This window comes from Rhopalosiphum padi, chromosome 1 (assembly GCF_020882245.1).
Source record: "Rhopalosiphum padi isolate XX-2018 chromosome 1, ASM2088224v1, whole genome shotgun sequence".
Taxonomy (NCBI): Eukaryota; Metazoa; Arthropoda; class Insecta; order Hemiptera; family Aphididae; genus Rhopalosiphum; species Rhopalosiphum padi.
The window spans coordinates 66,907,854-67,135,231 of record NC_083597.1 but is presented as its reverse complement, the minus strand read 5'-3'; the positions used below and the strand labels follow the sequence as shown (position 1 = coordinate 67,135,231).

Here is a 227,378-nt window from a genome sequence, read left to right as displayed (position 1 = left end):
ATTGCATATAATATATTATCATAATCAAAAATAGCCTAATTTTATTTCTAAAACGTAAGGAGAGATAAATAAATATACGTAGTACCTCTTTCTGTAGCGTAAATTTAGATTTTATATAGAGGAGAGGTTGAAGGAATTAATTTACATGCAATATTAAATGGTAATGAAATAGTAAAAAGGTTGGCTTGTGGGTATTGCTCTCCTGTTAGGTATCGATTAGGTGTCGAGTAAGTCACAATAATGGATATTTTGTATTAGAATTCAGTGATTATCATTTTATACGAAAAAGTATTCTGAGCGAAGACGGTCTATATCATCAAGTATATTTCATGTTGTGTTTCTAATATTGCTATTTGGTAAAATATTTGAAAATATCATTATACGTATAAAAAGTGTTAGGTAAAAATAAATTATATGTCGCCATGAATAATGTTTTTGAATTATAACAAAAATAATGAATACAGTATCGTTATGTATAGTTCAAAATTTAAGTGTAAAACGAGATTTTTCTAAACATTTGCGTAATTAAAGCGGGAAAACGTTTGTTCACAAATATAAGTAGAACCAAACCTTGTAAATATATTCATTGACAATTAATTTTACTCAATGAATAATATTTATTGACATTTTATAAAAAATAAAAGAAAAATAATAAAATGTTTCAAATATTTATAAATATATCAAAACATTTGGGAAATTATATTATGGTATAGGAAACTTCCCCCCCCCCAAGACCGAAGGTTTCTACACTGGTGGGCCTCCCTTCTCACGTTATTTGAAGTTGTTATTATTCAGTTAAGCTAACAAATTTACAGCTTACAAATTATATTAATAATAAAAATAAAAATGCAGATTATACTTTGTTTAAATATTAAAAAAAAATAATAATGTATAGAAAATTAAGTGTAAATTTTGTATATCTAAGACTATTTATTGTTTTCAAGATATACCTAATAAAAACAAAATCCAATTTGTCAAAAATTCTCGTTTTTCTTTAATTTTTTTCTCGATTATTTTGAAAAATACTGAAAATTTTTATCATGATCACTTAAAAGTACAAATTAGATTCAATTTTTTATCTGAAACAACTCTCAGTGTTGAAAATCAAAGCATTTTTTAAATTACTTATCGAGTATGTGTATATATATATATATATATATATATATATTATATATATAAATAAAAAACATATTATTGTAAAATAAATAAATTCATTTTCTAAAATATAAATATTATTATACTATCAGAGGTTTATTAAAAACAAGAATATACGTTTAAGAGTGCTTGTTTTGTTTTTTAGAATTTTTATTAAGTCAGTATATTAAATAATATAATATTATTTGGATTAAAAAAAGGTAGTCAAGTAGGTCCTGCTGTATATTAGATGTCAAGGAAGTTACTAATATAACCGATAATTATAACAAAACATAATTAACATCGTGATTTCTATGATTTAAATAAGTAATTTCATCCAAATTCGAACTTAAAATTTTTATAAAAAATAATTTTCTTTACCTACATACTTTTTTTTAGATTTTATAGTTCCAATATGTACTACTTAAATTATGAATCTTAAATTACATTTTCAAAACTTGATATTAAAAAAAAGATGAATTTTTAACTACATTTTTTTGGAGGGGGGGGGAAATTTTGTTAAAAATTAAACTTCAAATGCATAATAATTTAAAATGTTTGCGTTTATTAATAAAATGAAGAAATAAATTTAGTCAAAAACTACTTTAATGTAAAAATTCCCGTTTTTCCCGATTATTAAAAAAAATACTTTACATTCTTAATGTTGACCACTTAATAGTACAATCTAGATCCAATATTTTATTCAAAACAATCTTCAAAGTTGAAAATTAAAGCATTTAATCCACTAAACCACTCTTCATTATAAAATCAAATCATTCATCGCATCACTCAGAATGTGAAATTTTTTTTTAGCAATTAAATTGTTTTGGGTTATAAATTTATAATGGTATTGCAGTTGTTGTACATGCCCATTTCCCGCATACAAGTCTTTGTAAAAGTGTTCTTATATGACAATTTACCATACCTAAACCTAAGGCAAATGTATTAGTTAGCTATAATTATTATATGATAAATGAAAATACTAATCGATTTTTTGTGAGTATTAATTCATAATATAACATAAATAAATAAATTTTTTTTTTCGCATTTTCCAAGTTATTTTTTGATCGTCAGTTATTCAAAATTAAATACCAGTAACATTACATTATAATTCATTTCATAAAATTCCCGATACTGTTATCAAATATTATATTATACCCAGTCACTTTAATCAGTACCTAATCAATTGATCAATAAATAAGTTTTAATTTTAAACATTTTAGCATGTGTTATACAAGCGCAATTGGTGTAATGGCCCTAAAATATAAGGAACACAATTATTGGTAACTAACCCTATAAAAAAATGTTGTTCTAGGCGCAATTGGTCCATGCCCGACTATATAATATCCGTGATTTTCTGTTCGAGAGTAGAAGATGAAGAAGAATAAACAGTAATAGCTTACATTTAAAAATACACAATAAGGGCAGGTATAATGTTAAGTCTCTTTACACAACAAATTCACACATTCCGCTTACACTAAAAACCCCATGTTTTTAAAATCAGACTAGATAGCAGAAAATTCTCACTTTGCTTTGCCCACCCTTCAAATGACGCCACTATTAAAACCTAACTTTTCATATTATGCCTTTGATCGTATAATACCCTCAATACTAATAATATAGTAGGTATTACAGCTCTTAAAGACCTCGTGAACCCTTAATTTAAACTTTCAAAAAAGTCATAATAAACCTAATGAGTAATGACTATAGTAATTTAAGTTTATATACGCTCGAGAGTCATAATATTTAAATTAATTATGATCATTATTTTACCTCACAAAAGATATCATAGTGGTCTATGTCTATATCAACAGTGGTAATTTACTGTAGAATTTTACACAGTTTTTTTTCAACGCCTATGCTTAAAATCTGTCATAATTTATTTATAATTTTACACAGTATTATGGAATGTAGAAGTCAGATAATATGTACAAAAGTTGCTTATAATGTTATAAGTTATAATATCACTAAATCCTGGCCTTTAATTAATTTTCCGAATTCACTCAAATGCTTTTCAATTTGTTTATTATACATTTTACGAACGGGATAGTCAAATTGCACTTATTACCTGCAAAAAAATGGCCTCATTACACTTGGATTGGAAAAAAGTAATGGTCGAACTGCACTCGTTCAAAAAAAGAGTTAAAATGGAGAAAACGTGGAAACTTGTTACAAGTCGAACGTGTATTGTAAAAACCCGTTAAAAATATTACGAATCTTATGTTTACAAACGCTACGTTAGCTACCTATTTAAGAGCATTATTTATTAGTTCATTAATACCATTTAGATGATCCAGTCACGCAGATAATTATTGTCGCCAAAAATCGACAAAAGAATCTAACCTAACTGGATAATAAATAGTTATCATTTTATCAATAAACAATAAACATATAAGATTAATACTTATATTTTATACCGTGTACTATTTAGACCTATGTAAACTACAATTAGTACACTCTTCTACGCCGCTGTGTAAATATGAACAATTTAAAAGTTATTAAAAGTGAATGAGGCCGTGACTAATAATTAGTGTATCAAAGTTATACATTTTACAAAGAAAAACATGTAAATCGTAAATGATGGTGTTAAATGGCGTTGTACCCATCGTGGTTGTCTTTCAAAACTTTATCTAGATGTGAGTGTTCTACAGTTATTTTTTGGTGTGAGTTAATACATAACCATAACGAACCACTTCATTTACTTCGGAAAATGATTTACTCTTTCAGATGCATGCTCATTTTATTGAGATACTTTTTTTGAGCACAAGTGCAGTTCGACCACTACCAGCTTTTTACCCGATTGCAGTTCGACTATTACCTTTTTTAAAACCAAGTGCAATTCGTCCATACCCGTTACGAATTATTATGATTGTATAACCTTTTGTCCCTTTGGATCACACAATGATACGTATATGATGTATCAAATATGCACAAGTCAATACTCGACTCACTTTGATTAACTCGGAGTAGAATAGTATAAGCTGTTTTATATATTTTGATAAAAAAAAAAAATAATAAATAAATAAAATAATCTCATTAAAAAGTATACAATACCTACAAAAAACCATGCTTGATGTTAATAATTCTTCATAAACATTATATATATTATAGTTTATTTGAAATAGAATATTGTTTTCCTACTTAGAAAATATATTAAGAAATAAGAAAAGCGAAAACTTGAAAGTACCATAATCTAGAATCAAGTTTGAATTAAAAAATAATAAATTAAACTTTTTGATGATATTCCTTCCTATATTAATATTGTTGATAAAAGCATTTTTCTATTATAAAACGTATACATAAATATGTATGCACACATAAATTATAAAACTATAATACATTAATGTTTCCGCTTAGTATCGAAAATCAAATATAAATACATAGGTATATTTAAAAAAAATAAATTACATGTTATTGATTAAATTACTCTTAACGTTTACTATTTCACTGGAGTAAGCGATTTTATATATATATACTAATACATAAAATAATTGCTTGAAAACAGTGTAATTAAAATTGAGGGTAACTAACTCCCGAAGGATTTTTATTGTTGTGTTATATACATAATCCGTTTGCTGAGAATTCGAATTTATATCTCTAATTAATATATTTACTTTTATGAGTTGTTTAAATACAATAGGTGATAAACTACCCTATGATAAATTGCAACCAAATTAATGTACCTATATTGTATATAAATAATAGTAGGTACATCATCAATGTATATTAAGTGTAATATATAGATATTAGAGGGGTATAAAAATCTTAGTAAGTGATTTATAAAATAATGATGAAATAATTTATAAGTTTGAATTTAATGATAAATTAATAATGGTTGCACACGATAAACGATTTCGGGGGCTGTTTGTCAGCTTATTAGCAATTAGCATAATAAGTATGTTTCTATTAATTATTATAGTAATTTTTACTATTAAAATACGAGATAGGTACGCTAAAAATAGGCAAGAGCATAAAATCAATTTAAATGTTTTAAAAATGTTATTTTGTGATTTTAACTAATTTTGTCGAAATTTATTAGAAATTTATTCGAAACTTATACAAATATATTATATATTATGCTTATAAAAAAAAAATCGTGTTTATGTATGTTTAATATTTTTAAATAATTATAAATAATTAGATTTCAAATTTTTGACAAGTGAAGTATTTTTTTTTCGATATTTATATAAAAAAAAAAAAACTATAAACAAAAACTCCAATCACGATATTATTAAATTATTATTTGTAAACAGATAAGGTAAATTAAAACATTTATTTGGCACTTATTTTATTATTTCCAGTGGTTATAAATGGAAATTTCGTTAAACACGAATTATGCATTAACTCAAATGTTGACTTCTTTAACTTGGTCAGTTTTGTAAATAGAAAAAACTTTTTATACAAAAAACGTTTAAAAAAAATGTAAGTTGTATTGCGCATGTGCTCACTAAAAGTGTTAAAAATATGAAAATCATAAATAAATTTGTATTTAAGTACCCCTAGGCTCTCCAAAATATTCACTTCAATACGAAGTCATCCAACTGAGATATTTAGTGGTACCTTAAATCTTGTTCACACTGTATATAATGTTTAAATACAAATTTTCAGTAATTATACTATTTTTATTTACATTTGTCTCTAAATTAAATTATTGAGTTAAATTTCATTTTTCTTCAGCCTTATGACTTAATTTTTAAGACTTAATAATGTATTTAATTGATTAAAACTATTTATATAACAGTAATAATACGTAATATCAATGCAAATAACATTTATTATTTATTTTCGTATAACATTTCTAAGGATACGAGTGATACGACCATACGAGACATTTAAGTGTTCTAAGAGCTGTTGTGTAGATATATTATAACGTAAATGTAACGTACAGTGCCATCTAGCTGTTAATTGTATTGTCATTCGTTATTTTCGCGTGTACAATACATAAATAATACAATAATAATTTAAATTATTTAATAATTATTATTTATTATCTAATAATTTTATTAGAATGCGAAAGGTCACAGATATTGATATTTGATATCATATATATAATGAATAATTTAAATAGACATCTATGGACTATGAGGAAAATAAAAAGCAAAATATGTAGGTAATACGAAAAATGTCTCGTATTCTAACAGCTAGCGAGTGTTGAAGTATGTTTTAATATGCGTTCAAACAAATAATTATCATTCTATGACCACGATTATTAAAGTTTAAAAATATACACGTATACACGGTAGAGTATAACATTATACTACTCATAATAACTGATGTAATTAATAATATATTTAGTGTGTGCGAATATACACTGAGTACTTCACTAATTCTGGCTCATTTGCGTATGCTCATTTGGACCCAATCTCTTTTTGTTATTATGTATAATATTTATATATCTTTAATTCCCAAGAAACAGAATGATTTATAAGGTTAGTACAGTTTAGAGGAGAGAGGGTACTGTTAGTTTTATTTCTGGTTACTATAGTGTACTTACTATATATTATGTATACGCGTTACACAAGACCCGTTTAATGATACGCGACTATTTCAATTTAAGAGCACGGACTGATAGTATTGTGTGGAACTTACATTTTTTTTTATTGCATATTGTATAAAATCTAAAAAGGGTGAGCTAATATAGTATATTATAAGTAACAGTTACCACTACAAGAATGCTCTAACATGTATTATCATAATTTACTGAGATTGTTCAAATTAGGTATTGATTTAAAATTATACCCATTGTTCATCATTTTCTTTTACGAAAATAAAAATAAAACTCGTTTTAAGGTAGAATGAAATATCTGAAATGTTTATAGCGCGTTTTCATTGTCAAAGATGTGCTAAAATAAAAAGTAAGAAATCACTAATCACTTTAAATAGTTCAAATCGATTTATGTAGCTAAACCTAGAAATCCTTAATGATATAATAAGACAGTTATAAAATTATTTATAAATTGAAATGTATATCATAAATTTGAAAGTACCTATTCATTAATAATTAGAACCTAACTTATAGGTAATAAAATATAATTTATAATTTTCAATTTTTATACTCATTAGTCATTACTCGCGGCTTTTAGTCCAAATCAGAATTCAATAGTGCGTAGATCGCGTTTACGGCATATACCCTAGTTTGTCTTCCATCCGATGACTGTAACGTATTTTTCGCACTATTACTTTATAGTTTATACCCGTTATTATTTCCTCCTTTTTAAATGTTGCAGAACGGTTTTTTTCATTGCATTAAATGATTCTCCATATAATATATATATATTGTAAATATTACGAATAAAGGTATATTTATTATTTATATATATCTACGTATATGGTATGGTATATCCATTTTCTGTTGATCGCGTCGATAATTATATTAAAAATTTATTATTATAGTCACCATGAATTTGCGATTTTTGAGAAAATTTTAAAAGTATTTTAGTGTCATATTTAGCCGTTTATTATTATTTCTATTACTATTATGCATTGCACATATAGCAATAAGAAGCCATACGATGATTTGCGTAAATACATTATATTATAATGTAGTAGTAGTGGACAGTGGACAGTAAATGTATAATATACTATTTAATATATTATTATTTTTTACATGCTTGCGTGATAGTGTATATTATATTGTCAGATGTGAGGTAGACAGTGACGTAATTCCATCACTATGACGCTGTCCAACATTATGTCTAACGGACAACGATGTACTGAAATAATTATAGACCATACAAAAAATTCGCCGGTCGTGTGGTTTTCCTTTTCGCCACTGATTTCGTCGTTGTGGTAGCGGTGGATAAGAATCGTCGAAGAAAACTTATCCGCGGTAAACCGGACGGCAATATGCCAATAATATAGTGCCTATAGTGTGTATATAATTTATATTATTATAATAACAAATCTTTAAAGAGGTCCAGTGCTGATTTTCCGCGATTCTATACAATTTTAAAATTATATTTTATATTTTAACCTTTAGGTGCCAGGTGCCACCTATAAATTTACCATCTGCTATAATATATGCCTCTTTAGAAAAGGTTGGTGGTATTACATATTTTTAAAAAATGACTTTATAGAAAAAACTTTTTGGTCTTGTTTTTCAGATTTTGATGATCTTATTTATCTATAAGAAAGGACCTTCTTCAGCTCTCATTGAACTTTTTATTAAATTTCTGATAGTGGTATAAAATATTTTTTTAAGAAAAAGCTAAAGATTGTCTTTTTAAAGACATATTATAAAGTTTAAGATTAAGATATAGAAAATCGAAGTTTAATGTGGGCTGTAGAATATTTTCCTTTTTGATTGGATGGTATCTTGGATTTACAGAACAATTATGCATGCCGTTAAAAATTGAATTTGTCTACCTTGAACGGTGTGTTTCGTTTCTACAAACTCTGTACGTCTGCATAAAAAATAGTCACCACAGACGTCGTTCTGCAATCTATTTGGCCGTACTAAAATCTATTTCGAGAGTAAAAGATTAGTTTTATCGACATTTTTCTAACTACTCTATTTAACGGTAACTGAAAATTGTCGGAAAAACAATTATAATTTAATACTTACGTGATTTATAATACAGATTTTTTTTTTTAATATTTGAATACTTGAATATACTATATTATAGTAATACACTAAAATATTTAAGGTTCATACATAAAAGAACAAATAAAACATATCCATACAACTGTTAAAAGAGCCTAGAAGAATCTAAAGATATTATATACATTTAGCAGTTATTCTAGTGAAGTGTAGTTAAAAATTTGAAATTTATTAATAAATTAGTAACTATAACTATCAAAATAATTAAGTATAAAACCTAGCTCAAAATTGATAACAATTAAGTAATTTATGATTAAATAATTTATTTTACATGTTAAGATAATTAGGTTTGTTGATTGTTACTATTTATACTTACCTACTTAAAATTTAGAAATTTTTCTTTTTCTTCTGATTTCTGATCATATTATAATATTGATTATAGAATAATCTATTCAATAATCAAGGTTAATAGCTATAAATCTGTGTGAATTATTTTATAATGGTGGGGGGGGGGGGTGTTTAAAAAATGTATCAAATAGATATAGAAATAAATAATATAATTTTTGAAAATTAAATGTTAACAATCAATTTGATGCTGTCATCATTTGGTTCGGAACTTAGTAATTTTTTAGACAACTACAACTCTTGACCCATGTATAAATGTATAATGTATTATAAATTGTTGAGCGTTAACTACTACTGTCATAGTTGTAATCAGCATCAGTGGCGACTGACGATGTACTGAGTCAAGCCGTTGTAGGCAGCTGTAGATATATTATTATTATGTTATATTATATAATATAGAGTGTGGAAGTGGTTTACGGTGGCGGAGGCAAAAGCAAAACCATGTGTGCGCGTGTACATGTGTCGAAAAGCAGAGGAGCTCATCATCAATCAGCACTCAACAGTCACCGTCCAGCAAGCTATCGTCATACTCATGACGTTTGTCACAGTTGCAACGTCACAAAACAATATAGGGTATTAAGTAATACCACACCTTGACTTTTTTGTGGTGTTATCTAAACACTATTTCGTTAATATTTTGCTATTGATCTTATCGTACATAACTTTTGTTCTTCTGTTGTTTTTGAATTTCATCTCGATCGCACTTGTTTTTCTGGTAAGTTAGTGATTTTTTTTTATCTTATATAAATAAATAAAATAATAATATCCATTTATAATCTCGTTGACCGTTTGTGATTTGTGAATTGTGGTGAAAGAATTAGCAAGTGCATTTAATCTGCGCATAACATTTGTAATCTTAGCTACCTCCGACCGGATATAACACATTAACACGCGATATTGTATACACGATGATGATTGTATCGATGACGATTACACTATAGTGAAGTGTTGGGGAATCGATGGCTACCGACGGCGTGACTCGGATTCCAAGGTGTAAAAGTGATAGTCAGCGGATCGTCGCTGATGGCTGATGCTAGGTATATAATAATATTATGGCCCCATATCGGTGATGTCAGTATCCGGAAGCTGCCGATCTGGCGTACCTGCACCTTAACCAGAAACCTGTCGGATCGAAACTGCTTGAAAATTTAAAACAAGATTCTTCATAAGTTAATACACTGATTATAAATACTAATCTGAATAGACGACCTCTTAGCGAACGTAATCCTCAAGTCCTTAAAATTTTTTAAAAAAATGTGTGCACTTTTTAATAAAGCTATAAAAATAAATTTAAAAAACAATAAATTAACTACACCTCTGTATTTACTATTTTATTTGACTTAAATGGATATATGAACAGCTATTATTGGTTTTTAAAAATCAGAAAAAACAATAATGAATCAACATATACCAAATAAAGAATATTTTTTGATGACAAACAAATTATAACTTAAGATCCATTAGAGAATATGTTTTCCATAATGTGACAGAAAAAGGGCTATAATTTAACCTAACTGTATGAACATTTCGTCGCTGTTTTAGTGCGATTTGTTTTTACAGTTAAGTTAATTATTAAATGTTCTGAAAGTGCTATTTGTGAAGAATTTTTTAATGTGAAAACTCTATATGATGTGCAAATAACAAGACCTACATATTCTGAAGAAATTCAAGAAGACAATTTAAGTAATAAAACCTATATAATTTAAATTAAGAATATGAGACCAACTCAAATACTAGTTCTTATACTATAGTTATTAACACTACAAATGATGATAAAAACATATCATTAGAAAATTGTCCCGTTTTTTATACAATGAAGTTATCGACTCCGAAGTGGTACAATGTCTACAAGAGATAATAGATGATGTTCTTAACATATTATGTCTTATAATTGGTTAAATCGTTCAATTAGAGTTAATAACACAAAATCAGTTTTACCTAATGTAAATTTGCTTTTTTTAAGACGGAGATAACACAAACACATATATGTGCACAGTTCAGCAATCCTATACTTACTTCTTTTAAAATTTTAAACATTTCTTATATATAATATACTATTTTAAAAAGAGAATAATATAATACGTAGTAATGCTACTGTGTTGGTTAGTGGTAACATGTTTTCCACTAAGAAATATATGATTAACAGATCGTTTAATTTTTATGTTTGGAGTACTTTTATATATATATATTATTATATTATTTAATTATTAAATATTATTTTATATCATACAATTTCCGGTGTATCTAAGATCAGGTGAACCTTACTTACAAATAAAATACACTACTGTCGTTTACCCATTTCCCTTGTAACTAATAACATAATAATTATATATATACCTATTTTTTTCAATATAGTTTATTCAAATAATGATAGTTGAAATGCGTCGTAGATAGGCTACTAAAGGTACGTCACTGTCATCTACATGTTTATTTTCTTGGTAACTAAAAACTTAAAAATTAAAAACTATGGGTTTTTTTTTAAATAACTGATATTTGTAGAAAAAAATGTTTATGGCAAAATAGTCAAAATATTATGAAAATTAAATCAATTGTAAAAATTTTTAAACATATTGTGAAAATCTGTCATCTGAAGTATCTACAGCAGCCGACAAGTGTGATCAACTCTTATCAACTTGCGGGCTACATTCAGAATTTATATTTATACTGCGGGCCGTATAAACTTTACAGTTTTTCGTTCATTTTGATAAATAAAGTAAATATAATATTATCTTTCTTCACGTATAGTATTTTTGACCTTTATTAGAGTTATGAATTTGAAACATTTACATGTTACAAAAACTTTTAACTTTATTAAATCTCACGGATTAAAACATAAACAATTTATTGAATTTTTAAATAAAATTGAATCAGAATATATAAAACTATATTGTATCATAACTAGATTCAATGGTTAAGTTGAGAAAAAGTGTTAAAACGATTTTTGATCTTTTATGGGAAATTCAAATATGTATTATGATAGAATAAAAAGAAATCAGTAGAAGAATTTGAAAACGAAGAATAATTAATGTAGGATCTTACTTACTTAACTGATATTTCAGCCCATTTAAATTAATCAAATATTAATCTAAATAAACTAAACATTCCATTGTTTTTAGTACAGTTCCACCGAAAAAATAAACAAAACCTATTATGTCAAAAGCTGGTTTTGCGTAACAATTTCCGAATTTCCTTATTTTTTTTTCCATTTACCCGGTTATTTTAAAAAATACTGAGAATTTTCATTTTTCTTTGCTACCAGAAACCACCCTTAAAATTGAAAATCAAAGCTTTTTCTACTATATACATACAAAAATAAAATAAAAATATCATTAGAAAATTATTATATTCATTGCTGCATTCGGAATCCAAAAAATGACAATAAAAACACAATTGTGTCCTATATTTGAGTTTTATTACTTCTTCGAAATTTTAAAACAAAGATTTTTAAATTCTAAAATTTATACACCAAACATGTAATTTAGAATTATCATTATTGACCTTTATAATATGTATAATTATTTGATTTTAAATATTAAAAAAAAAGTATTTACGATTTAAGTACAGGTACGTAAACACGCATACAGGGGGTGGGAGGGATTAATCATTTTAATATAAAATAATCAATAATAAATAGTATATATTATAACATCTATATCATTTAATATTATGTATTTATGTAATTTCATTCGTTTGAGTCAATACTGACTAACGATGTGAACAGGTTCGTTGGTTCGTGGTGGTATATAAATAAATAATGCCTTGATTGATCTAAATATTTTTAAATTGTCATTATACGTAAAATATAATAATACAATATGTATACCTATAGGTACGTAGAAATAAAAGCCTCCACGAATAGTATTTTTGAATTAGGTATAATAAAATAACTAAAAAACCGTTAATCTAACTTCATTTATGTTTAATTTTAAATACTCAAATATTAATAATTACTAGAGCTAGGATTTTGGTGACTTTTGCATTTTTTTACATTTTTTGCAGTGTTAAATTGCATTTTTAAGGTCATTTTTACGAAATATTACAAATATTACGTTCATATTTTAAGTATAAACCATAATAATTAATTAATATTTTAAAAATATATTTTTTTCACTTATCTAAGTATATTTTTTGGTCATTTTTTAGAGTTTTTAGGTTATTTTTGCATTTTTTTTAATAGTAATAACAGTTTTTATTAATTTTACGGTATTTACGGAATTTTTTTTTATATATTTTTTAAATTAATTCGTGTACCTATGTGTCTTGTGAATTGATTTTTAAAATTAAATAATGCATCTAAAATTAATTATAATTATTCAAATATTAGTATCACTGACAATACGTAATATTAATGCAAATAACATTTATTTTTTATTTTTATACAGTATTTCTAAGGATATGAGATTCGACCATACGAGACATTTAAGTGGCCTAAAACCAACGAGACAGGATTTAAATACAGTACATTTTTGTATAATATAACGTATAATGTAACGTATAGTGCCATCTAGCTGCCCATTGTATTGCCGTCTGTTTTTTGTAGTGTGTACTGTGTACAATACATAAATAATAAAATAATAGTTTTATTAGAACGCAAAGGATTACAGATATTGAGATATATAATAATAGAAATAGATTTTTACACTTTACACACATTAATACGGAAAATATGAAAAATAAAGAGCAAAATATGTAACAAAAAAAAAATCTTATATTCTAATAACTAACGAGTCTTGAACCATCAAGATGTTTTGATAATATGCGTGTTCTGGTTCCAAATAATAATTATTCTATGACCACGATTAAACTTTAAAGAAATTATGTACACACAGCATAGTTGTAATATTAAAGTATTCATAATAGTTGATATAATTATAATAAATATTTAATTTAATACGGGTATTATAACATTATCGGTATTCAATAGATACTATAAAAATGGCTGTACACGTGCAGTATAACGATATTTTGTGCGTTCGTGTTTGGCCGCACTGCAACTCCTGTACCACTGATTGGAAAACGCACCAGTATCTACAACTCTACCTATCATATTATATTTATTCACATTTCTTTTTTTTTAATCCGATTCCTTCGTCGTTGATATTTGATAGTTGATACACACTCTTGTTGCCGTCGTCGTAGGAGAGTATAGCCGTAGGACTACAACTGTCGGAGCGAAATTGTTGGCGTTTTCATAATAAATATTTTCTCTCCGTGGGGTCGTGGTGTGTCGATTTTCGTGTTGTGAACGTTCCGATGGTCCGACCATCGCAACGACGCGTATCGTGCGGTTGAATAAAATGCAGCAGGTCACCGTGCGACCGTCGTTGCGACCGCTGTAGTGGACGGAGTTTCGCGACACCATTGCCGGCGGTGGTGGTGCTTAACACAATATCCGTGGCTACAGATGGTCCGACGACGATAACATCACAGGTAAACACTACCAAGCAGACAAGCTCTACCGAACGTACCTATCACCATCCTTGTTGTACTGTGTCTTGCAGGGTGAATATGGCTGAAGATGTTTCGGAAAATAGAGAATGGTCACCTTCGACATCGGTAAGTCAAATATAATTATTCGTTATACCTTGTTAGATATTAAGCCCGGTTATACATAGTTCCCAGCTGGTATGTCACTGCTAATTACAGAATTATAAAACAAATAAATTATACATTTTTTAAATCTGTGCTGCTAAAGTGCTAAGTATCAACCTGCCACCTACCGTGGGGATGAAATTTATCCTTGAAGATAATATAATTATAGCATCTCCATTAATTTTTTATTTTATCTACAAAATTATGTAGGTTGTCGTGTGTTTCATGTAATAAACAATCACCATCTATCTACTTGTATCAATATTGGCTTTGGCCACAAATTGAATTCAGTTGGGTTTTGAATACTAGGTATTTTGTTTAATTTTTTCAAATAAATAGTACCTCTAGTATAGGTACAAGTGCTAGTTTATAACACATGCGTCTCTTACAATATACTCAAATATATGGACAAAATAAAGGATAACAAATTTTTCTTATTAAAGACCAATATTTCTCTGTAATGAAATTAAATTTAAAATAATCACTAGGTAGATACTTAAATTGTTTATATTCTAAAGAATGTTTTTAAAATATATTGTATATTTTAGATTTTCACTAAGTATAACTAAGTATAAGAATGATTTTAATAGACAATTGTAATTACTTGGACAGAAAATTATGATTCTATGATTGTTACACATTCTCATTTAGTGATGTATGATCATGATAAGTAATGCATTTTATATTCTTTATTTCTTGAAACATTTAGGTACAGCTTAAATAGGTAGTTAAAACCACATGCAATGTATAAAATAAAAAAGATTGAAATAAAATATGACTTGAGTGAAGTGATGTCTGTACTATTTCATCAATTAAATACATGTTAGGTATAAGTCAAATTTTGTGTAAATTTCATTTTTATAATAGTCACCTATATTATAAGCAAGATTATAAGCTAAATAATATTATTAACTCTTGATTACCTATTTAAATGGAAATATTACATTGATACATTTTAAAGTCAAATGAATTGCAATGTGGATAATACTCATTATAATTTTTATAAAAATTATCTAGTATTTTATAAACTTTATATTTAGGTCTTAAAGAAAATCATCTATCATTATATTATCTTTGATTAGAACTTTGATAAAGTTTTAAAATTATGAACAATTATTAATATTTGTGTATTATTGTCCCTGGGAACTTCTCTTTTTAGTGAAATCATTAGAGTGGACTGTATATTTAAGTATACAATGTATCAAAGTATAAATACTATCATAATATGTGTAATATAAACTTAGGGTTGTTATTCATCCCAATTTTCTGGAGACTCTACCAGTTTTCAGAACATTTTCTCAGTGTCTTTTAAATATCTCTTGTGGAGTAAAAATGTTACTAGCTTCTAAAAATTAGTCCGAAGTATTAATTTTGTATACTGTGTACTTATTGCTGAATCCTAAAATTTTAATTTTGTTTTATCAATTATCTAGTTAAGTGACTAATCAAAAAAATAGTAGTAATTTTTTGTTATGATGTTGCATTAAAAAGTTATTTACTTTTGCTTATTATTTAAAAAAAATGAATATAATAAAATACTTATTGTTCCAGATTTATGAATACTATAAACTACTGTCTTAATAATATTACCAGTTAATCCTAAAATTACTTTGTTTAAGATATTTTTTTCCATTTATTTATGTTATACTATTATTTATTTAATGCTGTTTAGCCATATCCAATAATTTTAAATCATGCTAAAATTTTGATATGAATTAAAATTGAATACCTGATGCAATAAATTTATGTATATAAAAAAAGATTGAAAATGTATTTTTATTCTAGACTTGGTAGTATAACAATGTTTTATAAGTTTGAGCACATGTGTATGTAGAGAAATGAATCATAACATATATCTATACTTATTTTCTTATAAAGGTATATTGAAGTAGTTGCCTTTAGAAAAGAAATAAAAAAAATTCTGTGTAAGTATAAGTATTTGAATTCATTAGAGAAATCAAAGTATAAAAAACTAGTATGTCTTTGGTTATATTAACGTCTATTGACAAGCAGATGACCTTGATGGTTTTGATCAAATAAATCTCCAGTTGGCAGATAGATTTCTTAAATTGTATATACCAGATCATCAGATTTTGTTGACAGAATTTCCCATTTACCCACTATAAGGAAATTGTACTACCTACTTAATTATCTGCTATATAATTATTCATAGTTTTTTAGATTAAATACAATATGGCTTATCTATAATGTCATAATCTTAAATAATAATAATAATAAAAATTGTACACATAGAGTTAGAGGTAACAAATAATTGCATCGGTTTAGAAAGTCTCACTCACAGTGGCCACTTCCTGGATATCGCACTTAAAATAATAATAGCTGAACAAACGAGATCAGAAGTTATATTATGTGGTCACAATGCATGTTTCCTGTCAATTGACATACTATAGGCTATGTCAACTGCCAAAAAAAATAAATAAATAATAATAAAGTTAACTATGATTATTTTGTCATAATCAAACCAATTTCATATCACAATAGATTTTATAATTTTAATATATCATTAATATATGACATGTAATATATTATACCTATAAAGTATTTGAGTATTATTCCTTTTATATTTAGGTATACATTACATATGTACATTTTATAGAGTAATATATTATATTATATAAACATGGAACAAAAACAAATAAATTGTAGATACTAATTACTAAATATTAATCATTTCAGTAATCTCCTAATAGAAACCTTCATTTTTAGCTATTCAATAATTTCCTGTCCATAGTATGTATATTATGTCAGACTTATTTATAAATTCTTAGGATTAAATTATTTATGGTTGTATTTTTAAGAGGCTGCCAGAGTTGTCTTTGTCTAAATTATATTTTAACAATATAATATTATAATCTAAGTTTAGTGTTATTTCCAAGCATTAGGCTATTATTATATATAATTTATAGATATACAAATATCTGTCTTATAATATAATTTAAGAAGATAATATTCGGGATAATATTATTGAGTATATAATATTTCTTTCAAACATAACGTCATTATAGTTTCTATATGTTATTTCTTAAATTCCATAAGTCCTTGGTTCAATAGTTATACGCTCAGAAATCAATTATTTCCAATTAAATCGCGAGGATTTTAAAATGCTGATAAATTGTTTTAAAATTTAAAATTAAATAAATACTACGCGAGACCCAGAATAATATATTTAATTTAACTCTAATATAAAAAATAACAGAGTATAATGTATTCTTTTAGATGTAAAATTTGGTATGTAAGTATTAAGACAAAGACAATACGTCATGTAGGTACGACGTCCTCTTAAAATATGCTATTCTTGTTTTATTCAAACTGTTATTAATCTGTTGTTAGCTGTAACTTATTCTGATTATTATAAATACCGTTTTTATTGCTTTTATCAACAATGCATCTAAGGCGCAAATAATAATTATAATATATTAAATAGCAAATAACTTATATAACTATACTTGTAAGAAGAATGAATTAATATTGATTGTAATCGATTTATCATTCATATTATACAATAGCGAAGTGTAAAGATTTTTTTCTCTTTCTAACTGTCACTAATAGTGACATCACGCCACATCATAATATTTCTAATACATAAGAGATTATAAGTTAGAAGTCACGTTCATATTACTATAATTTGTCAGGCTTTCTTTTTTTTTCTTGAGAGTACGAATTGTCTAACGTAAATTGTCGATATATTTATTATAGTTGAGGCCTACCAACAAATATAAAGACTACCTAGTACCTAGCCATAAAATCAAACCAAAAGTATCATCGTTTTCTCATAATACACAAGCAACATTGACCACATAATAATCACGATACCAATAATTTAACATATAAATTATTTTTAATGGTATCTTTTTTATAGTAATATTTTGAACTGTTGGGCGACTCATCATGTATGCTTACCACATTTTTTTATTTTAATAATAAATGTATTCATTTTATAAGTACCGCTACCTATTTAAAAACTTAGGTACTTAAAAACTATAATTATTCATTTTGAGATATATCGGAGCTATAAATGTATAGGTAGGTAAATTAATTTTTTTCACTTAAAAATAACTATTATAGTACAATTAGATTTGATACACTAATATTGGGAGTCAAAAGTAAAAATTATCAAGTACTTTTTAAAATAATTGTGAAAAGTTGGAATTTTTACACAAAAATCAGTTTTAAACTAGATCGATTTGGGGTTATTTTTGTTAGTCAAATGTGAAAATGTTTTCAAAATTGTGATGATATGTACCACAATTTTTTATATAACAAGAATAATCGAAGCGCTCAATATTCCAATGATTGGTAAAATCAGTGTTGATGGTTGCAGCAGTATTAGTGACGTCAAATGTTATTGCTTTATTATTTAACAGTGTATTATATGAAATATGGCATCGACAATTTTATTTTATAAAGATAAATGCTAAACAAACGAATCATCTTGCATATCTTATTACGGAAAACATAAATATGGTGAAAAAATGCTAATAATTAGATTATTATGTTAGAAGTAATTGTTGAAGATAATGTAATTATATTTTATATTCTTAAAAAGTATTAATTACGTGAATTCCATTTGTTAGGTATTAATAATCATGTATAATATGATAAATAATATCATTAACATTATTAATTAATATTTGAAAATAAATAGTTACCGATAAACATTATGAATCGTTTAGTCTATAATATATATTAAGTTATTATATATATTTTTATTTTTTTCATTATAGTAACTGCTTCTGCAACTAGGGCCTTTGGCTACAGTATATTTATATTTATTTTTAAGTTAAGAGGTGTATTGTTACATTAGGTTGGGGGGGGGGAGAAAAAAATAGAATTTAAGTACACAAAATAAAATAAATACATGCATACATGAATAAATATATATATATATATATATATATATATAATTAATGTTAATACATTATAAATTATCAGTATATTGCTAGATTTTTAAGTGGAGATCTGTATTTTTGATGAATTTGAGGACGTTTGCAATACCGGAGTTTAAATTTTCAATGGTGGGATAAATTGTACTTATGACGTTGTGGTTCGTACTTCCTACATTTTATAAGTTATAGTTTATAGTACCTCTAAAACTATGCTATGCAATTGATTTTAAATAACAATGTCTGTAGTCAGTTAAAATGAATGTTTAAAGACTCACGCATTTAATTTTAGTCTGAAAACGTGTTTGAATAGAAAAAAAATACATTAATAAAATATTATTAATAGTGTATGTCATGATAACCAAAATTGAATTAATTTGATAAAAATAAACAATATTTTTTTTATTCTATGTAGAGACATAGTTATTATATCATTTTGTATTCTGATACGAAAACACGTACTTTACAATAAGTTTTATATATACGGTGTGATCAATTTAACTTAAGATACTAATTATTTCAAAAAGCAGTAACGTTTTTGAAAATATTGAGTGTCTTAAGTAAATGGATTTCGGGTATATAACACTTATTCACTTATTAATACATTTTGCCAAATAATAATTTAGGTATATTTTTACTTGATGTTTTTATTAAACAAATGTTAATAGTTAGCCAAGTATAGTTTTAATTTTAATAAAAATTATATAGTGTATCTATTGTTTATTATGATATTGTTATAATAAATTGTATCAACAAAAATAAAAGTAATTAAATTAATAAAAATATCAACTTTTGTTGTTTATAGACTGTAAAATCTATAGATACGAATTTATTTAATAAAATAATTAGATTAAGTATTTTTATATAGTAGGTTTTGACTTATGTAATAAACTACAATTTGTTACTTTTTGAATATCGAAATAGTTACTATATTGTTATGAACCATTTTAAAGTTAACCATTTTACAAATAAAATTTTAGTCACAACTATAGATATAAATTATAAATACAAAAAATCCTGAACCGAAATTAAAATATTTTATTATAAGTGGATAAAATAATATTTGTAATTTTAAATATATATATGTATAAAACAGTTAAGTTTTAGAAGTTAATTTTAGTTTTAATAAGTAGGTATCAGTATATTATATAATGCATTATTTTAGTATCTACATTAAGCCGTGTAGTGCCAAAATCACGAAATCGAAATAAAGATCAAATTGTTTAAATTGCAAATTTAAACGTACATTTATGTAAATAATTATTCTTTTGGATAGATATTAAAATTATATACTCAATTGTACACATCTGACATTAGAAATATTAGCTTTTTCAATACAAATTCAATGAAACCGAGAAAAAAACAGCAGGCAATAAGTTTATCTCATCGAACAATATCTTAACACCACGTTTGTCGTTGTCGGCAGTGTGGTTAGGAACAAAAATAAATCGCGAATTATGTTCTGGTGAACGGGTTTCGGGCGGAACGTCAGTGATGACGGGAGAACCTGTGGCTTTTAGACTGTGTATGGGAAAGAACTACACGTATACAATAAATAAATACATTTATACAATTCAAAGTAGTGTAAAAAGCAATGTAATTCAAACAAGGGGGTTCATATACTTTAATCCTGCAGACATTGGTTTTATCACATACGTCCGTACGCACATATGGGTTACATCATCCAATAGTGTTGAAGGAAAGTGACCAGCTTCTAACAACTTATAAGACTAGCATAAAAAAAGTAAAAAATCATTTTTCTATCTTAATCTATCATGACCAACTGCAACTATACTTGGATTTAAATAATGCAACATGTTTGCTTATAATAGATATATTATGCCTTTTGGAAACCATGTGCTCATGACGTATGACATTTTATAATATAACACGTATATGGTGTTTGTGATTAGAATTTGCAGTGCTGTAAATTATAATCTAAACATGTGTCTTGTTTTAAATTGTACTTGAATAATTTAAATTAAATTAATTTGTTATTTGTACTTGGTCCCTGGCTTATATATTATTACTTATAAACATCATCCATCAACATATTATACGTATCTAACTATAAATTTTAAATTATAACAATTGCATGCTGAAAAAATTATCAACTAATGAGACAATGAAATATCAATTTTGCGTGAATAAATAATTATAAATACCTATTTTAAACTATCAACAATTAATAATAATAAAAATATGTATAATAATTTATTAAATAATATTATACAGTTGAAATGTCCACGAGTTTTTACCTCTAATTTTATTAATTTAAATTAATCTTGAACTTACACTTTTGATAATAATTAAACATGAAATGTGATGTAAATTATATAGTATAGATAAATACCTTTATACCTTTGTTATAATAATATGTGTATATATAATTTAAAATGTCGAAGGAAATAATTAATATTTTTTAACTGTAAATATTTACGAACACATATAGTTTCCCTTTATCAAGTGATTATTACAAAATACAATATAATGTAAAGAGTATAGACTATAGAACTATACGTATGTAGTTATGTGCCTTTTCTGTAATCTTATATGTATACAACGCATGTTTTATAGTGAATTGTATACATTAAAATACTTGAGGTTTTGAAAAACGTTAGTTTTATCTTTTTAGTTTAGTCATCCTCACAATGAAAACTTTATAATTATGACGATTTCCAATCATACTGTATAATAATAAATTAGAATGTAGAAGAGAGAAACATTTATATTTAGCGAGTCTTGACTATTATACAATGTAACATTCTGTCTCGAGCAGTCGAGCATACACAAGTTCCTCTGAACACAATTTGCACCTTTTACTCGGTACGTAAATGATTAATGACTATTATACGTCAATCATAAATCGACAACATCGGTGTATTATGATGTCGAATCGACTGTAGAAATGTGGTGTTGGTACAATTTTCCTCTTAATATAACATTATAATTGTGTTGGTAATATATTATATTATGTATATTGTATAAGGAAGAACTACCGTAGTATAAAAATTATTTTAAACATTTATTAAATAAAACAAACTCTGGAACAAAAAATAAAAAAGTTTTATGTACAATACTATTTATATTATAATAAAAGTCTTCGTCATAAGCCATGCGTTGTGTAATTATAGAAAGTGTACGCTAGCGAAAGTTGAATATTATAAACAATTATGATTGTTTATTTGTTTAAATATAGTTAATTAATGATTTTTAAATGTTTAGAATTTGATGATGAATTTAAATTTCACTTAACTATAGGTTAATGATAGGTATCATAGGTATCATATACTTATATTAAAGCATTAACAGCCCATACTAAAATGTACCTAATTTATTTTCTAACCCAGGGGTTGCCAACCTTTTCAAATAAGTGAGCTACATTCGAAATTTCAAGTCCCTAGCTGGTAATCGACATCCAGGAGAATTTAGCTCTCTTTAGTGTGAGATTTGTTTGATGAGCAAAAAAAAAAAGGTCTAAGCTTCAAAGAATTATTATTTGAGAATATTCCATAATTCCGATTGACCGATAATGGTAAAATTAATTTTTATAACGATCTACAGGCACGTATACAGGGGGGTTTGGGGTTGAACCCAAGGTTCCCCCTCCTCTGAAACATTTTTGAGTAACGAGGAAAAAATTGTTTTATTATGTTGTGGCGCAATTTGTATTGCTAAATTTTGTAACCCCCACACATTTTTTTTTGTATAAATGCCCGACGATCGACCTATAATTCCTAGAAAGATCGACCAATCGATTTAACCTAACTTAACAACCCAACTCGTCAATGTTTTTGATATTTATTTATTTTGATATTTATATTTTTGCATATTTTGGTAAATAAAATGCATATTTTCTTACTAAAGGTTCTAAACATGAAAATAAAAAAATGCATATTTTACAATTGTTTATTGCATACAAATCCTAGCCTTGATTAATATTATTATTATATATGTATGTTAACATTGTTAACTACCTGTGTTTTGTAATAACAAATAACTATGTTTCAACATTTTTTTTTACCTGAAATAGTACAAACTGTCCGCCATATACATTTTATTACTTTCTGAAATAGTATAAACTGTCCGCCATGTAAATTTTATTACTTTCTGAAATAGTACAAACTGTCCGCGGTTTTCATTTTTTCTGGGTGACCGTACAAATTGTCCTACAATCCAGGAGTCCTGATAAAACTCTTCGGATTTTTTCATTTCTTTTAAGGGTTGTTATAAACAGAATTATTTGTTCAAATGGGAGTTTAATGTAAACAATTTTTTCTAAAGTAGCATTTCAATAGTACTACTCTGATTTTTATTTTTTTCATTATTGCCTATTGGTTATGTTTTTACTGTTGGAAACAGTTTTTTTGTGGTTGTATTTGTGTATATAGTTCATTCAAATAAGGATTTTATACTATCCATTTTGAAATGCGAGAAAGCAAAGCTTATGATTAAAGAATACTAGACTAGACCATTATTATTATTAAAAATTTTGATATTGAATTAGACTGTTTAAATTTACTTCTAGTTTCTACGGTAGTAAAACAATTTAAGTATTTTTCTTGAAATTTAATAAACGAGCAATTAGAATTTTTTTTCTATTGAAGAAAAAGAAGAAAAAAATTTAATCGCAACCTGAGTACATTAATAACTAGGTAACACCCACTAGTTTAAAATATTTATAAAGATTTCAGTTATCATTGATCTTTATTTATTTTTAATTTGTAGTTTAAACGTGTATAATGTGTTGTTGATTTTTCTGGTATTTGTATTGTTTATAAGTTCATTTATATTCATAACCTATAAGTCATATAACATATTATATTTATATTTGTTTTAGATTAATTGTTATTATTAGGTTTTAAATTTTATTATTAATTATAAAACAAATAAAATGTGTAAATAGATAACGAGAGAAGAGTTGGTGTGCAATGTCATGAACTCATATGAAACATATAATTTATGTATTGTATTTTATAATTGTTAACGATTAACGACTAAAAATTTTATAATTTAATTTATGTTTATATGAGATTATTGATTCAATGTACGACACTTGAATAGTAATCACTCTGTATAAACTGTATAATATAATATTGATACAAAAATAAATTAAATCAGGTTTTTTTTTTAATAAATAATAAACAATTTAATTTTATGAATTTTAAAATTAAAACAAAATCTACTTATTTCACTTATAAGTATTTAAGTTATTTTATAAGTTTTAACATTATATAAAACTGCAGTTATTTCTTAAAAAGTCGTCTCCGCTGTGTTGTCTTTGTTTTAAAAACAATGTTCAACATGGTAAATTTGTGTTCAATATGTTACAATCATATGTGTTTAGATATAATATTAGAGTGAATTGACTTGTACTATAAAATTTAAATGTATAAAAATATTATCTAGGGTAGCATCTCGTTGGATTTTATTGATAGTTTAATTTTAAAGTGATTTATAACAATGTAAAATGTTACAATTTTAAAATGTCTATGGCTCACTTCAAAATTAATATATTAAATAAAACCATTGAGATGTCCAAGGTAATATTATTTCCTTTCAATTTTATTATAGTCTCACACAAAATTGGTTGTTTTAACCGTAAATTTTCTATGATGTTCGTTTATAAGATAAAGACATAGTATGCGGGTTGGTGTCCTCAACTTATTTTGAAGTGGAATATTATTATTTTAGGTACATTGCGTATTAGTGTGTGCGAGTTAGTACACTGTGCGCTTCACCAATTCTGGCTCGTTTGCTCATTTGGATCCAATCTTTTTTTTTGTTATTATGTATAATATTTATATGACTTTAATTCCCGAGAAACAGGATGATTTATAAGGTCAGTACAATTTAGAGGGGGGAGTGGGACAGTTGGTTTTATTTCTGGCTACCAATGTACACGTACTACGTACGAGTTACACAAGACCCGTCTAATTATACGCGACTATTTCAATTTATGCGCGCAGACTAGTAGTGTTGTGTGGAACTTAGGTTTTTTTTATCACATATTGTATAAAATCTAAATAGGGTGAGCTAATATATATAATATATATATATAAGTAATAGGTACCTATCACAATTCATAAGAATGCTTTAACATATATTATCATAATTTACTTAGATTGTTCAAATTATTTATCTAAAAATATACCTTTTGTTAATTTTCTTTCGCGAAAATGAAAGAAAAACTCGTTTTAAGGAAGAATGATATCTCTAGCGCGTTTTCATTGCGTTTTTTAAGATGTGATAAAATAAAAATAAGAAATTACGAATCCCTCGAAATCTATCTACATAGCCAAACTATATTACTAATTAGAACCTTTAATAGGCAATAAAACATAATTTATAAAACAATTTTTTATATCTACTTAATACTCGCGTCTTTTAGTCCAGATTTCAGAATTGTGGTTTTCACTACACCAAATACATCTGATAAGAATACAAACAATTATTACAGATTTAAAGTCCAGGCATGTCAAACTCAAATTTTTAACTAGTCCAAAAATATTGAATAGAATAATATGCCGGCAGCATAAAAAAACTTAATTCTTTATCTTTAATATTTGTATCCAATATATTATATTTATGTTTATGCACAAAATATATATCCCTTCTCCCTTTTCCTTTAACCCTGCTGGTTGAGTATTTCGCCGAGTCAACGAACCGTAGCGTGTATATATAGTGTAGGTATTCATGTTCGTCGCGTATACTATAGTCTAGTCTTCCCCCCCAACGACTGTAACGTATTTTTTACCCTATTATTTTGTACCCCGTTATTATTTCTTCCTTTTTAAATGTTGAAGAACGGTTTTTTTTTTATTGCATTAAATGCCCAAGTATACATTGTGAATAATACGAATAAAGGTAGTATATATATTTTATAGGTACGTATTCATATTCTGTTGATCGCGTCGATAATAATTATAATAAAAATATATTATTATTTATTATGGTTATGTGAGTGTAATTTCCGAGAAATTTTGAAACGTAGTTTTGTGTCATACGTTGCCGTTTATTATTGCTACTGCTATGCATTATACATATAGCAATAAGAAGCCATACGGCGTATTGTATACAATATATCACATTATAATGTAGTAGTAGTAGTAGTAGTAGTAGTAGTAGTAGTAGACAGTAAGTGTATATAGTATATACTATTTAGTATATTATGTTTTACGTGCGTGCGTATTTGTGTATATCTTGTCAGGTGTGAGGTAGACGGTGACGTAATTCCATCGATGCCCAACGACGTACAATAATTATAGACCATACAAAAAACTCGCTGGTCGTGTGGTTTCCCTTTTCGCCACTATATATCGTCGTTGTGGTCGTGTTGGACGAGAGACGTCGAAGAAGACCTATCCGCGGTTAACCGGACGGCAATATACCATCTGCATGGATGCATGGTATATAGCTAATATGTATATTTTATACTGTACCTATTAGTTATTACTTATTAGTATACCACCATACTTTATAGTTACAAATCGTTCTTATAGTGTGTATATTATAATAACACATTTTAAAGGAGTCCTATGTTGATTTTTCGCAGTTCTATGAAATTTGAAAATTAAACTTTACATTTTAGTTGCCACCTATAAATTGACCACCAAACTATGCCTATTTATGAAGAGTTGGTACGGTGCACTATATATATTAACAAAAATGACTTCATAGAAAAAACGCTTTGGTATAGTTCTAGTAGAATTGTGAGATTTTCATGACTGTTTTTATACCTAAAATAAAAAAGACTACAACTCGCATTCAACTAATTTTTATTTTATTTATTATAATGATAAAAAATATATTTTTTAAAAAGCTTAAAATTTTCTTTTTAAAGGCATATGTTATAAAGTTTTAGATTAAAATATTAAAAAACGAAGTTAAATGTAGACTGAAGAATGTTTTTCTCTATTCATTAAAAAGATAATTGTTTGATTCTAAAAAACAAGATCATTATTCCTGTATAATAGAATAACGATATATTTGCGAGAAAAAAATTACATTAGCACTATAGGCGTCGCTGGACCTCTAGCGGGTTCCATTTTTTTTTTAGACAAAAGTAAACGGTATATGTATAACATATATTTTTACTCTAGGCTGGACTATAGTAGTACTCTTTAAAGCTGTTAGGTAGTTAATCTAACCTCCTTCAATCAAGTTCAACCTGCCTATACATACACAAACTAAGTTTCGAATAAATTATATTTTATTATATACCTACCAACTATATATTTTTATTATATGATTCTATGTACCGTATAATACATGCTTAAAAATGGTTTATATTTTTACTCGTTTTTAGATCATCACAATATATATTACAATGTGGTAATAGAGTTTCGAGCATCAATTTATCGTTTTTTGAGGAATATTATGCGTATTCGCTGCATTAGGATAATAATCCGATTTGGGAATTATATAAGTATATACAGAAATTTACATATATTCGTACACTATTTTTCTGATTCTATTTTTGTGTAATATTTTATTTTCTCATCCAAACAGATTAATCGCTGAATAGTTAATAAGTACTGTAAATATAATAATTATTATATTGTTTATTCTAGCGTGTTGTGTTTATGTTAATTTAATTGACTCCAATTAACATCTTCAATAAATTATTTTTTTTGTTTATTAATTTTTAAGAATTATTATTTATTCCTTTGACCTGTTTAAGTTATATTAGTAGTCTCTAATCAGTCTAATTATTTTTATCAATTAGTTATCATTTAAGCACTTTTTTAAATCATGGAAACTAATTATGTTATTATTTGTAAAAGATAGGGTTTGTTTGAATTTTTTTTTTTTTTGTACCACCTATATAGTTCTTATGTATAAATATAAATTTAGTCAGGCATTTATATGGTTTTCTATTTTTTGTTATACGTTTTATTTAAAAATCAAAAAATACATCTATTTACCTACATTATTTTTATAACTATTTTTAATTAAATACACAAAAATAAAAATGTATTTTGCAACAAATCTAAAAATATTTATGGTCATAAGTCATAATATACTCAATTCCCAAAATAACGAAATACCTTGAGATACTACGTACAGAATATTTGGCAAATTTTTAAAATCCGCTCTAACTAAATTGAGCTTGGTTAACTTAATAGGATAACCTATTTTAAGCTATAAAATTCGCATTTATTTTTTAAATTGTCGTTAGGCATGGTTTTTGTTTATTATTACATTGTAAATGTCTATTTTTCCTATAAACTTGGAGATTAAAAACAAAATATAATAATATTTTTTTAGCGAGTTATATACTCTATTATAGTACTTACCTATTATGAATGATTGATCATTTTTAAATTTGATTAAAAGTACTTATATAAAGTAACTTATACTAGTAAATTAAATAAAATGAAAATATTTCAATTAATGTGCGATAAAACGTATTCATCAATATTATGTTTGATTAAACGTATTCACCTCAATATTTCAAAATAAATATTTTTTACAGGGCGTTATACATTTTCTAAATCAGCATGAACTAGTTGCTTGGTGTTTTCTTAAGACCCCTTTATTTTGACTGTATCTTTCTCTCTTTCTCTTTAATCCTCCTTTCCCCGAGTTGAAACCATCGTAGTAGTCACCCAGTCGCGCGGTTGAATTAGTCTTTGCTGAGACGGCATCGTGCTCTCAACTACTTTGTATGTGATAATTTTTTTTTTTTTAATTTAAGTCTCACGTCACCTGTATATTTTTTGTTCATGGGTCTTGCAATCGAAGTGAGTATCAAGTGTTTTGGTTTCTTAAATCACGTATATTAGATTATAATATAGCAATGACCGTTGCTTTTTTTAAAAACCACTTTTGTTTATATAAGTTATGTTGCTGTTTAATTTAGCCGTTGCAGGATATTCAGACACATGGTCGTGATAATTGTGACTAGATGATGGTGAAAAGAATATAAAATATTCGTGCCTCTGTGTCACTATATTATACGTAACATAACATTACGGAAACATAATATACATGATTTACAGTAGGTACATCACACACAGACTACTATATTATAATACCTTATTGTATTTTATTAAACTACTATTATAGTTTATAATACTAAATAAAATATCCACTATACTCAGTCATCAATTAGTAACAATTCCACCGGGTCACGTGCCTTCTCCGCGAATGGGTTATTATTATTCCCTTTGATTAACTGTAATTGACCACACCCGTGGACCGACCCGTGAATAGCATGTTTTGGTGTATGCCTTGTGGGGAGGGGAAGGATCTTCAATATTCCAATGTCAATGCCTAATGCCCAATGATCAATGCGATTATTGTACTTTGACACAGCGTACTGCAGTGTACGCGTTGTTTTTTGTCCGTTTCATCGCCACGTCGGTATAGTCTCTTGGAGCCTTGGGTGGCGTTTAGGAGGTTAGGCAATTCAATTTTAAATGCTAAAAACGCCTCTCTCTTCTCTTCAATTATATTTTATTTCATATTTTCATCAAACGTATAATATATGTAATACTACAATTTAGCTGACATTGAAACCTTTTAAGATTTATTGTTTAAATTGATGATGTAGTCGGTGTAGAACTGTAGTGTATAGATTGTATTAATTACTTGTAACTTCAATAGACACTCAACTCTACGAGCACTTGATCGAATTTTTCACAAACCAAAGTATTTCCTTAGTTAACCGCAATGGTTAATAGATCCGTTTGTGGTAATTTTTCGTGTATTGCATTTTAAAACATTATTTTGTGTTTATATTTAGCACTAGCAAAAATAAGTATAGGTAATCAAAATATATATATATTGGTCTTTTTATAATATTTTATGAATTAATAATTTTATTTTTACTTAAAGTGCAAGTAATGGTAGTGGTATTGTTGTTTTTATAAGAAATTAAATTCTACATTATGCGTAACAAAATTATACAATTTATTTACACAATATTCAATAATATGTTCAAACCTTTTTATTACATCTGTAGATCATTATGGTATTATCAGCGTTTAAGAGAACGTCGCGCCCGCATGTGTCTTACACACATACGAAAACGCATTTACGCAGTCTGAGTAGCAGCTCGCTCAATTTTAGTTCTAGTGTAAATAAACTTATAGTATTATAAAATTAAAATATGACAATATTTTGGTGGGCAAGACGCTGAGTTTTTTTTATTATTCCCATTATATGGTTTAGAAATAGCGAAAATTTCAACTTTTTTAAATAACCTTTAACTTTTCAAATTTTTAATTTTTTTAAAAAAAACTCATCGTCTTGCCCTCTAAAATATTGCCATCTTTTAATTTATAATATGTATATCTATTATTTGTCCTAGAACCAAAATTGAGTGAGTTCTACACAGACTGTGTAAATGCGTTTTGTCTATGTCGTCCGTGTGTAAGATGGAGACAACACATTCGGGTGCGATGTCCTCTTAATAATTAAATAATAATAATTGGATAGTTATCATGATTTGGGTTGTATGTAGTATAATTTTATTGTTATTTTGGCAGACTATGAATGATTGAAAACATGATGAATATCATGATATCAATAATTGTATTTGAATTAAGTAACATGAAACATTTATTGATTATTAATTTTTAAACATAGTTTCAAGATCGCATGAAAAAACCTGGTAAAATATAAGTAGATAATCTATTATTACTGTATTTTTTATCATATCAATTAACCTAATTTTGTAATACAAAGGTATATTTATACTTATCAATTATGATAAAAGAAAAATTGTTCTAATAATTAAGTACACATTTTCTATTAGCATATTTAGCAAATTTTAAAATATTATGTGTTGCTGTAAATTGTTTTTTTATCGAATAAATTAATCTAATATGTTAGGTATGTACTCATGAGTTATTAACATTATAATATAATATATTATGTCTTATTATATTTTTAATATGTATTTGTATTTCATATACATTTTATTATCATTAAAAATATTTCGTTTATCTAAACATAACAAATAAAATATTATCCTTCCAACCTTAATTAGTATTTTTTTTTATTATAAACTACAATTATTTTTGGTTTCGCCTGAGATTATTACAAATGAACTAATTTATATTTCTAAATTATTATGATGTATCAGTGTATCACTTAAGTGTGAAGAAATATAGATCCAATTGTTTTAATATAATAAATATTAAAATTGTAAGAAATTAAAAAAATATACTGAAAGAATTGTGTTACGATAGTAAAGCATGGAGAGCTACAACAAATATATATATGTATACATGTATATTACAAAACATCTAGAACATCCTATGCTCATATTATGTGTCTCATGTGAATTTATATATAATTATTAATTATATAACATTTTATAAATTGTTAAGGATGTGGACGAAAACTAGTAAATATGTGCAATGCGCAATAAAAAAAAACATGTTAAAATGAGAAAAAAATCTTCATTTCATATTTTATAATAAAACTAACATTGAAGAATATCCACATTTTTTTGAGAATTTTTCAAAAATATAGGTATCTATGTTTTTATAAATCGATATTTTTATTCTTGGTGTGCAATTATACATGATTTATTTAATTTTAGGAAATTACCATGAATAAATGAATCGTCATAAAACATGCTTAAAATATTAGTTTAAGAATATAATCTTTGTTATCCTTTAATAAATAAGTACTTACTTTAATAGTGATATTTTTTTAAATTTTTATATAGCAATTTATTATAATATTTATAATATGATATGTCTGCAATAGTTATAACTGATAAGTGTTATAACATTTTATGATCGAATGGCTTCTCTGATTCACAGAGCAGTTATGTGAATCGATGGAAAATATAAATTGTCGACCGTGATTGGTGTATTTTGTTTCTATAACTCCATATACGTCTGCAGAAAAATATAGTCACCACTCAAACGTTTTCTGCAGTCTATTTGGTTGCACTAAAATCTATTCCCAGAATAAAAGATTTGTTTTATTTCCCCTTCCCATTTTTCTAACTGCCCTTTTCAACGTGTTAATTGGTCGATTCCGGTTTTGCAAATATGTATTTTAACGGTGGCTGGCAAATGTCCGAAAAACATTTTACAATTTAATACTTACACAATTATATATAATATAAATTATTTTTTCAAGAAATTTAAATATACCATAATATGGTAATACACTTAAATAGTTATTGTTCGTACATTAAAGGACATTAAAAAATATGCATACAACTGTTAAAAAAACCTAGTAGAATTTACATATATCTAAATACATTTATTTTAGCGAAATATAGTTAAAAATTTGAAATTTACTAATAAGTATTAGTAACTAACCATCTAAATTGTTAAGTATAAAATTCACCTTAAACTTGATGACTTACGGAGTAATATCAATTAAGTAATTATTAATGAATATAACTACATAATTTTTTTTTTCATTTCAAAGTTATTAAGACTGTTAGTTGTTATAATATTTATACTTAAAATTTAGAAATGTTTCTCTTGATGTTTGATTTATGTTTATATGATATAGTGATAATAACGATTATCATTATCGGGAGGCAGCACTGACTCCATTTGTACTATAATGATTACGGGCTTATAAGGCGTGATATAAGTTAAAAAAATATTATTGTCAAATCCTTACAAACAAAAATAAAATGTTATAATATAATTTTTGAAAATTGAATGTTAGCAATGAATTTGACGCCGCTATCTTTCGGCCCGGAACCTCGTCATTTTTCAGACTACTCCCGACCCATATATAAATGTATGTATTATAAATTGTTGAGCGTTAATGACCACTGTCGTCGTTGTCATCAGCAGCGGTGGCGGTGCACCGAGTCGCGCCGGTGTAGGCGGCTGTATATTATTATTATGTTATATTATATATAGAGTGTGCTCGTGGAAGTGGTTTACGGCGGCGGAGGCAAAGGCGAAACCGTGTGCGTGTGTCGAGGAGCTCATCATCAGTCAGCGAGCTATCGTCATACTCGTAACGCCCGTCGCGGTTGCGTCGTCGTCGCGATACAATATAAGTAATATCGCACCTCGTCTTTTCTGTCGTGCAGTCTGAACATTATTTCGATGATATTTTGCTATTGATTGTATCGTATGTAACTGTTGTTCTCCTGTTGTTTTTGAATTTAATCTCGATCGCACTTGTTATTCTCGTATGGTAGTGTATTATTCTGTCGCCTTTTCTTTTCAACCAATCAAAGACATCAATTTATGCTATTTATATTTCAGTTAATGGCCACAGTGTATAATATAATGGTGGTGTATAATACGTTATGTGAATAATATCACCACATTACATTTTTTAAGGTATGTAATTTCATATATTTAAAAAAAAAACCGACAATGTTGCTACGTGTACCAATGTATAGACATTTGGCTCCTAAAATCAAATTTAGTTCTGTTTGATAAATACAATAAAGCAATTTATTTTGCTGTTTTTAAACCTTGTAAATCTTTTTTTAATAAATAATATTTAAAACGCGTTAGAGGTTTACTCAAAAATATTATAACACGTGTTTTTACTCTGAAATTACATTAAAAAGTCATCATCGTGTGTTTTCATGAACATGTTTTTTACTAGAAAAAAAAGAATTAGGAATTTACTCAAACTATACATCTTTCTATAGTTTCATTATCTAAACTTACAAATTTTGAATTTATTTTTAAATTTTTACTTGCACCTTGCGTATATGCAATAGTTTATTCTTAAAAATTGTTTATAATGTATGCCGCCTGGCATGCTATATAGTATTATGAATAATGTAATAAAATAGTATAGAAAAATACAATCGTTTTAGTGTAGGTAATATTTAGAAAAATATTAAATTCATATATAGTTTAACTTTTATATTATAATATCATCGGTTATATATAGTATAGTTTCCAAAGATCTGTTGAACAATTGAATTATGATGTAAGAAGTCTACTTATTTTGTCGGTAAAATTTACTCTATGCATGTATACTTATATAATTTATTATACATTTAAGTTTTGTGTAAAACGTGTTTTATATGTGATTTGTATTGATTATAAATGTATAACTTAGAAGCTATAATATATAAGGTTCATATATACAATGTATTATATTGTATAGATACAGAATGATTCATACTCAACCCAATTTTTTCTTTAATAAAGAATTTACTAAAATTCTTGCAGTTTTTGGCATTTTTAAATTCACTTAAACCATATTTTCGAATTCTTTGGGAGTAGTCTTGTAATAGTCTTATGGCGATACAAACTTCTAATTTTCACACGAGAACCTCCGTTTTTACCGTAATTTATTTAACGGATCATTTTTTGAAAATGTTCAGATACCTACTTAATTCAAAATTCAAACAAGCAATTTTTTATCAATCAAAATTTTTATACTGAGGATACTAGTCTTAAAAAAATAATAATAATACATGTGATATTAGATTAATATCAATTCTAGGATTTATAGCTATATTATGAGTTATTATCTTTAATGCTCATAATTAAATAACATAAAAACTCATTCAAAATTTGATTTTGTAAATAATTTATTGTAAAAGGGGAGTTCTTATTTGAAAAATTGAAGCTTGTATATCCACTAGATGCTTCTTAAGTAGTACTAATAATACAATTTGAAAATATGGTTTTTAAGTATATATTATTTAAATATTCAAAAAATCATATTTTGAAAAACTGCATTATTAAAGAAAAAAGAGGTTAAGCATATCTACTTGGTGAATCATCTTGTATAGTGTATATAGAAGGTATAAATAACCTTCTAATGCATTTTGCTTGTAGCTTAAACATTGTTTATTATGCTCGTTAAAGTCGTTATCGTTTTTGTATTTGGCGATTTTACACATCTTTTTAAATGCGTGGTTTTCTGTTTCATAAGACCGATACTCTCTGAATATATACAAATACTGTGTTGTACCCCAAGATAGATAAATAAACTGATAGTAGACGCCGCTGTTGTCTCGGAATGTCATAACATAAGATACGTCTTACATTGAAGGGAATTCTACACTCCTAGTTTTATTAGGTTTATAAAAAAAAATTTAAGAAAACCTTAAAAATTTTTTAATGCTATTTCAATGTAACTTAAATATTCGTCCCATTGTACCTACCATATTGTTCGTTGTTGCGTAATAAGAAAATTATATATAAAAACGGTTTAACACAGAAAAACCGAGAATTAAGGTTTCAGTAATTATAGATTATAGATAAGATTATAAGAAACCAAATTTTTGCCACAAATATATAGTATATAATTTGATTGTGCAAAATCGTTTTTATTTTTTCATATATTATCGATAAATAAAATAATTACAGTATTTACAGCACTTCTGCTTTTTATGCAAGATATATTTTGAATTTTAGGATTATATATTATATATAATATATCCTATATATTACTTGGATAAGACAGTTAAATTATAACTATGTTTTAGAGCTTCCTTTTAAATTGAGTTTGTTTACGAGTAACGAAGTTGGATAATACAGAGAAATACGTTGTAAATTTTTTTATTTAACTAAGCACACAATGATTACATACGTGTTATAATATATTAACCCGATTAATTTATATCGGATCTTATTTCATTAAACCGCTAGCCGTTGGGTACTAAATTATATTTGTGAAATTAATTTTTATTTACGAGTTTGATGTGTATACTGCGTTTAATATGTTATATATACACATGCTGAATGTGATTCGGTAGCTATAGTTTCTTAGACACCTGATCCGGATATAGATACATACATACATACATACATACATACATACATACGCAACATATAATGTTTATTATTTTTATTTACATATAAGAATTATTACACGTTGTCGGACGGTCAAGGGGCAATTGATGTTGAATCATAAAATGTTAAAATCCAATTTGAAAATCTTATATATAGAAAGTGGTGCAGCACACGACTGCAATAAAATAGGTATAATATATTATATTGGACAGGTTTTTTTTTTATATTTTTATTATGTATGTTTAAACATGCCGTTTGTCTCTGTATCTGATATTATCGAAAATATAAATGTAAAGTAAAGCCAAATTTCTTTTTAGCTAACATAAACATACACTTGTATAGTTAATATTGATTGAACAAGTATTGTCAAAATTTTTTTTTAATCTAGAAAGTATTTTGTAACCTACATAATTTAAAATATTATGCCAGTCACTTTTATTCCAATTGTTTTCCTATTTTTTTTATTTTTTTTAAAAAGGTATCTGACGTTGCAGATATAGTATCTATCCATGTAATATATGTTATGCTTTATTAATTACAAATGTACCAACTGATCAATAAGCCTAAGATTCTATTTTCACTTAAAAGTTAAGCGAAAACAAACTTTATTATTTCAAATTTGAAATGAGTTGTTGAGTGTTTATACGCCAATGTCGTGATGAACATAATGATTGTAAATGCACCATTACAGAATATTAATTAAATGTTTGAATTTCACTTCTAAAAATAAAATGTTGATTAATTAAACTTGACTTGAATATTAATGTTTATTATCGTATTCTTTAATATGTATGTCACTTAATTTGATAAAGGTGTTATTATTTATTTCTAATATAAAAATACAGGAAATTACGTAGAAGTGTCTATTAAACATAACGTTTGAGTGCTTATGTTTTTAAAGTAAAGTTTGGCTATATTTTATAAATACAATCCACATGTTTTTGTATAACGTTCTTGATAATTACCGTTATATTGTACATTATATTTTGTATTGCATAATAGTATAATTATCTTTTAAATATCGTAACGATAGTGATAAACCAGGAAAATAATTCATTTTATTATTATTATATTTAAATAAATTACAAGGCTTTCTTACTTACAAATATAATTGTGTGTGAATTATTTTTACAAAAAATAATTAATAATTAGATTTCATTTTAAAGCTATAGTGATTGTTTTTATAGTTTTACCCTATATTAGAGTGAATAAAAATACAAGTTCATGGTCATCAACCCATAGAAGAAGAATTCAAGCTATCAGTAATTAGATACATGTTGAAACCTGATCTATGTTATAATATTGGCATCCAAAAATATCGATTGCTTAATAGATTGGTATATACGTAAGATCATATACGTGAGACATATTATAAGTCGTCTAACATGACGACAATTTTACAATAAATTATACTACATTTTTTTTTTGTACAAAAGACTATTTTTGGTATAATATAGATACTATTTAGGATTCTTATACCATAATATTAAATTTAATAAATAATATTTATAAAATATTATTACAGAGAATGCATGTCATACAAATGGCATCTTAGATTGAGTCAATTTTCACGGAGTCTTTCGTGAGTTTGGCCCTTGCGTCAATTCCTTTTCAGTTGTCTATATTATAATTAGTTTATGAAATTGGTCCGAATTCTGAATGCACTTAATCTATGAAACAAAGGTTTATGGTGTTTTCGTGAAATATATTAAAATGGGTACAATAATATTTGCATCTTTTTATAAGATATAGTTTTTAAAGTAGGTGCAGTTTGCTTAATGCCTTTGTTTGGTAGAAGGTTAGTTATAATTAAAAATTATCAAATTTGAATTTCAATAAATATACATACTATATGTAAAAAACTAAACTTAATAAATACTCTTTGATTAAAAATGTAATTTATTATCATAAAATGTAGTTTTTATGTATTTCATAAAATAATATACATATTGAAGAATTGCATTGTAGATACAATTCTTATAAACATTAATCATCTGATATATCATTGGGTATTTTCCTAACCCTAATTAAATTCGATAGAATTATTACGTTTCTGAAAATATTGTCTGATTTGTGTATATGTTATATAGAGTAGTGGTGACACGGTCCGCGGGCTAAATCCGGCTTGGTTAGTTTTAGTAGTTTGCTAAAGACGCGTGAATTTTTTCCTGTGTAAATTTTCTGAATACATGTGTAGAATTTAAACGATATTATTGACTGATTTAAATTTTTTTATGAAAAAGTATGTATCATCGTGATGAAAATGTGTTGACTGCGTATAGTAGTAAATAATATAAGATTCTATGAACTAAGAATATTATGCATAAAATAACTTTTTAACAAAATTAGGTAGTATGGATTTGGATCACGTATATACATAAAAAAACGTACGTTTTGTTCCATTGAATTCAAGAAAATTATTTTGGCATTTAACGTAGTAGTGTGAAATTAGTTATTAATTATTCGTTTTCTGTTAAGAGAATATTTTACTATTGACAATAATAATAATAATTTTTCTTTTTTAAATCACAATTATTTTATTTATAATATTTGCTAAGTCTTTGAACAATTGTTTTTTGGCATTTTTCGTAAACTATCTAATTTAGTTTTGAATTGTATGTCATGTTTATATAGACATGATGTGTATAATTTGTGTAGTTATAACATGAATATAACATAAAGGAAATCGTAAATAATTAACATTATTTTTACGTCATTACTAGCCATGTACACAGGGGGGGATTTGGGTGCTCAAACATCCCCCCCACCCGGGAAATATTTGGGGTTTGTGTGGTTATTTACTTATTCAATTTTAATATTAATTTTGTTATATCAATGTTTATATTTAAAAAAAACTTATAAGTATACCTAATTTTCAAAAACTTTTTTCTGCATACGTCTCTGGTCATAACTACAGATAGTATTTTTATAAACCTCCAAAATTATATAGATTAGAATGTATATTTTCGTGTGCAGTGTTTGAAACCGATTTTTATCATTCACAATCGTTCGTAATAAAAAGGCGTAGTGTGCATTAAATTTAATATACATAAACTATATACATGCACATTTGTATCGAAGTAATTTTTACGTGTGCTTATGTAAAATATGAATTTTAAAAATAAAATAATTCTCATGCATCTTTACTACTTATAATGACGTTTCGTGTAACTTGTTTGACGGCTTATGTTAGTGTACATAATATTAAATAAATATATTTTATATTGAAAATCCGTTTATTCAGTGGGTCATATAAAAAAATTTCACGAAGTTAAATCGTGGGACTAATACAGTCTAGATTAATACGAGAGCTTTTAAGGTCATTAAACAATTTTAAGAATAAAGTATTTTTAAATAATATTTCACGTTTTTGTAAAATTATATTGTACGGAATTTAATAGATATAATAAATAGGAACCTATAGTATGTTAAGAAAACTTAAAATGTGGTAACTTCTTACCCCTTGGTTATATAATATTTCATTAAAATTAGTTGTCATTATTTCAAAAATATCCTCCTCTTCAAATTTGTTAATATATATAAAGTTCCAGTAGTACTTAACCTATATTCACCATAATAATATAGTCCTCAGAGCTAAGCCATAAATACGGATAACTATTTTGAGTATAACGTAAACATGTTCTGCAGTTCTGCTTTATATTATATAGGTACTTTTTACATATTATGAACAACCGAAAAGCCTTAGGTATTCTTTATTTTTTTGGGACATTTTTATTTTATCCTGACATTATACAATATAGATTTCAGATCTCCTTGCAGGGTTATTAATATTTTTCCATTTCTATTCAGCATTTTTGTAACTTAAAAAATTTTGTGCTCATTGCTGTTTTTTTATTTTTTATTCATCTCAGTTTAGCGTTAATAAAGTTATCGTTTTAAGGCCAACTATATATTCTACAATTCTAGCATCTCTCGCGTATTTTTAACTTCCTATATTCCCGGTATTATAATATAGTATTATAGTGTTGTAATAGGATATTATTATATACCTAGTTTTTATAAAAATAATATACTTTATTATTACTATCTCTGAATAGTTTAGAAAAATGATATATATATATTAAAAAAAACTGTCGACGACGGAATATCTGGTCGCGTAGGCCGATTAAGAAAATTTCGTTCGAAAAATATCCACAATATATGCATAATATATACCATGATTATATTGCATGTTTACTGTAGAATTATTAAAGCTCGCACAATAATATTATATTATTTGATGGTATAATGTTATCATCCCACGACTTGTACGTGTCATCATTAAGCACATTTAACACGGACGATGTGTTATTTTAAACGACTAAACGTGTAGTCAGAGTTTAGCGCATATATCACATAAACATTACAAACCACGGTGACTGTTTTCGGACACTACTAAACGAGGTATTAAACAAGAGTCGGTAGTGGTAGTGGTAAAGTTAGTGTTGAAGAAAAGCGCAAATATAACAAATTCGAAAATAATTGATCTTCTCTAATGATATTGTCATCGGACTGACTGAGGCCTATGTACAATGTCATTATTTTACATTTTTACAACTATTTTTTTATAAATGTATACTAGCGCAGTCCAAACGGTTTTAAAAGATTTTTTCTCACGTTAACGTTATTTGTATAGTCAACATTGAAAATATTTTGAGCTATCATTTTTGGAAAAGATAAATTGATGTACGTGATAATCACATACTACCTACAATCGTTAAAAAATAATATTGAATATATTTTTACTTGAAATTCTTCTCTTTTAATGTGAATTTTATTAAAATATTTAATATTTATTTAAACACGTTTTAGTAAAAACATAATAAATACAAATATGCAAGTTAAATAAATAAGATACAATATTAATTTAAATTTTACTCAGGTACGTTCATTAATGAAAAAATATTTATTATTGTGTTAATAATTGATTATTACTCTCTATAAAAGTTTAGGTTAGTAAGTTAAATATTTTTATATTTTAATTGTGAAGTGATGAATGAATGAATTATTATAGTTAATATTAAATAATATATTATGCGATATTTTTGTTTATTTCAACCTACAGTATACAATATAGTATACAGTATTATATTACTACTAATAGTAATATAAATTAATTAATAAATTATAAAAATATCATTAGAAATATATATAGGTTGACAGGCCGTCTCTCCTCGTAATAGTTTCTTGTATACAATGATTTATTACTGAATTCAAATTTAAAGCGTCTATATATACTTACCTACTCAATGATCAAAAATACATCGACATCTTTTATACAGCGACTTGTCAGGTTTTTCACTTATTTATAATATGTTATTATAGTATCCAGTATTATATTATAATGAATCGACATATTATTAAAGTTAAAGTTGAGAACATAATCTGTGTTTGTATGTTAAACTCTTTATGATATTTCAATTTTTATGCAAGTTATTTATTTATTAATATTAAACAGGCTAAGCCCAATAATCTACAATTATAGATCACAGTAACAGTAACAAAAAATTATAATAATGATTAACTATAACCTAACTATATAGAATTAACTTATTTTTACATAATTTTTATTAACTTTTTAGTTAATTTAATAAATAGTTGAAGGGGAGGGGGAACATTATCAATAAACATCAAACGTTTTATAGGTTTATGTATTTATATATATATATATAATTGTATATGAGTAGTGAGTACCTATATGTAAAATGTTATAATTCAGAAATTCTCAAATCTCGTTTTTAAATATAATTATCAAAATAGCAGACAGACATTTTTTTCTTAATTCATATAATATTCCGACAATAGCGTCTAAATAAAATGATGTGTATATTCAGCTGAGTGCCTACCTATGTACAATACCATGTATTGGATAAAACCGTGTGGAGGGCGGCCGGATGTTAGAGTGTGTGCGCCACAGTTAGGATTCACCTTGATGTATATACATGCATACGTGCGTGCGTGCGTGAAAACCGAACGAAAACCATTCGTGCGTACTATACCTATAATATATAAAATATTTAAAAAATAAAGCTTCCTGCCGTTATTTTCATCTTGACACAGTTTCGATACGACCGCGACTTTTGTAGGCGATGCGCTACCGCCAAGCCACAGCACCGTAACAGCAGAGTTTTCTCGTTAAAAACACAAATACATTACCATAAAATTTGTGTGTATGCGTGCGCCTGTACTGCGTATTTGTGTTAATCAGAAATAATTAACAAGCGCGAAACAACGTAGTTCGCTCATTTTCGCGCGAAAATCAATCGGAGCGCAGAAACGATGGTGCCGGAACATAGCAATTTTATTCACAGCGGAAGTCTATTATTTTAATACGCCCCACGCGGTACCGTTCGTATCACTGCGGTGACACGGGTCGCGATTTCATCGCCTGCACAGATTTGTATGTACTGACTATACTGCTGTTGCAGTTGATATTATTATTTATATACACATGCATCTATACAACATAATGATATAACAGTTTTCTTGCATAGCTAAACTATTAAGTATTACCCCAGTCTTAATTATTTTTTTTTTATCGGTTGCGTTTTTATTACCTACTGTAAGTTACATTTATATATATATATATATATATATGCGTAGAATGTTTGTTATTTATACTAGTTATTTTTGATAAGTTATATGCCGTTTTTGTTTTAATACGTTCCGTCGATATCACATGCGATGAAAGGATGATATGTCAGATACGCTATTTTAACAAAATATGTATAATATTATAAGTTATCATACGATATTATTTGACATGATTTCGTAGTCTTCCGTTATACGCGCTCTTTGATTATAGGTCGAAAATCTGTGTCCTCATTTTCGCAATATCTGTCAAAACCTCCCATAATTGTCTAGCAGAAAAAAAAACTTGAAACAAAACCGTAACCGTTTCTCTCTTTCTTACTTTTCGATCTGGAATTGTTTTATTTTTTTTATATATAAAAAGTTTCCGTCGACTGTCACCTACCGTTATAAAAATACTCCAGAAAACGTATTTTGTCAATTATATACCTGCAGTATATGCACTCAGGCTCTAAAAAATATCATTCAAATTTAGCCATCACTTTACCTGCACCTGGCGCCCTCCTTTCAGTTATTACAACTCGCTCAAATTATTACGTTCGAACACATTGAGCGTATAATACATCTAGTCCAAATGCATCGTAATTCAAGCGAATGTGCGCGTGTGGCCACCACCATCACGTCATTGTCCCAAAAATAATATAATATGGTAATGTCGTGTCTGACCTTCGAGTCGTATACTTGTCAATCATCGTGGCGTGTATAGTATTGATTCAATTCTGGTTTTATTTTGTGTGTGTGTGTGTGTACAAGACAAATAAACGAATACGTAAATTTTTTTTTAGTTGATCACGAATTCGTTAAGCGTACCTATATAATATATAGTATAGTACATATATATCATCTTTATGTAGACTATAGAGTAACAACAATATAATATATTAAAGTATATGTAAATGCAAGTTTCGCGAACTACATCTTATAATATATCGCATAGTAATCATATATAATTTTATGTGTCGGCTATATAATTCATTAATTAATTTTTTTTTTCGTTAATTATATCACCGTTACGTTTACGTGTTACGTAGGTCATTGTATATTTTATTTCTCAAACGAAGTATAAACATAATCATAAGTAGAAAGGACTCAGTTTTGTTTTTAATATAGGAGAGTATAGGCTTGTATCCCATTCATGACCACGAAACAAGAAATTTACTTACAAATAACAATTTTTCTTCCAAAAATTTTATGAAAACTAATTTTTATTAAATGTCGTGCTTTCAGTACTTATATACTATATAGTGATGTAGAGATTCAAAAGTTGTTTATTTTGAGTCACAATGGTTTTTTGTGGTAAAAGTCACTTTTTTATTTGAGTACCTAGTATTTACTTTTTTACATACTATAATATCAAATGTAGTATTAAAATTATATACGATTGAAATATTGTAGGATATAGAATATGTGTTGTTTATTATATAACTTATTAAAAGTATACTGAAACACCAAATTACAACCTAAATTTTACTAAAGTTAGTTTATTTTTAATATACACAAGCGATCAAAGTATAGAGACCTATGGCCTATAGGTATATTCGATATAAATATATAAACATAATACATTATACACATTCATATTAATTATTAATTAATTTTAATTTTTATCAGGTCCAATTGATTAATTTATTATAAATATTGGTTAACAATCGTTTAAAATACTTCACGCATAAAGTTTATAGCAGGTAAATAACTCGTAAGATATTATAGTACGATTGAATAGTATAATTGTATAATTAAACTGTTTAAAAAAGATTCGGTTCGTCACTGCTCAAAAACTCTTATAGTTATCTGACAAAGATTATATTGTAACCGTATATTATAAATTATTTCATATCAAAAATAAATAAAATATAACATACGTTTAAGCAATAAATTTAATTTAAAGATAAACTTCACTGGTATGATTATATAACATGTATCGACGGATAATATTTTTGTTTTGAATAGCGATCTGGTATAATAAATTGCAAAGATACACTGTATATACGGTACACCACTGCAGATGGGCACTGGATTTATTTACATGTAGAAATATATAGTTATAATTGGGTATTATCTATCGGTGGGAAAAGAGAAATTCGTTATATATATATTCTATTGTGCTTGTGTTTTTTTTGTGACTAACAAACTGCATATTGTTGCCGCTGTGTAGTTGTTTGCAAAGACGAAATGCCAAATAAAAAAAATATATAATTTATTATTTTTTTTTTTACATACATTTAATAATGTAATAATATGTAACGCTGCTCGACAAGACCAAATTTACTAATGTTCACCATCGACGAGTTATAGCTGGTTAAACGTTGATTTTTTTCCATATGTCAGAAATCATCTTTAACCACCGCCTGGCCAGTAGCCGATTTATTATGAACAACTGTAAAATGGCTGCCAAAAAAAAAAAAACATTTATGTAGGTGTGTGTGTGTCAAACCCATCCGCTTTAAAGCCCGGTAGCAAACATCATAAGTAATGTTTTCTAAGTGTCGTACTTGCTATATAATAACCACCGCCTCCCCCCCCTCAAAAATTCATTTTACGAAATTATAATATTATATTATTAGTTCTTATATTAATTGTGATAAAATAAAAACTAATAATTTCAAAAACATTTTAAAAATTATTATTATATTATTATATAATTTTCTAACGTTTTGTAAAACAATAATTGACGTGCAGGAATTCGCGAGGTTATTCAATGAAAGTAATTTAAAAAAATATATTTATATACGTACATAATATATTCTTTAAGTAGGTCACATTTTAAAAGTCCCTTTATTTTGTACGATTAAATCGCACACCTCGGGATATTCTGCGTGTAGTTGAATATTATTATTGTGTATAGCCACGCGCTTATGTATCTATATAATAATATTATGTCCGGAGAACGCGCGTTCAAGTCACCATACCACCTTGCACCGTCCGCAATCGTGCAAATCGTGTTCATTATAATATAATAATAATAATATTATATATATATATAGTTGTTATTTTACGCATTTAGATATTATATTATGACGATGTGTGCCAGCTTATTTTTGGTGTTATATTTTTTATTTAAAACTAAGGAGTATTCAAGTTAGGTTCGTACTGCTTACAATACTTATACAGACTAAAGTATATCATGTTTAATTAGTAATCCATATTCTATATGTTTTATGTTAATACTTTTTATACATAAAGGAAAATATATTGATAAGATATTGTCTCTTGTAAAATGTACGCGTCTTACATTATTATTTAAAATTTAGCGAACATTGCTTATGGTTATAAATATTTATTTTAATATATTATGTAACGTACAATTATTTCAATTATATTTACCTAGTCGTAAATTTGTATTGATCATAAACGTGTAGGTACATTAATATACATTTAATATTCTGTATGTTAATTATTTCTATGAATCATTAAAAAAACAGGTCGTTTTAATTAGATATAAGTACTATTAACAAAATATTTATTCTTTGGTGATTTATGTGTACCTACAGTAACTTAGTTTTACTTCTTTGCATCATTCCATGTGATTTGTAAAATATTCGTTGGATAGTAAATATTATATAATCAGATTGAAAATGTAAATAAATAATACTTGTTTAAGTCTCATGTACAATATTTTCACAGTTAAATTTCATATATGTCAAAATTGAATGTAACCAACTAAAACCGTACTTCTTTTTCATTATGAATTAAATGTTTGTTTTTATTTATTCACTGTAGACTACTGCAGTTTACTACAATATATACATGTCGATTCTCGTAGTACTCAGTCTATAAACATATATTATACTTTTCATTCAGATACTGCTTTGGGCCTGGGTGTGTAACCACGATTTAAATACATCATCTTTGTTCACTTTCATCTGACTCATTTGTCTTCCGTAGTGACACTCCTATAGGATCTGTTCCGATTTATATACTGCATATATATATACGCGTTAAGTACCACGTCCTATTAATTAATCTAATTGCATCGACGTCAACTATTTTTCTTCCTTGTTTTGTGGATAGTTACGATATTGTATTACACTCCCCGGCTATACGTGACGTCAAAACCAAAATACATTCCAAACCATTTAGTCCCTATAAGGATTAAGGATCATATATGTTTATATAAAGTTAACAATTCGGGGTAATTTGTCACCTTTCATCATGTTAAGTATACAGTTTTTTTCACCAAATTATCTTTTTGAATTTTTTAGATTGTAAATGTTCGTATTTATTTATTTTTATTATAAAAAGACACAATATAATTACCAAAATAGAGCCAAAATCAAAAATTTGATTTAAGTGTCATGTCTATTGTTTTTACCTTAAACCTACCTCATATTACTATATCATCATCATTGTGGCGATCATTGATGCGTAGCGTAATACGTTTTACGTATAATATGTACCTATTTAAATAAAGTTCGACTCGATAGTATATGTTGTTTGGTGTTTCAGTTATTGGTGGTATTTTATTATTATTGCCTATCGTATTGCTATTTTTTCTTATATAGGTACCTACGTACACATAAAAAATATTAAAATCTTGTGGTAAACAATTTAATACGTATATTATTTTTTATAGGCTGTAATTTTATGTTTTGAGTAAAATATCCAAGCAAATTTGGTTATATCGTAGTGTACGCTGTAAAATATATTTTGCTACAGCCAGACATAATGATAACGTGTACCTGTCGGCTGTTGTGGTCGCGGTTTCGTAAACCATAATTATATTATTATTATGAATTATAATATGTAATGTATATATACCAGTATATTATCATTATTTTATTATCACCATGTAGTATAATATTATTTGTACATGATTTTTTCCACTGGGGTAAACGTGATGCGAACATGTTGTCGATTGTCATTGGCGGTGAACTGGTGGAAACTGGAGAGAGTGATTTGGCCGAAAATTGACAAACGAAATTCTCAATTTTATATTACAGTGAAAATAATAATGGAAATCCCGTGTGATTATTTGGCTAGTCATCAGACTAGGAAGTAACGCGTATCTGGCGCAGTGGTGCCAGTCGGCATTAAGCTGCGTATAATATAATATTATTATACACGCGTACGTTTGAGTGCATAAACTACGTGTGCAAATCAAGTATCCTCCACCGTCGCTGCTATGTGATAATTATAAAATTGTGAAAACAACCGCGTGACAACATAATATTATGTATTTTCAACATATGCATGCGCCAATATAACAAATAGATGTGTATAAGATGTGTATTCAAATTCTGATTTTTGAAATATTTAAATATACTTACATGAGATTCAAATGTTCAAGTACTTATTTCGATTTATTGATATCATTAATTATAATAAGTGTCTCGATGAGATGATACAAACTTCTTTTTTTCAAGTGAGAATCAATCTTTTGCTGTAAATTGTTTAGGAGATTATGTAAACGAGTCATTTCTATAGTTTGAATTCTAATTTGGATAATCCAAAATTTTATTTTATTTTTAAATTATTTAAATTTTAGAGAACAAAGGTCATTCCCATAAGAAAAAATGTTGGTATAGCCTCTTATTGTATACAAATATTAAGTATCAGGAAATATGGTTTTTAAGTAGACTTACTAAAAAAATTTTAATTGCATTTGAATAAATACATTATTAAAGGAAAACGAAGAGGAGCATTTTAGTGAATCACTCTGTATGTATTATGTTATATATCGAACGATGTCGGCTGAGTGCGAGGACACGCGAGTTGCTTTAGCTAGACTGCCAGAGTTATATTTATGACAACTACTACAATATACCTACGTGTTTCAGACGTCAGGGTATGCGTTTGTGCGCATGCGCTTATAACTCATACTAATAACTAAATAGTCCCTTAGTTTTATTATTGTAGCTAGGGTAAGATACGAGTATAGAGTAGGAAGAGACGATCAATAAAATAGTTGTAATAATATTCTTTATTTTATTATCTAATTATGAGTATTCTCAGGTTTTCGTCCTCACTATACACTATTCTATATAGATCTATATCTATATATTACTATGTATATCCTATTATATAGATCTTCTAGTGGATAGAATATCCTGTTTCCTGGTGAGGTAGAAGAGACTGCTAATGATCATCGTACTATCATACTATTGCAATAGAAAAAAAAGAGGATTTACAGCGATAGACTAAACATAGATTACAGAGAGTAACTTGGAAAAAAAGTATATCAATGTAAATTCCTACACGAGATAGTTGGTACAAATCATCTATGTAGTATTGTAATGATGGATATATGTGTATGGATATATATGTACCTACCTAAGTTCTTATACACGAATACAAATTCTCCACCCTCATTATTCAGACTCGGGACTAATAACTTAAATAGTTGGTGTGGTTAAAATTTGTTTATTTTTGTGTTGCATCACACAGTCATTCCAATTCATAATTAATTTCAGCCTATTATTTATTGAAAAAAGTTACATTGTTTTATTTATAAAAAACAATAAAATAATAACTACCTAGTTATATAGTTAGGCAATATAACCTGCCTAGTTGAGATTATGTTATACATTTATGATGTTGTATAATATATGCTATCATAGAATTATATATTTATATGTTATACACTTGTATAGTTCATAGAGTAATGCAATACCGCGTGAAACTTACCAAACTTTGGATAAACGTATATAGTCGCGTGAACGATGCAATTAAAATTCACGTATACGGGTGTTCGGTATTGTTTGCAGACCAATTGACCATGATGTGATGAAAAAGAAAAACATAAATTGTCGATGGTCCTACAACTGAATATTAATATTTTTCGATCTATCGTCGACATAGTGACATAGTGTTATTAATCGATGTGATGCCACTGTGCTTATCGTCGTGGAAATAAATCTGTTCCTAGAGGCATTAAAAAGGATGAACTCTGTTGAAAGTCGTAAATTTAACATACGGTTATTAATAATATCCTTGCTTGTAAATTATGTAGTACCAGGAATTATTTAGATGTTTTTTGGTTAAAATTCTACAATAACTAAATAAATTCTAATAAAAAATATATTGTTAGTAAATATTAAATTTAAGTGATCTAATTAAATTACCATATATTATAGATTTAAAATAAATCCAAATTTTTTTAATTTGATGCGTGTACATAACTTACGGTCACAAAGATCCGTTAAAAATAATGTTTCGTTTAGACCTAAAAAATAACAACAAACACATGATATTAAAAATGTCGGCATATACCATATAATAATTATAAGCGTTTGAAAAATAGAAAAATAATGTTTACTATACACGTCAATAAAAATATTGTAACTCGACGGTTACTTTTTATTTATGGTAAGAAACTAAAAATTCATTTCTATCTTCGAAAAATAAAATATTTAACATAATAACGCCGACACAAAAGTGGTTTTCAGTATGAGTGCGGTGACATAAAAATCCATTTACTATTATTTGTTTACTGGTGTTTTTTTATTCTCTGTCAGACACGCATTGAATATTTAACATCGCATATTGATATTTTATTAATTTAATTTAAAAAAAAAAATCAAAAAAATCTTCTGTTTTTATTATTTTCAACGTTCACTTCGCATTAGTGCGTTTGAAATACAAATGTTGTTCACTGCTGAGACATGGTACCTTACATGGCGAATAATGAGATCTATATAGTGGTTTGACTGTTTCAGTATCATTTGATTGGGTAGGTATTATATTTTGTACGAGAATCTGGTCTCGACTCATATTCATATTCGTCCATAAAAGGATAGGATTCTATCGCACACCTTCACTGTAATAAAATAAATGTTGTATTTGTTATACATCGATCGCTATCGATCAATATAATGCTAGTTAATGACATATTTAAAATGTAAAATAATTTGTTATTTTATAAAATATGTGGTCTGAACGTATGCGTAAGAACAAAATAATAAGTTTATTGAATTTTTTTTATTTTGTCAATAAGTTGTTATGTATAACATTGTGTTCAATGAGACAATTTATTAGATTTAGTTTTAAAATACATAAACTATGTACGTATAATGTATACCTATATAGTATTTATAGATATTATATTATGGTATCTGTTGCACAAATAATTGCATGTGCAGCGTGCAATTTTGTAAAAACCTAATGAAATTGCCATGTATACTCTTTAGAGTTTTATAAATGCCATGATAATAATATTATAATATATTACTAAATAAATATAAATAAATCCATCCCGACAGTTTTAAATACAGTTAGAATATCTATTTAGTATTTTTTAATCTAACTTGAATTAATATTATTTATTTGTTAAACGATCACGAATGACCCCGTTCATATATATACATCTCGCAGACACCAAGATAAAGCAACTACGACTTATTATTGCTAATATTTTATTCCTATGTACGTATTATATATTGTACCCGAACACTGTGCCATTATGACATTTCAAGGACCCACGTAAAATATTTTTTATATTGAATAAAAGCTATGTAGTCTTTTAGATGAACATTTTAAATTAATATTATTATTAATAATATTTATAAGTAATGTATTTACCTAATATTTATAAAATACAGATATTGTATAGATAGTATTTCGTATGTACTGTTGAATCGATTAAGATTTTGAAATGTTTTAATTTAAATTTTACAGAGCCAAAACCGCGGAGAACCTAGAGCTAGTGGTCCCAGGTCACTATTTATACGCCGTTCAGAAAATGGATTCGGTTTCACGTTGCGCCATTTCATCGTTTATCCACCTGAATCATATCTGGTAAGCGCGTTGTGTATATTTACCTAAATAATCAGTAGAATCGCCAATTCTATTAAATTTGTCCTATAGATATATTATAACGTTTATATAGAAAACATATCTACCGTGAGCAATATAATATGAATCTCATTGGATTTTTTTTTAAATAATTTTTCTTTTTTTTTATAAATTGCCTTCGTTGGCCTTTTTATAGTATAAATTCTAAGTAATTACACATTTAACCTTGACCAGATCAGATACTCACATCCAGTAGTAACATAAACAAGATAATTCAGTGTACAGTTAAAAATTAGCTACTGATATTTTTACTACTGTGTATACAAGAAATAGTATAACTAATTATTTTTCTTCCGCAGTATCCTTAAGTTTATGTTGGTTAATAGTATATGTATTAAATATAACCACGCAACATTAGTTTATATTATTATGACATGTAATGTCTTTGGATTCATCGGATACGTTAAGTTTAGTAATTTTAACTAATTACTGAATTCCAGTATTAGATAACTTCGAACATTTTGGTATTGTATACATATGTGTAAAATATATTTACACATAAACAGTAATATTGGTATATAAAGTCAGTAGTTTTTCTTTGTCTTTAAAAAAAAAAAATTCATTTAAATTCTAAGGATATCATTCTATAAAATACATTTATGTGTCATGTATGATAAGAGTTACATTTGAACTATGTATACACAACAAGAGAGCTTATCAAATATAATAATTCTAGTCATTTATATTGATATAGCTGTTTCTTTAAATAGACAATATATCACAAGACTTACTTTATGTAGGTACCTATTTAGTATTGAAAAATCAAATTATATACGAGTATCGTAAGTCAATAAAGATTTGTACTTTTTTAGTAACAACCATATTATAATCTCGATGTATAATAATAATATTATATTAATAACTGTTTTTCTTTGATATTTTTGCATCAGATTGTTTGATGTATTTTCATGTTGTACAATTTTATACATTCTAATAAACATTACAAAAAATATTTTACCGTGAAAATATAGATCGTTAATGTTTCATATAATCTTCAATATGATGAACAAATTTTTTTAGTGCAAACCTTTTTTTTTTAAGAAACGTTCAATAATTTTTAAATTGTGTATTATAATATACCTACGTATGTTTGTATATTAATAAACATTATATATATAATATAACTTTTGTGCCAAGTTTTCAGATGAAAATTGTATGGACTATAAAGTTATAAATATTACAATTTATATAATAAAAAAACATTCAAGTATTAGTTAATAAGAAAAATTCATCGTTTTATTTAAACTTTTAAACTTTGTCTATTATGATATATGCACAGTATTTTAGGTTATAGAAAAATAACAATCACAGTTCTTCAATTTGAGCGCCTGAATATACACATTTCACGCTATATATTTTAAGTTTCGCTAGGCATCTTTTTTCTTTTATTATTGACTAATCTATTGTCACCGCCGTGTTTTTATACATTATCTCACTGCATATAATTTTATCTATCTGTAATGTCTTGTGAGATACTTCACCTGGTTGCCAATTATTTTTGGTTACAAAATGTATTTTTGACTTTGTCAGAATTGCTTATTATTCCCTTGTGTTTGTGTGTATGTGTTCTACGGAATGTATGAGCTCTCGCCACCTGTAGCCAAAATAAAACGTAAGAACTAAATACGCCTACTGCTTATAGGTACATAGCATATATTAATGTTTGTTTTTTTTGGAACGCTTCTCTGTTGTTAATGCTGAAAAATTAACGCATAGTGCATACGTCCAGGTCAAACTAAATAAAAATGAATTCATCTAAACCATTTACAATATGTATATTTTTATTTGGAAGTGCATTAAAAAAATACTAAAAGCTTTTTTTCGTAATAAATCATTAACAGCTCTAAAAGTGTAGTTAGTACTTATAGTATTATGTTTCAACGCAATCATATTTGTTTGGATTAAATTATTTTGTTTGAGAATTTAGAACCTGTGTTTTATAAACTAAATTTAAATGAGTATCACAAAAATTTATATCGAATGCGTAATAGCTAGGTAGTGGACTTATATTGTTTTACACGAAGCGGCGTTATACAATAATTATAAAACTAACATCCATGTATATTGGATATTACTAAGTGGCTTATAAGTTACTTTATGGGATTCATCGATTTGTTATTAGAATAATTACACTTTGAAGCGTGTACACAAATATATCTTTGTCATCGACTAAAATCCCCCACAGTGTTTCATTATCCTAGAGTTCGAATGTACTATTTTAGTCAGTTATTTAAATCATTAATGTATTTTTCGTTTATACATAAAATATACCCTTTTTAGTTTTCATGGATTTTGACTATTTTCTTATTTCACATAATTGTGTATATAATGTGTATGAATCAAATTACTATTTTATAATATTTATTTAGATATAAATTATTTTAAACTCCTTAGTCTTAACATTTCCATTAAAGTAGTTGGTATTTAGAAATTATATGTTTTTATTATTATAGTATTATTATAAAAAATAATTTTAAATAAATATTTCTAAAATACGTGTATAATATTTTTTTTATAGACATTTCCAAATTAAAATTTTGACGATGTTCCATATGTTAACGAAAAATGATAATTTTAATAATATTTTGTAATATAATAGAAATGTGGGTAACAGAATTGTTATTTGCTGTACATAGTTAATTTTTCAAAAGTATTTAAATAAATTTCAATCTATTATTCTATGAACTTATAAGCACACCGTTCTACGTAGTGGTACTTATGTCATTATTGGCTTTTAAATTAATAACACTTATTAGCTATAGTAATATTACTATAATATGATAATTATTATAAAGTATAAAAGATTTGTTTTTGTCAAAATTTGTTTGATCTATGCCCTATGGTATTACTAGTATAAAAATATCCTTAAAAATGTAGGCTGACTATAAACTATCTCCGCAGAGAATCGTTTTTTAAGGTATACAATGATTTATCATTGAATTAAAATGTAACACGTCTATTACAGTGACTTATACTAAATATAGATAGATATACTAATCAATTTCTCAGTATTTTGTTTTTTTTTTGGTATAGATAATAATACAGTTGTTGTACATGTACCTATACTCAATTATAAATACCTACACATTATATTATATTTTTCCTTGTGGCACACATTGCATATACACTTCTGCGGTTTGCTTTTATAGAACTTAACAGTGATGACTGATGATTATTTGCCATCAATAATGTGTTATGTCGATCTACAGGTTTTGGCCGGAGATGAACGGTTGGGTTTGCGACAGGGTGCTGGCGCCTTTTCCGATGAACCGATGGACACAATATTTGTAAAACACGTCAGGGAACACGGTCCAGCTAGTGTAGCAGGTCTCAGTACTGGCGACCGCATAATCAGCGTCAACGGTGAAACGGTGGCCGGTAAGTCGTACGCACATGTCGTGCAGGTCATCCAGCAAACGCAATGCTATCTCTATTTGCTCGTGGTGCCCATGGAAAATGATATTCTACAGTTGGTGAGTATATAATATAAAGTCTGTCTACTGTTGCCAACCTATATTATTATGACGCACGCACGATTCTCTAATTTAATTATTGTATGTACGAGAAAAGGTGCAAGAGTAATACGTAATAAATACGAGTTACTTTAGCGTATAGCGTGAATAATACCATGTAGTGTATACTGCAGCCAACTACCTACATATATATATATTATATTTATTATTGCGTTTTTTAGACCTTGCTTGATCTATCGTCGATTTTCATCCATATAACTGTAGAATTTTAGTCGCGTGCTACAACTTATAATATAATATTTACATATTATATCTTCTCTCTGTCTATTATATAAAAATGATTTGTAAATTTTTCTTCCACGTAATTTAATTGCCATGGTCACATAATCATAAATTAATAATAATTATTATTAATTAAATACTTTAAAGTTAAAAGTCTTATACATCGTTTAAAAAAGTTGTATACATTTTATTTTCGTTGATACGTATTTTTTTTTGTTATTTAAATATTTTAAATTTCAAGATTAAAAGCGGGAAAAGTCCCTAGGGAGGATTGGTGTGAGTTAACAGAGTGTTTTGACTCACCCAAAGAGATGGTGGGATAACTGAGTTGGTGATAGAGTAGAGCCTCCTAGTAAATTAATTATAATATGATTATTAATTTATGTATTATAATATATTAACCGTGAATTTGACGTGTGTCGCAGTATTTCAGCGAGACGGCTCACAATCCCGAAACAAATCAAAGGCCCGGCCGCCTGAAAACGGCTATGACATCTGGTAGCGAATTGCGTTTCCATCATCACCGTGGTCGCGATTCCAGTCCCATCTATCAGACCGTCTGGGATCACCCCCAACACCGCAGCAGCGTCGGTGGCATTGGCAGTGTTAGTGTCAGTGGCGCAAAACCATCGTCAGCCGCGGCTAGATTCGTATCGCCGCACCGAACGTCCGGCGTCCGGCGATCGTCTGTCGCTGATACGAACGGCAGTGGCGGCGGTTACCCGCACCACCGAAACAAGCCAGCGACGACGCAATCTAACAACCCTAACGCCCGACACAGTATGGACATAGGGGTGGCGTGTCGTGACGCACTACAGTTGCAAGTGGCGGCCGACAACTCGGCGACGCATTACCGGCTCCATCGTCAAATGCAATACAGTGGTGCATCGCAACCACCGCCGCCCGTTGACCCTGTCATCATGTCCCGGATAAAAAAAAGTCTTGAACAGAAGGAAGAGTTTCTCCGCCGACCCGTAGTTCAACATCAACAGCAGCAGCAACAGCAACCAACCAAAGAGTTCTATGCTAAGCCGCAAAAACTTTTGCCGCCCATGTGGCCGCCCTCACTCTCGTCGTCGTCGTCAATTAACCAACCGAAGCAATTCGCGGAGTGTAGCTCTCCATCAGTACAGGAAACGCCATCTCCCACTCAACCACCACCGATTACATCCAAGCCAAAAGGCAAACAGTTTGTTAACACTTTGGGAAAAATACACGAAGATGGCAACAGTGGTGTCACTAAATCACCGATGGCGGGCGCCGAGACTTCGGACCATCATCACCCGAAACAGACAGGCATGCTACAAGTGGTTTCCATGCGAGCCAAACAGTTCGAGAGCGGCAAAATCGACGACAAAACAGACTTTTACAAGAGTGAATTGGCCCGACTAACGTCTAAACACAATGTTCCTAATGTGGCTGTGAGGAAAATGGAATATGAACAAAAACTATACACCGATAAGAAACATCCTTCCACCACAGAGCAACAAGAGATTACTGACGATTCGATTACTAGCTACAGTAGTGAGTTTGACAACAAATAATAATAAGTTATATGTTTCTAACTAACGTGCGCAAAACATGAGGTTTGCTTTACCTGAAGGATATATGTCAATTTTCAAAAAATATTTTAACTAAATGAAAAAAAGTTATTTATTTAACAATTAAATAATTATAAGCATTATCAACGTAGGTTGTTTTAATCATATAATATATGTGTACAACATAATATAAGTACAACAATGTATTAATTCTTTTAATTAATATATTCAATTATTCAACTCCTTTTTCCTTATGTTTTCATTTTTCATATAATTTTATATAAATATCGTTGTATAGTATTATTTTATCAAACAACACTCATATTATTCAAAATCTGTTAACGTTTTTGAAAATATTTTTTTTAGACAATTCTAGTTGAAATAAAACACTTTATTTAAAAAATATATTTTTTAATATTTTTTATCATTATAATTTTTTAAATCCCTCGCTTTTTCGAATGAGAACATACGTTTTTAATCACATATTCTACTAAAAACAATTTGAAATTAAAAATGTATATTATCATTCAAAAACGTAAAAAGCTTGACGATAAAAAATATTTAAAAAATCGTTAGTTGATTTTAAAATTATGAGTGTTTTATAAAAGAATCATTCCCTATGTAATGTACCTTTTTGAGACTAATAAGTTTACGTTACTAGGTATATGTGTAGAAAAGATGTTAATCTGAGTCTTAAAAGAATTTACATATACCCTTCAGGTAGAATTAAAGTCGGTCCGGTAAAGTTAAACACTAAGACAGTTTCGTATTCAGATATTTTAGAAAAATTTACTATATTAAACGTTAAAAAATATTTTTGTTTTTAACTTTTTTCTTGCATGCAGGTTCTTCTGATAAATCAATCTCTTTCACCAGTCCTTCCGTGGGATATCATTCTGGAAATCTAATCGTACCGATTGGTAGCAACAAAATACACTGCGATCCTCCCAAAGAATATGAACCACAAAAAGGTAAGGCCATACAGACGATATTTATAAATATTTAGCTATTTTTATATTAAACGTGTTTAATTGTCTGGTTCTGAGCTTTTGTCATGTACTGCGTCGGTTAAAATCGTGCTGGACGGACAACAATACGAGTTCAGACTTGCATGAGATGGGTGTACTGTCATGCAATATTTATTATTATTTATGTGTTTACTTACACCTAACCACAATTGGAGTATTTGACAAAAAAGGGGTTAATTTTTTTAGACGAGTCTATTTCTAAAGATGAATCGTATCGCTTCAAACCGGTGGTGCGTCAAGATTCCTACCTGGCCGCATGTAAAAAGCCCACTATCATAGGTGAGCTAGTAACAACTATATTATTCCAGTTAGATTATAGACTTATAGTATACAATCGTGTATAATATTACATGATTAATTTGATGTATTATATGACTGCTGTATTATATCATACACATCATATACCAAAGTACCTTGCACCAAGTGCTGAGTTTTTATTTTTATTTAAGGCACTTATCTTAATCCTATAAACCGCATTCCGGTTTTCAATCTAATTTTCATTTTCATGTATCTATATTCATTCTTCAAAACTATTCTCTATCGTGATCATCGACTATCCGCCGTCCGGTGATTCGATTTTCCATTGACACTATACTTACTATATATATATTATATTTTTTAAGCATTATTACCTATATGTATATCTTATATTATAAAATATTATTATAGTTGATTATCCAGTAGCAGAATGGTTTTACACAATCGATTTAGTAGTATATATAATATTTTGTGTTGTAGATTAGTTTTTTTTAATACTTAAATAGTTCTATATTTATTTATAGTAGAATGCGGAGTGTAATTACTGTTTTTGAATATAGGCTTTGTTATTAAAATACCATTGTCAAATTGTATGGTTTTCGTTCCGTTTCAGTAACGTTTACAGTAGATAAATTACGGCCTTGGTATTAGTTTAGAGTGCTGTTACGACGTCGCAGTATGTCTGTAGTTAGATGAATCAGTGAGAGAAAATTTCATAGTTGCGAACACGATGATTTTTGATGAATTGATGTTGATAATAAAGATAATAATAATTAATGAAATTCTGTTTTAAACCGGGTAACTGGTATAAGGCTTGCTTATGCGTTTCTTAAGAATTTTAAAATAGCTCTTTCCGTACGGCACATTACACGCACTGTTCAGGTAGGTAGATGAGAAACGAACCACTAGCCGAAATGTACAAAATAAAAATAGCACCGACATAGTTTCTATCGTCATATTATTTTATTATTATAAAATTATTATTACACTGTTGCTAAAAGATTTTGCGTTCTGCAAATATGATTTCAAAATGTATTACATTAAAATATAATTATTATTTTTATTATTTTATTTTGCATATGACAAAACGATAATAATATCATTATTAATTGTTATTAATTGTTAATTATAATATAATCTATATTATTATTTGTTGCTTTTCCCAATGAACGTAAAAATACGAGTATGCAAGATGCTTCTGTTGTTGCTTTTATTTTGTTGTTATTCTTTCGTCCACCATCAATAAGCGGTTTCTATATGTATTGTGTATAATATATTATGTGAAGGTATAGGTAATATTATGCTCGTGATAACAAAATTGTTATAGATTATAATGATTTCTATGTGTAGGAAACTGTAAAAGCGCTCAACAGTGCCTTTACCATCTATAAGTTGATCATCCTTGAAAATTCAATTTTAAACGTATTATCCAATAAGAAAAAGAAAATTAACTTTAGTTTTTGATGAAATATTTACAGACTTAATTTTGAATATTGTTGTTTACTTAATAAATAAATTCATTCATACTTACACTGTACACAACTTTTATAATTTCTATAGATTGATCGATTTGTATTAAAACTCCTACAGGTGTATCAAATATATATTTCTTTTTCAATTTGTCTATTCAACTTGTATTGAATAGCATTGATATATTTTTCGTACAAACCCAAATTTATAGGACTTTATTGGCATTTTAAAAGCGAGAACTCTTGTACCTACTGTTTGTGTCCGGGGACAAATAATAATTGTAAATATAAGTTTCCTCGTCAAAATAGAACTTGTAAACTATAAAACTGAATTATTTATTAATTATTTATGATAGTTAATAACTATTTTGTTTTCATAAAAAAAAAATCATTTTTGATTTTTAGATAACGATGTCATTGCGTTATATTCGTTATAGAGTTGCCCCTCAAATTCAAACTTCTAAGTCAGTTGCGATAACATAAGATTATTATTATTCTCTTAAACTTTTCAACACCTACGTCAAGGATAAAAATAACTCTGTGGCCGGGTGCTCGTAAATAAATCGATTTTCTATATTCTCCCTTGGAACATACGTACATAGCCGCGTGTTTCAAAAAGCAAAATTAAATCTTATGGTATTACAAAATTAATATAATTTTTTGTCATTAAAATATTTTCATACTTTCCGTCATCTGCCGGAAAATAATCTTGTTCATGTCGTTTAATAATAATACGTTTTTCCTAATTGATTATTTCTAATAATAATAACCACAAATCCCGTTTTAATAATTTATGTTGTTATATATCAACTATGGGTATTTGATTATAGGTCACTTTAAATTTCACATATTTCCTATTATAGTATAATATACATACATTTTATTATTCTTTTTTTGCTATCCAATCCAAGACTTGTATAATACGTATGAGTATGTATATTGTATATATTTTATACATATATGGTATAACTATATTTCGTATACTGTATTGTGAACGATAGTACCTATTTTGTTTTAGACAAAACAATTGTGAACGAAATTGTCTAAATAAAAACGTTTGAAAATCATTTTTGGTTCGACCTGCTTTCCAACGTTACGCCAGTATACAGTACATAATATATTTGCATTGAATTTGTTTTTTTTTTCGAGAAAAAAATACTAAAGACATTATGCACACGTCATCTGAAAATCGGCCGTAAATCGTTTTTGTACATCGGTTGTTTTTTTTGCCTTTATATTTCTTGTGTTTGGTAAAGAGAAAGTTGTCACAAAATCCTAATCCCAGTTATATGTACGTATATATTTAGGTCCAGACGTATTATGTTTTCGGGTGTACTGTGTACCTATGTTGGTAAAAGACATTTGCGTAGTTTAAATATATACTCATACAGTTATGTGAGTCATAATAATAATAATTAAAATTCGATTTAGGTTATGTCCTGTTCACGGTACAGGGTTCATGTATGTACTTATATAATATATATACCTATACATTTTATTGTGCCAATTTCATAACGACTTGGTCAACCAAAATATGATGATTTTATTTATGTGATATTGTTATTATAATATAATAATATATTTGTAAATAATACGAAAATAATTGTGTGAAGAGCGACGAAACCAGAAGCCGATGGAAAACGGAGCGGAAAAGTCAAAAACCCGTCGGCGGAACGCGCGACCGACGCGCCTCGAGCTGCCCAAGGATAGGCCTGTCGATTTTGCCGCGCAGTCCACTGGCTCCAGCCAAGGTTAGCCTGTTGTGTATTACACAGAAATGGAGAGTGATGATTGAAAAAAATAGAGAGAGAGAGTGAGATAGAGAGAAAAGATATGACATCAATAATAATAATAATAATAATAAAACGAAAATGCTCCTTGTTTTCTTCTTCTTTCTACTTGAGACTAGAGAGGCCTTAACACTTTTAATTAATTTACAATCGATTTAAACAACATGGAAACGCATATAACAGTAATCGATTAGATCCGCTGATATTCACACAGCACGTACCACGTATAATACACCATTATTATAAGATAATATACTAAAATATACTAACCACTGTATTATGTATAGTGTAATATACGACATATACCTATTATACTATTGCGATGGGAAAGCTATAATATAATGAAATTTATATAACGATAAAAATTATTAAAATTTCACCAAATTAACAAAATGCACGGAAGATTTATCGCTGAACTGTTGACTTCTCAACGGCATTCATTAATAAATAATAACATTTCATAATATACCTACATCATAATCATAGGCATTTTCAACCATTATAATATTTAGTGATTTATGTATAGTCCTTGCAGTAATATGAATTGAGTGCTGGATGTCTTTATTGAACAATTCAAATTTTCTTTTACTCTTTTTTGCCCACCTATACAAGATTTATTATAGTAATCAGTTTTTATACAGTGTCTAAAATCTCTCAAATGTCAATGTACACCTCGATTAGAAAGCATCTGTATCTATATAAACAAAAACTTTATTTAGTGTTTATGAATTATCATTACATAAATATGTATTCTCCCATCCGTATCGTTGTACACGATCATGTTAATATTGAATCGTTTAAAAAATGAAAAAAAAATATTAGTATTTATAATATTATTAACACCTTTGGCCCACCAGCAATGATCGATCCCTATACGTCATTTGTATTTAAAATATCATAATATGTATTTATACTCACTGTCAACTGGTTGTCGCGTATATAAATTACGCTATATAAAAAAATAACCATATGTTAAACTGCAGCTACACTGATAAATCGGTGCGCCCGCGCTTACAATACCTATAATATATTATTAAAAAAACGTAATGCACACAATATTAAGCTTATTGCTACTGCTTTAACGTGTAATACACATTATATAATATGTATGTTATTCTATTTTGCATGCACACTACTGCTGCAGTTATGTAGTGTTTTCCGAGATTTATTTTACACTTGACAATGTACACATACTATGTATACGTATATATGTTTTACGCCATTTTAATATTAATAACACTGCAAATTCGCAATAACACTGCTTTTTGGTTCAGAGTACTATATAATATATATATCATACGTCGAAGATATATGTACCTATAATAATATACAATACTCTGTTTCCAAGTTGAATGCTAACGCGGACGAATTTTTTTTGTTACCGCAGTGTCTTCAGACGATACGGAAACTGTGGCCGGAGCCGCCGAGCTTCAAAAACCGTGTGAAATGATTACGTTGAGACCGACTAACTCAAGTCTTGATAATGGTGAGGGGAACTCTACATTTTACCACTATCCTTTTGAAATTCACTCTTTTGAGTTTCATGGCATGATACTTTGCTTTAAGGTTTTAAGGTCAAGAATTTAGATCAACTGACCAAATAAAATCTATATTTTGTGGTTTTTCTAAATTCGATCTCAAAAAGCGTTTGCATTGGGTTTTCTCTAAAATCGTTTATGTAAATTTAGCGTGGGACATTTCAGAAATATAAATATTGTGTTGAAATCAAATTTATGATACAAATTGTAAATATAATGGGATGTTGAAATCGAGTTGAAAAATCACAAAATAGGTTTTTGATTTACAAATCTCTGTTCGGTACCCGAATCACCTGACTTAACCTTACACATGAAATACATATTATAACCAGTATAATATTTAATAGTTATATACCTTTCTTATGTATAGAAGAAGAAAGGACCACCAGGCGGATATCGTATCTGAAAGCGACGGCCTGGGGCGATCGTATGAGCGTCGACGACCTCACTACCACCGAATCCGAATCCGAGCCCACCTCTATTATCGTCGCCCAGCAGAAGTGAGTTAGACCAATAATTATACAAGTGTCAATATCAGATAATATGTAATTTAGGTACATAATGTATTTTCAATAATTTCACACAAAAGCAGCATAACGAGTTCGATACACCCCAATATACAATATTATATACTACAGGTTTTACAGTTTTATATATATTAGAACATAATAATATGTATATTGTATAATACCTATAGGTGATTAAATTGATGTTCTTGAAATGTATTACATTTTTTTTTATATTGTTGTTGCTTACAAAACACTAAGTCGAAATACATATTATATTTTAATGGTGTGTAATACGTAACAATGTACTGTGCAGAGTGCAAAAAAAATGGCGCGCGCCGTTATTTCCTGGTGACATACAAAGGTTACGGCGACTTTTCGAAGATGCCGCCGCAAGTTGTGACCGCGGGTTCGTCTATTATATTGTGACTTAATCATTATATTTTTGTTTCTGTGTGACCACTGTTATAATAACTCTGTTTTTGCCGAAAATACGTTTCTCCTGGACTATTTGCAGTCTATCTATCTAATATCTATACATGTGCATATATTTTGTCATATATTCATATATCTACCAGTAGACTCTTCATTGATAATTAAATTACCTACTGTTTTTTTAATTATTTTATTGGATTGCACATATTATATAGATTTCCCTGTATATAGATAGTATTTCGGTATCAGTGTCGTCTGACCTGACCATATGTCATTTTTATAACAATAATTGTTGTTATTATTTATAATATTATTGTATTGTAATATATTAGAACGTGTTTTGTGTGCGCTTGTAATAATATTATTATTTTAATAGCGTAATTTTTACAAAACTTCTAATAATATTATATATAAGATAATTCATCAACCATGTATATTGCTCGCTCGCCTTTTATACTTTAGTATTAGATTAAATTCTAATTTTTACCATTTTTTAGTATAATTAAAGATCATAATTTCAGATACTTGGATTTTTATACCATTTAACATAAATTGTAAAACAAATAAAATTTTTGAAAATAATGTTGCATTTAAATCTAACTGGTCGATTAATTTCATAGTTATTAAATTGTATGTACTAATATTTAGTATAGTGCTTCTTATTCTTAGTTAAACCAATTATAAAATCATAATACAAGTTATAGTTTAATAATTTAAACATTACTCTTTTAAACTCTAATTTATATACATACATTTTTAAAATAAAAACTACCCCTACAGAACGCTTCTTAAATAAAATAAAAATTTAAGTATTTAAAAAAATGATCTTTAAGTAGGTATAATTAAAAATTCCAAAAATTAAAGTTTGAAATAATTCATCATTTGAAAATATGGTGGTGATAATTCCTAGTGAATTACCTATATACTTTGGGAATATTTAATTTAGTAGATATTTAATTAATTTATTGTTAAACCTAACCTGTGTTGAATATTCCTATATACGATTTATCGTTTATTATTGATAGGTATCTATTAAAAATATTTGCTTCTAGAATTGTACAAGTACTCAGACATAACAGTGGTTTTGACGTTTAATTTTTTTTTTTACTTCCTATTGAATTATTTTTTTTTTAATTGTTTAAGTATTTCCCACATAATAAGACTACTTTCAGAAAAAAATTATTTGTTTTCTGTTTGTACAAAAAAAAATGATGTATATAAAATGCATGGTTTTATGTACTCGTGCATGAAATCATAAATCAATTAATTGGGATGGCGGTATTCAGAATAACGAAACTTATTCATATAGTATAGCTGGTACTCGAATGTATTATATTATATTATTATGTATGTTACATTATGTTTATCATATTTTCAAATCCCTGCATGATTACAACAGTTTATTATCATCAACCATCGTGTACGTACACGTTTAATTATTGTTGAAATGTGTTTAGGGCTATCTTTTTAGAGAATTGGATAACCCGCCGATTTATGTAAAACAATTTTTGGACGCCCAGGAATTGGGCCACAATTAACCTTTTTCAAAAAGGTATAGGTAATTGGGCCACTATTTTCAACGACTTTTATTATTGTATCTACCGGATTCACCATTAAATTTTTATAAAATAATATTTAATATACGTTTTATTGTAAGCTCAATCAGTTTATAATAAAATAAGAAGCATAGCTCGTAGGAACATTAAAAGCCAGGAAATAAACTTTAATTTACAAAAATTATATTCTTAACGAAATTAAAAAATACGAAGAAGGGAAAAAAAGATAGATTTGATTTTGTAAAATCTGTATCATATTATTTAAAAAAATAATTAGTTAATAAACGTTACATACTTGTATGTTTTTGTGTTATACATATATGGCCCAATCTCTGAGTAGTTAAAGGTAAGCAAATATTTTAGCGCTTTTGAGTTTCACCACAAATATTTTATGTGAAGCAAATAGATAAAATGTGGTCCAATTACCACCCCAATTATTTTCTCCTTAATATAATTCTGAATTTCTTAATTAAAACATCTATTATTATTACACTCTTATATAAACATATTTTATATATTTATATAGTTTTGTATATTTGTCTCGACAAAAGATTCTAATTAAATTACGATAAAAAATAGATCGTCGTTTGTGTTTCGTTAAAAAATTAATTTTTTGGTAAACAATTTTTTTTTATAAGTAACAAAAACCGGCTTGTTGAAACACGATCCATTTTGTTAGTTTTGGTACCCTCGAGTCTTCATCGACCACTATTAAATTCGTCATAGCTGCAGTTTTCCAAAACTATTACGTTTCATTCTCGTCGTTTGCCATGAACACACAACATCAGACACTACTACCGCCTTTAAAGAAATCCTATTTACACAAGACATCAAATATATTTCTAGAAGAATCAAAATATCGAGTCATTGTTATAAAATCTGGCCAAAATGTGTTTTTTAACATTTTTTTATCGTAAAGACGACTCGTATCGCTATCAGTGCGCATTAACCAAGGATATTGTATATTTCGATTTTTCGTAAGTCGACGTTGATATATAAATTTATATAAATAGAATAAAAACCATAATAGTGTCCTAGTTTTTTTTAAATCACGCATCGTCAAGGACTACAGTAATTAATACTCGCTAGTCCTTGGGTTCTATTAGTTTTGGTGTATATATTATTATACGATAAATCCCATATTTGTTGTTGGGCCCCCTTGACAAAAAAACGCATGATCGATTTTGTATGTTTTCAAGTCGACAAATCTAGTTTATGTAACGGAATTTACATAATACTACATTATTTCAGATATTTTCCTAAACTGGCTAAACTATAATTTTATTTAGTATTATTTACATTTTGAACTTTGAGTAAATCAATAAATTTATTGGTTATAAAACATGCAATTATATAGTTTTGTTTGTGTGACTGAACCTAAATTTTGAAGACAATTTTTATAGCTGCAGAAAAAATGCTTCAATTTTCAATGTTGAAGATGGTTTCTGGTTGCAAATTTAATGTAGTTTTGAACTTTTTAGTAAAAAATTCCCAACATTTTTCAAAATAATCGAAATAGACTAAAATAAAATAAATTTCTATATATATACTTGACATTTTTAAAACAATTTTGCTCTTTTTGTATTATTTATAAGCATTACTTTTCGACTTAAATTTATTAATTAAGTTTTTTAATAATCGATGTCTTAATTTTTTTACACCAATAAAAAAAAAGTTTAGCGTTGAATTCGAATTCAACACATTCCTTACAATGACAAACTAAGAAGTAGGTACACTTGGAAGTTGCAACCTTCTAAAGTGAAGAGACTTCTTCAAGTTTGTTAAAAATATTATATCCTATAGTTTTATCCTTTGCTCGTAGCTGTTATGAATTATTTCGTCGTTATAAAATTTGTCGATCCATATAACATAAGTACGATACATAAATATTCTTTGCGTATATATTATTAAATTCTTACCCTAACCTTAACTTAAAGTCCTAAAATATAAATAATAGATTATACCTATGTAATTTAGACAATTCTATCGATAAACATTTTATTTTTGTTTCTTATTAACACGCGATGTATGAGACATGTAGTCATGGTATTTCAAAACCTTTTGAATTTGACCGACTTGTCATGTAGCTATTATTTTTTAAATATTTTTTTTTAGTATCTTAGGAGCTCTGCTCTTATTGGTGTAATTCAATACATTATTATTATTATTTCAACTCTTCTGTGATAGTTGAAAAAAAACAAAAATAAATAATATATTAGGTATACGCTATTATAATGTATTAACCATTATGGGCTATTATCTCTGGTAATGTTCTTTCTTTATGTTCTTGTGCTGTGTGTTTAAAATGTATACAAGTTGTTTGTCACCGACTCATTGCCAATAATTTTTTCTTACTCCGAATCCAATTTTTACAAACTACTACTGAATTTACTCGCTTCTGAATCACTTTTATTATTTTTTTTTGGTACGCATTGCCAAAAAAATGTTATTAGGAAAGTTGTATGCAGTATTTTTATTGAAAAACGAAATTGAAACACAAATACTAATAAACTAATCAATAGAGCAGTATTTCTCAATAAATATATACCATGGAAATTTGAAATATTTTATTCAAGTCCATATAAAAATAATATATAAAATATACCTAATTAAAAATAATCTTAATGCACGGTTAAAATTAAGCAACTAAAAACTGAATATGCCATTATAGATGCATGTACGTACCTGTACGTACCCGCAGAACGCGTTAAAAACTGTTGACGCGCAAATGTATGCCCCACCCCCAATTTTTAATTGATGTTTAGATTAATAGTTATGCTTATGACCTATGTCGGGCACGCGACCGACTATCATTGGGTAGTAGTGTTCAGAAGCCCGTATTTATTTTACATGAATTATGTATTACTACTTTCATCATTATTTATGCATCTGTTACTTGGTTCATGAATAATAACGTATTTTTTCAATTTGTTGTTTTCCATCCGACATGCATGTTTTTTTTTTTAATACATGTAAACAACGACGTGCAATATAAAACGTGTACACTCGACAGCGCGATATTTGCACTATATCAACTATAATGTTTTTCAATAAAAACAAATACCCCGCACCAAAACTGCTGTTTTAATAACGAATATTAATATTTAATAACGTGTCTAACCTTTGGTATCATAATATTATGTATATACGGTAAACTTAAAAAAAAGAAACGGAGAACTCTTCGGCACTTACAGTATGTTTCAAGTGTATCTCCATCATTGAGTAGGTGACTATAATAGATGGGATAAAATTTAATTCATTTATAAATCATTACATACGAAAAACATTTCTGAACGAAGACATTGCATGTCAGCCACTATTTCTAAGGATGCCTTAATATATATATTTATTTTACTATTAGGAATTTATTCTATCAATTAGTAATAGTACTGTATTGCACTATTTTTTGTTTTAAACAATAAGACGTACATTATATTATATCATATACATATTTGTTATTAACTTGATAAAACTAATACCGGCGTGTATACAATAGATAAAAGTGTGAATAAATTCTTGGCTTAAAATAAATCTAATATTTTGAAAATTAAATTAAATACCTATAGAAAAAATAATGATATACTTCCGTAGGTAATAGCAAAAAGTTTCAAGACCCTACGGTTAATTTTCTTTTTTTGTTTATAAACATAGGATTTCGTCTAAAATTGAACTTAAATAATGTCTATAAAAAAAATTATGCTTATTATGTATGTATGTACTTTCGATATTTTTTAGTTGCTATACAAGAACAACTTTATATTAAATTTGCCAGCTTTTTAACTAATAAAAAATGTTATCAACATAAATCTAAAAAAAGTGAACAATTTCAAATTTTTATAAAATAGTTCAAAACTATATAAATTATAATAAAAATATATTTTATGTTTAGAAAATGAAATTTATTATTTATAATAGTATACTATCTTTTATAAATATGTGATGAAAATATTAAAAATATAATATATATTACGCACAGAATCTATAAAAGTAAAGAATTAACAGATGTGCATTTATGCACATAATATATATATATTATATAATACATCGATATACTTCTGCATTATACCATGATGTTCATCAACTAGTATGTGTGTATTATTTAATATTAATATGTAATATAATATTGTATAACAATAATCGTGTATTTGTGTTAATTACTAGACATAATAATATAGTATGTGCAGTTATTGTATAAAACAATTTTAATTGCTTTTACTTTTATGAATGTTTTTTGACCGTATACGAAGCATATGTATTATATTATTTAACTATAACATAAACCGTATATTATATTTACTAATTTATTTACTAAACGTTGTTTGTTTAACAGCAGCAGCATACTGGGAACGAAGAAAAATGGTCCACCGTTTCAGGATTTTGGCAACAGCCGCATAGTTAAAGAAGGATCGCTGCTTTGCAAAGTGATTCAGATCGACGGCAAGGTAATATTGTCTTGTAAAATATTATTATAACTAAAGTGTCTACGTATTTTTTAAATATACCACAAGCGATGAGACGATAAATAAAATATAAAAACACTTTTTTGTTCATTCAGGATGTGTATAATATTATACAGCTATAGTGTATATAATGTCACATATTATATTATATTGTGTTTATACTGTTTATAGAAAGCATGCGATCGATCGTGGAAACCGGTGTGGGCCGTTGTACGCGGACAGACGTTGTGTCTGTACAAAGAAAAACGAGAGTCAATTCCTAACATTTCGGTCGATGTAAGTATACATAAAAACCTTGACTTTTTATTGCGGAACTCATTGTTACGAATTTTTACTCAATCGAAGAAAACTCGACGTCTACGTCTCTCAGCTTCATATGATGTATTATGTGTTATATAACATAAAAATTTACGTATAACGCGATCTTATCTTTTGATTTTTGTCTTAAGCTTTCTCAAAAATTTCGAATGTTATTGTTTAAGTGAGAGCTTTCATAACGTCAAACAGCAGAGATACAGTCATCGCATTTTCGGTTTTTTGCGGTTCGTGCACACGCGTCGTCACGAATAATATATTACATTATTATGTATCCAACTACCCATGACAATAGGGGCACGCGCGTGCCATAGTACCTCCACATCCGCGATCTGACCGCCGACCGGTAACATTATACGTCCAAACGTTGAACAGTTGCATCGTGGCTTACAGTACTTCATATAGCGCATGACATAATTATTATCTTATACTGCGCTTTTTCTAAAAATGAATCGGTTCTGTTCTCCAGACCGGCGTCTTAGGTATTCTTGTATGCCCATGTGGTTTCGGGCGTCAAAACATCCTCGATTAAAACGATGGTCGTCTACCGGTTCTTGGGTATGTCCATACGTTTTATACCTATGAGCTTATATATATTTATGAGAACTTATAATTCTCATTGAATTTCATTACGTTCTACTACTGTATATGAATAAAAAAAATGTTTTCTATAAATAAGGTACATTTGATTTTTTTTCAATTTCTTTATTTTTTTTTTTTTTTTTTTTTTTTAGACACCCGCAACGCTAGAAAAGTCGGATGATGTGAACATGTCCTGTGATCGTATCAACCTAAGAACGTCCACTACGGATGTGGCTCACGACTACACCAAGAGGAAGCACGTGATGCGACTTTGCTCCAGTGTCGCCGACATGGGGTGCACTGAACTACTGCTCCAAGCCGACGACACTTCGTCCATGGTGCGTTGGTTGAAAGCATTACAGGAACAAGCACTCGAGGCTCAAGCCCCTCTATCCGCAGAAGAAGTAAGTCGATTTCGAAACTTGCAGTGCAGTGTCGCCCACGCCAGTCTTGCTGGTTGTTAAATAGTTTAAAAAAAATGATTAATTTTTTTATTGTATATTATTATTGAAATTGGCAGTGTTTAAATTTTACTTATATCGATAAATACGTTACGAGCGTAGTCTCCAATGTCAACTTTTGTCATCACTATGCTAATACTTATACTATCAGTAAATAGTATATTTAACAGTATTTAATAGTATTTACTAAATACCAATTTAATATTTAAAATACTAGTGACTTCCAAATATACTAAAATTTATCCAATTGGTTTTGTTTTCAGTGTTTGAGCATATCACCTGGCAATACTAAGGGCATGCGCAAGTTAGCTGCGTTCAGAAACCGCTCACCCACTGGTGATTCTCCAATCACAAAAACACGAAAACCAGACCGCAGCCCGTGCCAAGGATCACAGCCGCAATCTCCCAAATCTACTAACACTTGGAAAAATCGAATGGCAAAACAATTAAAAAAAATACAACAAGGATCGGGGTCGCCGGTATCGCCAATTATGCCCACACTACCGCCACCGCCAGGTACTGCAATCGGCATACCTTTGGAACTTTGCCCACCGGTAAGATGCACTAGTAATTTTATGCTCTTAAAAATGTTATTATACATTTCTAATAATTGTTTTTTCTGCAGTCAACGCAATCTGAGTATGTGCCTTTAATAGTAGAAGTATGTACATCAATAGTTGAAGACAAAGGGTTGGATATCATTGGCATTTACAGGTATGAAATTGTTTTTTCTCAAAAAATTTGAATGCACATTTATTAATATTTTATTATGTCTTAACTTCTAGAGTACCTGGTAATACAGCTGCTATTACTTCATTAACTGAAGCGGTCAACACTGGTGGTATGGAAACCCCAGATATGGCCATTAAACTTCTACAACGAGATCCCCGGTGGACAGATGTGAATGTAATCTCTAGCCTATTAAAATCGTTCTTTAGGCGACTTCCTGATGCACTACTAACAACTGAAATGTATCCACATTTCATTGAGGCTGATAAAATTGAAGATCCTGTTCAGCGAATGGTGAAACTACGAGAACTAGTACGTAAAAAAGGGTGTTTTCATTTTACAACAAAATTTAGTCATTTTTATTTTTTCTCTAGGTTCATAAGCTGCCAGACCACCATTTTGAGACTTTAAGATATTTGCTAATGCACTTAAAAAAAATTGTGCAACATAGTGGGGTCAACAAAATGGAAGCACGTAACTTGGCTATTGTGTTTGGCCCTACCCTAGTTCATTCTGCTGATGATAACATGGTAACTATGGTCACAGATATGAGTCATCAGTGCCGCATTGTGGAATCGCTAATATTACAAGTAATATATAATATGAATTATTATTTCCTATTGTTATTAATTTATTATTATAATTTTTTTTCATACAACAGGCTGATTGGTGTTTTGGAAACGGTGATGTGGTAGATCTTACGGCATCCATACCTGAAAATTGTGGACAAGTTCCAGAAATTGAACAATCTGCTCCTAATCAAAATCTTTTGGATAACATTAACAAAGTTTCTGGCAATCAGTACACACCATTTATGGCCAAAGATCTTGTGACCAATATTGTTGCTGCAGCTAATCGTAAAATGCATCGAGCTACTGGCAAAAATTCAAATATATCACGAAAGTCTCGTACCAACGTAACCAATAATATAGTTCCTAATATTAGTATACTACCAAGTGCAACTGATATTAAACATGTATGGCAATTAAATAATAAATTTTATAAAATTTTTAATAATATGTAATTTTTCCATGGTAGGATGTGTCTAACAAAGATAAATTGAACAGTTCAAAAGCCAGTTCAGAGACTGTTTCAAGTACTAGTCTTAATGAATCTGAAGACAGTCTTGAACATTTAACAAATAATGATCAAAGTTTAGATTCAACCTCACAAAATACCGATGGTGCTCCCCCAATTAAGACTTATGTCAATTTAGCTGAAACTACTCAAGAAAGAATACGACGTTTTGAACAGGAAACAAAAGCAATGCTTCAAAGAGAAATTAATAGAGGTCAAAGAAGAAGAGAGTATTTTGGACTTGACGAGCCTGTAACTCAATCAAGTGAAGCATTAATGCTAGCTAAAGATTATTCTCCAGGTAAATGTCTTTTAGTAATATTTGATTATTATTTTGTTGACTTTATAATTTTTTTACCATAAGTCATGGTCAAAGTATCCAAAGGAACAACTAATGGGACTACTGAACAATCAAATGACTCAGACTTAAAAAATAATCAAAAACGATTAAAAACAAGTATTGAGAGTGCTGATGAATGGTCAGTAGATTCAATTAGTGATGGCTTAAGAATATCCAATGAACGTCCTATAAGTCATGCATCAGACGAAGGTAAAAATACATTTTTATTAGATAAGTATTAAAGAGTTCGCAATAGTAATTATAATTATAAAATAGATGTTTAAGATTAGTAGTTTTCATATTGCATATAATATGTATTTTAAAATTTTATTCTATTACTAAAATATGTTAATAAAAGTAAAATGGGAATAATTATAGTTAATAAAATTATGTAAAAAAAGTGTTGTGCTTTGTATACACTGTAATAGGTTTACTATTGCGTAATCTTAAATTAATTTACCGATCGCGTGCATTGCACGTCCGGCTCAATCATTTTTGTTTGAGATTCATTAGCAAAATTTACAGCAAATGGTAACATAGACCAGCACTTAAGTAACAAACGACAAGGATGGGTTTTTGGCACGTCCCTTAACCAGTATCCGCATTACTACTACTACCAACCTGAAAGGTTCTTATACATTTAGCTCAAATGACTTTTGATCAATTAACATGGTTTTGCTTTTTTCCTACTAATTTTCTGCTTCTATTTACTTGCTGTATTTCAAAAATCACTTGATTTTGCTATTATTTACCAATTTACCAATTATTAATACTTTTAAATAGGCCTTCGCATTTTTATAATTTTAAAAATTAGGGCTAATATAATTTATTAATTTACATAGAAAAACATTTAGATTTATACATTACATCAATAGCTAAGAAAGTTAACTAATTTTATTAAATTCACTTCTCATTCTTTTTCTTTTTATTCTCTTTTACATTTTTTTTTTACTTATAATAACCAAATTTACAATCTATATCAAATCACAATAAACATTAAACATTTAAGATAAAAATATATGTTAAAATGTATACATAATAGTATTAGAGTAATTGATTAAACAAAATTTACATAAATGGAAGTATCTATCCCCAATAATAGAACTCTATTACCATAAGTTATAAATTATTTAGGTTAATTTTTAGTTAATTGATTTTTTAAGAGATCACAACACCAGCCACCAATAGTTTTTTAAACTTGAAAAAGTTTTATCTAGTATTATTATTTTTCTGAGATATTTTTAAATAAGACCAATGTTCAATATTATTATCTTAACAACATTCATGTTCCGTATATATAGAAGAGATCAAAATTATTTTTATGCCAAATTAATTAACTTTTTGTGATTCAGTGGGTTTAGATAGTGTCATTAGACCATAAGAATTTAAAGAATATAAACTGTAAAATTAATAGTAAGACTATTAATTAACATGATTTACATAAAGGTAATAAAGTATTTAAAGCCATAGTTAAGTTTACCATATGGAAATAAATTTGAATGATAATTAATTTAATTGTAATGAAATTTGTATTAAAAATTGTCCTATTATTATCACATTGTCTAAAGAACATCTGATAAAGATCATAATGCTCGGGCAATAATCAAATTTTTATAAATCTTAGTAGCATTCCCTACATTTATTAATAATAAAAATAGTGCCTAATTATTATTTTCGCTGTTAAAAAATATATATAAACTTTATTTTGATCCTTATCAAAATTTATAAATAATAAATGTAATCAAATAATTATTGTATAATCAAAATATTATATTAATAATTTTTAGGACTTATAACAAAAAAAAAATTAGCGTAACACGTCTTTAAAATTAATTAATTATTAAGTATTTAGTTAGCTAACTACTTATCATAAAAAAAAAAAAAAATTAAGTTAGAAGTTATTTTAAAAAAATAAATAAAATTACTAAACTATTATTTTTTAACTTGTTAATGTCCAGTTTTGAGTATTAGTACGTATTGTGTTTGAACTGCATTCATGACTTAATTTATAATTTATATTTACTCAATTTTTTCTTCCCAATCAAATGGTTTCTATTATAGTACCAAGTGGTTATTATAAATTGTAATTATACGTAATAATACATACTATGTTGACTGTATAAAAAAAATTTTGGTTTGATTTCTATTTTTACACATTTACAAATTAACTAAAACTATTTTCAAGATTAATTTTAAATTTAGTTTATTTTCTAACATTTGAGTATATCAAAAATAAAAAATTGTTAACTATTTAATAGCTAATGGGTTTGATATTAACTATAATAATAGCTGACCAATGGCTTTTTCAGTGTTATGTATAATTATTTTAATTGTGTGTTACCAAAATGTTGTAGAATATCTAACATTCTAATTGAGTGGTTTGTTGAACATGATATGTATTGAGCATTATTCTTGTGTTACATGACAAAAGTTTTGTGTTTGATTTTCCAGGAGGGGATTTATTGGTGAGCCTGACTTCCGCCTTTGACAAAAAACTTAAATCTCTTTCAATACCCAGTGACTCTGTGGATGTTGAAGAAACTCAGCCAGTGGCTAAATCAAATGATGATCATATAGATGTGCAAACTTACAGGGACCCAAGTTTACATAGATCTTTGGAAAGACGCAGCCAGCATATAACTGAAAAACATGTATGTTGATGTTAAAGATTATTGTAATAACCTAATTATAATTGTTATCATTATTAATTACAGGAAATTGAAACCATGAAAGATTCAACCAGTGAATCGATAAAAGATTCTTCAAAAACTGATAATTTTGAGTGTCTTCAAGACATTAACACCAACCCAAATGTGCGTCTGCGTCGTTCTGAATCATTAAAACAAAAAGAAAACCGTCCAGATTATGGGAATCATGTAAAACTACGCCGCTGTGAGTCACTGAATAAACATGAAAGATATATTTCTAAATACACTAAGTTTGAGGCAATGATGCTGACAAAAAACGGTGACGCTTCCAAACACCGGCGATCTGACTCCCTCACCAAGATGGAGAAGACCGAGTGCAACATGAACAAGCGAAAACAAGGATTGTCTAGACGCTGTAGTTCATTGCGCGATAAGGAAGCGCGCCAAAAACGTAAAAACGGTGTTACAACTGATCGCAGCATCAAGAGGCGGCATACAGTGGGTGGTACAAAGGACTTTGATAAAATCACGTGGTTGGACAATAAGGAAAGAGAAGAATTAGAGAAGAGCTGCAAAGATAGAAGAACCAGTTCACCAGACTTGAGTTGGGCTCGTGTTGTGGATGGTATAAAAGAAAGAGGTATTAGACCTAGGAGCATGGCCGACCCAAACTTTGTGTCTAAACTGTTGAATGTACCTCTTGAATCACACGTTTGACAGTAAATGTATTTTCTTTAAAAATTGTTTTGATCTCATTTGTCCTATCGCTTAAATGTGCTCATATACCCCCCCCCCATGTTTTCATCATTCAAAACTTGTGCTCATCCCTATCATTTCTAGGTTGTCAATTACCCTATTATGCTTTAAAAGTTTGGTATGTTTTTGAATATCAACATTGTTTTATAATCTTGATAATAAAAGTATAATTTTTTTAAGTATTAAATATTTATTTAAAATTTCTTGACAATATTGTTTTGATGAAATAAAAACGGTGCAATAAAATTGTGACTACGTTGAGGTAGAAGTATTGTAAAAAAAGTACTATTATATTTAATTTTTTTTTCACTTTTTTTATTATTATTTTGTCACATTACCACTGACATACATATACAATATAAATATTATATTTAATGAATTTTTAGTTCAGTAATTATTCTTTAAAAATTAATTTTCACAGTAACTATCACATTATTATTTATTTTAATTTTAGTACACGGATAATATACCGAGCATTTAAATTTTATATTATTTTAATTTAAGCAAAAACAACTGTTATTAATGTAAATAATCTTATATATTTATTTATGTATCATCAAAGTATACTGGTTACTGTTTTTTTTTTTTTTTTTGTAAAAAAAATGGTGCGTTTTATGTTTTTATATATATTTTTTTTTTGTTTTTTCTTTTTTTTTCAAATTTGTAAAGCGTTTTTATATAATATACGTAAAAGCAACAAAAATTACTTATATTTAAAATGTCACTAAATTATACCAATATAATTTTATATATTATATATATTGTTTTTATGTGTAAGTTTTAATCATTAAGAGTTCCACTAAAACAAAATAAAGTGTTGGATAATACATTTTTAAATGACTATGCTATAATTTATTTTTTTCCTGTGTTCAACTGTATTTAGTTTATTGTATATCAACTCTACTCTTACACTTTCCACTTTTTCAGTCAATTTATAAATGTATACTTCATTTAAGGAGTTCTTAACTACTTCAAAATAAATATTTGATTAATATAGTAATGGTAATACGAGGGTAGTATAAAATAAATATACGATTCAGTAGTTTTATAGATATCTACTTAAAAATAAATCTTTACTCAAATAATTTAAATGTATTAATATAAGTTATATAGACAGAAGTTTTCTTTCATAAATATATATATATATATATATGGTATAGCAATTTTTAAACCAACTGTTTACATTTTAATAATTATATTATGTAATTACCTATTCAAATAGAGCTTCAAAAAATAATTTAGATCCAATTTTTGATAAGCTATCACCAATTTATTTTCCATATACATTCATTATTATTTATTACTGATGATTGCTAAATAAAATAAAAACACACTGCAGTACATTTATACTTTAAAATGTATTTACATTTTTATAATAAAAAAAATCCCATATAATTATATATTTTTTTGTAATCTCATACAAAAAAGTATTCCCAAAGATGTCTACAAATAATATCTACTTAAATGACTAAATTTCAGTGAGACTTCAATAAATCAATAAATATTGAGTTCAGAACAGATCTAATTCCTAGATAATGATTAACAATTTAACATAAATTATTCAATTTATAACAGTAGTATCCGAGATATACAGGAAGAAATTGTAACAAATAAATTCAATAGCATATCATGACACAAATGCAGTTTCTTAATTATACGACATAATTTGTATAATAATGATAGGTACATAAGATACATTGATACACATACGCAAAATTTATACATTTGATATTTTACCGCTCAACAAATGTGCAATGGGTCTTGAATATTCTTGATCAAAAATATTTTAGATTAATTTCATTAATAGAAATAACATAAACAGTGAATTCCTGTAATCACTGGTTTATAGAATCAACTATTTATTGGAATCAAAATTGAAAATCTCAAACCAAATCTTTTGTTATTAATGTTAAATTAAACTTTTTTTAGAATCGTCAAGTACCGGATAATTGAATCATTTTTAAAAACATTCTTATAATTTTAATGGTATTTCAAAGTTTCACTAAAAACTAAAAATAAATAAGAATTGTTAAAAGGAGCTATTCAAACATATAACGAAAACTATTCCTTTCAGTTTTTCCAAAGTTATAGCATTGATTATAAATACTAGTATTTATAATCAATGGTTATAAGTACAATTTACATACATTATTATTTATTTAATTTTAAATAAATAAAAATTATGTGTATATATTAATTGAATGTGGATTTTAATTTCAGGCTAATATGAAAATGAAATTAGTAAATTCTCAAGTACAATCAAAAGTAGATAGTTTCTTTGCTTTATTTTAATTTAATTTTAAACATAATATGTATAAATAAAAAAATGTTTATGGAATCAACCGGTTAATAGAATCAAAATGATCTGAACCAATGTGATTACATTAAGCGGAACTCACTGTATAATTAACTCCTGTGTCATATAATATAATATATAATGCTTTTATGCATATTTGCAGTGTGTGCGGTTTACTTGCTAGTTGCTAGTATAACTAAGGTAAATTTAACAAAATTTAATTTTTGTGGACCGGTTATTGTTTTTATTATATCTTATACCTAAGGTTTGCCTAGAATTTTACTCGTTCCTGAAGTCACTGTCTGATTTATTAAAATTAATTTTTTCCAACAATAAATATTAGTATAAACAAGATAATGTAAGTATGTATGTAATTTTCTTTTAAATTTAAAATAAAAAAAAAATATTATAATAATATGTAATTTTGTTTATCATAATTTTTTTGTCCCATTTTTACAACAAAAATATTTGGTCACTTTAGTGTTTCTTTGCATATGGGAAAACGGTCACTTTGTACTGTATATTGTTGCTTAAACTGCTTAACGCGGACACTTTGTACTATTGTCTATCTATTATATACATCAAGCATATATTGTAAATTAAAGTTATATACCTAAGTAGTAAGTATATATAATGTCAATTATTAAAATATAAAAATTAAATAAAAAGTCAATATTATAAACGTTAATAAATGTAGTATAGTGTCAAAAAACTCAAAATAATCAGTTTTTTAATTTATTACAACTTTTTTATCAAATTATCAAGTTATATTAAAGCAAATTAAAAATGTGTACAATCATATAAATAAATAATAATATTGAAAAGAATCTTTAAAAACTACATGTCATTTATAATAATATTATATAGCCAATATAGGGAATTTAAAAATTTAAAAATTCGAAATTTTGTTATTTGAGTTATTTCCTTTTTTACATATATTTAATAGTTTATTATTGTCATCAACTTTGGATTTTCGTTCTTAAGGGGAGTTTCGTTTCGAACAGATGCTAAAACAACTTGTTTTTATTTTTATAATGTTTATGTATAAGTTTTTTATAGTTTACTTTATAAAAGTGTCCACGTTTTGCAATGTAAAATTTTACCTGACCGTACTAAGTATCCGCGTTTTGCCATCTTAATTTTTACCCGGTCGTACAAAATATCTACGTTTCGACGCGTTTTAATGGTCGATTGCACAAAGTGACCTAGAACCACGCACACGACCTAAGCCGCGTGCCGCATGTGGCATGTGGTTTTTCTCGGTCCGTTTTTTGTTTTTTAATTAAGCTCCTGGTGTTTGGACGAAGTTGATCTTCTTATCAGTTCCCTTCGTGTTTATGATAATGATAAATTGATAACATTATTTATAAACATGCCGCGAAGATAAAATATGTTGAAATTGTTGATTATTAATTGTCTATTGATGATAGTAAATTATTGAACGTTTCATACAATAATATTGTTATACAACATTCGACTTAATTAAAGTATATTTATTATTTAATCTATGATAATATGACGTATTTGTTAACACACATCATTCTTTAGTCATTACCATCGAGTTATTTAGTTTAGGTCAATATAGTAATGGTCATTGGTCAGTACGTCAGTAACCGTTGAGACGTGATTACGTGTTCCGTTTTTCACTATAAATTTATAAACATTTAAATTTTTTGCGCTCCAGGACGACCGAGGTAAACACGATTGGACGGTTTGGATGCGACCTCTGCTTGAGCAGCCGGTCGAATAAACCGATTAGACCCATGTAGAACCGCCGTGAAACGGATCACCCGACACGTAAGCACGTTATCTTTACCTATAGCTATTATATTACGATATATGATAATTTAATTACATAAATATTAAATATCTTCCTAATAAATTTTATATTATAACTTATGAGGCGGTCACCCCCAGTGGCGTAGCCAGGATTTTTTTCGGGGAGGGTTTATCAATTTTTGTAAAGTACAATTTAAGATTTTTGTAGCGATTTTCATAGAGACATAGATAGACCATTAAAAATTAAAATAATTTTTAAATTTTCTTGATATTTCGGGGGGAGGGGGGGAGTGCAGCCCCCTCATCCCTCCCCCTGGCTACGCCACTAGTATACCCGTATAATATGTTGTCTTTGTCATGCTAACGTACCTATATACTACCTATCACGCATAGAAATTTGGAGTTGATTTAACTACAACGATTGTCAATGTTATACACATTTGAACGTCATTTTTTAGTTAAGGCTGTCTTGTAGTTGAATTGACATCAACGTCGGGGTTAAATTCATGTGTAAAACGTACCATGAATTTGAGAAATTATTAATTATTATCGCGGTTATTTTAACATTAAGACAAGTTACAATACGTAGCAAATTTGTACTCAGCGGTTCCAACTTTGTGCTGTAAATATAAGTTAATAATAATATTGAACTATTATCAAACTTAAAGCCTAAAGGTAAGGGCATTATCTGTGCTTTCTCAAGTGGTATTTTAACGGTTTTTTACGACAGAGAAAACACATGTGGGTGTGGCGTCCTCTCATTATAATAAATATTATTACGATTTACGTTTGTGTCATTTGCCTACAACTACTTTGACTGCACGTGCCTCCCTTCCCCTTTTCCGTACCTGTGTTACGTAGTTGATACAAACCTCTTAATTATTGAATGCCAATTATTGAATTTTAATTTAAATTTTTTTTTTCAAAATAAAATTTGATAAAGCTTTAAAATCTTAAAATTTAATTCTTTACAGTCTTACAGATCATTTAGATCACTGACAATATGTTTTCTTTAACTTTTTTTATGTGCTGTAAAATTGGATTTTAGCATACGGGATGTATTTTCGTGTCAACAACGTTATTTATTCTACCAATAAGCGTACTAGAATTAATAAATTTGATTGTTATCAAAATATCGATATAAAATTATTATAAATTATAATATGTTACTATCGAGATGACAAGATCGATGTAGCACGAATCCGCCCATTCTAACGTTTTACATGAAAAATACGCAAACACAATTATAACGATTGCGCTCTATCTCTATGAAATATAGGTATTGTCATTTTAACAATTTTACAATAAGTACACTATTTAAAAATATTGGTACTTTAATAATTTTTATTCATAGTTTTTATAATAGTTTTAACTTTTAATAACTTTAAATTCATTTCTTTAAATTACGCCGCGTAAAGAAAGTAGGTGTCGCGATAACCGATAATATATACTAAAATATTAATACATGTTTTAATAAACATTTGAATTTTCGGAATAAAGATTGTATTTGTAGCGTGACTGATGCAAAGGTGGATGTATCATAACGGGATACAAAGGTATATGTATTATTTGCATTTTTGAAATTTATAAACTTTTTCTAATACAAATATTAATATTAACATTTTAAATTTCAATTATTCTTATTAGTATTAAATAAGTAGGGTTCTGTAGTCACACAATATATAATATTTATTTTCTATGCTTATAAGACAAGTATTAATTATTCATTTTTAATTATCTTTTAAATTTCATTTTACTAAAACGGCTTAAATTAAATAAAAATAAAAATAAAATATTATTTTATATTCTGTATGTGTATAGGTACAAGTTCCTGTTTTCATTTGTATTAAAAAAAATTTAAAAAACATCGCGATTATTAGGAATTATTAATATTTTAATTAACAATATAAAAATCAATTTAATCTCCAAAATACGTACAAAAATGTCATTACAAATATTTCTCCAAATTTAAATATTTACAAAATTAGAAATTTAAACAAAGAATAACAATTTTAATTATTTTGTTGTAATTCAAAAAATATTGTTCTTAGAAACTTATATTTACTATACATATATATGCAATTACATTTTCAAAATATTTAGGTTAATTTCAAACTATAAATACTACCATTGTTATAAATAGTACTATTTATAATCAATGATACTACGAATCTATTACACCATTTTACGTTAAGTATGTTGGTTCTTTTAATTATGTAATTATTTTTTAATGTAATATTAAATGAAATTATGTTATATAACAAAATTGTTGTATAATATTTATTAATTAAAATTTAAAAACATTTTTGGCAAATGTAATTTAACCTATCGTATTATGTAGGTATATACAATATATACATAATAACTATACTTAAGTATATTATGTAATACTAATACAAAAACTCAAAAATAGCCACACTTTAGGCACATTTTCACCGAATTGTGTTTCTTATACAATGATTTATATTTAAATTTAAGTTAATGACATTTATTACAGTAACTTCAGTGTATAAGTATTGACGAGGTACACTTGACATCATCTTCTACAACATAGCGAATTCATCAATTTTTTTATGTTATAGAACTGTATAAATTATCAACTTTTTAAAAATTGAATTTATTGAATCATTAATTAGAGAAAAGAAAACAACAATTCTTAAACCTCATCAACATAATTTAAAACACAATATTATAGTACTGAGCAGTGAGCATTTATTTTCCGCCACATATAGGTTTGCACATCATGGCCTCTAGGACGTCAACTGTTTATAATGTTTAAACATCATTATAACACACTAGAAGGCTTCCTTGCCGCTCCCATCTATATCTATGTTAACAGAATGAGGTGTTTTTATTTTCCTTCAGTTTTTACCAGCTACTTTACAGCTTTACAAGTTCCCTTGATTTAATAGGTACCACTCCGTATTTGACAATACGTTCTAGACCTAATAAGGCTTTATTCTGATACTTGAGTATAGTATTATTATATGTATTTTTTTTTCAGTTGATTTTTTAAAATAAAAATCGATTTTCCATAGTAAACACAGATTGAAATGTTGTCTTATATTATAACACAATATATTTTTTTAGGAGTTTTAAGTTCATACGTTTATAAAATTCGATAATTTAACGAAAAACAATATGATTATATTATAGTTTTTTTATTGTAATTTAAATAAAAATTATTCGTACGAACTTGAAACTTTTTGGCTCTAATAGAAAATAAATATATTATTATTATATTTGCTTACATTTTCAATATGTTTTGATTAATTTTAAAATTTTAAATTATTCAAACCATGAACCTATTATTTACACACTTCAATCTTCAACGTTCGACATTTCAACAGTACGTCGGTATTGATTTATATAAATTAATAACAAATTGTAATATTATATGAAATAATATAATATTAGCAATTATTTTATATTGTATAATAATACCTAGCATTCGACCTACCTTACTATTAATGATAGGCAATAGCAATAACAAATTTAAAAATACATAATAATAAAATATAATTTTAGAAATACATTGACTAAGCCCTCTACATTCAGAATCGTTTTTCATATGGTACGATTAATTATTGAATTCAAATTTAAATAATTTAATATATTTATTTATTTATATATATATATATATAAATAAACGGGATAAAACCCTCTTGAAAATACAGTTGAAGTTAATGACATAATGTCATCCATTATAGTTAAATTATACGAAGTATATTTTACAACTACTAAACATTAGGACGAATCTCTTAATTTTTTGTTTTAGAGCCCAAAAAAGAGATAATAATATAATTATGTTAGTAACCAATTCATTTTAATAAGTTTACTTATTAAATTCATTGTCGCGATTAATTATATGTAAGTATTGATAAACCAAATATCTTTATATACTTTGTACATTATTTATTTGATTATTCTTTATTATTATTTAATGATAGTATCTAAATTATGTTAATTATTAAAAAGTATATATTTACTACATGAAAAGATGTTTTTTTTGTATCTATTTGAATTACTTGATAGATATATTAATATTTTAATATAATATTATACAATATCTTAATATCTTCTATCATAACTTATAGACACCTAGACATATAACATATATATTGAAGAGTAATTATATGTTTTCCCCTAATTTCTAACAAATATATTTAAATTACATGTATATGTTCTAATAACTTCTTAATTTAATTAGAATTTATGGGCATGGCAACGTTGATTTGTTGATTTATACAATATGTTAAACACAAACAGTATTAATAATAATTACAAATTTTAACACAATGGCTGAATCAAACACTCCAGAAGATAAATTAAAAAATCAAACACCAATTCTACAATATACAATATTTTCTGATGATTATTACAATGAAGAGTTACTATACTCAAATGAAAAGTTAGGAATACTGAAGAAAAAATTAGAAATCGTAAGATCAAGGGTGGATGTGAATGATAAATTAAAAAAAAAACCTCTCCCCTTTAAGGCGACCTATGAATAATGCACCTTTGCATGAAGTATACAAAAATGTTATTAATAAGGACTCGTTTTCCATTTTAGCCTCGATTTTAGATAAAGAAAATAACGTTAATAGTAAGTACACAGAGTGGAAAGTTTTATCATAAGTTACAATAAATAAACTTATTATTAGTATTTTACGTTAATTAATCAATGCAGGTATAACATCAACTGAAAATCAGAATAACAAGTCGACAGAAAACGATATAAAATCTGTTAGAAATGATAACGCAAATATTCAAAAATTCAATAAACCGTCAAATATTGAGAAAACTAATCAAATAAACTCCCGAGAAATTAATAAAAATGCTAAAAAGTCTTTGAATGTTAAACAAGATGTTGTAAAAAAAATAAAAATTACTTCAACTAAAAATACACAATCATTGAAGAAGAAAACTAATCAACGTAATAAAATTGTGTCTGTAGATAAAACCAAATAACAAAAATATATATACATAGTTTTAACCAACAAATTATAAATTTGATTCTTATTCTTAAGAGTTAACTATAACTTTACTTTTAACAATTTTATTAAACTTATTTCATTATTATATATGTATGGGTAATAATATGTACCTACCTATATGTGTTAGTATTAATTTTTATTAAACCTGAATTAATTACTCATAAACGTTTGACAAAACAAATTTACTAACTATAGCAGGTATAGTAACTATACCTACTTATAACCTCAAATATTACTAATATTAGTTAATTATATTTGTCTCCTTGTCGCAATTTAAGGTTTTTTAATTTTTAAATAATAACATATATTTTAAATTGCATATACCTAATCAAAATATTTTTTTGAGTTTTGAATGATTAGTTATATAGTTAAGATCTATCTTTAAATACTTTTTGCTTTTAAGTATTTAAAGTTAAGAATTTAAGATCTGCATAGTTTATAAATGGTACTGCAAGGGTATTTCACATAATGTTTTGCTACAACTCAGCGCATCAATACTTCAGTACTTAAGTTAATATAACTATTTATTATTTAACCACTTTTTCAAAATTTTATTTTCGTATATAAAACTAAAATTCCCATATCCCATAGTCATTTAAAAAATATCTTTTTACATTAATTGGACATAATACGAGTGTTAAATATTAAGAGAATCATTTAGTATAAGAGATGACTTATTATTTCGAATTAATAATACAATTCGATTATTATTAAACAAATTGTATTTATAGTTAATGGACAATTATATATACATATTTTTACTGTAAAATTTTTTATATCAATTTATAAATCAAAACTTATGTTTCGATTGAAAGACGGCTCGTACGATGTTACTTATTAGCATTGATTATTATTAATTAACTAGTAAAATAAAAAATATGTTTATTTAAAATTGTGTGGAACTCAAATCATAAACCTTAAATTACTAAATAATGTTAAACAATATGTTTTCAATTTTTCAGTTTTAATAATTGAGCTAAACTAGAGCAATGACATAAATTGAACTGCCATATATAGTTATATCTATAAAATTGTATTACAATTGCTAACTACTGAGTACTGAAGTCGTATAATAAGCTATCATAGTATCATCTACATATAATTTCTATATAATATATTAGGTTTAGTCGTACTATTATATAGATTATTTTAATATAGAGTATCGTGATGAAATTTTTTTATTTAAAAACGTATTACTAACATTGAACATACCATTAAAAACTTTTGACTTTCCAATTTATTTTTCTATTAATTACTAGGTTGAATTAATTTTAGTCAAAAAAAGATTAAAAATAAGATTTTTTTATTTATATCATTTATTATTGTTAAAGTATAAAGTTTTAACTTTATAAGTAACTAACTTGCCGTAGAACAGTGTTATTGTAATTACTATAACTTATTTTAAAACCTGCAATACATACCTATTCTGCGTATACTCTTGAATATTGTTGATTCGATTATAGATAATATACAAATTTTTATATACATTGTACACATTGCCAATATAATTATAATATAATTGTGTATTAAATATTGTATTTTCAAATATATTAACTGTAGATTAATTATATAATAATATATGTAAAATTTGATGTTATAATTTCGCATAAATACGTTAAGTGCTTGGACGCTCAATAACGTATTTAATATTTATATATTATATGAATAATATCATAATATTCATAATAATTTATAAACAATACTAAAATAAGTGTTATTTGAACACATTTATAGTATATTAATACATAAATTTATGAATAAATTTATTCAACTCGAGTAATGTGCACAAAAAAACTATTCAGGTAATATAAACTTGCTAAGAGTTAGGTACATAATGTTTTATGTATTACAAACAGCGTGGTATATTCTTGTGTTAATGGAATGTATTTAGAATTTGTATACAAATTCCATAGAAGTATTCCAAAGTTTCCCAGAAATGATGGTCTCTTAGATTCTATAAAGGTATAAACATTATGATGTAGCTATTAGTAAACAACCTTCGGCAACTTTACGGTATAGCACATATTTCGCCTTTTTAGACAAACTCGATTATATTAGGTAGGTATTATATATTGTCATGTCACAACTCGTAGTAAATAGTAATCACAGAATACAAAATATTGTGTTTAACTGCATTTGTTTTTAAATAAAGCATGTTATAATATATTTATAAGTATTATTAAATATATCTACTAGCTCTACTAAATCCTAAATCCTGCCATTGATTATAAATATAATTAATTTTAAAGTAATCAATTATATTTGATAACGTTAATTTTATTTATTTTACAGATTAAATTACATGACTACAAAACAATTTGTAACTTTATCTTATCTCTGGGCCAATAAACAATATATAATACTCAAATAATACTACTTATATTGATTTGAAAGAGGGGAAAAAGTAGTCGGCAAAATCAAAAGCCAATTTATTCCTTGTTTATGATTGGAATCACGGAATCACATGTGTCCCGCCTTTTACATCGTGCGTTTTGTGTCGATAATTATTGATAGACAGCATGCAAATAATTTTATAACATTATAATTGCTTCTCGATCGCCTAAAATGTCTACTATTCCTCACTTGCCCATTTTTCTTGAAGACGACGGTATCGAACACGGATCTCGAATCATATTGAAACTGATAAGACCAAACTGGAATTTGGATAAAATCCGATACAAGGTTAGAAAAAACCAATGAAAGTTATAAACATATTTATTTACATACATATATTGTTGTATAACGCTTGTATAGATCGCATGTATAACACAAAAAATATTTAAACTCGTCATAAGATTCTAAGCTATATTTATCTTAGTGGTTTACAAAAAATCCTGAATCAAACTAATCATCGAAATTGTGCATAAAACATTAGTTGTTCACAGATGGTATTACTAATAAATTGGTTGGTTTATTTGACGATTCGCGTCCAGAAGATGATGGCGTGCTGGTACGTGTCTACGGCAAAAATACGGAACAAATCATTGACAGAAAAGCAGAATTCGAAAACTTTAAGGTTCGTTGTTCCCATAGTATACTGGGTCACTAGGTTAACCTAACCTTAACATCAATATTTTCTTTTAATGATGAATTTATTTCGATTTAGATGCGTTAAAAATTTAAAAAAAAAAACTATGAAATTAACAATTTGAATATATATTTTTAAGTCATACCTACTTTTGTGTATAGAATATTGTTTACCGTTGTATTATGTGGATTTGTATTGTTGTCAGTGCGATGCGAGTTATCAGCAAATTATTTTTTTATAAGTTCAATATCCAATAATTATGAGCTAATAGAAGTTATACGTTAACAAAAATAATAATAAAAGTATTATTTTCTTTTGTTTGTTAAATTTACTAGGCACATTTATATTATCTAAAAATATCAAACAGGCACTATAAACTCGTTGAGCTATAATGTCTCACTATAATATGCTACATTAATTTTTTATTAACATAAATAACATAATTCACTATTATTTTCAAATTTCCAACACATATTATATTAAATGTAGTTTATAGGATTACGCATACTTATTATCTATCTCTATATTAAATTAACTTTTTTATGTCGGCCTTTGAATTTGTTAAACATACCTTTTATATTTCAGCTTATTGGGTGTCGGCTATTTGTACTACACCCTGTCTAATATATACATACACAATTTTACATTAATTTACACTACATTATATTGTAGAAAATTATTGGTAGTTATAAAATAATTATTATTGGTGTAGTGTTGTGGTAATTACATATCTAATAGCAAACTTATATTACTGTAATTTGTATTGCCATTAGTCGTATAACTTTTATCAAGACTAATTGCACGTATACGTGGTATACCATTTATATTATAACCTATATTAATAATAGTTTGTAGTTAAGTACTGTTAAATGATTATTAATTTTTTTAACAGTAAACACTGTAACTTTTATTATCTTAGTAAATTTCAATCTTTTTCACATGGTTTTAATTCTTCAGTATTTATTATAAGTATACTTTTTTTTAAATTTTGAAATATAACACAACAAATGCATTAAAAATGTATTCAGTTACTGATTGTTTATTTATTTAAAAAATCAAATCATCATTAATATGAAAAGAAATTTTTAAATGCTTTTTCAATAAAAAATAAGAATTTTTATCATAATATTATTATAGTAGCTTCTAGCATGCAGAAAACTGTATGATCGGAAAAAATGTTTGTGTATTAGGTATACATTATTGTATATGTATACCTATTATTGTCATTAATAGGTATTAAACAACTTTTTAATAATCTCAGAAACTTGAAATTCATATTCTGCAATTTTTTTTAATATGTTATAGATTTATATAAATGTGAAAATATATATAATATATGAATATAATTTTAAAAATATAAATATTTAAATTTAATTAAGTACAATATTGTATGTATTTTTTTTTATTATTATTATTATCTATTTCAATATAATTTATTGTTTTGGATAGACGAAAAATTGTTTTACTAATTTTAGTATACTTATATACTGTATTGCATCATTATACTCATACCATATAAAATTGATTACTATACACATTTTAAGAACATTAATTTATATTTTATTGTAAGTATTATTAATATGATTCGATTTCCGTTGCTAGTTCCCGGATGGGCGACCTAGGAATTTTAGCATCACACACGACACACGTGGCGTCCTACCTAATCATAATCGTCAAGATAAAATTAGTATCTATAGCTACAATCTCTCCTAACATAAGAAAAATATATGATTAAAGTGTCTCATTATTTATTTGATGAAATGAAATAATCAAATGTTTATAAATTAATTGATGAGCATATAGTTATATTTTTAATTTCATAAGCATTTCAACAATATCATATACGTTTTTCCAGTTTTTGTACCATGCTGGACTTGCACCTGACTTGTACGCAACGTTCGATAACGGCATGGTGTACAAATACATTAAAGGAGAAACGCTGAACACTTCTACAGTACGGGAACCAAGCATTTACAGGCTAGTGGCCACAACAATGGCGAGATTTCACCGGTTAGGTACAAATGGCATAAGTGCAAGAGATGGAACGATCAAATCCGAACTTTGGAATAAAATGGAACAGTTCGCCAATCTCATCCCAAAACGTTTTAGCTCTCCGTCCAATGACCTTCGGTTAGTTCATTCAGCAGTTCATAATATAATATTAATTAATAATTATTATTTATTAATTATTATATTCGATCTAATACTACACATTATAATTTGATTATTTTAACGTAAAACTCTAATTTAGTAGTTATATTTTCGAGAGAAAGATTTGGGAATATTTATTTTCTACATTTACTACACTATAATATAACATTAAGAAATAAAATATTTTTTAAACGTAAACCATTATTTTTAATTTTATACTGTGTAGGTATAGCTGAATATTTAGCTATAGTTTTATTTTTCACATAGACGCATGTTCTTTACGCGTGACTATAATATTATTTATAATATAAAATATATTATATTTAAAACCATCTGCATCTGATTCCATTTATAATGCATGATATTCATATACATAGATTCCGAAAGATATTCACCCAAGGCATCGAGAACCTACGAGCTGATATTGAACCACTGAAAGCATTGTTGGAAAATATCGAAAGTCCAGTTGTATTCTGTCACAACGACTTGCTGTTGGGCAACATACTTTTGCAGAGTGATGACACAGTGAGTGGTCGTCGTCCCGTCAGCGTAGCATTTATCGATTATGAGTACGCCATGTTCAACAATCAGGCGTTCGACATAGCTAATCACTTTATTGAATTTGCTGGTATTTAAAAAACATTATTAATAAAGTTTAGATTTGGTAGTCATTTGTGTAGAATAAGTACATGGAATTTCACGGGCGTAGCTAGAATTCCAATCGGGGGGGGGGGGGGGTTGAGAGGGCAAATTCGATTTTTTTTTTAAGTATTTATTTATATTATAATAACTGACTATTATCTATAGTGTCTCACGAAACTATTTTTAGACTTCATGTTCTTAAATCTTATTTAATATTTCGATTTTAATGTAAAACTTACATGTCTGGTATAAAGAAATAGAATTCAACTTGAGGCATGAGGGGGGGGAGGCAATTGCCTTAAGTTTTTTTGATTCTGAGTGATGGGATTAATGTAGTATTGGTTAATGATTTTACAGTAATACTTGTTTATTTTTGAGTGTTAGAAGAGAAAATGTTTCAATCTTCAATTTTGAGATTAATTTTAAGCAGATACCAAATTATATCATTGGATCTATATGTGGTATAGGTATACTTTAGGAAGTTTAAATTTAAAAAGCAGACCTTATGATAATAATTAATAATAATTACAAAAATATAGAACAAGAATGAATAATACTGTACCTATAAAGCGATGTTTTCTACTAAGTCGATTTTCCTATTATCGTATATTCGAATTTGATATTGTATTTTGATGACAGACTAAATTGTAAAGCAAATATATTTATCATTTCGCTCAAAATTTAAAATAAGATTTAACTACCCATGAACTACTTTAGTATTTTAATGATTCTTATTTTGTTGTTTAAAATATTAACAACTTGTTGATTGAATTTTGCATTATACAAAATATTGACAAATCGGTTAATACAGACAATACAGTCAATAACCTCTTCTGCCTTATTGAAACTCTTAACAGTCTTAACTATAGCTCTTCAATTTTTTTTCAAGCTGAAAATATTTAGGTACACATCATTGAATATTATATATACTTACATAACAATTTTTGTATTATAAACTTATATAATACCATAAACTATAAAGTATAAAATCACAATACAAAAATACGTATAAATATTGAAGATGTTAATTTCCTAACCTAGCCTACACATATCCAACACATGATATATTATGTCTGCCAATATTTTAGTATTATTATTTAATAATGAATATTATTACTAACGTCCGGGGAATTTTATTATTTTACACATAGGATTTTTTTTTTCTTATCGTCGATTTACGTTAACATTTTTGTTACGCAGGTGTACAAGAACCGGACTTCTCATTGTATCCAAATGTCGATTTGCAAATGGACTGGCTGAAGTCGTACTTAGAAGAATATACCGGGGAATCTTTAGACCAAAATGATCAAAGGATTGCTGTGCTTAAGCATCAAGTGGACATGTTTGTAATTGCGTCGCATTTATTGTGGATATTCTGGTCACTCGTACAAACCGAAATATCGGTTATCGATTTCGATTATTTAAAGTAATAACATGGTTACAGAATTATTGATAAGAAATAGACATTTAAAGTTCAAAATTTTATAAAATCATATATTTTAACAAAAATTACGATCTTTATTTTATATAACAATACTTAACATCATTATTACAATAAAACATCATTTTAATATTTTTTTTTTTATTTTCAGATATGCAGAAATGAGATTCGAACAGTACACAAAAGCAAAAAGTTCACTCATCAAATGAATATTTTGTTGCATTCCGAAAACAATTTCATTACTTTATAACACTCAATTTTAACATTCCAATATAGGACAAGGGAATGTTATAATATAGGCTCAAGCTGTGTCCATAAATATTAAATGATAGGCATTTAATAGCTTTACTTTAATATAAATGCAATGCCTCTGTAAATTAAAAAAGTGATTAACCAACTCCGCTGCCAAATTTTATCGTAATCACAGTATTATAATATAGTGCCAACAACTTTGTTAAAATATATATTACATATTGTGCATCTTATAAAATATATATAGTTACATCAACACAACTAATATGTTAGCAGAAAAATAATCAACATCTTTTTATTATAATCAGTATAATAAACCAAATAATAAAAAGCATAATATAATAATAAAAGTACCTTGGTATATATTTATTTTTTTTAAGTATACTTGTATAATATAGGTCACATACCTAGTCCAAACATCAAATAGGTGTACTTACTGTATACCTTTATATGATTTTACATCATTATTTTAATTATAGTATTGCTAGTTAAGCAAAAAATATTTTCCAATATATGCCATATATTATAAACGATCAAGCTATAATATAATCAAGGTAGTCACATTTACTTAATTAAATGATTATAATTTATAATTATTTACAAGTTTACAATTATCTGTTTATTGTAATGCTTAAAAACATAATTGATTAACAACAGTGTTTTTTTTTAACAAAGCTAAATGTAATAGATTGCACAACAAATCACAGTTGTACTAACACAGTAACACGGGAAAACTAGTAACTTACCTACTTCAAGATTATAAATTTTTCTCAACGTGTCTTTAAATTTGCCTATATTAAATCCCTTAAAAAGTGAATATTAAATATTTAATAGCTTATGTCAGATAAATAAAATATTTCATTAGATAAACCAAACACATTATCATAGGCGAAGCTAGGAGAGGGATTTGGGATCTAAGCCCTCCGAATGTATAGCCTAGTTAATTAGTAGTTATATACCTACAATTTTGTATTTTTGTATCTTATTCACAAATATACTAATTAAAGGGCATAAGTAATTTTTTTTTCAAGCATTGTTTTCTGAATGTCCGAAAATATTGCTTTCCATGCACAGAGTTCATTTCATACATCAAGGAATTAAAAAATGTAATTTATGTGCATTTTTATATAGGAATTGATAAAATTCGATAAAAAATTAAGCAGCACCAGATTATACAGTGCTATTATGAATATTTATGATATACAAGAACAAGATAAAAGTATAACGAATATATCTATATATGTTATGTATTCATTTTTTGGAAATAATTTTCAGAGTAAAAAGAAGATGATGAAATTATACGAATAATTAATACCTAAAAATATAAATTTATATAATTAAACAAATTTTTTCAATGTTAAAAATAATTTTAAGAGAATTTTTTTAGTGCATTTTTAAAAAAAATTGCTGTTATGAGTGCATTAAATCGTATTTTTTTAAGGCATTTTTCTTGTTTTTTTAGAGCATTTAAATCCGTTCCCTTATCATTATTAATATGTTCTATATGTATAATCACAACAGACCAGAATAAATAAATTTAGTCATTTTTATAATATATTTTTCGAGTCATATTTGCATTTTTTAGATTTTTTAAGGCATTAAAATCCCAGCCCTATAATATATATGAGATATGACCATAGTATGTACATTAACCCGTATGGAGTATTCGATTGTCCTCATGTATATATATTGGTGGATATTATATAGATAATAAAAGACAGATAACAGCTACCCATCTGTAAGACCTATTTATATATATTTATTATCTATATACTTTACAGCAGCTGCAACTACTGATGTATGTGTTATTGTATTATCAATGGCAGTGCGCAAATTGTAATAATAATATTGAAAAAAAAACAACGTCGAGATAACAGAGTAACAGATTTGCACTTTGCCGAGTACAGACTATACTGAGTATACTGAGTAGTATTGACGTATATAGTACGGACGTCAGTATTCGGTGTGCAAGTAATATTTTGTTATTAATTCTCGTGTCGACGTCCGTTTGTCCGTTCGCACACGAACATTAAAAAACAATATTATGTCAAGACTGGAAATTTCGGTACCGCCGATCGCCTTCCCACTCCGGTCTATATAGACCTTAAGGGTCTGCACCCACGACCCACCTGATCTGCCTACGTTCGATCGCCTAATCCGTTTCAGACGTCCCCGCGGCCATAACTCATAATCGTTGTTTCGCAGTCGTGTATTTCGTGGAGTGCGCACATCGTCGTCAATGGCATTTCGAGAAGCTGTCGTACGCACGTCTGGTCGTCGTCTCGTAGTAGACATCCATCGACAATCGCCGAGACCATAATATCAATACGATATTGTCGTTATTTTCGTATTGTCGTCTACCGTGCTTCTGTGCAATGTCCGTCACCGTACAGCAGATATTGTCCGACGCCAAGCGATTGGCGTCCAAACTCAAAGAGCACGACACAGCGGCCGATGCGTTGTTGTCCCAAGCCCAGTTCGTCTACAAGAAGATCGACGCCATGAAACAAGTAATATATAATAACAATATTATTATTTTATAGTTACCGTTTGGTAAAGATTGTTTAATCGGTTCCGGCATACCAATATGGACTTAGGGTTGGTAAGGGAGCTTTAGACTTCCTCTCCCCCATAATCTTAGAGTTACCTACTGAGAGTACAAAATTCAAATTCATAACTCATAAGTTAATATTATTTTAATAGATTTAGAATAAGCCCACACTAAAGCTATTATACTGTTTAGACATTGTAGAGATTCTAAATATCAATAAGTCCACCTATGAGTACCAATCGTTGTTTTGTGTCCAAGTCTAGTAATAATTATAATGTTTTCACTGTTGCTATTTTTAGTATACGGATGATTTGTCAGAACTCAACGACATGGAAGAAGGAGGTCTCCCACATGAAGAACTGGTCAACTCTATTCGGACTGAAAGTCGGCAGCTTCAAGAGATTGTACGCGAAAACCGCATATTAAGAGCAATGGTTGCTGAGCACCAGACTGCGCTAGAAATGATCATGAGCAAATATCGGTCCCAGGTTTCACATCTTGTAGCTCAAAGCAGCGCCGACCAGCTTGTTAATAATATCACAGCTAAGGTAAAATTACTTTACATTCAAGCAATAGGTTCACTAAATGAATTTCTCTTGTCTTTCAGACAATAGAAGAGAAAAATGCTTTGATCATTCAACAGGAAGAACGTATCAAAGAAATGATGGCTGTCATGAGTCTCGCCTCTCGTTTAGAAGCTGAAGAAGCAAGTAAAAAGGAAGAAACTATTGGCAGGTTACAAATTGAAAACCAAGTATGTGATACTTATTTTTTTTTTTTTTGTCTAAATCTACTTTGTTAATAAAGCTTTATTCAAGCTTTAATTATCATATGTAATAGAGATATGCTAGCAATATCTTACAACTGTTTTTTCTATTTTTAAATTATTGCCACAACTATTATAACTAGTCTTATACTTTTTCATTTAACTATTTTTGTACACATTTTTTATTAACATGCTTGACTTAACTCAATTTTTTATTTTTTTTTTACTTTTGAATTGTTTTTTTTCAGGTAAAAATAGTTAGTAAATATAAATTTTCACTTACAATTTATTAGTGTAGTTTGAAAATAGTTATGAGTACATTATTTTACACAATATATAAAATACTTCACTTTAAATATTACATATTCCTAACATCCAAATGGTTCTTTTTGTGTCACGATTCACTTCAAAACTTTACTTTTTACCTATTATACATTTTTATCTGCACATTGTATTATTAATTGTTATGTACTAATGTGTACTCATTATCTTAATACATCATTCTGTTGTATTATTTTCATAGACTAAATTAACAATATGAATACAATATATATGAGTACAATATGAATATCAAATGTAAAATAGAAATATTTAAATGTATGTTTATTTATATTTTTCAACTGCTTTGCATAACACTAAACCAGTTTTGATTAAAAGTTTGGTAACTTTATAGTGTTTTAAATTTCAAAACTATTTCTGATATTTTTTTTAAGTACTAAGCTTAATAAAAATAAATTCACAGTGATAATTATTATAAATATGTAATCATAGTTATGAAAATTTACACCTTTAAGGCTTTCAACTCTTCTGCAATGCTTTTAATAACATCAAATTATGTAAGCATTATACTCACTAGTTGTTTTTGAAAATATCTCAAATGTTTTTTGTTAAAATAAATTGGAAATCTTAATTTTTAGAATATAAAAATTGATAACATTAAAGAAAATAATAAATATATTTTCTTCATAGTATTATTATTATACTATTTATATTCAATTTTTAAATATAAAATCAGGACCACCTGAATCATTTGTTTCGTGAAAAGAATCTAATTTTTGATTCTTTATCCATACAATATTTTTTATATTTTTGTTATTCATTTGCTTGAAACAATAATAACACAATTATGACATAATAAAATAATTTAACAAGTTTTTCGTGACTAAATAACAAAAACTTGTATTATCTAATTTAATTTATTATAGTAAATATTTCAGTAGGTTGTATTTACAGTTTCTGATAAAATATACATGATAAAAAACCAGTGGTGCTTACACATTGTTAAATATGAACACTTATATTGTAACTACTGACAGGTTAAGTCAAAACTTAAGAAAATTGAATGAAAAATTAAACATGTACTCACTCTTTTAATTTTTAATATTGAAGAAAATAAAATAATCCCAAATATATATACTATATCATGGAGCATGTTTATTAATTTTGTACATAAACAAACATAATTTTTCAACTTGTAATATCAGTATTATAGTTTGTTTTATGAAAATATAAAAATAATAGGTTATTTTATAGTTCTAATAGTCAGTTATTAATGAAATGATAAATATTTTTTATTTAATGATATTTATAATTCAATTAATTAAAATAAATAAGGTGTATATATCATACAATTAAATACTTAAAAATGTGTATATTGTTTTTGTTGTAACATTAATCACGAGAAATGATAAAGGGAATTTAGATTTAATACAATCTTATACAAATTAAATATTATTTTTGTTTGATTGTTGGATAATATATATTATATTATATGTATATATATTTTTTTTACAGACACTTAGAAAACTATTGAAAATATCCACTGATCTATCTGTAGAAAAAGGACCAGACAAGATGTTGGCATCTACGTAAACTTAATACATTACCATTGCTATATCAAAATACTCCCGAAATATTAAATTCAAATGCCATTAATAATTGTGTCATTATAATAATTAAGAAAATACAAACAAATAATGAACACAATCATTTGGACTTAAATTAAGATAATCATAAAATAATTTTGAAGAAAAAAAACATACATTAACATATAACATAATATTATATTCATATATTCAAATCAGGAACAATGTTGTGTCATCATCGTGTATAGTGTGGAGGAAAACTAAATGTATGAGATCCAATGGCACCTACATTTGGCAATCGACCCACATTTGGTATGATGTTGTAGGACAGGGTAAGAGTCACGTTTTTATTCCCTCTGTAAAACATTAAAATAACTGAATTATCTATTTTTATCATAATTTTATTTTTTTTTCTTGTGTAATATTAATAAAGAGAACAAATCTAAATGAACATTTTCTAGTAGAAATAATAATAACAAAATAAATTAACAATAATAAAAATGATGAATTAAATTTAAGAAATGACTTTCATAATATATGTGTAAGAAGTAGGAAGAATTGTATTTATTGTCAGTAATGTATGCTATTATAATGTATTTATTTTAGTTTTATTTATACAATAGCATACTGTTCCATGATATTAACTTGTATCCACTAAAAATTAAGTATTTTAAACCATTCTGTATTATCCAATTCATAATTTAAAATTAAAATTATATTTTGATTAATGCATATTACATTATATATTAATATGATTATACTTAACAATGTATATGTTATCTGTTTGTTAGAGTTAAATTAGATCTAAGTATTTTATGTTAAAAACCATTATAAATATATATATATATATATATATGTATTATTTTGTAATAAATTATTATAATATTATTCAATTACCTTAAACCATTACCATCATCCCAAAAGTAATATTTTGTTCGCATATTTTTAAGGCGCAAGTTGGAATTCTCACCTCTCAAAATAATCTTGTCCCACAAAACTACCTAAATAAAATATTAGAACATGAATCAAAATATGTAAGTAATTTAATAAATAATATAACTACATAGTTATGAACATAAATGGTTTACTTGATTTAAGGCGTTTGTAGGTGTCTCATATTCTGCAGTCATGTACACAAACAATTGCTTGACATTCCAATTGAATAGGCTAGTGAGATGTGCACAAATATGGTTAAGTAACTTACAATATTTGTAATAGTAAAACATTGAAATAATAATTATAGTTATTATATATGTTATTATGTAATTAATAACTTTCAATTATTAAAAAAAATCAACACCTCTGTACTTAGTTTTAGGGATTCAAGATATTTATTAATAAGACGAAAAAAAATTAATTAAATAAACCAGAAAATACAAAATAGTAGAGTTTGTAGTCCATATTGAATGCAAAATGGATAAATTGATACTACATTCTTTAAAGATTAAATTCATTGATAAATGTAAGCAATGTATACATTTATGGTGGAATATATTCATTATGTTGATTTCAAAACAATATGATCGGTTTATCGGATATCAAAACATTTCTATACTATGCAGTTTAGAGAGAGAAAATGTTGAATAAAAACTGTGTACCTACTACACATTTTAAAGAGAATTAAGCGTTATATAATAAATCTGGAAAACATGATTTAATCAATATGTTAATATTATATACATTTAAAAAAAGGATATCTGCATCAAGATTGAATGTTATGTGACCCAAGTCGTTGATCTTTTTGGATACACCATACTCTGGTAAGTTTTTCCTGAAAACAAATCCATCGGTTAACACCACTATCGTACAAAAGTATACAGCAGTAGCCAGACACTAGGTCGGTCACTCATCAATATACTTACACTTCGATTTTTAGCGTCTGCATCTCGGTACCGGTTCGATAGTCAACCAATATGGTGGAAAGGAAACACGCGAACGTGAGAGTGACGAGTACGCTCAGCGTATACGCCAGCACCGAGTTGCCTCGGGACAGTAAAGAATGCATGGCTGGCTGATTTTGACGGACGAGCGATTCTTCTATAGTCTACAATACAATTCGTCAGCGGCTGTACTAAAACACTTAGTTTAAATCGAACATCGTGAAAAATAAATGAAAAAGAAATACGTATACACTTTTTCGTTTTAACGGGTGAAGGATACTATCAAGTATCAACTATTATTAAGGTGATAACAGAAAATCGTGACGTCGTTGAGTATCTCATGCTAACGATAACGAAAAACAAAAATATGACGTGGTTGCAGCAGAACAGGCACTGCGGAACTACGTGTTCGCTTGGTGGTGGAAGAATATATACATTCCCACCTTTTTTTATAGAACAGTTTCTTAGTCTACCGTCAATATAAAACAAAACTCCAATGTTTGTTTTGATCTGGTATTAAATCATTGCTTCATATTTTTAATTTTTAATTTTTTTTTTTTCTGTTTACTTTTCAAATACATTTTTACTGTGGTCTGACATAGTGATATTACAATAATAAATTAATCAACAACTAAGATTGCCGACGAAAAATTTATAACAATTATAATATATTATATATAATAAATAATAATTACAAATTAATTATATTCATGACATAATATGAACTATTTAAATATTTAATAGAATAAATTTGGCTATTATTAATTTAATCTAGTACCTAACCTACGGAGGTTTTATGGCTTGAAATTTTAATAAAAGAATAATTTGCACACTAATTGTATCGAGAATTTTTAATTAAAAATATGTATATATATATATACATAATAAATAAAGAACATACTTTTTATAGTACCTAGACATTATTAAGCCTAGAAATAATAATGTAAGTGATTACACAAGATAATTCTAGAAGTATATCGGAGATTCAAACCAATCAGAAAATTACCTATTGTAAGTAAAAAATTAACAAGGATTTTAATGTATACTTTGACGACAGTTTCTTGATATGAAAAAAAATAATAAAATAATAGTTCACAATAATTTTAACAGATATATCATATATATAAATATAATATTATTAGACATACCTATAATATTATTATGCTAATTAGTTATTGTAATTTACGTAATGCCGGAGTCAAGATAATAAATTAATAAAATTAAAAATAATATATTATATCTATAACTTTGTCATTAGTGACTAATGACTATGCTATAGGTATCCAACATATTAGGCTTCGTTCTTATGAGATTCTTATGTCTCGTGAGATCATATCTAAAATTTAACTTAATAGGTATATTATTTAAACAATGTTACATAGGGGTTAAGCAACAAGCAATGCGAAAACAGTCATTCCCATATAGTGATTTTCAATGGAAAAAAAAGGTGGGTATACAACATAAACATTTTTTTTTGTTAGGTATTTAATTTAAAATGTCAGTAATCCATATAATATTCCATTTCAATAGTACGGCGAGTATAGGGTTTGCAGATCCATATTGGCTAGTTTTTCATAATTAGACATAACTGTATAATTATGTAAACGTTACTAATGTATGAAGTACGAGTCATTAATACCAAGTACCAACTTACTAATTATAAATTTCTTCAGCTAATTATACATTTTAATATAAATATCTATTATTGGACAAATTTAAAATATTAAACTATTTCAATTCACATATACATCTGTTTTAGTTCATAAGTATCAAAATAATAAAAACAGAATAGGTAATTTCAAATAATAATTTTTATTTTAATTTAAAAGTTCAGTCAACATCTTTGATGGAGATACAAAACACAAAACCTTAAAACTTATACATTATCTAAAAGTTTATTTGAGTAAAGTTTCATATTCTAATTTAGGACGTCTCTTGAATTCAGGTTTGGTAATCATATATACCACTAGTAAACAGTAAAATACAAAAACAATTCCCAAAATATTTACAAGCACACCTTCTGCCGGAAACAGTTGGTATTTACTACTCCTGTAAAAATAGTAAATTTGTAGTAAACGTTTAATTGTGTTAAAAATAAATAATACCATTGATCATAAATAGTTTTTAATAATAATAATAATACATACAGAGAAAAAATTAGTTTTTCACAGAATCCTAGTACACTAGTTGCAATTGCTAAAGTGAAAATGGAAATGCCAAAAAATACGTGATAAGGTGCCAAAGTTTCTCTATGTTGGGCAGCTACTCCGGGATACAAGAAACACCAGAGTCCACTAATAAACTATAGAGTATCAAAAATATATAATTTTAATTATAAAATATTATACATTCCATAAATGATATATATATTACTATATTAGTTAGAGTGTTAGACTTACCTGGGATAGGAACATTAAAATAGTGATAACTCCCAACCAACTGTGTAAAGAATACAAATGAGGAATTTGGGGTACACTATATTGGTGTGAAACAAAAGCAGCAAATCCAGCAATTACGATAAGGATTAATATACAACCATGAATAACCGAATGTTGATTTTTTAATTTTTTTTTCGTATTATTCGGATATGTACGATAAAGAAGAATAGCTAAAATAATATAAATAAAACAGTAAAAATCATATTCAGGAATAATAACAATTTAGCATTTTAAATTAGGAATATAAAATATTTCTTACACCTATTTTGTTTATTCAAAATTCATGAACTTAATTTTATTTTATTATTTCAATATTTTTCATAAATTATAATAATCATTATTATGAAGTTATATCCTCCTCCTCCACAACACATGCATAGAAACATTTTATCATCATCAGATATCCCTCTAATTTGAATTTTGAAACGTTTTTTGCTAATAATTAGAGTGCTATGATATACTAATGAGTGAATTTGCGAGACTTATGTCGAAATTTTTTCTCTACATATTCTACTTGCAAACATTATATCGTATAATTCTGGGAAAATAAGTGAAATTTAAAAAAGTCATATTTTTGTTAGTATATATAGAACGAGTTTCCTGTTTTTTTAAATCTAAGCTAATCCGATTTTAAAATTCACATTTGGAGAGCTTATGATTAAATTTATTTATTATATAGAATTTTAGAATATTTTTAGTTATTATTTAAAAAAATACCCTCCTCCATTTCCAAGTCCTAGGAACGTGTATTATATCTCAATATAATAAATATTGACTCTCAATATATAAATTCTAAATTAATAATATTATATGATAATTATAGAAATTGTCAGTTTAACAGAAAAACGTGAAGAATATTTCACTGGTGACCAAAATAGTGTACTGGCCGAAAACGGACATTCCAGAATGGCCGAAAAGTGTCCTGCCCTTATATATTTCGGGTATATGGTAATCCAGGATTGTATTTACAACTTTTGAATGTAATTAATAACTGATATAATTATTTAGTTAAAGATATTAATTTGATTTTGGTGCAAAATAACAAAATATTTTAGACAATTACGTTTTATAAATTTTAATTTAACATTTTGTTGAAACTTACCATTTGCAAATAAATAAACGAATGCGATTGTCATCAATAATGGGTGCCAGTTGAATATTATTTTTGGTTCGGTAAAACTAAATCCTCCTCGATATTGAACAATATAATAGTATACATAATATATTAGTGTTAGTCCAATAATCTAAAATTTAAACTCATAAAAACTAATATAATATTTATCAAAAAAATGTATTAAAATATATTACCTGAAATAGTATGTAGAATTTTGTATATAAACCAATCCCACCAAACATTTTTTAATATTAATTAATTGTATTCTTCAAAATTATTCTGTAAACGTAGCTGCAATATTTTAATAAATACTAATAGTTTGTTACTTAGTTCATATTAATATAATACCATGTTATATATACTAATTTATATCTTTGAATCCATGCATTAATTTTATTAAAACCTGTTTAAAATGTATAGAATTAAAAATGAATATAAAATTTACCCGCGTTTCAGTATCCTAATCCTAGTGTATTGAACGCGTGTTAAATATTAACTGTTACCTAGTATTACTAGCTGAGTGCCTGAGTAGCAATGTAGTCATGTCGTTATAACATATATATATACAGCGTGATTCTTTAAACGTAAGACAATCGTTATTTAAAAGATTGTGGCCATTTGTTTGACAGGTAAGTAAACTACAAACATTGAAGAATTTATACACAAAGTGAATTAAAAAAAATATATATATTTAGTTTAGATGACCAAAAACATTTATAAATCATGACATTCTTTTTTTATAATTTATCTTAAAGATACATATTTATATTTAATAACCTACCGTGAGTCATATATTTTTACTTAATAACGTTTTAATTAGGTAAGTTAAATTTTTCTAATGTCTAATAAAAATGATAAAACATCTTTTTTTTTTTTATTATTAGTGACCTATGCCATATTTCAATCAACGATGAAGCAACATATTATCAGAAATGTCGGTACCGTGTACAGTAGTGTACTCAGATAATTTTTACTATTTAGAATTTATATTTATAGATACGATATTTAAACTTGAAATTATCTATAAATATAGATATAGATTTTGAAATATAATAAATTAAATAAATCAATTTAATCAAAAAATAGCTTAGCGTAAAAAATTCAGTTTTTCCTTAATTTTTTGTTTTTTTCTCGATTATTGCATAAACTATTAAGAAGTATAAATTTCGATCTTTTTAAAGTAGAAACTAGATCCAATTTTATATCGAAAACCATTCTCAAAGTTGAAATTCAAAATATTTTATCGATTACTTATCGCGTACATAAACGTCATAAACACACGCAAAAGACATACATCATTGTAAAATTAATGTACATTCATCAATCCGCTTAACATCTAAATCATAATTTAGTAACATAATATATATTCTTCATATTTCATAATATACATTAGACATTAGTTTAGTTTAAATCGTTAATACATATTAATAAATTTTAAATGATTTAAATGATCATGCACATCTACGTATAGATGGCCGTGATTTATATCATAGACAGCTGCAGTTATATATGTCAATTTTAAATTTATCTTGATATGGTAAAGATACGATAATTTTATCTAACTTAATTTAGTTATTGCACAAAACTGAAATCGTGCATTCCTTTTTCATCGTTTAACATAACTTCAACATAACGCAAATTATAACAATATACATAGACGAAAACATTTTTATTAACTACCATATTATATTATCAAAATGCCGCATAAATATGCTTAACCGGTTACTTATCCGTAAAAAGGTCAATAAGTAAATGCATACTGTAAAACGACTAAATTAAATTATTCAGATTTATACATAAAATACAGCAAAAACTATGAAGGTCCCATATAATTACAGCAAATAAAATCCGGTATATCAACTATATTAATATTCTAAAATAAGTGTCTTAGATCATTCACTAGATGAATAGCAAACTATTCAAGTTTTTGAGAATACTTTTTATTTTATTTAAAGATTAAAAATATTACAAAACAAAAAAGGTGGATAAATTAATATAACTTTGCTATACAATATAGGTATCGAGTATGAGTCACTGTTAAATGGATGTGTTAGATTTCAATTCAATAATATATAACAGTACAACATTGTACAGGAAATACGATTCTGATCGGAAATGGTCTATCAATCTTTTATATCACTAAGTACATTTCAACATTTTTTTTTTTTTATTGCTTTTAAAAATTTAGTTGTTTATAGTAAAATTCATAATATTGTATGTAAAAGTTTTAAGACACCATTAATAATGTTTTCTAAAGATTCTAAAATTTCTTATGCCTATAAATAACTCAAACAGAATCAAAATAATTTAGAAATTAATAATTATACTATAATATGAAGGAAATAATAAAATAAACATATGGTGACAATTTTAAGTATCTACAATTATTACTGGTTTTAGAATTACAACAAAATATCAAAATTCAATTAAAGAGAACTGGTTATTGTTTTATTAAGGATTTTAAACATTTATTAATATTGCATTGCAACTTTGTATCTTCGATTTTTTTTTATTGTAAAATGAATAGGCGTTCACACAAAACGCGCAGGGTGTGTCCAGTAACGCCCTGTGATATTTCATGGTATTTATATTTTTAAAGCGAATTTAAAAAATGATTAGGATAATTCACTGTGTGCACTCTATTTTGAAAGTCTGTATAAAGTTTAACGTAAAGACGTGTAGTGACTAGTATTATTTATTACAAATTGTTATGAGTTAATTGTAATTGTGTACTGAAAAACCAATAATTATTTAATGTTTTACTTGTGAGATTATCTATTGTTGATAACATTATTCATTTATTTTTATTTTTTATTGTATTTTAACTTCAATGTTAACTCACCATGGCTACTCTCTCAAAATGGTGTTTGATAATGTAAAACTTGTATTTTTCTATTATATATTATGTATATTAAAGCACATTAAGTTTAAAAAAGTTTAATAGTTTTAATATAAAGGGCTGTTAATAATATACGGGCACTATACCTGCTTTTGAAGTCTGCGCACACTTATAAGGAACTCTGTATTACATTTTCAAACTTTTTAATCAAGCTATTTATTTTTATCTACATTTATTGATACAGATGTTTATATGTTATAAATACTGCAGGTATCTCAAAAAGTGTCAAAGTATTGTACCATGTACTAACAATTTTTTACTTTTGGACTCTATAATATCAAATAAATCCATAAATCCAATTTATTAACTGAAACTACCCTAACATCGAAAATCGAAAAATTTTTACTGTCCCAATTCTCGAAAGATGACAAAAAAAAAGAAACACACTGAATAAATTAATTTATAAGTATTTAGATTCACCTATAGATGAGCCGTGGTTGACCAATGTATTATGATGTATCCAAATGTCACCTATTCTAATCATCAAAAATTAATAACATAATTTTAATTTGTAACTTAAATTAACTACTCGATCAAAAAAAAAAAAATAAAATTTTTAAAAAGAATTATTTATTAATATATTTTTTTTTTGTTATGACCAAGTAGTTTATATAAGAAAAATATTTTTAAAACCGTTTATAGTTTTTGCAATATTTGGCGTCTTGGCGAGTATTTTAAGTTAAAAAATCTCTCTCTGTATACTATATATATATTTATATAATATTTATGGATTAGGTTATTTAGGCCAATTTTAAAATAAAAAAATAAACCAAAAGTCGATAAGACTATTAACTATATATTATGAGTTATACTATTTAGGTTCATTACTTTATAAAGTAGGTACTTATTTATCTATGATTTATCAATAGGTAAAAAAAATGAACTAATATTTACAATAATAACTTATGTAATAATATATTTCACTAATTTATTACATACCGAATACTTTTATAATTAATTATTACAATTTATAGTTATATTATGCTACAAATATATAAGGTTATTATCTATAACTGTGTTATCTATTAAGGAATTAATCTAGTACTTTATTTTATTGATAATATAAGATTATTAATATTATTTGACATTTGTACCTGTTATATACTTATACTATTATAAATTATAATGAAGTATAAACTTTCATTATTTAAAATTGTTTTTTAATATGAGTTCAGCTAGTTTTGATCAAGAATTATTTATTCTTGAGATCCTAAGTAAACTCAATCTGGAATTTAGGTGAGTATTTTTTTATTACTCAAAGGTATTTTTGATTTTACTATGTAAGTAGGTATACAATTTTCTGTGGTTTCTACAAAATGTTTTCTAGAAAAAAAAAATAAAACATCATTATACAATTCAAACATTCATCGCTCCATTCTGAATCTAAAAAGAAATTATTTAAATAATTAAAAAACAGTGTTACAGAATTAAAATTAATATATAAGATAGATATAGATAGTAAATATATATTGTAACATTAGTAACTAGGAAACAAGAAAAAAAAATTAATAAAATATTTTCGCATCAAATTATTAATTATTTTAAAAATACATATTTTAAGTTTTATATAAAATTAAATAAATAATGGATAACGAAAACGAGAAATTTATGTTTATGTATGTGTTTTGTGTTTATAATATAAACCTATAATACCATGTTTATGTGTGTGTGTAGTGAATAAATCAACTTACCGTTGATTAGTTACTCAGTAATCGTGGTGAAAATAAAAGGATATGGTGAAATATTTTCTAAGGGTTATTTTTATTGAAAATTTCTAAGTTTAATTGAATTTACTTTAGTGTTTTACATAGGAAGTTGCCTATAAAAAAGTCATATAATTTTACATGTAAACTTAAGAAGGAGGTGATATTGAATCCCCATTTTCATCTAACTAATATTTATTGATAAAAAGAAAGCTTTTGATTCTATAGCTCAAAATATTATGTTTAAAAAAAACTTGAGTATTGTGGTATATGAGGAATATCACTAACTCTCTTTAAATCATGTTTTTCGAATAGAACTCAGGTGGTTAAAATAAAAAATGTTCTGAGTAATGAGATTGAAACTCTTTTTGGAGACCAACAAGGCACTGTATATTAGGGTGTATATTATTTTTGGATTATATTAATGGATTATTAAACCTCAACATTGATGGTAAAATTATTAGCTTCGCGGATGAGAGTTTTATTATTTAATGATAAATCCTTAGATAAAGTAATTGGCAAAACGAATGAAGAATTATCATTATTTAATCATTCGTTATATAATTACTCATTTCATAAATAGGTACCTTTGTCCCATTAAGTTATGTCTACGTAGCTGCAGTACTCCTATTGGCTATTATTTTTACTATTATTATTATATTGAAATATTGAATATTGGATATCAGAGCACGCAGTACCTCCCCACAAAAAAAAAGATTTATGTCTTCAAGACAGAAATTTTCCAAAGGCTAATACAATGAAGTTGAGTTACAATATGCTACAATACAAGTTATTAAAACTTGTTTTAGTTTACAATATTTCTAATGCATTTTACAATTGTTTTTTTTTTTTCATTGAACTTAAAAAAACATCAACAGCAAAGGTTATTAGTTTTTGTGTATGTTACATAATTAGTGGTTAGGTACTATAACTAAATTTATAATATTTATATGGTGTTATTTATATATAATTGTTACAAACAAAAATATTAAAGCTATCATTAACAGTAGGTTTACATTTTATTGTACAAGTTGGTCTTTCTTAGGAAGATAAATTGTTTGTATGTTCTTACATTTATATTTAGACATTTAGACATTTTCGTTTTCTTAGTATTTTCAATTTTACAATAAGTATAATATATGTTGATTACAATAATGATTAAATAGTTTGATAAATATCATATATTGGTTACTGGTTAGTAGTACCATCATTATTATTTTTTTATATTTATACAATAAAATGTGTGGTTAGCGAATAATATTATTAGAATACATGTGATTAGTATAACCATAGGCGTAACTAGTACTTTAAGTTAGGGGGGATAGATTAAATTGTTTTATAGCAAATATGTTTTAATTAGGTAGTTTATTATTTCTAATGGTGTTTACGACTGATTTGAATGATTATAATTATGTTTTATATTGTAGGCAAAAATAAAGTTAAAACTAATATGTAGAGCGTGGATTTGTAGTATGCATTTGCATATTTATTCTGGTTGATCAGTGCCGGCGCTAGGTATTGCGGGGCCCTGAACAAGGTATTAGCCATTAGGTATTCCAGAGTACCCCATTCTAATATTAGACATGTGTGATGATGTGATGTGTATGTGTAGTATAGAATAATACATTTATAGACTTATAATTTGTTAATTTAAATTGTAATTATGTAAAATGTCAATGTGATTCACGGTATTATGATGATAATTAAAAATTTCGGGGCCCTTTAACAAGAGCGGGGCCCTGGACATTTGTCCTCCCCTAGCGCCGGCACTGTGATTGGATCATATGATATGCTAAGTGAGCACAAAATTTGTTTCATGACATAACAATTTAAAAAAAGAAACTTTTTTAGTGCATATTTTGACATTTTTCTATTTTAAGGGCTTATTTTACAATTGTATAGCATATTTCATATTTTAGTGCATATTTCAATGTTTTTTGTTTTTATAGACATTTTTTAAATATGTAGTAGGTATTATAATATAATATTATAAAATGATTGTCATACAATGCAATACTCATTTAGGTAAGTTAATTTATTTTAGAATACATTTTTTATATAAATTGATTCCTATTTTTTTCTTATAGATTAAAACTACCTACAAAAAAAAGAAAAAAATTAAAAAAAGTAGATAAATATTTATAGTTGGGTTCGATAATTTTTTTGAATTATAAAAAAAAAATTTAGTTGTATTAATTAAATCTTTAAAAAATAAATTTTTTTTGCTAATCTTTTTTATGCATATTTTTTATTTTTCGCGCATATTTTAACATTTTAGTGCATATTATAGTTATACATATTTAGGGTATTTTAGCGCATATTTGGTTGGTTTTTAAATTTTTAATGCATATAAACCCGCGCTCTACTTATATGTTTATAAGCAAATAAATTTAGCCAAAAATTTCGGGGGGGGGGGGGGGCTGAAGCCCACCCAAGTCCCTCCTTTAGTTACGCCTATGAATATAACTATGTCATTGTATAATAAATTATGTGCTAAGTATAATAAAATTATTTTTTCTTATATATAATAAAATAAATAAATTAGTGAAATACAAATAAATCTTCAATAGTAAATTGTTAATATTATGAATAAATTTCATATTTTTTTCTATTTTTTGTTTCTCAGTTTTGCGATAGCCGTTAACCGCAGCGCACGCGGCTTATCTGTGCGCTAATGTGTTTAGGGTGAATCGTTCAGTTATTGAACACCCTCCAGCAATTGAACATCGCTAACAAATGTTTTAATTTTCAGAAAATTATGTATCTAATATGAAAAATTAACAGTTAATATTGTTACTTGTTAGTTATTATCAGTTCACACACTGGGCTTGAAATGTTCAAACACTAGCACGGTGTGTTCAATCACTGGGATTTTTTAACTATAAGTCTATAACTAATATGTTTAAGAGTAATTTGGTTTTATATTGGTTTCTTGATAATAATTTTAAAGTATTTTATTGGCATACCAATCTACCAGTTCAAATTGTAGAAGTATAAAATAAAAAGTCAATTACAATTACATTATAAAAGTAAACAAATCATAAAGTATTCGATCACTGGTCTGTTCACCTGTTTTTTTCTTTTCTTACTTAAATTTGGATTACTGTATGTCATGTTAATTAATTTTATTTTTCTGTTCGTACGGTTCTATAAAGTTTCATATTCACTTGCTTCACTGTAAGCAGTATAAGCATACAACACAAAATAGCTATTTTCGTCAACCACCTGGTGCATGTATATAATATACAATACTCTGTACCACGGTTATCTACTCTATAAATATTTTAGTATAAATAAATAAAACACATCATATTGTATTCAACTGCATTTATTTGACAGAATTTTCAATAAATCGGCTACATATAATATAGCCATATTGTAATATACCTCTGTTTAATTAATTTTTTATTCCAAACATTCCATCATACAATTCACAATTCAATTGCGTTCTAATATTATATTTATTGATAATATTATAATAATTAGGATACCATTACCAACTATACTTAGGACTCAACTGGTGAACTTAACGGTCAGCGTTCACCTTACGATAATCATTATAACCATATACTATAGTCACTCACTATACAGACATTTTTTATATGTGCTATTTGACTTATTTGAGATATAATTATATAAACTTATTAATACTGTGAATATTAAAATTTAAATAGTCTTAAATATTGAAGAAATATTTAACACAGCTATAGGAAGTGTATATATTACTATAATAATATTACGTTCTATTGTGATACTTCTTAAATCCGTATGAAAGTATATTATTGTAATTTCGAAATAAAGATTAACTTTATTATCGCTATTTTTGAAACTAATTGAAAAATGTTAATCTAAAGACATATGTTATAATGCAACGTATAGATAGGGTATATGATTAATATTATACTATAAATACTAAATAGCCACAGGCGTTATTGTCAAAACGTTATGTACCATACACATTTAAGTTCATTATAAATTTATACATTTTTGGACGGCGTAAAAGTATGCAATTTAGCTACACCATTGCACAATATTATTGAAAACAGATCGGCTTATTAACCAATTGGTTTATATTCACTCAATATCAATAATACTTCGAAATAGAGACTTGTTAGGAAGAATTTCTTACAATTTATAATTATGTATTAGAATTGTGATAAAATACATCGTATACACAAATGGATATGTAATTTTTCATAACGTTTATATAAATTGGAAAACATCCTCATCGATATTACTTACGTTTAGAAATATACAGAAATAAACATGACCGAAAGGTTATGTTTGCATTTTAAAAAATTTGACGCAACTCACAGTAGATGTATAGTAAATAAATTAACTCTACAATATAATGATAATAAAAAAAATTATTTTACACAAATTTTAATATTTTAATAATTAGGAAATAAGGCACCTAAGAATAAAATGTAATGGCCAAAGATCACAACGTATGAGTAAAAACAGACGATTACTGTTTATCCAAAGTTCTCAAAGTGATGAATGAAGTATGGCAACTTTCTGCCCTTATTTACTTCTTCGCACGCCGTCATAACGCTCTTTGTCAGCGGCCGTGGTCCGCAGCTAAACACTCCAATCTTGCTTACCTATAATACGATTATTATAAATATCATTAATATCGCCGTAGTTAAACAATCGGGCGTGATAAATCACAGTAATGGATAAAAGACTTACGTAGCTATGTTTCTTCTGAACAAATTTCAAAAATGATGACATGTCCGGTCTACCGAAATGATTTACCGCTTTCAGTCCAGTAAACATGCTCATTTTGCTCAGTCGTTGAAAGTGATTTTCACAAATATACTATTTTAAGAATAACACGAAAACCATAAAAATTCTATATTAGCAAACGTTGTGTGTTGTGTGATTGCTGCATAAAAGTTATGTATACATACCAACATGGTAGTTCGCAAATCAAACTTATGGAAGAATTGAGTAATGAATATATGTATTTCTAAAACATTAGTCACGTCTTTTTTCTCGACGTCTCGCAGCACGTCAATGAACCATTCAAAGTGTTTGTGCGAGGGGCATATCCATAAAAAGTATACCTAAAATCGAAAAATTAATAAATTTAATAAAACATTTTACAAATTATTGGAAAATTTAAGTGCTTCTACCAAGTACCAATAACAAAAAAATTGTACACACTTTTTTACAGGAAACTCCTGAGTAACGGTTTGTCGACGTACCGAATACCAAATCGTTTAGGATAGAAGCATATGGAGTAATACCTATACCTCCACCGACCATGACTGCCACTTCAAACTTATACCAGTCTTGATTTCCACCTCCGAATGGTCCTTCGAGACGTATCTGCACACGAGACAAAAAAAAAAAACAGAAATTAATTTTTAAATTTAACAATGTCCGTTGAACCAAATTTTTATAAAAATATTGTAATTTATAAATCCATCACGTTACCTTTGGCTGATGAAATTCGGGATTTATATTGCTCGGATCGAAGAAATTTCTCAACTTCCATGTCCAATGTCCTTGCGCCTTGATATGGCAGGACAAAAAGTTTTCATGTGGGGCCGAAGTCAACGTGAACGAATGATATTCCGTAGACTTCAGAGCAGTACAGTTCAAACGTATCCATTGGCCTGACAAGTACTTAAAGTTCGGTGGGCGATAGAACTTCACTTTGAGTACATCGGATGGTAGCAGTTCAGTTTCTAATATGTCCAAGGCCATATATTTAGTCCTCAGACTCACCACCTTATCCAAAATGAATATTATCCCAGGACCGATGAAGTATTTCCAGAATTTCGGTGGCCCGGTTATCCTGGCTAGCCCGTGTAATAACATGAGTACATACATTGCCACGTACAGACAGTGAGTGGACCAGAAGTACACATATGCTTTTTTTCGTATGATGGGATGCGCAAACGTAAATATGATGATCATTATCACGAACAAGCATACTCCGGTAACTCCTGAAAATAAATAGGTAATACACTATGAAGTTTCCGATTTATATTTCGATTCTGTCGATGACTAACACACTCCAATTGTGCTCACGTACCCGTAATTGTTTTAAAGAGCCAGAATGATATTCCTGGCTTATAGTCTGACGGAAAGTGTATTTCGGACGTCAAACAGTGGAGGTTTTCTAATGGCTGAGTAGATACGTGATAGAAATTTATTATGTGACCGACGGTGTGTATGATGGAAAAAAAGAATGCAGTGCACGCGATCACTTTGTGGAAAGGTATGTGAGAGTCCAGTGGTATATACTGTTGTATTGAAAAGTCTTTTAGCTTCGTCAGCAGATTTCTCGACATGGTGAGCAATAATAAACAATATCCGAATGACAAAGAGGCCGCGGACCCTCTTGTCAACGCTATGCCTACTCCCATTATGTGCCGGAGATCGGTGTGTTCGGCCAAAAATGAATAATCTGAAGAAAAAAAAGGTTTGTTAACAGTATATTAACATAGACGCAAAGTTATGTGTAATTAAAAATTAAATCAATTTTAAAATGATCAAAACGCTTACATATGAATTGGTGAACAAACAATGCAATAGTGATGACGTAGAAGACAAACAAATAAAATATATTTTGTCTGTTCTCTTCCAAATATGTGACAATGCAATCAATACGACTCTTGATTTTCCCTTTGTCGTCGTGGAGAGACGGATCCACATGAAAACTAGTCATTCTACAACAAAAAAATAAAACATATAAAATGTGCTGTGATTTTTTTTTATTTGGAAAAAAAAATGTTTATTATTATCTTTACCGCGCAACATTGGTCGAAGTGTCTAAGAAGTTTTGTTTTGCACCTTTGCAATCCAATCCAATTGCAACAAAATCACCTTTGTACTCTTTCATCATGAGTTTAAAGTCAGCATACGTCATAAAATCTTTATTCGACAATCCCACATTCTATGAAAATTGAGTTAAATTGATTATTTAAAAAAAAAATTAAAAATTAAATTGTTATTGTTATTATCAGTACTTGGAACATTCCATCAATCAGTTCAGTGACGTGAGCATCTGACAAACTAGTGGTCCGAGCGATCTCAACTAAGGATCTTAACATTTCGGAGAATTCTCCTTTGTCAATCACTCCATTTCGATCGTTGTCGCACATATCGAATATGATTCGAAGTTTGTCTTCAGTTTTACCTCGTGAAAAAAGAACAACAGTGTCTAAAAACTCCTACATATACAAATATTCAACTGTTAATAATATTGAAATCAATGTGCATAATTCACGTGCAATATTATAAATGAAATAATAGCTGCAATAATATTTATTTATTAATAGGTAGTATAAAATAGTAAGCATTCGATAGTAAACAGTGATCATTATTTTTTCATTAAAATAATACAGCGTATAATTTGAGTTTTAATCAAACTTTGAAAAGTTGAATGGTAATTCAATAAATGGATGAATAGGTTAATTTAAATAGTTAACTGTACATTTCACGTATTAATAAATTAGTGGTTAAAGCTTTATGTATCGAAGAGTTATTATATAATTAATAACTTATAGTTAAAAACTATTACGTTTAAGTCATTTTTATGAAAACAATATTGACTGTACCGACAAAACTAAATGAAAAACATTATTGAAATTGATTAAACAATATGGTCCATTACCTTTTATTATAGTCATAACTCATAATAATTATCGGTACATGGTTTAGTAAAATATTATATTTGAGCGTTTACTACTATAGACATGACACCAATAATATAAATCAAGATGTTCAAACCTGGAATGATATTCTCCCGTCGCTGTCTTTATCTACGATGTTGAACATCATTCTGACAAACACTGCGTCTGCTTTCATACCCAACGCAGATGCGAACTCAGCTTTCGATAATGAAGTCCTCATGACCACCTGAAAAGTAATAATAGTAAAAATTCAGTTATAATCAATTAACTGTCAACAAACAGAGTCGAAACACACGTTGTAAAATGCCGTGGTGAATATTGCCTCGGACTTCAGGGTTTTAGTCGTTATTGGTTATTTAACCTACCTTACATTATCGTATTCATATACTAATAATACCTATAATACTAATTCCAGAATTGTACACTTAATTGTTATTGTGAAGTAGACATATTATATTGAATACTTAAAGTTTTATAATTTTTGCCTAATGGAATAATGTATTGACAATATAATATACAATATTTTAACATATCAGTTTACAGCAGCTTATATAATATAAGTTTACTTTTTATAAAAATGATATAGAAGTTGTATACAAAAAGTATGGAATTCTGGACTTGGGTACTTTTTCGTAATATAGTTAAAAATATTTGATATTTACGTCTCCGTCTTCGTCGCCTCTTCTTCGGTCACCGGGTCGGAGTCCAAAAGTGAGCGCGTATGCTTCTCTGAAAAAGTGTTCTAGTCTTTTTTGTCTCCTCTCTCGCGTTTCGGCTTGGGCCAACAGGAAGTCTCTAGGTGCCTGTAATGTGACTAAGTGTTTTTTGTGCGAATTCAAAAATGCTTCGAACTTGTTGATGAACTTCCGCCTCTCGCCGACAGAGTCGAACTCAAGCACCAGATCGTGGTCTTTCGGCACTCTAATCAAGACCAACGGACGTTTTTTTTTGCTACCATCCACCTGTATATAATAAAATATTACATTATTTGCATTATGTAATGGGTTCGGAATCAAAAGCTGCTAATTTTTTTTTTTGAAAATTCATTTTTATTTTTTGTATATACAAATAGTTATTAATGCTGTATTATTCAAGATCACGAATAATAATTATGTATAGGGTCATTTTTAAAAATATTTTCGACAACTTAAAGATTTTAAATCAACACATAACACATTTCATATATTTGTTATTTAATTAGGATCAAATTATTAGTTCTTATTTCTTAAATTGTATTGTATTCTATTTTATTTACATAAAAAATGTATTATCTAGTGATCACCATAAATTGTTATATTGTAATAATTTTTTCAACCATACAACCACGCAATAATACAATATTCTTAATCATTGCGTATTTATCAACAAAATTAAAAATATTATAAATGAAAACACCTCTATGATATTTTGTGTTTCATATTACATCCTATTATTTTTAACCGAAATTTGTTTCCGGGAAACACATTTAATTAGAAATAAAAAATTTCCTAGCCTATGTATTTAAATTTACAAAAATACGTTTAATATTATCATTTTTTCACGTAATATTTTTTACAAACCTAAATTACAAGATTTAACTCAACACAACTTAATCTATAATAAAATACATAAAAGATTTAAGTTTAAAATCGACTTCCGTGCTATCGGCTATTCGGGTCTGAGTCCTCGTTTATACATACATAAAGATTATCATTATCAATTATTGTGTACTCGTCGTTACCTGTGATTCTTCGACAGTTATCGTGTCACACTTGGCAAACTTCACCGATCTCAGCTTCTCTCCCTTTCGGTCTACTGTGTGCATTTCATCTTGCGGGCCGAACCGCACCTTCACCAAACGTCTATGGTTCGCATGTAGCCATTCTCTCACCGACATCTTCTCGACTGTTATGCCGTTAGATTTATTCCCCGATTTCATTTCTTCTTGCTTCATTCTCAAATGTCTCTTGCGTTTGTTCTGAAGTTTAACAACACCGTAGCCAGCTCCGGCACAAATGAGCGGAACGACTCCCAAAAATATACAAACGTAAATGTACGCCAATTCGTTTCCCTGCAATTGATTAAAGTGACAGTTCATAATTTTATTGTAAGAATAATAATTATTTCATATACATACAATTATTATTTATAATATAATTTGTAGGAGTTTACGATTATAGGTATTCAAAACTCAATATAATTAATAATTCCCGAAAATAATATATTCCTTTGATTAATATGATAATTAAAATAATGCAATTAACACATATGTCCTATAATATAGTAATATTACTATTATTATTAAAGTTAAATAATATTATACGATAAAACATATTCTTAATTTGCATTAAGACAGGTTTTATAATTAAATATGTATATGCAATATTATTCACCAACATTTAATACATTTTACATATCAATAGAATAAATTTTATTTGTAGAAGTTGTAGGTTAATTTATCTAGTTCATTTTAACGTATATTAAATAAGAATAATCAGTGATATTTGCTGTTAGTCGTTATGTAGTAAAAATAAAAAAAAAACAGTACAATTAAAATGATTAAAAAATTCAAAATCATTAACATTTGACATTACCTCAAAATAGTCAAATCCTTTTAGATACGAACACGGTTCTAGTGTGGACGGTTCTATTTGACCCGGCTGTGGACACGGATCTCCTTCGTTCCAGAAGAACACTTCCCGTTGTATCATATCCGGTTCTATATCTGTACTGTTTACTATTACGTCCCACAGAGTCACCGAACGTACCCATTCAAGCTCTTCGTCCGTGAACATACTGAAAATACATTTTTGCAATAGTTCAGTAATTCAGTATATATTTTATGATACGTTTTCATTAACTATAAACGGCCGTAGACTCACTCGTTTTTATCATTCTCAAACCAGAACCGATCGGCTTCTCTGATTCGAACAAACTGGTCCACGATAATTGCAGTGAACAATTCACCGGGACCGTCTTTCGACTCTAACATTCCTCCGATGTACAAATCCACATTGTCTACGCTGCCGTAAGCTTTTTCCAATTTTTCTGCCAAATCGGGATGGCGCCGGAACAGCTCCTCGTTGATGTCTTCGAACTTTTCGACTCGGGGTAGTTCGAAATACGTTCTGATCTAGGAAACACCACCATAATCAATATTACCAACTTTTATAACGCGACTGCTAAAAAGCGCGATTCTCTCTTTTACTCTCTATCTCTTTCGTCAACACTACCGTATTGTAATCTGCCAGCCCGTTGTCCCTGCCACGCATTATGTTGAGCGCACCGAGATCCCTCCGGGAAAATTCGTTGGGCCCGAATAGTTTATCGCGGACATCCGAACACAAGACCGCGTCTTCTCGCTCAGCCAGCTGTGAAGCCATGCCCAACATGAACTCTTCAACGCTACTGTCAGACATCACGTCCTACATACATAATGCAAACGTTATTATATGCAGACGGATTCAACTTATGCAATTGGGTATGTGAATATAGTTGTTTTCACGTGTCGATTCGTCGGTATGTTATTTACAATATACGCGTAGGCAGTTAATAATATAGATACTCACACTAGAGTCCCACCAATAAGCGCACAGTCTCAGAGCCGGATTCCCCATAGCTGTTTTCCGATAGTTGCATTTTCCGTCTCTCCGGTATATGCCAGGCGGAATCATCGTGTGCCCGAACCGGAAAGCCGACGACTGAAACACATGGCTGATACCTGGATGTACGTCTAGTTTGTAGCCCGTATACTCTGGTAGTTCTGTTCCCAAGAATGCGGGGATGTATTCGTAAGCAATGATGTTCTGAAAAACGAAGGCAAATAATATATATAAAACTATAAAACAATAAATATTCAGCGATCCGAAGATAGGCTCATACATTTACAAAATAATGATCGGCGTACGGTGAAGGCGTATAGTACATACCTGCAAAGTGGCCACCACGAAACGCCTAGCTTTCTGAAACACTTCTTCGTCGGACCAGTCCGGATGGTCTTGCTGGACTCTGTCGGCGATCACGTTGTGCCATTTGAACAGCAATATCCCAAACGATAACAAAGCTGGATTTTGATTGCTTCTGGGATCTCCCAATACTGTACACATACACACGCGATCGGTATAATACAGTATAATATAGTATGAAATGTTAGTATTATCGAAAGACCATTATGAGTCACTTACGGAAAAGTCTCTCGGGACTCAGTGTCCTCAGAATATTGGGAACAGGATTATTGAATAAAGGAACACGCATCGTGTTCCTCACCGGAAATCCATTACTGGGCTCACTAAGTAGCGTACCGTTTTTAAAAGATCTCATGGCGTTTATCCACGCCTCACTAGTGCTATAGATAAAACTTCCGTCGATCCAGCTGGTCACACGGTTTATCTGAAATATATGGTTTCGTTGTAATCATAAAATAGACCTTATGCTCATAGATCAGCACATCATCAAAATCGGAACCATGGTAGGAAGCACTGATAATATTATATACTAAAACTATATATATATATATAATTGCGTGCGTGCATTGGTCATTAAGTTATTTAATGGTAGCCTCATGGCGCATAATGTTAGTAATATAGACAGGGCAGGGATGGTCTGTGGTTGCAATCGAAATGAAATTCGTATTTATACACAGTGTAAAATATTACACGTGTATTAATTACTTTATAGTTACCTGTTGTCTCGGCGTATTTGGACTTTGACCGGTGTTCCGGTCATAACCAGCTCTGTGGAACGGTATCGATTTACCGCCTTCGCACTCGTGGTCGTACATCTCGTCACACTTTTCGATTTCAATTGGATGCACTTCTATAGGACAACCACTTTCGCTGCCCATTACGATTTCAGAACTCACGACTTGACCTGTACCGATTATCAACATGATAAACAATTAATTTTTATAAAATCGTTATTATGCCGGCATTTGTTATATTGTCTTATTATTTTGTGTACCGAAAAACGCTAAAATCGCAGTTCTGTTCTTCAGTGACGACAAGCCGTCCGATCCTTTCATGAACAACGAGCTTAATTTTCTGGGGCTTGGTCGGTCTTGACCAGACATCATGTATACCCCATCGGAGTAACTGGCGGGTGTTTTCCTGGTCATGTGACTATCTATAAACATAAAAAAATTCGATGAAAATAATTTTTCGCAACGACGTGAGCACATTAATTAAAAAACATTTATTTGAGTTAATTAAACTGAGTCAACGTTAAAAACGTTACACTATGAGTTAATATAATAATAAATAAACAAAATATTTAATTTTAAAAGTCTTAAAAGTTAATAGATATAGAGGAATTGATTATAATGATTTAACTAAGTAGATTTTTTTTCTAATATTACCACTCGCACTCTGGTTACAATTTTTAATTATTTATTACTAAATATTTTGTTTAAAATGTAATCGTATACTACCAATATTTATTGAACACTAGTTCTAGTTCTAGTGGCTTAGACTATAACGTGTTTGTATCAATTAAATTATTAAATAAAGGAATTTTTATTTGTTTATTTAAAAATATTACAATATACTATTAATAGAGTTTCAATGGATTAAATAAAAAATAATTAATTAATAAGCTATAACTACAATAAATTATAACTTATAATTTGTAGTTATATTCTATAAACAAAATAAAAATTAAACGCACTATTTTTGTAATTTAACTAGAAAAGCCAAGTTGTTACTATAGACTCTTTAATTTATGAAATAATTGTCAAATAACTAGAAAATTACTAATTAGTTAAAATCTTTATAGTTAAATCCTGCCTTTAGTTTTTGGACACATTTTTGTGTAAAAAACCATCATCAGGTATGTAATGAATTATTAACATTAATGTTGTAAAAGGTAAACACTCTAGTTCTCAACTTTACCGAGGCCGTTCTATTCATAAATTCGACTATACGACGAAGGCGCGGCAAATCAACCGGCCATTGTTTGCTTGAGTTGAATAATGTAACTGTTGCGACAAAAGAATGCGCGCAAATGACAAGAGAGATCCAGTTCAAGTGCCCGTTTTAACCTTATGCCTTATTCGATCATTGGGTTTATGATCGTGGTTTTAAAAGCAATAGTATAATTGCGCAACTATAGCATTCGGAGAGTATCATATAAACATTATGGAAAGTAATTTATCAATTAAACTTAACTTTCCTAATGTATGCGATTCATTGACATACATACATATATATATATATATTATAAACAATTCAACTGTATGATAGGCTTGCTGCTTTCAGCCAGCTCATTATGAGCTACTATACTGTAGTCGAGTTGTTTATTATAATGCTTATTACTATACACACGGGTTGAGTGTATGTTAATTTAAACTTAATTTTTCTTTTTTAGTATAATATGGTTTTTTGTTTTCGAAAGTGTTTTGCACACAACTATATTATATGTACATGAGGACATATTAAGCATCTCTACAGTTAAACGTATAATAGGAAAATACTTTGAATGAATTCATGTCAACTCGTTTTACAGCCATGGAGGCCAAACCATCATCACGATCTCACAACTAATTTATAAGCAGAATAATAATAATAAAAAAAGAAGAAAAAACGAGAAAATAATACCATCCATTTGTTTTGTTTTGTTGTTTAGGCGCATTTGCGAGTTGAGCACGATTATTTATTGTCCATTTTCCACATTATAACGTTACATCATTCCAAGGAAATGTAATTCAATGGAATTTATTTACTCATATTTTATATACGACATAAAGTTTATTTATACACAACACACCAAGTGTGAATCACGTGCTGGATATAGAAAAAAAACAAATATTTAGGGTAAAAGTATGGTTGCCTTGAGGAAATATTTTTGGGTGCGTAATGCCAGGAGCATGAACCGTCCTTGAGCCTTGAACAGCTTAGTACGAATGCGGTGAGCGCATTCTGCGTGCGATATAAAAAAAACCTAAGAAAAAAATTAGTACATAAACGTCATTACTCAAACACCAATTCATTTTTTTTTCATTTACATTAAAACGAAGTACCAATGAAAATTTAACGATTAGTAAAAAAAGAAAAAATTACGTTTGGTTTGTATAAATAATAACATCACGCGATAGAGCGCGCGACACTGACGAAACTCGGTAGATCCGAATAAGCAAGGCCAACGCGCGAAAAATTATAAAACAACATAATCTAAAAACTGTGGTGATCGGGAATAATAACAATAAACACAGAAAAACGTTATACTGTTAATGTTGGTGTGTTTAATTTTTCGAAAGGACAATATTTTGCGACATGCGCACGCGCCACGGGCGCATAAGTATACAACAGAACGATGACCGATGTGTGAAAAACCCGTTTATCGGCGCGGGGTGTTGTGCTTCTTGTACAATATAATAAGATAAATACACACTCGACCGAGGCCATCAGGACTTACGCAGAGTCCGAGGCACGAGGCCGATTTTCATCGTATCGACTTGGCCGCGGGCGTCGGTCCAGACTTCCAGAGGGGATTGAAAAAGATTGACGTTCGGGCGGTGACTTTGTTGTCCGTCGAGTATCTATATTATAATGGCTGACGAAATATTTTATTTATGCGCAGTGATGATTGTGAATTTGCGATCCCGTTCCCAAAGCTCCGGGTTAACATGTTATGTACAGTATCGACGCTTATTGGAATCGCGATTAATATTGATGTGAATTGTGCATAAACAGCAGGCTGCACTCGATCTGCTGTCTACGCGTATAAACTATAAAATAAGTATGTAAACTTACTGTAGGTACATATATTATGTTGTTAAGCGGTGCGTGCGTGAGGTGTGAAGGGTTGTGTTTTAAGGGATTATATTAATTGTTGACTTTTTTTTCGCTTTACGGATTTTTGAATTTTGTGTACACATTAATATACTAAAACTCTATGAATAATCAACCAAACAACAAACTAAAAATTAAAAGTATCGACCCGTAAAAACGTTTGCCTTTCAACCGAATTAATATTGATTAATTTACATTTTATAATCAAACTTTTTAATGAATGTGTTTCCCGCTTATCGATCCCCCGGTTATAGTGTAATAATAATACTTGTACGTATATCATTTTTATTATAACACAAAAAAAAAACATAGGTAACTTAGATATAACTCAGTGTAGTATATTAACGTTTTAATTATATTTACGCGCAAGGCATCGACGCGTTTTTAAAAAAATTGGCAGGTCAATCAAACACAGAAAAAAATAGAAGCGCCAATATAATAATAATTACACTACACACCGGTATGTCTACGAGGTAGGTATTTCACAATGCCGTGTGTGTTACTATTATGGTATAATATTATACAATAGATAAATATCGATATTACTCGTTAACTGCTTTTCTTTACCACCCGAACGTCAAAATAGATTTTTGACTTTGATAAAATTTCCACGTGACCACTTATCATAATTTATTATACGTAATTATAATATATACATGGCTATCGTAAGTAGATATACACTTCTTTCAATCGCAGTTCCGTTTCATTCCAGCGGTGGCAACTACGTATGATGATTTATATTTCCTGATATTAAAATGTTATTACTTTTGTAATATACGAATATTATGTATAACGTCCGTTTTGCAAAATGATTTATAATATTTATACACATGTATTTGTGCATAATATATCGCTGTATTAACGTACAAGATTATTAATCTGCAGCTATACAACTCGCCTATTACAACGGCTCGAACCGTACTACATAAAATAGTCATAAAAATATATCTTCGTCGCCGTTGCAACAGTTGAGAGTCATTAAATATTAAGCAGTTAACGGTTCTCAAACTGTATTCCACCGAGCCTTAAAAGGCTCCACAAAGCGATAATCTAAAAACTCCGTGGACTAATCCAAATTAAAATCATATTCAATATTATTAATTGAATTCCATAATGACAAATAATCCATCGTTTTGTTTTTTGTTTTTGGCTCAAGATAAATTTAAAGACATTACTTATTTTCAGGGTTTCAAAAAATTGTTTTAATCAACTTCAGAGCTTTACGATCAAAAAAGTTTGAGAACCACTGAAATTAAGTGATGCAATTGAATATCCACATTGCGTTAGGTCAATGTCATCTTATTATTGATCGTTCGTTTATAATCTTCGATAATTCGATAAGATAAAGTCTGCAGGGCTCGATTGTCTATCGCCATGTGCCCACGTATCTTCATGAATCATAAAATTAATTTTACTTTAACGACTTTCACAAGCCATACAATTTGATTTGAAATTAAATTTGTTTAAAAACATGCCCAACAAAAATAGATTACTCTTTGGAAAGTGAGGAGCTTATATAGTTAGTATCACTGGACCACGAAAATTGCAAAGTGAAAGATTAAAATTTTTACCTGTAGTGCTGGTAATAAAAAATTGCACATACTTTAGTTACTATAGACTCTAGTAAACTACTGTAGTTTTTAGTGTACAAATTAATTTAAATGTTATTCAATTTAGTAATATACATAATACGAGTATAAAAAAAAAGGAATATTCTTATTATCATTTTATCAAAAGAGCGTGTTATAACCATCATTGATCATATAATGGCATTATGCACATAGTCAATCCTCATATTTTCGGAAATCTTAAAATATTATTTCTTACATTTATTAGCATTGTCAAAAATTACTAAGATATTATAAAATAATATCAATCCATACGATTTCAATATTGATGTCTATTTAGTCATTCTTAACAGTGTCCAATTACAATCATTGTCGGTGTATAATGACGAATGAGTAACAATAATTAACCGTGTTTAAAGAATTTGGAATTAATCAGGATATGCGTTAAAGTCTCTATTTTACAAAGTATACGTCAATATACATACATTATATATATATAGATGAATAATAATCAGTCTCCGCGGCGATTACATATATAACCTACGCATATTTGTAATGATTTTTTTTCCTTTTCCGTTAAACACCTTAATCGTTATACATATACGTCCATCGCGTGCTAATAATGTGCTATACTTTAAGTATTACGAATTAATAAGATATGCCGTCACTCCCTCGTCTCTGCGTACCTACCTATTATACGTAGTCGACTGTTACGCCCGCTGTATTGTTGTATATATAAATATTAAGTATATTATAATATATTATTATAAGCACACTCGTCGTGTTCATACTCGATACTATAATATAATAATTCGCCAATCGACGTGAATGTGCTAAACTCTTATATTGCTTTAGCGCTGCAGCTATATATATATTATTATACACTCGGTGAGTTAAATCAAAAAAAAAAAAAAAAATCGTTTAGCATAACGTATATTATTATTTTTCTTTTGTCCGTGAAATTTCCGAATTCAAGCATGTGTATAGCGTGGATAATATCGTACTCGATATAAACGTTATATACTGCCGTGTCGGGCGCTATCGAATACGTATCTGTTTATAATCTCCGTGATGGTCGTTTACATGTTATTATAATAAAACAATAATAACATACAAATATTGCACACCGTTCCGTCCACATAATCACGACGACGCGACGTAGACGGTGACGATATAATATATAATATTATAATGTCGTTAGCGAGTGATTACACACGTTTCCCGCTTGTTTTCATCGCGTGTCGTATTCCTGTCAATTATAAACACAATCGCATGTGGACATTTGATGAAAGGTATATGCGGGACCTATGTGTACGGTTTCCGACGGAGTACTTGAAATTGCCCCGAGCCATGTCTATGATATTCCACCCACACGAAAAACACGATAAAGCACTTACTGTCATGTATTTTTAACCACCTGTCGGCTGTCGCGCGTACAGTAAATACTGAAATACTATAGATATAAATAACTATAAATTATTGCCCCTTAAAATACGTTGAGGATGCCGTCTCTATTTCCCACTTCGCCGTGCCACCGCTCCAATATAGTATTAGGTATGTTACTATTGTGCACTTGTGCATATAGTGAGATAGTTTTGTCCAGATGCCTATAACAAGCCTTTTTTTGTATTTACGTGTCGATTAAAAAATTGCGATTGATTCGTTTTCGCCAACGCGTCTCTAAAAGAAATTTATGATCACCAATAAACACATATTATCCGTCGCACCGTTCAAAATAGTTGAATATTGATGTTTTGTATACATAGTTAAGCACGAAACGAATATAAAAGGCAATTTTAAAAAACAAAAATCCCAACAAAAAATAATTTCCTCGTAGGTACTCGGCGTACCAATGAGACGCCTGCGTGTCACTTGTAACTATATAATAAGACGTGTTCGCGTGTCACAGATGATTTGCCATCCTTCGAATAGCCAGTACAGAAGAGTGTGGAGTGTTCTCGGCGGCTAGAAATTTGACGAATTCTCGTTTTTATTTTCTGCTAGACATAGACTTTTTTCATTATTATTATCATTATTGTAATTATATTATTTATATATAGGATATTATGTCGTGTTGGAACAGCTGCTGCTGTGCCCGGGAGGATTTATTATCGTTGTACGTTCACCTATACGACCAAATATATACGCGGCCTCGGTGGCATTGGTTTTCGTCCGCAACAAGAAATATATAACCATCTCGTCGTCGAAATAATACTATGTGGACGATAATCGTTTATTGAACATTATTATATGTATAACATATTTACTGCAATTACAACATTATATAAAATATACGCCAATATAATAATTAATATGCGCGCGGTGCCTATGTCATGCTAACTCGTGTATTATGTACACATAGAGGATATTAAAATATATATTATGTTCGATTTTATTGTATGTTTATCGAAACGATGACCTTGCTTCACATTCGAACAAGGAAAAATTCGCCCTTGACAAAAACGCCAGCCAATGGTTGCTGGTCGCTGCGGTTTCTTCACCGCGGATCCCGACGACGTGAAAATCCGCCTACCTATACCGACTTGTTCAATGGTATGCGTGTATTATGTAAATGTAATTAAATTTTGTCTAATGATAATTCGCCCAGTTTGATCGTGTCAGTTAATAAAAAATATATTGCCGTCGAAACTATGACGTGGCCGCCCCTATATATTATAATATATTACATATTTTATCCGTAGATCGCAATATATCATATACGTGCAGAACGAGACTGCTTTATAATAATTTATAATGATATGTATATCGAACAGTTTTCTTATAATACATATTATATAACAATGTTATAATATGTTCTGTCGCAGAATCTCGGTCTCGCAGTGGCCGTCAGGGTGATCGTCCCTTTATTTGTCATTTTATGTATTATACTATATAATATTTATTTTTATCGACTCATTAAGACACATTATAACATCTGTCGCCTCCTACGTTGTCGTCGTCCGCCCCTCCCAGTCGCGAGATTTCATAAGACAATATAACTCCATACCTTTACGTATGGAGAACTGTTGTGCAACATAATTTTATTTTATTTATTTTTGTTTTTCACATCTATCAGTTTGCCATAATTAAACTCGGCGGCGGTGGATAATGAATGAGAAAAAATATAAAATAATATTCCCCGTTCCTGGTGGGCGACAAAATCCGTTTTTGGACTGGTGCACGCGAATTCTAAGAACAGTACAAACAGCACAATAGGTGCTATCTACTGCAAATATCGTTCGTTAAAAATAATCGACTTGATCACCAGCGGGTGGTGGGACATTGACAATCTACAACTAAGTGGGCATCATTAACTAGTTAACAAGTTTAAGCTTTGCTAAAGAGTTAATTTTTCTAAATTTTTAACTTTATTGATTAATTAATCCATTGTAATAATTTAGCTTTTTTCAGATAATTTGAAAAATAAAAAGGTTAAGTTAAACTCATATAAATCATGTTTAATCGTATCTATAACTATAATTATAGTTATTAATTAATTATTTTAACATAAACATGTATTTGGGCTGGATATTATAATGTATTTTTCCTAATCGAACATTTTTTTATTCAATCACCCGATACTAGCTGCAGTATATGATATACAATGATTTTAAATATACTAATTTATTTTCCTAGATTTCATAATTTATTTGGTAACATATAAAAGTATTGATCTAAAAAGACATTAGTATATAAAACAGTTGGTTTTAATGTGTTTTTATTTTGTTAAATGAGTTTTACAATTGTATACCTTTAAATTGTTTCACAATTTTTTTAGCGTAAAATCACATTTATAAGGTTTGGTTACCAAATCTATTTGGTAATTATGTTACGAAATAATGAAAAATAATTATTTTAAGTACCTAATCACAACATGTTTGAGGACTGTAAAAAAGTTTGAAAAACTCTACAAATTGGACACCAATTTTTGTTTAAACTAAAAAATAAAAAATTAATAAATAAAATAAACCAACATCGACCACGAATAAATATCACGTGCTTGTTTTCGATGCGTCACCCGATTGGCTATTGAAAATATCATAAGAAACACTAATGATAATATAGTGACGGTGGTGACTAGGCAATAGCCCGGAAATAATATTATATGAATCGGGTGACGCGTAACTACATTGGTAAGGTCAAATAATAGCACTTATTTTTGTCTAATTGCACTAGAAACAGAAAAGTAATGTTGAAATTAAACTCTTTTAGATAAAATAAGAGAATATATAAATATACAAAAATAATCATTGATCGAATACCAGTGTTTTTTTGAAAAAACCCTTAATTATTTTTCGTGTTGATTTATATGGTTCTATTAATTCCATAACATGTTTTTTTCGGGTGTATTTCAATCTGTTGTGAATTATTCTCTCGCGATTATAATTTATAAATATCCATCTGGTAAGTGTGTTCACGTGTGTTATACATATAATAGATTTGAATAACATTCACGGTACTGTAATTGTTCTTATTATCTCAACGTTCGTGGTGCTATTGTCTGATAAGTAGATCATTGTTCACGTCTTGAATATACGTTTGGTTTATGAATTAACACAAATTGATTAATTTAAATATAATATATATGAGCACGAGAATTGTTTTGAGCGCTCAATTATAAGTGAGATATCTGCTCGATCGCGAAGCTCAGTTAATCGTTTCAAATTTGCAACGTATAGATATCTACTATATTATGCGTACATGAACTATAAGCATATGTATATGTATCTATATATATATATTATATAATATATACAAATCTCAGTCCTTATCTCATTATGTGAATATATTATTGTGTGTGTGTGAAATTGTCGTAATCGCAATAATGATGTTTAATTTATTCTATCGCAAATAGTATGTAGGAAGTGTGTACAGTGAATTAATACACATAATAATGTGCAACAAAGCAGGTTATCGCTTATCATTATGATATGTTGTGAATATATGCAATACTACTGTACTGAGAAAGAGAAAAGTGTGAAAGAGAGAAAGAGAGAACTTCTCACTGCACCCAGCACCGGCTGCGAAATTATATTATCATTATTATTTCGTCCATCCCGAGTCCGTGACATTGACATGTGCCGAACGACAGCTGCAACAACCGTCGACCACAGAAACGTAATCAATCAGCATCATTACGTTGGTCACGTTATTACAACGGGGAAACCGCGAATACTGCACGTAATTCAGAAGGAACACGACGACGGGGCAACAAGACGACTATACGACTAATGGACAAAAAGACAGTGACCGACGGGCATAACTATCTATTTTTGAAGGTAAAATATTCATTAGTTTTTTTTTAAAAAAAACGTTCTGAATATGACTGAGCGAAATAAAAATTGAAAATATGAGAGACTAAGAAATCATTGATCTATAGAGGTCATACAACGAGCCAAATAACAGAATATTCCGAAAGGAAAAACATTTTGAGTGAACTGGCGTTAAAATAAAGATACGTAGTTTGCACCACTGTTAGTAACCAAAAGTAGTGTTTATAATTTGCACAAAAATGAATACCACCTTTTTATGTACTCAATTATTTTTTCGATACCCTTGTTGATGTCGATAGGTACTCGACGGACTCGAATGAAAATCATAATTTGTCGGGATTTCTTCCTAATATCTACTAATTATAATCAATACACAAAATAAATTCAATCCACGTAATTGCATTATTGCAAAGTATTAAATTTTTTAATTCTCAACAAAAATAATGCATTTATTATTTTATTAATTATTATGATATTATGTATAAATTATGTTTTCGTTTAGGTAACATATAGTATTATTAAACTCATTTCAACAATATTGTAGCTGCATATTAGTATATTACACATGTTGCATAATATATGTTAGATCGATTTTGGTCGAATAATCGAATACATCCGGTTTGGCACGTTTAGCGGACGGGTGCAAATCCTACACGAAATGTCCTGCCCGGAAACTCCTCCCTAAAAAGAAACAACGACCAAAGGGAAAGACTTCGCCATAAGGCGAGGAAAGATATTTCAACTGATATCGGCGAGTCAATGGAAATGGAAAATGCAAACGATGTGCTAGATGAAAAAGATTGGTAGAAGCACGCAAACGTCCTCAATAGCAGAAAAAATGTGACTGCGTAGGAATGGCGAGTTTTGTCGATTTCCTACGACGTGTTTTCAATGCTGCATTGTATACACGTATATAATATTATACTAAACTTTGGCGTACACAAAATGTTGAAATATATAATAACAACAATAAAAAACAAATAAACCTACAACCAAATACAACTATAATAATATATATATATATATATCGTACTTATACGATTCGCGTTGTATAACCTTCATTCGATTAAAAATATACGGCAAAATATTGTACGTATATATTGGTCGTCGTTGGCGGCGAATGGCGATACATTATTATTATTATTAATGACTATTGCACTATAATATTATCTAGATCGCGGAGACGTAGAATATAACAATAACATTTGTACTGAATATATACATAATATAATATATTATTATTATTATTATAGTAAAATATGATAATGCGACCGACGTCAATCAGCGAAAAACAACCAGACGACTACGGCGTGATCATATTTTATATTATAATGCGTGTCTACCACTAAACAATGGCGAACGACGTTGACACGACGATAATCTCCAGACATCCGTCGAATCGCTACGATCTGCCGTTGGGTATATTATAATGGGATAAATAATAATAATAAGCTTTGACATACCGATCGAACCCCATTGCGGATGCGCCAGATTGTTGAACCATCCATCAAACCTCTGTTTTTCCGTGAAGCTGAATTGTTTTTCTGAAAAACAAAAACAAGACGTTATAGCATATAAATCGACACCTATACATCATATAGTACCCGGTACGGTACATATATTAATGTGTTACAATATAAAATTTGAAAACTATGATCGGATAAACCCACATTCGTACACCAAGTCGCGGTGTTGCGAAATGGTTATTATATTTATTTTTTTTCGGCAGTGGCCTTAATGAGCTTGCGCGAACACAACGGCCAGTCATTATTAAAAAATAAAATATAATAATAATAATAATAAATACTCGGAATTATGACAACGGCCGCAGTGTTCGGTGGTTGTTAAGTAACGGGTCTTTAGGCGCGAGATTAAGTAATTTCTTCGGCGGTTCTCACAGTCTTCACACACACACACAGACACACACACATATACAAAGGAAATCGTCACGACTATCGTTTCGATGAGATCGTGAAAACTTCCAATGATCTAGCTGAGTCGGGCATATTACTCGTATAGTCGTATGAGCACTGTAAGTGCTAACATAGTAATATGAGGTATATAGCACTATAGCAGTATAGGTCATAACGCGTTGCAAAACTGTTATTTATAATTTTTGTGAGTATTTTGATTTACTTTGATTTGGCTAATTTATTTTAATTATACGAGACACATACAAAATCTTTCGAATGATGATATTCAAATGACCGAAAAATATTTGCAAAAAATAAAATAAAAATTTTGAAAAAGTTAGTTTCAAAAAGAATAATACGCATAATTAGACTATAAAAATGTTAACAATCCAATTAATACTTAGTAGTTAGTGATGACATCCATAGCTTTAACATGAATTAATCAAGAATAAGTTATGAATTTTGATTTGTGAATTATTTTCTGTTCATACTAACTTACAATATTGGCATTTTTTAGTACGTAAACTGTAAAGTCAAATAAATTGTCTAAAGCCAATTGTTTTAGGTTAATTCGTATAATATAAAATCACGTTTTAATCATCCAATAATAATATAACTTAATTACCTCTGACATTGAGTCGTTTTAAATATATATATATTGTTAATGCAGTCGCACTATGAAAGAGGTAGTGGTTTGTTGAGTATTTTCTGAATGTAAAATTTTTAATTTAAATAAAGTAACCATTGATAACTGTGGTTGAATTTCATTTGGTTATTATCAATTGATAAGTTATTGTTAGTCACTGGAGGGGTATAGGTCTATGTGTGCATTGCACCACTATAATACTTTCAAACTACCTTTAGCCATTATGTTTACAAGCTGTACAGTAGGTACAACTACACCTACTTTAAAAAAAATACACTTTTCAAAAAAAAAATGTGTAATTATTTCTATCATATATATTATATAAAATTATATTCATAAATCATAATATGTGATTACGACCTACTCATATAATAATAATATATTTATAATTATGTATACAATTTATTTTTACCCAACTTTGTCTGTACAATTACGACTTTCGTGTCGTATTCTTCTAACCCGCGTAAGTTTCATCTTCGAAATACACAGAAATATTCAATTGTCGTTCGATAACGTGAATTTTCCGCTCTTATTTAAACGCGAATCTCTAATAATAACAATAATATTGTACACGGTGTATTGTGTCCATTGGCTTGTTATAATAATAATAATAATAACATCGTTGATATACAATAGAGTAATCAATCAACGGTAATATTACGCTCAATATAGAGTGATATAACATGTGTAATACAGTTATATCTATTTATTGCAGTGCGGTTTTACACTAACAAATGTGTTGGCGCACACTAATATGGCAATGCACACGCTCAATCCTTTTTTGTCATTAATACCCAGAGCATGTTTTAATTTATTTATTATATATTATTGTCAAATTAATTACATCAACCATATTACCTAGAATTCTATTATAAAAAAAATGTTTTTATATTTAATTAAATAATATTTATTACTGCTTTGTCTGCAACCGTTAGGTAAATTGTGTTGTATATATATATATATATTATTACTCATTTTTCTGTAAAACAAATAAGAAACTTCCTAGGTTTATTTAAAAAACAAAAACGTGATTTAATTTAATTTATCTACAACTCAGATCTGCTATTCATTTATAGTTGTACACGTTACGCCTTATGATTCAATAGCTTTGTGTATTATGTTTCAAAACAACCTCAGACCGACAGTATAGGTCTAACACCACTATATAATTCACTTTAGGCGAGGAATAATGATGGTTTGATGGTTAAAATAATTTGTACTTGTTTTAAGTAAATTGGATAAATCAACACAAAAACAACAGTTATAAAAATATTGTCAAAGCAAGGACAGGAAGCTCACGAATTCCAAAATCACAAGTAAAACATTATTATTTTATAAAATTTGGACGAATTACTCACAAAGTTAGTAAATCCGTTGAAGGCCGAAACATATTTATACCTATGAGGGTATAAAACACTGATGTATATAAAATATCCATAGAAAATAAATAGTTTTTCGAAGAGCCAACTATTTGTATCGCGCAAAATCCACAACGGTTGACAATGGAGGTTGCCACCACAGAAATACATATACTTATAAATAACATATGATGAGGAGATTACACTAAAAAAGATAGAATTATGAATGATGATAATAAGAAGAGTTTTTACATTTGATAAAATAAAAGAGACTTTAACGCAGTCACCATGTGAACTCGTTGTGTCACCCGACGCGATGCATGTTGTCGACCTCGCCTAGATGAATCGACTAGCTGCGACAAAGTCATAATATTATAAAGTTATGATTTATAATTTATATTATGTATGTATACCTATTATAAATTTTATTAAACAGATGTAGACAACGAATGTATTTCGGTCGATATATACATAATATAGACAGTATACACACACACACACACACACACACATAATCATTTACCATACATATTATTATATATTACCATATACAATGCGTAAGACGGGACATGGAATCGTGACACTGACACAGCTCGACTTAAAATATTCCGACCGCTGCAAGCTGTAGCGTACTTGGAACGTTGGTAATTAAAATCGCACGCAGTTATAGGTATATATCGGAGTATAATATATGATAGATGCGGTTGAAATGACGAGTATTATTTTTATTTTTTGTATAAGGAGAAGCGGTTTGATACGATTCGGATGTACGCGCGCACACACACACACATATACGGGTCACGTGTGTCTCGTCGATGTATATAAGTCAAGGCAGCCTCTTCGACAACGATGCTGGTCGCGCGAGTCGTTGTATCACATAAAGATTTAATATATTATTGCTGCGTCCGTTATATATATATAAATATATACTTATTTATTAAACTGCAGTAGACCCGTTTTCGTCTACGCGGCGCATAAACTATTTACAGTATAATATTCTCGTCACGATCGTACGGAATACATGATAAAAAAAAAATCACCGTGGAATCATTAGAAACACAACACGTTTCGCGGTGTCCGTCTCTCATGTCTTGCAGCGAAATTCCTATCGTCCCCCGCCACGGTGCAGTTGGATTCCCCAAGCGTGCACACCGCCATTCTTTTCTAGATTAATGAAATTATTCAAATAATTCTAATTTTTTAAATTGTTAAATATGCATAAAGACCATACGTAGGTACTTATTCAGATATTTAGATTTGTATACCATTTAAGGAGTATCCTATAGTAATATAAACTTATTTTTAACAAATGAAAACAAATTCTGAAAATGTTTATGTATCTAAATCAAAATTTGAACCAGTAGTTTTTAAATTTTTAATATTATGTATGCTATTAGAAGAAATAATAAGGATAATATTGTCCTTAAAAATGGTTTAACAAAAATTAAAACAGGTGTAATATCAAACGTGTAAAGGTAGGTACTCGATTTACATAAGATACTCTATTGAAAGTTTGTATTGCCACGAGAAATTCCTAAAAATGGTATAAAAGTCTAAAGAATAAAATTATATTTAAAGTACAAAAAAAATCAGAATTTGATTACATTCATTATTAGTGGAATAAATGAGAGTGGGCATATAATACTTTGTGAATCGGCCTGTATATAATATGATTAATATGTATAGTCAAATATAATGTATATATATATATGCACGTTATGCTATTATGTTTTATATTTTTCACAGCCCACTCGTCATCTTCTCCGTGGCAGCACATATCGTCGTTCAACGTCAACATTGTCGTCGACTGAGTCCATGTTGCAGTGATTGCGTAAAGCTCGTTTGACACGGCTGCGGAATTTACACGCACGTGGTTCATGCTGTTTTCGTACATAATAATTAATACATGTAATATACATAAGCTGTAAATAATATAACATAAAATATGTTCCTATTTCGCACGCGCGCGTAGGATGAATCACGATCGCTTTGACATGCTGTGTAACTATATATATATATATATATATATATGAATGATTGTTGACGTTCGCGATTTTTTATATATTTTATTTATGTCCCTACACCACATCAAAAAAGAAATTCTTGCCACCTCAATATTTCTTCATGGCATTTCGATTTTTGATCTCGAGTTTCTGTCTTGAAATTAGATCGAGTCACTTTAGAATTTCAAATTTTCTGTCTCCGTGCTCCGCGGATAGTCTTACATATATTTTGAAACAAATACAGTTCGAGTGACAATAGATACTACCAGTAATTAATCGAATTGCTGCCAACGAGATATTTTTTCTCTTCGTATGGGTATCCCGCAATATAGCTATATTATATAATAATAATAAACACATTTATGTAGTATTATTTAAATTTTCGATCAAATTGATGTTGGTCGTTTATAAAAATAAATACAATTTAAAAAAAAGTTTTTGGAAAATATAATTTATAATATTATTGCTTATATATTGTTGATTGCATAACTATATGTGTGTCAAAGGAGTTTTAGCAAAAAACTTAATTCTTAGCCAAATAAAAAAAAATAATATATTATTAGTTTACAAATCATTTATTTTTCAAAATAAAGATTATATCCATAATACGCGATCCATTAATTCAAGCTATTGTCAAACACTAACTTAACCTAACCAAACTCTTAGTCTAACGTTGGTATCTTATTTAAATTTATCTTTAAGAATACGACATATACAAATCTTATTATATCCTTGAATAAATTTCAGTGATTTAAAAATATGTATATGTCTATATGTATTTGGAAATAATATAGTTTTATGACGATATTCGATGGTTGCGATTTAAAAAAAAATGATAATTGCACACTCCATCAGACGTCCTTTTTGGTCCAGTCATGGACCGACTGACGCATTAAAATGCTTTTTACATGTTAACACAAATTTATTAAATGTTACGTTTTTCGCCATGACGTATTACGGCCTCGTAAATCACACGCTGACGCTACAGAATTGTTAAACATTAAATAATAATACTGCGTAAAACAGTATGTGTGTATGTAAGCAGTAAGCCTCAAGGGCTCACTACCGCAAGTATGCGACTGCTCTATCCTATAAAAACAAGTACGATCCTATATATATATATATATATTGTGTATTATCTATAAATATAATATGCGCAATACGCGTGTCCTGTATAGTGTATAATAGGTATGTACAATTGCGCCACCTCGATGCAGGGTGATTCATTATGTTTCGCGGGACATAATATTATAATATACATACATATATATATATGCGCCGTCCATTTCACAATCTACACAAGTATAACAGGATGAATAAAAATCAAAGTTCTCTCTCCCCCTCAGTATCTCTATTTATCCGTTGTTGATTTTAAACAGCTCAGTTTTATAGGGACAAATAGCAGTGTAAGCTTTCCCTCGAACCGTTAAAAAAAAAAAGCCGACGACAATATTAAAAGATTTACGATGTATATAATATGTATACAATACTATACATAGTTACGGTATTAACATAATATTTTACCAGACATTAATGATAACCACCAAATTATTAGATTATTAAATACCTACACAATAATGATAACAAATACATCTATTTTACAACAATCATCAGTAAGTATGTAAATTGTATAGTTCACTGGACAAACAAATGATAAACCAAAAATAACTTACATATTCATTTAAAATTAAAACAGTCAAATTTTTACACAAAAATGATTATTAAAAAAAAAAAATGGTGAAAATGGTATTATAAATATATACTAAATAAATTTAAATATTTTAAGGCAATAAGACAAAATTTAAACTTTCAATATATTTTGCATATCACAAAATGTCATTAATTTTACAATTATATACTTTTTTGTGGTGCGATTTTTTAACTGTAGCATTCCTTTTACCCTCCTCTATATTTTTAAAATTAAAAGTAGGTGCTCGTCTCAAATGAAATTTGTCAGCCAGTAGACAAAAAATTCGTAAATTGATGTTCAATTTTCTTTGTCGACAAAGACATATTTATTTCTATTATGTAATTGATTTATAATGCCACACATTTATGTGCGATGTCAGTAGTTAAAAATAATCAATAAACCTGCATCAATCATATGTGCATCATTCTAATAGAGCTTCCTTATTATTGGTATAAGTAAAATATTAGATTTAAAAATTGAGTACAGATCTAGTATTGATATTCATATAAATCTCCATATTTACTGTTTAAATCTATGAAATATGAACGTACAATATAGTTACGACATAAATTATTACATAAAATGTTGAGTGAGTAATTACATTTTATCAAAATTATCAACCAATACAATAAACTAATATTGTACAATGTACAGTATATAATATAATACATTTCTAGCAACACAACAGTATTTTGTGTCTTCTGATAAGTTGATAGAACTGAGATTGACCATAATAGTTCTTAGGTAACGATAATATATAGGTAGTATTATATTATTATTGTAAATTTCTTATGACTCCGGACTCTGTAAATGTCAACATTTGATAGTGAATGATGATATAATATGTATAATGTATATAATATACATATACTGCAGTGCAATTTTAAACAATATATCGAGACTATAGCCAATTATTTTGGTGTAGATATGTCAACATTCGTATAGTTACTTAAATTATAATAAATAATAATAAGTTATTTTAGTATTAATATATAATATACATTTACGTATTACTCGATCGGAAGTGTAAAAAGTTGCATAATGTATAAGATTTTATTTTACCGTGTATAATAAATAATAATATAACTTATAAAATAAACATTTTTATTTGACTATCATCATTATAATAAATTTGTTGTAATGGATACGTGTTTACCTATAAATATAATATAAGCTCAGCGCAATACAAGATGTGATAAAATCTCGTCACTCCGATCTCTCCCGCGTGCAGTAATAACTAATAAGTATCTACGCTTGTTTACGCGAGACAAGACGCGACAGCGGACTTCTATTCCGTTATTCGCGACAACAGCATCATGTGCGTGCGGGTGAGCAAATTTCATCCAAGAACCGATGTTTTCGCATATGAAAATAAATATAATAAATAGTTGTACATGGTTGCGCATATACTACGATTGTTTTATTACGAGTATTTGCAGTGTGCACATATATTTTTTAAAACAGTGACTACTAATTATCTCGAAAAGTATTAGCGTATTTTAAAATAGTTTTATCGACACAATAATTAAAAAAGTCATTAAAAAAATCCAATCACGCTCATACAAATAAACGATCACATAATGAATTACCTGCCTCTTCCTTTGAACAAAACGTTGCAGGTATCACTTATAAGCATACATATAAATACCGAAGGCTTACGCGGACACTTAACATCCATATACTGAATGCCATACTTTGAATAACCGCTCTAAACTATTACGACTTCTAACGTATTAATCTTGAAACTAGACATTTTCTTTAAAAGCTTCTCCTCGAGCCAATACATGATCTGATGAAATCCAACTACAGGGCTTAAACATTAATAGAATCCGAATTTTCCAATCGAAATATTCTTGTTAAATTACTAAAACACCCATCTAGCTACGTCTGGAATCACACACTACATCCGCATAAACCATTTTTCCACTCCACATCAATTCTCTTATTGTAAAAATTAAAAAAAAAAACTACAAATTGTGAAATAAATTTCTAGTACTCATAAAGTCATAATAAAAAAATATGATAATATATACCTTAATAGCATTTATTACATTTATTATTAAATTATAAAATTCAAAAATACAATTAAAAATATACTTAATACACAACTTATATTTTTTCAAATTTAATTGAAATGCATAAGTGGTTTAAAAAAATAAAAACTCATGTAGTTAGTTGAGTCAAATATACTAAGAAAGTATGTTCAACAAGTTTTAGATTTTGTTCTTAGAGATATTATGAAAGTTTAAAATATTGAATAACGTTTAAAAGTACTCCAAGTACTTTATCCAATCCGTTATAGACTCAAGACTGATATCCATCTACTTCGTGCCCTCATCTCGAATCAAATTAGTTCACAGAATAAGGTAAATACACCGATACTGATTTGCCAGTTAACTAAGGTACACTATAAAACTGTATACTAAAACCGAGATACACTGATAAAGCATTGTAATTTATGTCGGTTCATTTTTTCCACTACAAATTTTATTATCTTAAATGTTTATTTTATTTAAAAATGTTTTATTACGTTGCATGTTGTTTTAGAATAAATATTTATGCAATCAAATATATATTGATAATGTAATATATTATATATTTATATTGGATTATAGTATAAATTCGTTGGCTTTTAATTTAATAAAAATATACATATTACAATTATAATAATAATAATAAACTAATAAAAAGTGATAATATTTGATGAAAAAAGAATAATATATTAAACGTAATATTATATAGTACTCTCAAGTTCATTATATTTTATTTATTAAATATGGCAACATTTCTAATTATAGTAATTTCAACCGGACGAGTGGTCCACGCATATAGCTGTGTTGACTAAGAAATACCTATATCTACTCGAGAGTCAGAAATCGTCCTTTGGTCACAAAACGCAGTTAAAGTTTATTTATGATTATGACATGAGCAATATTATAATAATACGCGGATATAACAATGCGAACACGATTGTATTGTGTTTCAAAACAAACGACGATAAAATCACGATATCAACAACGGTGGCAACTGCAGACGCGCTGTAAAGATATAGAATAAATCTGCAAATACCTACTCTAATTTTAGCTAAACTATTATATGTTAACATTTTATACATGAAATGTTATGTTAGTTAGATTAAAATTTTTAAATCTAAAGTGTGGATTTTCAGTTATAATTAATGTGTTTCTTTCTCTCTCTCTCTCTCTCTCTCTCTCTCTCTCTCTACACAAAACGTCATGAGAAATTATTTTTTATTTATAAATTAGAATTATTTATATTGATTATGATTTTTAACCTCCCTCTCTCCACCCTAGATTTTTTCTGTTTGAGTGACCGCTTGTTGCGCAACATATTTATTATTATTACAACGTCATTAAAATTATTAATTCAGCTATATACTAATTTTCTTAAAAAAAAAAAATAATTTACGCGTATATGTTTATACCTACATTTATTTAAGCATCTACACGTATAGTGCATGCCACGTGGTAGTTTTAGACCTCAGTAAATCGACGCAAAAAGCAAATAAAAAAACCTATTAAATAATACTAATGAAATAAAATATCAGGTTTTATTAATTATATAAGTAGCCTCCGGTGGTGTAACGAACTACGGAACTGTTCTTTTTTTTTTCAAATAAGAGGTACATTATTTATTTATATTATTTTATCTATTAAGGTCATTCGTAACAATAATATAATTACAAGTGTATTTTATATTTTAATGTATAAAGAGGAACGAAGATATATTTTTTTCATAGGAAAATCTGTGACTGTATAAGGATTAAGGACAATATTATATTATTTGCAAAGAGACGAGCGTAGGTATACACTTACGCCGTACTCGGTCTAACTATACAATATTTTACTGTAGTATTCACGTTCATATCTCCACCCGGCAGCGATTCATGTTTATTTTATGGCAAATAATAATATATTAGTCGTCCGCGATTACATATTATGTAGGTACATTACACTCATATAGGTACCAGTTAACTATCTCCATATAGGTGTATATGGTTAAACGTGTCCGCGATCATTTTCTTAAAAAAAAAAATACAATAATATGATAAAAATATATATTAAAATTTAAGATATATAAAGGCGGTCAATACGAGTCGTCAAACCCTCACATTTACCATGGAATAATAACAATACAGCTTTTACAGGTCGTGTGAGACTGTAACATTAAAATAATAAACATATACGATAATCGTTTAAACAGACGACGCCCCCGAATAACGTCTCGTATTCTCGACAGTATCACATATACTAAATAATAATATTATGTTTAGAGTTAAGACATCGGTATCAGCATCATGCTATCATTCTACGCGCGTGCGTCTATATAGCGTGCCAAAACTCAAATTTGGGTCAAATACATATAAATTTTTTTTTGAGTCGGTACAGTTTTCCCAATCGAATAATTCCTGGAGAACGATTGCATATCCATGCCACCCCCAAATATCACATGTTATATTAGGTTGTGACAGTACTTTGTCATTGAGTAGGACACTATAAAATATGTGTTTAATTTAAATTCAATGACAAATCATTATATACCATGTAAAAACCATTTCTGACTAAACCTATTATGATATTTAAGTTAAACAAAAATTACCTAATCTAACCTAACACTTTATACATACACATGATTTATACATTTAGTTTTATTTACGAGTGCCAAGTACTTAAAATTAATAACGAATTATAATATAATTATTTTAAAAATACTATACAATAAGGACAGTGACAATTTTGATACGAGAAGTGAATGTTACATTGTTATCTATATCAAAACTCTAACTCAGTGATTCTGTAGAGTATAGACGAGAGTTTATTGTTGTCTTGCCAATCAGATCCGATCGATATATATATAATACAATGTATTAAATACATATATATCTAATATAATATAATCACTTATTCTGAGTCATTGGATTTAATTTTACATTGTACGCACCTTTTACCAAAATCACAATAGAATAGGTGCTGTCCGTGATTCATGTGCGATTGCGGTGTCGTATTATTACATTAGAAATAAAGGAGCCTCGTTAAGTTGTTTTACTTACATCCTAAGTAATCCCAAACATCTTATTTGTTGAAAATTTAAAAACTATTTCTTTAAGCGGCGTAGAAATTAAAAATTACAACTTAAAAGTTAAAATAATGATATAAAATGTTTTGATACTGAATTCAACTGTTATTTATATAATGAAATTTCAGAGTACTTTTAACACAATAATGCATCGATTTTAGCATTTTTAATACAAAGTTTTCCCCTATATTTATAATGCATTATCTGTATGCAGACATGCAATACTTACTACTTATATTTTATACACGAGAAAGTATAACAGACGCGTCATTTATTCGAATGTGTATAATTTTTTTGTACCTATAATTTTGTGAAACTCCTTCTCTGACCTGTCAAAGGTCAAACAAAAGCGCATATATGTATTGTAAGTTTTCAGTATTTTTATTTTTATTTTTGTATATTTTTTACTTTTCAACTGTATTTTTGCTATGATCCAACAAATTTATCAAAAGAAAAATGATAACAGTATTATATTATATTGTAAAGAATATTAGAAATATTATCTTTGCACGACTCGGACAATGTTGTCGTTTGTGCAGATAACATCCACTGGACATTAACTAAATCGAAAAATCGTGCTAATATAAGATATCACAAAAATCGATAATATTCCAACAAAATATGAAAAAGAAAGTCTAATAATTGTTTTGATCTTATCGTCTGCCTATACTACACACATACCGATAGTACACCAAGTATATATATATATATACCTACAGCTTTAACCTATTTGCATTAATGGTTAGTAATGATTTAAAAATGGCCCGCAAACATTTAGACACCAACTACTGAAAAACTGTAATAACGCCCCCGAACTATCTACTTTTGTTACATTATTGGGTACCTATAATTTGGGTGTTGGCCGATTTCGTCAGTATGGTTTGTGTAGGTACGGCCGGTACAGGTAACAGCGGACAGCGTGGCGTGGCGGTTGCTGAAAAAAGTTGCTACACATACTCTAACATTATTATTAATATTATTATTATTTGCAGGTGACTAGAGTCGTACGATTGTAACGAGTAGTTCATTAAACGTGTTACGAAAAACTATGTTATTATAATAATCAAAATAATTATATTGTTATATTTTATATTACTATTATTATTATTAGCGCATAACTTTTATTATAGTGGGCGTGAGAAACGTCGGGAGCGCGAAACGCAATAATAAAATACTAAAATGCTAAATATAAATAATATAAAAACATTTTTTTATTACTACTATGAACGACGTGCAATACTATAGTTATATTGTACCTACTTGAATGTCTCTATGGATATTAATAGCTATAAGTTATAATTAATAATACTATTACATTATTATTATTATATACGCCTGTATCCCTGCGTAAAAGTTTAGGTAACACTGCGAAACCGGAGCAGATCAATTATAACTAAAGTGAAAAATTGCCATTTATCCATTTAAACGTGTTTAACAACCCAACTTTATAAACCTATTGACCTCAGACCTAGTTGATCTCATTTCAGAAAAGCAATCATTATATTATCCACCTTGATAGTTGATTTGTCATAAATATCAGTAATGAAATAATGATAAAAATAATGTTTAAAAAAAATCATTATTATATCGAACATAATTCAATATTAATCATATCGGATAACCAGTTTTTTACGAGTCGTGCAAATAATGTGTGTACAATATTATATACTAAATAAAATATTATTTATTATATTGATCGATCATTAACTTTACCTATATGGCGAGCATAATAAAATATACCAATACGCTGATCCATAAATCGCGACAGACGAACACGCCGATGCCGATGCCGTATACGTATATTTTTTCAGTCTCATTTCACAAAACCCTTTTTTTAAGCCCCTCCAACAAAGAATAAATATTTTTAATACTTTAAATATATTACTGGATATCGTTTCGGTATACTTAGTACTATTTTATGTCAACATTTTATGTTATTATTATTGCATATTATATATTATATATAGGAATCTATATACACGCGCGATCCAAATTAAATTTATAGCTTCCGTGAAATGTGTAAAATAATTTTATATACCTTGAGCCGAATACCTATATTATTGCTAATAAATAAAGCAGTCAAACGGGAAATTTACCATAAAACGCCTACTATCGTTGTAGATACCTATCGTTTGTCTCGCTCGATCGGCGAACGGAGTATTTATTTTTTTCAAACCGTCATCATCGTCTGAAATGCCACTCAAAGTCGCGATTTGTCAGCTGATAATATCTGCAGAAAATTTTCTGATTGACAGTTCCAGTGGCGGATCCAGAGGGATCATGGGGTCATCACCTCCCACCCCTCAGAAATCAAATACGTTAGAAAACCTACACGTGCACGGACCATGTCATTTTTTCAATTTGATTATTGATTTATCATTAATAATATTGTAGCTTGTTGCAGTCACGACTACACAACGAATGCTACAACGGCACCGATCGACCGAAAACCAGAGATCACAAATTAAAAATGGCCCCCCACATTGAATATGAATCTTTGATAATATTTAAACGTAACCGTTTTTAATAAATTATTTATGTTATCGGTGTTTATTTAAAATTGATTTATTACTATAGGTTTGTATATTTTCAAATGAATTTCATTTTTCTGAGAACAAACTTCAGAAGTTAATGCATTAAAAAAAAACTTAAAAAATATAAAAATCTCTCAAATGTAAAATATTTTAAATTCAAGATATCATTAGTTGAATATGACATGTGTACAAATCGTGTAAAATATTTATAAAACTAAAATTAAAAAATTATTCATAAAATATATGTAAAAAGTTTAAACTGGCAAAACAGCAAAAATTCATGACTAGAATGATAGACCTTTTTATTTCTTCTTAAATTAACTATTTCAGCAACAAGACACACGTAGTTTGACGCGTAGAGAAAATTAAATCTAACCAACACTTTTATTTGACACGTGTGTGATCACTGGTGTACACTAATTCCAATTTCCATTGTAGACGAATAGATTAAAAAAATAGTACCGCTTGTCGTATGTGACGGGGTGAGTAATGCTTCATTTGCTCATGCTGAACAGAAAATTTAGTATACATAGAGAATATTTGGCATCGAAATATCGGAACCGTGAAAGCCTTCAGCAGTCGTATGGAAAAAACTATATCTACACTCTCTCTGGACAGAGAATATAAATGTCTTAAAATCGATGAGTGGTCGTTTTAAGAACTGAATTTCACATACTACGAGTTGGTACACATAAAACGTTGCAGGTTGTCTCCGCGCGCACTATTGAATATTGAAAATAATACGTTGATTCGGAAAATAATAAATTTAAGCTATTGAAGTATTAGCGATACATAATTTTTAAAGCTATTATATGCAAACAGCAAATAATATCGCGATCGAGATATGTTGCATTCGTCGTGTGAGCAAGGACAGACAGAAAGCGGGAAGCTTACATACCTATACATTAATATTGTTATTTTATTGCTATTTGTATTCGTAATGTTGTGCAGTGCGGAAACAAATGTGTATAATTTCCTATGTATATGTATACAGTGCCTGGAGGGCCGTAAATTAATATTGGGTTTCAATGTGGATTAATTTCGTGCCGACTGTCGGATAATATACAGCATGAACATTATAATATATTATTATATTACTACCGCCTGTTGATGATATTTTACTTATCAAAAGTTCATTGAACATGCATATTGGCTCACCAGAGCATAGTATAATGAAATAAAACGTTTTATTTCTTTTAATAATAATTATGAATATTGAAAAAACAAAAATCTTCCTCGAGACAAAAGTATGATTGTTATAATGTAATTCAATATATTTTCCGCATAATACCACGATGCCATAGCTGTGCGCCTGTGCATAGAGACCATTTGAATCATTACAATTGTGATCAACATAATATACATAACCGTAAAAAGCCATAATCGCAATGTAACCGCATTGTAATATAATATTAATGTGTTTGATATTATGAACATCGACACGACTCGTTTTTCCCAATTAATATAATAAATAAATAATTTAGAAATCGAATTGAATGCGTTGATATCAAAAAGTCAAGTATAATTTGTAGACAGTTTCAAGCTAACTGCAAAACGCGAGATAATCAATTACGCATTTTATACATTTTTTATACTAATAAAAAAATAAAATACCTTATTCATTGTTGCCTTCTAATAAAAAAAAAAAAACTTAATTGCATCATATTCACATACTTAGCTCAACAGATAGTAATGGTTATACCTACCTATAAATGCAATTTTATATAGGAAGTTATTTCGAAATAGTTTTTATTGGATTGGTATATTAATTATTATTACATATTACCTTATATTAATATTATTAACAAGCTATCCATAAGAACATACGGTTAATATTATAATAATTTTTTTCATTTGATTAGACTATTTATAAATGTTATACCATTGCTTCTTTGAAAACATTGTAACTTTTAATTATTTGTTTACCTGTTGTAAATAAGTGTATGCTGTAATATGTATTGACTATTAATGTATATAGTAGCAAGTAGCTAAATAGTATAATATAATATTATGTAGCTGTCTTAAATATGTCAGAATGGAGGAGTTTGATTATTATTAGTTTTGTATATGATATATTTTTCAAGTGTTTTATTCTAATTGTTTTTAATGCTTATTGGTCACAAGGATAGTGGGGTTCTTTGTGCTTGAAAATGAAAGTCATAACTCATAAGTCATAAAAAATTAACACACAAACATTATTGAAACGTGTTCCTATCTATATAAAGTTGATCTATAATGAATAGACAGTAAGTATAACGATAAAACCGAACTTGGCGTTGAAATTATTTTTACTTGGATTTTTGCGCAATATTTTTATGGTTTAGTTTAGATGCAATAACTGCGGAATTTTACTGTGGAATAATTATTATGGATAATTAATGATAATAATAATTTGTACGATGCAAAAAATAACAGCTGACCGACATGTCTAGATAGGTACTTTAATATGGGGTAAAAAAAAATGGATCGTTATCTCTATAAGCATATCGAACACTATTATTTATTCCTATATCCACATAGCACTTTATAATATACCTACAATACCGGTTGTTGCGAACAATGGGGTCTCCAGTATATCAGAGCTCAATAATAATTACGGTGATCTGAATTGATTGTGGAGATCGTTAAAAAACAAATCTCTGGCCCATTATACGAGAGCTGGCTGAAAAAAAAAACCGTAATGTCCCGCTGCAATATATGAACGTATACAGCGAGACCGCCGCAGCGGCAGTGCTAATACAATACGCATGTATAAATATATAATAATAATATATTCTATATATGTGCGGTTATATATTTGTGTGTGTGTGTGTGTGTGTGTGTGTGTGTGTGTGTGTGTGTGTGTGTGTGTGTGTGTGTGTGTGTATTATCTATAGTAATATAATTGTTTCAACAGTTAGCCTGCGAGGCATGTGGTTCAGTCCAAAAGGTTAAGGCTTTAATGGACCGCCGCGCGTGTGTATACGCGAAAAGTATTTACTAATGACCAATAGACTACAAAAGTTGTAACGCGCATGCGAGTGAAAAAAAAAATAGAAATTAATACGTTATGGTAAATTTATCTACAGAATTATAATAACTAATTATACGTTTTTTGCACCTATAGACAACCGTTTGGCAATCGCGTCACCGCGATCAAAAACACCTATCCCAATTTTTGCGGTTTTATACAGAAGACAACAAAATGAATTTCTTTGCGTACCACCCTAATGCAGTTGATAGTATTTTTAATAAATCAAAATATACCTTTTTTACAAAAACGTAAGACATGTGCGCGCGTCGCCGCTTAACTCTTAAGCGATGATACATATCGTACTAAATAAGTTGTGGCCATATAGACCGGTACAACGTGTTGCTGATAATCGGATAAGTATATATAGCCATAGGTGTGCACTTACATATTTACATTTAATACAGTATAGGTATATATTACTTTGACAATGTAACTTATATATAAGTAACCATTGCACATTTGCACCACATGTCGTGATTCTCCATTAACGGCCTCGGACGAACATCGCGGTTCAACGATCGACATATCGACGTACAGTTACAAACGTCGAGTATACAGAATGATTTACCAAGCATGCTCACACCATTTGTTCTCCATTATTACAGTTAATTGCAAATCTGATTTTTGATTGTTTTTTTTTTTTTGTATACTTTAAGGCGATTTTTACAATTTCTTGAGATAATGACATAATGTGTACTATTATGGAGAGTCCTGTGATGATAAAAACTCTCCTTTTCTTTACTGCAAATTACGTATTTACCAGAACATTTTTCTAAAAGTTGTGACGATGTGACGTAAGGATTTAAATTTAATTTCAAGCGAGTTAATTTTGTGTACTAGGATAAAGTTCATGATATGCGAGTTTAGAACCTATGAGGGCTATGGTGATTTGAAAATTGTAATCTATCAATATTAAAAATTGTACTTTAGTGAAACCTATACAGTATACATTTATTTACACATAATAGCGACATCTCTGGTTTTTTTTTTTAATGTGTATTAAATATTACACTCATTGAACATAAAGAAATATGTAAATATAATGTTTTTACATACCTTATAGCAATGAAAATTATTCGAAATTCAAGATAAGTTAGACGAAAATTTTATTTTCAATATTTTAGTTTTAGATTTCAACTATTTTTACGTTGTTTTTGCCTATTTAGAGAAAAAGTAATGATGGCGTTAGAGTCACTATCACTATACCTCCCCCCATGAATATTGTGATTTACTTTAATTATTACTTTTATTTACAAGCATTTACAATTTTAGAATTTTTAAGATTTTTTTGATAACTATAAATAAAAATATTTAAGCTCGATTAAAAAGCTAGAAAATCTAACTTTCAAAATCACGAACAGATTTTGCAAATTTTTCATTAGTTAAAAATATTTTAAGTTTTCAATTTTAATAGCTGATACTTAAAAATGTAATAAACTATTCGCCATACAGAAATCTATCTTACGAGATAAACACATACGATGCACAATTTTTTTTGATAATTATTTCGAGTTTATTTTTTTACGAAATTAGATAAGTATTCAAACAAAAATGACGATTTTAATTATTTTTTGTAATTCAAAAAATATTATTACTTTTCGTTTATTATTATTGACTATAATGTTAATAGTGCACAATTGAATTTTCAAAATTTCAATTTTTTTACACTACGAACCTATTCAAATTTCACAACGTTCTACAGTAGGTACATATATTTTTTATTACGCTACGTTAATGTTAGGTATACAGTATACGTATTCACTTACAAGTTATAAATACTAATAACAAACAGCGAGGCTACAGCATCGGCGGCAGCGGTTTATGTCCCACATAATTCGTAATGGACAGCTACGGAGGAATGCCGCAGTTGTTTCGACAATAATGGTAATAGTATAAAATGTGCGTTAATATATTCATTTTTATAATAAATTAAATGGGCCCTAGGAAGACTTGGCTGAACCGTATAATAATAATAATATGTAATGTAATAATATTACGCGCTAACGGTGTACGGCTTGCACGAATCGTCGACGACCTCCCGGCAGCTTGACGGATCGCAGGTCAAAAGGTGTCGCCCATATATTTTTTATTGAGTTATGTATTATACAGATACCTATATATATATATATATATATGTATATATGTAATGTAATAATGGATTACAAAAATAAATTTATTGCGCAAAACTGGCAAATGATTTCATTTTGATATCTCTGACACTATGCGCTATACGTATTATGCATAACAGTGTATATAGTGTATACCTGCTATATATTATGTATAGAACTATGGGTATAATATTATGTTATATATGCATAAGAGTTGTACAGTATATTACTATATTAGTCGTGTTTGCATACGACCAACAACGCCACTGTACTTAGGTTTTGAATTTTTTCATTATTATTTTCTTAAACAAACCGAGATATATAAGAATTATTACTTTCTAAACACTTATTATGCTATATACAATAAAAACACACACAAACAAATCATATATTATGTGTATATTTACATGTCCTACTCCGGTCGTGTTACTATAATATATTAAAACATAGTCTTGTAACATTTGTATTTTGTGTGCACCGATTAATAACGATTTATTGCACGTAAAAGCATGTAATTATTTTAATTATTGCTTATCCTCGCGGTGTGCATTACTCTCACTAATATGCAAACGACTTATAACACGTAAACCTTATGGGATAGTCGTACAGTCTGACGGTGGGTAACTTAAACGCGGTAGTTATTATATTGTGCTCTTATAAAAGTATTTCTGTATATGCCGATAAAATAGGTAGGTGTATATAACTATAGGTATACGCACATTAATTTTATATTGCGTTTTTATGACGACCGCGGGTGTAGCTTCAATAAAGCTTTTACGTGGATTGATTAATCAACTCTTACCAGAACAATATAAAAAATAAAATTAGGAAAGTTGATATAGCACTGCTAGTGTTTAACGATTAATAATTTATATTCTATTGATATATTAATAATGTGTGCTAGGTATTGAGCAAATTGTTGTCAAAAACAAATCACATAGGTGCTAATAATGAAATATTAAGTATCGCCTATACAATAATTATAATTATTTATTACAAAATAATTTCATATAATAGTTACTACTAGCAACTATTATTAACTTATAAGTCAATACAAAGTAATTTTTAATTTACCTTTTTCTAGGCATGATATTATTTAAAAAATATTTTTAAGCTTAATAGTTTTAAGCTAAAATAGAAAGAATAAAAATTAAAAATTTTAGATTATTTTGATTTTTTCAAATTACGAGTATGTTGATAAACCTTTTTTAAGACGAAAATCTTGAAAACGTAATGCATGGTTCCTCGTAAGTTATTCTTCCACATTAAAAGTATCAAAAATACTCGTAATAGTGACAATACAATTGTGTTTTATGTTTATTTTATAAGTATTTTTCTTACTCATTAAAATCACGACATTTTGTTAACTATTATGTAGTTAAGAATCTATGAAATGAACAACTAAGGCCTGAAAGTTTTATGTAACGTTATTCATATAAATTGTTATTACAAATATAATATATATTCACAATATTTTCTTTTTATAGACATTAATTGAAGATAACATTTTGATATAATCAAATATTTAAAATTTAAATGAATAAATAACGATTTTAATCATTTTGTTTCAATTGAAACCGTTTTGCCATTAAGCGCTATTAATATTTTATAAATAAAATCAATAATATTTAAAAAATCATTAGACTAATTTTAATTCATTAACACCACAATCTTATCTACATAGTTTTAAGATACCTACTTTTACGTTTATAAGGTTAGCATAGAAGTTAATAAAAATAATTTTGAATATAATATACATAAAAAATACTTGAACATACATATTACTAATAGAAATAAAACTTACTCATCGTAATATAAAAAATTATAAAATATTCTAAGAAATGAAGGCAGACGCCAAACATGTTTCCGCTTAGAAAGGATCTTGGGATCTAATGTTTTATCATTGAATTTAAATTTAACATATCCAATAGGTACCTTCTCGATGATAAGGTTTACTCAAAAGTTTAATTTTCGTATAGATCAATAGAACTGTTGCGATAATTTATTGCTACCGTTGTTTATTATTTCTAACTTAACTGCTAGATATACTTTAATGTAACATTGCTTTAACCTATAACCTATGCCAATAATAAATAAGCTGTATTTTAGTCTTTCCGTAGAATTTTTCAACATAAAACAAGTATCAATAACATATACTCAAATAAATAATTTGAGTTAGGAGTACACCATACATAATAAAACTATTTATAACACTGAACAATATACTACGTATACCTAATCTAAATTATCAAACGATTAAATGATTTAAAACTAAAAAAAATACGGTTTTTTTCTAAAAATATTATGTAGTTTTTTAATATAGAGCCGTGATTTACGGCTTTAATGTGATTACACATAAGTAATTGTTTTCGATGATGAACTTATAAGTATCGAAATATGTATTTCAACAGACTTATCAAATTTTAAGAATAAATTAATACGCAATGCATTTGTGCCACCATTAGTGCTTATATTATAAACGATTTAAATCAATAAACATGTGGATATTAAAAAATACATATTGCTAATATTTCCATTGAATCTGCATAATATTATACCTATATATATGATACACAACGTACTACTTACACGACATGTATCAAAACAACCACCAAACTATTTCATAGGTAGCTTATAATTAACATTAGGTACTTTTATTTATTATTATTTTTATAAAATATTTAAATACATGCGTTGACGGTTCAATTTAAATTACATTATATTTATTATTTAGATTAATTGCGATAATGCCTAACCCAACAAACGATTTCAAAAATACTGGGTCAATATTAAAATTATATTATTACAATATTACTGTTATTATTATTATTATTATACGCATTTAATTAAATTATTAAAGTTGTGGTTTTGAAGTGTTTAAACTCTTGTAATACCTACCTATTAGACAACTGAACCCGTTGCATCATAACACGATCAAGACAGCATATCAAAAATTAGATACTCAATGATTTAAGAGCGGCATAACTGCGTAAGAAATAATATTTCATTTAAATGAAGGGCCTTGCTCGAGTATCATTCATTCATTTCGCAATAACTTGTTTTTTTTTTTATTATTATTATTATTATTATTATTAATATTGATAAACCTAAGTGGCTAAATGTTTTCAGAATAATTATTATAGGTAATACCCATTCAAAACATTGAAAATTTACCCAACTATAATAGTGATACTTATTGCAAATCATTTATACCTAGGTAACTTGGATTAGGTGTAATAAATATTATAACATTAACATTACAATTTACAAATTTATAATATTAATTAACATTGACATTTTATAAAATATTAACAGCTTAATAATCTACCTATTAATTAGATAACATCTTTGACCCTTGTGAACATGGCATGTTATTAATCGACTTATACATTGTATGAATAAATCAATTACCCAACGCAAGAATAAAATTAATTGTAGGAACATAATATATAGTTTAAAAGATAATTGCTTTATTTGATAAATTCATCTTAAAAGTACAAATTATTTACCTAATTGTCAATTTAAAACGTGTTTTATTTTTTTAATATATAAAATAAAATAAAAATTACATAAACGTTGTAAACTATATAAATAATAATTGAAATGTAAATATAATTATTAATTAATAACAAAGAAATACTAACACATTAATATACCTATGTTTACTGAATATACCTAATACTAATCTACAACGCACGCATGACTTTAACGCTCGTTAAGTTGTTAACAATTATTATAAAGTATTTTTTTTTCTTTGTAGTATTGAAAAGTCTATAAAGTCTAGATATGAAACACGCCAATACAATCGTAAAATTAAATTCAGTTAAAAATTAAAATATATTTTTTCTCAAAATACTCGTCTATTAAAATTAAAATAAAAAAAATTTAACCCAATTAAAAAAATAAAATTATAACGAAAAATGTAATAAAAATTATAAATATATTTAAAAAAACAGGGGAAAGCACTCTACTGTATATAGTAAGTTTCGAATATCTTACATCATCATTGAGTAGGTCACTGAATTGGATGTGTTTGAACATATTGAATCCAATAATAAATCACTGTATCGTCTGTATCCAAAAATGATTCTGATCAAAAAAATTATATAAACCTCTAATTCTAAAGATATTTTATAGTATTTATTTGTATCACTATATTTTAATTTATTTTTCTTAATAGATCTATAATGGATTGAACTATTTTTTTTTTCTAAAAACATTGCATATCAATATAACTATTTAATAATTATTATTATATTATAATTTTTAAATATTAATGTAGCATACGAGTATATATTATTGTTATTAACTTATAATCAATACCAATATAAAGTAAAGTTCCTTGGAATAAATAATTTAAAATTTATCTAAATATATGTAATTGAAAAAAATTTCAAGTCCTTATGATTAATATTTTTTTTTCAAATTACAAACAAATAACTATAAAAACAATTGAGGAGAAATTGTTAATTACTTTTGAATATCTAATTTTGTCAAAATGTAAGACTCTCGTCCTAATAAATATTAATGTAGATTAACGCTAAAATTGTTTTTAAATTCCAGTAACCATAAATTCATAACATCATTAAGGAATCTTGTATACAATTTTAAAGCTTGAAAGATTACAAAAATGTTATTAGTTTATGTTTATTTTATATTTAATTCAAGTATTCTCGGTTAAAAATAATTTAAAAAATATCAAACATTACAAATGTCAACAAAATTCATTAAAATCACAAAAACATACAAATGATTTTGTTATTACAGATCTAAATATTTTTTTAATTTTAATACCTCAGTATTGAAAATGTTATACGATATTCCTTATATTTTTTCTTTAGTTAAATTAAAAACATTTTTTAATTGTGATTGAAATTTAAATTTTGTCAACATTGGACAAAATAACGATTTTTAATTAGACAATGGTTGTTGTTTTGTTGTTTTTCAATAAAAACTAAATATAGAAACTTGAAATATTCCACAATCGCTTTTTTAAAATGTTTAGAGGTTTAGACTAATGTAATAATGGCATTTATTGGCAAATGTTGATAGAAAATGTTTTAGTTGTTTGTTCCTAAGTTGTTTTTCACAATAATTTAAAAATAGACAATAGATAATATATAACACATTTTTTTATAACTGTTTTAAGTTAAAATGTTGACAAAAATTGTTTGTACAATTTCTATGTACAATATATTGACTTTTATAAGTTAGTGACAATAATATATTATAAAATATTATAATAATTAATATTTAACACACCGAATATAATGGATTACTAAATGCTTATTAACTACTTGTTACCTATTTAATAAATTTATACAGGAAAACTACTTCCTCAGCTTCTTTTTAAAATTTTTAAGTAATTCAGTTTTTAATTATAACTTAATATTTTGCATATATACCAACATCTAGAATATAAGAGTTGTAATTTTTACCAATAACAAGATTTTTTTGTTAAACGTTTAAAATCAATAAAACCAATTTTAAAATTCATATAGATATTTAATTTTAATTTTTAAAACGACAATTAATGGATAATAGATTTGTAGCCGATATATTATTATACATAAGAATCTTAAAGAATTTCAAAAATGAATATGGAATAAAGAAATATTATACCAAATGTATAAACTAACTACAGTAGTATAATTGATTTCGTCATGAATAATTTTTTATTAATAAATAATATATTATGTTATATTTCACGAGCTATATATAACTACGTACTAGCTTTATTTAGTCAGCGTATAACATTGATGGATTAATGGTAATTAGTATTCGCCTTGAAATTAGTCGAATTTGTGGCACTTAAAGTAGGACAAAAAATATGAATCACTATTATTGAGTACCTATACCTCCTTATAATGAAAATTAAAAATGTAATGTTTAGTAAAAAATAAAAATAAAAAACGTTCCAGAATTTCAATCATAGCCAACCTATATTTTGAGTAAACCTTCGATTAAAGTTCAAGGATAGGTAACAGATAAGGTTGCAAATAATAAAAGAATAATATTTTGTCAATTTGTAATTTCTTATTAAATTAAAAATTATTAAATTGAAGTTATATCTAGTGAATATATAGTACAGAGCAATAATGTCGGATAACACATTAACACAGTACTAATACTCTGACCAGCCTACAATTTTATAACAAATCTGCAAAGGAAATTTCATAACTGTACGACGTACATCTTTCCATACATACGATATATTTATAGGTACATGATATTTTTTTTTTAATAATATTATATTTTCCGGAAACAATTAATTAGAAATTATATCTCCTTAGCGCATATTGATTTATTCCAATTATAAATTTATAACTTCCTACATATTCCTTATATTCCTTTCGTTTTACGCCACTTAAATCACTGAATATATAATCAGATTAATTAATTTAATTTGAATAACAAATATTTTAAACAGTACCGTGTAATCATTTAACATTATGCGTACATAATTATAATTTTTTGCGAGCGATATTATACTCAACATCCGGGCGGATTACATTATAATGTAACACCCAACGGTAAACGATATCAGCGTCACTGGCGATATGTCGATATATTGAAAATTTATTTAAATATGGTTTTTTACATAGTTAAACTCAGATAAAAATTGAATAAAAGATTATAGTATAATCTATTGGGTAAACAAATATTTTTATGTAATAATTAAATAGTATGTTAAATAGTTTCAATTCATTATAAATATATATTTTTTAAAACATTTTCGTATAATATATTAACTTAAATATTATTCTATAGGTAGTAATATATTAAATATAATACAATAATACTAGTAATCTAATGAAATATGAACAATTAACTAGTCTATTAGGTACTTATTATTTTGTTCATAATTATAAACTTGATTACGACTTAAAAGATAATATGTATATTTATATGTAAATAAGAAGTAAGTACAATTTATAAATTAATATTCTAGTAAATTACGTAGTTCCGTTAAAAACGTTAAAACGTTATAAGAGTAAAACTGCAGACGCATGGCTTTCGCTCGTGGATTTTTAGATGAACAGTTATATAATGATAGTAGTAAAACCCATAAACTAAAAATGGGTAATGATAATAATTATACATTTTTTTTTTAAATGTTGATAGTTTCCTGATACTATACATTTGTAAACCGAGTAAAATATAATTTAAGAATTGTCCACTAGAAAGCTAATGTAACTTGTAACAACTATACTCTTTCTCGGAATTAACAAATGAATTATGCTTGTAAAGAAAACTATGATGAACTCATTAAATAACGTTACCTATAGATATAGAAACTACGACTAAAAAGTTCGTGTTTGAATGTATGTTTTAAACACAGTAAGCCTCCAACAACCGAGGAGTCCGAGGAGACCATTTATTGCAAATATCCGAAAATATATAATTGGTAAGAACTGCATTGTTGGCCAACACACTACCAGATAAATTTTGTTCGGGAAAATTTAGAAACTTACTGCTATGATTCTTTATCATAATATAGAATAATACAGCCAGAGGAAAATGATTTATTTTATTCATACTTTGGTTTCGAATAATTAAAACTTATTTTTTGTTATATTTAATATAAATTTAATAGCTACGTTAAATATATAGGAACATACTAAATTCAAAAATTTATTTTCTAATTGTCAGGTAAAAATAATAAATATGTACATATTTTCAATATCTTAAGACTTAAATAATACTGCTTTCGTATCTTTAATGTAAAAAATTGAAATTCGGACATTTAGAGAGAGAATGTAAATGTGACCTATGGTATATGATGACGGTATAGAGGAAAGGGGGGAAATCTTATACACTGTAGACGAAAATCTTTAAAATGGAACCTGTCCTGTTTTTAAAAAACAAAAAAAATGACTTACGTGCAGCTGACTGTGTCGTCGACAGTAACGCCGTGAGCGAGCACAGCGTCAGCAGAAACAGCACCGGCACCGGAGCCTTTGAGTATTTGGCGACGTGGTCCATCGTCGTCTTCGCCGTCGTTATATTTACGATATTTACAGTACTGTATAGTTTTGTATAATATATAAACCTATATGATGCCGCGCACTATCTAACGGCGGCATTACGTTAAGTCCTACAATACCCACTAAATAATCGTTCCCGTGTCTGGCATATAATAAACGTATAATATTATTTATCACGGGAGAAAAAACGTTCAAATCGGGTATTGTAAAAAAATTATATATTTAAATATTTACAAACACGTTACAGGCTAAAATCACCGTCGTACGTCGACGGGCGTGCGTCGCGAACGAACCGTGTTGACGAACTGTGTGTGTACGGTATGCGTGGTGGACCCGGAGGTAACGTAGTCGGGTCTGCGGTGTTGCAGTCTGTGAGCGCGCGAGCTGGGAGAAAGTCGACTGTGCGTGCCGCCGCCCGGTTTAAGTCTTCGGCGGCGACAGTGAAAGTGTACAATGTATTATAATATAATTATATTGTGACGGTGGTTGTTTAGCCGAAACAAGGTCGCCCATCAGCCGACCTGTGAAATGTACGAAAATATTGTACTTACCTACCTATATTATATTACACTACTTGTGTATATTTATATCAATTATTTTTATTTTATTATGGACAGGCGTATAAACGCAACAATTATTATACAATAATAATATTATATCGTACGCACTATATATTATTATATATTTATATCATCTCATGTTCCGTATAAACACAAGATAATTCTAAAATATATTTACATAATACATATACGATATCGATAAGCTATCGTCGAAACGATTACAACAATAACGTCACTACTCTACGAGATTATATTATGTGTCTGAACGGTCTCTGAACAGTACCATGCATCTGCAGTCTGCACTATTAATTGCTGTATTCGTCTCTCTCTCTCACTCTTTCTCTCTCTGGCGTAACGTGACCTGCCTTAATATGTTACAATATTATTCCATATCACCGTATTACCAGCCACCCAATCCTGATTATAAAGAATTAGTGAGAACGCATCTCTATTTATTAATTATATATATATTATTTACCAATGTTAAGCTCATATTATAAGAGCATGTCATAACAACTTTTGACACAGTCATTATTAAAAATTTAATTTTATAGAAATATAGAAAATAGATATTCGCCTTTTTCATTTTGTAAAGCAGAATTAAAGGGCTCCCTGTAAAAACCAAACAAATATTAATAAATATTAATTATAAATAAAGAAAAAATATCCTTACAAATTGGTGAAACAACCAGATTAGTTGATTAACATATTGGTCCGTTTTTATAACAAATAGACTTCTTTGATTTCCTTTCTTAGGTTCAAGTTAGAACCGGATAAGACTAGACTTATCTTATTTAGTCTGTAACAAATATTGATTACCTTTCAACATAATTAGTAAATATAATATATATGTATTATACATACATTCTACAACTTGATTAATGTCAAATATAATTTTGTTTTATTTAAAACCATATCATAAATAAACTTTAAGCATTATTGGATGACCAATACATTACTTCATTTATTAAGAGTAAAGAAATATTATAATTTACAGTTTATTAGAGCAATACTACACAAATACATAATATATTTATTTATAACTTCATAACATATCGACTGTTAAAAATGTGAAATTTAATATAGATACTAAATCAAGGAGTTATAAACCTGAAGTCACCAAAAAAATAAAAATACACAACTTCTATTAATATAATTTCTAAGACTGAGAACAGGAGCAGAGCGAAACTTGGTTTTACGTAAAAGGATGTTAATAATAATAATTAGAACTAACAAAATTATTTAATACTTCCAAGGTTATGAGCCTCAGTGCTTCACCTATTAATACGTGCTATTAAATTAATGTATTTACAATCATTTTCAAAATTAAATGCTATCAAATAATACTTGATTATATATTATAAGAGTGTATATATAGTTGATAATTTGGTTTATAAAATAGGTAGGTAACTAGATTAATCTGATTTTTGATTAACAAATTAACCTAACAAAAAATAATGTTTTATTTTATGATATATATATATACAGAAAACAAATTTTATGTATAGGTATATACAGTAGAAAATAACACAGAAAATAAAATAATGATGAAAAAAACCCTGACAGACAGACGACAGTTTCAGCGTAAGTTTTTCTAGTCAATAGTACCTACCTATTTCGTGACCTTGCAGATAATTACACAACACTTACACAAAATAAATACTACTCGGCATAATGCATTTATGTATAACATAATAATAATAGATAGTAGGCACTAGTATAATATTATAACTAGCTACTAGTGTTATTATTTACTTTTATATTTTGAAATGATTGCTATCTAACGTCATGAAATATATTTTCATACCACCCACAAGTGTAAAATTGAAAAATAATGAGTTTATATATTATTTAGTGTTTTATAATAATAATATCACTTCCAATGTTTCGTGTTGATGGCAAGTGATTATATAAAATAGTTATAGGTCAACACTAGACATACGATTTATAATAGATGTAATTATTTACAATATCAATTTATACTTGATCGATCAATGCTTAATAGGTACCTACTTACAATAATATTTACTTTAAGAAGAAGTTCTTAATGTTTAAATGATTAAATAATTGATTTACCTTTAATTTTAAGTAATACGAGTAACTTAAATTGTATATTATATGTACGAACCTAAGACCTAACGGCTAACTAAACTTAACGGCACTTTAACCGCTTTACCTTTATTAGATACGATTATACATAATATTTTTTTTTTTTTTTACATTATAAAATAGTAGATAGATAACAATAATTATTTACAAATATTGAAAAATGTAAAATAATGGGGATGGTGGTTTATACTTTATAATATACACTATACAGATGTAAATATATTGATTATAATTTATATAATCAATAATGATGATAACAATAAGAATAGTGTAACAATAATAAAAGTAGTAAAAGTTGTGGCACTAATAATACAAACTTGATTCAAGTGTTACCTATTTGATATAGTTGTATATTTTTAATTATTTTTATTATTATTATTATTATTATTATGTAAGAACGATGGAGTGTCTTTGTTTTAACTGACGAAGAGCAGATTGTTGCTTAAATGATAATATTTCACACCACTTAGATATTTTAGTTTGTAATCATTGAGTTATAAAGTGGTAGAAATCTTAGGTTAGTGAAATGTGAATAACACTGCTGTGCACTTTAAAAAATGTAGAATACTTTTCCATTTTTTGCCCTGTATAAGTTAATTTTGTTAATATATTGTAAATTTTCGGTAATAATGCTAATATCACTGGATCTTGAATAAACAGTACTATCGTCAGTATATAGAGATATTTCTCACTTCTATATTAGTTGTGGTTGGGAAATGTGAGATATATAAAGTGAAAAGCAGTGGTGAGATTTTCGGATCTACTGAGTCATTGAGGGACATCAGTTGTTATTTTCTTGATTTTTGAGTTGTAGTGGCTTATGCAAACGAGAAAACAGCGATAAGAGGAAAAAGATCCCATTAGATTATAAATTACAGACAAGGTGTTTTTAGTATTTTTAGTTTGTATAGAAATAGCTAGAAGGCTATCATGTCAGATGCGATCAAAGACTTGCGCTACATCTAAAAAATATTCCACTGTTATGAAGCTTTATTTTAGAAACTATCGTCTACATCAGTGGTTCTTAACCGGTGTTCCGTGGACTTGGTATAAGTGTTCCGCCAAAATTTTAAAATCTGTAAGAAAAAATTTTTAGTTTCATTGTCTGACTTCATTTTGAAAACTGTGTTATACAATACTACATGCATTGTTTAATATATTAAAAAATGTATATAATTACTGTTTTATTTTATGGCTATATTCTACGAAAACCTTATAAAATGTTCAGTGCCGTGCCGTGGGGGGGACCTAGTGGACATGCGCCCCAGGTGCATGGTTTAAAGGAGCGCCAAATTGTTTTTATAATGTATAATATATATGATAAATAGAATAGGGGGCAAATATTTTTAATTTTGCCCTGGGCGACAAATGCTCTGAAAATCGTCATAAGTGTTCAATCGTTCGAAAAAGGTTAAGAACCACTGGTCTATATAATATCCAATTAGACGAAAGAGTTTATAAGTGGATGAATGTTTTGATTCAAAACTAAATTTTAACTTGCAAGTATGAGATTACTTTGATTGCGTTTAGGTTGTTAATTAATCTAAATTTAAAACGTTATTTTTCAAGTATTTTTGTCTTTTGATATTGAAGATAATAGGATTATGAGTCGGTAACTGTTCAGGTTTTTTATGATTATTAATTTCCATTTGATTAAAAAGTCACCGATGACTTTTAGTTGAAAGTTAATAAAATAGAGATGTATCGTACGTATGTGATCATGATGACATTTTTAAAAATATTTTTTATTATTACATTTGTGATGAGATCGTGTCCAAGTGATTTTTCGTTAGATCATTTTTTGATTATTTCATTAGTTACATTAGGAGTAGAGTATGGAAATATATTTTGAGAAAAAATATTCATATCTATTATATCAACATTTTTTGTTTCGAAATAAATTACATATTTACATCATTTGGTGAAAAGGTATTTTCTAGAGTTTTAGTAAATAGTTTATTTTTGTCATCATATTTTTTTGCATCAAATAAATGTTACCTACGCGATCTCAATGGAAGTATTCTCTATTCAGGCATATCACAAATATTTGGTGAATCATAAGTTTAAGTTCTGAATTATGTATTGTGGATTGGTATCTTTGGTACGTCGTATGTACTATATATGTACTCTATATTCCTCCAGATAATAATAAATTAAGTTAATAAAAATACTAACTAATGAAAAAGACGATTTTCTCAGAATAGTGAAAGACTGCAGCTGACTGTTAAGAAAAATATTATGTTCATTGTTATTTATGAATTTATTAATTAAAATATAACATTTGTTTCCTGTTATTTTGAGTTTATCCTTTTTGTGCATAGAATAGGCAGCTAAATTGACATGACAATAATATTATAGAATTTTAGCTTTGAAAACTATAATATTATTATACTTGTTAAATATTGATTTTGAATCTTGGCTACACTGCTTGCATTGTTATCTTTTGTTATCAAATATAATATAAATGCACTAAAAATGCGTTATATGTATTGAAATTTGAAATTTATGTTCTGTGCTGTAATGTAGAAAAATTTTTACTATGTAATTTGTTATAATCATATTCAATACTGAATATTAAAAAAAATCAAAATTCAAATCGTACCTATATTATTTATAGTTATAAAACGTTTTAACTTAATATTTTGTTTCTGTATAATTTTAAAAAATGATTAAGCCCAAGAAAAATAATAACCCGTCGAAAAAACAAGCTGATGATAACGACAATGCTTCTGGTCTTAAAAACAACTGTAAATATGTGCCTAAACCTACTTTGTATTCATCTATCGTTCAAACAGAGTCAAAGTTAAGGAACATTACACTTTCTCGTTTGGAGCCCAAACCAAATACGATCAAAGTATGTACAATGTATGTTTAAGTGTATATACAATTATTTATAACTGTATATTTTTTTTTATTCAGAGAGGAGTCAGGCAGGTGAATTTTCCATTGACCGAACATGTGTACGACTATAATAATATGGTGAATGTCGGATTAAATAGCAATTTAAGTACTGTACCAAAACCCAAGCCTAGGGAACCACATTCAACAAAAAATCCAGAACCTAAGTTAAGTGATTATTACAGACCAAGTTTTGATAATGTCCAACGGATAGAAATGAATAGCATAAAAACTAATCCAGAATTAACAGTACAGTATGATGGTTTAGCAGTGTCGAGATTACTAAATGAAATTGATGATTTAATCTTTAGATAAACAATTGGTAGTAAGAGAAAATTAGACTTCCTCTTTGTTGTTAATTTTAACTTTGTGATATTTCTAAATGTGATAAGATTATTATTTAATATATTTTAGTAATAATGGGATTATGATTTAATTGCTATTTAAAATAATTCTTTGAATATTAATAAGACCCCTTTAGATTTTATTAATTGTAATAATATTTTATTTTTGTTTTTGTTTACTGCATTCAAAATTGTAAATACCAATGTAGTTCTATAATTTATTAAACACTTGAAGTTTTATTTTTTACATTTTTTTTTTTTCAATAAAAGTGTGTAGTATAATATGATCATTTTTAATCAATCAAGTTACTTATCTAGTAACAACTAACAATATTATACAAAATATATTTTTAGCTTATAATATATCATATGTTTTATTAATTCTTTATATGTTTCGTATTATATTAATATATTATTATTTCACAACCTAAATATAATATATCAACACATAATTAACTATATATTATTTAACATTGTTAGGAGGTTAAATACATTTTGTAAATCACGTTTATTAATGTGTTTAACCAATTTTTTAGGAAAATGATTTTGTAAAATTCAAAATATTACATATTATATGTAAGACATACCTTGACATAAAACAATAATGGAAGTGCAATGATAAAGTGAAAGGTAATTTATACAGATTTTACTTTACATCGTCTGTTTATGTTCTGTTAGTGTGTACAACTAATCTTTTTGGATGTACATAATATTTGTAGAAATCTTGATTGTAGTATATTATTACAACATTATTTGATAAATATGTACAATATTATTTCAAAAATTTTAAGTTGATAATAATCAAATGTATAGCTTTTAAATATTATATTCACTGGTACTGGTAAATTAAACATTTCTTTCAATACATTTTTCTAAAACTGCAGTACTGTTTATTTGGAATACTTAGCCTGTAAAAAATAGAAAAAAATATTTAATAATCTTATGCATTTGATTTAAATTGGTCAGTAGTGTATTAATGTACCTTTGCCTCGAAGAAGTCTCTTACGCCTTTTATACCAACTTTGTTAAAGTCTACTTTTTCTTGTTTGGCCAATGCACGTTGACAGTACTCCAAAGTTTTACGGTTAGTCATAACAAACTTAACAATATTAAGTAAAAGAATATTTTTATTTGGTTAAATAAGTCATTTTTATTCATATCTAATATTTAAATTTAAACAAACTTCTCTAAAAGTCAATTTTCCATCTTTGTCTTTATCCACATCATCGATCAATTGATTTAATGAGTTTTCAGTCCATGGAACTCGACGTTTGATCATCATTCGTTTCAATTCATTCCGACATAGATATCCATCTTTGTTTGCATCATACCTATGAATAAATATTGTTTATTTATTTTTAGATAATTATATACAAAATAACTTAAAGAGCCATTCATAGATGGTTTCTTTTCACTTAATGCATGCCTGGTCAATAAACTAATAATCAGAATATTGAGCTTCTTATACCACATTTAAGAGGATGCCATACCTGCATATGTTGTCTTGGTCTTATATCTAACGTACATCATAACAAAATTTCGTTCAGCAAAATATATTTTGTGACGTTAGCATTAATATTGGAGTAAATTTATCTATTATCAAATTTAAAGGTAAGAATATTATTTAGATAATGACATGCTTTTATTGATATTATTTTAAAGTGAGTTACAGCTATGTAAAATATTACAACTTTAAAATGTTCATAACTCACTTTAAAATAATAATATCAATAAAATCATATGTCTAGATAATATTCTTATTCTTACCTTTAAATTTGGTAATAGATAAACATATTGTTTATTAATTAATACTTATTGCTTAACGTTCTTAGATTTGATTTAACTTAACTAAAGTTAATTATTTCCATTAAATTAGATAATTTATCTGATTACAGCTTGGCTAAAAAAACATCATCGCACTTTTAAAAATGTCATGGACACGGTTGTACAGCATTTGACTGAAAAATGGTCATCTTGCCTACCTATTACATATACTTATTATTCAATATTAATTAGTTAAGCATGGTTTTGTGTCTCTATATTTTAAAGGTCCTCTGTAAAAATTATTAATGAAATGTGTGTTAAATTAAAAGAACATTTTCCATTTATTTGAAATCGTATTCAGACACTATACTTAATTTTAAATTTTGACGATAGACAGAGTGCAGACCAATGACCTTATAAACCTATTTATTATTCGCATAAATCTGAGTAATCTGACAATTAGTCTTCTACCCAAACTATACAGACTGTATGAAGTAGTAATTACTAGATAATTAAGACAATTTATTATAGTATACCGTCGAGCGCAGAAATAATTATAATATTAATAATATTATACATGACATATAACCCCGGCCCCCGATGATAATATTATATACCAACCTATGTGCGCGCGCGCGCGCGCGCGTTTAAATCGCATATTATGCTTATGCAACATATAAGTAGAGTAACCTATATCTACGTACTGGTTGAAAATATCTTCGATCTTTCGTATCTGCGCCGGACTGAACTCGGAAAATTCCAAATACACCTGTCGCTTGGTCGTGTTGGATGCGTATTCATTAGCGGTCAACGTACCGCCCTCGCCGTTCGAATCAGACGAATCTTCCTGCATGGTCGGTACCTATCTGTAGATGACAGAATGGAAGAATTCGGGCCGGTACGAATCGTTGCGATCCGAAAACGCGTATGTACAATCGAATCAAGGATATGAATGAATAACCGACAAAAACAAACTTACGGAAATAAAGGTATATCGAACCTGCAACTGCTATATAACACTCCGCAATTGTTCGTGCGAGTTATCCTCTGCCGTGTAATACCAACGGTATAATTATTGTCGTATTTTATGAATATTGTATTGCGTTCTACGTAACTTAATTGTATATTATACGACTTGTATATGTAAAACAATAGACTTAGTCGAGAAAAGACGCTTTACTGTGGCGTAGTACCTACGCCTATCGCCGTTTCTCCCGTAGCGAGGGATGTTTGAAAAATGAGTCAGTCTCATTATATACTCTGTTACTGTGTCACGTCACTAAAATAATATAATTATTATTACAACGCGACGACTCGTTTAATAAAAATAATTAATATATTATATATATATACATATAAAACACTCGACACCGGTTACTGTTATTTCTATGTACCAATACACATATTGTACATTGCAAATTGTAATCGTCGTGTCGTAGGTATATGTATATTTTGTAAGCGCGTGTTTGTTGTTATGTTTTCACATTGTTCCGATGTCGTTTAACGGCTGATAAATCCAACTGAACTTGAATGAATATACGTATATACGATGTTCATGTATAGTGTGTATGAAAGAAAACGATTGTTCGATGGCGGTCATCAAATACGTAGGTAATATGCATACATTGCTTATGATTAATCGACAGCGCATTTATCGAAATATTGAATTTCCATCATTCGTATTGATATAGGTAACCTACTTGGTTTACGCATACATAATTGATTGATTTTTGTTTTAATCACGTATTATTAATGAACGCTAATATTTTGGACCGTTTTTTATCTTTTTGCACTAAAGGTCCGTTTTCAATTTTTCATGCAATTAAATAGTGCCCCGAATATTATTTAATACAATAATGTCATTAATGCTCAAAATAATCAGACAATAGAAAATAGATCATTGTAATCAATGTAATATTGTAATGCCTAAGTGATCAATTTTTTTGTAAACAATTTTTTTAATAAGTTATTTATAATTATTTGAATAATCCATTTTTTTCAAATAAAAATAACTAATTTTGATATTAATAGTATTTTTTCCTTTTTACAGTTGGTCGAGTATACTTATTATTGTACTTTCAAAATTCCAACTAAATTTAATTTTCTTTGCTAAAATATACTTATATTTGAAGTTTGAAGCATTATTACTACTTAAAAAGGTATGGTATGTAAGATCGCTCCTTACATAAAAGTAGTTCAACGCGTTACTGCATGAAACTGAAAGAAATTAAAATTAGTTTGAGTACCTGTTAGTGTAAATATAATGCAACCACTTAGACTTAGTACTATTTGAATGGAGTTAATTAAAACATAAATACGCCTAAGTGAAATATGCAAATTGATTCGTGAGTTAAAGTTTTCTTAGTAAGAATTGACTATCATATATTCAATGATTAATTACATTACAATCAGTAATCATTCAAAATGGTAAGATTCAGTATTATTTTTTTACTTTTCTACTAATTTAATAAAAGGTAATTTTATTGTTCTTATTCTTCTAGATTTTTAACAAAGCAATAATGAACGTATTAATTTAAAATCATTTGTTTTTTATCTGTCGTCGCCTTTCGTAGCAGTTTAACAACGTAAAACTTCAATTTTTACCTTAAATATCTTTTCTGATAGAAAATTGAATCTTGTTGGTACTTTAGGAGACTTATTATTAACTAAATATGGTATATGACATATTCGTAATATGATTACACACAATTTACATTTCATAGTAATGTAAACATTTAAACTTATAATTAACATTAGCATATATAATAATTTTTTTATTGTAAAAATGTGTCCATATATTAAAATTGAATGAAGTATAATATTATATTAAAAAATAAAAAGACTACTTAAAAATTTAAAACGGCTACAATATGAATCGAAATACTCGAAATCTTTTTATACTAATCGTATTATATAACTCGATAATAATAATAATTAATAATTAAATATTGGTACTTGTAATCCTATAAGGCCAATTAGAATTGATTAACGTACCTATAGGTAGATACTCTCTCTGGCTTGTAAGTTGTAATAAACGACGCATGCTGATGCTGTACTTCATAGTCTGGGTGATTTTCGAAATTATCTGTCACGGTGGCTAATGGTACTCGCTACGGAGTAGACATCACACTAGTCGCCGTAGCTTTGTGTCAATTTGGCTGCACAATTTTCAATTTTTTTTACGTTGTGTTCACTCTTCACTGGACCAGTTCTGGAAGAAAACACATTTACATATATATTTTTGTTACATAATGTCTTGCGTGCAATATCATGGCATATTTATGTTCAGCGTGCAAATAATAGGTACCTACTACTGTCGTACACAATATAGAGTATATATAAGACTAAAAACATTATAATGTAATTGTAATATATATATATATATAACATAGGAACCTGGAAACACAATATTTCAATACATATCTATATTATAACTATTATAAGAATGGATCGTGATTTGTGACCTCTGAACCAAATGTTAAACAGCTGATTATTAATAATATTAATAATACATTATAAATGTGAATACATATCCGGATTAATTTTTTCAGTGGCGTACTGGCGTGCTCAGTGGGGTAGGTTAGGAGTTATATCCCCCCCCCCCTATTGACTTTTTATTTGCTGACTTTCAGAAAACAAATTATAATAAAAAAAATAATTGTAGATATAAATAATAGATATAAAAGTTGTTACTTTTTATGAAGTCATTGCTTTTGATTATTAGTAATAAGTTATTGCTTATAAATTATATTTATTAAAATATACATTGTATTACAATTATATACTTTATGTTCTCTCATTATCTACCTTTTTAATTTTATAATACTATTATATTGCAATTTTCCACTTTTTTGGATTTTTTTTTTAAATTTTGTGTTTTAATGAACAAAATACTTAACTAAACTAAATTTATTATTACATAAATAGATTATTGCGCAATGGTAATTAATTTAATATAAAAAATCTAAATACATATTATGTAACTTATTTCGTTTATTTTAAGAAAAAACCTTTCCTATAATAAGTACCATCGAGAATAAAATAAATAAACAGAAAAAAAATGCAGGGTATACTTTTACCTCTCGAACTTATTATTACAATGTGGGAAACATGGTTAAAACTGTTAAAAGTTACGCTTTTCTATGTAAATAATTTTGAACATTTTTTTATTATGATTAAAAGTTTAAAAGACGATGTTAATCCCCATCAGTGTAACAGTGTATAGAAAAACGGAAACAGTTTGTACAAAATATGTAGTCAAATGTGGTTTATAGGCTTATAGCATTATTCATACAATTATACACTTATCTAAGTTATCCATTAATCTTATAAACTTGGAAGAATCGAATAGTTAACTAGGTACTTAAAATATGAATATGTTTAGAAAAACTGAAGATACTTTAACAAATATTTTCCTTTTCCAAATGGAAAAAAAATTAAAGGAAAATTTATATATATATACAATTGAAAAAAAAATAAAATATATAAAACTATTAAATCTTATCATGAAGTCATGTCAGGTAAAGCAGATGTTTATTTATATATAACATTATAACGCCTAAATTATTGAGTTTTTTTAATATGCACCAATAACTATAGTGTAGTAAAAGCAGAACGTATTTTTTCTTTGTACAAACATATTTTAAGTGATAAAAGATTTAATTTTAATTCAAAAAATTGATACATTCATCAATTTTTTTTTTAAATTAATTTAGCTATAATTAAGAATTTATAGTTTTTTTAAATGACTTGTTTTTTTACAGTGCAATTTATTATGTAATTCATATGTATTTTTGGTATAATTATACAATTTTTGTGTTTTTAATCCAATTAAATCCGGCTTTTTCTTATAGCATATAAGTATATAACCCCCCACCCCATCGAAAATTCTTGGGCACGCCACTGGTTATGGGCTAGGCCATAGCCATGTAAATTTTAGGTAAATGCATCTATGTAGAGTGAAAAATGTAATAAATTTGTGTAACGTAGCCGCGTAGGTATCACATAAAAAATAGTATCTACACACTATAAGGTCTATACTACTATACGTATGAGTGTATGCCAGTGTATGACTCGTATGAGTCAAGAATATAATAGTGTATATACGAAAATATAATTTAGTACCTAGGTATTTAAATCATATTCAATGAATTATAAATATTAATTGAAATATTTACTCTTTGAGCTATATTTCCCATGCAAACTGTGAAAATATTTGAAAATTTGCACTTGTTGTTATAAAAGTCTATGTAAATTAAATCAATGTCAACCATAAATAAAACAAATAGTTTGATTTCCACACGAAATAAATCGTAATAGATATTTTTTTATAATATCTATAATCAAACGATATTAAAATAAGGTTAAATTATCGATTTTAATCAAATATTTAATATAAGTAGGTACCAATAGATATTTTTTGAATTTATTCAACAACAAAAAACATTTTTCCGTAACAATCCGCCGCTCAGAATTGTTTTTCGTATACATGCAATAATAATATGATAATAGCTAGGTAACATTATTGAATTAAAATTTTACACATTTTTACAGATTACAGTGAATTGACTTCCATGTACTCCATGACAAATGCTTTTCTTAATATGGATTTAATCTATTTTATATGATTTTTTAAAAATTTTGAAAACTTTAAATGCAAACTTAATCAGTTTAAAAAAACATTTCGAAAATCTAGAACGCAGTTGTTTAATAGAACTTCTTAGGTTTAATGTTTAAATTGAGGAAAAAATCATGTTTTTACGACTAAAGAGAGCTGAGGAAAATATGGGAAGTACGAAAGCATGATTTTACAGTCAAAATTCATTACCAGAACGTCTTCTTCAATTATAGGTAAATCAGAGGTACCTACCTATGTATTTCCTTAGTAACAAAATATCAAAATCCAAAATTGTACTGATATTCTATAAAAAATCAAAACAGTTTAATATTAGATCATCGTGTTATAGTTTCCGGATCATAAGCTTAATTATAAACAAGGTAGATATAACATATTATAAATCTACTTACGCAAACCGTCAAGATTTTGTGTTTGTAAGTTTTCCTTGGTGGATTCGATACCGTTTTAAAAGAATTCAGTGTAGCCAATATTCATTGTGCATTTGTGCGTGTTGGGGGTGTCAATGACTATGGATTGTGTATTTACGCATAGTAACTAAGTAAATGTTTATTATAATATAGCACAGAGCCACAGAATAAATGAAAATATGAAATAGTTAAGTATCATTTATTCTGCGAGACTGTGATTATAGTGTGTAATAATCCCGTATAATATTTATTGTATTAACCACCATTAAGAAGTACCTAGAATCTTGTCCTATTTAGTGTTTTTTTTTTTTAATTTCGAATACATTTCGAGGGCATAACCCCCCTCCCACGGCGATCCCATTGACAAGACACTATTCGGTACCCCTTATAAATATCAATAAGAACTATTAAAACATATATTTTATATTAAAACTTAAAACTTTATGAATATGTGAAAGATGTCGCTCTGAAACAAAAATGAATTTATGCCCATGTTAATCCGACCACGATTAAAAGGCCTTTAAATAATATGGCGGTACTGAAATTAGGATATCGAGAACATGGCCATAACTGGGATTTAATAGTTACAGGGGCTAGAGTCCTAGAAAACCAAAGTTAATAATAATTTGAAGGCTAATTGAAACTAAAAAGTATAACCTTATAGGTGGGTTAAATATAAATACAGGAGGGCCAAGCCAGCCAACCCTAGACCCCCCTTCACTAATACGCCGATGATCGAGAACCACTACATCAATTTTAGATCAGGGAAAATTTTGATTTTCCTACCCGTCACTACTAAAGAAAATTAGAGAAAGTAATAAATATAGGCGTAAAATATGTAATGACAACGGACTAGCTTCAACTGTTATGGGAAAGATCATTGTTTTAAGGTTTTATTATAAACATACATTTCGTGAAATGTTGAAAATCAAACGTAAATAAAAAAAATATGACCTAAGCTTTAAGATAATATATAAATATTAACTTTTAGACCGAGAAAATATTTATCAACAGAAAACCGAATTCTTTTTAAAAAATCTATGAATAATTCAAACCCCAACATTTTAAAAATTACACGAGGATCATTTTAAATATTTACGAATAATGACAACTAAAAATAAAATATACTTCATCAAAAATTGGTTTTCCTTATTTTTTTTTATTTTTCTGAACTCACAAGTACAAGCTAGATTAAACTTACTACCAAAAATCACTATCAATATAAAAAATAATCGTTTTAACACATGAATAATAAAAAAGATACCTAAACATAATTCACTATTTATTGTTGAGAAATAGTTCCACCGATCAGAACTTAAAATGGTGAAGATAAATTGCTGGTGTTTGTTTTGTTTTCTCATATTATTACGATATTTTTCTTCATACCAATCATGAACCATGTACAAAGTACATTGTACTTATCAGAAAGCACAAACTAGGATTGTGCCATTTTGTAATGATTAGTATACTGTAAATAATTTATTTTACCTTTATTTTGTCTTATTCTTTCCACAGACAAATATTTAACAGTATTGATGTAATAATATAGTCTACAGGTACATTACAAATTATGTACTAATGTACTATTGCTCATAAATTGGATTTGATACTTAGATAAAAGTCTCCAAACATGTACTATATATATTATAAATATAACAATATAACAATATTACAGAGTACAAAGATTTTAAATTATACTAGCAAACAAATTATAATCATTTATATAAGTAACTGTAATAGCTTCAATAAAATTCATGACTTTTAAATATTTTATTTTAATATTCTATGGATGATTATACAAATAAATACAAATAAAACACAAAACATTTTTTTAAACTATGGTTTATTATTAATTATGAAATAAATAATACAATATCAAAAATAAACCATTATACGGACCTAAATAGTTTGTTTACATAAGTAGGTTTTCTAAAAAATTTGGATCATAACTGATAAAATTAAAACAAATACGGTACAGAATAATACATGAAAAATTGGAATGAGAAGCCCAGTTATGAATAATAAATGTTGCACTTGTTAGGAATGTTTATGCTACAACAGTGTCCATTGAATTACATTTAAACTGCACAATATTGTTCAATTTCATTAAAAAATGAAATTTACATGAGGTTTTTGAGTTCGTCGTAGAAGACCAACACCAAGGCACCACCAGTACCTCTAAGTACGTTGGAGAATGCACCCTTGAAGAAGGCAGAAACTCCTTCGTTTTTGTAAAGTTTAGACCAGCAGTCCACTGTGCTCTTGTACATGCGTTGGTCAGCAGCACGTCCAGACTGCATCATCATACGACGTCTAACTGTGTCGAATGGATAGGACATAATACCAGCGAATGTTGTTACAAATTGGGCAATACCCCATGAAACTAAGAATGGAGTATTTTTGGGGTCTGGCAACATTCCCTTAGCAGTGTCGAAGAATCCAAAGTATGCAGCACGGTAGATGATGATACCCTGGACGGACACAACGAAACCACGGTACAAACCGATAGGGCCATCAGATTTGACAGTTTTAGCTATACAATCACCAAGACCTTTAAATTGCCTTTCAGCTGGTCCTTTACCGACATCAGCTCCTAATCTATAATATTAAGAATTTAAATTATTATTAAAGAACAAAGTAGTTTAAAAATCTTGACTAACCTTGTACGAGCATAATCGAGTGGGTATACAAAGCACAAAGATGTTGCTCCAGCAGCACCACCGGATGCCAAGTTACCAGCAAAGTATCGCCAGAACTGAGTCTTTTTGTCCACACCGTCCATAAACAATTGTTTGTAGACATCCTTGAAAGCAAAGTTTAATGCTTGTGTTGGGAAGTATCTGATGACATTGGCGAAATTACCTCTCCAGAAACTGGCAAAGCCTTGTTCTTTTGGGATTCTCACTAAACAATCCATGATTCCTAAATAACAGACAAAAACAATATTAATGTTGCAAAAAAATAAAATCAATATTAGAATTAATTGTAATGCTAATTTATTTAAGTCAAAAATTAATATTTTAAAAACATAGCCATAACTACATTTTTGAAGACTACCTTCCCACCCCCTTTCTCTAAAACTTTTGGTAAAAATATTGAATAGTTAGGAAATCTAGGTTTATAAAAAACCAATAAATAAAAAAAAAGCATATAGGTAAGTAGGTATTATTTATAAAAAATAATGTTAATTTAGTTTTAATTTATTTTTAAATAGATAATTTCCAATTTAATTTTTTTTTTATCTTGTTTTTAAACCTTGAATTTTTTATGGGTTAGATTTGTCTTTTCTAATAACTTTTAAGGTTATTCTTCCTTTTCAACTATTCCTAAGTTTTTGTTCACTTCTCATTATTGCTAATATTATTTCTTTAATTTAATTATCAAGTTTCATTATTTGACCAATTTTTATAAATATTTCATTTTTATGTTGTAAATTACTAAATCATATTTAAATTAAAACAGCAGAAAAAAAATTAGTTACCAACATTAAATATGAAGCAACAATTTTAATAAATTATAATACAAATAATAAATAACTAACTGAGTAGGTACTTGTCATATTAAGTTATCGACTAAAATTTATTTACAAAATAATTGTATTGTTGTTTGAGTTTATGATAGGACTTTTTTCCGATCAAAATAGATTTCAAGAGATGGAATAAATCACAAAAAGGATCTTATTTTAGGTGACTATATTTAAAAGTTAAAACATAGAGTACATAATATTAATACAACAGGTTAACTAAAGGCAATCTTTATTTAATTTAGTAGTTTATATTTTAAGTCTCAATATTGATCTTTTTATTATTATGTAATTAAAATTATATAGGTATTAGGTACCTATCATCATTAATTTATCACTATTATGATATCAGTCAGAATTATTTCATTATATTGTTAAAATGCCTAGCAAATGATCTTTGTAACAAATCAATTGTCGATAAAAACATGTATAAAAAATCAATCAATCATTCAAAAACTAAATCAATTAGTTTGACCGTGAAAAGTGGACGGTAATAATTAATTAAACTCATTTAATATTTGAATACAATATATGCACGCTGTACGTTAAAAAACAACATACTCTGTACCCAAACCCCGTTTCATCATACTCGGTTAGATGTTTCAAAGAACAAATTCCGATTTGGATACGACGGAGTAGTATTGTAAACTCGATAAATATCGAACAAACGGAAATAACCGCAACGATGAAACTGCAGGGCGTGCCTGTTAGGTGACGTTTGCATTAATGGTGAGGTCCGGAGAACTGATAAATTCCACGCGAATTGTATTTGTATGTGTTAGTTTGGTCCCCACCGCAACAACGCTTTTAAATTTTAATGTAGAAAAACACATTTTACTGATTGACGGTCCAAATGTGAATCATAAAAATACGGAAAATCGCGATCGAAATAAACCTAACCTTAAAAAGTAATACGCTTAAGACCGCATATAGTGAAAAAAACCGGAATGGACAGGTAAAACGTCTTAAAACGAAATAGTAGCCAAACAGAACGGACTGGGCAAAATGGCGTTCTACCTCAACGAAGCACGGCGGACGCCGGCGGTAAGGACAATGTAAAAAAAATTGTATGCCGTCGACCAGGGGTCATACATTTAAATTGATTTATGATAAATCTAGCGTGACTGATAAAATGGGATTTAGGACGATAAACTAGACGGTCAGAAAACTACACGACTACAACAGATTAAGAAGCGTACGACGACGTCGACGGAAGCCCCGCCCGCCGCGCGCTAACCTAATTCTCCGGAATCGATTGCGCCGCCGCCGCGTCCCCGGGCCAATATCTCGACATGAAAAAAAACCAGACAACTATGACTTGAGCGATAAGCCACTTAGAACTATTAATATTAATGGTTGTACGCAAACGGAACACAAAATCGTTTTGAAAATACTATATCACATCCTTACCTTTGTATTGTTTGTCGGCGGCGATCTGCGTGGAAGCGGCCTGCACTTGCAGGATAAGCTTGACGCGCTCAATCGGAGCAACGGCGGTCTTCGACACGGCAGCGGAGATACCACCGGCCATGAAATCCTTCAAGAAACCGTACGGGTCTTTCGGCGCTTTGGTTTCAGCCATCGTAGTGATAAAGGTCGTAAAAGTACTTTGTGAAAAATGAACAGAAAAAGGACAGCTAGCTGTTTGCTGGCTGAACGGTGCGGAGCAGGTCTGCGCGTGTCGGACGGTGCGATGCGAAAGAAAGACAAGTAGGCCGCCGCGACTACGGGCGGCGCTCCGCTCGCAGTTCATCGAACGTCGTGACGTCACGACCGCTGAACAGCTGTTTTCGCTGCCGCCGTCGTCCCAATGACATTTTCTGTAGTACAAATTATTATAATATTATCGTTTGCCATTTTCCTCGTGTCACTCCTCTAGCTTTTGCACCGACGAAAACTGTTCGGATGAATATTGTATTATTGTATCCTATTCCGTACCGTCGGTGTGAATTTATTTGTTTTACAATTTTAGTCGTTTCGACTTTTTAAGGTTATGCTGTGGGGACAAACCACGTTTTTTTGCCGGGTATATTCGAATAAATGAATCGCAACGTCGCGCTGCCCCGTGACCGTCACGTAAACGACATGCGTAATGCTCATCGAAAATCACGTGCCATATTCGTTGTCCGTATCCGTTGCCGTCGGACTGGATCTTTTTATGATGATCGATCGATCAATACCACCTCCCTCAGATGCCACAAACTCAACCACGATTGTGCAATTTGTGCTTTTCCCGATTTTCGTGTCATTAAGATTCTACCAAACCGTCCGACACGAAATCATACTAAGTTACAAGCCCTTTAATCAAATAATTTATTTTGCCTTGGTATGTAGGTAATAAATAAAAACCTCCGCCAAGACCTAAAATCACTTACAATCGTCAAACTAGCCAAATTACATTCTAATGTAAACATCTAAACCAATTTTTTGATCAAATAATTATACGATATCGCCAATTTCTTTTTTAATAACATATGTCCCTAGAACATTCAAAGACAACGGCTCGGGGGTCCCGTTTTAAATGATAAATAAAAAATAAGTCAAATTCAATGGCGATATTTATGATGGTTGCCTTCCCGTTCAAACCAATTTTCAGTTTTATACCTAACCTAACCTACATGGGCTATAAATTATGTGATATGTCACCACTCACCAGCTAGTCATCTGATTTTACCATACAACATAATATGTACCATGATCTTACTTTTGTATAGGTCGTAAATAATTGTAATAAAAAAAAAAATTGTCTACCATTTTCCTCGGTTTTATTATACAACCGTTTATTTATACATTATATCCACGTATAATATGGATTTTGTTCCTATCTATTTTGCATATTATTTATCTACCTATATTTAACTATAAGATTATGAAATGTAATAAAAAAAATTAGGACGATTCTGAACAGGCAACAGCCAATGTGTTCACGAGCATTATAGGACTACAACCAACATAATATGATACACATCTCACAGCGTTTTCGGTTCTCGATTAAATTTTGAAAAAAAATGTAATGTAATAGAATATATTATAGTTCCGGTTTATCAAGGGTTATCGAATATCGTTTAGGTTAGGTTGTGGATAAATTATACAAAACGTGCGCATTAATGAAATAGCAATTAACTCGTTTTCCGCATCTACTTTGTATACCTATAGTATATTACAGAAATAATAACCCGATTTTAAATAATAGGTACGTAAAAAAAATCGTGCAGTTATATTTGAAAATCTCAAAGTGGAATTAGTGGTATCATTTCATGTGGGTTTCAGTTGTCAATATTTTTAGGATCTTTTTGAGTTCTAAATGATTTAAGTTCCTCTTAAATAACACAAGTCTTTATTACTCAGCGAGATTAGGTAGTTATAACATCGTATATTCGTTTTACCATGTAAAACATTATGAATTATCACTATGATTGCTGAAAGGGCGGGCTGTAGGTTTTTATGTTTGTATATAATTATTAAAAAATCAAGATTACTCTTATGACATTAAAGAAACCAGTGATGCGCGGTCGTATTAAAAGTTACGTCATTTATTTTGACATTCACAAGCTTATACTGTTTATAGTACTTGAACAGTTTGTACTCGATCGTATGAACATTTTCATTGTAAAAGTTGAAATATTTATGTACAGGTAAGTATTTAAGACAATCGTTCAGAAACATTTATCATTTACCTTAAAATGTATGCGATAACAATAACACACACATAGTATACATAGTAACTATGTTCATTTTACAACGCGCAGTTAAACCAGTCAATTTAATCAGTAGCTGTGCACACTATTAGACCGATCATTGTAAATTAGAACGCATAAATTACGAAATTATAGTCGGCGATTAGATAAGACAATAATTTCATTGATACACAGCGTACGTTCGTAAAAAAATAGAAATAGACGGGTCACATACACATAGGTCGATTGTAGCACGCAGTAAGGTCGTACCGCCCGTACACCAAAAACAACCATTTACTAGATAATTGAATATTCAATAATTAAATATGTGTCATTATCGCACACATCCTAACCTACTGCGAGTACATCATACAACAATTTATTATAATAATAAAATTATAAGAGACAGATCACCACCACCACCACACACATTTTATTTTAAAAGATTTAAAGGAATACGATATATTGCGACAAACGGGATGATTAATGAAAACACAAATAATGTAAATCGATAATATAATCCATCTGAACAGTCTTTACACTACACATCAGACATAATAGTGTTTTACAAAATATTTAAGGTTTAGATTAAGTATCAGCAAAGCATTAAGTAATAATAAAATATTTTTACATTATTTTTAAAATACAAGATAACTCTTCAGAGTTCATAACGTCCATATAATCACGCCAATTTAAAATTTTATATGTACAATGTATTTTATAGTTATTCCCAAAATCCTATAATTAAACAAATCAATTTAGTTACAAACAAAACTATACTTAGGTTTTTTTTTAAATTCTTGACAATCTTTTCCCAGATGTCTGAAACAATGTTTTATTTCAAATTGTACACTTATTATATGATACTAATCCCAAAATTGTGGCATAAAAATGGTTACAATATGTGAAACTGAAAATATTTTAACTATTACAATTGATACAATTTTTTTTTTATATATATAGATAGAAACAATTGTTCAGTACAATTTTACAAGTAATAAATGGTACGTATTATTAAAATCTTTTATTTGTTAACAACCAAAAAAAACGAGATGAATAAAATAAAGTATTATTCATAATAAAATATAATCAATTCATAAATAATTATTATCTATCAAACTTTTAGATTAATGAATGTAAAATTAGATATTAATATGGCTGACTAATAAATTTGTAAAACACCTTTTTGTACAGTTGTAAAAGGCCTGACCAGTGGATATGAGTCTTCTGGAGATAAAGAAAGACCATTTATTTTGCATAACCAAATTCTTTTGCGTCATCTTCTGTGATGTCACCATATTCCCACATATGTAACCGATCTTTCTTAGCCTTTTCTTGAGCCTCGATGTACTCTGTCAACTAGATTTAAAAACACATAGAATGATTTAATATAAAAAAAAAATTGATCAATCAATATTATTAATATTACCAATTTTTGCAAATATCTTTCACGACGTCTTTCAACCAACAAGAATCCTTCTTCAACCAATTTCTTGACAAGATCCTCCTTTTTGTCGGCATCTTTCACAGTAATATGTGTAAGATTGTCGTAAGTGTACTCTTCATTGATGTTGATTGTCTTGTTAATGAACTCATCACGTACAACAGCAATGGAATCTTCTTGATATTCAGGCAATTTTGGTAGTTTAACAAGTGCAAATCCATACTCTTTGGCATACGGTCGGTCATTTTTAAAGTTTGATGGCAAATTGGCACACTCATCAGCAGTTACCACGTCCCTGTTACCATAATCAATGTACAAAACATGTATACTCGGGCCAGCAACCTTTTCTACTTTAGCACGGTACCACTGTTGATCTTCTTTAAACTTAGCTGCACATATTTCTCCTAACATTTTAATAAACATATGAATATTATTTAACAATTATATTAAAATTAAAGAACTAAAATTTAAAAATATGAATAATAAATTACCTCGTTTTGGACTGTAAGAACCAGCACTAGGAGGATTAGAATCAAAATGTTTCCTCAAGTTATCGGTAAGACTTTCTAACTTGGGTCCTTCAGATATAGGTTGTACATAGACGTGCAACTCAGGACTGACTTCTGACACAAGTACTTCAACATAATTAGTTTTTCTTTCCTTTACTACTTCTTCATGAACAGGTTTGCTTGTGTTATTGTTTGCTTCTTCTGGTTCCTCAACATAATTCTTCCATAACTAAATATAGGATCACACGGAATAAAATTAATTAGTGTCTGAGAAATGTTTTACTCATTAGGTATTGTAAGTTATATTTACGTTAATTTTCTTGTCCTTGGCTTCTTTCTCAGCTTGTTGCAAAAGTTTGAAGTATTCTGAACGTTCAGCTGATCTGTGTACTTTGGCCAGTCCTTCTTTGACAAGCGCCAAAGAAAGATTAGTATTACCAACGAACAACCAACCAATCATGCTTCCACCCTTATTACAGGATTCTACAGTAATTTCTACTTCACGGTGCATTATCTTTTCTTTTGTGAACGCTAATGCTTCTTGATGGTATGCTTCAGCTGCTGAAGGTGCTTCACCTTGGTTTGGCCGTTCACCACTTGGGCATGTAATACCTAAACATTTAAAAGTTTCATTTAATTAGCATTAATTTATAGGTGGAAAATAATTAATATGCATTATAAAAATAACATTAATTTAATGAAATGTTAACTATTTACTAACCAGCCAAAAGGAAGGTAATCAGCGAGTATTCTCTTCGAACGTAAAGACGCATTCTAGAACCACTGGCAACATACTCAACCAAAGCTTCAAACCTTGGAAAACGTTGCAAACTAGGCAAAAGAGCCTTGGCACGAGCAGATTCCTAAACATAAAAATAATTAAAACAATATTAATTTATTATAACAAAGATAATTTTACTTACTGCAGCACTAGAACAATCGGTGATACGTTGTTTAGGGGGAGACGATTTTGAGTAAAGCCCTTTGTGAGATTGTTTGGCAATTTCTTCTGCCTTCTTCAAGTCATCAAAGCACTGAGACATTTGGTCGTCTCGTGGGTTGTTCATAACAGTTGCCAAACCTTCTTTTACTAATTCTTCAGCTAAATTTCTATGCAATAATAATAATAATAATAATATAGTATTATTTCTTATCAAAAATATATATATATTAATAAAAAATAATAATAAAACCTTACATTCCATTAATTGTAACAGTGGCACAGATTTTCTCTTCAAATTTATCTGATTTGGGTTGTATGTAATCTACAGATGCATTTACTTTTTTTCCAATACAACGTGTCCTTAAGAACTCACGTGCTTCATAAGCCCATGGAATCTCGTAAAAATGTTTAGCCAAAGTTCGTGGTGCTCGTGGAGCAGGTGGTTGGTCATCACCCAAAGGTTCGCTGAAGATGATAAATAAAAAATTGTTTAAATTGTGTTAAAATACATATAATTATAAAAAGTGGTGATAAATACCCTCTTGGTACTTCAACTCCTAGTCTAGCAGGTTTGATATTGGATAAGAATATTTTCTTGGGCTTATCATTGTGGGAAGTTTTAAGTAATAAAGCTTCTTCTCTTACAATTTCAATAACAGTTCCAACTATTTCTTTTTCAGCAATCTAAACCAAAAGAACCAACTTAACAACAATTCTTAAAAAATTAACTCAAAGTTAATTATTAATACTTCTGGTCCTGTATGTGTGTATGATTGCCATTTCCTCAATTTCTTTTCTTTGGCTTGTCTCTCAGCTGCTCTAAGTTTATCAGCACTTCCTTCTAAGTATTTCATACTACGATTTTGACAAGTAGCGAAACCTTGTTTAACCAATTCAACAGCAATTTCACCAGCCTTTGAAAAAATATAATAAAATTATATAGTTGTAACATAAAAACTACAAAAATGATTTAAATATGTACCGGATGATGGATAGTTCCAAAGAAAGATGGAGTTTTATTATTAGAAAGCACTCCTTCCAAAGTAACCTCAACATCTTTTTGCAGTAGACGGACTTCAACAAAGAATTTTGCTTCATCTCCGAATTCTACACTTTCTGGCGGACACTAAATACAATTTATTAGTACATATATTATTATAATTAATCCATCTATTTATCAAATATATAAAAAATGAAATATTATGTCGCTTAGAAAATGGTTAAATACACTAAATTACATAATACTTTATTTATTGAAAAGTATCTGTTTTACAAAAAAATTTTTTTACCTTGATTCCTGAAAGATAAAGAGTGATCATATTTCCTTCAGGCAACAATAGAAGCTTGATAGTGGATCCGTCAATAACAGATTCAACAACAGCCTTAATACGTTTTTTTGAATTTTTCTTTAAAAATGCTTCGACATCATCGATAGAATTATTTTTCTTTGCGGTATTCTAAGTTACAGAAAAAAAAATTGTTTTAATAATTTTAAAACTTATGATTTACATTAATAGTACTACAATCATTCAATTATTATAATATATTTTGTTATGTCAAATCATAATACAATAAAACAATTTTCACAATATTACATCATACGTATCATTAAAAGTTATTTGTTTATTAATTTAAAAATAAATATTGACTATAATACCTTAGCATTAAGATCCCATTTTCCAACCTTGGCAGCTTTAGCCTTGTTCTGAAGATCAACAAGAGTTTGAACATCAGAAGTTGGATTATTAGACTTCACATTTTTAACAGTTACTAATCCATTTTCAACAAGCTCGTTAACAATGTTATTTTCTAAAAGCATAAAATATTTATTTATTATTAATTAAATGTATATATTAATATAATTAAACATTTAAAAGTAAATTTTCTCACCCAATGTCGGGTAAAAGATGTCACCGTAATAACGAGTAGTCTTTCCACCACCGGATACTTGACCCGCAGTTTTGAAAAATACTTTCTTTCCAACTAACTTTTTACGAAGAAACTCACGAGCTTCCCATGAAAACGGTTCATCATCAGTACCTTTGGATGTCGGATCATTATTCGCTCTAAAAATGATAAAACAAAATATAAAATTTATCTCAAGTTTAAACCTGTTATTGACATATGTTTTATATGTGTAATTAAGGCCTTAAAATTAATAAAAAAAAACAAACTAATACAGAAATTATGAATTATTAAAAATGTATAACTATATTTATCCATTTTTGTTATTAGCATTATCATTAGTTTTAAATATTTTAAAAGTCATAGGAAATAATGCATATTGAGATTAAAAATAATATATATTAAAACCAATAGGTTTTTAAGAGGGCTACAAAAATACCAAGAAGTTTCAGAATTTTCCAATAACAATAACTGTATCTATTCATCAAGCAAGTTAATTCATGATATTTAAAAATTTGTATAATTGACTTACAGGAAACTAGTCTAAAAAAGGTCCATAAATTTGATTAGTTAAAAAATAAGTTATATTGTTTTAAGCCAAATTTTAAATACATAGAAAAATTTAGTTTATAGTGCCTATGATATTAATTTTAGTTACATATGAACTATTACTCAAAAACCACAAACAAGCTTATACCAAATGACAATTAATAGAGAATAAACAAATTAATCGTAATACATAACTAAAACAAATACTCACGCGCGACGGCCCAATTTGGGAGCAATGATGTTGTTCAATGTAATTTGTTTTTCTTTTGGATAACCATTATACACTTCCTCACGGATAGTGATGGAGTCACCAGAATTAACCTGTACAAAAGTAAACAAATTAAATTATACTAAAAATAATTGGTAGTGAAAATTATACAAAATTTTAGAATGTACCTAAATCCACAAAGGTAAAAAAATAGAAATGCATTTAAACCATTAAGAGTTTACTCAGATGGGCACTATTAGTAATGGTGTTAATATTTCAATTTTAAACAGAATTTATAGTATTTTCCTAATCATTCATACAAATATTAAATTATCATATTTAGATAAAATTTGATTGAAGATGTATCTTAGTATTTACAGAAGTCGTGATGAAAAATATATTTTTCAAACTTTATTTTTTTGATCATACCTGTCATTGTAAAAAATGTAAAATTCAAAATGTCATGTTTATCTCATTTTGATATGTTATGTTTTAAGGCAGGTAAATAAGCTTTAAAAATATAAAAATAGAGAGCAGATAGATACTGACAAAACATTCTAGTCGTGGGGAGTTAATCTAATACTTCTATCAGTATAATATTAAAGAAAATACCTAAATAACTAATTTCTTTTAGATGAAAATAAATAATAATTTTAAAAAAAGTAGCAGTTATTATAGTTAAGTTTAAAGCAGGTACATTGGCACCTATGTGAAATACAATTTTTTTTTTTTTTTTTTTACTGCTGAATAATTAAAAGTATCCATCTTTGAAACAACATTATAATTGGGAAAGTAGGGCAATGTTTAAACATGTTGGTTAGGCCTTTCACAATATTGAAAAGAAACCTAATTCTTGTCAATAAATAGATAGGACACAATTTATTGGTATTTATTTATTACTTATTTGAGTTTCAATGGATTAAAATATGGTTAACTATTGGTTAATAGTTTATTTTACTACATACCTGTTACATGAATAGGAGGTACTTCATGAAGAAATAAAAAACTCAAAAAAGCAAAAATTCTTTTATAAATTATGTAATGTACCTAATATCAGCTACCAACCAATCTAAACCCATATCTATCATAAATTAAAAAATGTTGTAGTACCTACTCAAGTAATTTTAATATTTAGGTATTACTTTACTGTGATAAATCAAGTCTGAACATGGACATTTCTCATACTTAGGCAAAATAAATGTAAAATTAAATAGAATGAGTAGGTGCCCAACCAATCCATCTTATTCTACGAATTTAAAACTTCGAAGTCGCAGATGATGTGTTGGTTGGGTGTTAGATAACCGAATCGGTTCGTCACACTGGTAAGACAGAAGACATCTAGTCAAGATCATATCAACCTACGAAAGGTCGAGAGTTAGACACGCAATATACCGCCGACAGCTCGGCCCGTGCCTTAAGTCCAACGACGTCTGTAAGGGTTAAGTCCTAAGACGGCGGCCACAGTGGCAGGAAAAAAAACGTGGTGCGCGTATTGGCCACCCAACGACGTACCTGTTTGACGACTCCCTCGAAGACCCTGACGGGTTCCTTTGCGGGGGACACGGCACCGGGTGGTTGATTCGTCATCGTGGCTTGGCTGATGGCGATGATACTTGTACGATAATATTGTTAAATCAAGATGGTTCGCAAAACGGCAGCGGCCAGGATTGCGGTGCGTCACGGCTGTGTGCGTTGTCACGTGATTCGACAACGACGGCGGCGGCGGCGGCGATACGGTGTTACCGTAAAGCGAGCGATCGGGTGTTGTGTGAGCGGGTCTTAGTAGCGGCGATAGTTCGCGAGCACGTTGTTGGCGACAGCGACAGACATGGCGATTACGATATGATAGTCAGATGAGAGTAGCTAAAGAAGAGACGCGTGTCCTTACGGGCGACGACCACGGATGGACACGATAATCGATTTATATTAAATAGGCGATATTAATAGACCGTGCACGGCGATCTGATGCGATAATGCGATACCGCTGCGTTCGACGTGTGCGGAAAACAATACGTCCGGACTGCTGGCGGGGTGAGAGTAAAAGAACGAAAACGGTAAAAAGAAAAGAAAACACGCGAAACGGGCCAGATCAGCAGCGACGGAGCGCACACGTTCGGCGATGGAAGGCGGGAGCGGGCGGGCGGAGATAGGCAGGCTGGCACACACTCACTCGCGCACGCAATGGCAGTCGGCGCGCGGCGTGGCACGGCCAGTGATGACGGTGTCCGCGGCCGACGGTTTTTATACACTTTCCCCGTAAACTTTGAAGCGCGGCACCGTGACGACCGCGAAGCCAGCACTCGACCACGGTAACCGTACGTCGACTCGTGTGGTCGATGCGCACGCACCTCCCCAGGCGTCTGCACGACCACCTATATGGTCGGGTGGCCACCTATGTGGTCGGGTGGCCACCCGAGTGGTCGGCCGGGGCCGTACCTTTGTTGTCATATCGCGGGTACCCTTATCTCGACTGTCGTCTGTGCCCAGTGACCTATGGGGGACGCGGGTATCGTTACAGGGAATTCCGATACGTCGGCGTTTTTTTAGGTTAGGTGCGGTCGTCTCGTGGACAAAACGTGGAACTTAGAAATGGCAAATACGTGATACGTTAGGTTTGCCGCCTTACGAGTCATAGTTACGACGACGGTCGCTGTCCGCAGTTGCGGCAACGTGCGCGCCGCGGAATAACGCCGGCGATTTTGAAACGCGTTTTGCCGCGCTTTCTGCGTGGCTGTACATAATATTATTTGATTCGAGTCGGCCTCGACTACCAATGTCCAATGCTAACATTATTATGTTAACAGCTTTTCTGCGCCCCCGATCGTACAAATGTACAATGCATTCCGTTCAAGAACAGGGTCGCATCCGTCAACATTTCCTTTTTTCATAGGCGTTTTACGTTTTTTCCACTCGTAACAGTCATAACATCTCATTCTTGAATATTAGTCTTATTGTGTATAATATGTGTGTGTGTAATAAAATATTAATCGATTCGATATCGTTTAGATGTGTTTTTTCGGCAACGAATAACAATAAAAACAGTAATTACAATTTCGAGTATTTTTTTTCAAACATTATTCTAATCTTAGATCGATCGACAATCATTTTCCCGTGCGATAAACGGACGCATGTAAAATCACATAGGTAGTATTTACGAAAAACTATGGGTGTCTTGCCATTTTATCGCACTTTACCGTCATTATACCGACACATTACGCCTATATATATAATTTATGTATTATTGCTATCTTCGCTACACAATGAACATTTAACTGGATTTGTGTTTTACACAGATATTTGTGATAATATTATTATTTATTATTATTATCGCTTGTATACACCATACACGTAAATCGTTGTAATCGTTGTAATCGAAGTCGCGTTATTCGAGTGCTGTATCGGCCGTCGTTATAGCATTGATTATAAATACGTACGGTCTGGTAAAAAGATACTTTGCAGAACGCGGACATTTTATACTATTATATACATTAAGTATATATTATAAATATAAGTTTTATACATAAGTAGTAACTAATAATTATGTATAGTGTTAATTATTAAAATAGAAAAAATAAAAATAAAATTGTTATAAAATATTGATTGTATTTGTATAATTATAATAATAATTTAAATAAACAAATAATCAATAATATCATTCAAACTACATGTAAAAATGTGTACAATATAAATATCAAAAATGTCAAAAAGTAGTATAATATATAAATAGTATTTAGATGTAATGATTTTTAGATTATTAGCTAATAAAAAATAAAAATAAAAATAGGATAATAATATAGAAATATGTCAAATTTGAAATAAATGTCAAACGTCAAAAAAAAATATAATATTGAAAAAATGTTTAAAAAACTACATGTAAAAATGTGTACAATATAAATAAGTCAAAAGGTAGTATAATATGAAAATAGTTTAGTAATAGTTTTTACTATTACAAATTTTTAGAATATTAGCTAATAAAAATAAAAATAATAACAATTTTAATAATTAACACTATACATAATCATTAGTTACTACTTATGTATAAAAATTATATTTATAATATATACTTTATGTATATAATAGTACAAAGTGTCCGCGTTCTGCATTTTAAACAATGGACAGTACAAAGTGACCGTTTACCGGGCCAATTCAAAATGATACGCGGGTTGCCCATCCCTGCTATACAACGAGCAGTTTCAGGGTCACATATCTTGCATTCCTAGTGGTTAGTTTCTTGGGACAGTGAAAAAAACTAACATCAGAGTCGTAACTAAGACGAGATCGCAAAGAGAAAGGGCGCAGGCGCACCCGGACCCGTTGGCTTAGGGGGACCGAAGTAAGCGTGGCGAACTGGCGAATTGTTTGAACCGTTTAAGCCATTTGAGGTAGTGAATAGTATTCAGTATTCAGTGATCACTGATCTCTGATGGGTGTCGGACACCCGTAGGTGGCAGGTAAGGAAAAAGTCTGCTAGTCCCCCCCTCTTGAATGCTATGTGTTAAATTTTTTAAATATTTTGTGGCCTCTTTATTTTATTTGACGTGACATATCATTAATAATTATTTATTTGTTTGTATATATTTTTTCATAATTATTATTACAAATTTAAATAGTTGGGTATAGGCGGTATAGCTAGGTAGTAGGTAGCCATTGATACATTGCATATAAGTACTTAAAAAAGATTAATTTTTAAAATTTATGAGTAGCAAAGTTAAACTTAAAAATTAAAAGTTAACTGTAAGTATTTATTTTTCAGTCATTGTTTTATTTTCGTGATGTGTACTGCAGTTTTCAGGTTCTCATAGCCTCTAGCCATTTCAGCTCTAGCCATAAAAAAAAAAATATTGATTTAACTTTGTGGTTTTTAAATTGTTTATATTTTACGAATACTTTATACTCTTAAGTAGTCAAGTTTCACCTAACTAATACCATTTATTAAATCTGCATAGACAGCCCACAACTATATGTAGGTATATTTTGTCATTGCTAATAGTAAATTAATTTAAAATTTTGAACAATCTTATCTCATCTTTAAAAAAAAATCTCAATTTATTTTCAACGTAGTACTAAGTGTCAGTTCATCGAACCACCCTCAAAGTCGAATATCGAAGTATTTTTTCAAATAGGTACTTCTTATCGTGTATATTACACACACACACACACACGACACGTTAGTGACGTTACACGTAGACGTAAGTGCATACATTCTAAAATAATACAACTAATTCATCGCTCCCGACGCTCCCCTTATTAAAATCTAAAAAGCCATGATATAATAAATATAATATAATAGTATATATTATTATTATATTATAATATTATTTTACCTACTTGTCCTATTTACCGTAAATTGTAACATTATGTTGAGATTATTGATATCTATATCAGAAATAGAATCTTTTAAATTGTTATTTTTATTTAAAAAAAAAATTGTTATTAATATTTTAGAACGCTAGGACTGATTAAAAATTAATTAGTAAATAGTAATTATAATTTAAATACCAAAATAGTTATGCAACTTTTGGTATTAGTTGGATATGAATTGATAAGTGTCAAAAATCAAGACGTGAAATATTCTTTGAATTATACAATGTAGGCCGATTAAATAGAAATTAATGTACCTATTATCAATTTTTTGTATTAAGAGGCCGTAACACCTCAATACATGCATGTGTTGTCTCCGTCTTACAAGTACGTAACATAGCAAATTTATGCTCAGCAGATCACGTTTAGCTCAGTTAGTTTAAAAATCGACCCATCATGAAACTTGATGGTAAGAACATTATCTGTGTTTGTAGGTTTTTTACGATTATTAAGTTTTTAAGTGAGTTATGAGCATTTTTAATTTACGCTATGTTATATACGCATAACTTGCTAAAAATTTGAACTATCGTAAAAAACCAACATACAAACACAGATAATGTTCTTACCATCAAGTTTCATGATGGGTCGATTCACTCTAATTTTTAAACTAACTGAGCTAAACGTGATCTGCTGAGCGTAAATTTGCTATGTTACGTACTTGTAAGACAGAGACAACACATGCGGGTGTGACGCCTTCTTAACTTGGTATATATTGTGTACACATGCACTTTGATAACCAATTCTAAGTATTAAGTGGTATTAAGTAGGTACTCATACAAAAACAATCACAATAACCACATGCATTTAAATGTATTGATCATTTTACAAACATTATAATGACATTTACAAAATTTAATATCATAATTACATGTATATATTAATATTGATATATGTAAATGATTAATAAATACAGATGTTTTTATATTATGTATTAGTGTTTATTGTAATACATAATTAGAGTAAAGTCCAAATTTACGAATTAAACAGTTAATAGAATTTTCAAATATTATTATCAATTCATAATTATATTGTCATAGTTTGAAATTAATTTGTAAACATCCATAAGTAATCTAAACAAGTTGACAACAAATTACATAACGACTAGAGTTTTCATTAACAGTCATAACAATATTATATTAATATATGTTGTACAGAATCTTGATAATTGATAAATAAATAAAAAAACCTGTGAGAATCTCATTGAATATAACTTAAAACACTTTGTTGAGATTTACAGTATAAATATATAATAAATAAAATTGCTGTACGAATTAACTACGATTTCTACAAATGACACTACTGACGCGAGCTCTATAACAATAGTTGAGAATCAAAAAACATCTATTTATTGTGTTATTTGAATAATTTATACAACTTAAATCGATTGACGCTACAAGTAAACGTCTGTAATACTTTTGTTTTTTATCTTCCTTTTGACAATAAAATCAAAACAATATAAGATCTAGGTAATTGGTGAGATAAATAAAAAATAGGAAACTCAATTTGTTTTAATATATAGGGAAACTCGTAGGATGGATTAATTTAATTTGTTGCATAAACTTGTCAATTGTTTCTCAATAATGGTTCAGATACCATTTTATCCCTGGTGGCGAGATACGATTCGCGTTCCTTGTCTGGATATTTTGTTGGTAAATTTGGACTGTTGATGTTTACTTTTGCTGGGTACCGTGTGCCTGCTATTTCTACTTCATATTCTCCAGACAATACATACTCATTTGTCAATGGTAGAGCATTACCATGGCTATCTAAGTTTTGAACAAATCCCAAACATACCTAACAACAAATATTTTTGATTAGTTATTTCATATTAAATAAACAATATTATACTGTTTATTATGAAATTTACTTGTTTTTTAAATGTGAACCCATAACTGGTCGTCGTTGTGGCACCAACATATTTCTTGTCTCTAAATATTGGCTCACCACCCCAAGACCACATTTCAGTGTCCGGATCATGATCATTCAACAATAGTTGAACATATATTCGTTTTATACCCTCCTCTTGTTGACGCAACAGAGCATCTCTTCCAATGAAATCCATTCCTTTCTGGAAACAATAAAGACAAAGTTAAGAATACACATAAGTAAAAAATAAGTTAATAATTATTATCATTAAAATTTTATCAGCCTCACATCAAACTTCACTCTCCAAGATCGTCCGCATTCTAATGGCGTGGTTGATGTATCTAAATCTTGGCCCCAAAATGCATAGAATTTTTCCACTCTTAATGCCTTCATTGCATAACAGCCGGCATGTTTCAAATTATACTTTTTCCCAGCTTGAATTAATGAATTGTAAACATGTAAAGCAAACTATAAAAACAATTTCTTCATAAATAATCTTTGTGAAATTCAAATATTGTCTTATTTATGAAATGTAAATATTTGTGTAATCTTATATTATAAAACATTAATATTAATATTATACAAAAAAGAGTATAATTTAATAATATTATATTATACTCTACAGAAAATATTAAGAAAATAATATTTTTTAGGGCAGTGGTATTTAAATATTTTAATAATTTTAATTCTACCCTTTTCTATTGCTTTTTCATTTTCTTTTAAGCCAATTCATCGATCGATAGAAAATGATAATTTGTTTATTAAACTTTAAAATGGATTAAAATACTTTTTTAGTAACTTGAAAAGTTTTTATCATAAATTATCTGACAAAATATTTGAGCAAAACCTATAATAATTTACAACATTTACAATATTTAATGAATAAGTGTTAATTAGGTGCAGATTCAAGGGAGGTTACAAGGGCTAAACTTACCTACTTAAAATATTTCAAAGATGTCTAATCTAAGAAAGACGTACAAATCGACATGTACAACGAATAAGGCAGTAACTGCATATTATTGTATAGAACAAGGGTGGCAAGCCTAAGGCAAGGTGGCACGTTGATCAAATTTCAATGGCACAAGAAAAAATTGAAATTATTAAGATTTATGCTATTTATAATAACTGTTATAAGAAATTCAAAGAAACAAATTATATATATTTTAAAAATTAGAAGTGCTACTTAATAAAATAATAATACATAATAAATCTGTAACTTTATTTTTATCCTTAGAAAATATTATTTCCTTTTGGGGCACGTGATAAAATTTCCAAAACTTTGGTTGGGAAAATTTGGCACTTGATCCCAAAAAGGTTTGCCATCCCTGGTATAGAACATTTTTGGTTGATTTATACTACTGCTATAGTTTTGTTGGAAATTGTTATGTACTATGTACAGATATTTAAAAATACGTACATATTAACTATAAACATACAGTGCTGAATTTAAGGGTCTTGGAGCCCCAAAGCAGCTACTAAAAATAGAGCCTTTTAAGATTATATTAATAAAAACTGCTTTTAATTTGTTGCTTTTAAAAATGTATAAGATGCGGTTCCAATCACATTATTACTTTTTACATCTATAAGTCAATATAGTGTAACATAATATTAATGTCCAAGTTACCACCTATTTCATAATAATATTCTTATAAGCCTATTTTTATCTAAGCATTCAAAAAAAAAAAATAAATAATATTCCATACACAAAATACTTTTCCATATTGATCTATTTTGTGGGACGTTTTTTATTTTTGGTACTTGGCCAGAGGCCTGGGTCCTGGAAAGGTAAGGGAATTACCTAGGTAGTTTGCCTAGGTGGAAGTTTGGCACTGTAAACTAAACGTTTGTTTATATATCTGTATAACTATGTTAATATGTTATCATTACTTGAGTTTAATATGCATAAATGTTGCATTTAATATTAAATTTTAAACTTAATACTTATGCTTTTATGTATTTAAAGTTTTAAAGTAAATTTTTTCATCTAGGAAGGTTACATATACAGATACATAAGATGAAAGATGATGAATCAATGAAGATACATATACAATACGTTATGCTAACATTGTACTAAACACAATATAAATGATATGTTTGAATAACCATAATAACATCTTACCTCATTTGGTATGTACAGAACATAGCCTAACTCTCCAGTGTGAGTGAGATTTAAAGCCCTAATGCCATTAGCTAGGCCAACATCAAGTTCTTTGTAAGTGAAAAATGGAAATGATTTAGGACTAAGATTGGTTTCAGTCATTTCAGACAATAGGTGTCGTGTAAAAGGTCCCATGAGACAAATGGCAGTGAACATGGAAGTGACATCGGTCAAGGATACAGAGTTATCACTAGGCAAATGGCGTTGGATCCAAATCTTGCAACGAGTCTGTTGGATCGTAGGAGCGATCATCATGTAACTAATACACCACAAAGTCATTATTGAAACAAATACAAACAAATCAAAATGTTAAAAGACTTACTGATTTTCCGACAGTCTAATTAGACTACAGTCATTTTCGTAACCGCCGCGAACATTTTGCATGCCTGTGTGAATAATACTGCCAACTGGTACATCTACGTCATTTGAACAAAGGTATTGTAACAAATCAACCACTTCTCGGCCTTTTGACTAAAAAGTTAATGTGATAATCAAGCTTTATGTAAAAATAACGAAATAACCATGTTACATTGTTACACTATAAACTATAAAGAAACCAAGTACCTTCTAGTTTTAAAAAAATAAAAATAGTTTTGAATTATTAATTTTCCCGCTGAAATATTTAAATATGAAATTGGACGTGTGATACGACGAGGTTACGTACGTTACCATGGTTACAGTTAGATTATAACACAATACTATCTTGTCCTTTTGCAGCGATTCCGAATTCTATTAAAATTTTTCTTATCCTATTATCAGTGGGCTAAGCTGAGTAAGCCGCAAAGGCAAGAAACGCGGGCTTCTAAAGTAGTAAAATCCAACAATTCCAATACTTCGAAGTATATTAACTACTTCGAAACTTCAAAGTAATACAATCACAGTAGGTTAAGTTTATTAGATTTTCAGCTAACCTAACTGAACGGCATGTCGTCTGGACTTAAAACTGTCGACTTCGAGGTGTTCGGTCGAGTGCAGAAAGTTTTTTTTCGCAAATGCACCCAGGAACATGGTAAAAAATTGGGCTTACGAGGTTGGTGTCAAAACACCCCACAAGGCACGGTGATTGGTACAATACAAGGACCGCCTGACAAAGTCATCGAGATGACTGCGTGGTTGCGAGAAGTTGGAAGTCCGGCAAGCCGCATCGATAAATTGGAATTGAAGAATGAAAACAGTATTAGTGATTATACATACTCAGATTTTGATGTTATTAGAAAAAAATAACTTATGTTCAGTCTTACTTATCAATTTTAATATTTGACAATGTCATTGGATAAAAAAAAATATAATTGACGTTTGGATAACCGTTATACTCTGTTGAGTTTTGTTTAGATTAAAAAACAATAATCTATTGACAAACACCACTTAGGCTAGAAAATTACACTCGTAGAATGTTTTTAAAGTGTCAAAATCTTTAGCTACATTTTTTATAGTTTGGCTACATTACTACTACAACTATTATTTATAACTAATTGAAACAATTATTTTAGTAATAGATATGAAAAAAAAACTATAAGTGCTCTAATCTTAATATATTAAAACAGCTATAAAATAAATACTTAGATCAAAAAGTATTACAAATGTATTACCTAAATTTAAAAATAAAATAAATATTTTTGACTAAGTTCTTATACCTATTATTTTAAATACAATTATCTGCGAAAAAAATAACTAGTTTCAATAATATGAATCAAAGCAATACAACGTTTAAATTAATATATTTTTTAAATAATTCAACTTCCAATGCATGTATAAAAAATATTATATGAACTAATATGCTTTGTAAAAATGGTTTTTTTATAGTCTTATAAATAATTAAAAATGGTAAAATAAAAGATAAACTTATTTATTGAGGTTAAGAAGGCATTCATATCTCATTATGTAAGAAATTATCAGGAAATGTGAAAAATGTCACTTATGTAAATATTTTAAAACACAATGATGTGTTTTATAACTATGTTAAAACATGCAAGTTACTAACATAAGCAGAGTCCTAAAAGTAAGCTGTGTTTCATTTAATTTGTTACAATGAGATAATAATAAAGAATATAGGAAAAATTTGGTATGCCTCAAATTTTGAATTTCTTTTGTCAAATTTAAGCATGAGTTTTCAAAAACTTTAATATATATCTATTAACCTTATAAATAAAAATATATATATTTACTCACTTGTATATCCAATTTGGTGAAAGAAGAATAATCTAAAAGACTAACATTTTCTCTACAAGCTTCATATTCAGCCTCGACAATATCAAACCAATCTGGTTTTCCAAATGTATTAGTTTTAGCCATAGTAAATTTTCTTGTATTGGTATAACTATGTAAATGTTCTAAAAAAAAAAAAATTTAGTATGTAGAACATACAATAGAACAAATAATTATAATTATCAATACGTTATACTTTACAAATCTAGATTTGACAAAATAATAGATAGATAATACAACTATATTATTAAAATTAAATGTTTTTTTAGTTTTTATATGCTTTATCTTACTCTACTGTATGTCAGTGGCGTAGCCAGGAGGGAGGCTAAGGGGGCTGCAGACCCCCTGAAATATTAAGAAAATTAAAAAATTATTTTAATTTTTAACGGTTTATACAATATGCAACAAAAATCTTAAATTGTATTTTACAAAAATTGATCAACCCCTCCTGAAAAAAAATTCTGGCTATGCCAGTGCTGTATGTTCATACCTTTTGATAATTCTGGTTCAAACCAACTGGGCCTTTCATATCCCATGACCTGTTCAAATACAGCACCAGCTTCTTTCAATTTTGGATATATTGGAGACATTCTTAAATTACGTCCAGTTTTAAACTCATTGTTTGGATACTGGATGCTATAATGTCTACCTAGAAATTAAATTTTTTTTCTATAATTTATTATGTTTTTTTTGATTGGCGAGTAAGAGTTTATATATTAAAAAGTTTTAATATTTTTAGAAATGATTAAAATGTTTTCTTCTAAGAAAAAAAACATACCAGGTACTTCTCTTACTCTGTCTCTAAGGAACCTTCTGTTATTATGCAATCCTAAAAAACGACTCATTTCTAATTCATATAAATCATATTGTGAATATCCATTAACAATGGTTTGAGCAACTCCTTGACCTACGCCGCCTGCAGCTGATATACCAACAGTCTTCATACCAGCAGCAACATAATAGTTTGCAATCTATAATGTAAATTATATAAACATTATTCATACATTTAAAATATTGTTTTCATTTGTTTACACTATTGCATTATTTTGATAACAAACTTATTATGACAATGATACATTATTTTTAGATTTAAAGTGATATGGGAAAAATTCTATGTTTGAAAATATTAATCACTGATTCAGGATAATTACATTTTTAGAAAACTTAAAATAATATTTATTTATGCAATATTAAACATAGATATACCATAAATAACCTTATACTTATACTTAAGTTATAGTATATACATATTATATTTTTATTACAAAATATACAACTTGTGCCTTAAGACACAATAAGAATATGCGTTACAAGAAAAACAACAGGGAAGAAGCCATCCAGTGATAGAACTACCTAAGTTATGAAATATTAATGTTAAATCCAATAGAATATTAGAAACTGCTATGGAAAATCAGTAGAAGAACAAAAGTTATGACTCACAAAAATGTTTTTTGTTGGCTTTCTTTAAATCAAAAATATATGTAGTATGTTTGTTTGAGATTTGTGAAGAGTCGTGTGAAAATGTATCTAATATCTATTAATCATTATTAATTATTTTATTTCTTTTCAACTAATTCAACATGATATTAGAAGAATGTTTAAAACTATAAATATATACTTCGGGTGCTTGACCGACAATCCATTTACAGTCTGGAGTAAATGTTTCAGCAATATTCACTAAGCTGTCAAGTGAAGCATTTGCTAATGATGGCACTCTATGCAATAATTGTTCGAGTAACACATGAAAGTGATCCCAGTCTGCGAGTAACTTTCTACCAGCTGAAGTATCTGTAACCAGTATTAAAGACACATATGAATACACATTTTATACACATAAAAGTATATTTATAACTTAATACATAATAATTTGTATTATTTGTTGCACATTATCAAAAGTTATTCCAAGTTATTCCAAGACTTAGTTAAAAAAACAAAAACAGTAAATGAGTATCGTAGATAATTCCATAAGTGTACCACTTGATATTATCTTTACAACAAAAGATTAACATGTCTGGTATAATTATTTACCCTATTCAGAAATGCTCATTACAATGGTTTTACAATTTTAAAGATAAAAATTTATACCAGTACAATTCATGTTATGGTTTACTTTAAGTTCTAGTTATTTTAGTAAACAAAACCATCAATTATAATGAATTTCTTTAAGTATTTCAAATTACCTGGACATCTTGCATTTTCAAATGCTGGTTTAGCTTCGAGTTCAAATCCACCAGCTAGAATACATCCATTTAATTCTCTAAAATATATAGAGCCATCTTGATCTCGAACAACTAGAAAAATGAATAAATAATTTAATTGTTATAATGTCTGTTATTTTTATTTCATAAATTTAAAGTTATTTATGTTTACCTGGTGTTTGAGAGTTAAGATTTGATATAGGATTAGTACGGAGATAATAATGTTCAACCGGATGAAGAGGTATTTTAACTGAAGGATTACTACGTTGTCCAATTTTACGTGCCCAAAAACCTCCACAGTTTACATAATAATCACAATCAACTGATCCCATTGATGTATCAATGGCAACAACTTTACCATTATCACAGACTACTTCCAATAATTTACATTTTTCGAGTACTACAACACCTGTAAATTATAAATGATTAAACATTTTTATTTATTTTTGTATGCATGTTCAATAAAATTTTTTGTTATTTTTTTTTTTAGTACAACACACACTATTGAATTTTTAGAAGTTAAATGAATAATTTAAAAAATACAAAACGTGTTTTTATGGTACAATACTAAAGTATAAATCATTATTTTTGTAAATTGATAGAACACTATATTGATTCACTATTTATTTTAAAGATTTTATTAATTATGTTGCCAAAAATTAAATGTATTTTATTTCTAAGAATATTAACTAATATAACGTAAACTAAAAGTTAAATTAATTTTAAGCACCTTTTTGTTTTGCAGCTTCTAATAGAGAGAGACATATTTTGTAAGAATCTGCTACACCGTCTTCAGGTATCCATAAAGCTCCTTTAATGTCATCGATTCTAATAAGTGGACAGAGTTCTTTTGCTTTTTGAGGATCAACTATTTCACATTTAATGCCCCAAGAACTAACAGGTATAAAAACAGTATTATGATGATGAATTATCACACAATAAAATTAATTGGAAATAAATATTGAACGTCTTACACAGATTGGGATTTCATTCTTTGAAAAACAATCATACGATCTCTCGTTCGAGCAACACAAAGGCTACCGCACTGCTTCCAGCCTGTTTGAAAACCTTGAGATTCTAATTCTTGGTAGAGTTTGACACTGGATTGACAGAGTCTGACTTGACTCAGTGTGGGTTTGAACACACCAACCAGGTCTGACGAAAAAGAATTCTCTCCACCTCCTAACCTGGGAATGAAACAAATATTAATGATATTATATGTTATATAAAACTATATACCTAAAAGTGCAGTCACAATATTGTTTACTTGTCTTGTTCGATGACTACGGTCTGTGGACCCCATCCTAGTTGAGCTAAATGATAGGCGACAGAGGCTCCCATGACTCCACCTCCGCAGATTGCAACTTTGCAGTTCTTCGGCAAAATACCGGTGCTGGTTGAATACTTTTGGCATTTTTGATCCCTACGACTATCAAAATACCCTTTCAACAGAGAACAGCGTGTACTCGCCACGGAGAGAGCATTACAACTACGATTCGAATAGGCTCTAATGAAAACCATCATTAATCAAACTGAAAACGAAAATGCACACTGAATAACATTCGTTAACGTTTACACACATAAAATAAAATAATAAATATTAATTAAAAATCAATCGAATGAACACGATCAGTACCTGAAGAATTGTGTAGTTGTTGGACACCATTGCAACAATATAACAGTGAACTATGAAGTAATAAGAAAACGATTACGATAAAATACTCTTAAATAATAATATTGTTCTTTTTAAATTCTGTCGTCGTTATCAACCAAAACGTGATTGAATTATCAGTCGGTTTGATAAAGATAAATTATCGTTTCCAAAACTAATATAAACGTTTGTAACTTTGTGACCATTGTTTCGGCGACGTTTCAAAAAATTTAAAAATCTGAAAAATAATAATGTTTAAAGTTGATGATTTCAATATAAGTACTTTGGCAGTGGATAAAACGAATCTACTGAATTAAATTATGGACAATAATATTATCGTCTATGAACTGAATAATCACTTAATAATAATAATAATAATATTCACGCCTTCACGGTCTCGCGAGTCACGGCAGTCGGCGATATGCCGTCATGACGACATGTCCATATTATATATATTATACATTTATACAATATTTACTTATTAACTTATTATATTATAATTGTAAATATTCTTTAATTGAAGTTAACCGCTATCCGCGCGCGGCAACTCGACCGTTACTAATTTATTATATTTAAACCTTTATGAGATTATTACATTTATTATGATATGAGCACATATCATTACACTGTGATTACATTGTAGAAATAGAGGTGTAATAACCTGTTATAAAAAGAATCTTTAAAATATAAAAAATAAATCTTATAACATATTCTCATATTTTTTTTTTATAATTTTAATAATGATAACTTAATTCAAATAACGAGTACACATTGAAATACGATTAGAGGATTTCACTTCCTCGGAATGAAAATGAAACTTTCGTTTATAGCTCACTGCAAGGCGACGAGTATGGAGAATGTTTTCTCCCAATTTGATAAATATAGTTTGTTATATAATTTTATCTGCACTTCGGATCGTAAGAATTATAATGGTAGTATAAGGTAGTATACCTAAGTATATTATTATTATAATAGTTGATTGTATGAGCTTCCCATCTGATATGCGTGACGAAATGTGTTTTGATCTATTCTATATGCAATTTCGTACAACTTTCAAGAATGTTTATTGAGCGTTCAATTGATTCAAATAATTATCGAACTTTACCATTTCTGCAGATTTATAAAATGCGAAATATTTGCAACAAATAGTTTTGAAACGGTTCAAATTATGTAAACAAAATAATATTTACAATACTTTTGAAGATTAACTGTGTATATTGTGCATAGCTATTAATACGCAATAATGATTTGTTGTTGAAGCATTATATATTATTAATAATTTATATACAGTTAATATGCCTACTTGCGATAATCTTTAGTGATTCTCTTAGCACCCTTATGAGTATCCAAAACTCTTTTAGACCAAACGAGACTGCCAGAACAATACAGAACCAAATATATAAATTACAAAAAGAAAACACTATCATAAAAATAATCTGGATACCAAGTCATACTGATATCACCGGGAAAGAGCTGATAAACTTGTTAAAGAGGCCATTGTGTCACCAAATGCAATCCCCTGTCAAGTTTATTCAATAACCAACATCAAACAAATAATTTAAAAAACAATTCTCAATATATGGCAATATGAATGAAAAACATCTAACACCAAATTAAATGAAATCAAAAATCATATTTTCCCTTTGCCGAACAACATACTTACTATACTTACTAAGAAAAAAGAAGTAGTCATCAATCGGCTTAGAATTGGCCAAACCAGATTAACTCACGCCTTCTTAATGAAGAAAAAAGACCCACCCATGTGCCCGACCTGTAACGTTCCCATGACAGTTAAACACATCCTCACCGACTGTAGAAAGTACGAATTACAACGTCAACAATTTAATCTAACCCACCATCTTGCGGAAAACCTCAACATCGGTACAATTAATGTTCTAAAATTCCTCAAGGATACAGAACTTCGAACTTCATAAAAAAATTTAATAAAAATACATCTAAATAATATATATTATAAGTATAATATACCCACCTATAATGTATTACAATCAATTTTATATACAGCCCCAATTTATTTATTGTATTATTTGTATTACTTTAGTTACCACTTATAAGTTTATATTTAATTTAACAACCCTCTGTTAATGAAAAAAATTAAGTAATTTATTGTAGCCAATGGCTCTATAGTCGCCGAGGCATTTGTTTTCAAATAAAAAAAAAATAAAAAAAATATGCCTACTTATTTACCAATATTATTAGATTACATCGGTACATTATATACATTTATACCTATGTATAATGTATATAAAATATTATTATACTATTATACATTACAAACACACACACACACACACACACACACACACACACACACACACACACACACACACACACACACACACATGACATATATATATTAATTATAGCTGCTCATACAAAAATAAATATTATAAATTTACGACGGCGCTGTGAGTATGCAATTTAAGGTCATTTTGTTATATTATTCTATTGTTTATATTGTTTATAATATTATTTATAATCAAAGGTAATACAGTAATAGTGTAATATACTAATATGTATAAAATATTAAATAATAATTGATATTTAATATTAAATACTACAATAATAATTTCAATCTATTTGTGATTATTTTCTATAGTAGTTTATTAGTAGATATATACAGTTACTTAATAGACCGACATAGACTATTAGACTCAGACTCATATGTGCATGATACAATATATTATAATATATTATGTGCTTTGGTTAAATAATTATTGAGTAAAATATACATATTATATAATATGTATAAACTATTTAGTTAAAATAAAAAAAAAAATATTAAATATGCAAATGCATCAATAGTAAAATTAATTTTTTTTTAAATACATAAATCTCCGGCCGATATAGGCATCTATATAGATATCACTATAATTGGTAGTAGATATATTGACGTATAGGCCATAGTGTAAACGCTGAACAGATATAAATCGGAGGACATCATACATACGTATAGTTATGTACAATTTAACAGGTGCTAACGGATACATGCAGTGATGACTTCCACGAGTCAAATGACCATTCTCACGAGATTTATGATAATCACGTCTGCTAAAATGTTTATTAAATATTATAAATAAATATATGATTCTGAATGAGGGAGGAGAGGAAATAATACTTATTTAGTTCCCCTTCACGTCGGTTTAAAATCGGAGAAAAAATATATTATTATTTATTATAAATAAACTTTAAATTATTAAGTTATAAACGTTTTAATAACAATAATAGTTATTCTTATTAAAAAATATAGATTTTAAACAATTATTAGACTGTTTGTCTTTAGAAATGTATATGTTAATTTCTGCAAGGAGGTATAAAATAATATTCATGCATTTCTCAAAAATATTGACGAATGTAAGTGCACCCTTTTTGTACCCTCGCGAGATATCTATTGACGAATAATGACTTAACTATAATGAAAATGAAAATTGTATATTTTTATAAAATTACTCTGAAAAAAATTCAATTTTGATTCACTCCACCGAGTATATTTTATCTTAATTATGAATCAACGAGGTGGGTTGCTATGGAGACGCTCTGCATGTCCTCTGTGGCCTATAATATACCTACATATTATTATGTTATCAGAATAACGTTTTACCTACTTTGTACCGTAACGAGATACCGTAGCGATTTATACTATGTCAAATAATAAATTAAGGTGATTTGTGATTAATTTATATACAATAAGTTAAGTAGGTACGTAAAGACTAACTTTGCGCGTAACCGATGCGATAAATTAATTTGTTTATAATTATTTATTATTCATATTAGGTTTTATATATATGTTGATAGCTTTTATGTCTATACAAATTAGAGTGATGGTTATTCATGGTGCGTAAGGGGAGAAAATAAAAGCGAATATCGAAAACAGTCCGGATAACGGAAAGGTCGGAAATATGTTACCTAACCGAGTTTGACGTGTAGTCGTGGGTTTTAAATCCCCCATCGCGTGTATTTTTAAATTATCTTTATAGTTTTATACCTTTGACATGTTCTTAATTTAAAATTTAAAGAAAAAACAATTTTTAACAAATTGTTAATAACATATAGGTATTAATCCACAACAATTTTCTAGATAAAGCTTTTATAGTTTTATTGAGTTACTATAAAATATAGTGTGCATGTAGGCACAAATTACTCAATTACTTTAGAGAGACTGAAGTTCCCTTAACACCCATCCAAATGTTTTTGCAAAAATCTCTGCGACACTTCTAATGATATAGTTTGTTTATAGTTTATATTAATTGCAGTCTACTATGAAATAATACATACACATTAGTTTATAAACATTATCAATGAGTTATGATTTTATGAATACCTTTAAGTATGTAAAATATTACGTGTTGCAGTATTTTGAATTAAGAATTATTGAATATTATATTATATAAGCCGCTGCAGCATACCAATATACATGTATGTGTACTATATAACATTAAATATTTATTAAAATGGGAAACGCGAATAGCTGCTATTAATCTCACGGGTTTGCGCAGCACATACACACACACAAACACGTATTAATATATATATATCGTTTATTATAATATGCGGTGTTTACCTATACTACTAATTGGAAGTTTTCCTCCTCGCTATACCCTGTACCGGATTCGATCTTATCCGCAATACATTGTAGGTCTGCAGTGCACCATATTATATTATAATATAATAGTATTTAATATATATATATATATACACGATAAGAAGGTATGAAGGTATGTATATAATAATAATTACATATTACACTAGCAAGTCTTATACTCTTACACTGCACTTAATAATCAAATAATAATGTTATAATGCGTATCCGAGAGCAACAGGCATTATATTCAACACACTCATATAATAACATATCGCCAATATAATAACGTGAAACAGACGCATTATAATAATAATAGTAATAATAATATACGTCCCACGCCGCGCATAACACAACTGCAACAGCAACAGCAACAGCAGCAGCAGACGGAGTGCATCAAGTGCAAGTGCGTTTATCGACCGGTGCAGGTGCAGGCTGCCACAGATGTGTAATACCTACGTGTATTATATGTGTACACATGCATATGTGTATAATAGACGTGAGTCCCCCAAGGGCGCTACTGTATGGAAATCGACGGCTCGCGGGCAACAAATTACGTTTCGATCCGCGACTTGTCGTTGTAGGTATATTATATGCGCCCGTTTTCTTACACTACACACATCGTACACAGTGTACCCGCAGTACGTACACGGTAATATATAATATTGTATAAACGTAATATATCATGCACGACGCGCGTATATAATATGCAGTGTAATGTATGCGTAGGTGATCGGTGGTGGGTCGGGGACGAGTGTGTTTAATACTTACGCGCGGGTAAATGGGTAAATGTACATAAAATATAGATAGCTTGACTTGTACTGGGCACTGAGTAAATTATTGTTTTTGACAATATTTTTTTTTACATAATTTAGTTATTATGTCTATGTTTTATCGAACGTATTATCTAACTTGCTTCGTAAATAAAAACAATGTACTGATGGTTAACGATCGGCCCGTAGACACGGCGACTATTATCATTTATATTTAAAATGTAATAAATCGGAAACCACTCGTTAGAATTTTGATTTAGATAATACATAAACGTTTAAAAACAAATGTATATCTATAAAAATTTACAGAAAAAAAGGAGGGTTTCCGTTTGAATGATATAATTTTGATCGCAAAGCCTACGGGACCACCCTTAAGTGGTACAAAAAAACTCATGTACTCGACAATATGATCTTCATGTTTCTTAAAAATTTCAAAATTCAGGTTTTGAATAATTCCATTACTAAAGAATAAGTGGGATGGGCGTCCATGGTGATTTAATTACACATAAATATTTTCAAAAGCTGTAATATAGTTTTCAAATATTAAAAAATTCCACTTTTAAGCTTTTATACTATCTCTATGTACAAGTGGGGTAAAAGTGCGGAAGAATCGAGAGTATGATGTATTTATATAATATTAGGTAGGCATATCGTAAACATATATATAATATAATATATATACATATATATCACGTATTGTAGACGTGGGGAGGACTTCTCGACTAGAGATATATAGCGAGTTGATATGTGTTTGAAAGAGAGAGAAAGGTAGAGAAAAAGAGAGAGAGGAATATATTTATTATTATTATTATTAGGCGTATTACACGCGTACATGTTATGTTATGTAGGTGTACCGCGCAGATTTATATCGCGCGATCTCACACATTTGTCGTTATATATTATATTGTCAATGTATATATGTAATAATATATTACAGTTTGCATGGAGGTGGGCGATTGTCGATTGTCAACTCAAATCCGATTATGGGGTACAACAACTATTATATATAATTTAATCGATTAATCTATGTATCGTAAGTAATTATCTATATTATCGATCTAGTCGAATTGTAATAAAATATTTTAGGTGAAAAAAACGAAAGTTTGGAAGACGAGACTGAAATTCGAGTTTTTAGCTTTTTCGCTGGCGGTTATACCTATCAATCCATTACTTGGATAATTGTACTACATAAATAATTACACATAATTTTAGTTAAATGTTTTCAATGGTATGTACACTATACTTTCGAATACGCAAATATTATTTCACTCAAAAGTTAAAATGGCCTATTGCATATCGAAATATATGTATAGTATATTCTACATTTGTAAATTTCCGGGAAAAAATAACGCTCTCAATTATGTAAAATTAAAAAAAAATCCTATACGATAAAAATGTATTTAAAAAATCACTTCAAATGGTATTATATGAAGTGCGTGCAGCAATTAATCACAATGACATCCAACCTAACGACATAGTTAAAACAAATCAGACTGTGTGTAGGTATCGTAAATAAACAATATAGTAATGTACTCGTGCCGTATTGATGAATGATGATACCGCGTTGTTTACCGGTCGAGTACAGTTAATAATAATATTATTGTTGTATTAACTTCGGGTCCCAGATGATGCATGTATAAAAGTGCATGCAATATGAACAATGAACATTCGATACAGATACACTACACATAATATGCAAATAAAATTAATATTCACATTATAATTTATAGTTAATAAACTAATAAACCTAAACATAATATTATTATTTGTTAAATTGTTTGAATGCAAATCATATTATCAAACTGATGTAAGAAATGTTCAGATGTTTAATAGAATTTAATTAAAATTGTGTACATTTTAAAATTAGTAAGTATACTTTTATTATACCTACGATAAACCATATGAATTATTTCAACAAATTCTTAACTGTTTTATTAAATATTTACAAAATATGCGGCTTGTATATGTTATTATCCAGAAACGAGGAATTGATAATATGCATTATTTGCTCTGGAGTATGCAAAAAATTCGACATTTACAACGGTCAACAAGTACTGAATTGTCGAGATTGTTAATCAAAATGATTCTTATAATATCTATTCTATAATATCATACGTCAGATAATATATTAAATAATAGGAATTTGCATCAAAATCCGGCACATCTATAATAATAATGTACTATCCGTATCGTCGGCGATATATAAAACACGTTCATAGAAGATAATATATTTATATACATGTTATTATTATTTTACTATATTATATTATAATTACATATTTATATACTTATATATATATATGTATTTTGTTACACGCATCACAAAACGCGTCAAACGACGAGTTTTAGACTTAAAGATTGACATCGAAAATAACAGAAACACGTAATAATGTTTTGGTCATGCGTACGGGATAATACACTATCATATTATTTGATACTGTAGTAATACATATATTATAATAATAATCGCCGTTTCTTCCGACGCGCGTTGTTATTAAAGACCGCGGCAATGTATAATATTATAATCTGTACATAATATATAACTGCACCTGGGCCACGCGGTCCATATACCCGGTAGTTCCAAAACTTCCACTCACAGTTTATACGCCATGTATAATTTTTTTTTTCATCTTCAAACTATTATGATATATACTTAAGCTGCTGCTACTCCGAACGAGACTGAAAACGTATAATTTCCAGCTACGGTCTAATTACTCCCACGTCTACATTCGACCTATTATACAACCGAAGAACTACCGGACTGTGTGTTTTTTTTCGGTCGAATCGTGCACGATCATTGCACACGCCCGCGGATAACTGCTGCACATACAGGGCGGTCCATCAGATATGCTCACTCCAGTTTATTTTACAATCGCTCATATATTTAAATTCTAATCATTGTTTTGGAATTTTTAATCATGCTATAAAATTCTAAATTTTAGAAAATTTCCTGTGACGATATAAACTCGATTGCTTTATAATCTTTGATTGTTGTAAATTTAACCAACTTTCATATTATAAAAACACATTTAAAATTTCAATAAGTTGAGTATTTAAATAATAATATATACACGTGTATACCTTTAACCTTTACAAATACAAGTTCGTGGATCCCAATTTGAGAATTGCAGTTTTTAAAAACTAAAAAAAACCTTGTAGAAATACATAACTCCTCTTCTAAAATTATTTGTCATTATTACGTCTAATCTGCCTCCAGTTTTCCTATCCGACGATCGTCTATTCAAACCTGACCTTCTTATTCTTATATAAGTCGTTTACGTCTTTCTTATAATTCAACGAAAGACGGATGTGGGGGGAGTGGTAGTGTGAGGTGAACGCTCTTGGTGAATCACACTGTATAGTGTACGATATGCGTTTGTCCGGCAGTCGTGTCATATATGTTTATTATATCCGTACGAACGGCGATAATAATATTATAATAGTCGACGAGGTGCAGGACTACTGCTGCTATACAGCACACGAGCATTGAGTGTACACGACCCATATACATGCTATAGCCTATCCTACGTATACACGCTGTCGCTGTAGAATTTATATGACCATAACCATAATAATACCGACGTATTCGTGGTTTTTCTCCGCATATTATATTCTTTGACAAGCCCCCGGAGCCCGAAAACACTTAACACAGCATGTTGTGGGAGGAGACGTTCGCCTCGCGCTCCGGACTTTTTCATTCCGACACATTAAAAGAAATTACAGGCTACGCGCGACCAGTATACCTACGTAGAGGTATATTATGCTTATTATATTATGTTGGTATGTATATATGTATATATAGGTGTACCCAGTTTACGGTATGTTCGCAAATCCACCGCCGCCCCCGACAACATTAACGGCATGTGTATACGTATGCCTATAGATACGGGCCGTTGACGAAACACTATACTTATATATTTGTAAACTATATACACGGTCGGTGGCGGATAGGTTCATTAAATATATTTGTTGAAATCATCAATAATATCATACGATTACTCGGTTTCTGTCGTCGATAATCAGTATGAATCATTTAGCGGATAATACGTCAACGAATGCGATTTTTATATTTGATTAATATTTTGTCTTATTATTGTAATCGTTGCATAATCCGACTTAATTTATACGGACTACTGACAGTATAATGTATATAGGTATATCTAGAACTACATTATATGATACATAAAGCTTGTAATTACTGAAATTACTTATTTTTATTAAAATATTGATTTTTTTTAAATATACATTTTACAAAATGTATCTGCTTAACAATACTCTATATTAATAAGGGTGATTTTCATTTAAGACAAAAATGTTTGCAACGTTACGTAAAGCACTCCTTAAATAATATAGAAATCTAAGTATGTATTTGAAAATATGGTTTCCAGATTAACTTATAAGTACTAAAATCATTATTAAAAACGAAAAATCGAATTAAATTTTGTATATACACCCACACACACATATATATATATATATATATGTCTATATTCTTGGTATTAATAATTGGTTTTTCCTCTTGCAACGGAACATAACGACCATAGCACTTAACACGATACCTTCGAGAAAATACATTTATTTTTTACTTACTTGTGAGGCTATATATTATGGGTATATCCATTGTACTTATTAATAATTATTATATTAATATTATATTTTATGAGAAATCAAATATTTACTCATACATTTCATCTGTAAATGCTCGTCAATACCTATTTCTATACGTTATTCTTTTCATCGCCATTTCACCTGTAATTTAAAACCAGGTTAAATGATTTTAGAATTTATCAAACTATTTCTCTAGAAACATGCGCGTTTCCGGTTAAAAGTGTAACATATACACATATATATATATATAAATATTATTTTTCTAATTATTACAGTATTACCTCTCGGAGCATAATATACTGTACACACATAGGTTACATTAAATTTAGTGTTATAATATGATGTGAAAATGTGGTTTGGTCACAGTTTGTTTACAATAATAACAGTATTAAAATTTAGTTACAGTAAGTACATAATAATATATTACATAATATTGATTGTAAAAATAATAGAAAATTTTATTGATGACCACTAGAGAGCTTACAGAACTTCACATTAGCTACCATGAACACATATGTAGTATGTACAATACACATGCACAGCGTGTTTCTATTTAAAGCTAACACGAAATATTTCATTCAGTAACCTCAGATTGATTTGGAGTTTTTGGGAAGAGATATCTAAATATACATTTTTTCATGATTTTCAAAATTTTATATATTTTAGTGTGAGCATGTGCAATACAACTTGTGCAACATGTGTTTTTAATACCAAACTCGTATAGACCGTTTTTTTTAAAAGTAATTTTGACCTCTTGACCATGGATGATCTAAAACAAAAATTGACCGAATAAACTAGCAAATGTGTTAATTTAAATCATTGCATTTCTAGACGATGTGTTACCTTTAAAAGGAAACACACTGTATTATATTATATATAATATTTATATATTATGTGCACGAAGACTTGCGAAAGAATAAGAATTTGTTTTTGCCGTTTTTCTCGACGGATTTAACACATAGATTGGTTTCGTAGGGAATGAGTTTTTTAATTTTTCTAACGCGCCTTGACAATGTAACCGGTCACTCGTTGATCAGACTCGGATAATTTTCACACCCAGACCAGTTTTTTGGTTTTGTACGTAAAAAACATTCGGTATCATATTATATTGCATATATATATAAGAAATTTTAACCCAACGGCGCAGCGATATCATTTTATATCTTTATATAAGGTATATTCATTAAATGGGTGCGTTCAAATACATTTTATACAATTTTGACACAATTCTATTCTCTAAATCGATCAACTAGTTTATGTGTACAATGTATACTTATCAGTTATCGAAGTACTTACAATACATAACAATTAAATAAAAATTCAAATTTTGTAATATTTTTTTTGAACATCGTAATTTTTTAGTATCTTAGAAATAAATTTTACACCACGGTTTTCCATTAAAAAAATATGAAAAAACTTGACTTGACCCAACCTTATATGGTATTTTGTTTTACGACCACAGTAATAAGTCTCATATTTTTTGTCCAATTATACTAATTATTTTATAAGAATAACTGTATAATAATATATAGGTACGCTGGATTTTCTGAGAATTACACTCGATAAAGTATTTAATAATATATATTATATTGTTCGTACAGACTGAACTAATTTTTTTAAATCGTACTCTAGTTCATATATCTCTATAATTATTATTTTTTTTTTTTGATAGTTTATAAATTTAAAATATTTTAACTATTATTGTATACAATGTAATGTAAATTGATCATTATTATATTGATTGTTTAATAGTTTATCTACGAATTGTTTGCGATTCGTATCGCTGCAGTTAAGTACCTATCTCGTGCTTGTGCGTAAGATATTTCAGATATTTGCATTTTATATGCTTTATTATTATAATAGTAATTTTAACGCTTTATAAACAGAAAAAGATTTTTCTACACACACACACACTGTGACTATATGATATGTAAAATTATTCATGTATTCATTACGTTATATTGTAACATTAGCATTCTAAAATATTTCAAAGAAAATGTTGTACGTTCCATAATTTAATTTTAAATAATCGATTTAAATTCAATTTATAAAAAAAAAAAAAATAAGTAATGACTTTTAATTTGCGTACACTCTATACTATACATATTATAATAATATTATAACAACTATACGATACACATATTATTACGTATTACACGCGCGAATAACATGTGCAGCGGCGAATAAGTATATCGCTAAAATTCGGTTCTTATAACAATATCATTTGTACGGAGTCGCAAGCGTACTGTACATAATATGCCGTATAGCCGTCGTCACTGAACATTGCGGTGGTCTCGACGCGAAAACCACGAGAACATGTCACTTAATCGATAATATATAATATGTACATTGTACAATATACTACAGTGTTTAGTGGCGGTTATATATATATCATATATAACGCAGGACGCTCGCGACTCCGTGTACAAATAATACTACAAGTATGTGCGCGCGCGTACAGCTGTGTAGTGTTTCGGAGAAAACAATTTTTTTATACGGTCTGCAGTCTGCACTATATCGACGCCACTGACCTACCCGTGTTTACTAAATGTACACGCGTGCATATACGTAAATAAACGCTTGCTGCAGGTATCTGTATAAATGTGAAACGGCATAATATAGTAACTGATTAATTAATAATGCGTATGTAAAATGTATACAAAGTGATTCGCCAAACATGCTCACCTCTATTCCTTATTAATTAATTTACTCGAATTCTGATTTTTGGAAAATTAAAAACGCATTCACACGTACGTATGTTACGGGCAAAGTGGGGTAGTCGGGCATTGTGCACAGTGCCCATACATTTCGGGTAAAGTAATTAGTTAGTAATAATTGTTTACTATGACCGGTCATTCTATACCAATGTTTGGACAATTTGGATTGCCCGACATAATTTTGGTCAATGTAAAAATGTACTGTATAATGAATGTAAAATTGTTATTTGTTAATACTCATTGCTCAATGATGAGGTACACTCAACACCTGTATGCTATAGACCAGTGGTCTTCAACCGGTGGGTCGCGTAAGTTTTAAAATTGAGTCGCGATAAGTCTTTTTTTTTTAGCAATTTTAAGCAATTTTAGCTTTTTTACAAAGCTTATGTAGATCGCGAGTCCAGTAAGGTTGAAGACCTCTGCTATAGACTCCCCCTAAATATTATTATTATTTATCATAGGTATGAATGAAGAAATATTTGAAATTATAAATGAAATTCATTTAAATATTAGACACAGAGGGCGTAATCGAATGATATACGACATAAATTTAATGTATAAAAATATTACTAGGAAAACTACAATGACACAATGTTGTATCTAAATTTGTGTATAACATGTAAAAAAAAGGAAGTACTACAAAAAAAGGTTTAGTTGTACGACCAATCCTCTCCTCAGAAATGAATTCGCGTTGCCAGGTCGACTTGATCGACGTATAAGCTCAGCCCGATAAAATTTTTAGTTAAAAACCTAACCTTAGCAAAAGCACCAAACAAAAAAGTGTAAATGTAAAGCAACAGGTAAAATGTGTAACTCAAAGTGCCACAGTAGCAAACCGTGCACAAATAATACATACAGCTATTTTTTAGTGTTACCTATTAAACAAAAAAATAAATTACGATTACAATGTATATACTAACATGTATCTTATATCTAATCAGTATAATAATAAATAAATAAATATAATATTTATTTTACAATAGGTATAGTTTTTATACAATATACATGGTAGCATACATTACACTTCATGTATTCGGTCATTGTACGCAATGTCTGAGCAATGTGTTTTATGTTCACTTTAACCAGTAAAATTTGGCATTGTGCACAATGCCTGACTACCTCAATTTGCCCGTAACATGTACATACTAGTAGATAATTAGATTTTTCATACCATTTAGTGGTTATATTTCAAACGAGGATCACTCCATCCTCCTATAGTACCTATTAATAAGATTACTAAATCCAATAGACAATATTGCATATATTTTATATTTTTAAAGACTATAACTTTTGATTTAAAACATTTTCACAACTCGGAAACTACTCATTATAGTAATTATAGTTGGCTGTCATTTGAAAAAAATTAAGTTTGTATCGTCACAGAACACTTTAAATTGGTATAAAAATCTAAAAATTAAAACTAAGTTCCTATGTTTACCTACTTAAAAATACCAAAAAATCAGAATTCGACTCTTTCGAATCTAATTATATTCGTCTATTTTCTATGTAGTTAGGCAGTGCCATAGACAGGAGGGCTTCCGGGCTCAACCCCCCCCCCCCCGAAATGTCTGACAATAATAACTTTATTAATTTAATTACCGTTTGTGGTGATAAAGCAACGCCGCTCTTATCACATTTACTTGATCTTGATTTGATAATATGTATAATTAATATATAAATTATATTGTCAGAAACACTGTGCAAACTTAATTTTTTGTAATAGTTGGCCATCAAAAATTAAGCACCCCCCCCTCCCCACTGACTACGGCACTGTAGGTAGGTGATCCCCGTTGCTCTCATATCCACTCTGCTCAGCAGCCGCGGCCTTGTACACAAAGTCTGCAGTGAAAACGAACACAATGACAGTCGCCGGAGCATATTATAAGCATTTCGCATATACCGCATATGCGGTCACGATAATATGTGTCCCGTCGATTACGAAACGCGTGTAACGGTAGGTATATACCATGTATACATAATATGCGACCATATAGGTATCTATAATGTGTGTATATGGATAACAATCGGGTGCGCTGGTGCAGAGAAGACGCTAATTAAACTCCACGGCGTGATATGGCCGTTGCGTCGCGGTACCTATCACAGGTATCACCTACCTATGTATAATAATATTATTATGTGTGCGACTTTTTTCGCCGGCTTCTCGCTCGCGCGGCGGCAAAGTCCTGGCCGATTGATACAGTGCGCGCGCGCGACACTTATCACAATGCTTCGCGGGAGAATCGGGTGTCAGGTCGTCGTGACCGCTGCCGCGGTATATAACAGGCGTCCGTTATATATATACATATACCTATACACATGCGATACGGCCGCAGATTGGTTACCGCAGATACCGCGCCCCGTTGTGTGTACCCGCGAGTATATATACGAGCTGAGGACAATCGTATCGTTGCAGCCGCGCACGACTCTGGCAAAGTCGTTGGCGAAGCAGAAACGCAGACGGATGGACGGACGGACGGACTGAATGAGAGAGATAAAGATAGAGAGAGAGAGAGAGAGAGAGAGTATGAGTATGATTGTATATATATATATATACTTTATACGATACAACCACGATGGCGGAGAGATGAAAACGGAGAAAAGTCATCGACACGAAGACGTTGAGCGGCGGCGCGACGAAATATCGTCACGGCGACCCAAAGAGGTTTTTTCTTCATAATTTTAATTTTTGTCTCTCGAAATCGACGCGATCAGACCACAACGGGGGTGGATAAGGATTAAACGTAAAAGGATTTCGTCGCGTATCGCGGTAAATGTTATTAATTTAACAGTCACACTTGGCGTGTGGTCGTTGCAGTGTCCCCTCGCGTATTACGATTATTATAGAAGTTATACAAAGTACTGCATATGAACTATACACCACCCGCTGTTTTTCACACAAACACGGAAACGACGACAAATCGGTAATGACGAATGGATTTGAAAGAAAATATATCATTGTTGTGTGATCAAAAATTTCTCCGCCCGAAAACAACACACGCACTACATAGGTGATGAGTAACATAATAGAGTGAGAATACACAAAACGCACGGGTAGATCATATATAGGTACGTGTTATTTATACTATTTGAAAAAAACACGCCGTCACGGGTTTTTAAAATTAAAAAAAAAATTTTACTGTAAATTCGACACTTCGGGTACCTACTCGCACGTTTGCATAATCATATCCCATAATAAATAGGTAATTATACGTGAGCCGGATTTCGATTAAACGGTATTATATAATATTATAGTACATGACTGCACCGCGAACGTCGTTGGACAGATTATTTTTAAAGCTGATTATCAATATATTATACGTATATAATGCACGCGTGTAACCGGCGACCAAATATATAATATTATTTAATAGTAATATAATATAATATTATATATAGTGTATATATCGTACGCGCACGTGGATGTACTTACATGTAATATAATATTATTATCCTCCCCAAAAACCATATTATACAGGGTGTTCATAATTTAACACGGCCGGTTATATGATTAAAATAGAAACAAGTAATGTATATATAGGTAAGTACAACGAAAACGCATTATGAAACACACTAAATAATAATTGAAAAATGTAAGCAAGTGGGCACCACTCTGCTGTACATTAGGTGTTGAGTTGGTCACTGTTATGCGGATGTGTTAAATTTGAATTTAATGATTTATCATTGAACACGAAAAACAATTCTGAGCGAAGATGGCCTGTCAGCCTATATCACAAACTAAATTTTTTGATACGTTTTTTTGTTATATACATAGCTGCAGCTACTAAAGTCATTTATTTTATTTTTAATATTATAGCAGGTTGATGTATTTTTTTCTAAAAATATTGCATTTATTATATTATTAGTATTTAGTTATTATAATAATATAATATAATATTTTTACCATATATATCAACTAATATACCTCAAAATGTAATAAAATCATTCTGTAAATACTGTAAAAAAAATAAATAAAAAATGTCATTGTGAATAGTAAAATTCATAATAATAATATAATATAGGTAAACGTTTTCAGTTTCCACCAATAATGTTTTTAAATTATAACAAAATAATTAATAATGTTATTTAACGTTTAGATAGTAGTTTCCTCCAAATCATAACTTAAAATGTTTCTAAAAAAATAAATGTCTTTATACACTTTTTAGATATTATGGTTTCAATATGAACTACTTCTGATGAATCTTGTATTAAATTTACAAGACTTAGATATAAACGAAATTTTTTTATGAATCTCTAAGTACAAAAAAGCTAGTAATTTTTTGCGATTTTAATAAATCTCATCTTTGCCCCCCCTCTTACAATTGGAGTATTGACATAATGCCATTATTATGATATAAGTAGGATGGACAAGTTGAATTTATATTATATTGATACGATAATAATTTATTTTTATTTTGAAAACGAATAGAAATCGATCGAGTAACATAATAATAATTATTAAATTATGTATACACGGATTTGAATTCACACGCTAGCGATCGAACAGGTAGGAATTTATATTTTACCATCGTCCTCAAAAGTTAGGTTTATTCTTTAATCTGTTTGGTATGTTGTAAGCGATTCGCAATATGTCATAATAAATCATAGAAATCGAGGAAGTCGTTATAAAAATAAATAATAATTATTAATCGTTTTCTAGGAAGTTTTGATTTTATGTACCTAATAAAATATCGTTAGGTTACTGTAATGGGTGTGTTACTACTGTGAACGGCGTACGCATCCATTGAATTTATTTAAATTTTATAATAACTCCAATAGTTTCCATAATTAGGTATAAATCATAATATTATATAGTATGTAGTAGGCAATTGTATTATATATTGTGGTGTCATAGTATCACCGATTAAATCATTCGTAATTAATATTTAATAATATATTTCACATTGTTTGCTAAGTGAGTAGGCACTATTATAACTTATATTATGGAGAGTAGTATAGTATAATATAATTTATTTATTATGAATGCTAAATTTATTTTCATGTATTTATTTTAGAATATGAGTGGAGTGAAGAATATTTATGAGTTTTAAGTTTAATATGTCTTTTTTTTCAACTTATTTTTGGGTTGACAATTTGATAAGATTTTCAATATTGTTAGTGGTGTTTAGTATCAAATTTAATTAGAGTGGTACTTCCGGGCCACCTTGGTGCGTGGGGCGGAGCAAAAGAAAAATTCACAGAATTTTCCAATATAATAGGGGAGATCTAAAAATTTACGGAATAATGGGAATATTCAATTGGTACTTACGCAACACCAGTTTTTGAGGAATTCGATTTTGTTTTATAGCTGTAAAAAAATATTGTAGATACTTGACATTATCACCAAAATATTTTTGTTATTAAAATATAGAATTATTAATGAATATAACTAAGTTACAAAAATATATGAATTTTACTTATACATTCTATTTCTATGCAAGTTAGAAAATAAAAATTCTTTATAAAAGTAAATAAATATTAAATTTATGATTATAATATATGATATATATCTCAATATCTGCATATTTCACATACTTTTCTAAGCATATCATAAAGCTAGAATAATAGTTCTTAATATCATCAACGATTATCATTATTCATTTAAAAATATATAAATTATTATTCAACTCCTTTTAAAAAATAAGTTGATTATATAATATATTAATAATTAGACCAGCAATTTTGAAAGCTCGTTGGGTGTAGACCTCTCGCAGTAACTAGACAGTAGACATATTAACTTTAAAATACAGAACAACTAGACGACCAAATCGACTAATCAATCATAATAATTTTCAAGTCATTGACATACCTTGTTCAATATTTTTCGTATTTAAACAGTCTATTTATTAATTACGATATTTATTTTTTTATTTACTTATGAAAATGTTGTTTTATAAAATATTATAATTTAGTTTTATTATAACTAATTGTCTTAACCCGGTCGATCGTTATTAAAATTATATAGATCATATAGGTATAAATATAAGCTACAGGTTTTCAAAAACATGCGAATAAAAGAAAAAAATAATATTCTAATAATTATGTGCATGTATCGATAACTGTAGACAATACATTAAGTTATACATACTCGATTAATCTACAAAAAGAAAAAAATGTTATTTCTTACTAAAGAGAATCTCATTTTCAATAACCTTATATTTTTTAAACTCATAATAGGAAAACAAAGGGAAGTACGTGATTAAACGTAAATATTATTATAACACAAATGTTTTTTATCTAATTTATTTTTACACATATACTGACCAATAGTCATTGAATTGAGCTTAATGAATAATGATATAATCACAGATAAATGTGTGGATAAATTGATAATATATGAGTATATTATAATTACGTTCAAATATTTAAAGAAAATAATATTGAAATTGTTTTATTAGAAAATACTTTGAGTCACTATATAAAATTAATTGAATTGTTGAAAATATAATTTATAATATATAACTACGTTTTAATTTTTTATCTTCATAACTTATTTAAATTTCGTAAATGTGTAACTTTGAAATGTATGTGTGAAAGTACTGAAAGTATAAGTAAAGTAAAGCAGTGAGCTTTTATGCACAATTAGCAAAAGCGACAATAGTTTTCTATTTTTTTTTTTTACTTTAGAAGGACAATATCTTGGAATAATTGGGTTAAAATATCGTGTTAACAATAGGTTGTGTATAGTATACCTGCGTCTCAATAATGAGGGTAAATTGTATACTCCTGAAAATGGCTGGTTTAAATACATAATTTATATGTGTAATTTTCGTAATGCACCCACTGAAAATGTAAGAGTGATGATAGCAATATGGGCAATATAGCAGAATATGATATATCATCTGTAGACGTCTTTTTCAATTTATTTAGCGCACCAAACGTCCAACCCTATTGATAACAGTGCACCGAATTTAAATATATTTTCTGATAAGAATTTACTTGTGCTGGGTCTTCTATTGATGAAGGTAATTAAAGAGGTTTTGAAAAAATATTTTATTAAATTTGATCAAATAGTGTGTATATATATACTCAATTTAAAATTGATCTTAATCTAAGCTAATAGTCATGTATACTCAATGATAAGGATAATATATACACTCAAAACCTACTAGACAGTAAACGATCTCTGGTTATGTAATAACTTTTAAAAGTAGTTTTTTAGACAATCTGCCGATGGCAACTGTGAATGTTGTGATTAATGAACGGAATAAATATTTAATCCAATATAATCATTTGTTGTCAATTAAACCGTTTATTGACTAATATAAAAATTTTGATGAAAAATATTATACATCAGTTATTGAATATCGATTGTTATCTTTAATCAAACGGAATAATTAATACTATGGTTATTCATTGTGTAACAAATAGGTAATAAAATTTAATTTAAAAAAAAAACAACAACAGACATAACTATGGATTCTTAACACTTATTTCTTTAACTTTTTTTCTTAAATTCTTTTTTTTTTTTTAATCAATTTAAATCTAACATTTTTGATTTTTAACTAGTGATTAGCAAATTTCCATAATTTATTATGATGACTGCTGCAGTGGCGCATATGCGAACATTAAAAAAAAAAAAAACTTATTTTAGTGCGTAAAGTTCACAGCGCCAACCGATAATATTATAATAATATATCACGCGCTGAGTGCGTATTAAAAAAATAATATTATTATTTTACGCGCATTATACCTATTACACGTAGGTACGAAAATACAGGAAATACGAGTGCCGTATATGATTTTGCTGCGCGGTACATAATAATATAATATATTACGATATTATTATAAGCAGATAAAACGTCATAATAATATATATATATAATATGCACACACACACACACACACACACTCATTCACTCACTCACTCACTCACACACACACACATATATATATGAACTCGGTATGTTCTATAGGTTATTCGTGTATATTGTACTCGTATATACTGTATACTTATACGGTTGCCGCCGCCGCCGCGCGTTTGCGATTTCAAATTGCAAATTGCAGTATAGCTCATGCTGCCGCAGCAGCGGAGGTTATGTTATTATGTATACGCGCACGCGTGTATGAGTTAATATACAATTACACTGTTTGTGCACAGGACGTCGTCGTATTATGTGCGCGCACAGGTAGTCGAAAGAATAATGAATGTATCTCGGGTCGGATCTAGACACTCGGGCGGCGCCCCGAGCAATAGGTGAAATATCACCGTCTATTTTTTATTTTCTTCGTAAGATTTTTTTTTTTTTTTTATGTATATCTAATATATAATATTTTTTTATTACTATTTTATTTGAGAGAAAAAAAATTATAACGCCTGCACAAATCCCGCAGCGGCGAATGCACCAGTTCCTACGCGCGGTATAGGTAGTTACATATTATATATGCACCATACCCGATACATATATTTATAATAACTATACCGCGATTATAATAATGTTGTATCAGACGATCGCGTGAAGTCGGCGATTTTATATTTTCCCAGGCCTATATTATGATGTAGTTTAATGGATAACACTCTGTCTGTTACGACTGCAGAGTGGCTTCGTGCGAAAATAATTTTTGTATGAGCACCGTGGTGTTTGTGGCACGATTATAGACGTTTAGTCGACAAGTGATGTGTAATATAAGTTTCGGATCTTTGAAAATTGTTAAATTAATTAAGATAAAAAAAAGGTAGGCAAGTGGATACCGGTCTGCTGTACATTAGGTGTCGAGTGGGTCACTGTTATGGATATGATAAATTTGAATTCAATGATATATAACATATATGTATTATATAAAACGATTCTGAGCGGAGATGGTCTGTCAGCCTACCTATATTATATAGATTAAATTTCTTGATAATATGTTTTTTTTTTGATATACATAGCTGTTAAAGTAATTTATTTTTATTTTTTAATATTACGGTAAGTTGAGATTATTTTCTCTGAAAATATTGCATTTATTAGGTATATTATTATAGTATTTAATTATTATAATAATATATATTATATTTTACCATATCATATCATGCTCAAATGGAAGCTCATCACGAAGAGCCTGGGAATGAAACTGCGGTGAAAATGTGTAGTCGATGGAACATCTAATATTGGACATCCGACTAAGGAGTTGTGGTGGTGATCTGGAAGACTTTATTAAAGTAACCCCAAAGACGGCACCCTTTTAATATTTAATTGTGATATCTTATTTAAATATTAAAATGTTAATGACGTTACTTATAAATTTATAATAACGTAATTTGTTATCTAATACAAGATAATTTATAATCTGGTACTATTATTCATTATTTGTCATACAAATAAATATAAATATTAGTAGTATGTCATTAATAATACATTGTAAAAATAATAGGTTATAATAATAACTATAACTAGGTAGTTTTGCATTTATGTATTGCGTATTTTTATTTTTAATCTTTCTCGGTCCCTTCAACATCAAGTCTAAATTAACAAATATTTTTTAATCGTATGACAATCTCGAAACAAGGATTTTACGAATTTGTTTTTCCAGGTGAAGGGAACTCGATCCTATTTATATTTTACGACAAAAATGACGTCAAAGCGTACTCAGAAATTGTTATTCCGACCGAATAGTTTTCGCGCCGCAGTTTGTTTCGTGGACCCGTTAGGTTACGTTTTGTGTATCAAAAATATATTATACACGTATACGCATGGGGGTTTCGGCCAAGCGATAAATGTCGTTAAAATTCGGTATACGAGATAAAACGATGATATCTTAAAATATATTATGATAATGGGACAAACGCTCACAGTATACGTACAATATATAATAATATTATATAATATTATATTATACAAAATAATAGAACGCAGCGCGATCGATATACGACCGGAGCGGCGGCGCGCGAGCGTGGTATTTACTAATTGGTGTCGGGAAGATCGTACACTTTAGATATCGTATTAAACCATGCATATATCATGTAACTGGTAACTAGGTATACCTATTATTTTCCGTTGGTTTCGTCTTGTAGGCGACGAAATGTGTAACGATTTATTTCGGGCGCGCTCGATCGTCTTTGCCAGTGTTAACGAGAGTGGGCCGGGGTCGTATCTCCGAATTCTCGCGCCGCACGCACACGTAATATATTATTATAATATATGCATCGCGCTGTGTTTCCAGAAATGTAAAAAAAAAACCCGACCGGGTCCGAGGAGGTCGCGGTGGACGGATGAACGGGCAGGCGATCGGTCCCGATAGCGAGCTCATCGGGGTTTTTATTTATTTTTTTTTTTTTAAGAAGAAAAAAAAACTCTTTTTTTTATTCGTGTCGTCTCGACGACCGCAACGGTCTCTCCCACGCACGCCCGTCGTCCGATTATACACGCTGACATCACGAATAATATCCACCCGTCACCGTTTGTTTTTAAGCCCAGCGCAACTGCAGCATCCATACACGACACTACAGGCTTGGGCGAATCTCGTACATACGGCCTCGTTATAATATTATATTTTGTACGACTATTTTCTCCCTCCCCCTTCACCACAGTCATCTCTTTCGGCGTTTAGGCGGGCGTATCGTGTGTCCACATTCCATATACTTAATAATATTAAGTAATATGTATATGGCGGTGACGGCGGTCCCATGAACGAATTATATATTAAAATTGAGTATACATACTATATACTCAATGATATTATTTACAAACGATGACGACGACGATAAATACCACCAAAAATAAAAAATAATAAAAAATAAAAAAATATATTTACATAATAATACATTATACTACCTACAATTCTATATCAATAATTAATAACGACGGTGACAAATACTGATAAACGTCATATTCTCGTGTGCATCTTCTATTTCTTCTACATTCGTCTTGTACGCGCTTTTAAAACCTTATTTCTAACTAGACGGGTTGACGCGTACTCGAGGCTGTAAAATATTTAGAAAAAATTATCTTGTGAAATTTACAAATTATATTAAGTCATGGTAGGAACCTTTAACATTAATTCCAAGTGGCGGTTTTGCTTTGTATTATATTGATCTACGAGTAATATTACATCCAAATCAAGCTGACTGTGAACAATGTCACTCTCAATATGTGTAGATTTTAGAGATTAGATTTTGAGAATATTATATCATTGAGATTTAAGATGTATTAATTCAATGTATAGACAAAAACGAAATGTCACAACTCATAATATGCAAAATTAATTGATAATACTATATCAGTATTAATTAGACAATAAAATGCATTTATACATAACTCAGTTGATATGGGTGCAGTTAATTTATAAATACGGGGCAATAATGACACATAATACTCATATATTTGTGACAATAGTTGTAGCTTTTTATGTATGCTATTTCACAATTATTTTAGACGTAAAATATGATTAGTCACAAAAAAATCTGCCGTGACTGCGTTTAAATCACCCCACGCATCCTTGACTTCTTTCCAATAATACCATAATTTTAGGTCATCTATTATCTGCCACAACGTAACTATATATTAATAATTAATTAATTTAAATTATGATTTTTGGCATAAACTTACAGACTATATTTTAAAATTCTTCAGATTTTTCGTAATATTTAAAGAGTGTCCTATAACAATAGAAACTTCTGTTTTTCAAACGAGAATCAAGCTTTTTTGAGTAAATTGTATAACAGATAATTGTTTTAAACACGTTGAGGTATTAAAATCCATGTTCTAAAGAGTAGTTTTTCATCAGTTATTCAAACGATATAAGTCCTTAAAAAAATAAGACAAATGTAATATTGGATATAAAATTTACTAAGCTATGATCATATTTATTAATTATTAATATTGATTGATTAATATAAATTACTACAATTTTCAAATTACCATATCTTACAAATCCATTATCATAAATCTATTATCCTTAGTAATTAGTACACAAAGTTGAATAACTCAAAAACTACTCGTTCGAATATGGATTTTTATACGTCAACATTTTTAGGAATATTATCTTGTAATATTAAATTGTATATATAAATAGGGGGTTGTAATATGAAAAACAAAAGTTTATATCTCCACAGGACATTTGTTAAACAAAAAATCTCAAGAATTTGAAAATACGATCGCATGGAATGTTTAAAAATTTGAAAATCAGATTTTGAATAACAGCATTATTGAAGAAGAAAAAGGAGCTGAGCACGTATGATCAATTTATTTTTATATAGGAAAGTCGGAGTGATTTTTATGTATACGTTTATTTGAACGGTGTATGATGGTGCTACAGTTAGCTGCAGACGGGGTTGTGGATTACTGCTGCAGTTCGTCAACAGTACTCAGTTAAACTATTGATTATTATAAATAGTATTTATAATCAATGGTTAAACATATTTCGAGAACCTAATATTGGACCGTATTGGGCAATGAGTGCGAGTATATATTGCATATAATAGTATATACCTGGAATGAGCAACTAAATGCTACTATAGAGAGCCAATTTTTTGAAAGTGAAAATCTAGCGGGCTAGAGAATGTAGAAAGCAAAAAATAAAAGGTCAATATAATTTAAAATTGACATTTATAATTCAATAACAGATAAGTATTCATATCTACGTTTTACGATAGGTAAACATTATATCGATTATAAATATAATAATATAAAATAGAGAAAAACATTTTATATTTTTTATAAAGCAATTTGAAATGTAACACGGGCCAATCAAAAATGGTACGCGGGCCGCCATTTACCCATCCCTGGTATATATACTATCGAACAAAAGCGGAAACGCGAAGGACGAATATGATTTTTGTGGGCGCAGAGTAGGAGGAAGCGTTATTATAATATGCGATCGCGTCTTCCTGTACAGGTCAGTGGTTAATATTTTACGATTATGACCGTACAAAAGAAGTCCGCACACGAGTCGTACAGCGAACTGCACACGCGTACTGCGTACATAATAAACTTAGCCACTTGGGTGTTTACTGCAGTTAAGCGTATTAACATAATACGTGGTGTGCGGGGTGCAGTTACCTCGGACGCATAATTAATTACCGCGGATTATGGTCGTCGTCGTCGTCGTAGGTACATCATGGTAGACGTCCGTGTAAAAGTAATGATACTTTGTTTCATTGCACTATCGCGGTATACCTATACATATAATATAATATCTATAGTACCTCACACCTAAATAATTACTAATTACTACAATGTATCGGACGCACACAGCGCTGTCGTTTCAGTCGACGCAGATGACCTCTGCAGTCGGTGTGTTTACCTATAATATATAAATATATTATATACATATAATATAATACACAGTACAGTATTGCATATACTATTGGTACGCTTATAATATTATTATAATGACGGATTACGTAAAAGAAAAAAAAAATCGAGAGAATAAGCCGCTTCTACCATCTTCCCGCCTCTATCGTCACCGCGAACATGCCAGAATATATATCATATAGTATATACGCTATATATGCATAATCCTAATTCCCAG

General features: G+C 28.4%; 13 protein-coding genes across 25 annotated transcripts; 6 read left to right on the top strand and 7 right to left on the bottom strand.

Annotated features, from left to right (window-relative positions):
• Positions 1-14,122: 14,122 nt before the first annotated feature.
• On the top strand, positions 14,123-77,749 carry LOC132918564 (rho GTPase-activating protein 21-B). 11 transcript variants are annotated; one of them, XM_060979845.1, is made up of 23 exons: positions 14,126-14,509; positions 14,581-14,635; positions 51,492-51,611; positions 54,878-55,141; positions 55,849-56,947; positions 57,810-57,935; positions 58,179-58,271; positions 61,333-61,470; positions 62,897-62,995; positions 63,418-63,547; positions 63,870-63,962; positions 69,875-69,986; positions 70,176-70,280; positions 71,054-71,305; positions 71,626-71,916; positions 71,988-72,076; positions 72,148-72,403; positions 72,466-72,681; positions 72,753-73,067; positions 73,130-73,469; positions 73,533-73,718; positions 75,960-76,159; positions 76,223-77,749. In XM_060979845.1, the coding sequence occupies exons 2-23, from the start codon at positions 14,588-14,590 to the stop codon at positions 76,871-76,873; spliced, it is 5,223 nt and encodes a 1,740-aa protein (XP_060835828.1). In that variant the 5' UTR covers positions 14,126-14,509; positions 14,581-14,587; the 3' UTR covers positions 76,874-77,749. The 11 variants fall into 11 exon arrangements, with proteins under 11 accessions (XP_060835839.1, XP_060835828.1, XP_060835830.1 ...); XM_060979852.1 differs by lacking the exons at positions 14,126-14,509; positions 14,581-14,635 and adding exons at positions 33,497-33,711; positions 33,783-33,860; XM_060979856.1 differs by lacking the exon at positions 76,223-77,749 and adding an exon at positions 74,034-74,136 and having other exon boundaries at positions 14,123-14,635; positions 75,960-76,149.
• Positions 77,750-80,628: 2,879 nt separating this feature from the next.
• Positions 80,629-93,848, top strand: LOC132918152 (ethanolamine kinase). Its single transcript, XM_060979269.1, has 8 exons — positions 80,629-80,805; positions 80,893-81,005; positions 88,277-88,666; positions 88,860-89,000; positions 90,868-91,142; positions 91,541-91,791; positions 93,006-93,231; positions 93,398-93,848. Exons 3-8 carry the CDS (start codon positions 88,550-88,552, stop codon positions 93,453-93,455), a joined length of 1,068 nt encoding a protein of 355 aa, XP_060835252.1. The 5' UTR covers positions 80,629-80,805; positions 80,893-81,005; positions 88,277-88,549; the 3' UTR covers positions 93,456-93,848.
• LOC132917869 (pescadillo homolog) lies at positions 85,164-85,958 on the top strand. The gene is given in 3 exon segments (XM_060978831.1): positions 85,164-85,462; positions 85,464-85,593; positions 85,678-85,958. Coding segments are annotated over 3 exon segments (588 nt in total). The 5' UTR covers positions 85,164-85,285.
• A 1,473-nt stretch (positions 93,849-95,321) lies between the features above and the next one.
• LOC132918161 (FGFR1 oncogene partner 2 homolog) lies at positions 95,322-99,412 on the top strand. The gene is made up of 4 exons (XM_060979283.1): positions 95,322-96,008; positions 96,349-96,597; positions 96,657-96,803; positions 98,610-99,412. Exons 1-4 carry the CDS (start codon positions 95,874-95,876, stop codon positions 98,685-98,687), a joined length of 609 nt encoding a protein of 202 aa, XP_060835266.1. The 5' UTR covers positions 95,322-95,873; the 3' UTR covers positions 98,688-99,412.
• Positions 98,859-100,918, bottom strand: LOC132918166 (signal peptidase complex subunit 3). The gene is made up of 5 exons (XM_060979288.1): positions 100,543-100,918; positions 100,378-100,451; positions 99,769-99,857; positions 99,578-99,681; positions 98,859-99,036 (listed from the first exon to the last, which is right to left on the bottom strand). The coding sequence occupies exons 1-5, from the start codon at positions 100,683-100,685 to the stop codon at positions 98,916-98,918; spliced, it is 531 nt and encodes a 176-aa protein (XP_060835271.1). The 5' UTR covers positions 100,686-100,918; the 3' UTR covers positions 98,859-98,915.
• Positions 100,919-102,353: 1,435 nt separating this feature from the next.
• Positions 102,354-104,757, bottom strand: LOC132918122 (transmembrane ascorbate-dependent reductase CYB561-like). 2 transcript variants are annotated; one of them, XM_060979225.1, is made up of 6 exons: positions 104,558-104,757; positions 104,307-104,391; positions 104,101-104,242; positions 102,960-103,168; positions 102,708-102,862; positions 102,354-102,609 (listed from the first exon to the last, which is right to left on the bottom strand). In XM_060979225.1, the coding sequence occupies exons 2-6, from the start codon at positions 104,352-104,354 to the stop codon at positions 102,456-102,458; spliced, it is 708 nt and encodes a 235-aa protein (XP_060835208.1). In that variant the 5' UTR covers positions 104,355-104,391; positions 104,558-104,757; the 3' UTR covers positions 102,354-102,455. The 2 variants fall into 2 exon arrangements, with proteins under 2 accessions (XP_060835208.1, XP_060835206.1); XM_060979223.1 differs by having other exon boundaries at positions 104,307-104,403; positions 104,558-104,755.
• A 7,269-nt stretch (positions 104,758-112,026) lies between these two features.
• LOC132931714 (dual oxidase) lies at positions 112,027-159,678 on the bottom strand. The gene is made up of 22 exons (XM_060997664.1): positions 159,213-159,678; positions 132,431-132,511; positions 121,302-121,463; positions 121,024-121,211; positions 120,527-120,731; positions 120,272-120,438; positions 119,912-120,148; positions 119,576-119,767; positions 119,225-119,475; positions 118,937-119,138; positions 118,084-118,413; positions 117,026-117,325; positions 116,461-116,589; positions 115,698-115,901; positions 115,479-115,624; positions 115,234-115,397; positions 114,761-115,135; positions 114,157-114,671; positions 113,884-114,048; positions 113,628-113,783; positions 113,407-113,535; positions 112,027-113,318 (listed from the first exon to the last, which is right to left on the bottom strand). The coding sequence occupies exons 1-22, from the start codon at positions 159,313-159,315 to the stop codon at positions 113,190-113,192; spliced, it is 4,530 nt and encodes a 1,509-aa protein (XP_060853647.1). The 5' UTR covers positions 159,316-159,678; the 3' UTR covers positions 112,027-113,189.
• A 4,786-nt stretch (positions 159,679-164,464) lies between these two features.
• LOC132918177 (uncharacterized) lies at positions 164,465-165,616 on the top strand. Its single transcript, XM_060979296.1, has 2 exons — positions 164,465-164,840; positions 164,906-165,616. Exons 1-2 carry the CDS (start codon positions 164,652-164,654, stop codon positions 165,197-165,199), a joined length of 483 nt encoding a protein of 160 aa, XP_060835279.1. The 5' UTR covers positions 164,465-164,651; the 3' UTR covers positions 165,200-165,616.
• Positions 165,617-165,742: 126 nt separating this feature from the next.
• On the bottom strand, positions 165,743-168,254 carry LOC132918178 (EF-hand domain-containing protein D2-like). 2 transcript variants are annotated; one of them, XM_060979298.1, is made up of 5 exons: positions 167,972-168,254; positions 167,697-167,858; positions 166,412-166,559; positions 166,211-166,327; positions 165,743-166,136 (listed from the first exon to the last, which is right to left on the bottom strand). In XM_060979298.1, the coding sequence occupies exons 2-5, from the start codon at positions 167,843-167,845 to the stop codon at positions 166,119-166,121; spliced, it is 432 nt and encodes a 143-aa protein (XP_060835281.1). In that variant the 5' UTR covers positions 167,846-167,858; positions 167,972-168,254; the 3' UTR covers positions 165,743-166,118. The 2 variants fall into 2 exon arrangements, with proteins under 2 accessions (XP_060835281.1, XP_060835280.1); XM_060979297.1 differs by having other exon boundaries at positions 167,697-168,254.
• Positions 168,255-174,652: 6,398 nt separating this feature from the next.
• LOC132924116 (ADP,ATP carrier protein 1-like) lies at positions 174,653-178,279 on the bottom strand. The gene is made up of 3 exons (XM_060988223.1): positions 177,971-178,279; positions 175,698-175,959; positions 174,653-175,635 (listed from the first exon to the last, which is right to left on the bottom strand). The coding sequence occupies exons 1-3, from the start codon at positions 178,140-178,142 to the stop codon at positions 175,158-175,160; spliced, it is 912 nt and encodes a 303-aa protein (XP_060844206.1). The 5' UTR covers positions 178,143-178,279; the 3' UTR covers positions 174,653-175,157.
• A 2,457-nt stretch (positions 178,280-180,736) lies between these two features.
• LOC132931715 (staphylococcal nuclease domain-containing protein 1-like) lies at positions 180,737-187,918 on the bottom strand. The gene is made up of 15 exons (XM_060997665.1): positions 187,308-187,918; positions 185,799-185,908; positions 185,024-185,199; positions 184,791-184,942; positions 184,423-184,590; positions 184,116-184,259; positions 183,883-184,047; positions 183,672-183,817; positions 183,389-183,598; positions 183,114-183,300; positions 182,912-183,053; positions 182,501-182,802; positions 182,173-182,419; positions 181,667-182,085; positions 180,737-181,596 (listed from the first exon to the last, which is right to left on the bottom strand). Exons 1-15 carry the CDS (start codon positions 187,380-187,382, stop codon positions 181,486-181,488), a joined length of 2,754 nt encoding a protein of 917 aa, XP_060853648.1. The 5' UTR covers positions 187,383-187,918; the 3' UTR covers positions 180,737-181,485.
• Positions 187,919-191,947: 4,029 nt separating this feature from the next.
• On the bottom strand, positions 191,948-201,363 carry LOC132931696 (pyruvate dehydrogenase phosphatase regulatory subunit, mitochondrial). Its single transcript, XM_060997637.1, has 15 exons — positions 201,220-201,363; positions 200,851-201,115; positions 200,558-200,770; positions 200,314-200,477; positions 199,756-199,992; positions 199,566-199,676; positions 199,004-199,173; positions 198,164-198,356; positions 197,876-198,034; positions 197,350-197,510; positions 195,503-195,651; positions 195,142-195,439; positions 193,311-193,490; positions 193,024-193,224; positions 191,948-192,950 (listed from the first exon to the last, which is right to left on the bottom strand). The coding sequence occupies exons 2-15, from the start codon at positions 201,105-201,107 to the stop codon at positions 192,720-192,722; spliced, it is 2,724 nt and encodes a 907-aa protein (XP_060853620.1). The 5' UTR covers positions 201,108-201,115; positions 201,220-201,363; the 3' UTR covers positions 191,948-192,719.
• LOC132931697 (acylphosphatase-2-like) lies at positions 195,907-196,490 on the top strand. Its single transcript, XM_060997638.1, has one exon. The coding sequence runs from the start codon at positions 196,105-196,107 to the stop codon at positions 196,402-196,404; it is 300 nt and encodes a 99-aa protein (XP_060853621.1). The 5' UTR covers positions 195,907-196,104; the 3' UTR covers positions 196,405-196,490.
• Positions 201,364-227,378: the final 26,015 nt, after the last annotated feature.

Coding starts and splice junctions, on each gene's coding strand:
- LOC132931696 (XM_060997637.1), bottom strand. CDS start 201,107: ATGATGGTTTTCATTAGAGCCTATTCGAATCGTAGTTGTAATGCTCTC. Junction 195,440..195,502: donor ATTAGACTGTCGGAAAATCA/GTAAGTCTTTTA, acceptor GTGGTGTATTAG/TTACATGATGATCGCTCCTA. Junction 193,491..195,141: donor TTCTGTACATACCAAATGAG/GTAAGATGTTAT, acceptor TTGTTTTTATAG/TTTGCTTTACATGTTTACAA.
- LOC132918152 (XM_060979269.1), top strand. CDS start 88,550: ATGTCTACTATTCCTCACTTGCCCATTTTTCTTGAAGACGACGGTATC. Junction 88,667..88,859: donor TGGATAAAATCCGATACAAG/GTTAGAAAAAAC, acceptor ATAAAACATTAG/TTGTTCACAGATGGTATTAC. Junction 91,143..91,540: donor TCTCCGTCCAATGACCTTCG/GTTAGTTCATTC, acceptor TCATATACATAG/ATTCCGAAAGATATTCACCC.
- LOC132931714 (XM_060997664.1), bottom strand. CDS start 159,315: ATGGACCACGTCGCCAAATACTCAAAGGCTCCGGTGCCGGTGCTGTTT. Junction 121,464..132,430: donor TCCGCAATGGGGTTCGATCG/GTATGTCAAAGC, acceptor TTATGTTTATAG/ATAGTCACATGACCAGGAAA. Junction 121,212..121,301: donor TGCGATTTTAGCGTTTTTCG/GTACACAAAATA, acceptor TAATCGGTACAG/GTCAAGTCGTGAGTTCTGAA.
- LOC132918177 (XM_060979296.1), top strand. CDS start 164,652: ATGATTAAGCCCAAGAAAAATAATAACCCGTCGAAAAAACAAGCTGAT. Junction 164,841..164,905: donor CCAAACCAAATACGATCAAA/GTATGTACAATG, acceptor TTTTTTATTCAG/AGAGGAGTCAGGCAGGTGAA.
- LOC132918564 (XM_060979845.1), top strand. CDS start 14,588: ATGGCTGAAGATGTTTCGGAAAATAGAGAATGGTCACCTTCGACATCG. Junction 61,471..62,896: donor GTCCACTGGCTCCAGCCAAG/GTTAGCCTGTTG, acceptor TTGTTACCGCAG/TGTCTTCAGACGATACGGAA. Junction 71,306..71,625: donor CCCCTCTATCCGCAGAAGAA/GTAAGTCGATTT, acceptor TTTTGTTTTCAG/TGTTTGAGCATATCACCTGG.
- LOC132931697 (XM_060997638.1), top strand. CDS start 196,105: ATGTCGTCTGGACTTAAAACTGTCGACTTCGAGGTGTTCGGTCGAGTG.
- LOC132918161 (XM_060979283.1), top strand. CDS start 95,874: ATGTCCGTCACCGTACAGCAGATATTGTCCGACGCCAAGCGATTGGCG. Junction 96,009..96,348: donor AGATCGACGCCATGAAACAA/GTAATATATAAT, acceptor TGCTATTTTTAG/TATACGGATGATTTGTCAGA. Junction 96,804..98,609: donor GGTTACAAATTGAAAACCAA/GTATGTGATACT, acceptor TTTTTTTTACAG/ACACTTAGAAAACTATTGAA.
- LOC132931715 (XM_060997665.1), bottom strand. CDS start 187,382: ATGACGAATCAACCACCCGGTGCCGTGTCCCCCGCAAAGGAACCCGTC. Junction 184,260..184,422: donor TTTATCTTTCAGGAATCAAG/GTAAAAAAATTT, acceptor AATTGTATTTAG/TGTCCGCCAGAAAGTGTAGA. Junction 182,086..182,172: donor TTCTTACAGTCCAAAACGAG/GTAATTTATTAT, acceptor TTAAAATGTTAG/GAGAAATATGTGCAGCTAAG.
- LOC132924116 (XM_060988223.1), bottom strand. CDS start 178,142: ATGGCTGAAACCAAAGCGCCGAAAGACCCGTACGGTTTCTTGAAGGAT. Junction 175,960..177,970: donor CGCCGACAAACAATACAAAG/GTAAGGATGTGA, acceptor TCTGTTATTTAG/GAATCATGGATTGTTTAGTG. Junction 175,636..175,697: donor CTCGATTATGCTCGTACAAG/GTTAGTCAAGAT, acceptor TTAATATTATAG/ATTAGGAGCTGATGTCGGTA.
- LOC132918122 (XM_060979225.1), bottom strand. CDS start 104,354: ATGTTTGGTGGGATTGGTTTATATACAAAATTCTACATACTATTTCAG. Junction 103,169..104,100: donor CGTTTATTTATTTGCAAATG/GTAAGTTTCAAC, acceptor ATATTATTTTAG/CTATTCTTCTTTATCGTACA. Junction 102,610..102,707: donor GAAAAACTAATTTTTTCTCT/GTATGTATTATT, acceptor CTATTTTTACAG/GAGTAGTAAATACCAACTGT.
- LOC132918166 (XM_060979288.1), bottom strand. CDS start 100,685: ATGCATTCTTTACTGTCCCGAGGCAACTCGGTGCTGGCGTATACGCTG. Junction 100,452..100,542: donor CAGACGCTAAAAATCGAAGT/GTAAGTATATTG, acceptor ATTTGTTTTCAG/GAAAAACTTACCAGAGTATG. Junction 99,858..100,377: donor AACATTCAATCTTGATGCAG/ATATCCTTTTTT, acceptor ATATTTGTGCAC/ATCTCACTAGCCTATTCAAT.
- LOC132918178 (XM_060979297.1), bottom strand. CDS start 167,845: ATGCAGGAAGATTCGTCTGATTCGAACGGCGAGGGCGGTACGTTGACC. Junction 166,560..167,696: donor ATCGAAGATATTTTCAACCA/GTACGTAGATAT, acceptor ATTTATTCATAG/GTATGATGCAAACAAAGATG. Junction 166,328..166,411: donor GAAAATTGACTTTTAGAGAA/GTTTGTTTAAAT, acceptor AATATTGTTAAG/TTTGTTATGACTAACCGTAA.